The following is a 267,651-nucleotide window of genomic DNA, read 5'->3' as shown; positions in this document are numbered from 1 at the left end:
CCCCTCCCCAACCACCATCACCCATCTTCTCTCTCCCGCCGCCCCTGGTCATTTATTCCTTCACCAGCTACTCAACAAGAAATAGAATCCACAACCTTCCCCTCTGTACATCCCACTCACTCTGCCGGCTGGACTGCCACCTCTCCAACAAGTGGCTGCAAACAATGAGAAACCATGGGGCCAGAGCCACCCATGGCGTGCAATGGGCTGTGATCCCGCAATTTCTCATGGCTTACAGCCACCAAGTTGGAGAGTCAACAGCCCGAGTGAGCAGGCAAAGGAACAGGTGGGATGCGTGGAGGAGAAGGGAGTCCTTTCTTGTTGCCTGTGCAGACTTAAGAAGATAGCTAGCCATCAGGAGAACAAGTGGCTACGGACAGGAGAAGATAGTGGTTGGGGCTACAGAGGCTTACTACTACTACTACTTATCATTTCTAAAGCGCTAATAGATGTACGCAGCGCTGTACACTTGAACATGAAGAGACAGTCCCTGCTCGACAGAGCTTACAATCTAATTAGGCCAGACAAACAAGAGATAAGGGAATATTAAAGTGAGGATGATAAAATAAGGGTTCTGAACAAGTGAATAAGGGTTAGGAGTTAAAAGCAGCCTCCAAAAGGTGGGCTTTTAGCCTAGATTTGAAGACTGCCAGAGATGGAGCTTGACCTACCGGCTCAGGAAGTCTATTCCAGGCATATGGTGCAGCAAGATCAAAGGAACGGAGTCTGGAGTTAGCAGTGGAGGAGAAGGGTGCAGATAAGAGAGATTTATCCAGTGAACGGAGTTCCCGGGGAGGAATGTAGGGAGAGATGAGAGTGGAGAGGTACTGTGGAGCTGCAGAGTGAATGCACTTATAGGTCAATAAGAGGAGTTTGAACTGTATGCAGAAACGGATAGGAAGCCAGCCTCTCTGAGCCTGTTAGACAGGGCACCTATGGGTCTGGGCTGATGGAGAAGCTCCATAGACAGAAATGCATGGTTAGCAAGAGATCTGCACACACAGTACCAGCTGCATGATGAAGGAAGAGGTTCAATGCAAAGGTAACACAGCTGGTAGACATCAGGAAGAGTATATTAAAATGAAGGGCTATTACCTATTCAACCCGGATACAGGGAAGTTCACAGAAGATTTTAGAACAAGCACAATGCGAGAAATTTACCACCAGGTCCGAGAAGATGTAAAAGGTTTAGCCTGCCCTTTTGCATGGGGCAGAAATGCTAATATCCCCCCCCCCCTCCAAGATGACCCCCTGAGCCACTGATTTCCTTGGAGTCTAATGGCACCCCAAAACCCTCTGAACCACCCAACACTTTTGATCCCCCACCCTGTAATCCTCCTTGACACCCCTAAAATATAGGGTGTGAGGATGTTATAATGCCGTTGTGTCGCTCCATGGTGCGACCGCACCTTGAGTATTGTGTTCAATTCTGGTCGCCGCATCTCAAGAAAGATATAGTAGAATTGGAAAAGGTTCAGCGAAGGGCGACTAAAATGATAGCGGGGATGAGACGACTTCCCTATGAAGAAAGACTAAGGAGGCTAGGGCTATACAGCTTGGAGAAGAGACGGCTGAGGGGAGACATGATAGAGGTATATAAAATAATGAGTGGAGTGGAACAGGTGGATGTGAAGCGTCTGTTCACGCTTTCCAAAAATACTAGGACTAGGGGGCATGCGATGAAACTACAGTGTAGTAAATTTAAAACAAATTGTAGAAAACGTTTCTTCACCCAACGCGTATTTAAACTCTGCAATTCGTTGCCAGAGAGCTTGGTGAAGGCAGTTAGCTTGACAGAGTTTTAAAAGGGGTTAGACTGTTTCCTAAAGGACAAGTCCATAAATCCACAATTCCAGGAATAACATGTATAGAATGTTTGTACGTTTGGGAAGCTTGCCAGGTGCCCTTGGCCTGGATTGGGCGCTGTCGTGGACAGGATGCTGGGCTCGATGGACCCTTGGTCTTTTCCCAGTGTGGCATTACTTATGTACTTGGCTCACTTTTATTACATAGAGCAGTGATTTAACTTATTGTGATGTCATAGTGGCTCATTCCACCAATAAAAGCCAACCTCATTAGTGATGTCACAATGGCTTGATTGTATAGAATGTTTGTACGTTTGGGAAGCTTGCCAGGTGCCCTTGGCCTGGATTGGCCGCTGCCGTGGACAGGATGCTGGGCTCGATGGACCCTTGGTCTTTTCCCAGTGTGGCATTACTTATGTACTTATGTCCTCTACTTGGCTCACTTTTATTACATAGAGCAGTGATTTAACCTATTGTGATGTCATAGTGGCTCATTCCACCAATAAGAGCCAACCTCATTAGTGATGTCACAATGGCTTGATTGTATAGAATGTTTGTACGTTTGGGAAGCTTGCCAGGTGCCCTTGGCCTGGATTGGCCGCTGTCGTGGACAGGATGCTGGGCTTGATGGACCCTTGGTCTTTTCCCAGTATGGCATTACTTATGTACTTATAGCCCTATCTACCACATTCCTGGGTCCCCAGATCCTCCATCAGCATACGTTTAAGAGGTAGATGTAGCAATGGCCACTTGCTCCCGCCTCTGCCCCTCATCTTCAAAAAGGGCAGTGCTTGGCCCTGTGCAATAGGTCCTGGGACACATCATGTGGGATCGGAAGGGAATTCTTCTCTTATTTGGGAGCCTGGATAGGGTCAGGTATTGCCATTTTCAAAGATGGCAGTATGGAGTGAGTGGGCATCAATCCTTCCTCTTCTTAAAAGTACATGGAGGAGGGGGGCTTTGTTTGTGGGAGCAGAAGCGGGGGGGGAGGTCAGGGGAGCCACAAACAACCAGGGCTACTTGTTTTTTTTTTATTTGTGGGGGGGGGGGGCAGAGGGAGGTCACAGGAGATTGGATGATCAGGAATGCTTCACTTAAGAATTCGGGAGGGGGGGGGGTGCGGAGATAATATTTCATGTGGCAACAGTTTTTTTTTTTTCAAAATGTCCACTTCAGGTGCGTAGCCAGACAGCAGATTTTGGGTGGGCCTAGACAAGAAGTGGGTGGGCATGTGTTCTCCCCCCTCCCCCACCAACTTAAAAAAAAATATCTCAGCTGCCAGGAAAACGCTGCTCTCTACCTTGGCAGCCTGCAGCAGGCATGCGCTGAAAACTGAGCATGCGCAGGTGCCGGGATCGGCAGCTTAGGAAGCTCAGACTTCTGAAGTGGAGAGCAATGTTTTCAGCACCATCAGGAGGATGTCTTCAGCAGTGGTGTTCCTAGCCTCAATGACACCCGGGGCGGATCGCCGATGCGCCCCCCCCGGTGAAATGACCCCCCCCCCCAGCGAAATGACACCCCCTGGGTGCATGCTGCGTGCCTGTCGGCTGCAAGTTCGAATCACTACGTTAAATTCTCTCGTTCGCTGCAGCTCCCTCCCTCTGCCCCGGAACAGGAACAGGCAGAGGGAGGGAGCTGCAGTGAACGAGAGAATTTAGCGTAGCGATTCGAACTCGCAGCGGACAGGCGCGCGCTGCAGCACCCCCCAGTGGCGTGCACCTGGGGCGCACCGCCCCCTTGGAACACCACTGGTCTTCCGTTGGCGGAGCTTGGGACCCCCACCAGCTACCACTAAATGTGTGCTGCTGTTGGGTGGGCCCCGGCCCACCTGTGGCTACGCCACTGGTCTGCTTCCTGAGTGCATGAGCTAGTCATAGCAGAGCTGTAATGAGGGGAGCTGACACCCGGGGTGGGTCTCCGCTGCACCCCCCCCCCGGGTGCAGCACGGCGCACCCTCCTCCCGCTGGAGCGCACCCCCCCCCCCCGGAGCGCATACCTGCGGCGAGGGATGGGCGGGAGGGCCGATCCGCCCCAACTGCACGTTGCTGGGGTGTGTCAGCTCCGCGCTGGTTCACTGCTCTCTCTGTCCCGGAACAGGAAGTAACCTGTTCCGGGGCAGAGAGGGCAGTGCACCAGCGTGGAGCCGACACCCCCCAGCGGCGTGCACCCGGGGCGCACCACCCCCCTTGGAACGCCACTGGTCTTCGGTTGGTGGAGCTTGGGATCCCCACCAGCTACCACTAAATGTGTGCTGCTGTTGGGTGGGCCCCGGCCCACCTGTGGCTACACCACTGGTCCACTTCCTGAGTGCATGAGCTAGTCACAGATCAGGCACAGACAGGAAAGGGGTCATTTTGGAAACTGTTTTTTACAGCAATGCAACAGTAACTTGCATGTTCATTGAATTTCTTTTTTTGATCGCATTTGATATAACTGCTCGAGCCTACACGTAAGGCACAGAGTGGTTCACACACAAACCGGTACTTTCTGTCCCAAATGGGCTGACAATCATAGGAGCTGACTCTGTGGGTGCTTGAGCACCCCCAATATTGAGGACATTTCTTGTATGTGGCCAAGGAAGTGTTATTTCCACTGGGCTTAGCACCCCCAATAATTTTCAAAAGTTGGCTCCTAAGCTGACAATCTAAGTATTATTTGTACCTGGGCAAAGGGAGGGTTAAGTGATTTGCCCAGGGTCACAAGGAGCTGCAGTGGGAAATGAACCTGGTTCCCCAGGATCTGAACCCACTGCACCCAACCACTAGGGCCAGTTCCTGCACTTCTACCATGGCAATATTGCATTGCCAGGGTAGAAACTGTACCCGCCGCCCTTGGGGCACAGCCGTAGGGCAGGGCTTTCCGCATCGACCCATCCTCCTGTTAGAAGCAGTTCCTTTAAAAGCAGCGCAGTGCTTTGAGAGAGAATTAATGACGTGGACTCTGTTAAAAGCCATGCAGTAAACCACCAGGTCATTTGCTAAATTCCTGTGTGTGCTACACCCTCACTGAAGAGAAAAAAAAACCCACCACAGAACAGGATGAGGAAAGAAATCATGCTCAGGAGAAAATGAAAGCTAAGAGAGGGAGCGTGCTAGGAAACCCCCCACCAAATTCAAGCAGTTGGGGGGGGGGGAGGGTAATTCCAGAAGGAGCTGCGTAGATTTAGGAAGCAGGTATGTGAGTAAAATGACAATGTGGCTGTGTGCTATACTGTAAATCAGGGCCAGTCTAAAGGTCACAGACCCCCTAAACAAACCTTCAACCGTGCACCACCACGACGACCACCAAGGGCACCTTCCCCCTCCCCCCCATCGTAGTTTAGCATCTCCCCTTCCCCTCTCTACCCCCCCCCCCCCAGGTTGCCAGCATCTCCCCTTCTGTTCTCCAACCCCTCCGCTCTCCCCCACCTCCTGGGCTGCTGCCAACTCCCTCCATCCTTTGCTGTTCACCCTGAACTTAAAAAACAAGACTGCTCCCATGGATGTGGGCTTGAGAATTATTGATTTCTTTTCCCTCTGCTATGATTTTCCTTCTTAAGTATTATGTTTGATTTCATTGTTCCTTATATACACTGTCATCTACCAACACTTGCTTATTTCCGATCTGAGGAAGAAGGGCAACCTTCGAAAGCTAATCAAGAAATGTATTAAGTTATGTCCAATAAAAAAGGTATCATCTTATTTCTTTTCCATGTTTTATTTTGTTTGATTTCTATAGATTCTACATGGAATGTTGCTATTCCACTAGCAACATTCCATGTAGAAGTCGGCCCTTGCGGATCACCAATGTGGCCGCGCAGGCTTCTGCTTCTGTGAGTCTGACGTCCTGCACGTATGTGCAGGACGTCAGACTCACAGAAACAGAAGCCTGCGCAGCCTTCTACATGGAATGTTGCTAGTGGAATAGCAACATTCCATGTAGAATGTCCAATAGTAGCAACATTCCATGTAGAATCTCCAATGGTATCTATTTTACTGTCATAGTAATGCTTGAATGTTATCACTTATATACACTGTCAGCTAGCACATTTGCTTATTTCCGATCTGACGAAGAAGGGCAACCTTCGAAAGCTAATCAAGAAATGTATTAAGTTATGTCCAATAAAAAAGGTATCATCTTATTTTCTTTTCCATGTTTTATTTTGTTTGATTTCTATAGATTCTACATGGAATGTTGCTATTCCACTAGCAACATTCCACGTAGAATTCAGCCCTTGCAGATCACCAATGTGGCCGCGCAGGCTTCTGCTTCTGTGAGTCTGACGTCCTGCACGTACGTGCAGGACGTCAGACTCACAGAAACAGAAGCCTGCGCAGCCTTCTACATGGAATGTTGCTAGTGGAATAGCAACATTCCATGTAGAATCTCCAATAGTAGCAACATTCCATGTAGAATCTCCAATGGTATCTATTTTACTGTCATAGTAATGCTTGAATGTTATCACTTATATACACTGTCAGCTAGCACATTTGCTTATTTCCGATCTGAGGAAGAAGGGCAACCTTCGAAAGCTAATCAAGAAATGTATTAAGTTATGTCCAATAAAAAAGGTATCATCTTATTTTCTTTTCCATGTTTTATTTTGTTTGATTTCTATAGATTCTACATGGAATGTTGCTATTCCACTAGCAACATTCCACGTAGAAGTTGGCCCTTGCGGATCACCAATGTGGCCGCGCAGGCTTCTGCTTCTGTGAGTCTGACGTCCTGCACGTACGTGCAGGACGTCAGACTCACAGAAACAGAAGCCTGCGCAGCCTTCTACATGGAATGTTGCTAGTGGAATAGCAACATTCCATGTAGAATCTCCAATAGCAGCAACATTCCATGTAGAATCTCCAGTAGTAGCAACATTCCATGTAGAATCTCAAATAGTATCTATTTTACTGTCATAGTAATGCTTGAATGTTTTCACTTATATACACTGTCAGCCAGCACATTTGCTTATTTCCGATCTGAGGAAGAAGGGCAACCTTCGAAAGCTAATCAAGAAATGTATTAAGTTATGTCCAATAAAAAAGGTTTCATCTTATTTTCTTTTCCATGTTTTATTTTGTTTGATTTCTATAGATTCTACATGGAATGTTGCTATTCCACTAGCAACATTCCATGTAGAAGTCGGCCCTTGCGGATCACCAATGTGGCCGCGCAGGCTTCTGCTTCTGTGAGTCTGACGTCCTGCACGTACGTGCAGGACGTCAGACTCACAGAAACAGAAGCCTGCGCAGCCTTCTACATGGAATGTTGCTAGTGGAATAGCAACATTCCATGTAGAATCTCCAGTAGTAGCAACATTCCATGTAGAATCTCCAATGGTATCTATTTTACTGTCATAGTAATGCTTGAATGTTATCACTTATATACACTGTCAGGTAGCACATTTGCTTATTTCCGATCTGAGGAAGAAGGGCGACCTTCGAAAGCTAATCAAGAAATGTATTAAGTTATGTCCAATAAAAAAGGTATCATCTTATTTTCTTTTCATGTTTTATTTTATTTCTATTGATTACTTTTAAAAGTGGACTGACACGACTACCACACCTCTCTACTCATTGTTCCTTATGAAACTAATCAAGAAAGAATTTTAAAAAATAAAATAAAGAGTGAACACTATAAGTCCCTCCAGGTACAAGCCCACACTGAACTGCTGTTGTGTCTTATTTATTAATTACATTTGTACCCCGCTCTTTCCCACATACAGCAGGTCCAGTGCAGCTTACATAGTAAAAGAAAGCATCTAACATGGTAAAGAATGCAGTAAAAACAAGGAAAAGTAGGAACAGTATTATAAATTGTGATGATCATAACTACTTACATTATGAAAGGCATTACAAAGGACGTAATGAACTAGAATAGGGAAGGTAGACAAGGATATGATAGGTGAAAGGGAAGGAGAATGGGAGGGAAATGGTAAAGGATGGAGGGAAGAAGATGAGGGATTGAGTATAACATTCTACATGGAATGTTGCTACTCTTTGAGATTCTGCATGGAATCTTGTCACTCTTTAGGATTCCAGAATCTTGCTATTCTTTGGGGTTTATTTTATTTATTACATTTGTACCCCGCTCTTTCCCACATACAGCAGGTCCAGTGCGGCTTACATAGTAAAAGAAAGCATCTTACATGGTAAAGAATACAGTAAAAACAAGGAAATGTAGGAACAGTATTATAAATTGTGATGATCATAACTACTTACATTATGAAAGGCATTACAAAGGACGTAATGAACTAGAATAGGGAAGGTAGACAAGGATATGATAGGTGAAAGGGAAGGAGAATGGGAGGGAAATGGTAAAGGATGGAGGGAAGAAGATGAGGGATTGAGTATAACATTCTACATGGAATGTTGCTACTGTTTGAGATTTTGCATGGAATCTTGTCACTCTTTAGGATTCCGGAATCTTGTCACTCTTTAGGATTCCAGAATCTTGCTATTCTTTGGGGTTTATTTTATTTATTACATTTGTACCCCGCTCTTTCCCACATACAGCAGGTCCAGTGCGGCTTACATAGTAAAAGAAAGCATCTTACATGGTAAAGAATACAGTAAAAACAAGGAAATGTAGGAACAGTATTATAAATTGTGATGATCAGAACTACTTACTTTATGAAAGGCATACCTGCCCCCCCCCCCCCCCTGCAATAGCGGAGTCTGCCTCAGAGGTGGTGGGAGAAAGCAGTGCTTCACTGTAGGCCTGTACTGGGTTGGGGGATGGCACAGCAGGAGGTAAGGAGTTGGCAACAGCAAAACCTGGAGAGGGAAAAGCTGTCACACACTGGAGCTGTGCCAACTGCCCCCAAATTCTGCTGCCCTAGGTAGGTACCAAAACCCGCTTAGTGGCAGGGCTGTCCCTGCTGTCTGCACGTGGTGCTCTCAGTGGGCATTCACAGCGGCGGGGGGGGGGGGGGGCTCACTCTTATGCACTTCGAGAACACTATGACTAACGTGTGTTATCTGCCCCAGTCCAGGTGTGACATTTACACTGCTGGCTCTATGGCTGGCGTGCGCCTGCGCTAAGACATATGGGCATAGACAGCCAGTTAGGTCCTTTTCAGAACAGTCCACATAAATCCTTCCGCAGGCAACAGTCAGCACGTAAACAGCTGCTGCTATGAAATGCACTTTTCCTCTCACCATTAATGGGTTGTGAAAAGCAGGGCCTTGGTTGTGGAAGTGTCACCATTTAGATAATGGGGGTATGTCTTCTATTGCCCCTCTCCTGGCAGACAAGCGGCTTTTCTGGTGGAGAGCACTTCCCCTTCCTTTCAGCGTTGGAGGGCTGGTGGGGGGGGGGGGGGGGAGGAGGATTTTGCATCTGTCCCATGTCCTGACCGATGAAGACACTCTTAACCCTTTGGGGGAATTGCAAGCTTTTTACCATTGTGTAACTCCTAAGGATATATTTGCCAATGTCCAATTACAACATTATGTTTCTTCTTTGGCAACATTAGCATGGGATCATTTTCACGTGATTCTTGGCTTAGACACTCAAGTACTGCCATGGCCATTTGAGAGAGAAATTGCCAGAACATGATTATGACACACTTCCTAGAAAAGGGGCCCGAACTTTCAGGGTTGCCAGTTTAATTCTGTCTTCTAAATATGTACAAAACCACAGAGCACGCTGCATCATCAAGCTTATTATGCGAGTGTATGTATCTCCTGATAGAGCCTTCTGTTCGAGATTGCGTCCTCCTGATATATAGTAGATGACGGCAGAAAAAGACCTGCACGGTCCATCCAGTCTGCCCAAGAAGATAAATTCATATGTGCTACTTTTTTATTTGTACTGTCCTCTTCAGTGCACAGACCGTATAAGTCTGGCCAGCCCTATCCCCGCCTCCCAACCACCAGCTCTGGCACAGACCGTATAAGTCTGCCCAGCACTATCCCCGCCGCCCAACCACCAGCCCCGGCACAGACCGTATAAGTCTGCCCAGCACTAGTCCCGCCTCCCAACCACCAGCCCCAGCACAGACCGTATAAGTCTGCCCACACTAGCCCCGCCTCCCAACCACCAGCTCTGCCACCCATTCTAGGCTAAGCTCCTGAGGATCCCTTTCTTCTGCACAGGATTCCTTTATGTTTATCTCACGCATGTTTGAATTCCGTTACCGTTTTCATCTCCACCACCTGTCCTAAGTGTTCCCGGGCTGAAGCGCACCTGGGCCACATGTTTTTGGGCTTACCCTATCATCTTGCGTTTTTGGACTCAGCTATGTGCCCATGTCTCCCAGTTTTGGCATGTACTCTGGAAACCGATTCCTCAGCCAGGGCCAGACTTAACAACTGTGGGGCCCTGTACAGACCAGTTCGGTGGGGCCCTCTGCCCCCCACCTAGCCCTGCCCCCTGTTGACAAGATGCATTTTAAACATTTTTATTTCAAATAAAGACAAATCAAGCAAAACGTGTACAAAAAAAAACTCATTCAAATATGCACAATGCTATCATAGGAAACCTTTGGGTTTAAAAAGCAAAACCATGTGCATGTAAGGACTGGATAAACTAATTAAAACAAATGATCCACTGTCCGTATGACCAGCTTTGCAATTGCAAAATCCTGGTCCAGGTGTACCGAGGAAGCATTATTTAGGGCCCTGTTTACGCGCTAGGCAACGCTAACATTTTAGCGCACGCTCCCCCCTCTTGGCGCCCCTGCCTCAAAGCTTCACTAAGGGGCCCTTGGCAATCTGGAGCTACCGCCGGCCCAATGCAGATGCCGGCAGACGTTCCACCCCCAGCATGCCGCATTTCCTGCGCTAGCAAGATATTTCTACAGGTGTTACCCGGCGGTAATCGGACAGCGCTGCACGCTACCCGCTCGGATAGTGCAGGAGCCCTTACCGTCACCTCAATGGGTGGCAGAGAGACCCCCCCCCCCCTCCACATGGCCATGTCTTTTTTTGTAAACAATAGTATGGACTCCAAGGTATAAGGTCACCAAACATATAAAGAGGAATCCAATAAAACTTATATGGAAATATGATGTTTGATTTTAACAAAATATTTCTAAAAAGCAAGGAAAAGACCTCAAAACGCCCGACTGCTTACTTTCAGTTTTCGGCGGCTTTAACTTGGGGGCGTGGTGTTCATCACTGGTCATAAAAACCTTGCTTGGAATATCAATGCTAACTTCAAAATGTATTTAGTTCATAAAAACCTTCACTGATTCTCATGAAGTGCTATAAAGCAGCTTTACAAAGATAAAGGAAAGTCGAGCACTTGGGCAACAGATAAGTGCTCGACTTTACTTTATCTTGAAGTTAGCATTGATATTGTCAACGTATTTAAAAAAAAAAAAACATTTTTGTAAAAAAGAGCAAAATTGCTAAAATCTTTTTGGAAATAAATTAAAAGTTAAAATAATTGTCCCAAGTAAGGTTTTTATGACCAGTGATGAACACCACACGCCCCCAGTTAAAGCCACCGGAAACTGAAAGTAAGCGGTCGGGCGTTTTGAAGTCTTTTCCTTGCTTTTTAGAAATATTTTGTTAAAATCAAACATATTTCCATATAATTTTGATTGGATTCCTCTTTATATGTTTCATGTCTTTTTTTGGCCTACTGCGGTAAAAGGGGCCTCAACGCACGGCAAAAACAGCCAGCGCAGCTTCATTCAGTTTAATCCCAGTTCAGTCTTTTGCTTCCTCTCTCCATCTGGTTTCGTACTTTCCTCCTTTTCTTTTCTGTTCCAAATTACCTACATTTTTTATTTCAATTATGTGTCATAAGCGATAAACTGTACCATATTAGAATAAAACTTGTGTTTCTGCTGTATTTATACGTCATTATTACAAAAAAAAAATCCCATAAATTAATCCAAACTTATACTCAAAGTGCTTCTATTTCTAGTAATATTTATCTATTTGTTTGTTGCATTTGTATCCCACATTTTCCCACCTATTCGCAGGCTCAATGTGGCTTACATAATGCCGTAACAGTCGTCACTTCCGGATCTGAGAAATACAGATTGGTATAGCATGTACATTACAAACTGAAATTGCCTGAACGTTCATAGATGAAAGAGTGATTACATTACACTGTGATGGTGGTCACCATTTCCGAATCAAGAATTACAAGGTGGTATTGCATTAAAGTTCATAAATGATAGAGTAAAGGGTAGTTAGACAGTCAACAATAGAAAGTTCGTTTGCAGTATGGACGACAGGTGGTGGTGCATAGTACGTTCCACGTGTCCGAATAAGTGGGGTAGCCCAGTATAGGGAGTTAGGTTTTGTTTAGTTTTGTTGATATTTCGTTGTCTGGTATTTAGGGTGATGTGCGCATACGTTTTAGGACTGTCACAGACATAGCCGCCTTCTGGACATTTTTAGACCCAACACCAATGTGGTATTTTCATCCTATCGGCATTCAGCAGCATTAATTGAAATCAGACCCAAATTGTACCACCGAAGGGGCGAGTTATACGATTAAACGCCCTGGTCAAAAATTGTACATAGGCCAAAGTGTGTGTGTGCAATAAAACTTTGTAGAATTGAACACCGCAGTGGAATTCAGACAGGAAGGTCACAACCTCCTTTGGTTCAACACTGGAGCACATTTAGTCATGATGTGAATGATTTGAGACTTGTAGTACTTGAAACACTGGACAGTGGGAGGAGGGGTAGAAATTATGTTAAGCAACTTTGGAGACAAGGACAATATTGAATCTATCGTTGAAATACAGTAGAACCCGAGGGTCTCAACAGGGAACGGGAATGGTGGGCTTATTTATAATAAGTTATTACTTATGATAAGCTATTTATTAAGGGGCGCTTTTACAAAGGTGCTGGAGGGCTAACGCATGCGTCCAATCATAGTAACATAGTAGGTGACGGCAGAGAAAAACCTGCACGGTTCATCCAGTCTGCCCACAAGATAAACTCATATGCGCTACTTTATGTGTAGACCTGCCATTTTCAGGGCACAGACCGTGTAAGTCTTGCCCAGCATTTTTGAATTCCGTTACCGTTTTCCTCTCCACCACCTCCCGTGGGAGGGCATTCCAAGCATCCACCACTCTCTCCGTGAAAAAATACTTCCTGACATTTTTCTTGAGTCAGACCCCCCCCCCCCCTTCAACCTCATTTCATGTCCTCTAGGTCTACCTCCATTCGTCACTACTGCCAGGTAGACAATAATTTCCTATTTTCTATTACAGGGGGTGTTCCCAGCAGCACGCTGGTGTTGGCGTGTGCTGCATGATTAGCAGGTGGGTAATGCGTGACCCCTTACTGCTAGGTCAATGGGTGGCGAGACAAGGGCTCAGGCCACAAATAGGCACATGCTACTTTGAATATTAGCGCAGGCCCTTTAAAAATTGCCTTTTTCCCCGCCGTGGTAATAAAGGGCCTAGCGTGCGTGCCTAAAAGACGCGCTCATACTACCGCAGGCCACTTTTTACTGTGGCTTTGTAAAAGGACCCCTTATGTGCTGCTAATAAGTTATCATTACTATCTCTTTAATTATATTCCTGGTTCAGTGGCGCGCTCCCTTATGTTTAAAAGAGGTTGCCACGCAGGCGCATACCGAGGGCGGTGGGGGTGGTCCGCTCCGGGTGCACGCTGCTGGAGAGGTGCAGAAAGCAGCCATGCGGCTGTCGGCTCCGCTGGTTCCCTGCACCCTCTGCCCCGGAACAGGTTACTTCCTGTGCCGGGGCAGAGGGCGCAGGGAACCTATGGAACCGAATGTACCGGGGGGGGGGGGGGGGGGTGCGCAGCAGCTTTCCGCCCCGGGTGGCAGCCGACCAAGGATCGCCACTGTTGCCACGCCGTTTTTTGCCAGTTGAAAAAAATTTTGGAAATAAGAGAGAGTTTCCTCCTTTACTAGCCAGAATGGATTAATGCAGTAGGTTTAAGAAAGATGTCTTCACTTTGATTTCTCATTTATTTTCAGGGACCTCTACCGCCGATATGAAGAAACTGAACTGGTTCCTTGAAACAGCAGTGTTGCGAAACACAGTCTGTTTTGGGACCCAATAATTTTGGCAGAGAAAGTTCAGTTAAGTTGAAGTTTTACTTATTTGCCCGTTAAGGCACAAAAATCTTTTAAAATGTGCAACGATTAGTTGCCTTGTGGACATTTTTAGACCTATCAGTTTGACGGTCCTCTCAAATATTTATGAGCACATTAAATATTATTAGAAATAGAAGCATTTTGAGTGTGTGTGTGTATTTATGGGATTTTTTTGCCTTTCCCATATATGATAATACAGTGGTTTTATGCCCATTGTTGTGTGATGGTACTTATACATCACATATGATTCTGCTGATGAACAGCTCAGCAGCACCTCAACTGTTCTACCTTACAATGACAGCAAGAGCCCAACGGGAGGAACCTTTAAACTGCAGCGATAGATAATTTTGCTCTCTTGTTTGCTGCTGGAATGACAGCGATATTACAGCTATTCATGACAAGAGAAAGAAGCTTCTCATACAGGTATTTTATTATTTAAAAGATGGATGCACAGGTTTATAATCCAATCCTTCCTGGAATCTTTATGAACTGCACTTAGATACCTGAATTTTACACAGGAGCCAACATCAGGGAAATATGAGCCCCATGGAGCTCATTTGTTTGTGCAGTAAGAAATTTTGGAAGGCGATTTAGTCAGACAATATGGCACCTGAAAACATAGTAACATAGTAGATGACGGCAGAAAATGACCTGTACGGTCCATCCAGTCTGCCCAACAAGATAAACTCATATGTGCTACTTTATGTGTATATCTGACCTTGATTTGTTTCTGCCATTTTCAGGGCACAGACCGTAGAAGTCTGCCCAGCACTAGCCCCGCCTCCCCCTACTGGCTCTGCCACCTAATCTCGGCTAAGCTTAGGTGGCAGAGCTGGTGGGGGGAGGCGGGGCTGGTGGTTGGGAGGTGGGCCTTGTTCTGGGCAGACTTCTACGGTTTGTGGGGTTTCATAATGCAATGACTTCCAGCCACAGTAGGAGGTGGCAATCCTAGGAGAATTTTGGGGAGGGTCATGTAAATTGTATTTTCAAATCTACACCCATTATTTTTATGCTGAAGTCCGCAGTTCCTCTGTATATGCGGCTGTTTTAACATGGAAAGCACACACTCTTTGCCATGGGTGTAGTTTTGGGGGGGGCCGTGCCCCCACAAACGAGCTGCTACCCCATCCTCTAATCCCCTGAGCCCCTGGCAGCCTCTGTGATAAAGCAGCACGCATGCTAATTTAGACCTGCCCTTGGAAGCCTCTCTTTCTCCTTCAACTTCCTGTTCCTGCGTAGGCAGGAAGCTGTAGGAGAGAGAAACGCCTCCGGGGCAGCATGCTGTTTTCTCCCAGGCTGCTGGCAGCTCGGGGGATTGGAAGACCGGGGAAGGGGGGACGATACCGGGTGCCACTGGAAGACACCAGTGCTGTGGTGGCAGCGGAGGTAGGGTTACCATACGTCCGGATTTCCCCAGACATGTCCTCTTTTTGAGGGCATGTCCGGGGCGTCCGGTGGATTTTGCCCGCGCCGTTTGTCCGGATTTCTGGACAAACGTGGGCGCGGGTGCGGGCAGGCGCATGCGTGCGGTGGGCGTGTGGGCGGGCGATCGGCGCCGTGGGTCTGGTCTCCCGTCCCCTCCCCTTCCTTACCATGTTCCCTGGTGGTCTAGTGACGTCTTCGGGGCAGGAAAGAGCCCCCTCTTTCCTGCCCGGAGCGCTGCCTCCCTTGTCTATCATCCTTCTCGGTCTGGCTGGGGATTCAAAATGGCCGCCGAGAGTTGAACTCTCGCGAGGCCGCTTCAACTGTCGGTGGCCATTTTGAATCCCCAGCCAGACCGAGGAGGATGCAGCAGGCAAGGGCAGGCAGCGCTCCGGGCAGGAAAGAGGGGGCTCTTTCCTACCCCGAAGAGAAGACGCTACTAGACCACCAGGGCTAGATAGTGAGGGGGGGTATGTGATGGGGGGGGGGGGAGGGGACTATGTGACGGGGGGGCGGGGAATAGGAGCGGAATGAGGACCTGAAGGGGGCGGGGCATGAGGCGTGGCGGGGTAGGGGGGCGTGACATGTGTCCTCTTTTTCAGAGGACACAAAATGGTAACCCTAAGCGGAGGGGGGGGGGGAGGCTCGAAGGAGATCGAGAGAGACACGCCCAACCCTTTGCCCCCCCCCCCAAATAAAATTGTCAAACTACGCCCATGCCCTTTGCACCTGGAGAAAAGTACCCAACGTCCATAAGAGATTTGATATATCACCTTTCCATGGTACAAGCAAAGCGGTTTACATATTATATACAGGTTCTTTCTCTGTCCCTAGTGGGCTAAGAAACATTTTCGGCCTAAATCACTTTAGTTATTTGCAAATATTTTAAGTCCTTTTCAAAAAAATTTAAATGTTTACCTTCAAAAGTGCTCAACACACAGAACCCTCTCCCTCACCTCAGTGGCGTACCAAGAGGGGAGCGGTGGGGGCGGTCCGCCCCGGGTGGACGCCACTGGGGGGGTGCCGCGTGCCGGTTCATTTCCATGCTCCCTCTGTCGCGGAACAGGAAGTAACCTGTTCCGGGGCAGAGGGAGCATGGAAACGAACGGCGCTGACCAGCGCGCGGCACCCCCCAGCGGCGTGCACCCGGGGGGGGTTCTTTAGTCGGGGTGGAGGAGGTGTCCCTTCGCCGGGGGGGGTCGCGCTGCACGGGGGGGGGGGGGGTGCTGCACCCGGGGGGGGGGGGGGCCCCAGGTGTCAGCGCCCCTCAGAACGCCACTGCCTCACCTTCATATTTCTCCCCCTCCGGCTGGCTGACTGGATTGAACGTTACATCCTGGATCCTGTCAGCCACCCAAATTCTCTTGTATCAAAGTGAAAGACGTGCCGGGGAATGGCTCGGCCTTTAATTATCCTCCGTGAATCTCTTTCCTCTGCTTATCCAGGGGATTTTTTTTTTACCCAAGCCTCCTGTTCTTCTGAACGTGCTTTGGTTAAGAGTACTGCTTGGTCCTCGTTACATCTCAGACGCCTAGTGTAGGTGTTACTCCACTCAGCCTGTCAGAACAGAATTGAAACGCTTAGTTGGTCTGCGCGTGGAAGAAAAAGTCGCTTAACGTGAAGTGCTTTTCCTGGCTTCCATCAGCCGCCCCCACACTCGGGCAACTCAGCATTTTGCCCCTTGTTATGAAAAAGTTATTTTGCTTTGTGATTCAGGGTTGCCGCATGCTACAAGTTTTTATTATTAATATACTGCTTAGAAGTCTTCCATCCACGGCAGCTTAGAGCTCTTGTGGGGCTCTATCAAGGATCGGGGGGGGGGGGGGGGGGGGTTCAGATGCCCTCCTGTAACTGCTTTCTGATAAGGACTTTATAGTGGTTACTGGGCAGAAAACTGGAAGCAACCCCTTCCTTAAAAAACAAAAAAAGCCCCTTCCAAAATCACAAAGAAAATAACTTCAGGCCATTTTAAATGGGAAATTGCCCATGGAGATTCCCACTGAAAAATTCTGGGCTGGAGGGAACCAGGGGTACAAAATACACATGAACGTTACAGTTTCTTTATAGCAGGTGGAAAATGTGCACAGGGAGTTCAGAACTAACCCACCACCCCTCCCCTCCCCCCAACAGCTCCTGCCCCCTTCTCCCTATGGTGAAAAGATAGCTCAGGGAGGGGGGAATTCACCAGAGTTAACGGAGGAAATTCCTTTAGAAACTATTCTCCTGAATTATCTTCTCACACACACGTAAAATAATTATCTATCTACCAGACTACCTGCCAGTCTCCCTGCAAACCTCTGGGGAAGCTGTGGAGTCCAATGTGGTTCTCTCTCACCTCTGTATAATGCTGTTATTGTGCTGAAGATCATGGGCCACTGCCTTTATTTCGCCCAGGAGATGCTGCAACCTGAGAGAGAGAGAGAGAGAGAGCGCGCTGAGCTTAAAACTCACCCTGCAAAGCATCTGCTGGGTGACATCTCCTAGGGGAGTCTACAGAGAATCCTATTTGGAGAATTCCTTCCTCTAACACTTAAAATTCAGGGGAAATGAAACTAACAATGTTTCTACATTGTTCTTTCATTGTGTCTTTAAAATCTGGAGTGGGGATGTCTTAACCTCTGCTACTTTCAAAAATCACTTGCAATAATACCGCCTCCTACTTTTTGCTCTTGCCCCCTTATAATCTTCTGAATTGTTTACAACAAGCAGACACATGGGAACTGAAAAGGGACTCAAAGAGCAGGGAGTGATGGGTGATGTAACGTACAGGGCTGCTCTGGGCAGATGGCACCCTCTTACCCACAGATGGAGGGGGGGGGAGTGGGGGATGAATTGTGTCAGCAGGAGACCACACGGTGTTCCTGGTTTGTGCCTCCTCGGGATGGGTGGGATCAGCGAGGGGCCTGTGCGGTGCTCCTGGTTCACACACATTCGGGACTCCTGGTGGTACCCGAGTTCACCACCCTACTTACCCTCCTCTAAAGATAACCCTGCTACTGCCACCTCATCAGTGGCATTACTGACAGATAATATGGCTGCCTCCACATTAACTGGATCTTCTGCTAAAGTATAAAAACAGGATGAATGGAAAGAAACCAGTTCTTTTGGGCTGGTAATGCTACAACCTTGTGGCAGTGGCGTACCAAGGGGGGGCGGTGGGGGCGGTCCACCCCGGGTGCACGCCGGTCAGCGTCGTTGGTTTCCATGCTCCCTCTGCCCCGGAACAGGTAACCTGTTCCGGGGCAGAGGGAGCATGGAAACCAACGACGCTGACCGGCGCGCGGCACCCCCCCAGCGGCGTGCACCCGGGGGGTTCCTTCACTGGGGTGGGGGCCCTGCACCCGGGGGGGGCGGGGCGCATCGGCGATCCGCCCCGGGTGTCAGCGCCCCTCGGAACGCCACTGCCTTGTGGGAAGAAATAGCAGTATGCATGGTTTAAATTCTCCTTCCAAGTGCACTGAAATGCACTTACCCCACCACCACGTCCGGAGGCTGGCCGATGCCTGCTGGGGGAGACGCTGGAGCCTGCGGCAAATGGACCTGCTGCATTCTCTGAGGGATTTGGTCCAGGACCTGCAAAGTTAAATTGTAGCGGTCTTTGCAGGAGTTGCACAGCAGAGAAAACATGTACCGATGATTTCTCGACATCTAGCCAAATTACCACTCATTTACCTCCTACAGACATCCTTCCTTTCATCACTGTGCTTCCAATTACTAACTAATTAATTGGTTTACATGACCTCCTTTATCAGAAGACATGCAAATAGAGATGCTTCGTAATTAATCTGGATCCCATCAGAAGCCATACAAAAAAAAAAAAATTATCCTACAAGGATCATGAAAGCCTAATATGATCCCCGAGTTCAATCCATGCTTATGATTCAGTGCTCCGAGTTCACTTTCTCCTATACCAAGAGCAAGATGGTCCCCATAGGCAGGAAGACCCTTCCTCCCCCCCCCTCCCAAAGTGTAAGATGGGGTGAAGAAGTCTGATGGGTAAAACCTCCCAGCTCCGACACAATCTCCATGTGACTGGGTTCTAACCCCAGTCCTACCACCAATCTTCTCTGCAAGCAGATTTGCATCTCCGCAATCCAAAAATAACGTCAAGGCCTTCAATCCAGTGGCGTAGCCACAGGTGGGCCTGGGTGGGCCAGGGCCCACCCACTTAGGGCTCAGGCCCACCCAACAGTAGCACATGTTTAGCGGTAGCTGGTGGAGATCCCAAGCTCTGCCAGCTGAAGACTTTCCCCTGATAGTAACAAAATTCTACTCTCCACAATACTGGCACCTGCGCATGCTCAGTTTTCAGCGCATACCTGCTGCAGACTGCCAAGGTGGAAAGAAGCATTTTCCTGCCAGCTGAGATATTTTTTTGGTGGTGGGGGTGGGGGGGGGGGAGAACATTTGGTGCCCACCCACTTCTTATCTAGGCCCACCCAAAATCTGTTGTCTGGCTACGCCCCTGCTTCAATCGAACTATACATTTGCTGGCAGGCGGAGAACATAAATCGTGTCCGATGGATTTTCAGCCCTCTATTATCTGTATAAACAACCCCCAATACTACGGATGGAGGGAAGGCAGAACCACAGAATTATCCGGACAGCAGCAACATTCAACACCAATTTATACATTAAGTCCAGACCGGCAGAACAGCGGCAGCGACAGTCACCACCTTCCATGTGTTTTCACCACCACCGTTTGAATATGGGGCTCATTTTCAAAAGAGAAAAGGGTGGGCATTTGCCTGACAAAAACGTCTAAACTGGTATTTTCAAAAATCAATTTTTAGACGTTTTTCTATGAAGTCCATCAGAAGTGTGTTCAAATCATAAGGGGGGCGAGTTAAGGGCGGGATCTGGGTGTTCCTAACACTCGGACGTTTTTCTGCCATAAAGGAACAAAACAAAAAATCCAGTGCTAAAAGTCGGACACTTTGGTCTAGACCTGTTTTATTAATGAACTAGTAAAAAAGGCCCGTTTCGGAGACCAATGAAACGGGCGCTAGCATGGTTTTCATCGTAGTGTGTATGTTTGAGAGAGTGTTTGTGTGAGAGAGACAGAGTGAATGTGCGAGTGTGTGTGTGTGACAGAGTGAGGCTGTCTGTGTGAGAGTATGTGTGTGAGAATGAGTGTGTGTGTGTGAGAAAGAATGTCAGTGTGCGGCACGGGCCCCCCCCCCCCCTCCGTCTCTCGCCCTCCTTCCCCCTCCCCCTTGCCTTCCCACCCACCCTCCCACTACCACGTTCAGAAAGGCTGGCTGGTTGGCTGTCTGGCTCCGACGCTCAGGCTGCCTGCCTCCCTCCCTTTCTGCCTCCCTCCCTCCGATAGATCGTTGGAGGATCTAGGACGCAGAGCTCCGGTCAGCTGAATCCAGAATTTGTCTGATAAATGTATCTGATTAAAGTCTGATTGGTAAGAATAAAAAGACTATTTCTTTAACTACACTGTTTCTGTCCTTGCTTCAATTTATTCTCTATCTTCTATCTGTTTTGCAAACTAACACACACACACACACAAGTAAGATTTCTCACTGAACATAAATAGCCAAAGATTCATTTAGATCCAAAGAGACAGAAAGCTGTGGTCATGGGAATAAGATCTGAACTGAGCCTTCTGATGCCTCCCCAACAGCGATACCCATGGGCAGGAGTATCGCTGCAATTCAGGGAGGCGGTCCACAAGATCATAGAAGAACAGACCCTCTGTACACCTCCGTGTGGAAGGATCCCACGGGGGTCTATAGAGGGGTAATTAAACACTTCCTTCCGTTTAGGCTGGCTCGTTCGCTACCTCGCTCCCACATTCAGGCTGCTTTTCTCCCTCACTTCGTCCGGAGTCTCAGGGCTCCGCCCTCGACGTCATCGCGTTGTGAAGCGAGGGCGGGGCGTTCGTGATTCGATTGACGTCACGTTTGTAGCTTAGGAACGGGTTGTGTAGATCGGTCCCTTAATTTTCATTTGCTGGTAGCGATGCGATTCGTCAGCGCTCCGCCCTCGACGTCATCATGTTTGACGCGAGGGCGGGGCAAACCCTCATGGGCACATTTCGATCTACAACACCATGGATTTAGAACGTTGGGAGTTGTGGAGGCTTCATTAGAATGTTGGAGGTGCGTTTTATATAGAGAGATAAGCCACAAAAAGTGCCCTAAATGACCAGATGACCACTGGAGGGAATCGGGGATGACCTCCCCTTACTCCCCCAGTGGTCACTAACCCCCTCCCACCCGCCAAAAACATTACTTAACAGTCTCTATGCCAGCCTCAGATATTATACTCAGGTCTATTAGGGCAGCATGGAGGTCCCTGGAATAGTCTAGTGGTGGGTGCAGTGCACTGCAGACAGGTGGACCCAGGCCCATACCTCCCCCTACCTGTGGCAGAATCTGTGAGCCCTCCACAACTCACCAGAAACCCACTGTTCCCACCCATAAGGGCTATTGTAGTGGCATACAGTTGGGGGTAGTGGGTTCTAGGTGGGCTTTGGGGGAGCTCAGCAGACAAGATAAGGGAACAATGGAGAGATGCATACCTGGGAACATTTTTTTGAAGTCCACTGCAGTGCCCCCTAGGGTGCCCCATTGCTCTCCTGGGATGTCTGTGGCTCCTCCTACATCTCAATGGCTTGATTTTGTGCATTTTTCACTTGGACTTTTTTTTTTTTTTTACAGACCAAAAAAGATAAATGCACAGAGTACAAATCTAGCAAATAGCCATTTTCGAAAGAAAAAAAAGACGTTTTTCTGTTTTGAAAATGGCTATATTCCCCACTTGAATTTTAGACATTTTTTAGCAAAACATCCAAAGTTGGAGTTAGACGTCAAATCAAAAATGTCCCTTCACATGTTTTAAATGCTGCCACTGTTCATATCTATACTTTGAAAATGTGAACAAGAGAGACAACAAACTCTTTACATTTTCAAGACAGTCTCGGCATTCCTCCAGATCCACATGACAGGCGGAGATGGAACTGCTCATCCACTTCAGATGTTTACCGATCTCTGATATCATCCTGCGATAAAGGAGATAAAAACAAATTTATTACAATGCATAAAAATAAATAGTTTTTAAACGATGGATGAAAGGGAGACCAGGAAAGCCCTGGACAGCTCAGGTGAAGGAGGCATAAGTACATAAGTGTTGCCATACTGGGACAGACCAAAGGTCCATCAAGCCCAACATCCTGTTTCCAACAGTGGCCAATCCAGGTCACAAATACCTGGCAAGATCCCCAAAAAAGTACAAAACATTTTATGCTGCTTGTCCCAGAAATATTTTCCCCAAGTCCAATTTAATAATGGTCTATGGACTTTTCCTTTAGGAAGCCGGCCAAACCTTTTTTAAACTCTGCTAAGCTAACCACCTTTACCACATTTTCTGGCAAAGAATTTCAGAGTTTAATTACACGTTGAGTGAAGAAATATTTTCTCTGATTTGTTTTAAAGTTACTACATTGTAGTTTCATCGCATGCCCCCTAGTCCTAGTATTTTTGGAAAGCGTAAACAGACGCTTCACATCTACCCATTCCACTACACTCATTATTTTATAGATCTCTATCGTATCTCCTCTCAGCCGCCTTTTCTCCAAGCTGAAGAGCCCTAGCCGCTTTAGCCTTTCCTCATAGGGAAGTTGTCCCATCCCCTTTATCATTTTCGTCGCCCTTCTCTGCAAGGTTAATGGCAATGAATGCAGCACATTTCTAGAAACAATGCTCAGAATAGAGAAGTCAGCTTAAAAAACGTTGACCTTATTATTATTTTTTAAAATTTTACTAAGCACTTGCTGTGCCTGTTTTCTGAGAAGTGTGTATGGCTTCTTTAGAGATCAAGGAAGTCAACTGGCCGAGCTGAGCGGTCCCTCTCGGGCATGTTCTGAGCACAACCCAAATACAGGACCACATGAAAAAAATGGGAATTAGGAATGGGGGGGGGGGGGGGGGAGCTTAGCCGAGATTGGGTGGCAGAGCTGGTGGTGGGAGGCGGGGATAGTGCTGGGCAGACTTATACGGTCTGTGCCAGAGCCGGTGGTGGGAGGCAGGACTGGTGGTTGGGAGGCGGGGATAGTGCTGGGCAGACTTATACGGTCTGTGCCAGAGCCGGTAGTGGGAGGTGGGGCTGGTGGTTAGGAGGCGGGGATAGTGCTGGGCAGACTTAAACGGTCTGTGCCCTGAAGAGGACAGGTACAAATCAAGGTAAGGTATACACAAAAAGTAGCACATATCTTGTTGGACAGAATGGATGGACTGTGCAGGTCTTTTTCTGCCGTCATCTACTATGTTACTATATTACAAAGACCTCAACAAATAATTTGGAATCTCTTGAAATTAGTTCCCTGGGTCTTATTACAGAGTGATTAAGATTTTCCATCCAGTAACAACAGAAGAACAGGTTTAGCTACCACTTCTGGTTTTATTTCCACGAATTTGTGGAATTTCTGTTTCCCAGTTCTCTAAGAAAAACAGCCTCTAGGGTAAAACCAGGACGTGGAGCCGAGCTGGAACCCCTACAGAGGGCGAAGTCCCATCTTTACCTCATCCTGATGCCATGTGTCGCTAGCGCTGCATGAAACTTCTGCACACATTCCTCCTGGAACACCGACAAAACCTTGTGGGCCAGAGTTCCCAAATTTACCCTGGAATGAGAACAAAAAAAGAACCAAACAAGTGATTAATGAGAAGCAAATGGAAATTTAGGGAAAGAAGCGCCAGTTCTGTGGTTCACTTCAAGAGACAAGACTGCTCACATTTCTGAATGCGCTGAAGGATTCCCCAGGATTGGAAAACCAGAAAACCCACTTCCTGTTCAACTTTTCCAATTGTTAATGGCTAATGGTTAGAGCTGTGGGCTGAGAACCAGGGAAGCCTGGTTCAGATTCCCACTGCAGCTCTCAGGTACAACAGCATCAAACATATAAACGGCGAGTGACCGACTCACTCGCAAATGCGCAGTAGAGACTTCCCTCTCTGTCCCGCCCCCGCGTCAATACGTGATGACGAGAGCGGGACAGAGCAGGAAACTGCGCCGCCGAGGTTGATACTGCTCCCCCCCCCCACCCGCCCACCCGAGGTCGCCGCTACCGTTACCCCCCCCCCCCCCCCACACACACACACACCCAGCCTGGGCCCTCTCTCCGCTACTAAACTTACACATCCATTCGCCGGAACGCAGCACGCACATCAGCTGAGCTGCCGTTTGCCTGCCTGCCCTGCCTGTGTCCCGCCCTCGCTGACGTTACGTCACAGGAGGGCGGGACACAGGCAGAGAAGGAAGGGCCGACGGCAGCTCAGCTGATGTGCGTGCTGCGTTCCGGTGAATGGATGTGTAAGTTTAGTAGCGGAGAGAGAGAGGGCCCGGGCCGGGTGGAGGGATGGCGGCGACTCCGGGGGGGGGGGGGGGGGGGGGGGAACGGTATTGGTGGCGACCTCGTGGGGAGGGAGGGAGGGAGGAAAACCCCAATACCAGCCCGTTTTTACGGGCTCAACGGCTAGTTAAACTATAAGCCCCCTGGGGACAGAAAATACCTACCGTACCTGAATGTAACTCACCTTGACCTGCTACTGAAAAGCTGCGAGCTAAATCGAAAATCTCTTCCCTTCTTATTTTTTAATTTATCAAAAATTAAATCCACTATGGACCGATAACAAGATGTGCTTATACCAGCGAGGTCACAGTCAGCCTCTGGCAGCTGAGAGCAAGGTCCTGGGCACCGACACAGTCCATTCAACTTTCAAAGTGATTTAACTGGGCAAAAGAACCTCCTGCCTAGTTAAAATCGCTGGTTCCTGGCTATTCACTGATATTCAGCATTAGTTAACCAGACACTGCCCTTGAATATCACCACTAACCACCCCTACACTGTCTGGTTAGTAGCAGGGCAGTTCATGGGCGGAACCGATACTTAACCAGTTAATGGTGATATTCAGAGAGCTAACTGGTTAAGTGGGCAAAATTAGGCCAGCAAAAATGCTGTCTTTAATTTTCACCATCAAGCTTACTGGGAACAGATCTGGATACTGGCCAGTGCCTGGTTAACTTCCCAGTAGTGGCACTGGAGTTTCAGATGCCTCCCTTTCACCCTCCCCCTTCCACCAAAGACAATCAGAGCCCTGGCCCGAGCTCCCCTCCATTCCCCCTTCAGTCATCCCTGGTGGTCTAGGGTTCCTACGGGCAGCAGCGACGCCCAATCACTCCTGCCTGTTTTGGCTCTGGCCTCAAAATGGCTGTCGTGCCCCTTGCAAGTACTGTAAGACTGCTACTAGGGGTCACGCGGCCACTTTCTACTACTACTACTACTATAAATCACTTCTATAGCGCTACCAGTCGTACGCAGCACTTTGCAATTGAACATGAAGAAGAAAGACAGTCCCTGCTCAAAAGAGCTTACAATCTAAATCAGGACAAACAGACAGGACCAAAAGGGATAAGGGAAGGACAGACAGAAGGACGCATAAGGATAAGATAAAAGTTACAAGTCAGGAGTCGAAAGCAGCATCAAACAGGTAGGCCTTTAGCCCGGATTTGAAGGCTGCGAGGGATGGAGCTAGACGTAATGGCTCAGGAAGCCTATTCCAGGCATAAGGTGCGGCGAGATAGAAGGAGCGGAGTCTGGAGTTAGCGATGGAGGAGAAGGGTGCAATTAGGAGAGATTTGCCTAGTGAACGGAGTTCACTTTGAGGCCAAAGCCGCAAGACTAAGTGGGCTGTGTCCCGTAGGACCTCTAGGCTATCAGGGATGACCGAGGTAGGCCTGGTGGGGTATCAAAGGGCCTCAGAGAAACTTCTACTTATGTTGATCCCAGATGAATATCAGCCAAGACCCACAGAAACTCCGAAGCAAACACAGGCAGAATTAGGCCTGGATGTTTACTACAGATGCCTGGTCTGCCGCGGACTGAATATTGACCTGGAGGATTTATATCTACTCATAGTTCCTGAGGAGATGTTACAGCAGTTTGAGGTTTTTGAAAAAAACTCTCCGTATTTAATGCCTCACACCCTAATGAATTAGAGCAAGTATCGGGCTGCCGCTGTGCTGTTATAAGTACATAAGAATTGCCACACTGGGACAGACCAAAGGTCCATGAAGCCCAGCATCCTGTTTCCAAAAGTGGCCAATCCAGGTCACAAATTCCTGGCAAGATCCTAAAGAGTAGCAACATTCCATGTAGAACTGCAAACAACAGCAAGATTCTAGAATCCTAAAGAGGAACAAGATTCCATGTAGAACCCCAAAGAGTAGTAACATTCCATTCAGAATCCCAAGTACATTAAGTATTGTCATACTGGGACAGACCAAAGGTCCATCAAGCCCAGCATCCTGTTTCCAACAGTGGCCAATCCAGGTCACAAATACCCGGCAAGATCCCAAAAAGTACAAAACATTTGATACTGCTTATCCCAGAAATAGTGGATTTTCCCCAAGTCCATTTAATAGTGGTCTACGGACTTTTCCTTTAGGAAGCCGTCCAGAACCCTAAGCAACTACCACTCTGATACACCTGAAGCCTCAATACAGCACAAATAGCTGAACAGCACATCCTCATCAGATGTCATATTGAAAGCATGAATACAGCACACACAGTGGAGATTTCTAAATATCAGGACACTAATCAAATGTATGCGATTTTTATTCCAGGAAGATTACGTAAATAAAAAGTAAAAAGGAACCTAAGAGAGGCCGATTCTCGGGATCACTGGCTCCCTCAAGTGACCATTTGGAACCGGGGCTGTGCTGAATAGTCATATTCGATTCAATTCGGCCCTGAATAGTGTCCTGAATGCATTATTCACATTCTGCCCAATAGAGATTTAAATTCCAATACGAATAATCCAGGGCTCTACTGTGCTAAATCTTACTGAAATATATACTAGATCTGATTTCACGTTGCTTCTTTCATTATTTGTTATGTTAAAAATAAAATAAATAATTGAGTTTGTTACATTTGTACCCTGCGCTTTCCCACTCATGGCAGGCTCAATGCGGCGGGCAACGGAGGGTTAAGTGACTTGCCCAGAGTCACAAGGAGCTGCCTGTGCCTGAAGTGGGAATCTCAAACTCAGTTCCCCAGGACCAAAGTCCACCACCCTAACCACTAGGCCACTCCTCCACTGTTGCTACTATTTGAGATTCTACATGGAATGTCGCTATTCCACTAGCAACATTCCATGTAGAAGTTGGCCCTTGCAGATCACCAATGTGGCCGCGCAGGCTTCTGCGAGTCTGACGTTCTGCACGTACGTGCAGGACGTCAGACTCACAGAAACAGAGGCCTGCGCAGCCTTCTACATGGAATGTTGCTAGTGGAATAGCAACATTCCATGTAGAATCTCCAATAGTAGCAACATTCCATGTAGAATCTCCAATAGTATCTATTTTATTTTTGTTACATTTGTACCCCGCGCTTTCCCACTCATGGCAGACTCAATGTGGCTTACATGGGGCAATGGAGGGTTAAGTGACTTGCCCAGAGTCACAAGGAGCTGCCTGTGCCTGAAGAGGGAATTGAACTCAGTTCCTCAGTTCCCAGGACCAAAGTCCACCACCCTAACCACTAGGCCACTCCTCCACTGTTGCTACTATTTGAGATTCTACATGGAATGTTGCTATTCCACTAGCAACATTCCATGTAGAAGTCGGCCCTTGCAGATCACCAATGTGGCCGCGCAGGCTTCTGTGAGTCTAACGTCCTGCATGTATGTGCAGGACGTCAGACTCACAGAAACAGAAGCCTGCGCAGCCTTCTACATGGAATGTTGTTAGTGGAATAGCAACATTCCATGTAGAATCTCCAATAGTAGCAACAGAATCTCCAATAGTAGCAACATTCCATGTAGAATCTCCAATAGTATCTATTTTATTTTTGTTGCATTTGTACCCTGCGCTTTCCCACTCATGGCAGACTCAATGTGGCTTACATGGGGCAATGGAGGGTTAAATGACTTGCCCAGAGTCACAAGGAGCTGCCTGTGCCTGAAGTGGGAATCGAGCTCAGTTCCTCAGTTCCCCAAGACCAAAGTCCACCACCCTAACCACTCGGCCACTCCTCCACTCTACAATTATTTGTATTCGGCTGAATAATATTTTTCATTCTTCCTATTTGGTGAATAGTAAAATATGCTACTCAGTACAGTTCTTTTTGGAGCTAAACTGTGAAGAAATGCAATAGGGAAAATCTTTACTGTCTCCTGCTGTGCGATATACTTACTTGTCCAGTTTATGAATCTGCTCATCATTGTACGGTAACCCTACCAGAAATAGAGAGACTCGTTAGAGCAGGTCTCAGTTCCCTGCGAAGCCCCGGCTACAGCCTTGATTAACTGTCCCTCTGAGCCACTGACCCCCCTCCCCTTAACCAGCATTGTGGCCAGAGAAAAGGGACACAGGTGCCCACCCTAAAACACACGCCCGACACACGCGTGTGGTATAGATGAGAACCAAGAGCAGATCCTGGAGTCCAGACCAGAGAGGCCTGGACGCAGGAAGAGATATGGGGGCAGCCGGCTACCTGCCCATATACCAAGTGCTGAGCAGCTATTTTAAGAAAGGTGTGTGGCCAGTAGGGGGCGCAGAGTGTGTGTGTGTGGTGGGGGGGGGGGGGGCAATGGCACTTAAGAATGAGTGAATCACAAATTATTTATAGGCATCAAAGCAACAATTCCATCAGTTAAATGAGCAACCATCTCCCCTCCCCCCCCCCACCCCCCCGTCTACAGTCTGAAATCTGCAAGTTTTTAGAGGTAGTTTTGGGGAACATTGCGAGATGAGCCAGATGACTCCATGTCATCAGAAGGCTGTGCCAGTTCTGGTCTTACTGCCCGTATCTCATTCCTACATGCGCTGGAGCAAAATTAGGACTGGCTGAACCTGACACGGAACCACCTGTAACCCCTGTCTGGTCAGTGCCTCCGATCAAGTACTCACTGGGCTGCAGCCGGCTCTTCCTGAACCGCTTGTAGATAAGCTGCATCTTCTCCAGACAGTACTCGATCCGCTGGATGCTATCAGACAGAAAGAGGGACACACCGTTTTTACACTCAGACTGGCCAGAGGTTAATTAAAGCTGTAGCAGGACACTTTTCTCCGCCTGAGTCTAAGTCCACCTATTCCCCTTCTCCCCACCCCCATTTCACACTTCCTGACTGCCTGAGTAAATGCACAGGGAGTCCTGTCACCTTCGGCCCTTCAAAAGGTTATTCCATTTACCTGAATAATGACCATCCCTCAGCTATGGGTCTTATTTTTTTTTTTTTTTTTAACAGGAGGTTTCATCCTTCTAGTCAAACTCCTAATGATTGTGTTGCGGTGGGGGGGGGGGGGGGGGGGGGGGGAGGGGCTTTGCAGGTGGCAGGGCATTACCCACCTCCATCATTACACAGATTCTCAATCTTAGCCAAAAGGCCCAGCAGGGGATCAGTCGTAGCTCAGGGCTCAGACCCTGTGCTTGCATCTTTAGCAAAAGGCACGTGGTCGGGTGCTATTCTGCGGAAGAGAGATTAAGTTAACTAACCTTCTGTCCTTGTGCACCTGCTCCCAGTGCTGGAGCCAGTCAGCTCGGAGGCTGCTCAACTCATCCTGCCTCTCCTCGGCACTCTGGGAACAGTTGGACAGCACCCCACTGATCTAGAGCCAAAGGAGACAGACTGGCGTTAAGCACAGCTCAGGAAGCAGGAAAGAAGTCTATACGGTGCAGCCAGGAGGGGGAAGGTTCCCCAACACCCCCCCAAAGTCCCTGTGGATATTGACGTGCAAACAAGCATGGCAAGGGCTTCCCAAGGCGCAAAGCCAGATATGCCATGTGCTCTTCTGTACACTACCAACTACCAGAAACGCTGTCTGGTTCATGACATCAATTATTCCCACCCACAGATACCATCACAAAGGTTATCAATAGAAATAAAACATGGAAAAGAAAATAAGATGATACCTTTTTTATTGGACATAACTTAATACATTTCTTGATTAGCTTTCGAAGGTTGCCTTTTTTCATCAGATCGGAAATAAGCAAATGTTGGTAGATGACAGTATATATAAGTGAAAAATCAAAGCATTTCAGTGACAGTCTAACAGGATGGGGGTGGATAGGTGAGAGACGGAGATATGCATGCAGACAGGAGGGTGACAAAGCAGTACAATTTTATGGTTTATAATGGGCTAGAAAACCCAGATCTTTGTTAAGTTCTGTCTGGTGGGTGTCAAAATATTTAATCATTCTGACTTCAAAGGTCTTACGTTCCTGTATTGTTTTAAAGTTACCTTTAGGGATTCTTACCATGAAATCACTGGTACAGTGTTCTGGTTTTTTAAAGTGCTGCCCCACAGGTATGACATCTTTATTGGTACTGGCATTTTTCATGTCATGTCTATGTAAATTAAATCTTGTTTTTAGCATCTGGCTTGTTTCTCCAATATAGCATCCTTTGTCACATTTTTTACACTGAATGATGTATACCACATTGGAAGATGAGCATGTGAAGGATTCCTTTATGTTGAATGTTTTTCCTTTGTGAATGACTGTGGGGTCCTGTGAAATGTTTTGGCATAGTTTGCAGCTGGATATATTGCAAAGATGTGTGCCTTTCTCTTCTTTTTGAGTCTGTGTTGGGAGTTTACTTCTGATTAGCTTGTGTTTTAAGTTGGGTGGCTGTCGGAAGGCCAGTACTGGTGGGGCTGGGAATATCTCTTTCAGTAATTCATTCTCCTGGAGGAGTAGAGGCTGAAGATCTTTTATGATTTTTCTTAATTTTTCCAGCTCTGGGTTGTATGTCACTATAAAGGGGATTCTGTCTGTGGCTTTTTTTTCTTTGTACTGTAGCAGATTTTCCCTGGGTGTTTTGAGGGAGTTTTGCTTATTTCCGATCTGACAAAGAAGGGCAACCTTCGAAAGCTAATCAAGAAATGTATTAAGTTATGTCCAATAAAAAAAGTGATCATCTTATTTTCTTTTCCATGTTTTATTCTGTTTTACTTCTATTGATTACCTTTAAAAGTGGACTAACACGGCTACCACACCTCTCTATCACAAAGGTTGAAACCAATCTATTTGGTACATAGGGCAGAACACGCATGAAAAGCTATTCTAAAGTTAGACATGGAGCTAAGATCAAATCTGGGGCACAGGGAATATTCTGTCTATGTTGTTAAGACCTGTATGTAAGAAGGGTGTCAGCAAGACAAAACTACTATATCTAAATGTGGAAGTTTGAAACATTAATCTCCTAACTTTACCAAAAGAGATATTTTGGAAGTTAATGTCCTGCATCTCTCTTCTTCAGGAAGGTAAACATTTCTGGTTCTGTGCCTGCAGTATATAAGTACTTTTTTAAAAATACATAAAATATTAATTAAAAAAATTCTCCCTGTAAGCTCAGAGCACCTGAACCCTTTGCATGGATTCCAGAGGGTGCAGGAGATGAAGCCTTAGAGTCAAGACAGGAAAATCAGCCCCTGACTTGTGGGTGGCCACTCACCGTCTGCAGTTTCCTTTTCAAGTCCGAATTATCTGTCAGTTCTGGAATCACACTCTTTCCGTCACAAATGGCACGATACCTGCACACACACAGAAGCCAAGTCACTGGAGTTCTGGTTACTAGTGATTGAACCCAACCAGATTTCAATTCTATGGGCTCCCACAGGCTCTACCTACTCAAACTTATACAGCTAGTGTGAAGAGACAGTTTTGGTCCATTCACCCCCCTCCTCATCCCAAGCAGAAGTTAAAGGCTGGACCTGTGATCCCAGAGCCAAAGGAATGTCTGACTTACTCAGTGCACAAACTCACGTTGTCATTCAGTTCCCAGCACTGTCCCTATATGAAGAGCTCAATCCCGCACAGCACCAAAAGCAGGTGATCGTGAGGTCATCTCTCTGGCTGAGGCCTACATAGTTGGTGCTTAAGCCACACGGGGCTGGCCACTATCTGGCAGCACACGTGGCCACGGATTACCATGGGAGTTCAAATTTCCTCTGGGCCCCTGGTGTTGCTGATAGGGGTCCCCAACCTCTGCCGGCTGAAGCCTTGTCCAGTGCCGGTCTGCAGCACCACCGAGTTGCCTGCCCTGCTCTCTCTTCCCCCTCACATCCTGCACGCTCCTTTTAGTGAAGCTGAGCTCAGTTTCACTAAAAGGAGCGTGCAGGACGTGAGTGGGAAGAGAGAGCAGGGCAGGCAACGCTGCAGCGCTGGAGAAGGCTTCAGCTGGTGGGGGTTGGGGACCCCCCCCGCCATTCAAGGTATTTACTGTAGCTTGCAGTTAGCAATTAGGGGAGCGACAGGGCGGCAAGGAGGGGTGGCAGACCAAAATGTGCCCCCACCCACCGCCTCTGGCCCCCTACCACCACGAGGTCTGGCTGCGCCCCTGGTTCAAGCGATAGTCAGTTCTACCTGGGATCTAACTATAGGGTTGGTTCTAGATACACGACACAGGGTCAGAAACCCCACTGAAAAAGATCCTTAACGTGAAACCTCAGGTCCTGCTATTCATGTCACCGTCATGTGAGATTTTGTTCCAGTTCTGGCTTGTATTTGCTATCTCAGCATGTTCTGGGGGTTTTTTTTACGTGGAAAAGTGGGACCACAACAACCACAGAGTACTGAGGTTAGAGTAATGAAGCCAGAACAGGAGCAGAACCTCAAGGGACAGAATTCACTGGACAATCCCTGTAGAAGGAACTGGAAGGGCCGCCAGTGTGACAAAATCACCAAGACACCACTCACAACACTACGGTGACACTTACAGTGCAAGAACCTTCACCTCGGTCTTCTGCACGTTGGCCAGAGTCAGACAGGCCTCCCGCCTTCTGTCCAAGACTTTCTCACAATCAGCCTTCAAGAATTCACTGAAGACAGGGAAAATAAGTGGATGAATTTACAAGTGTCTCATTAAAGCTCAGCCCAAGGGTAGAATTCTAAAAAAACAAACTGGGAAAATCCAGCCACTGCTTTCCAGTGGCGTAGCCACAGGTGGGCCAGGGCCCACCCACTTTGGACTCAGGCCCACCCAAAATTGTGACACTCTTCCTGTGGCTGGTGGGGATCCCCAAACCTTGCCAGCTGAAGATTTTCTCTCTTTGGGCAGCCGGCAACACTTGCCATGAGCCGACGCTGAGACCGGCCCTTCTGCACATGCTCAGTTTTCACACACGCATAAGCACTGAGCATTCACGGCCTGTTGACAGCAGCATCAGTTTGAGGCAAGTGCTGCCTGCTGCCGTTTGGAAGAGTGTTGGCTGCTCGAGGAAGAGGAGGAAATCTTCAGCTAGTAGGGTTTGAGGATTCCAGCCAGCTCAAGTATTTAATGTTTGAGGTTTGTAGGCAGGGAGGGGTGGAGAGAGGAGCAAACCAGAGGGGGGCCAGGGGGGGCAAATTCTATGCCCACCAACCTTGGGCTCAGGCCCACCCAAAATTAGCCATCTGGCTACGCCCCTGCAGCTTTCTGCCCTGGTGCCACTTCACATCCTGTTTGCAGAAGGTGAACTGGGGATAGGAGGAAGCTTCATTTGCTGCGGTTACTTAGAATCTAGGTGTGAACCTTGTTTTCTTTTGCTGACTTCCCGCTTTGCGCACACATTCTGACATGGGATATTTCAGTCTCTAATTGTATCTTCCTCGTGTACACGTCCCTTGCATAAGAAAACGTACAGATGGCTAGCCCTCTCGTGGGTAAATGCACACTCATGCACGGAGGTACTGGCAAGGTCTCTTAAGTGTTATTCCATAAGGGAGCACATAAAACAAGGGGGTACACGTGGCAAACATAAGAAGACCGTGGACGTGGTTCCCAGTTACGTGTCCCTGCTGCATTTACATGTTCGTAGTGACCGCAAGGCTAAGGCTGGTGCAGCTGCCAGTCATGTAAAGGTAAGAAGCGCCAACACCAGGTTATACTAGTAATTCTAGAACAGAATTTGACGCCCAGATGACATAAAATAAGTTCTCACTGCACGGCATTGGCCACTGAAATGTAGCATCTAGTTATAGAAAAGCCCCGCCCTGGAAGGCCATGCGGTGGACCCACGTTTCATATGGTTACTTCCAATGCAAGTTAAGAAGTCCCTCTGGGTAGCCAATGTAGGGGACCCACCACTGTCCGTTTCAGCCCGCTGATCTGGGCTGCCTTCTGCACACACCACACAAACAGCAGCATCAGACAACGAGCAAGAAGCAGGGCAAAGCCATCCATGCTGAAATGGAGAACAGAATGAGAGGAAGAAGACGGCGCGAGGAATCCTCAGGAGCAGATGGATAAGGTGGAGAACCCTGAACGAGCCCGGAGAAAAGGATGACATTTAATAAAGGGCAGGACAGACCTGTGAGGGGGGGTAGGGGGAGGAGGTCAGCAGAGGCAACGATGATCCCATATCAGACTGATCCTGGGGAGGCAGGACAGAAAGATGGTTTTCGTTGGTCCCTTTCTGCAGCACACAGGGAAAGATTTTACTGCAGAACGGGAGACGGTAGTGGCAGAATCCGGCAGCAGAGGTGGAGAGTCAGAAATTAAAGAGAAGTGGAGAGAATGAGAGCAGGACCTGTGAGGACACAGGGTCCCAAGTGCAGAGGGAATAAAAGGTGCGGGGGGGGTGGGGGGTGGGGACGGGATTAAGGATTTTGGGGCTCAGAGTCTCATATAAAGTGTGTGTGTGTATATATACCGTGTTTCCCCAAAAATAAGACACTGTCTTATATTAATTTTTGCCCCCCAAAATGCGCTAGGTCTTATTTTCAGGGGCTGTTTATTTTTCGGGGAAACATCGGGGTTGGCCCGCTCGCCCTCCGTCGCTTCCGGAACTAACCTTAAACGCCTCCTTTCACCTTCGCAGCAAGCAGCAGCAGGACAGGCCACTCCTTTGTTCCGTGTCCCACCCTTGCCTGACGTAACGTCCGCGAGGGCGGGGCACGGAAGGAAGGAGAGGTCTGCTCTGCTGCTGCTTGCTGCGAAGGTGAAAGGAGGTGTTTAAGGTTAGTTCGGGAGTGCCGGAGGGTGGGTGGAGGGAGGGCCCGGCGACCTCGGGTGGGGGGGGGGCGGCGGCCCGGGGGCGGCCTTGTCCGGCTCTCGGCGGCCCTGCTTTCAAACAAAAATTTGCTAGGTCTTACTTTCGGGGGAGGCCTTACTTTCGGGGAAACAGGGTATATATATATATATATATTCAGAGCATGAGAAAACAGGCTGTCTTGGCGCAAGCATTTTCCATGTGTAGCCCTGGATGAAAATTGCTCAGAAAAAAGGAAGGCGCAAGGGTTTGAGCCCTGCGTACTTACACCTGCCAGTAGATGCCTTTCAGGAGCAGCTCTTGACATTGTAGGAACGACTGTGTTATCCGTAAGGTCTGATACACGGCACTGAGAACATTCTAGAAGAGACAAGCAAATCAGGAGTGACCATGCTTACGTTTGTTATAAAAATGTAATATACTGCCTGGCTTAAACAGATCACAGCGGTTAACAAAACAATTACAAATTTAAAAGAAAAGAACGTCATTGTTATTGACAGGAAAGACATAACGTGCTCTCAAGACAGACACACAACCAGAATATTCACATAGGAGTATTGCTTTCATATTAAAAGAGACCTAATAAATCCTAAGTTCCCCTTGCTCAAATAAAAGCAAAGTCCTGCTTAAAGTAAAATGTTTTGAGCAGGGTTTTAAACTTCCTAGAGTTTAACTGTACACATATCCTTTTGGAATACTGCTCCATCAATGAGGTGCTAAACAGAAGAAAGCTCTTTCCCTTCCCTTATTCTAGTTCTTGAAGGATCAGCCATCCTGAAATCCTGCATCAATCTAAGGACCTTTCCTGGAATATATATTTTTTTATTTTTCTTACATTTGTACCCCGCACTTTCCCACTCATAGCAGGTTCAATGCGGCTTACATGGAATAGATAAGGTCAGTGGCGTTCCTAGCCTTGATGACACCTGGGGCGGATCGCCGATGCACCCCCCCCCCCCGCAAAATGACCCCCCCCCCCGGGTGCATGCCGCTGGGGGTGGGGGGATGTGCCGCGGCGCGCACCTGTGGGCTCTGAGTTCGCTACGCTAACTTCGCTGGTTCACTGCAGCTCCCTCTGCCCCGGGACAGGAAGTAACCACTTCCGGGGCAGAGGGAGGGAGCTGCAGCGAACCAGCGAAGTTAGCGTAGCGAACTCAGAGCCCACAGGCGTGCGCCGCAGCACCCCCCAGCGGCGTGCACCCGGGGCGGACCGCCCCCCCTTGGTACGCCACTGGATAAGGTATTTAAATAAGATGATTTTAACTCATCCAAACCCAAATCCCAGTATGGGACCTCAGAAACAGCTGTGCTTTTGCCTACATGGTCGCACACGCACACATATTAATTAGACGTATGCACCAGAGATTACATAGTAACACAGTAAATGACGGCAGAGAAAGAGCTGCACGGCCCATCCAGTCTGCCCAACAGTCACGTTCATTATCAAATCGTTACTGAACCAACAATCCAATAATATTATTACAACATCTTACTTGCTAAGTTCCACTTTAAGATGCCTTCCTCTCCCCCACTGAGATATACAGGATCCGCACTCATAGCGTATGATATGAATGTGGCATAAAATACGCATAATTGATCTTGATCTGTCCTTGCCATTTTCAGGGCTCGGACTGTAATGTCTGCCCTGCACTGGCCTTACTTCCTAACTACTGGAACTGCCTTAGATTGTGAAACCCACTCTAGTCCATCCTGATCTGTCTTGCCATATAGACTGTCAAAGTCTGTCCGGCAATTGGCTTCACTTCCCCACGTCCAAGCACCAGTCTTGCCATCATATTGTCACAACACAGAGCAGGTGGCAATCGAGTTTCAGGCCGACAAATGGAGCCAGGCTGCTCCTCAGGGGCCATTACATAGACTAGTACACACTTAAAACACCCACTCTGGCTCCCTCCTCATTCTCCTGACTGTGGGGACCAGGCCAGGCAGGATTAGCCTTTTGGTAGGCCCTAGGCAACAAGTACGTTAGACCTCCTCCCCCACTGTAATACAAACACATTTTAAAACTCCCGCAAATGGGGCCCTGCACGGTTCAGAGCGAAGAGGAGGGAGAGTGCAGGGAAGAAGCGCTGCTCACTGGCTCCTCCTGTAGGCTGGAGGACAGCGCACAGGGGACGACAAGAACAAACAGACCTCCAAGAGCAGGGATGCTTTTGCTTACCCCTTTCCGCCCTCCCCGCCCCCCCCCCCCCCCCCCACCACTATACACACTCTTCCTTCTGCCAGCAGCTGCAGAAGTTGACCTTGAGAGTCACTGAATTAGTACCTTAGGAGGTCTTCTCCCAAACATTTGGGCCCTAGGCATATGCCTATTCTGCCTATGCCTTGATCCTGCTCTAGGAACAGGCAGGTCCCACAAAGGCTCTGATGCTGCATCTCCAGGCCACACAAAACTCTTGCAGTTCACTGCCTAACCTTTCACCCAGCAGGATTATCCCATTTTCAATTATTTTCAGGAATGTGTGAAAATGCACCAATCAGGGACAAAAACAAAAAAGACAAAAATGCAGCTCTTTTCTCAGGGAAAAGGGATGACAGAGGGAAGAATTGGGGAACCCAGGCTCCGGGGAGCTTCTCCTCTCGAGTTCCAAACCCCACCTCTGCCCTGAACTCCTAGCATTCCCCCAGCTAGATAATAATCAGCACCCTGCACACAGGATCCCTGAACTTGTGCTGTAAAATTTATTTATTTCTGACTTTTATACCCCGCTCGATAGCAGGTTCAGTGCGGCTTACAATGTATGGGTACAATATGTCACAGAGATAACACTATGTTTGTGTACAAAGTATCTCATAGATTTATTTTTTTTTTTGTTACATTTGTACCCTGCGCTTTCCCACTCATGGCAGGCTCAATGCAGCAGGCAATGGAGGGTTAAGTGACTTGCCCAGAGTCACAAGGAGCTGCCTGTGCCTGAAGTGGGAATCAAACTCAGTTCCCCAGGACCAAAGTCCACCACCCTAACCACTAGGCCACTCCTCCACTGTTGCTACTATTTAAGATTCTACATGGAATGTTGCTATTCCACTAGCAACATTCCATGTAGAAGTCGGCCCTTGCAGATCACCAATGTGGCCGCGCAGGCTTCTGCTTCTGTGAGTCTGACGTCCTGCACGTATGTGCAGGACGTCAGACTCACAGAAACAGAAGCCTGCGCAGCCTTCTACATGGAATGTTGCTAGTGGAATAGCAACATTCCATGTAGAATCTCAAATAGTAGCAACATTCCATGTAGAATCTCCAATAGTATCTATTTTATTTTTGTTACATTTGTACCCTGCGCTTTCCCACTCATGGCAGGCTCAATGCGGCTTACATGGGGCAATGGAGGGTTAAGTGACTTGCCCAGAGTCACAAGGAGCTGCCTGTGCCTGAAGTGGGAATCCAACTCAGGTCCTCAGGACCAAAGTCCACCACCCTAACCACTAGGCCACTCCTCCACTGTTGCTACTATTTGAGATTCTACATAGAATGTTGCTATTCCACTAGCAACATTCCATGTAGAAGTCGGCCCTTGCAGATCACCAACGTGGCCGCGCAGGCTTCTGCTTCTGTGAGTCTGACGTCCTGCAGGACGTCAGACTCACAGAAACAGAAGCCCGGAATGTTGCTAGTGGAATAGCAACATTCCATGTAGAATCTCCAATAGTAGCAACATTCCATGTAGAATCTCCAATAGTATCTATTTTATTTTTGTTACATTTGTACCCTGCGCTTTCCCACTCATGGCAGGCTCAATGCGGCTTACATGGGGCAATGGAGGGTTAAGTGACTTGCCCAGAGTCACAAGGAGCTGCCTGTGCTGGGACTCGAACTCAATTGGATAGAGGAGGAAGAGATGTGGGGGAGGAATGGGTTACGGTTAATGTAGGTGATGTGGATTAGGTTCGCGAGTTAAGTTGGGTGGTTTGGGTAGGCTCTGCCAGTAGAAATGATTGAGTTTCTCACCTTTGCAGTGTTACAGTCAGCCACAACGTCAATGTTCGGGATGAACCTTGGGAAGTCCAGGGCAGCTGCAGGCAAAGAGAGCGAGAATTAACCCGGGCAGCGAGATGCCAGCTCAGTCAATGTGCCACATTGAACAGATCTGTTCAAGAAGTCATACCACAAACATCCATCTTAAATACTAAATCATAAGACTATATACGACCTAGACACAACCAAAATCTTATCACTTGACTGATTAACCTCTTTGCTATTAGTGAACAAGCACTATCACTCCTATCCTTACGTCGAACATGGTCTCTCCATAGTCGATGACACACTGTATGTTATAATCCAATCATCACTCAGAAACCTTCGTGCAATTCTATAGTGTATTCTTCTCTACCATGTATGTAGGCACATGGTATCTACTATAATAAAACTCGCCCTGAACGTTCTGAGGACACTGACGTCAGTGAAGCCAAGCCCTGACTTCCTTCAAAAAGGTTCGAAGGTTCGTGGTGGTGAAGCCACCAAAACCACTCCGGGCCCCGCCCTCGAGGGCGGAGCAATGGCAGAACAACGAAGGGGTTGGCAGGGAGGGAGGCAGGGAGGCGGGGGGGGGGGGGGAAATCGCTCCGGGCCCCGCCCTCGCGTCAAACGTCATGACGTTGGGGGCGGAGCAATGGCAGAACAATGAAGGGGTTGGCCAGGGAGGGATGGAGGGAGGGAGGGAGGGGGTGTTGGCGACGAAAACCTTGCTAGCGCCCGTTTCATTTGCTCTGAAATGGGCCTCTTTTACTAGTATCAAACATATAAACGGCGAGTGACAGACTCACTCGCAAATGCGCAGTAGAGACTTCCCTCTCTGTCCCGCCCCCGCATCAATACGTGATGACGAGGGCGGGACAGAGAGGGAAACTGCGTCGCCGAGGTTGATACCGCTCCCCCCCCACCCGCCCACCCAAGGTCGCCACTACCGTTACCCCCCCCCCCCCCCCCCACACACACACACACCCCCGGCCCGGGCCCTCTCTCTGCTACTAAACTTACACATCCATTCGCCGGAACGCAGCACGCACATCAGCTGAGCTGCCGTCGGCCTCCCTTCCCTGCCTGTGTCCCGCCCTCGCTGACGTTACGTCACAGGAGGGCAGGACACAGGCAGAGAAGGAAGGGCCGACGGCAGCTCAGCTGATGTGCGTGCTGCGTTCCGGCGAATGGATGTGTAAGTTTAGTAGTGGAGAGAGAGAGGGCCCGGGCTGGGTGGAGGGATGGCGGCGGCGGCGGCGACTCCGGGGGGGCGGGGAACGGTAGCGGTGGCGACCTCACGGGGGGGGGAGGGGGAAGGAAGGAAGGAAGGAAGGAAGGAACTGTGGATGTGAAGCGTCTGTTCACGCTTTCCAAAAATACTAGGACTAGGGGGCATGCGATGAAACTACAGTGTAGTAAATTTAAAACAAATCGTAGAAATTTTTCTTCACCCAACGTGTAATTAAACTCTGGAATTCGTTGCCGGAGAAAGTGGTGAAGGCGGTTAGCTTAGCAGAGTTTAAAAAGGGGTTGGACGGTTTCCTAAAGGACAAGTCCATAAACCGCTACTAAACGGACTTGGAAAAATCCACAATTCCAGGAATAACATGTATAGAATGTTTGGACATTTGGGAAGCTCGCCAGGTGCCCTTGGCCTGGATTGGCCGCTGTCGTGGTCAGGATGCTGGGCTCGATGGACCCTTGGTCTTTTCCCAGTGTGGCATTACTTATGTACTTATGTCCTCTACTTGGCTCACCTTTATTACATAGAGCAGTGATTTAACCTATTGTGATGTCATAGTGGCTCATTCCACCAATAAGAGCCAACCTCATTAGTGATGTCACAATGGTTTGATTGTATAGAATGTTTGCACGTTTGGGAAGCTCGCCAGGTGCCCTTTGCCTGGATTGGCCGCTGTCGTGGACAGGATGCTGGGCTCGATGGACCCTTGGTCTTTTCCCAGTATGGCATTACTTATGTACTTATGTTCCATGTATGTTATTGTTCCATCTATGTTACCATGTATGTACGCACCTTAACGCAACACCATTTGTAATTCTGTTACCCGGAAATGGCAACCGTCATTACGGCAAATGTAAGCCACATTGAGCCTGCAAATTGGTGGGAAAATGTGGGATACAAATGCTTCCAGATTACCTGTTTAGGATGCTGCTAAATAGCTGGGGAGAGGTACTGCATGCCTCAAATCAGTGGGTAACCAGGAATCTCAGGGACATATTTATTTTTATTTATCTGCCTAGGACCTAACATGAGCTGAGCATCACCAACTTCCTGTTTCTGGTGTGGCTGCAGAGGGAAGGTCTCAGAGCTGACTGCAGGCACTGCCGGCGCCCTCCAGGAGTCCGAAGGTAGATTGAACAGGAGAGGAGGGATGCTGGACTGCGGGCAGGGAAGGGAGAGGAAGAGATGCTGGACTGCCGCAGGGGGGCCAGTGATGTTGGTGATCTTTATCGCTGGCACTCTGAGCCACCGCCTCACTGGGTTCACAGGTTGAGCAGGCCCTGGCCTCAGCTTCCCAGGAGGGTGGAGTACAAAGGAAAAGAGGACAAAACCTGTCCTGATTAAGGAGTGGCCACACTCTGTGACCAGCAGCTCAGACAGACCATTGCTAGTGTGCTCAGTATGGACCAAATGGGTGAAATGTTTTTTTCTGCGGTCATCTGCTGTGTTCCTGGGTGTGACACCTGCTCAGGAATATTTCACAGCTTAGCAGATAAAATCCTTGGGGGGGGGGGGGGGGGGGGCAGGGGAATTAAAACAGAAAACAACCCAGGAACATTTAACTCTTTGGTATGTGGATTTGCAGACTCTTGCAGGGCCAGGGCTGCCGAGAAACTGAACTGGGCCTGAAGCAGAGCCGCCGCTGCTGCCCCATCCCTCCTGCCCGAAGTACCTTGGCTGACCCTGCCAGCTGCAGGCAGTGCAGCTCCTTCCTGTGCCCAGCATTGCCTGCCCCTGCGGCTGCTTTCCTCAGGTCACACATACCCAGTCTCAAAACTGAACACGTGCGGCCTGAGGGCCCAGCAGCTGCTAGGCAGGTAATGCAAGGAGGCCTGTGCCAGAGTTCTCTCTCCTGGTCCTGTCAGGATGCAATCACTCTGGTCCCGTCAGGAGCAGAAGAGAGACAGAGAGAGACCCTGCACCGGGCCCGCCCCCCCTCTCGGTGGCTATGTACAGTCATTAGAGTTCAGAGCAGGAACCGATGACCCCTGCAACTCCTAGGAGTCAGGGGTTCCCGGCTCCCAGACCCCTGCCTCACTGCAAGAGAATGAACACAGAAGTACTTACGGTCCCTGTAGAGTACCCCAATAGCGGGTTCCATCTCTGTGCTCACCAGGACGAGGGGACTGTTCTCCGAGGTACAGCAGAACTGCTGGGCCGGAAGGTTCTGCTTCAGCATACAGAGGTGACCGTCGAAGAAGTACAGCTGACGTTCAGGGCTATTTTTGTCTGTTTAAATACTGCATCCAAAAATATGGCAGTACTGAAAGAAAAGATGAGGATAAATGAGTCACGGACAAGATTCCTGAACCCAAAGACAAACATGAAGCCACTTAGCATCTTTCACATGGAGGCGAGACTGGCAGCAAAGTGAAACCAGTGTTAAAGTAAAAGCTGGAGAATTTTTTTAGAAAAACAAGCAAAACATGCTGGCCACAACTAGCAAAATTTGCATGGGGGGGGATCCTGTCCATCCTGCTACCAGCACATCTTCTAAGATGTTCTATTGCAGGAGGGACTGTGGAAGGCAGGAGAGCTAGACTGAATCCTGAGATTGTTAATGACTTCTTATTCATCCACAGATTAAAAAATCATGTGCTTCATACGGCATATTTCTCCCCTCTGGGGCATACAGAACGGGTTGTATTTTGTACCCCTGGACATTTTAACAGGGTGGATCAGGATCCCTTGGGATAGTAGAAATCAGCTGTTGTTGGGGTTGGAAGGGTAGAGGGTGGTGGTGGTGGTGGGGTGTTATTATAGTTACGTCTTGATTTTATTGTTTTTTATTTTTTTATTTTTGTTACATTTGTACCCTGCGCTTTCCCACTCATGGCAGGCTCAATGCGGCTTACATGGGGCAATGGAGGGTTAAGTGACTTGCCCAGGGTCACAAGGAGCTGCCTGTGCCTGAAGTGGGAATCAAACTCAGTTCCTCAGGACCAAGGTCCACCACCCTAACCACTAGGCCACTCCTCCACTGTTGCTACTATTTGAGATCACCAATGTGGCCGCGCAGGCTTCTGCTTCTGTGAGTCTGATGTCAGACTCACAGAAACAGAAGCCTGCGCAGCCTTCTACATGGAATGTTGCTAGTGGAATAGCAACATTCCATGTAGAATCTCCAATAGTAGCAACATTCCAAGTAGAATCTCCAATAGTAGCAACATTCCATGTAGAATCTCCAATAGTATCTATTTTCTTTTTGTTACATTTGTATCCTGCGCTTTCCCACTCATGGCAGGCTCAATGCGGCTTACATGGGGCAATGGAGGGTTAAGTGACTTGCCCACTTATAAACAGTTGCACAGCATATTGTTTTTTTTTATACTTTTTTTTTTTTTTTTTTTTTTTTTTTTCCATTTAAATAAATTTTATTGATAACTCAAAGTAAGCATACACAATAATGCCAATTTACAAACAATAAAATACTATTCATGAACTATACAGCTTATAAACTACCCATACCCCCCCATTTCTCCCCTCCCCTTCCCATCCCCTCCATCCCACCCCTGTACCACTCAAATTCCAAAAACTTCGTATAAATTCAAGGAAGTACAACAGTACCAATAATCCAGAACTGTTTAGCAGATAACAGATTATGTATTGAACTTTATACTCTCTGTTACAAAACAAAGAGAATCAATATGCATTAATAAGTAAACTCCGCCCCCTGGGACTTAGAATCTGAATATAAGGCATCCATATCTGAAGAAATTGTTTTCTACATTTAGGTGACAACTTGGAATCTCTAGCCTCCCAAGATGCTAAAAGGTGCACCTGATTACGCCAATGCCAATAGGCGGGCGTTTCCGAGGAGGTCCAATATTGCAATATACACTTACGAGCTACCAAACTCAGCTTTCTGCATAGCAGAGTTGCAGGAGTACTCAAAGAGGCAAAAGCCCGTGGGTGGTCTAGCAAAAACTGTCTCTCCGTGCCCTCAATTTTATTCCCAAGTTTAATCAAAAACCCCCGAACTCGCTGCCAAAATGCTCGCACCCCTGGACACTGCCATAACGCGTGGTAAAAGGAGCTACGACCCCCCCCACACTTAGAACAAGCAGCATCAACCGTATCTGACACATGAGCCAATTGCGCTTTAGACATATAACCCCGAAGAACTATTCTATACCCACATTCTCTCAACCGTTCATCCGATACTAATAAGCGAATACTCTTTAAAGTAGCCTCCACATTCCATGAAGTCAATGAGGACCCCAGATCCTGTTCCCACTTATACTTAAGACCCTCAAATGTTCTCCGAGGCTTACACTTAACCAATGCTCCAAACAAATCAGAGACCGAATGTCTAGCAGTTTTCGTCCCTTCAAAAAATTCTCGAACCCGGTCCCCCAATCGACATCTCAAAGAAGCCTGATGCAAAGACTTCATATAATGCGTGACCTGCGCATAAGCAAACCTATTACCCCAGGCTACTCCCACCTTGTCTTGAATAGCCTCAAATGGCAACAACTCCCCATTATTCTGCAACAAATGTTCTAAACGCACAACTCCCTGCCGTCCCCAGGCCCCAAAATTCGGATTGTCTATCCCTGCCTGAAACGCTATATTTCCTACTATCGGCAATAAGTCAGTGATATATGGATGTCCTCCCAGTCGTCGCACCCACCACTGCCATACCTCACGAAGCGGCTGTAGCAAGATGCTGTTTTTAAATCTAGGGGGTACCCTGCTCCTAGGCAGATGAAGAAGCGCCATTACATCATATGGAACAAAAAAGGCCTTTTCTAAATTTATGGGTGTGTAAAAATGAGTCGATTCAAACCAATCCCCCAGATGACGCAATAAACACGCCTGATTATATAAGAATAAATCTGGTAATCCTATGCCACCTTGTTTCCAACTCCCAACTAACAATTCCTGACTGAATTTTGGCTTTTTCCCCGCCCAACAAAAACGACTAAAAAGACACATTATCCGTTTCAGATCTTTCTGCAACAAACGAACTGGCAAAGTTTGCAGAACATACAACCACCGGGGAAACAACGTCATCTTTATTAAATTTATACGCCCCATTAATGACAAAGGAAGATGCATCCAAGCATCCAACTTAACCTTAGTGTCATCAATTAGAACCTTCAAATTTATTTGATAGAGTACAGAGGTATCCATGGCAAGCCGAACCCCCAAATATTTGAAAGATTCATCAGCCCACCGCAATGGAAACTCAGGTCCCCAATCCCGCTGGTTCACTTCTGGGGAGGCTAAGACTTCAGACTTATCCAAATTTAATCTAAAGCCAGCATAATCCCCATATTCTCGAAACGTCTCCAACAATGCCTCCAACGATTCTCTTGGGTTCGTGATATGTACCAAAAGATCATCTGCAAAAGCAGCAACCTTGAACATTTGAGGCCCCACATGTACACCCTTAACCAAGGGATTCTCCATAATATCTCTTATAAGGGGATCCAATGTCAAAACAAAAAGAAGCGGTGATAATGGGCACCCCTGCCTAGTGCCCCGCCGGATGGGAAAATTTTCTGATTCAAGCCCATTCACCAATAATGTTGCACTAGGATTAGCATAAAGTACACGGACCGCATCAACAAACCACCCAGAGAAACCATAACATTCTAAAGTATCAAAAAGGAACTCCCAGTGAACCTTATCAAAAGCTTTCTCCGCGTCAAAACTAATCAGCAATGACGCCAAGTGTCCCTGCGAGCTATATTCTAAAGAGGCCAAGATCGCTCGTAAATTTTTGCTCACAGCTCTTCCTCTTACAAACCCCACCTGACTATCATGTAACAGTCGAGGCAGCAAGCAACCCAATCTATTTGCTAAAATTTTCGCCAATAACTTTGTATCATAATTCAGTAAAGAGATAGGGCGATACGACATCGGTTCTAAAGGGTCTCTCCCAGGCTTAAGCAACAATATGATCTGTGCGTTGTTCAAATATGAAGGCATCTCCTGATTCCCTATTATATGATTCAAAAACCTAGTCAAGGCAGGCACAATTCCTTCCCCCAACAATTTGTAGAATTCTGCACGAAGTCCATCGGGACCCGGTGCCTTCAACAACGGGCTGCGAGATATGACCAAGCTAACCTCATCTTCAGTAATTAACCGATTAAGGCTACCCAACTCTTCTTTTGTAAGTTTCGGCAGCTTAAGATTGTCTAAGTATAACTGATTGGGCAGTCCCTCATCATTCGGAGAGGCATACAAAGTCTTGTAAAAAGCTCGGAAGGAATCACAAATAGCCTTATCAGATGTATGGAGACCTCCCCCCTCCCTCCTAAGGGCCAGAATAGTTCTATTCCCTCCCCGTGGCTTAATTAAACGCGCCATCAACTTACCCATCTTATTCCCATACTTATAAAGCGAATAATGATAATAAACCTGAGATTTATGTGCCCTCCTCTGCAATAGCTCATTTAGCGCTGATTGGAGCTCTAACACACGCTGTTTATGGCTCTCCACGTGAGTCTCCCCAAACCGTTTGCGCGCTTGACAAAGTAACTTACTCAATCTTAATATCTCTCTATCTCGCGCCAACCGTACAAAATGCGCATGGCTGATAATTTCACCTCTAAGCACCGCTTTCGCCGCCTCCCAAAACAAAACCGGATCATCACGATGCTCCTGATTACATTCAGTATATGCTTTCCAACTACCTTGTAGACGTCCCTGTAATATTGGATCATGACTGAACTGTAAAGGAAATTGCCATTTAGATCTTTGTTGAACCACGCCCCCCAGAACCCACTCCACCTCGACCCACGCATGATCCGACACTGCATACGGTCCAATGGTTGCCCCCCTCACCCCACCAAAGAGTTGACGAGACACCAAAACGTAATCTATACGCGATTGGGTTGAGTGGGCACGCGAAAGGTGAGTATAATCTCTCTCTCCCGGGTGTAAAACCCGCCAAACATCGATGAGATCCATCAGCTGGCACAGCTGCAAAAGTCCCCTGTTATTATAATAGGGGGACGAAGCCCCTGCAGCTGACCGATCCAAGGAGGGATCACAAACCGCATTAAAATCACCCCCCACCACTATGGCAGTGTGCGGCTGCTTCAGCAGAAAAGTTATCAGGGTATGAAAAAACCCTCGATCGTATTTGTTAGGGGCATACACATTACAGATTAACAGCTTTTGCCTCCCAACCAACGCCTCCAAAATGACATAACGCCCTGCGGCATCAACCAAGAGCGGGGTAATTGATGATGCTATACCTTTTCTGAACAGTACCGCCACGCCACCCTTTTTCCCCTGTGCATGTGCCGCTACGCAATTCTCAACCCACCAAGTACCAAGTACCCACCAAATATAAAATCATAAGTGTCCGAGCCTTCTGCAAATGAGGACAGAACCCACAGGGACGGGGACAAACGTCCCAATGTCATTCTGTAGACAAAGCCTCTAGGATGGCAGAATAAGATGAGGGGGACAGAGAGCTATGAGACCTAACGATCCAGGGGCCAATCCTATCATCCTCATTTACTGTGCGGCCTCGAGAAAGCCCCTTAAAACTGTTGGATTATTTGTAGTAAATAATTAGCAGATTTTAGTACACACAGCTTCAGCTTTAGAAATGTTAATTTCTTTCTTCATCTCTCTCTCATTCACCCCTGAATAATTCACTGCTGAGTCACTTTAAAGTTGAAGTAACAAAACATCTGTTTACTCACAGTTTGTAGTTAGATTATAATCAGACAGGCTTATATTTACATATTACTATACATTTGTATTATCAGCTCCTTCCATGTGCTTAGATGGTAATGGATGCTCACACCACCATAGATCCTCTCAGGTTAGGAGAGATCATGAGCTCCATGTGCTCCATGTGCTGCATCTGCAGTGTCTATCCCCCACAGGAAGTTGCATAGCTATGTGACCTCTCTAAGTAATTCACATCAGAGGTCACAGAGTAATCACAGAGAAATAATAGGTGACAGGCAATGCATGTAAAATACAATTACATTCCAACAAACCCCTTCTCATGCATAACTGTCATGCAATTATTTATTCATACAAAGTCCAAGCTTTATACGCAGATTCACAAAATGTTCTCTGGGTAACGGTTTGGTCATGATGTCAGCTGTCATCTCACTGGTGTGACAATAGTGTAGACTGATGACCCCTTCTTTCGCCAACTCTCGCACGTTGTGGTATTTCGTTGCGATGTGCTTGGTGCGTGACTGAACCTTGTCATTCTGTGACAGTCGGATGCAGCTCTGATTATCTTCCATTATCTGGATTGGTCTCTTTTCAGCTATTCCGAAATCCAGCAAAAGTTTTTTAATCCACATCAGTTCTCTGCACGCTTCCGATACAGCCACATATTCAGCTTCTGTAGAAGACAGACTCACAATACTTTGTTTATGACTGGCCCATGAAATTTGTACATTTCCATACATAAACACATATCCACTTGTGGATTTATAATCAGAATGATCCCCTGCCCAATCTGAATCACAGTAACATATTAGTTTTGGATTACTATTGGCTGAAATCTTTAATTTACAATCAATGGTACCCTTTAAATACCTTACCATCCTTTTAACTGCAGTCCAATCTGATTTGGTAGGTGAGCTGACCCTTCTGCTCAAAATTCCTACTGCATTTGCTATATCAGCCCTGTATGTGGTAGTTAGATATAAAAGCTTACCTATGGCTGATCTATATTGGATGTTATCTGGTAAAGGTTCTCTTACTGTTTCATCCTTCAGAAAATCAGTGATCATGGGAGTGCTTACAACTTGGGCATCTTGCATACCTAAACTTTCAATAAGCTCATTTATTTTCTGCTTCTGGCTTAGAAGATAAGAACCATCATTTTGTTTCTCAATTTCTATACCAAGATAGTATGACACATTACCAAGTTCTTTTATCTCAACATTCTGATGTAAACACTTTACAATGTCCTTGTACTCTTGCTCACTTTTGCTTGCAATGAGCAGATCATCAACAAAAGCTAAAATGTATGCATATTGTCCATTTCTGCACCTAGTGTACAAGCATTTATCTGCTTCACCTTGCTTAAATCCTAAATTTGTCAATATTTCATGCAATTTATCATTCCAACATTCTGCACTTTGCTTTAATCCACAAAGACCTTTGTTTAATTTACACACTAGCTGTCTTTGTTTTGTATTTATGAAACCTGTTGGCTGTTCCATGTACAAGTCTTCAGTTATATCTCCGTGAAGAAACGCTGTTTTCACATCAATGTGGTTGACTTGCATGCCTTTTGAGACTGCAATGCTCAGAAGTGTTCTGATTGTCGTGTGTTTCACTACAGGTGCAAACACTTCATCAAAATCTTCTCCATATTTTTGAAGATATCCCTTTGCCACTAATCTGGCTTTATACCTTTCCACTTTTCCTTGTGCATTCCTTTTTAACTTGAATACCCATTTGCATCCTATAGCTTTCTTGCCAGGAGGTAATTTTGTAAGAATCCAAGTATTATTTTTATCCAATGCATCAATTTCTTCTTGTGCAGCTTTACGCCATTCAGCAGCTTCTTCTGCTGGCATTTTCTCAATCTCATCCCATGTTAAGGGCTCTTGAGCTTCTGCTGACTTTGTTAGGTAAGACAGTCTTGGGGGTGGAACACCTTTGTTTTCCCTGGATGAGCGTCTGACAACAGGTTGGTCTGACCTTTCCGCATCCTCTAAATCTGAGAGTCCTTCTCCAATTGATTCCCCTTCTCCAACTGTACTGTCTTCTTCAATGATCCTTTCTGTGTCTGCTTCCTCTGCCTGTTCCTCGTTAGATACAGATGAGTTGCTTTCAGACATCTGCCTTGGTATGGCATTTATATACACTGGCATGTCTATTATGGTTCTAGTTTCATATTCTGGATGATAAGGCTCATCTGGGATAATCCAGCCTTTATCAACCCTTTTGTTTTCATCAAAATATGTAACATGTCTTATGCCAACAATGCCAGTTTTCAGATTCAAAATTCTATATCCTTTGTGTCCTGGAGCATAGCCAACTAAAATGCCCCTTTCTGTTGTGGAATCCAGCTTATGCCTTCTTTGCTTTGGTACATGAGCATATGCTGTACTTCCAAATGTTCTTATGTGTGACAGGTTTGGCTTCCTACCATGCCATGTCTCATGTGGTGTGCGCTCAGCGCCTTTAGTTGGCATTCTGTTTTGTAGGTACACTGCTGTGAGAATGGCTTCCCCCCATAGTCTTTTAGGGAGATTGCTATCTGACAGCATACATCTGGTCATTTCCACAATTGACCTAAATTTTCTCTCTGCAACAGAATTTTGCTCTGGTGTATAAGCTACTGTTGTGATATGTTGAATGCCTTCTTGTTCTAGAAATGTGCGCATGCTTTGTGAAGTGAACTCACCACCATTGTCGGTCTGAAGAACCTTTGGTTTTCTTTCAAATTTATTGCTCACCATGGCTACGTATTTCTTCAGCATGTCTGTGACTTGACTTTTTTCTTTCAGCAAATAGGCCACACAATATCTAGAGAAATCATCCAAGAATATTAGCACAAATCTGTTATTTCCCAATGATGGGATATTAAACGGTCCACATAAGTCACTGTGTATTAAGTCCAGCACTTTATTACTCCTATTTCCTGTGTATGCAGGAAATGAGGGTCTCACACCTTTTTGAGTAACACAGTCTATGCATTTCTCCATTTTACCAGCATCTGCACTTATCTGAATGCCGGTGGCCAGTTGCTTACTGTAAAGATCCTGGATCACCTTAGAATCACGATGTCCCAGGCGGCGGTGCCAGATTTCCAGACTACATTTTCCATCATTCTTCCTTACTTGCGCCATATGTGAGGCTTCACCTGAAATGTTCAGCTTATAAACATCATTATGCATAAAAGCTTCAGCATACACTTCATCATTTTTAGAGATTGTGCACTTACTGTTTTCAAAATGAATCACAAATCCCTTCTTATCTAATGTAGATACACTAAGCATATTGCAAACTGCTTGGGGAATATACAAGACATCACTTACAGGAATTTCTTTAACTTCATTAGACACTTTGCATTTTAAGAATCCAATACCTTTTGCTTGGATCTTAGCAGTCCCTGCGTTTGCAGTTTTAAGAATACCTTCCTCTGGACACATTTCCTGAAAGAAATCCTTACAATTGGTTAAATGGCATGTGCTCCCCGAATCCAAAATCCAAGTACTTTCATTTGAATTATTATTTACCATAGTCAAAGATTTTTCTGCCATTAGAAAGCCCTTGTGTTTATCTTTGTCCTTCATACATTTCCTGGTTTGAAAATTCTTTAGTTCCATTGGCTTAGGTGAGCTAGAGGGAGTGTTTTGTGTTTCCTTACACCATTTAGATACATGTCCCTCCTTTCCACATGAGTAGCAAATCAGCTTGCCCTTGGGTGGAGTTTTCCCATAGCTCCGCCTTCCTCTGTTCTTTGCCAAGAAATTTGTTTCATTTCTCTCTGACTGACTTTGAGAACACATCTCCTCAGAATCATTTATTATGCATTCCTGCCTTAGTTTTGATGTTGTCTGTTCAAAAGATTGCCCTTCAATGGCCTCATTTACAGACCTAAAAACATCAAACTTCTTTGATAGTGAGGTAAAAAGAAATGCTCTTTTCAATGCATCACACATGGGAATTCCTGAAAGTTCTAGCTTTTGAAATGAAGACATAAGATGCATAATGTGATCATTACATTTACTTTTATCCCTTAATTTGGTTTCATTCAACTCTGCCAACCAAATTGGTTGCTGCTTTGCATATGTAGTTGCATACATAGTTCTCAGTTTATATAAAATGTCCTTTGGTGTATCTTTTCCCTCTACTAATATGGCTTGTTTCTCTGAGAGAGCTTCCAAAAGCATGCACTTCACATAATAGTTTGCATTGTCCCATTCAGCCATATTTTCAGCTGTTCTGTCTTGGTCTAAGCATATATTTAATCTTTTTGCTCGAAGGAGACATATGAATCTTAGTTCCCACTTCTGATAATTAAACTCAGTTAATTTAGGCACCTTGAGAGAATAGAACAATGGTGAATTTCTTCCCTCAGCCATTTTCTTAGCCTTCTGTCTGCTGTGTGGGGGGAGAGAGAGACAGACTGAATCTTTCCTTTAAAACTTAAGAGAAAAATGTGGCCTTTTTTTCTGCCTGGTAATATTTCTCTTCTTTTTCAATTCCTGAGCCCTGGGCCCATAACCCTTTTGTTGGATTATTTGTAGTAAATAATTAGCAGATTTTAGTACACACAGCTTCAGCTTTAGAAATGTTAATTTCTTTCTTCATCTCTCTCTCATTCACCCCTGAATAATTCACTGCTGAGTCACTTTAAAGTTGAAGTAACAAAACATCTGTTTACTCACAGTTTGTAGTTAGATTATAATCAGACAGGCTTATATTTACATATTACTATACATTTGTATTATCAGCTCCTTCCATGTGCTTAGATGGTAATGGATGCTCACACCACCATAGATCCTCTCAGGTTAGGAGAGATCATGAGCTCCATGTGCTCCATGTGCTGCATCTGCAGTGTCTATCCCCCACAGGAAGTTGCATAGCTATGTGACCTCTCTAAGTAATTCACATCAGAGGTCACAGAGTAATCACAGAGAAATAATAGGTGACAGGCAATGCATGTAAAATACAATTACATTCCAACAAAAACTGCTCGTGTTCAAACACACGTGCTCTATATTTACACCTTGCCCAAGGGTTGTACGTAGTGAACATTGCTTTTAACTCGTAACCACTCGCCTCCACCTACCCACCTCTCCTCCTTCCTGTACACGTTAATTGATTTGCTTACTTTATTTTTTGTCTATTAGATTGTAAGCTCTTTGAGCAGGGACTGTCTTTCTTCTATGTTTGTGCAGCGCTGCGTAAGCCTTGTAGCGCTATAGAAATGCTAAATAGTAGTAGTAGTAGTAGTAGAGAGTGCCGGGGGTTAGTTTACGTGTTATAGGAGTGAATGTAGATTTTGAGCATGCTGGCTTGCTGCAAGGAAAAGACGTGAAGCACAATTCTATGAAGGATGTCAGTGGTCTCGGCGAAGAACTGGTCGAATCCCCAGCATTTCTCCTGATCTGCCTCCAGGATATTGGACAGGACGGCAACCAGCGGACCCTTCAGCCCTCTGAAAAAAAAGACATACAGGAGGAGACTGGTTCAGGCTGAGCTTTTAGACTGGGAAGTGGGCCAGAGATTTCTTCACATACTCCTGCCTGTTTTCAACCAATCCGTGGCAAACATACAGACCCCACAGACAAGTAACTCAAGTTTGTAAAGCTGATAAACTCCCGTCTCGTACGGCACTTTTCCCTCTGTGGCTTCCCTAAATGAATCAAACCAGATGCTCCTCCACCTTTCCCTTCAATCATCTAAAGAAAATCACAATTAGTCCAAATTTTCCTCCCTTCCCGCCTAAGAACTGTCTAGGCTCCCTCCTCTCCCCCTTACGTTCACAGGTGGCAGCTGTGCTTGATTTGTGAAGCCCTCTTACTTCAAGCAGAGGGTCTCACTTACAAACCAGCTGTACCTCATGGACTGGTGAAAAACAAATCATTTGCATTTACCACATCCAAGACTGAAAAGTGCAGCATGAACGAGAAGTGGTCGGGATTCAAGTCCTTACCATCGATTGACACCGGCTTCAGAGTTAGAACTAACCACCAATGTACTGGCTCAGGGCAGAGAGAGAGAGAGAAGACCCCAGAGCTCATTAGTAGGCTGGGTTCTCCTCAGTTTCGGAGCCTGGAATAACTTACCCTAGGTATCATGTTTAATGACCCGAGACCCTGGCATCCTGGGAAATCACTCAGTTCAGCTAACTACAGCTTCCTGTGTTTTGCAATCAGCTAATTACAGTCCTGAGCAATTAATGCAAACTGCACACTCACGCTGAAAGCCTGCATGTGATTGGCAGGTCGTACATCCACTCGATGGCACCGTTTTCCTTCCTCTGAACTCCAGCTATGGCTCCATGTGGCTTCTCGGTTGTAATTTTATGCCTGAAGAGAGGCAGAGATTTTGTAATTATGTCTGGAGAGAACTGACACACCTGAGGGTCTCAGTCCTGGAAACAGCAGGGGTGCTGCAAGGCAGGACTGAGGTGAACGGGGGCAGGGCTCTGTGCAGAAATAGCTGGGGTAAATCCTCTCCGTGTTCTAATTAATTGCAATCACATCTCACTTTCATAGAGGTGGAGCTTCAACCTAAATCCCACAAAGGCTGACAAAGGGAACAGGAGAAAAGCGCTAGAACTGGGATGACATTACATCACTTCCTTGTTCCTGCGGGGTCCTCCGAAGGGGACGAAGGGGAGACTGCCGGTGGCCGCATGGTAGAACGTCACCCCAATACTCCAAAGATCCACGGTCACTCCGTAAGCCTTCTGCTGCGGTTTCTTCAGTACTGCACGCTCATACATATCTGGGTGCTAAAATCAGAAAGAAAAGAAAAAAAAAGAATCCGAGGGTCAGGCCAGGTTTTCCGCCTTTCCCACTGCTATGTACTACACTTCCCAGAATCCTCAGTTTAGTTTGCAGCCAGGGTCAACTGAAGGATTCCCTGATGGAACAGAGCTTGCTGGTGGGTCAGAGTGCAAAGATGAAGCATTTGTCCCAAACCTGGTCCTGGAGGCACCTCAGCCAGTCAGGTTTCCAGGATAGCCACAATGAATATTTATGAGTGAGATTTACATGCACTGAATATTCATTGTGGATATCCTGAAAACCTGACTGGCTGAGGTGCCTCCAGGACCAGGTTTGGGAACCACTGCTACAGGAGATAGATGGATATGTAATTTAGGGACCAGAAATATAAAAATCACACCCACTGTTTTTCTATCATAGTAACGTAGTAGATGACGGCAGAAAAAGACCTGCACGGTCCATCCAGTCTGCCCAACAAGATAAACTCATATGTGCTACTTTTTGTGTATACCTTACCTTGATTTGTATCTGTCATTTTCAGGGCACAGATCATAGAAGTCTGCCCAGCACACTGTTGCCAAGGTTGTGGTTTTCCCGCCCAATTGGGCGGCTTTACGCGACCCGCTGCGGGAAATGTTTGGCCATTGCGGGTTGCGGTGGGCGTGGTTAGTGATGTTGTGGGCGTGGTTAGTGATGTTGGGGGTGGAGCTGATGACGGCAGGGGCAGGGTGATGACGACGGGGGCGGGGTGATGATGGCGGGGGCGGGGTTTTGTGTGGGAAATTTTTTTCAATTTGGCAAGCCTGAAAAGGATGGAATAATTCATAGTATCACAAACACTGAAAGCAGGCCGTTTATTTTCCAAATCAAGGACACATGGGCTAGAGAGGGGAAGTTTTTGGTGATGGGGAAGCAAAGGGTAAAGCTCAGGATGGATACAGGAATCCTCAGCAGGGAGGAATGAGGTGTAAAAGATTGAGACAGGCACATGGGATCACTGTAAGGGAGGCCTAAGGATTAAACCCTGGATGGATGTGGTGGATTCTCAGCAACGTTGAGAGCGAGGTTGAGAGAAGGCAGATACTACAATAGGGAGAGAGAATGGGCTTGTGATCTGTCTCACTTCTGTACAAGGTTTAGCAAACCTGCAAGAGATTTACCAGACTGGCTTTTCTGTCAAGTTACAAACCTAGGATTAGACCCCTTACAAAATGCATCAATCAGGGAAAAAAAGCCTAACCTCTGAACATTCAGTCACACAGGGACCCTAACTCCAGTACCAAGGCAATATTATCCACTTTACTCACCAGATACTCCTCCGTCCCATAGATGGACACAAATTTCTCATCATCATCCAATTCCCGGGCTGCTCCAAAATCTGTCAGCTTGTAAATGCTCTGTCCGTTTTCCCCTATCTGACGCATTATGTTCCCAGGCTTAATATCTCGGTGGAGAACACCGTTCTCCCGAAGGTGATTCATGCCAGCCACTGGAGAAGAGTGAGAAAGAGATGTCAGATCAGAGGCCAACTGAATTTGGTTACTCCCTTTTCTGCCTGGTTTCAGTTTTAGCCAAAAGGCTAATACTATGGCTTCTGTTTCGGCTGAAACTGACCACGTGTTTTCGGTGGAAGCTTTGCCCCATTTTGTCTCCTTCGTTCACTCCCTCTGCCCTCCAAACAGGAGTGGCTTTTTCTCCCCTGTAGGTGACCTTCGGCCTATCTTACAATCCCTAGTGGACTAGGGGTGTAGTCAGGGCAGGCCTGATTCCCAGTCGCTCCTGCCAGTGCTGGCTATGCTCTCAAAATGGCTGCCCTGACCTCTTGTGGTAGTCTCGCGAGATTGCCACTAGAGTCATGGCAGACATTTTGAATCTCACGAGACTTCCATCAAGAGGTCAGGACAGCCATTTTGAGAGTAGAGCCGATATGGACAACAGCGACTGGAGATCACTCCTGCCCTGACTACACCACTCATGGGCGTAGCCAGGTGGGGCCACGGGAGCATGGGCCCCCTTTACATTTGACCTCCCCCCCAGCCACCGACCCTCCCCACTGCCACCGACCCTGCGTGCACGTCCTTTATGTAGCCCCATGCAGGACGTAAAGAGTCAGAAAGAGATCATCAGTGAAGGCGCCGGAGGAGCGCAGCGACGTGAGAGGCGAGAGGAGGAGCGGCTGCAGAGCCAACAGCCAATGCCTGATGGCTGTCTGCAGTGCAGTTCTTGATGTTTAAAAACATTTATTGCTTTTTTTCTTTTTGTAGCCGACGCTGCTGCTCAACAGGAGAAGCAGCAGCGGCCGCATAGCGTTACCAGTGGTAGCTGCGGGTGGCGAGGGGGTTTGATGCGCCGGGGGGAGGGAAGGGTCACTGGACATGGATGGCTGGAGGGGGGGCCCTGCGAGGGGGGGCACACACTCACTCACTGTCTCTCACATACACTCTCTCTGACACACTCTCTCTCACACACACACACAGTCACTCTGTCTCTCACACACACTCTCTCTGACACACTCTCTCTCACACACACACACAGTCACTCTGTCTCTCACACACTCTCTCTCACACAAACACACACACACACACTGTCTCACACAAACACACACAAACACACACACACACACAAACACACACACAAACACACACACACACACACTGTTTCTGTCTCTCTCTCATTCTCTCACTGACACACACACTCCGAGGAAAACCTTGCTAGCGCCCGTTTCATTTCTGTCAGAAACGGGCCTTTTTTACTAGTACATAATAAAACCAAAACTAAAACAGAAACCACAATCAATGAATCCAATCAAAATGAATTGTAACTAAGTGTCAGTCAAGGTCAACAAGGTTTTGGTATGAAGGGACCATCGGCATCTGCCAGGTGATAAGTGATACTCAGATAAAGAGGCAGATGCACTAAAGCTTAATGAGCCTTTAATGACCCTCCAACGGAGGAAAATTTGATCCGTTGCATGCATCAAAGGGCTTTTACCGAGGAAGCTAGCAGCTAACGAAAACGGAATGGAGATGAGCAATTAGTGTGAAAACCCCATTGAAACGAGATGCACTAACCTTTTCCGATTGCCTTTACGCAGGAAAAAGGCAGGAAATCTAACGAGAGGTCTGGACCTCTCGTTAGGACAGCTCTGTGCCAGGAAAAATTGTAAAGTGAAAAAACAAACAAACTGTGAGCCAATCCCAGCGCATTAGCAGAGCTAATAGCACTGTGATTGGTCAAAAGGAAACTGAAAGGCACAATCCATAAACAGAAGCCTCTACAAGCCCCAAGGAGTTCAAAAATATTTTTTTTCTAGGCATGCATCCCCGTCCTCAGACTGCAAACAAAACACAAGCACATGGCTCCCAAATAAAAACAAAAATAAAAAAAAAGGTCGGGAGGGGGCAAAGGTGCTCGTCAGGAGCGTCCTGTATGGCCGTCCTTGCCCCCCCCCCACCCATGGTCGCCGTTCCCCCCTGCCCCACTTCCCCCTGCATTCTAAATTAAAAAGCAAGAAGAAAAGCAAACGTACCTTTAGCAGCCCCGGCCCCCCCTCCCTTCCTCACTACTCTGTCTCCCCTCAGCTCCGCCTCCCGACATCCTCCGCCCTGTGCCCCGCCCCCTCTTGGGGTCGTCGCCGCCATTCCCCTCCTCCATCGGGCCCCCCTCCCTCTTACCGGGCCCGTGCAGTGCCTCTCTCCTCTGTCCAAAGGCGCTGCACGGGCAAGAAGAAAGCTGATGCCTGCCTTCGCACAGCTTCGGTCGCGCGTCTCTCTCCTCCTACGTAGGTTACTGACGTCAGACAGGGGCGGGCGCAGGAGGAGAGAGACGCGTGACCGAAGCTGGGTGAAGGCAGGCATCAGCTTTCTTCTTGCCCGTGCAGCGCCTTTGGACAGAGGAGAGAGGCACTGCACGGGCCCGGTAAGAGGGAGGGGGGCCCGATGGAGGAGGGGAATGGTGGCGATGACCCCAAGAGGGAGGGGGGGGGGCCGGGGCTGCTAAAGGTATGTTTGCTTTTTAATTTAGAATGCAGGGGGAAGTGGGGGAGGGAGGAACGGCGACCTCGGGCGGGGAGGGGCAAGGACGGCCATACAGGACGCTCCTGACAAGCGCCTTTGCCCCCTCCCGACCCTTTTTTTATTTTGTTTTGATTTGGGAGCCATGTGCTTGTGTTTTGACTGTTTGTGGCATGCGCAGAGCAGCTAACATAACGCTTGGCTGCTCTGCGCATGGTTTGGGGGCCGATTACCGATGTGTATTGTGATTCTTTGATACATTGTACGTTTCAATACCGATCTCAGCATGTGTGACTTTTTTTTTTGGTGCATTCTTCGTTTTTTTAAAATCGTTAGGGACTTTTAACGATTTAGATTTTTTTACGTTTGGTTGCTGCATCTGCCTCAAAGTTAGAACAGCCTGGAGAGTTACTAAACACTGGTAGCTTAACCGGGTAACTCCGAGTTCTGCCCTTGCACCATCCAGACAGTGGTCCATGGTAATTTTTAACAGCACTATCTGGATAAGTACAGACAGATATTGACCCCATCTAGGCATGCAGACCTGGGGAAGGGCATTTCCAGGTGTTAGAGAGGGAAGGGGGAGGGGAATGCATGTGATTCAACTTTTTACAAGCAATGGATTCACCTCAATCCCTCCCCATACCCTAAAGGGCATCCATGTCCCCTTCCCTCCAGTACCAGAAGGGGAATCCACTCACCCACACCCTGCAGCACAATGAGAAATTCAGACTCGGACAATCCAAAAGCATTTTCCGGTTCCTCTAAGATCGTCAGCAGGCTGCCGCTGGAACAGTACTCCATCACCAGGACCTTCTGCTTGGTGCTTCCCTGAGGGCAGGAGACACCTTGTTACCGTGATCTTCAGCATCAAGGACACATTGAAGGTCACTAACTGACTCGTACACAACAGTATCACTCCCGTCAAAGAATTCGAACACCCCGGCATCCTCCACAAAGCAGCTTTCTCCGATACCCCACAAAGTGAAACAAAATGATCTAAGCGGGTTACAAATGGGTCAGGACCAAATCAATGACAGAGGAACAGGACAAGAGGTAGAAGTTACAACATCTCTAAAGACGACCTAAATGTCAAAGTTTGGGCATCTCTGACCGTATTATTGAAACGAAAGATGGATATCCATCTTGTTTCGATAATATGCGTTTCCCCGCTCCTCCATCGGGATGTTTTGCAAGGACGTCCTCAGCAAAATTTGGGCGTCCCTTTCGATTATGCCCTTCCACGTCAGATAGTCTGGGCACACAGATAAAAAATGTATAAATTTGGTTTATATATTTTTAGTCTTTCTGTTAATCGTTTTATGGAATATTATGTGTGTTTGTTAAGCTCCAAGAGTGGTAGATTGAGTGGGCTATAGGATGGGCTGGAGTCTAAATTTTAAGGGGCTTCGACGTTAGCTTCAGAACTTAGTACAAGAAGAGTGCTGGGCAGACTTCTATGGTGTGTGCCCTGAGAATAGCGTGGACAAATCAAACTCGGGTATAAAGTATCACATACCATGTAAATTGAGTTTATCTTATTTGGTAGACTGCATGGACCGTACAGGTCTTTATCTGCCGCCATTTACTATGCTACTATATGTTACTATGTTACTCTTTGGGGTTCTACATGGAATGTTGCTACTAATTGGGATTCCGGAATCTTGTAACTCTTTAGGATTCCAGAATCTTCAGAACTTTTAGTACAAGAACAGTGCTGGGCAGACTTCTACGGTCTACGCCCTGATCGTGACTGAATAGCTATGGATGGGCTGGAGTGAAAATTTTAAGGGGTTTCGACTTTAGCTTCAGAACTTAGTACAAGAAGAGTGCTGGGCAGACTTCTACGGTCTGTGCCCCGAGAATGGCAAGGACAAATCAAACTCGGGTATAAAGTATCACATACCATGTAAAATGAGTTTATCTTGTTGGGCAGACTGGATGGACCGTAAGGTCTTTATTTGCCGTCATTTACTATGTTACTCTTTGGGGTTCTACATGGAATGTTGCTACTAATTGGGATTCCGGAATCTTGTAACTCTTTAGGATTCCAGAATCTTCAGAACTTTTAGTACAAGAACAGTGCTGGCCAGACTTCTACGGTCTGTGCCCTGAGAAAGGCAAGGACAAATCAAACTCGGGTATAAAGTATCACATACCATGTAAAATGAGTTTATCCTGTTGGGCGGACTGGATGGACCGTACAGGTCTTTATCTGCCGTCATTTACTATGTTACTATGTTGCAACATCTCAATATGGTGTATAAGCGGAGTCATATACATAGTAACATAGTAGATGACAGCAGATGAAGATCTGAACGGTCCAGTCAGTCTGCCCAAGTCACACTCATTATCAATTCATCATTAAACCAACAATGAGTGTGGTACAATAAAGAAGAAAAGGGGGGGTGGGGGGAATATAAGAAAAAGCAGTGCAAAAGCATAAGGACAGGAGCTCAGGTTGTTACCCACAGAAAGGAACCGTGGGGTAGGATTCACCAAGGAAGGGAGTCACCAAGTTACTCAACAGGGAATGCTCGAGTGTAGTGGTAAGTTTAAAAGGCATTTAAATGTACCATAAGAAGTCTCAGAATGAATATTTATTTATTTGTTGCATTTGTATCCCACTTTTTCCCACCTATTTGCAGGCTCAATGTGGCTTACATTGTTTCTTAATGGCGATCGCCATTTCCGGAATGAGAAATACAGAGTTATACTGCATTGAGGTTCGTAGGTGACAGAGAGGGGGATAATGGAACGGGGGCAGCCATCTCCAAGGACTCTAAGGAATATGTAGTGTGGATTATTTATTTGTTGCATTCTTCTACTAAGCTATAAATGTACTCACTCTGCTGCTCCCCAGTATCTCTCCACACTCGTCCTTCCCTACACCCCTTCCCGTGCACTCCGCTCCATGGATAAATCCTTCTTATCTGTTCCCTTCTCCACTACTGCCAACTCCAGACTTCGCGCCTTCTGTCTCGCTGCACCCTACGCCTGGAATAAACTTCCTGAGCCCCTACGTCTTGCCCCATCCTTGGCCACCTTTAAATCTAGACTGAAAGCCCACCTCTTTAACATTGCTTTTGACTCGTAACCACTCGCCTCCACCTACCCTCCTCTCTTCCTTCCCGTTCACATTAATTGATTTGATTTGCTTACTTTATTTATTTTTTGTCTATTAGATTGTAAGCTCTTTGAGCAGGGACTGTCTTTCTTCTATGTTTGTGCAGCGCTGCGTACGCCTTGTAGCGCTACAGAAATGCTAAATAGTAGTAGTAGTAGGATTATAATATAGCATACTAACATAGTAAATGACGGCAAATAAAGACTGGAACGGTCCATCCAGTCTGCCCAACAGTCACACTCATTATCAGTTCATGATTAAACCAACAATGAACGTGATATCATTTACGAACTTTAATGCAATACCACTTTTTATTTCTCAGTTCCGGAAATGGTGATCGCCATTACGGCATAATGTAAGCCACATTGAGCCTGCAAATAGGTGGGAAAATGTGGGATACAAATGCAATAAATAAATAAATAAATATAAAATACATGGTCATGGTCTTTCTTTGCCATTTCTGGGACACAGACAGTAGAAGTCTGCCCAGCACTGTCCTTTCGTTCCAACTACTGTGCCATGTCCAGGTGCGAAGAAATGCAAAGTGATGCACTTAGGGAGTAGAAATCCAAGGGAGACGTATGTGTTAGGCGGGGAGAGTCTGATAGGTACAGACGGGGAGAGGGATCTTGGGGTGATAGTATCTGAGGAGCTGAAGGCGACGAAACAGTGCGACAAGGCAGTGGCAGTAGCTAGAAGATTGCTAGGCTGTATAGAGAGAGGTGTGACCAGCAGAAGAAGGGAGGTTTTAATGCCCTGTATAAGACTTTGGTGAGGCCCCACCTGGAGTATTGTGTTCAGTTTTGGAGGCCGTACCTTGAGAAGGATGTCAAAAAAATGGAAGCGGTGCAAAGAAAAGCTACAAGGATGGTATGGGATTTACGTTCCAAAACGTATGAAGAGAGACTTGCTGACCTGAACATATATACCCTGGAGGAAAGGAGGAACAGGGGCGATATGATACAGACGTTCAAATATTTGAAAGGTATTAATCCGCAAACAAATCTTTTCCGGAGATGGGAAGGCGGTAGAACGAGAGGACATGAAATGAGATTGAAGGGGGGCAGACTCAGAAAAGATGTCAGGAAGTATTTTTTCACGGAGAGGGTGGTGGATGCTTGGAATGCCCTCCCGCGGGAGGTGGTGGCGATGAAAACAGTAACCGAATTCAAACATGCATGGGATGTGCATAAAGGAATCCTGTGCAGAAGGAATGGATCCTCAGAAGCTTAGCTACAATTGGGTGGCAGAGCAGGTGGGGGGAAGAGGGGGTGGTGGTTGGGAGGCGAGGATAGGGGAGGGCAGACTTTTTTATACGGTCTGTGCCAGAGCCGGTGATGGAAGACAGGACAGGTGGTTGGGAGGCGGGAAAAACTGCTGGGCGGACTTATACGGTCTGTGCCCTGGGAAAGACAGGTACAGATCAAGGTAAGGTATACACATGAGTTTATCTTGGGCAGACTGGATGGACCGTGCAGGTCTTTTTCTGCCGTCATCTACTATGTTACTATGTTACTATGTATCTTCACGAGAGTTGGTACAACCAAAAGATGTTGCTGGGAAGACAAAAAATTTTGATGGTAGATAAGGAATTAGAAGAATTCCTGGTAGATATAAATGGGAAGAGGCCAGTACAGAAAGCTCCCTAAAGGTCACCGGCAACCAATACCCTTTTGCTAGCAGTGGTGTACGTAGGGCGGGGCGGTTGCGTGTTGTCAGCTCTGCCACTCCCCTGTCCCGGAACTTGATGTCTGAGGAGGCACGGGACCAGCGGAGCCAGCAGCATGCACCTGATCCGTGCACCCCCTTGCTTGGAAGAGAGGGGGGGGGTGCTCTGCCCCGGATGCCACTGGCATCATCCTAATCATATTTCTTTTTGCCAAAAAGCAATTTAATTGAAGCATCAAACATATAAATGGCGAGTGACCGTACTCACTCGCAAATGCGCAGTAGAGACTTCCCTCTCTGTCCCGCCCCCGCGTCAATACGTGATGACGGGAACGGGACAGAGAGGGAAACTGCGCGAAGCCACCGGCGTCGCTACCGCTTCCCCCCCTGAGGTCGCCGCCGCCGCCGCCGCCCTCCACCCGGCCCGGGCCTCTCTTCGGTATTGAACTTACATCGGCAAAACGCAGCACGCAGAACAGCTGAGCTCCCGTCGCCCTTTCTTCCCTGCCTGTGTCCCGCCCTTGCCGACGTTATGTCACACGAGGGCGGGACGCAGGCAGAGAAGGAAGGCTGACGGGAGCTCAGCTGATCTGCGTGCTGCCTGCGTTTCGCCGATGTAAGTTCAATACCGAAGAGAGGGCCCGGGCCGGGTGCAGGGGTGGTGGCGGCAACTCCGGGGGACCGGTAGCGGCGAGGGGAGGGGGCCTTGCCAAAACCCCATACTAGCCCGTTTTAAATAATCTGTGAAGTTGTGTCTGGGTGGAAAAGGGAATGACAGTAATTAACTCTTACAGATCATGGAGAGGGTTCATGTTTCCTAATCTCACCACCCCAAGTCAACCTGGCAGGTCTCTGAAGTGCTGACTCCCATGATAAGGGTTTCAAGTGTGTGTGCTGTGTTGGGGGGGGGGGGGGGGGGGGGGGGGGGGGAAGAGGAGAGACATTTGACTGTGCCAGCACAGATCTGTAACATTGCTCTCCTAATGCCCCCTTCAACATGGATATTCGAACATTGGGAGAAGGTGATACGTACGCATTCTTCCACCGCAAACAGCCGGACGATGTTCTTATGGTTCAGTTTCCGCAGCATCTCAAACTCCCGCATCTGGACCTCATAGGGCCGCAGATAGCTAACATTGTTGAACACCTTGACGGCAACCAGCTCGCCCGTCTTCTGTAAGAACACACCGGGAGAATTAAGTTACAGCATTGTGTAGAATTGCGAGTCATTTAACAGCTACTCAAATAAAGGTTGTAGTTACTTTTAGACATAAGCACACCAGAGCCATCACATTCAGAGATTTCCACAGCGCAGTCCCTCCCCTCGTAATCACTGCCCGGTTACCACCTCCCCCTCGAAATGGTCATTCTATGCAAATATATTCAACATGGGAATCCTGAAAACCTGGCTGGAGGGTTGTGTCCCGAGGATTACTACTACTACCTATCATTTCTATAGCGCTACTAGACGTATGCAGCACTGTACACATTATATGCAGTTACTTTCTCTGTCCTTACAGGGCTCACAATCTAAGTTTTTGTACCTGGGGCAATGGAGGGTTAAGTGACTTGCCCAAGGTCACAACCAGCTGCAGTAGGAATTGAACGCAGGTTGCCAGGATCAAAGTCCACTGCACTAACCATTAGGGAAAGGAAGGGAAATGGGACTTGATATAACACCTTTCTGTGGTATTTTGCAACTACATTCAAAGCGGTTTACATATATTCAGGTACTTATTTTTGTACCAGGGGCAATGGAGGGTTAAGTGACTTGCCCAGAGTCACAAGGAGCTGTAGTGGGAATCGAACCCAGTTCCCCAGGATCAGAATCCGCTGCACTAACCACTAGGCTACTCCTCCACTAGCAACATTCCATGTATAATCTCAAATAGGGAAAGGGAACTGGGAACTGGGACTTGGTATACCGTTTTTCTTTTTTTACATTTGTACCCCGCGCTTTCCCACTCATGGCAGGCTCAATGCGGCTTACATGGGGCAATGGAGGGTTAAGTGACTTGCCCAGAGTCACAAGGAGCTGCCTGTGCCTGAAGTGGGAATTGAACTCAGTTCCTCAGTTCCCCAGGACCAAAGTCCACCACCCTGAGGTTTTTGCAACTACATTTAAAGCGGTTTACATTTATTCAGGTACTTATTTTGTACCTGGGGCAATGGAGGGTTAAGTGACTTGCCCAGAGTCACAAGGAGCTGCAGTGGGAATCGAACCCTGTTCCCCAGGATCAAAGTCTGCTGCACTAACCACTAGGCTACTCCTCCACTCCTTACTCTTTGGGGTTCCGGAATCTTGTTATTCTTTGGGGTTCTACATGGAATGTTGCTACTCTTTGACATTATGCATGGAATCTTGTTAATGGGACTTGATATACTGCCTTTCTGAGGTTTTTGCAACTACCTTCAAAGCGGTTGACATATATTCAGGTACTTATTTTGTACCAGGGGCAATGGAGGATTAAGTGACTTGCCCAGAGTCACAAGGAGCTGCAGTGGGAATCGAACCCAGTTCCCCAGGATCGTTAGGCCACTTCAGGCTGAGAACCCCTGCTCTAAGACACGCGAGAGTCTGCCACCACCCATTTAACTACTGGGCATACTCTAGCAGTCTTGTGGAATGAACCTCAACAGGGCCCAGCGCAGTTCAACCTGCGAGACAGCGAACGCACACCCAGCAGTTAGGTTGCGAAAGGCACTGTCACCACCTACTAGGAAAGAATGCAGATGCTGGTAATGCCAGAGAACATAAGGGTCAGGAGGGGGGTCAGCCAATGTTTCCTCAAGGCAGTGGCTCCCAAACCTGATCCTGGAGGCACCCCAACCAGTCAGGGTTTTGGGATAGCCACAATTGATATTCTTGCATGCAGTAGAGGCAGTGCATGCAAATATCTCTCATGAATATTCATTGCAGATATCCTGGAAGTCTGACCGGCTGGGGTGCCAGGTTTGGGATCCACTGCTCTAAGGAGTGGCCTGGTGTGTGCAAGTAACAAGTTTTAAAAAGCAACAATTTTGCCCGCCAGTATTAGCAATGCATTTCTGTATATAGAAAACACACACACAAAAAAGCTTTTGTGAGCGCCATTCCCAAAATGTATGAGCAATCGCTCATGCGCTCCGCTTAGAGGGAATAGCGGTGTCGGCCCTGTTTCTCCCAGTGCCCTACCTTGTTGCGAGCTTTATACACGTTGGCTGTTGCGCCCTGGCCCAAGACATCCTCCAGCTGCCAAAGGTAGTTTGGGGTACTCTGCATGTCCAATTTCAAGCAGCCCTTTTCATCCCGAACTTTCCTGCAGGAAGAGAGAGAGCGGGTCACCTCTGAGCATTCACTTTCTGCTCTACCGAGAAGTCCTGCAGACTAGAGGCCGGTTGCAAGAAACAGGGAAAGAAAGGGACACCCCGATATCCTGTGGACCAAAAAGAAACTCTACCTTTTTAATGTATTTATAAATGACCTAGAGATGGGAATAACTAGTGAGGTAATTAAATTCGCCGATGACACAAAATTATTCAGGGTCGTCAAGTCGCAGGAGGAATGTGAACGATTACAGGAGGACCTTGCGAGACTGGGAGAATGGGCGTGCAAGTGGCAGATGAAGTTCAATGTTGACAAGTGCAAAGTGATGCATGTGGGTAAGAGGAACCCGAATTATAGCTACGTCTTGCAAGGTTCCGCGTTAGGAGTTACGGATCAAGAAAGGGATCTGGGTGTCGTCGTCGATGATACGCTGAAACCTTCTGCTCAGTGTGCTGCTGCGGCTAGGAAAGCGAATAGAATGTTGGGTGTTATTAGGAAGGGTATGGAGTCCAGGTGTGCGGATGTTATAATGCCGTTGTATCGCTCCATGGTGCGACCGCACCTGGAGTATTGTGTTCAGTACTGGTCTCCGTATCTCAAAAAAGATATAGTAGAATTGGAAAAGGTACAGCGAAGGGCGACGAAAATGATAGTGGGGATGGGACGACTTTCCTATGAAGAGAGGCTGAGAAGGCTAGGGCTTTTCAGCTTGGAGAAGAGACGGCTGAGGGGAGATATGATAGAAGTGTATAAAATAATGAGTGGAATGGATCGGGTGGATGTGAAGCGACTGTTCACGCTATCCAAAAATACTAGGACTAGAGGGCATGAGTTGAAGCTACAGTGTGGTAAATTTAAAACGAATCGGAGAAAATTTTTCTTCACCCAACGTGTAATTAGACTCTGGAATTCGTTGCCGGAGAACGTGGTACGGGCGGTTAGCTTGACGGAGTTTAAAAAGGGGTTAGATAGATTCCTAAAGGACAAGTCCATAGACCGCTATTAAATGGACTTGGAAAAATTCCGCATTTTTTGGTATAACTTGTCTGGAATGTTTTTACGTTTGGGGAGCGTGCCAGGTGCCCTTGACCTGGATTGGCCACTGTCGGTGACAGGATGCTGGGCTAGATGGACCTTTGGTCTTTCCCAGTATGGCACTACTTATGTACTTATGTATGTACTAACCCTGTGGAGATTCAGCCCAGGAACAGAGAAGAGGAAAGGGCTGGAGGACAGGAGAGACGGGAACCAGCAGAGAGCAGCAGTGAGCAGTTTCAAATCAGTTCTCTTTTCAGCAGCTTAGTGTAAATTAGTTTCAAAGCAAAAAGAAAAAGTCACCTTGCCACAGTGTTTTGCAAAAAGCAACTACCCTGGCCTGTGCTTTCAAGGCAGCTGCAGAGTGAAGTTCAGAGGGGACATGTGCGGATTCGTGGTGTTATTTGAATAAACGCAGCTCTAACTGGAATTTTTGTTACCCAACTGCAGCAGGAAGTAAAGCGTTTCCTCTCTGACCTGCTACTGGTTCTTTCTTACAACATCTGTTTTACAATAATACAGATGTTTATTCTTGCAGATGAGAGCTGTGTCTACACTGCCGGATCTACTCCTTCATTCAGTCAAAGGAAGATGTTAAAAAAAAACAAATTCATTTACCACATTTTCCTTAGCTAATAAAGATAAAAGACTGGCTGGCTCTTTCCTGTTAGGCTATATCTGGACTCAGCTCGTGTGAAGGAAAAAAAATGTTTTTACGTTTTGTGCCAACTGATTCAAGAAATGATATTATTTTATTTTGCAATAGGCTCAGTACAGAAAAACCGATCTGAATCCAATTACATTCAGAGACCCCTACAGGTATACAATTTACAATAAAGCATTGATACAGCACAGACAGCTGAAGACCAGATCCAGATCAGCATCCCATGCAGACCTCACAGCGATACACCTAAAGCATGAATACAGCACAGACAGCTGCAGATAAGATGCTGAGCGGTGTCAGTTGTAGAGCTCACGCTGGTACACCATAAGCATGAATACAGCACAGACAGCTGAACAGCAAACCCCGTTGGATCTGTGTTTTACGCGGACCCACCTCAAGCTACTGCACATAAAGTAGGAAAACAGCACAGACAAAGATTTAAATAGCCCTAGCGGTGGCCATATTAACGACTCACTTCCTCCCTGGCTTGCCCTCTGTACAAAACGGAAGAAAGTAAAGGACGGATCGCCCGAATTCTCACGGACCCTTTTCTGAAACCCTTCAAATCCACTTTGCTGTACCTAAAACACGCTATAAACGCACAAACTACAGAAAAGAGAGCAGAGCAGGGATGCCAGGGGGGCAGTGGGCGGGGCGCGATCTCTGGGAGGGGGAGGGCCTCACCTGGGAGTGACGGGGGGGTGGCAGTGCCCGACACAGACTGGCAGCCCCTCCACCTCCTTGCTCCAGCACCAGCTGACACTCTCCACTTTCTTTTTCAGCTCCCACTTCCTCCTCTTCCTAGTTCGGCCCCGCCTTTTAAAGGGACACTAACACCTTTTTTTCCAGGGACGGTAGACTTTTCGTGGGCTGCGCAGGGCTGCCAAGTTGCTGCTCAGTTTAACTGGAGGGGAACCTTTTGCCCATAGTATGGGATTTGTGATGGGGGAGTTGTTTGCAATCCAGGACTGGACTAATAGCTCCCTCCAGGAAATGGGTAACTCGACAGCCTACGGTGCCATGTGAGATTTTAGTCTGTCCAATACTGTCAGAAATGCACGTTAAATCCTTGAAGCTGCTTTTAATAATGAACAATAATTTTTCAGCCACTATATCTTTAAAAGTCTAAGCAGGGAACAAATCACATACAAAATATATTTTAAAAAGCAATAAAAATCATTTCTTTACACAACAAACTATACAAAAAAACTCTACAATTCAAACAAGTCTCACTACTACTACTACTTAACATTTCTAAAGCGCTACTAGGGTTACGCAGCGCTGTACAGTTTAACACAGAAGGACAGTCCCTGCTCAAGGAGCTTACAATCTAAAGGACAAGTGTACAGTCAGTCAAATTGGGGCAGTCTAGATTACCTGAATAGGTATAAAGGTTAGGTGCCGAAAGCAACATTGAAGAGGTGGGCTTTAACCCCTTATTCACTTGTTCGGTTAGTTGTTTAATCATTCATTCCTACAATAAATGCAACTCTCCATCTCGATTTGTTCTGTTTTGTCTTGAATAGACTATAAGCTCTATCTATACCATGTAGAGCTATAGAAATATTTAATAGTAGATCTCTGACTCAAGTTTGTTATCCAGAGATGTCTCCTGGGGGAGACAGGTCAGAGACTGAACTTGTCAAGCTTCAGCCTTGTTCCCAACAGTATGACAAATTTTGGCATTGATAAAGACGGAACAGAGACTCACACAAGGGCAAGGTTGAAAGAGGTTCTGATTCCCGAGGAAGCTCATGGTGAAACGGAGGATCTCTGGCTCCCTATCCGCTTCCGCATACGGTTCAAACTTCTGCTTTTGACCTACAAGTGCATCCACTCCGCAGCTCCTCAGTACCTTTCCGCTCTTATCTCTCCCTACACTCCTCCCCGTGAACTCCATTCGGTGGGTAAATGTCTCCTGTCATCCCCCTTCTCCCCCACTGCTAACTCCCGGCTCCGTTCCTTCTATCTCGCTGCTCCCTATGCCTGGAATAGACTCCCTGAGCCAGTACATCAGGCTCAGTCTCTGGCTGTTTTCAAGTCTAGGCTTAAAGCCCACCTCTTTGCTACTGCTTTTGACTCCTAACCATGACTCTCTTACTCAACACCCTCACTTATCACCCCTACCACGGCAATTTCCCCACCCCTAGCTGTCTGTTCGTCTGTCCAATATAGATTGTAAGCTCTGTTGAGCAGGGACTGTCTTTTCATGTTCATTTGTACAGCGCTGCGTAAGTCTAGCGCTATAGAAATGTTTAACAGTAGTAGTAATAGCAAACCAATCACACTACATTGAATGAAGGTAAGTGTCCTTGAATAGTTATGTTCTGGATAGTTGATAAAAGTTGCACCTGATATAGTGCTATAGATTTTGATATACTAAAAAAGAAGATCAAAAATTAACAAGATAATACAGAACATGTCAAATTTAACCATCGGAGGCATTTTAGACTGATAAGGAAGCTCGCCTGGCGTCTATATTGGCAATTCTTCCATTATGAGCAGAGCATCTGAAGTCGTTTCCTAAGTTATATATCTATAAGCAGGGGTGCACAAACTCGCCCCCTCCTAACAGAGACAGATGGAACACTTTTAACCTAATGACAGAGGAGAACCTTGACAAAATCCTAAGAGACCTTCGACCAACTACCTGCTCCTTCGATCCCTGCCCATCAAAGATAGTGCAGCAGACAAGTATGGGCCTTATAGAAGGCGCCACAAAAACTGTGAGCACCTCTCTTTCTAATGGGCAAACTACCAAACAGCATTAAAAAGGGCAGTGGTTCGCCCTCTGCTGAAGAAAAACAACCGTGACCAGGACAAACTTGAAAGTTACAGGCCAGTATCCAACATCCTTCTTCTAGGGAAACTCATAGAACAAACAGTCTGTGTTCAACTTAATGAATTGCTAGAAAAGAGTAACTGGCTAGATCCATGTCAATCTGGATTCGGACCCGGTTATGGAACAGAAATGGTCCTCAAATCCCTGCTAGATGATCTTCACAGAAACCGAGACAAGGGATTTGCCTCGATGTTAGTACTGCTAGATTTCTCAGCAGCTTTTGACACTGTGCATCAGAAAACAGGTATCAATGGTACAGTACTTGCCTGGTTCACATCCTATCTGACAGGCAACAATCCATAATGTTTGGAAGCAACTCATCACCACCATGGACACTGACCTGCGGGCAGTGGCGTAGGAAGGGGGGGCGGGAGGGGCGGTCCGCCCCGGGTGCACGCACTCGGGGGGGTGCCGGCCCCGCTGGTTCCCTGCTCTCTCTGCCCCGGAACAGGTTACTTCCTGTTCCGGGGCAGAGAGAGCAGGGAACCAGCGGGGCCAACACAGCTCCGAGTGACGTGTATTCGGGGAGGATCGGCCCTCCCGCAGGTAAGAATGCGGTCCGGGGAGGTTGCGCGCTGTGCTGCACCCGGGAGGGGTGCGCAGCGGCGACCCGCCCTGGGTGCCATTAGCCCTCGCTACGGCACTGCCTGCGGGGTACCACAAGGATCAATACTGTCACTTATTCTGTTCAATATCTACCTCAAGCCACTAGCGGGAGCTGATTCGGTCAATGGACACTCAGTTCTACATCTATGCGGATGATGTGCAGCTACTCATACCCACTGAACCTGACTTACCTACAGCCTTGAATAAACTGATTACTTGTCTAACATCAATTCAAGAATGGGCTAAACAGAACAAACGTTGCCTGAACCCAAGTAAAACCGATCTTCTCTGGGTCCCTAACACAAGTGGATACATACCTGATATCAAAATCCCTTTTGGAAAGTATGAACTCCCCCTCAAATCACAAGTCAGGAACCTTGGAATACAGTTAGATTCAACACTTACTCTGATTCTCCAAATCCAAGCAACCTTCAAGACCTGCTTCTACTATTTACGACAGCTACGCTGCCTCTCTCCTTACATTGAGAAGGTAAATATTACCCCAGTTGTGCATGTCATGATAACATCAAGACTGGATTACTGCAACACACTATACAATGGTCTGACTACAAAAGGTCTGCACCAGCTCCAGTTGACTCAGAATGCAACAGCAAGACTCATGGAAGGTTGCAAGCGACGTGACCACATCACACCATTTTTGCAAAAACTTCATTGGCTACCAGTACAATACAGGGCTAAATTTAAAACTCTATGTCTGATCTTCAAGGCCCTGAAAGGAAATGGCCCCGAGTATCTGAAGAATAGGATGATCCTCCACACACCGTCAAGGACACTAAGGTTCTCCCAAGGACTTTCACTAACCACACCCTCTCCTAAAGACATTACACAATGTGATACCCGCAAGCGAGCCTTCTCCGGAGTAGACCCCACACTCTGGAATGCATTGCCTGAAAGGCTCCGCTTAACACAAGACTATCTGTACTTCAGGAAGCAGGTGAAAGCTTGGCTCTTCAACCAAGCCTTTAATGGAAGAAGTAACTAACTTGTTAGTCTTACTCACACACACAAGGATTGACTCGGGCTGCACATACTGCAGCGGGATATGTTTATCCACTCCTAGCCTAGCTGAGTGTCACGGTTGTGCCCATGTTTCGTGCTCTCCTTCTCGCCACCTGGTGGCCAGACCTGGTGGCTGCAATGGACTGTCTGGTTATTGTCCCCCGTTCCAGATTTCAGCCCAGTCCGGTCCGGATCTTCCGGGCTGCCAGACTTGCTTGCTTTGGTTGAACCTACACAGCACCCGTAGTTGCCCGGTGATTGCTGCAGCTGAGCCTCAGCTGCTGCTGGGCTTATTAGCCATTTTGAAACCTTTCTGCTTTGCCTTTGCATCGCCTAAGGCCCCGAGGTTTGTTGGGGTGCTGTTTGCACTTCTGCTCAGTCTGGTTCCTTGCCTTGATTCTTGTCTGTTTTAGTTAGTCAGTGGGTAGTTAGATTAGGTTGTTGTTTGTTTGCTAGTCCTGTCTCTGGGTTATAGTTTTGTGTTTAGTCTTTGTCTGTTTGTATCTTTGTGGCTGCTCTGTTCTGTGTCTTGTTATTCAGTGTTTTGTTTCCTGTTTTAGTGGCTGCTTGCAGCTTCCTGTCCTGTCCTTTAGCTTATCCTTTCCCTGCCTTGCTGTCCCTGTATATTCCTTTCCCCTCTGACCCTCAGTCCCTGTGCTGTGCTGCCTTGTGGGGATCCTGTTCCTGCCCTATAAGTCCTGCAGGCCGCCTGCAGCCAGGGGCTCAACTCCTGGTGAACAGTGGCCATGTGCAGGTGAAGCCTAACTGTTTATCAGAGTTCTGCCTTGCCTCCAGTGTGGGGTGGTTTTGCCAAGGGCTCACAAGGGCTCCAAGGGCTCACAAACCTAGTTCCAGCTTGTAAAACGTGACACAGAGATAATATTTAACCATCTCTCTGACCTCACGTGCAACTTTCTTCAAATCAGTCACCTTACTTTCTAATTCTTCCTACTTTCTTACTCATCTATATGTTACAACTTTGCCTTACCCTGCAGAGACGACAGCCAAACACAATCCAAAGGGTTGTGTGGAATGAATGTAAAGAAATGAGGAAAGTGGGAAATACCCTCAGAAACCAAGGCTTTTGCCAAGGTCTGATCAACAAGACACTATTATCTATAAAAGACTTTGTGCCCGTGATCAAGTTTCTTTCATGGGGTAAATATTCCCTACTCCACTCATTCAAAAATGCCCATATTTATTGCATTAGTATCCCACATTTTCTCACCTCTTTGCAGGCTCAATGTGGCTTACAATAAGTCATGGATAGTGGAAATGAGAGGAGAGTAGACATTTGGTGTTACAAAAGGAATTGGGTTGCATGGTGATGTAATACATAGTAGTAGGAAAAAGAAAAAACAAAAGGTAGTATATTACGTTCAGGGTATATGTGAGAAAATTCAGATGTCTTGGTCTTTGTGATAGGTCTTGTCGAAGAGATGGGTCTTTAGCAGTTTCCAGAAATTGGTCAGTTCGTAAACCGCTTTCAGATTGCGTGGCAGTTCGTTCCAGAGTTGTGCACTCATATAAGAAAAGGTTGATGCGTGCATTAGTTTGTACTTTAGCCCTTTACAACTGGGGAAATGGAGATTGAGGAATGTGCGAGAGGATCTTTTAGCATTCCTGGATGGTAGGTCTATCAGGTCTGACATATAGGCTGGAGCATCGCCATGGATGATCTTATGTACTAGGGTGCATACTTTGAACGTGATGCGTTCTTTGATTGGGAGCCAGTGTAGCTTCTCTCGTAGGGGTTTTGCACTCTCGTATTTTGGTTTTCCAAATATGAGTCTGGCTGCCATGTTTTGGGCTGTTTGGAGTTTTTTGAGTATTTGCTCTTTGCAGCCAGCGTAAAGCGAGTTGCAGTAATCTAGCTGGCTGAGTACTAATGATTGTACCAGATTGCGGAAGACTGTCCTTGGGAAGAATGGTCGTACTCTTTTCAATTTCCACATTGACTGGAACATCTTTTTGGTTGTGTTTTTCGCGTGGTTCTCAAGCGTTAGGTGTCGGTCAATGGTAACTCCGAGAATTTTCAAGGTTTCCGAGATGGGTAGGTTTAATTTTGGTGTGTTGATAGGAGCATCATGCAAATTGCCCATAATAGAGCAGAAATATTAAAGATAACTGAGTAAACAATTGTTCAAGCTACGGCATGGCATCAACTTAGCTTAATAAATGCTGGCTTGACAGGTGGTCAGAGGTGAAATTTCAGCACACAAGTTTATAGAATTAAAGGGAAGCCATATAGAGGGGCATAACCGAACGGGGCCGGCCATCTATAAGGGCGGCTATCTCTACTGACAGCCCCGTAAAGCGGCGTACCCGACCGTATTATCGAAACAAGATGGCCGGCAGTGGACTTCACAAATTGATCCCAGGTGCAGAGCTCCCTTATCTTGGGTGCTGAGCCCCCCAAAACCCACTACCCACAACTGTACAACACCATAGCCCTTAAAGGGTAATGGGGGGGGCACCTACATGTGGGTACAGTGGGTTTCGGGTGGGTTTTGGAGGGCTCACATTTACCACCACAAGTGTAACAGGTAGGGGGGGGGTGGGCCTGGGTCCGCCTGCCTGAAGTGCACTGCAGTACCCACTAAAAACTGCTCCAGGGACCTGCATAGTGCTGTGATGAAGCTGGTATGACATTTGAGGCTGGCATAGAGGCTGGCAAAAAAATGTTTTTTATTTTTTTTTGGGTGGGAGGGGGTTGGTGACCACTGGAGAGTAAGGGGAGTGATCCCCGATTCCCTCCGGTGGTCATCTGGTCAGTTTGGGCACCTTTTTGAGGCTTGGTCGTGAACAAAAAGGGACCAAGTAAAGCCGGCCAAAATGCTCGTCAGGGCCGGCCTTCTTTTTTCCATTATCGTCCGAGGCCGGCCATCTCTATCCACGCCCCAGTCCCGCCTTCGGTACACTGCCGACACGCCCCCTTGAACTTTGGCCGGCCCTGCGATGGAAAGCAGTTGAAGCCGGCCAAAATCGGCTTTCGATTATACCGATTTGGCCGGCTTTAGGAGAAGGCCGGCCATCTCCCGATTTGTGTCGGAAGATGGCTGCCCTTCTCCTTCGAAAATAAGCAGGATAGTAACATGACAGTAGATAAAATCCTACTGTCATGTTACTATGTTATCCCCTTAATTCTATAAACTTGTGTGCTGAAATTTCCAAGGCACATGCAAATTTGCACATGCACGTGACAGAATAAGGTGACCACACTCGTAACTTAATTCACTTACTGGCGATAATTGTCACCAGTTCTGCATGTAACTGCCTTCGTTCAGTATTTTATCAGTTGCATGCTCAAATTCCAGAATGCGCAACTTCAAAGGGGGGGGGGGGAGCATGGAGCTGGGAGGGGCATGGGTGAACTGGGGGCGTGTCGGGTTATAACTGCGTAAGATGGCACATTTACACCAGTCATGGAACTGGCTTAAATGCTTGGCATAAAGTCAAGCGCATAAACGCAGACATGCTAATTTTCTACTGGCATTATAGAATTCAGGCTTAGCACACCCATCCCAGTGCCTACATTTCGGCAACCTTTTTGAGAACATCTGCCTTTGCATGCAACTGAGAGTCCCACCCAGACTCTGACCATGCGTGCACTCACGGCAATGCGCACTATGTATGAAATGTCCATACTTACAAAATAGCAGGGTAACACGGATTTCAGAATTTATGCACGCATCTGCTGCTGTTCTAATTACGTGTGTGTCTGGCGTGTAAATGTTTGTGCCTTTAAAAGAATTACTCGCTATCTGCCGGATTCTATATAGTGTGCCTAGAGATCCACGGCGAAATCCAGGCGTATTTCATAACAACGCACCTAACTTAATTGGCTTAACAGCCGATCAGCGTTTTAACAGCTCTTACAAGCAGTAATTGGAAATAAATAGAATTTACGTGCACAACTCGCTAAGCGTATTGTGATAAGGCAGGTAAAACGGGGATATAGCAAAAGGCCGTGGGCCCCAGAACTACAAGGTCCAGAATTCCATGGGGGTACTTGGAGAAAGGAAGGGTGCAAAAACCAGGGAGGGATTCTCAGAAAAAGTGGGAGGGAAGATAGCCCAGGGTATAGAGAGCCATCTCCCCAGTACCAGCAGGGGGAGAAACAGCCACGAGGAGGCCCAGTTCCCATGGCTGCGGGAATCATATCGGATTCCTCCCAGCTATGAAGGAGGGAGGAGAGATTTTCTGAAGGTTCTGAAGCTGGAGGAGAGGGAGGAGGAGGCAGAGTTACCTGAGGAAATGGATTACAAAGAGGCAGAGCTGGACATGCTGTGGGATTGCCAGTTCCAGGAGAGACAGCAGCATGGACTGGGGAGAGTACCCAAGGTTAATCCCTCCAGCAACAAGAGCACGTGGGGATGCCACAGGTGTTTGAAGAGGAGGTGTGTTTACCAGCCCTGCGAGTGACAGAGCTGGTGGAAGTGCTGCAGTAGGAATGTAGGACGTTCCCAGTTCATATTATTTATTTATTGCAATTTGTATCCCACATTTTCCCACCTATTTGCAGGCTCAATGTGGCTTACAGAGTCTTGTAATGGCATTGTCATTCCAGGATATCAGATACAGTTAGTGATGTAACAAGATAAGTAGGGAAAAAAGAAAAGAGGTGGGTGAGTATAGAAGGTAGACATCTTAACTGGGTTTGGGTTGGCGAAGTTGGTTTATTGAGGCTATGGGTTTTCTTTGTAGCCTTGTTGAAGAGATAAGTCTTCAGAGATTTGCGAAAATTGGTTATTTCGTCGATTGTTTTCAAATCATTAGATAGTGCGTTCCACAGTTGCGTACTCATGTAGGACAAGGTAGTGGCATGTAGCAGCTTGTATTTGAGTCCTTTACAGCTGGGGAAGTGCAGATTGAGGAATTTGCAGGCTGATCTTTTGGCATTTCTGGGAGGCAGGTCCACGAGGTTTAGCATGTAAGTTGGGGCGTCTGCGTGGATGATTTTGTGTACAATTGTGCATATCTTGAACGCGATGCGTTCCTTGAGTGGGAGCCAGTGAAGTTTCTCTCTTAGGGCTTTTGCACTTTCATATTTAGTTTTTCCAAATATGAGTCTGGCGGCCGTATTCTGGGCAGTCTGGAGTTTTTTAATAGTCTGTTCTTTGCAGCCAGCGTATAGTGCGTTGCAGTAGTCCAAGTGACTTATTACCATTGACTGTACCAGGGTGCGGAAGATGTATCTCGGGAAGAAAGGTTTTACTCTTTTGAGTTTCCACATGGAAAAGAACATCTTTTTCGTCGTATTCTTCACGTGAGTATCGAGTGTGAGGTTTCGATCGATGGTAACTCCAAGAATTTCAAGTTTTGTGAGACGGGAAGAGACAATATGGTGTGGTTATGGTGGTGAAGTTGTTTGTGTAATGTTGTGAAGTGAGTACAAGACATTGTGTTTTTTCTGCGTTAAGTTTTAGCTGGAATGCATCCCGCCCAGGAGTGCATGATTTGGAGACTCTGGTTGATCTCGTTGGTGATTTCATTCAGGTCCATGTTTAAACGGGATATAGATCGTGACATCGTCTGCATATATGTAGGGGTTGAGGTTATGATTGGCTAATAGTTTAGCTAAAGGTATCATCATTAGGTTAAAGAGGGTTGGTGAGAGGGGGGGGGGGGGATCCTTGGGGAACTCCGCATTCAGGTATCCATGGGGCTGATCTGTCCGTGTTTGTTGTTACTTGGTATGATCTTGTGGTCAGGAATCCTCTGAACCATTTGAGAACTGTACCTCCTATTCCAAAGTATTCTAGTATGTTTAATAGTATTCCATGGTTTACCATGTCGAAGGCACTGGACATGTCGAATTGTAAGAGGAGTATGTTGTTGCCAGTTGCAATTCCTTGATTGAATGAGTTCATTGCAGACACTAGAACAGTTTCAGTGAGGTGATCCGTCCAAAATCCTGATTGAGACTCATGTAGAATTGAGTGTTTATTTAGGTATTCAGTGAGTTGTTTCGTCACTATGCCCTCCATGAGTTTGGTTATGAGCAGAATAGATCCTACTGGGCGATAATTGGTTAGGTCCATTGTACTTTTCTTAGTGTCTTTAGGCAAAGGGGTAAGTAGGATGTTTCCTTTATCCGTGGGGAAGAGACCATTTTGAAGCCTGGGGTTTATGTGGTTCTTGAGGTCTGTTCTGAATTGTTTAGGGGCAGATCTTATTAGGCTAGTAGGGCAGATGTCTAATTTACATTGCGACTTGGCGTATCTTCTGAGCCTTTGTGTGATTTCATCTGACGAGAGCGTGTCAAAGTTGGTCCATGATCGATTTGCTGGGTGTTCCCCGGGTGTTGGGTCTAAACATTCCAGGATGTTTGTGTAGTCAGTTGTGTTGGTACATGAGTCGGAGTTTTATGACTTTTTCGTTGAAGTAGTTCGCAAGATGGGTTGCAGATGGGTGTCTGTATTATTAGAGGTCACCGGTGTAGTATTTAGTAGTTTGTTTACGAGTAAGAAGAGTTTGTTTGTGTCCTTGTAGTTTGGTCCTATTTTGGTTTTATAATAAGTTCTTTTAGTTTGTCTGATTGTGTATTTGTATTTTCTTTGCAGTTGTTTCCAGGCTTTGAGTGAGTGATCGTCTTTTTTCTTGTTCCATGCTCTTTCCAGTGGCATAGGAAGGGGGGGGGCAGGAGGGGCGGTCCGCCTCGGGTGCACGCACTGGGGGGGTGTCGGCCCCGCTGGTTCCCTGCTCCCTCTGCCCCGGAACAGGTTACTTCCTGTTCCGGGGCAGAGAGAGCAGGGAACCAGCGGAGCCGACGCAGCTCCAAGCGACGTGCACTCAGGGCGGATCGGCCCTCCCGCCCGTCCCCCGCAAGTAAGAATGCGCTCCGGGGGGGGGGGGGGGGTTTGCTCTGGAGGGGGGGGGGGGGGGGGGTGCACAGCGGCGACTCGCTACGGCACTGGCTCTTTCTAATCTTCTGACCTGTGCTTTTAGTTCTGTCAGATCTTCATTAAACCATGGTATTGAGTTTTTTCTGTGAGGTTCTGGTTTGAAGTGGTGCTATATTGTCTAGTACTGTTCTGCATCTGTATAATTTCTTCCTCTTCCTTTGGAGAAATTTTGCTCATTCTCTGGAACTGAATTTTGCTAAAGACTGAACTGCATTTAACTGAATGCTGAACTGAACTTTGCTACAAGGCTGGGTGAAAAAAACCGGTTTGAAAACGGAACTAAACTTTGTGGAGTGCTGAGTGGAACTGGGCTAAAGTTAAACCTGAAGAAATAAGGGAAACCAGAACTTTGCTACCAAAAGAATGGGCAGTGAGGGTAATTGGAACCGTTCCCCAAAATTGAGAGGATTTTAGTTTATTTTGTTTGCGAGTGAAGTTGTAAGACACACACAAAAAAAGACGGCTCAACTCGTTTGGCTTTTGGGCTCCTATCAGGAGCCGCCTGCAAGTGCCTCACTAGTTACTGGGCAGACTTTCCCCAAACACTCAGCTCTCCTGGCTAGGATTATTATACAAGTAGTTGCCGGTGGGGGAGGGGCGCGAGCAGGAAGTGGGAAGTGTGGGCACTGGCAGTGTGGTGTGGTGAACTGAGAGCTGGTACTCAGTTGTTGAGTGAGAAACCCCTGCGCCCTTGAGTTCCGGTTTCAGAGACGGGTCGTCGTGTTGTCTCTCTTTAAAAATCTTTTTTTGGACAGGCTGAAACATGGGGGGAAGGAGTCTTCATCTGTGGAGTCCATCTGGCCTGCTGCTGACACTTCTTCTACTTTTCCATCAGCACCAGCAGGTATATGCACAGCATGGAATCTTACATGTGTTTGGAGGTGGATCAGTTCATTCAAGCCTTGACTACTGTATGCTGTACAATCCATCATGGATGTCTCTACCAAGTACTCTTGAGAACGCTACTTCGTACAAGATGGAAAACTTGACCACAAGGCAACTGTGCACTGCTTCTCACGTCCCTCCCAGAGGTATAAAGGATAAAGCAGTTGTGGTGGTCCTGGGGAATTGCAGTTTTCTAGAAAGTGCCAGGATTGCTCAGAACAATCGTGCCAGAGTTCTACTGATTGCAAGCAAAACCGGACTTATCACACCGACAGGCGACAGATCCACTTTTAAAGATGTGACCATTCCTATTGCTAATGTCAAATATAGAGATATAATGGAAATGCAGCAGATTCTTGGAAACAAAATCAGTGCAACTCTTTATTCACCCACATTGCCAATGTTTGATTATAGTATGCTGGTCATCTTTCTTATTGCTGTATTCACTGTGGCATTGGGAGGCTATTGGAGCGGAGTATCAGAAATCAAAGACCCGAGATCCGCAATGAGCAGCGGTAACAGAGGCTCAAGAAAAAAGGAGCAAAATGCAAGTCTGTCTCCCCTTTCAGTTGTCGTTTTGGTGGTCATCTCTTGTGTTATGTTGCTGTTGCTTTACTTCTTCTACAGATGGCTAGTGTATGTTACAATAGCAGTTTTCTGTGTAGCATCGGCAGTGAGCTTGTTCAACTGCCTTGCTGCACTAATCAGAAAAATATCATTTGGCCAATGCAGGATTTCCTGTTGCAACAGAATTCTCGAAGTGAGACTTATATTTCTGGCTGCATTCTGTATGTCCATGTCTGTTGTATGGGTAGTGTTTCGAAACGAAGATAGATGGATTTGGATTTTACAAGATCTCTTGGGAATTGCTTTCTGCCTCAACTTAATTAAAACTTTGAGAATGACGAGCTTCAAGTCATGTGTTCTACTCTTAGTCCTTTTCCTGTTGTATGATGTATTTTTTGTCTTCATAACACCATTGATCACAAAGAATGGAGAGAGCATTATGATTGAGGTTGCAGCTGGCCCCTTGGAAAGTGGTGAGCAGAGAGATGAAAACTTGGTGGAGGTGCCTGCTGAACCCTCTGCACCCCATGAGAAATTACCAGTGGTCATGAGGGTGCCTAGACTGGATTTCTCTACACTTACATTATGTGGAATGCCTTTTTCATTTCTGGGCTTTGGAGACATCATTCTTCCGGGCCTTGTAGTTGCCTATTGTCACAGGTTTGCTGTTTGGACAAGTTCTTCATACATTTATTACGCTGCCTGTACAGTAGCCTACGCTGTTGGCATGGGGGTAACGTTCATCGCTCTGGCACTGATGAAGACGGGACAGCCAGCTCTTCTGTACTTGGTTCCTTGTACACTTATTACCAGTTCAGTAGTTGCCTGGAGTCGCAAGGAAATAAAGAAGTTTTGGCATGGTGGCAATTATGGTCCGATCACTATAAAGCAAACATCTCCCTCCAATGGAGAAAAAAAGACTCACCGAACAAACAAGAATGTAAAACCTACACCACAAGAGTAAAAATAGATCCGGTAATATTCTGGCAACAGATCTACTATAACGGATGGACAATAAAGGCAGATACAAACCAATTCCTCCTAGAATGGGACGAAACACTTGAATTACGTTACAAAATGGACTCTTCCCGAAGGAGAAAGGAAACATTCTACTCACCCCCATACCCAAAGACGCAACGAAAAATGTCAGTGAACTAAGCAACTACAGGCCAGTAGCATCCATTCCCCTAATAATCAAACTAACGGAAGGGATGGTGACCAAACAACTTACAGACTATCTAAACAAATTTTCAATACTCCACGACTCCCAGTCAGGATTTCGGTCTAACCACAGTACCGAAACAGTATTAGTTACACTCATGACTAAATTTAAACAAATGATTGCAACTGGAAAGAGCATACTACTTTTACAATTGACATGTCAAGCGCTTTCGACATGGTTGATCATGGAATACTACTACATATCCTTGAGTACTTCGGAATTGGAGGTAACGTTCTCAACTGGTTCAAAGGATTCCTAACCACACAATCATACCAAGTGACATCAAACTCGACTAATTCAGACACATGGATACCTGAATGCGGAGTTCCACAGGAATTCCCCCTCTCGCCGACTCTATTCAACTTAATGATGATACCCTTGGCTAAACTATTATCAACCCAAAACCTCAACCCATACATATATGCAGACGATGTAACGATCTACATCCCATTTAAACAAGATCTAAAGGAAATCTCCAATGAAATCAACCAAAGTGTCCATATCATGCACTCATGGGTGGATGCATTTCAGCTGAAACTTAATGCAGAAAAAACCCAATGCCTAATACTCACCTCACAACATAACACGAACAAATTTACCACCATCAACACACCAAATCTGAACCTTCCTATTTCAGAAACCCTAAAGATTCTTGGAGTCACCATTGATCGACACCTAACACTAGAGAACCACGCGAAAAACACAACCAAGAAGATGTTCCACTCAATGTGGAAATTAAAAAGTGTAAGACCTTTCTTCCCAAGGACCGTTTTCCGTAACCTAGTACAATCAATGGTGCTCAGTCATCTAGACTACTGCAACGCACTCTACGCCGGCTGTAAAGAGCAAATAATCAAGAAACTTCAGACAGCCCAGAACACTGCAGCCAGACTCATATTCGGTAAAACAAAATATGAAAGTGCTAAACCCGCTACGAGAAAAGCTACACTGGCTCCCACTCAAAGAGTGCATCACGTTCAAAATATGCTCCCTAGTTCACAAAATCATTCACGGAGATGCACCAGCCTACATGTCAGACCTGATAGACTTACCACCCAGGAATGCTAAAAGATCATCCCGCACATTCCTTAACCTGCACTTCCCCAACTGCAAAGGTCTAAAATACAAACTAATGCATGCGTCAAACTTTACCTACTTGAGTGCACAGTTACGGAACGCATTGCCGCGCAACTTAAAAACGATCTACGAACTAACTAACTTCCGCAAACTACTGAAGACCCATCTCTTTAATAAGGTATACCACAAAGATTAACAAATATGGACTCCACAATTCTTCCACATACATTCAGAACTGTCTTACAATACCTGCTTGTTATATTACTAACATGTTTTTTTCATTATCATGTTACCTAAGATCCTTCTGTTACACTAAATGTATATTTTCTAATTATATTTCCACCATTCATGATATATTGTAAGCCACATTGAGCCTGCAAAGAGGTGGGAAAATGTGGGATACAAATGCAACAAATAAAAATAATAATAAAATAATAATGGAAAAAAATCAGAATCACAAACTCATTGCTGAAATGTGGTCATTTAAAAACATTGGACCTTATTCTATAAAGATTATGCTCCTAAAATTTACACTCTTAAATTTATGTGCTTAAATTTAGGAGCATAAATTACCGTGTTTCCCCGAAAATAAGGCAGTGTCTTATATTAATTTTTGCTCCCAAAGATGCACTAGGTCTTATTTTCAGGGGATGTCTTATTTTCGGCAAAACACGGTACAAGCCATACCCAAATGCACCACACTAGAGAACTAAACGATTACACATACAAAAAAAAAATCCCAACGATGGCCCCTGATAGAGAAAGAACTAGGAAAAGAATGCGTTGCTTTGTGTTATAGACGTCCGGCTCTCACAAGGACACAAAAAAACAACCTCCCCTAATAAACCACAACACAGTACCATATCGCCATCACTACCTCTACACTAATGGGAACTGGGCTGGGTGGCTAGTTGCCAAATAGTGAGCTTCTGGTGGGAGAGAGTGGGCACCCATCGGGGCCAAACAAAAACTTTGCTAGGTCTTACTTTCGGGGGAGGCCTTATATTTAGCAATTCAGCAAAACCTCTACTAGGTCTTATTTTCAGGGGATGTCTTATTTTCGGGGAAACAGGGTATGTAGGGACATAGATTATGCTTGTAATTTAGGAACATGAATTTATTAGTGTAAATTTTGGGAGTGTAAATTTAGGAGCGTAGCCTTTATAGAATAAGACCCATTATGACTGAGCAAGTCAAAGTTACCAAGGCATCTGAAGCGAAATTGAGTCTCTAAACTCTTAATTTACTGAAGCAAGATCTTGTTTAGACTTGCTGGAACTGCAGTCCCACACTTATGCTGATAAAGTCACATCATGTAATTCACCACCATGTAACACAAAACCCTCTGTAAACCTAATGTATATTCACTTCTATTTCCAGTACCCATGATGTATTGTAAGCCACATTGAGCCTGCAAAAAGGTGGGATAATGTGGGATACAAATGCAACAAATAAATAAAAAAATAAATAAAATAAAATAACCTCTGGATAATGGAGTAAATGTAGACAATGCTGTGATGGCCCATGAACCCTCGGGAGTGCAATAACCTTACAGAAGTTGGCAGACAATAGTGGTGTTTAGGGTTTTTTTCTTCCTGATTTTTAAACATAATGTCAGAATTGAAATAGATTTGGTACTGGAATTAGGGAATTCCATATTTAATTTTTTCATGCTGCATATATATTTGTACTAGTAAAAAAGCCCCGTTTCTGATGCAAATGAAACGGGGGCTAGCAATGTTTTCTTCTGTGTGCATGTGGGAGCGTGTGTGTCCCCGCCCTCTGGCCTCTCTCCCCTCCCCCCTCTTTCACTGTTACAGAGGCAGCGATTTGATTTCGTGCTCTGCTGTTTTCCTTCACTGACTGTTACAGAGAGGGCGGGGCAGACACTCATAGGGAAACTGGATATCTCGCCCCCTTCACACTTCCGTCTGGAGGCTTTATAGAACGTTGGTGTTGCCTTTTATATAGAGAGATAATACGGAACTGTTAAATATGTTAAAATTATTAAAGTATATTGAGGTTTCTTGCAGAGCCACAATATGTATTGAGGGAAATGTGCCTTTAAAATAACAATATCTGATCTATGCAATTTGTAGAAGATGTATCTAGAAAATATCTACCAATACATGCATAAAGAATTATATATAGGTAGATATTTATTTGGTTCATTTTGTTCTTATCCAAAACAAGGGATGTAGTACAACATGACAAACGTACTCTGTATTGTCTCGCTGCAGTTATGTACAACAATTGTTTTACATTGAATTCCTCCAATTTATTGTTGATAAAAAGCAATAACCTCCACCAGCGAAAGATGGAATATTTGGAGAACCAGATTAGGAGAAACAATTTACGTTTTCTTAATTTTCCCAAATCTCCCTTGATTCCAGCACTGGAAATGTTAAAAAAATACCTTAAGGAAATATTGGGTGTCCCTTCCGAGGGTTTTCCACCCATTACTAAAATGCAATATATTTCTGGTGCTGGAACAGGAACTTTACCTAATGCTCCTCAATCTGGCCTAAATTTAACAGATTTTCTGGAGAGTTCAATGGAGGTTATAATCGAAAGAACCACGCTGCTGGTTACTTTTGCTCTGGAATTAGATCGCAACAATATATTCAAGCTTTACTTTCGCCACATGAACTCAACTTTCCTCGGATCAAAAGTTCAGATTTTTCCTGACTTTGCAAAGAAGAAGAAAAGAATTTCTGTTGTTGAAGGAGAGAGTTCTCCGAATTGGAGGGACTTTCCTGCTTAGGTTTCCTTGCAAATGTTGTGTTTCTTTAAATTCCACCAATTATATGTTTTTTGATCCAGGGAAATTATTAGAATTTATTTCTTCTAAAGAATAATTTTGTAGTAGTTCTTGATTGTTAGCGCTTTAAACCCGGCTGCGACATTTAGGCTTTCTCAGCTTTAATTATTAATTATTTGGGTTAATTCATTTGAATTTATAATTTCCTAGACCTTGGATCCTTTTATTGAGGACTAAATATATTGAGATAATATGCCTATTTCTCTTTGATGTATGTTTGTTTTTCAATATACGAATTTATGAGTAATTTCATAAATGTAATTATCAAATTTATAAATAAAAAAAAAACAACCCAATTGTTTTACATTCTGGGTTAAAGTCTGTAATTTAATACTTTGTCATGAGGCAGATTCAGCTAACAATCCATTGACCCCTAAAGGGTTAAATGCTGTGACATAGTAACATAGTAGATGACGGCAGAAAAAGACCTGCACTGTCCATCCAGTCTGCCCAACAAGATAATTTCATGTGTGCTATTTTTTGTGTATACCTTACCTTGATTTGTATCTGAAAATTCTCAGGGCACAGACAGTACAAGTCTGCCCAGCACTATCCCCGCCTCCCACCCACCAGCCCCGCCTCCCATCACAAGTCTGCTCAGCACTATCCCCGCCTCCCAACCACCAACCCTGCCTCCCCTCACCAGTTCTGGCACAGACCATATAAGTCTGCCCAGCACTATCCCCGCCTCCCACCCACCAGCCCCGCCTCCCATCACAAGTCTGCTCAGCACTATCCCCGCCTCCCAACCACCAACCCTGCCTCCCCTCACCAGTTCTGGCACAGACCATATAAGTCTGCCCAGCACTATCCCCGCCTCCCACCCACCAGCCCCGCCTCCCATCACAAGTCTGCTCAGCACTATCCCCGCCTCCCAACCACCAACCCTGCCTCCCACCACCGGCTCTGCAGGTGGAGCCTGTCAGACTGAGGTGATATATACTCAGACATCTGGATATAGATAAAGATCTGTATTACTAGGTGTTTTTAGTTTTCACCAGTGACTGAATAATTAGAACGGTGAAGCAGAAGTCAGATACCATGTAGCACTTAACTGTGGATTGAAAGAAGTTCCAAATACTTTGTTGAGGGTAATTCATTTAACATAATTGCTTTCTAAGTTTCCTTTTGCTAAAATTGTTCCTTTAACTTGTCATAACGTTTCCCTGTATTTCCACAGACTGATTGCTAACATTTTGAAAACTTTGCTTTTATAAAATACTAGTAAAACAAGCCCGTTTCTTGCGGCAATGATATGGGCGCTAGCATGGTTTCCTTCCGGACCTCCCCCCCCCCCTCCATACTCACTCCGTCGGCGTTCGTCCGCCATTGTTGCTGACCTCGGCACGCCACCTTCAATCTGCTGTCATTGCTCCGCCCTCGACGTCATCACGTTTGACGCGAGGGCGGGGCCCCAACACAGTGTTTTCGGTGGCTTCACCACCACAAAGGCTTCGAACCGGAAGGAAGTGCCCAGAGGACCTGACAGTGACGTCAGTGTCCTCAGAACGTTGAGGGTGAGTTTTATTATATAGGATTTCTTGTATAGTTGCCAAATACTAATTGATTTCGGTGACTGTTATATATTTTCTAATCTGAGTTTCTGGTTGTGTGCACTAGCAGGGGCTTATGGACTTTTAGCACGTGGTTTATATGTGTAAATTACTGCAAGATGCTTCAGCATATATTTTCACAGAGGAGCATTTCCGTATTAATCAGCGGGTCTGCATTACTGTGTATGAGTTGATTAGCACATGAGCCCTTATTGCCTACAAAATAGGTGTCGTTAAGAGCTCACTTGCTAATTTTTGTTAATGGCAATATTAGCACATGGTCATTAATTCGGAAAATTGAACATCTTCCAGCTGCACTAGAAATGGCCAGGAAAGACCTGCATAAGAACATGCTAAGGCCACTTTTTTTTTTTAGCTCAGATTAGTAAAAGGAGGTCTAAGCGATAATTCACCCTTTTTGCTCTAGAAGCAGTGGTGTGCTGGAGCAGGCTCTCACAGGCTCGCAAGAGCCGGTTGTTAAGTTTTTAAGTATTTTGGGAGCCGGTTGTTAAAGTAGGGCCCTCCATGACTACTTTAACAACTGGCTCCCAAAATGTGGGCTTGGGACTCCTGCTGAATTATCTTTTACTTTGCTGGTGGGGATGCTGAGCTCTGCCAGCCAAGTAAATAGACTACTGCTGCTCCCCGCTCCTTGTTTCCAGCTCTGAGCAGCAGGCTGGGATTTCTCAAGCATGTGTGAGAAGTTCCAGCATGCTGCTCAGAGGAAGACTTGTGGTGACAGTCCATTTATTGGCTGCCAGCAAAGGTATGCCTAGTGTGCCCACATGAAGGGAGGGAGGAGAGAGAGAGGCAAGTGTTGCTCCCCCCCCCCCCCCCCGGCCACCCCTGGCCTTTCTAACTGCAGAGCTGGCTACGTCCGGAGAAAGAGCCTGTTGTTAAAAATTTACCAGCACACCCCTGTCTAGAAGTATACTTAAAACATTTTATTTCTATTTTCTTAAACACTACCAGTTTTGTTTGAAAGAATTCAGTGTTTTAAAATGATAGTGATCTATTGAAAAAGTAGTTTGAATTACAGTAAAAGACTTGTGGAAAATGCTTTTGCATGTTACTCGAAGGGAAAGTGGCTGTTTCTTGCAGTAATGTGATTTGCACCTTTCCATGAATGCTATGATTGGTAGGGCTCTAATTTTATGTAGCAATAATTTTTTTATACACTTTACTAATAATATTTTTATATTTGTAAAAATTCATTTTGGTGGTACAAGAGCTACCAGACTGAATGTCACGTTCTCAAAGCAGGAACTAGGTTTGTGAGCCCTTGGGCCACTGCTGAGGAGTGGCAGCGGCAGGCAAATCACCCAAGCAGAAAGCAGTGCTGAACACAACAGGCAGGAACCACAGAATATAACTAGAAGAGGCTTTAATAGTAGATAATAAACATTATCCAGTAGCACAGCAAGGTCAAAAGGGCAGGAGCAAACACGGGTAATCCATAAACTAACCAGAGTCTTATAGGCAGGCGGAAAGCAAAGTCAAAGTCCAGGTCCAGGCAAAGGGTCAAAGGCAGGCAGCAAGCAAAGTTCAGGTCCAGGAACAGGCAGGGTCAAACACACAGGAAACTTCCAGAGCAGGACCTCCAACCAGTGGCGTACCAGGGGGGGGGGGCAGTGGGGGCGGTCCGCCCCGGGTGCACGCCGCTGGGGGGTGCCACGGCGCGCGCCTGCTGCGAGAGTTTGCTAACTTCTCTCGTTTGCTGCAGCTCCCTCTGCCCCGGAACAGGTTACTTCCTGTTCTGGGGCAGAGGGAGCTGCAGCAAACGAGCAAAGTTAGTAAACTCGCAGCAGGCGCGCGCTGCGGCACCCCCCCTAGCGGCATGCACCCGGGGGGGGGGGGGGGTGCTGCACCCGGGGGCGGGGCACCGCCCCGGGTGTCCGCCCCCCTAGGAACGCCACTGCCTCCAACAAACCAACAGGAACTCATGGATGACCTTTGATACCAAGGCAAGGCAAGCAAGGCTCACAGAAGCTAATAAGCCCATCAGCAGCTGACCCTCAGCTGCAGTAATCACCAGCCAAGTAAGGTTGCTGTTCAAGGACAAACCAGCAGAGCAAGTCTGGCAACCCAGAAAATCCGGACCGGACTCACTGAAGTCTGGAACATGGAAGACAGCAGAAAACAGTCCATAGCAGCCACCAGTTCTGGCCACCAGAGGGCAAGGAGAGCACCCACATGGAAAGCAGTCACAAACGTGACACTGAAATACCTTAAAATTTACATGCTCCATGAAAGTGATTAAAAAGTACATTCCTTTCCCTCTTTCTAGCCCTTTCCATTTTTCTTCATCCCTTTTCCTTCTATTCTTCTTTTGAGATTTGTAACTCTCCCAATGTAATTTAGCCTATTCTGCACATTGTAAGCAGGGCCGTGCCAACACGGTAAGCGAGGTAAGCATGGCAGGGGGGCGCCGCCGCACCATGCTCACCTCGCTCGCCCTCCCCCCAACATCCCTTTTCTTTTTTTTTTCCTTTTTAAATGTACCTCCGTAGCGGTTCCAGCAGCGCAGTGCCAGTGAAGGAGGCGGCGCTCCCGACGTCGCTAGCCTTCCCTTCGCTGTGTTCCACCTTCTTCTGATGTCATTTAAAAAGAAAAAAAAAAGGGATGTTGGGGGGAGAGAAGAGGGCGGGCAGTTGAACAATGGGAGCGGGAGGGCAGGGGAGAGACGAGAGCATGGATGCAAGGGGGGGTCATGGAAGGGAGAGAGGGGAATTGCTGGAAAAGGATGAATGGAGGGGGCAGGGGACAGAGGAGCATGGATGGGCATGGATTGGGAGGGCAGGGCTCAGGGAGAGAGGGGAATTGCTGGACATAGAGGGGAGGGAAGAGAGATGAAGGAGATGAAATGAGGGAAAAGGAAGAGAGGAGAAAAACTGCACATGGATGAAGAAAATAGGCAGAAGCTGAGGACCAGCTGAGGACCAGAAATGAAGAAGAAAGGAGGAAAGGAAAGAAATAAATGGAAAGGAAGCCCTGGAAACGGAGTTAAGAGGACAGATAGCAACAGAATCAGATACTGGGCCAGCATGATCAGAAAAACAGTCACCAGACAACAAAGGTAGAAAAAAATCATTTTATTTTCATTTTAGTGTTTGGAATATGTCCACTTTGAGAATTTACATCTGCTATCTTATTTTGCAATGTATAGCAATTTGTTTCTAAGAATATTGCTGACAATTCCTGTCAGTGTGGCAAGTGGTGAGCGATTATATTCACGGGGGGGGGGGGGGGGGGGTGCCGCCAACTGATAGTCTGCAGGGGGGGGGGCGCCAACTAAGGCTTGCTTGTATGGTCTGAGTTTCGCATACGACAATCCGGTTTAAGATGGGCTGGAGAGAGCTTCGAAGGAAACTCCAATGGTTGGAATTGAGGACAGTGCCGGGCAGACTTTTACGGTCTTTGTCCCGCAAATGACAATCGATTTGTTCCAATCGATGTGGAAACTCAAAAGAATAAAACCTTTTTTCCCAAGAAACATCTTCCGCACCCTAGTAGTACAGTCACTAGTGATAAGCCACCTGGACTATTGTAACGCTCTGTACGCAGGCTGCAAAGAACAGACCATTAAAAAACTCCAAACAGCCCAGAACACCGCAGCCGGACTCATTTTTGGAAAAACTAAATATGAAAAGTGCGAAGCCCCTAAGAGAGCAACTACATTGGCTTCCGCTCAAGGAACGAATTGAGTTCAAGATCTGCACGACCATACACAAAATCATTCACGCAGATGCCCCACTCTATATGTTAAACCTAGTGGACTTACCGCCCAGAAACGCCAAAAGATCGGCCCGCAAATTCCTCAATCTGAACTTCCCCAGCTGTAAAGGAATGAAATACAAGCAGGCCTATGCTACTACCTTTGCGTACAAAAGCACACAGTTTTGGAACGCATTACCCATGGCCTTAAAAACCATGGACAATCTAACTAGCTTTCGCAAAGCTTTGAAGACACATCTTTTCAATAAAGCCTACAAGAAGCATCCTTAATGAAATAAACCATTCCTTAAACCACCCAAGTACATAAAAAAAAAACACCTCTCACACGACCTTACCTAACACCCGCCATCTAAACCCTCTTTACCTTCAGCTTACTACCGACTGTATTTCAAACCATGTAACGATTATATCATTACAACACTCTGTAAGCCACATTGAGCCTGCAAAAAGATGGGATAATGTGGGGTACAAATGCAATAAATAAATAAATAAAGATGGATTTGGATAGGCTGCAGTGGGCTTTGACAGCAACTCCGGCGGACTTCTATGGTCTATGTCCCAGAAACACCAAAGAAAGATCATGATCGAGTATATAATATCCTGCTCATTGTTGACTTAAGTCTTGAATTGATAATGAATGAGACTATTGGGCAGACTGGATGGACCATTCAGGTCTTTATCTGCCGTCACTTACTGTGTTACTGTGTAATCAGGTCTGCGACACTCAGCGTGATGGGAAATATTTGTGTATCTTTCTGCTGGGTTTTGGGGGTGCGGCAATATCCCCAAATGGGTGAGTGCGGTACATATGACAACAATGAACCTCCCTCCTACCTTGGGAACCCGGAGTCTCTTCAGAGACTTGTAGACATTCACCAGAAACATCACTAGGTGGCAACGAAGCTCCACACAAGAGAGATGAAATGTGTCCTGCTGAATTCCCAAACATTTGAAACAACCCTTAATTCCCTTCTGGCCCGGACACATGATTTTTGTCATATGTCTATCCTAGAGGTGGCTGCACAGCTTGTGTATTAATCAGCGTTAGGGGCTTCAGGATTTGAAAATTTTACTGCTTCCCTCAAAACTTCCCCTTACCAGTCACAATCCAGGGCCACAGCCACGTTCCCCAAAACACAATGAACAATTCTGATGAGTTCTTTGCTTTAAAATTTAATGTACCCTCTGCCTAGAGTTTTATCTGGTACTCATAAATCTGCTTTACTTGAAAGCAAAAACAGAACAGCACCTCCTGGTTTAGGACACTCCCTCAAATCTTGGACCAAAGCCAGGAGACGAACTCCAACAAAAAGAAGCTTTACGGCTGTTATGGATCACCAGCACCCTACAAGCACCAGCTTAGGAATAAGAGTGTCTCGTGTTGCCCAGTGTTCTGAGTATCATTCAGGGGGTTTAAGCAAAGGTATAAAGGCTGATGTGGCACTGTTCATGCACAGTCAACCTGCCCCAACCGAGCTCTAAGAACCATCTTTCAGAGTTGGCAGTGCACAGGTCCTAGGGCAGGGCTTCCCAAACCTGCCCTAAGAACCCCACAGCCAGACAGATCTTCAGGATATATACATGAATTCATGCATATTCATTGTAGATGTATCCTGAAAACTTGACCGGCTGGGTTTCCCCCATGGACAGTACTACTACTCATTTCTATAGTGCTACTAGATGTATGCAGGTACTTTCTCTGTCCCTGTAGGGCTCACAATTTAAGTTTTGTACCTGGGGCAATGGAGGTGACTTGCCAAGGTCACACGGAGCTGCAGTGGGAATCGAACCCAGTTCCCAAGGATCAAAGTCCTCTATACTAACCACTAGGCTGGGATTCCGGAATCTTTCTATTCTTTGGGGTTCTATATGGAATGTTGCTACTCTTTCAGATTGTGCATGGAATCTTGTTAATGGGACTTGATACACTGCCTAGTGAACTAATCATTTTTATAGTGCTACTAGATGTATGCAGTGCTGTACACATTACGTGCAGGCATAGGAGACAACTTTTCAAAATGATTGGGGTGCTGAAAATTTTTTTTTTACAGGTGTGCATTCCTCCTTCATCTTCCTGTTCTCCTCCCTGTCCTCCTCCATCCCCTCCCCTCCGAGTTCCAGTCCCTCCCTCCCTCTCTCCCTCCCAGTTCCAGGCCCCCCTGCTCCCTCCCAGGTCGTCCTTCCAAGTTCCAGGCCCCCCTCCCCTCCCTCCCTCCATCCAAGTTCCAGGCCCCCTTCCCACCCTCCCTCCCTGTTCCAGGCCTCCCTCCCTCCCCCCTCTCCCTCCCTGCGAGTTCCAGGCCCCCCCTCCCTCCCTCCCTCCATCCAAGTTCCAGGCCCCCCTCCCACCCTCCCTCCCTGTTCCAGGCCTCCCTCCCTCCCCCCTCTCCCTCCTTTTGAGTTCCAGGCCCCCCCTCCCTCCCTGCGAGTTCCAGGGCCCCCTCCAAGTTCCAGGGCCTCCCTGCGAGTTCCAGGCCCCCTCCCTCCGAATTTTAAAAGTCATCTTACTTCGTCTGGGTTATGGCGGCAGCAGCAGTGAAAAGCATGCAGGCTCGGCTCTTCAGCCTTCCCTTCTCTCAGCTCTGGTCCCGCCCTCATTTCCTGTTTCCGCAAGGGTATGGTACTTAGCTGAACATTTTCTGTCCTCCACATGCCGACCGTGACCTAAGCTCTGGTCTGTCTAGGACCCCTCATAGGATTTATCAAGTCCTGATGATAGGGCCACTCTTTTTATGTTTTCCTGGAAAAGTACTTTCCTTGATGAAGTGCAAGCTGAACTTGCACAAACCATGTCAGAATTTGTCAAGTTCATTGCATCTAAATTAATTGATAAAAATATACAATATAATTACATCTTAAAATAGAATGGATACGTAAGAATAGCACAACAGCAGGAAAAAAGTCAGCTTACACATACACAAATATACAGCACTGCAGAGAGACTTCACAACAGACAATACAGAATTATATTTTTCTCCAAAACAGAAGTGAGGGTCTCCTGGGGTTCAGGAGATCCGACTTAGGCTGCTCAAGCCTACGGTGTGAAAAGAACAGACGATGATCGGGGGTCACAGTTGCAAACTAGCAACCGATGCTCCAGAAGCCACCCCTCAGACCTGGAACAAGTGACGAACTGCAGGGCTGGGCCATTAGGCAAGACTAGGCAATAGCCTAGGGAAGCAAAGAGCGCCTGCAGTCAAAACAATAGATTCTGACAACCACAAAAAAACCATCAGCACATGCAAATATCCTATAGAAATGCAAGTTAAAGTATGATAAATATGATTGTTGAGTTTAACTATCGAGGGGAGGGGGGATGGGCAACCACTGTCTGAGGGCCACGACCCGGTCAGGTTTTCAAGATTTCCACAATGAATATGCATGCAATCGATTTGCATACAATGGAAGCAGGACGTGCAAATCAATCTGAAGCATATTCATTGTGGAAATCTCGGTTGTGGCCCTGAGATTGTGGATGTCCACCCTTGGGCTGGAAGATAAGGGTCTGAAAGTTAATTGAAGAGCTGATGCTTCTCCTAGGGCACCTGCCAATCTTGAACTGGTTCACGCCCAGCATCACCAAGGGAAAATAAGGTGGACAATAGAAGAACCGCAGAGAAAAGGGAAAAAGAGAGACAAAAACATATAGATATCATTCAAAATTATGCAGTGAAACACTGCACACATAACACTGTTTCTGGTGAACCAACAGAAGCACTGTTCTTTCCTCTGGCCACTAGATGTCAGCAGCGCTACTGGCAACATGCACAGGAAAAGAATCTAGGGCTGGCTGTCAAATGGCTGCTGCTTCCTCAGTGGAATTCCCTCCCACTGCAATGCCGATTGGCTCTTTCTTGCTAGAAGGAATGCATTTAACATAATAAGGCGTGTGGGGGAGGGGTATTAAAATGCACTACCATTAAAATTGGTTATTTTACCACAAGTTGTACTATTTTAGCTCAGCTTCCTATTTTATATGCAAGGAGACCTAGATACTAATAACTGCCTTACCAGTAGCCCGTGTTCATAACTCCCCCCCCCCCCCCCCCCACTTAATTAAAGAAAAAAGAAATGTCTCTAGAAATGGAAATCACTGCTATAGGTAATAAAAGTGAGCCAAATATAGGACAATCGAGCCATTGTGACATCACTGATGAAGTTGGCTCTTACTCCATCCTCATCCTCCTCGACCTATCCGCCGCTTTTGACACTGTCAATCACAATTTACTTCTTGACACACTGTCCTCATTTGGGTTCCAGGGCTCTGTCCTCTCCTGGTTCTCCTCTTATCTCTCCCACCGTACCTTCAGAGTACACTCTCATGGTTCTTCCTCCACCCCCATCCTGCTCTCTGTTGCAGTTCCTCAGGGATCTGTCCTTGGACCCCTTCTTTTTTCAATCTACACCTCTTCCCTGGGCTCCCTGATCTCATCTCATGGTTTCCACTATCAACTTTATGCTGACGACACCTAGCTTTATCTCTCCACACCTGGCATCACTGCGGAAACCCAGGCCAAAGTATTGGCCTGCTTATCCGATATTGCTGCCTGGATGTCCAACCGCCACCTGAAACTGAACATGGCCAAGACCGAACTTATTGTCTTCCCACCCAACCCCACTTCTCTCCCTTCACTCTCTATCTCAGTTGATAACACCCTCATCGTCCCCGTCTCATCTGCCCGCAACCTCGGTGTCATCTTCGACTCCTCCCTCTCCTTCTCTGCGCATATCCAGCAGATAGCCAAGACCTGTCGCTTCTTCCTCTATAACATTAGCAAAATTCGCCCTTTCCTCTCTGAACACACCACCCGAACTCTCATCCACTCTCTCATTACCTCTCGCCTTGACTACTGCAACCTACTCCTCACTGGCCTCCCACTTAGCCATCTATCCCCCCTTCAGTCCGTTCAGAACTCTGCTGCACATCTTATCTTCCGCCTGGACCGATATGATCATATCACCCCTCTCCTCAAGTCACTTCATTGGCTTCCGATCAGGTACTGCATACAGTTCAAGCTTCTCCTACTAACCTACAAATGCACTCGATCTGCAGCCCCTCCTTACCTCTCTACGTAACCTACCTGTAACCTCCGTTCTCAAGACAAATCCCTCCTTTCAGTACCCTTCTCCACCACCGCCAACTCCAGGCTCCGCTCTTTCTGCCTCGCCTTACCCCATGCTTGGAACAAACTCCCTGAGCCTATACGCCAGGCCCCCTCCCTGCCCATCTTCAAATCATTGCTCAAAGCCCACCTCTTCAATGTCGCCTTCGGCACCTAACCACTATACCTCTACTCAGGAAATCTAGACTGCCCCAACTTGACATTTCGTCCTTTAGATTGTAAGCTCCTTTCAGCAAGGACTGTCCTTCTTTGTTAATTTGTACAGCGCTCCATAACCCTAGTAGCGCTCTAGAAATGTTAAGTAGTAGTAGTAGTATTGGTGGACTGAGGCATTATGACATCACAATATCAACTCTGGTTACCAGAGACTGAAACTGTTCACATTAAGGGGGAACGTTATCATTGTGGAACAGTAGTGTTCCTTAGTCATAAGTACATAAGTACATAAGTAGTGCCATACTGGGAAAGACCAAAGGTCCATCTAGCCCAGCATCCTGTCACCGACAGTGGCCAATCCAGGTCAAGGGCACCTGGCACGCTCCCCAAACGTAAAAACATTCCAGACAAGTTATACCTAAAAATGCGGAATTTTTCCAAGTCCATTTAATAGCGGTCTATGGACTTGTCCTTTAGGAATCTATCTAACCCCTTTTTAAACTCCGTCAAGCTAACCGCCCGTACCACGTTCTCCGGCAACGAATTCCAGAGTCTAATTACACGTTGGGTGAAGAAAAATTTTCTCCGATTCGTTTTAAATTTACCACACTGTAGCTTCAACTCATGCCCTCTAGTCCTAGTATTTTTTGGATAGCGTGAACAGTCGCTTCACATCCACCCGATCCATTCCACTCATTATTTTATACACTTCTATCATATCTCCCCTCAGCCGTCTCTTCTCCAAGCTGAAAAGCCCTAGCCTTCTCAGCCTCTCTTCATAGGAAAGTCGTCCCATCCCCACTATCATTTTCGTCGCCCTTCGCTGTACCTTTTCCAATTCTACTATATCTTTTTTGAGATACGGAGACCAGTACTGAACACAATACTCCAGGTGCGGTCGCACCATGGAGCGATACAACGGCATTATAACATCCGCACACCTGGACTCCATACCCTTCCTAATAACACCCAACATTCTATTCGCTTTCCTAGCCGCAGCAGCACACTGAGCAGAAGGTTTCAGCGTATCATCGACGACGACACCCAGATCCCTTTCTTGATCCGTAACTCCTAACGCGGAACCTTGCAAGACGTAGCTATAATTCGGGTTCCTCTTACCCACATGCATCACTTTGCACTTGTCAACATTGAACTTCATCTGCCACTTGCACGCCCAATCTCCCAGTCTCGCAAGGTCCTCCTGTAATCGTTCACATTCCTCCTGCGACTTGACGACCCTGAATAATTTTGTGTCATCGGCGAATTTAATTACCTCACTAGTTATTCCCATCTCTAGGTCATTTATAAATACATTAAAAAGCAACGGACCCAGCACAGACCCCTGCGGGACCCCACTAACTACCCTCCTCCACTGAGAATACTGTCCACGCAATCCTACTCTCTGCTTCCTATCTTTCAACCAGTTCTTAATCCATAATAATACCCTACCTCCGATTCCAAGACTCTGCAATTTCTTCAGGAGTCTTTCGTGCGGCACTTTGTCAAACGCCTTCTGAAAATCCAGATATAGAATATCAACCGGCTCCCCATTGTCCACATGTTTGCTTACCCCCTCAAAAAAATGCATTAGATTGGTGAGATTAGTCGGCTGGCAGCCAGGACGGATCGCTTCTTCCCCCCCTCCCCCCCCCCCCCCCCCCCCAGGTGCATTGCCTTTTACATGCTGGGGTGCTGGGAGCAGGCACACAGCTGTCGACTTCACCAGTTCCCCGCTCTCTCTGCCCCAGAACAGAAAGTAGCTGGGAACCTGTGGAGCCGACAGCCACGCAGCTGCTCCCTGCACCCCGCTACAGCGTGCACCTGGGGTGGACCGCCCCCACCACCCCGTCCTCGGTACACTGCTGTTGTGGAGGGCTGTTAGGATGTGTTAGTTTACCACTAATTCCTCCTATTTTAGCACTGATCCTATTTTATTCAGTGTGACCTAGGTACTAATAACTGGGGTGAACAGTAAAATGACACATCTTAACGATAGCCCACATTGATAACTTCCCCCTTAAAGAAAAAAGAAATGTCTCTAGAAATTGAAATCACTGCTATATGTAATAATGATGAACCAAGTAGAGGACAATCAAGCCATGGAGGGGCATAATCAAATGAGGACGCCCCGGTGAAGGGGCAGGGAAACCCATATTATCGAAAAAAGATGGGCGGCCATCTTTCGTTTCGATAATATGGTCGGGGATGCCCAAATCTCCACATTTAGGTCGACCTTAGAGATGGTCGTCCCCGATTTTCAGCGATAATGGAAACAGAGGACGCCCATCTCAGAAACGACCAAATGCAAGCCCTTTGGTCATGGGAGGAGCCAGCATTCGTAGTGCACTGGTCCCCCTGACATGCCAGGACACCAACCGGGCACCCTAGGGGGCACTGCAATGGACTAAAACTGCTCCAGGGACCTGCATACTGCTGTCATAAAGCTGGGTATGATATTTGAGGCTGGCATAGAGGCTGGAAAAATATATATATATTTTTTTTTAGGGTGGGAGGGGGTTAGTGACTACTGGGGGAGTAGAGGGACATCACCCCGATTCCCTCCGGTGGTCATCTGGTCATTTAGAGCACATTTATTTGGCTTGGTCGTAAAAAAAAAAGGACCAAGTCGGTCAAGTGTTCGTCAGGGACGCCCTTTTTTTTCCATTATCGGCCGAGGACGCCCATGTGTTAAGCACGCCCCAGTCCCGCCTTTGCTACGCTTCCAACACCCCCCCGGGAACTTTGGTCGTCTCCGTGACGGAAAGCAGTTGAGGGCGCCCAAAATGGCTTTCGATTATGCCGATTTGGGCGACCCTGGGAGGACACCCATCTCCCGATTTGTGTCGAAAGATGGGCGCCCTTCTCTTTCGAAAATGAGCCCAATTGTGACATCACTGAGAGGTTGGCTCTTATTGGTGGAATGAGGCTTTATGACATCACAATCTCAGCTCTGGTTACCTGGAACTCTTCACACTTAGGGGGAACTTATCAATTTGGGCTACCATTAAGACGGGTTAGTTTAGCACAGACCCCATTCTATGTAATGAGACCTAGTTACTGTAACTGGAATTAACAGTAAAATAACATATTGTGACCATCACTGACATCGATAACTCTCCCACCCCCATTATAATAACTGGAGTTAGCAGTAAGATAGCATGCCATAACAGTAGCCCACTTTGATAACTTCCCCTTCAAATCATTTTGCAAAGTTGGCTCCAATGTATGTACTGAACTTTGCATAACAGTTTTACATATTTCTTTAATAAATGTAGAGCCAAAGTGAGCTCTGGAAGATGCTCTTGCTCCCACATTGCATGCTTTTCCATGGCCCTCTAGTAAGAAATCATTTTTACACAGCAAAAGGCATTTGTAGCATTTGAGGGGGCACCACCCCCACACCCCCTGCTCCGACACAGCTTCAATGTGTTTAAACACTGCCTGGCTAAACCACCTGTTAGACTTGCATAAGAGCAACTGTCTGTTTACATGACTAGAACTCAAAATGTTAAGACATCCACCCAGCTAAGTACATAAGAACATAAGTGTTGCCATACTGGGACAGACCGAAGGTCCATCAAGCCCAGCATCCTGTTTCCAACAGTGGCCAATCCAGGTCACAAGTACCTGGCAGAAACCCAAAGAGTAGCAACATTCCATGTAGAACCCCAGAGAGTAGCAAGATTCCATTCAGAATCCCAGAGAGTAGCAAGATTCTAGAATTCTATAGAACAAGATTCCATGCAGAATTTCAAAGTGTAGCAAGATTCCATTCAAAATTCCAAGTAGATAAGTACATAAGTATTGCCATACTGGGACAGACCAAAGGTCCATCACGCCCAGCATCCTGTTTCCAACAGTGGCCAATCCAGATCACAAATACCTGGCAAGATCCCCCCAAAAGTACAAAACATCTTATGCTGCTTATCCCAGAAATAAGCAGCGGGCTTTCCCCAAGTCCATTTTAATAATGGTCTATGGACTTTTCCTTTAGGAAGCCGTCCAAACCTTTTTTTAAACCCCATTAAGCTAACCGCCTTTTCCACATTTTCTGGTAACGAATTCCAGAGTTTAATTACTACTTTGTAGCTTCATTGAAGGCCCCCTAGTCGTAGTATTTTTGGAAAGAGTAAACAGATGCTTTATGTCTACCCTTTCCCCGCCACTCATTATCATCTCTTTGGTCTTTGCCATGAGTCCTGCTTCTAGCCTGTCTAGTTGTATGGTTAGGTTGGAGATGGAATACACCCCGTTGTAGCTATTCCACCTCGTGGGGCTTGTGTGTGTGTGGGGGATCCGTAGGGGTATTTTCCTACGTATCTCATCTTTGCTGCTCCGAGGCCTGGTTACTACTACTACTACTTAACATTTCTAGAGCGCTACTAGGGTTACGCAGCGCTGTACAAATTAATAACTAAGGATGGTCCCTGCTCAGAAGAGCTTACAATCTAAAGGATGAAATGTCAAGTTGGGGTAGTCTAGTTACATGACTGATCTTTTCTGCAAGCAAAACAACATGGACTCTGCATTTCTGTCCTGGCACATCTGTGCTAGCGACTTCATCCAAGGACAGGTTTACTCACTCTAGCTTTCCAGTTTATCTCCTGGGAAGTTGTGGAGGAGAGAGCTTCACAGAGACAGAGTCTCCAGTATCATCTGAACCATGGAGGAGAGTTTGGCACTGCAAGACAACTGATGATAAGTGTTCTTGTTGGAAGCCCAAAAAGCCCCTCTGTGATTATGTAACCTGCTGGACAGGGGTTTACAGTTCCTGATTGGTCTTAGTTTATCACCTGTGGACCCGGTGGGCAGGGCCAATGCTGGACTTAGGAGAGAGGACAGAAGAGCCGATGGTGTATACATTTCTCTCTCGTCGGAGGGCCTGATGTACCCAAACGTGTGTGAACCTAATTCTGTGTGCTCAAGGCCAAGTTCAGAAGTAGCTTGTTGGCTTCCATCGGACTTGGTATCTTAGCTGATTGCAGTGCCAGGACACACTGGACAATCCATCGGGAGAAGCTCACAGGAATTCTGCTAAGAGCCTTGAAGAGGACCCAATTCATCACCCCATCTGGACACTGAAGTTGAGGGAAAAGGATTATTCCTTTATGGTTCAGGTTTTAGCCAGTGTTGGTCTTCGCCTGTGAAGGACCAGGCATGTGGTTATTAGTCTACTGTAGCTGCTGAGTTGGTGATTTCTTCTCAGAATAATGGTGTATCACCTTATACATATCTATTCATATATCTATTGGTGTAATAATCAGTATTTTCTGCGTATATATATAATAAATAATATACATTTCCCCATTGGCATTAGTCATTCATTGTAGACAACATAGCCAGGACCCAAGGGCCATTTTTTAAAGTATTCTTGTGTCCATAGCAATTGCTATGAGTGATTACCTGTCTCTAATAGTACCTTCAGAACTACAAGACCCTACATGCAGTGGGGTAAACCAGGACTGGATGAACCCTCCTCTACAAATCTGGAACCAGTGGGTAGCCTCGTGCCCCTGATCTAAAACATAATGCCCTGGTGTCGAATGCCGATATGCACTGAATGGGGCCGGGTGCCACCATTTTTCAAGATGGCAGTGCTGGAGGCAGGAGCAAGGGGGCCGAGAGGAGGGGAGGGATGCAATAGACATATTAAAAATGCCCCTCCATTTTCCTTATTTTTATTAATGTTTATTCACACTTTCAAAAAGTATGTAGCACATTGGTGAGGCAAGATTTCCCTTGGCTGAATCCATGCTGACTCTTGTCCCCTTAAACCATGTTTGCTTAAATGCGTTCAGTAATTTGACTCTTTATAATATAGTTTTTACCATTTTTTCTGGCATTAACAACAATCTAGATTCCTGGCTCACCCCTGGACCCCTTTTAAAAAAAAATATCAGCATTACGGTGGCCACTTCCAATGTTCAGGTACCATAAACGATTCTAATGCAAGGTTACAGATTACTCACAGTTCAGTTCATGCTGTATCCATTTTGTACCTGTGCTGGATTTACTTAGAAACAGATTCCTTGGAGACAAATGGGAAAACGTGGCTTTAATGTGTACTTACACAGCTGGCTTATACTCCTGAAATACAACCCAGAAGGGCTTTATATCAACACAGAGAAACCTCAAAATCATTTTATTTTGCAAGCTTGATTTTTCCGTTTCAACATTTTGTCCAAGTTCAGGTCCAAAACGTTATTTCCAGACGTGTGTACACAGATTATTCCAGTTCAATACTTTTTGTTTCGAATATACCATTAAACTTTACACATACATTACACATTACAAACATCGTGAAGACTTGAAATTCCTACTTGCACTTCCCCTGGAAGATCCAACGGTTTTCTTAGGAATGACCAAAATACAGCATGAGAGATTCTGAGGAAAAGTTGTCCCGGATCCCTGGAAGTTGTTGTATTGCAAATCCTTGTGCTAAAGAACAGCAGGTGAACTTGGAGTTCAAGCAGGACCACCAGCCCATTTTATTTAACCTTCAAAAGCCCAAGCATTTGAGACTAAACAAGAGTAAAGCCTGGAGCAGGTGCAACTGCTGGGTGATGAGAATCTTAAGACGTTCCCTATGAAGTGCTTCGGCTTTCGTGAAGCTGGCCAAAACCTGCTCAGTTAAGTCTCAGGTTCACAGCAATGTCCTAGTGACATCCTGCTACTCCTGAAAGATCTGGTCGCAAATGTAAACATGTGCCCTTGGCATAGCCAGGCTGGACAGGTGGTCAGAGTGAGCAGCAGTACTGAACTGGCCACCTTGATATCCCCATTATCATACTGAGGCTGGACACTGCCAATCCTTTTACCATACAAACCAGAAAGCAGAGACCGCAGCGTCCAGCGTTTCAACGCTCTGCCCTGGAGGTGGTGGTTAAGAGTTATCATCAAACCTTAGCATTAATTTGGAAACTTGCAGTGTAGCACAAATCAGAGACTGGGCTAGTTCCATAAAGGGAGCAGAAAGGTACACACGGGGGGGCATAATCGAAAGGGGTGCCCAAGTTTTCCTGAGGACGTCCTCGCAGGATGTCCCGGCAAAGGGACGGGGAAACCCGTATTATCGAAACAAGATGGGCGGCCATCTTTCGTTTTGATAATACGATCGGGGACGCCCAAATCTTGACATTTAGGTCGTCCCTAGAGATGGTCGTCCTTAGACTTGGTCGTTTCTGATTTTCGGCGATAATGGAAACTAAGGACGCCCATCTCAGAAAAGACCAAATGCAAGCCCTTTGGTCGTGGGAGGAGCCAGCATTCGTAGTGCACTGGTCCCCCTGACATGCCAGGACACCAACAAGGCTCCCTTACCTTGTGTGCTGAGCCCCCCAAAACCCACAACTGTACACCACTACCATAGCCCTTACAGGTGAAGGGGGGTACCTAGATGTGGGTACAGTGGGTTTCTGGTGGGCTCACATTTACCACCACAAGTGTAACAGGTGGGAGGGGGATAGACCTGGGTCTGCCTGCCTGAAGTGCACTGCAGTACCCATTAAAACTGCTCCAGGGACCTGCATATTGCTGTCAGGGAGAGGGTATGACATTTGAGGCTGGCAAAAAATACTTTTAAAGTTTTTTTTGAGGGTGGGAGGGGGTTAGTGACCACTGGGGGAGTAAGGGGAGGTCATCCCCGATTCCCTCCAGTGGTCATCTGGTCAGTTCGGACACCTTTTCGTGGCTTGGTCGTAAGAAAAAAAGGACCAAGTAAAGTCGTCCAAGTGCTCATCAGGGACGCCCTTTTTTTTCCATTATGGATCGAGGACACCCATGTGTTGGGCACGCCCAAAACCCGCCTTTGCTACGCTTTCGCTACGCCCCCCCCCCCCCCCCCGGGAACTTTGGTCGTCCCCACGACGGAAAGCAGTTGGGGAACGGCCAAAATCGGCTTTCAATTATGCCGATTTGGGCGACCCTGGGAGAAGGACGCCCATCTCCCGATTTGTGTCGAAATATGAGCGTCCTTTTTGGAAAGTAAGCCTGATAATGTGCTTATTACAAAGGAAATATATGTATCCGGGTGCCGTTATAAAACAACTTCTCTCAAAGCGCCTACAGGACGTTACGCCTGCCGTGAGGCAATAAAACCTCCGTGTGTATCCATTGCAAGGAATCAGTATACATACATTTTTGTAATAAGATATATGCATGAGTTCCGCCTCCACTGCATCCACTCTGCCCGTGGGAACATCGATGCATATCACATACAAGCAGGGGCCAGGGTTTTTGCTGATTTTTTTAATATGCCATTATTCTCCCTCTCCAGCAATTTTATTACCGCAAAAAAACATCGTTCTCCATACTCAAGTCCTCTATATACACTGCGTCTGGAAACAAGTGAGCCCCCTAAATATTCTGCAACAGCAACCTCGAACCTGTAGCGCATTAATTACAATTTTATGCGCAAAGTGACATCTATTTGCGTCACCAACTCCAAATTACAATAGGAATCCCTTGTCCCGTTTTAAGAGATTTTTAAATTTTTACAAATTGCAGTCACAAATCGCAGTTTGCGACGTGACTTAATTACTTACTTACTGAAAACATCTGTGATGTCACTGCGCATTGATACAAACAAAACGTGGTCAAAAGAAGACCGAGTCTTAATTGAGTCCAGATCTCAATCCGTGGAGTACCAGATTTGGGGGATTTTGCAGGAGCCAGTCTACCGCTGCCAGATCCGTGACGTCGACCATCTGAAAGACGTATGGATTGAGGAGTGGCACCGCTTTGATCAGAGTATCATTGACAGAGCAGTGAACCAGTGGCGGGATCGACTACGCAAATGTATTCATGTGAAAGGGGGAACATCAGATTTAAACATTCAGACTGTTCAGATGGACATTAAAAACTCACTTTTGGGTACTGTTATTTAAAATTTGACATCTCAGTAACATTAAGGTGGATTTCTATGAAACCAAACACTGTTTAAAATAGATGTCACTTTCTGCATGTAAATTTTTAATTAATTTGGTGCAGGTTTTTGCCTACTGAAAATGTTTAGGGGGCTCACTTTTTTCCAGAGTGTAATTACCCCCATAGGGAGGCACTTATATGTGGACTATCGGAAAAGGTGACTATGTTGACCTATGATATAAAAGTCAAAAGCCAGCCCCTCAAAGTCAGACTGAGTTTGGATGCAATCAAAACGTTATATCACTGATTTATTCAGTTTTATTGATTTATCTTGGGCCTTTTTCAGTAGTAGCTCAGGTACTGGAGGTATTTCTCCGTCCCTAGTCTAAGGGGTCGTTTTTACTAAAGCTTAGAGCACGTGCTAACGAATTATGGTGTATTAAATGCTAGAAGTCCATTTTATACCTATGGGTTTCTTAGGATTTAGTGCTAATCAGCTTTGGTAAAAGACTCCCAAGTTTGTACCTGAGGCAGCAAAGGGTTAAATGATTTGCCCAGGGTCACAAACAGCTGCAGCAAGATTTGAGCCCAGCTTCCTTGGTTCAGGCTACTCCTCCACAAATATATAACCAATGAACAATGTTGATCAATCAAACATTCATAATCATTGGTCATTTGTTTTTCTTCAAAACTTTGCATTAAAAAAAAATCAAACAAGCCCAGAAATGCTTAGCTTATGGTGTTTTGTTGCAAACTATCATCAGGGATTAAATCTTCCCACTCTAAAAATAAGTTTCAAACTAACGTCCGATGTCCATTTCCTGAGGGCGTGTGATGCCATCTCTGAAGACAGCAATGCCAGAGCTGAATTGTGTTTCCTAACAGGAAGTGGACATTAGATGTTAGTTTGAAACTTATTTTTAGAGTGGGAACATTTCATCCCTGATGTTTTGCATCAAAACTTATGTCAGATATCTTAGAAGGTTGGCGATACTGAAAAGTGGTGAAATCACTATGCTTAAGCACTTCTGTTTTTTTTTTTTTTAAGTTTTAAAAGCAAAGTTTTGAAAAAAGTGATAAAAATTGATAACAATCAATGATTATAAATTTTGGTTGGTCAAAGCCTGCAACGTTGCCGAGACTTGACTGGTTATATGATGGTCCACTGTAGACTAAATTAATGATTAAATGAGTTTTGCATTGCGATATGGTGATATTATAAAAGGCACATCGGTACTTCTAAAACTCAGCAAACAAGAGCCAACAGTCCCCAAATCCCCTGCACAAACCCGTCACCTGTTCCAAAGATGCAACTGTACGCACGGAGCCCACGAGGGCAGTTCTAGAAAAGTGCGGTTAGAGGGGGCCTGGTAAGGAGCCTAATTTATTAAGAAAGAAGGTGCCACTTCCCTTTACAGCATAGTAGCATAACCGGGTATCTATGCCCGCGTGAGATTAGGCACAAACCCTTCCGTTAGCTGTAGAGCTGGTGAATAATGAAGACACGAACGCCAGAAATATGTACATAACTTACAGTATTCTATAAGTGTAACTTCGCAAGTAAAATGTCAATACTATTGGATTGTTGGTTTGATGATGAATATGACAGCTGGGCAGACTGGACGGACCTCACTAAGTTACGAGCGTGGTGACCTTATTCTGTCACGTGCCTGTGCAAATTTGCGTGTGCCTTGGAAATTTCAACAGAGAAGTTTATAGAATTAAGGGGAAAACATACAGTAACATGACAGCAGATAAAGACCTACCGTCATGTTACTGTATGTTTTCCCCTTAATTCTATAAACTTGTGTGCTGAAATTTCCAAGGCACACGCAAATTTGCACACGCATGTGACAGAATAAGGTGACCACGCTCGTAACTTAATTCACTTACTGGCGATAATTGTCAGCAGTTCTGCATGTAACTGCCTTCGTTCAGTATTTTATCAGTTGCATGCTCAAATTCCAGAACGCGCAACTTCAAAGGGGGGGGGGGGGGGGGGGAGCATGGAGATGGGAGGGGCATGGGTGAACTGGGGCGTGTCTGGGTTATAACTGCGTATGATGGCACATTTACACCAGTCATGGAACTGGCTTAAGTGTTGGCGTAAAGTCAAGCGCATAAACGCAGACTTACACTAATTTTCTACTACCGTTATAGAATTCAGGCTTAGCACACGCCATCCCAGCGCCTACATTTCGCCATCCTTTTGAGAACATCTGCCTTTGTGTGCAACTGAGAGTCCCACCCAGACTCTAGCCATGCATGCACTCACGTCAAATGCGCACTATGTATGATATGTCCATATTTACAAAATAGCAGGGTTCATGGATTTCAGAATTTACGCACGCACCCGCTGCTGTTCTAATTATGTATGTGCGTGTCTGGCGTGTAAAATGTTCATGCCTTTAAAGAATTACTCGCTATCCGCCAGATTCTATAGAGTGCGCCTAGAGATCCGCACTGAAATCCAAGCGTATTTCATAACAACGCACGTAACTTAATTGGCTTAACAAGCCGATCAGCGTTTTTAACAGCTCTTAAAAAGCACTAATTGGCAATAAATAGAATTTACGCGCACAACTCGCTAAGCGTATTCTGTAATAAACTGCGCCTAAATTCCAATGCATGCAGTTCAAAAGGGGCGTGGCTATGGGCATTCCCAAATTTCCATAAATCTACATGCAGGGATTTACGCCACATTTTCGTTGGTGTAAATGCAAGCGCGTAGTTTTAGGTGCTGGGACATCAACTAAGCGTATTCTATATACCGCACCTAAATCTAGGCGCTGCTTGAAGATTACACTTAAGTGGAAATCTTTACTGCGCAGATTTTTTAAAGCTCCTTATATAGAATCCGGCCCTATGTGGGTCCCGTGTCTTTTATAAGATATGCAAATACATTTTCATCCCACCCCCCCCCCCACCCCCACTCTGGCCAAACTGCCTCCCTGAGGTGCCTGCGCAGGAGCCATTTTCTGTGCGTAAACCCCTTAAATCTAAGCGCTATTGACACACTTCTCTGTATAGAATATGCACATGTGCGCACACGAATATACAATTTATGATTACAAGTGCTAACAGTTATTCTATAATTTATGCGCACAAAGCACTCACCAGTAAATTCTATATACAGTGCTAAAAACTGTGCACACAAATTTAATTGAATGAGCCAATTAGCGACAGTATTTAAGCGTTATCAATCGTTGGGGCTAATTGGCAAAAATGTGAAATTACGCACGCACAGTTCCAGTCAGCATTCTATAAAGATGCTTGTGTAAACTTTTACGCGCAGATATAAAAAGGGAGCATGGCCATGGGCGGGTCCGGAAATTTGCACGCGGTGTTACAGGATACGGCAGAGCCGCATCTCGGGAGGATTTAAACCAGGTTTCAGTCGGTGGGTGCAGATAAAGGTGCTACGTGTTCATTTTTTACTGAATTTTACCCTTAGTGCATAACGGCAAGGGGGTGTCCACAGGGGAGGGGGCTGAACGGGCCTAACATTTAGAATACTGTATGTTATGTGCATGACGTGGTTTAGGCGTGTCCACTTATACCAGTAACAGACGGCGTGAGTGGTTACAGCTCAATGTAGGGCCTGTTGATGCCGACTCTCGCAGAACAGGCTCATGGCCTGCGTAAAGTCAGGCCTAAGTAGTGGTATCCAGGTGTAGCATTACCTCCAAAATGTTTTACACACGGTACCAACTGCTCTAGAAAAACAGCTCAGGAGAGTCCAGAAAAGAAGAACTTAAGGGGTCGCAGTCCCAGTTCCAAGACTGTGGGCAGTTAGGGGGACTCTCAGAGAACAGATCTGCCCAAACACTGCCGGGGACGAAAGACTGAAGAAAAGGCAAAATGCAAAAACCGTAAACCTGAACAGAAGGGACCCTCAAAGGCCCGGCTTTTACAGTTCCAATAATGAACCGGTGAGCACCAAACCTGGTACCACCCGTCAGGATGAGGAATTTACTCAAATGAAGGCAGATAATTAACTGATCATTCTATAGCGCTTGAGAATAACTAACACACAGCCCTCCCCCCCACCCCCAAAAGGAACCTTCCAGCTCTTCCACTGCTCCAATGGGCAACTGCGTTCTTAACCCTTTTCTTAGCCTCAGCTTCCTCCCGACCCTGTCTCACATTGTGACCATCGACTGACCTCCCTCTAAAGTCTGCTAGTCATCTGCTCACTCGCATGATGAGACCTGGGCTCTGCTTGACCACTGAATTCCTGCCATTTCATCTCTAAGGCTTAGTGGTTGTGTGCTGTTGCAAACCTGGTAGCCCAAGGAAAGCTTTATGACCACCCAGCGGCCACACGATCACTGGTATCCCAGCCATCTGCTCTCCCTCAGCATCAAGAGAAATCAATCAGAGACTGCACGCATTCCCCCTCCCCCACCCCAACCCGAAGCCCCTTCCCTGAGCTCCTCCAACCCATACGAAACAGAAGTTTCTCCTTCCTTTGGGCCGAGGTCGCTTGCACCGGTTAGAAACAATTCAAAACAGAAAAGACAATTATATATCTGTACAGAGTCCAGAAGATGAAGTGTCCACAGTAAAATAAAATTAGTCTCCCCCCCACTCCAGACCAGCTTGTCTCGTCCTACAGGCTTGGCTTTCGCCAGGTGCTCAGTCTCCTCCTCAACATGAACAGTCTTAAGAAGTGGTCTGCGTTCCAGCAGCACATGTCTCTCTCTCTCTGCAGTTACCCCATATTAGCTGTCAAATTGGGATGTTTACAAGGCCAACTTTCAAGAACAAAATCCTACGGAAGGCATCGGATTGACAGCAGGGGGCCAGCGGTTCACAAAGCAGAGGCGGCATAGGTAGGGATATTACAAACATATCCCCTTCCTTCCCCCACGTACAGAATGACCAAGTCCTTCCATCCCTTCTTCAAGCTGCCCATGGCACACTCATTAAATAAGTATAATATTACACAGTTCTTTTTTAAAAAGGAAGATGCGTGGGGGCTTCTCCTGAGAACCAGTGGCAAAAGATTATTGGCAAAGTTCTTCTTGTCTCCCTTGTGGTTAAATAATGAGTTAAATCCTGAGAGTGGCTTCCAGTCACTCAGGATGAGGCATTTCTAACCCAAACGCTGCTGCAGGATCCCACGGCCTGTGTGTGATTTCCCCGACGCGTACGGCCGGACCCTGAGATTGCAGACAGTACAGGAGGGCAGAGCCTTGGCTCAGCCATACCGAATACCAAACTGTTCCATCCCACATTAAATAGCATCTTCCACGATATGAGACTGCCTTTGTAGCGCAGCCTCCTGCGTTGCCAGTGAGCACAGAATCCCGCTAACAGCCCTTCCCCTCAGACTGGGCAGGACTTGTCAGGTGCCGACTGAGGTGCTGGAGAGCTCACCCCAGAGCCGCCAGGGTTTGTCTTAGGGAAAACAGCTGGTTTCGGCTTTGTGGCAGGGGGACGGACCTGGGCGGCCATCTTGACAGTTTTGGACGGCCTGAAAGCACAGGGGAGGTCTCCGGCGGCGATGGCACTGCGCTGGAAAGCAGGGTCTGAGTCCCTCAGCACCTGGGAGTGTAGAGGACTGGAGGGGTCTGAGCCACAGACCAGAACTGGTGAGGTTTTCAAGGGCTCCAACGTGTCAAGGACCACATCAGGTGTGTGTTTAACATTGCTCTGCCTTTCCAGGTGTCGCAATTCGTTTAGTGTAGAATTAACAGCCACGTCCACATCCTGAAACACAGAGAAGATATGAGTCAGTGGGTTTCCACACACCCCTACATTTTGGCATTTTCCATGGGTGTCACCACACTGCCCCCCCCCCTCCCCACCCCCAGTGCATGCTCAATTTTCACATATGTGCCAGGGGCGTAGCCAGACTTCGGCGGGAGGGGGGTCCAGAGCCCGAGGTGAGGGGGCACATTTTAGCCCCCCCCCCCCCCCCCCGGCACCGCCAGCACCCCCACCAACAACTTTGACTCCCCCCCTCCCGCCACCAACATCTGCTACCTTTGCTGGTGGGGGACCCCAACCCCCGCCAGCCGAAGTCTTCTTCCTTTGTTTTGCTTCTGAGTCTGACATCCTGCACGACGTCAGACTCACAGAAACAGAACGAAGCCTTGCGATCTGTGAGTCTGACGTACTGCACGTCCCCTGTCAGCAAAGGTAGCAGATGGCGGGTTGACGGTGGGAGGGGGGGGTTGAGAGGGTCATCGGCAGGGGGTCCAGGGCCAAATCTATGGGGGCCCAGGCCCCCGTGGCCCCATAGTAGCTAGCCACTGATATGCGCAAAAACTGAGCATACATGGACAGGGACTGGAATGGTGGTGGCCCTTGAAAAGTGCCACCAAATATTTGGACACCAGAGGACCTCTTGAGCTGGCAGGGCTTGGATATGGCCCCCCCCCCCCCCACCTCAGCACAGATATTTACAATTTAAGTTGGGGGTGGGGGGGGGTGGACATAGAGAGCAGGGTGGGGGTGGGGTGCAGCAAAATTTTGTACCCACCCATTTTTGCCACTGGTGCAAAAGGAAAGAGCAGCTGCTCCAATACCTGTGTCGTGTCCTCCACCTCCATGGGCCGATGGTTATTGAAGCTCTTGGACCTCGCCGCTGCCATTGTTCTCCGGATCTGAGCATTCTCCACCCTGTTCTTCATCGACGAGTGTCTGGTGATGGCGTTGGGACTCCCATGGCCTCCCACCGAGCACCTGTCGGTCACATCCTTGGGCAGAGTGTGGCTAATGTTTGGTTGAGATGAAGGTCGTGAATTGGACTCTGCGCCAGGTGAGGCTGGGTCACCACAGGAGCCGGGCCCTCCATGTGCAACACACTGGCCGTCACTTTGCCGGAAGGTTCTTCTAATGCTGCCCGACTCTGGCTTTTTCCGCTGCCTTCAAAAGCACAAAATAAACCAAACCGTTACCAGATGACAATCTTCCAGCTATAGAGGGTGTCTGTAAAGAACTCCTGCTCACACCTTCCCAGAGTGCGACAACACAGCCAGGTCCTGGAAAGTGCCGGAGCAGACGGACACACACAGCGAGGCAGTGGCAGCACTGGAACCCTGCATCTTCAGGTCTCACCACTACGGGGTCGATATTCAAAGCAATTTAACCGGCTACAAACGGCTTCTGGTTGGTTAAATTGCTCACGTGGGGCTTAACCGGTTCGTGCCGCTAAATATCACTGACCGCTAAACTCAAAGCTGGCTATTGGGTGGACGGTCCAGGGGCGGAGCTGGCACTTAATGTGGTTAAACACCCAATATTCAGCACTTCACCGCCTAGGTTTAGCTGTTAAATCAGACCATATAAAAGTCAGACCTATCGTTATGTTATATGTTGTCACTTGGGCAATTAAGTGCTGAATATCGCACTTAAGCGCATAAGGGAAAGGGGAAATTGGACTTGACATGCCGCCTTTCTGAGGTTTTTGCAACTATATTCAGAGCGGTTTACATATATTCAGGTACTTATTTTGTACCAGGGGCAATGGAGGGTTAAGTGACTTGCCCACAGTCACAAGGAGCTGCAGTGGGAATTGAACCCAGTTCCCCAGGATCAAAGTCCACTGCAGTAACCACTAGGCTACTCCTCCACTCATTCCACCAATAAGAGCCAACCTCATCAGTGATGTCACAATGGCTTGATTGCCCAATACAGTTCCCCAGGATCAAAGTCTACTGCACTAACCACTAGGCTACTCCTCCACTCATTCCACCAATAAGAGCCAACCTCATCAGTGATGTCACAATGGCTTGATTGCCCGATACTTGGCTCACTTCTGATATTGTGATGTCATAAGGGAAAGGAGGGAAGGGAAATGGGACTTGATATACCGCCTTTCTGTGGTTTTTGCAACTACATTCAAAGCGGTTTACATATATTCAGGTACTTATTTTGTACCAGGGGCAATGGAGGGGGCAATGGAGGGTTAAGTGACTTGCCCAGAGTCACAAGGAGCTGCAGTGGGAATCGAACCCAGTTCCCCAGAAACAAAGTCCGCTGCACTAACCACTAGGCTACTCCTTCCATCTATAAGAGATAGACGGCCACATAAAACCGGATAGTCAATGCCCAGCACTGAATGCCTGGGAACTACACCACTGCCAGCGAAATATTGATCCCTCTGTCTTTAGCTCTGGATTCTCAGAGGAGTGACAGAAGCCAGATCAGAGGTCACACCGTCTAACACTGAGAGAACAGGAGATGACGGACTTAGGGACGATGGGGTCCTTTTACTAAGCTGTGGAGACTGTTTTCCCCACAGGCCAGGGCCCTTTTTACCGCAGCGGGTAAAAAAGCCTCTAGACAAACATGGCCTTGCGGTGGGGAGCCCTTACTATCACCCACTGAGGTGGTGACAAGGGCTCCCACGGTAATCCGGCAGTAACTGGGCAGCTCGTGGTAATGCCTGAATACCACCGGGTTACCGCCACGCAAACCATTTTCTGGGGTTTTCTTTTCCCCCCCAGAAATGGCGCATGCTTGGGGTGGGACTACCTGCCAGCAGCCATGTTGGGCCGGCGGTATTCCTGATTTAGCGCTCGGTAAGCCCACATAGTAAAAGACCCCCTATGAGGGATCTGAGGGTGCAGAGTAGTGTTTTCCAAAAATTTCAGAAACACAGCGCTCGCTCTTACATGATACGTGTGTTATTATTAAAATTACCTTTCACGACAAACTGAATTGTTGGTAAACACAGAGTTCTGACCAAGACGGAGGATGTCACTATATTAATTCCAAAGCAAACAGGAAAAGTTTTGAGAGGAAAACGCGCCTGCACTCCTGACGCCACAGCCTGACTCGGGGGTGGGGGGGGGGGGGGGGGGGTGGAGAGAGAACTGATATCATTACACGGAGATATCATTAACAGGGCCTGATTAAACCCAGCCGCCCAGCCATTCTTACTTGTTAATGTTGGCCAGGTAAATATCTGCCACGTGACCTCCACTCGGACAGACTGCGTTTGCTCTGCTGATCACTTTGGCTTCGGGCGGTGGCTCCAGAGGGATGTCGAGCTCAGACTTGGGGCTCGATCGCTCCAGGAAACTGTCCTCCCTGTAGGAGCCAGAGAAAAATGCAATTAGTTAATTCAGACACTGCAGTCAGAGCATCTCTTTGCAGAAAACACGTCCCCAATTCTTAAAGCAGGAAAAGCAGAATCCTTCAAATTATAGAAAATTTACTAACGTGAAAACCTCTCTCCCATTCTCCCAAGATTTGAGTTTTATTCTTTCAAGGCAATGAGGCCCCCTGGCACCAGTATGATGCCAGTCCTCACCAGGGGCGTAGCCAGACCTCGCAGTGGGAGGGGGCCAGAGCCCGAGGTGGGAGGGGGGGGGGCACATTTTAGTCTGCCGTCCTGCCGCACCCCACAGCAGTAAATACCTTGGCTGGCAGGGGTCCCCAACCCCCGCCAGCTGAAGTCTTCTCTAGCGCCGGTCTCCGGTGCCACCACGTTCCCTGCCCAGCTCTCTCTTCCGCCTCACATCCTTCACGCTCCTTTAAGTGAAACTGAACATTATCAGTTTCACTGAAAAGAGCACGGAGGACGTGAGGAGGAAGAGAGAGCTGAGCAGGGAACGTGGTGGCACCGGAGACCAGTGTGGACAAGGCATCAGCTGGTGGGGGTTGGGAAACCCTGCCAGCAAAACCAGGGGCCCAGATGAAATTGGGGGGGGGGGGGGCCAGGCCCCTGTGGCCCCACCTAGCTACACCACTGGTCCTCACAGAGCTGGCACAGGGTAGATTAGTATTTCATCACATAACCACCCTCCAACTTTAAAGCCTGGTGTATGAGTCAAGAATATAGAAATCAAAAGTTATGCCATAACCTAAAGAAAAAAAAAAAGGTCTTAAGAGCGATCACATGACTGTCCGCTCTCCCACAGCTAATTGCTGACCTGTGAATTGTCCACGGTGTCCTTCTGCTTCATTGGCTTTTGCTACTGCACCAGGCATTACGCTCAGAGATTTGTGTATAGTGACCCCTGAGGCAGGCGGCTGCGTCCGCCAAAACATGGCCCGTGTCGGGTCCTTTCATTTTGGCGCTCTAATAAAGCTGCTCTGAACTTGAGTTGGACTGTCATTGCGTCCTCCTCTACCCCTGCTTTGGTGTCTACTCTCCCACACCCACGCCAACCTGTGCACGGATCTGGTTACACTTGGAGGAGACTGTTTGACCACGCGCGGGTACTTGGCACTCTCAGGCTGCCAAGCGTTCCAAAACCCTCACTAGGCTGGCGCCACGGAGAAAAAGAACGTCTGACGCCTACTTCCACAGCCCATCTCAGCTGTGTCCCTACAGAAAGACCATCTCCTGGAGGCCTAGAGGGACCTACCCTGTGGGGAAAGTCTATAAATAGAAACGGTTAGGCGCTGAGCCCCTTTTTTACAGAGGGCGCCTGACCGTTATAGAATACCAGCACGGCGCGGTCGTGCCTAACCTTTTTTTTTCTTATATAAAAGTTAGTCTCGGCTCTCCATGATTACAAGGTCAAAACTCATTCACAGTATGAATCACTGACAAGCCGACGTACAGAAAAATCTCACACTCACCAGCATCGCTAATCAGTCCCATAAGTTGGGTAAATCTGACGCTTTTAAGTATTTTCCTACCCTAAGAGAACTGGGGAGCACCTTTCTTAACCCAGGTCCAGCAATGGAAAAGGTTCTGTACTTGCTAGTTATAAATAAACAGATGGACCTGCCACCCGACAGCGATCAGCAAAGTGCAGTGAACACGCTGGACGGAAGAGGCCCTCTCTCAAACCTACCTGTGTGTGTGTATAGGCTGGGGTTAACGGGCACCCCGACATAACAGCCCTGACAAAATAGCCCCCAAGAAAAAAATAACACATCACAAAAAAAAGATAACTACGGGTGAAATCTTCACTGATAAAGGCTCCTACCATTGTATAAAGCAGATATAAATAAACAAAATTCTATAGCTACCAACTGGTATTCATGATCTGTTCTGCTGTTTAAGGAAACTATTCTTCCATCAACGTGCTAATTAAAAAAACCAAGAAACAATATTGTCATTATTTTCATAGTCTTACCAACCTTATCCTGTTTGAAAGGTAAGATTATTAGGGGAAAAAATGCAGTGCCATATTCTGGGCAGCCTGATTGGGCCCATTTTTGTGTGTGTGTGTGTGGGGGGGGGGGGGGGGGGGGGGGGGGGGGGGGGGGGGGGGGAGCTAATTTGTCATGGGCTATATTGTGGGCAGGCCGTTTTGACAGTGGCTGTTATGTCAGGGGCTATTACGTCGGGAGCTTTTTTTGTCAGGGCTCTTTTGACCAGGTACCGGGGTAATGTTATAAGCACATACTTGAGTATGCACAAGGCCGTTCTACACCCTCAAGCTGTTCGTAAAATTACCCCGTTACGGTACAGTCCCCGCAGATGCCAACGTCAAGCTCCTGGGCTCCTCACGTTCAGTGCTCAACTTACACATCTTGGACGACGATATACTGATGTGGGATGAGCCCGTCCACGCCATTGTGTCGGCCTTCCCACCACTCATCTGAAGCCCTGTGACAGAGCAGGAGCGAGGCTCCCTTCTTGAAGGACAGTTCCCGGGCCGAGCGGCCAACGTAATCAAACCTGGCAATGGCTTCAATAGGGTCGCACTCTGTGAAGGAGAAAGAAGAAGCCTCAGCTTAGCTGTTCCACGTGAGATTTCCAAGGAAAAGGGAATTTGCAACCCTAAACAGCCATCCCAGCTAGAAAACTGGGGTTCCTACTGGCCCGAGCTGCTCAGATGGTACTTACCATCCTCGCTGGTATGAGGTTCTGCTGAAATATCCTGAGAGGAATCCTCCACCGATGGTAGCTCCCCATGAGCGCTGTCACTGCCCACAGAAATGAGAGAGGTAAGTGGTGGAGTGCCACAGCGGTCTGGTATCATTTAAGCTACTCACTAATAATCTTGGAAAGGCAGCGATGTGTAAACTGAGCAGATTTGCAACATGACAGAAAAATATTCAAAGTAGATGGAAGAGAATCAGACTGTGAGAAATTGCAGAAAACACTTAGCCAGAGCCAGTGGTGGGAGGCGGGGCTGGTGGTTGGGAGGTGGGGATAATGCTGGGCAGACTTATATGGTCTGAGCCAGAGCAGGTGGTGGGAGGCGGGGCTGGTGGTTGGGGGGGCGGGGATACTGCTGGGCAGACTTATACGGTCTGCCAGAGCCAGTGGTTGAGAGGCGGGGATAGTGCTGGGCAGACTTATACGGTCTGTGCCAGAGCCGGTGGTGGGAGGCGGGGCTGGTGGTTGGGAGGCGGGGATAGTGCTGGGCAGACTTATACGGTCTGTGCCCTGAAAAGGACAGGTACAAATCAAACTAGGAAGTAGCACATATGAGTTTATCTTGTTGGGCAGACTGGATGGACCGTGCAGGTCTTTTTCTGCCGTCATCTACTATGTTACTATGAAATAGCAAATGAAATGTAATATGCTTAAGTACAAAGCCATGCACGTAGGGAAAAGCATATCCTAACCATTCTTCTCATCAGGGGTGGACAACAGGTAAAAAAATCTTCAGTTCAGTGTCCAGTGCTGACGACAAAAGTGAACAGAATGTTACCGATTACACAGAATGAAATGGAGAATAAAATCTGGAGTATCATTATGCCTCTGTATCAACCCATGGTACGGCTGTGCCTAGAGCAGCGTTTTTCAATACGTGGCCCCCATCGTCATTCTGGGTTGTTTTGGGGCTTTTTTTGGCCTACTCTCAGCCTCTTTACTTAAGCCTGTGATAGAAAGAGGGAAACGGATGGGGAAAAGCCACATTTTTCAATAGAAGAAGAGAATGCATTTGGAAAGACCCCCAATGAAAAGGTTGAAGGGGGGTTGGAAGGTTTGGATGTCACCAACACATGTTGGTCAGCCCTCCTTCAGCTTGTTTAACTCTAAAATGGCCCTAAATTTTAAAAATGAGTGAAGACCACTGGCCTAGAGTATGGTTTATAGGCTTCAGGCACCTCCTTAAAAAATAAAAAAAAGCAGAACCCAAAAAGGTTCAGAGAAGGGCAATCAAAATGATGAAGGGGCTAGAATACTTCCCTTATAAAGAGAGGCTAACCAGGTTAGAGCTTTTCAGTTTGGAGAAAAGATGACAGAAGTCTGTAAGATCACGACTGGGGTGGAACAGGTCAACAGGAAATGGTTATTTAACCTTTCCATAGAGTCACTGCATCAGTCTAACAGGTAACACACTTAAAACAAACTGAAAATATTTTGTCACTCAACGTATGATCAAGCTTGAAATCTATCGCCAGAGGATCTCGTCAAGGCACCTAGTAGAGTTGGGTTTAAAGGGGTTTCGATAAGTTCCTGAAGTAAAAGCCTCCAATAATCCCAGAGCGGGATTTGTGAGCCACCCTTTGGAATCTGTTAGGGGCTTCCTAAACACCTAAGTGGGCCGCTGTCGGAGACTTGATGGACCCTGGTCTCACCCTACATGCACATTTTGTGTTTTTATTTTCTTATACAGATGTTACAAGTCAAGGAAGGCCATCAGCCTCCTCAGACAGTCACCACCACCTCACTAGAACTGGTGAAAAGGCCAGAAAAGAGTCCTTTGCTGGTGGTTCATACAGTGAACTGGACCCTTTTAAATCAAGGATCAGAAACCTGCTTTAAGGTATCCCTCAGGGGACAATGTCTCCAAATGACCCATGATGTCCAGCAGATAAAACCAGCTGGGAAGGCAGGGACCCTCTGGCCTGGCTCTTGCTGAAAAAGCACCACAATGACTTGAACCCTTTGGGGTCAAACATATTAGAGTCAGTAGAACACTGGACGCCTCGGGTTACAAAGGGTTTTTGCCACCTCTGCTTTCCAGACTCTAAACACTTATGATATCACAGGGGCGTAGCCAGACCTCGGCGGGAGGGGGGCCAGAGGCCGAGGTGGGGGGGCACTGTTTAGCTGCCAATCCCTGCTGCCAACCCCCCCCCCCCCGCCACAACTGCTACTGCAAACCCAACCCCCCCCCCCCCTTGGACCACCGCCGCAACCGCAAACCCACCCACCCCCCCGGCACGCATCAGGTACCTTGTTTGCTGGCGGGGGTCCCCAATCCCTGCCAGCCGATGAGTCTTCTTCGGCGCCTTCGTTGTGGGATCATCTGTTTCTGATGCCTTATGTCCTGCACGGGGCTATATGGACGGTGCAGGACGTAAGGTGTCAGAAACAGATGATCCCACAACAAAGACGCCGGAGTCGACCGGCGCTGAAGAAAACTCTTCGGCTGGCGGGGTTTGGGGACCCCCACCAACAAACAAGGTACCTGATGCGGCAGCGGGGCAGGCGGTGGCGGGTCAAATGTAGAGGGGGCCAGGGCGTAATCTGTGGGAGCCCATGCCCCTGTGGCCCCACGTTGCTACGCCCCGTGACATCATAATAGCACATCAGATCCTCTTACTGAAATAAAAGACTCACAGGTAAGGTAGAGGGATTGGCTAATGCCCATTTGGGCCCATCTCTTTTACACCGTACTGACAGCAGCGCTGGGGAAGGATCACATCTATTTTTCCTACCACAGGGTGTCTTCCTTCCATAGGGAGGAGAGATTAAGCTGTGACCCCACTTAGGGGTGATGAACAGGAGGACTTGTAACCGCAGGGATTGCTTCTTGGCCCGGTTCTTTTTAACGGTTTTGTAAGCGATATTGTGCAAGGCCTGTCGGGTAAGGCTTATCTCCTGCGGATGATACCAAAATCTACAATGGCGTAGACACCTCAGACGGTGTGGATAATATCAGGAGGGATACAGTAACACTCGCAGAATGATCTAGAACTTGACAGGTAAGACTTAATGCTAAAAAATGCAGGGTCATGCTTTTGGGCTGCAAACGACCAAGGGAGAGCAGTGGTTCCCAAACCTGATCCTGGAGGCACCCCAGCCAGTCAGGTTTTCAGGATATCCACAATGAATATTCATGAGAGGGATTTGCATGCAATGGAGATAAGTGTATGCAAATTTCTCTCATGAATATTCTTTGTGGATATCCTGAAAACCTGACATGGCTGAGGTGCCTCCAGGATCAGGGTGGGAAACCGCTAGTACTTTTGTGCAAGAACGAGGAGAAGGACTTGGGTGTGATCGTATCTGATGATCTTAAGGTGGCCAAACAGGTAGAAAAGGTGAATGGCCAGCGGGAAAAAGGAGGTGATGATGCCCCTGTATAAGACTACTGAGACCCCATTTAGAATATTGTGTTCAGTTCTGGCGACCAAATCTTCAAAAAGATATAAAGAAGACGGAGTCGGTCCAGGGGGCGGCTACAAAAAGGGTCAGTGGTCTTCGTCATAAAGACTCATCGATCTCAATATGTCTACTTTGGAAGAAAGGTGGGAGAGGGGAGATATGATAGAGATGTTTACAAATTAACAGGAAGTGAGTCTCTTTCAACTGAAAGGAAGCTCTGGAACGAAGGGGCACAGGATGAAGGTGAAAAGGGACAGACTCAGAAGCAGGGGCGTAGCCAGACTTCGGCAGGAGGGGGGGGAGGTCCAGAGCCTGAGGTGAGGGGGTATATTTTAGCTCCCCCCCGGTGCCGCCGCCCCCCGCCATTGCCACCCCCCCCCCCCACCACCACCACCACCTTTGACCCCCCCTCCCGTCGCCAACCCTCCCCCGCCGTCGCCAACCTTTGCTGGTGGGGGACCCCAACCCCTGCCAGCCGAGGTCCTCGTCTTCCTTCGTTCTGTTTCTGAGTCTGACGTCCTGCAGCAAAGGTAGGCGACGGCGGGTTGGCGGCGGGTCAAAAGGGTCGTCGGCAGGGGGTCCAGGGCCAAATCTACGGGGGCCAAGGCCCCCGTGGCCCCACGTAGCTACGCCCCTGCTCAGAAGTAACCCGAGAAAATACTTCCTTATGGAAAAGGTGGTGAATGCGTGGAACGGCCTCCCGGTATCTGAATTAAAGAGAGCTTGGGACAAGTACAGAGGAAGGTATTGTAGTACTCAGTAGTTGCTATGGATGGACAGACCGCCATATGGTCTTCTGCCGTCATTTTCTATAGGGTAGATATTCAGTCCACAGTAGCCAGTAGTTTTTAAGCCCAGGCTCTGCCCCCCAGACCACCCTGGCACTAACCGGACAGTACTTGGGCAGTCACAGGCAATAGTCAGTGGCATTAACCACTTAAGAGCTGCTAAACATGACCAGATGGCCAGCTCAGTGGAGTTTAACCAGACAGGAATCACAATCTTTCCAGCCACGTTCTCCTCTGATTATCAGCTGGTTCCTGGCTACCTTCCGGGTCCCATTCAGTGCCAGGAGTCGTACGTGTCGCGGCACTGAATATCAGGGTTAGTTCAGCCCGCAACTGGAAGCGGCTACACCCCCCCCCCCCCCGCGGACTGAATATCGACCCTTTAGCACGCGAGACGTTGGAGAACAAGGACATACCTAGTGCACCTGAAAGGAACTCACCTTGTGAACAAAGTCCCAATCTGACCCTTTGTGATACTCACCAGTAATCCTCTGTGCTCCCGCTCCTGCTGTAGACTGGCCCCGCCAGCTCCTTGGCACCTGGGAAGACGTTCTCATGCTGAATAATGATGGTCTTAACAAGTTCATTCACGTGCGCCTGGCAGGAAACCTGGTCGTGGCCCTCGGGAACCGCCATCAGGGTGGGACCAAAGCAGATGGCCAGGTTGTAGGGATCCATCTTGTTCTCCTCACTGAACTGAGACAGACTGTGGAAAACGAGATTGAACCACAGGTTTTAGAAAAAGAAAACGATTGAGGGATGGAAAGGCTAAAGAGGTTGGGTCTTTTCAACTTGGAGATCAGACGACTGAGGGGAGATATGGTAGAGGTCTAATAAAATACTGAGTGGAGTGGAACAGGTTTCCAAACGTACAAAGACCACTTAGTTACTCACCACCACCCCATGATCTGTATCGGAGACGCATTCCTAGAACTCACTTAATTTTTCTCAGAAGAGATTTGCACCCCCCCCCCCCCCCCGGGGTAAGATACAGGGCTCCATACTGTACAGGCCTAGCGTAAGAGTCATGGACTGAAGGTTTGAAGGTCACACCTAGAGCTCTTCTCCAGATGTGCTCTGTGACTTACAGAGCTCATGGACCTCATTTTCTGTGCAGTCTCAGAACCAGCAACAAATCCAGATCTTTCCTGAGTAATCTGGTTCCCAGAACCTCCCTGCTAAGGAAACATCCTGAGCTTCAGATCTTAGTTGAACTCTACAGTGGCGAGAAATCACAACCCACAAAGAAGATCTGATCAGACATCCCCAGGACAGGAAGCACTGGAAACCCCCTGCACCCCTCCCTGAGAGAAGAGCACATTACCCCCTATTCATCTTATCTATCTGCTTTCTACCAGGACTGCACTTCCGCTGTCCCGTGTGTGAGTGGGTGGCTGAAAGATACCTCTGTCTTTTTACTAGATCATCAGCGCCTGGCAAAGACAGCAGGAGGTAATGAGAAACCTCCTAGTCTCTCTCTCTTCCTCAGAGGCTTTGCAGGAGTAAATATGACTCATGTATTCTGTCTAGCTTTTGTCTCGGCAGTTCACTTTCAGACTCTGAATGTCACATTTGCATTTTAGTCTGCTGAACCCGACCAAAGAAAAAAAAAACATGCAGACAAACCCCAGATTTGCTCCTGCCAAAGACTCACCTGTATCCAGGGCTGCAAACTGACTGGGTCGGGTATCCACCATGACATTCGAATTAGTAGCAAATGTGTCTAATAAATATTTAGCCCCAAATTCTACATAGGGTGCTAATGGTTTATACCATTGGTTGCCAGTTCGATTTCGTGTTTCTTTTGGTAAAGTGATGTGGTAGCCGGGTTAGTCTACTTTTAAAGGTAATAAACAGAAATAAAACAAAACATAGAAAAGAAAATAAGATGACACCTTTTTGATTCGACTAACTTTATTGATTAGCTTTCGAAGGTAAACTTTCTTTGGCACATAAATCCTATTTATGAACGTTTTCCATCTTAATTGTGCGGATCTGCCATTCCATATACTCCAGCAGGGATATTAAGATCTTTGCAGGATTATAGGATGTGATACCACATGCCTATTCGTTCAAACGCTTTCTTTTGGTTTGCTCCTGTGTTCTGGAATAAGTACATAAGTATTGCCATACAGGGAAAGACCACAGGTCCATCAAGCCCAGCATCCTGTTTCCAACAGTGGCCAATCCAGGTCACAAATACCTGGCAAGATCCCCAAAAAGTACAAAACATTTTATACTGCTTATCCCAGAAATAGTGGATTTTCCCCAAGTCCATTTAATAACGGTCTATGGACTTTTCAGTTAGGAAGCCGGCCAAACCTTTTTTAAACTCCGCTAAGCTAACCGCCTTTACCACATTCTCTGGCAACAAATTCCAGAGTTTAATTACACGTTGAGTGAAGAAAAATTTTCTCCGATTCGTTTTAATAATCTTCCTAAATTGATTGGTCAAGAAATTAATTTTAAGAAATTCAAGATTTTATTGAAAACTCATTTTTTTTTATATTAGCGTTTGATATTCCTGCTATGGAGGAGAAAAAAATATACTAAATGGGTCTGTAGGACATAATGGGGTAAATTCTACATTTGGTGCCAAAACCCCCCACTATTTTATAAACTGCATTTAAATTAAGGCGTGGTGTATAGAACAGCGCGTAAACCTGCGAATCGCACCTAACTTTAGGCGCAACTATTTGCACAAAATGAAATGTGATGCAAGCGTACGCACATATTCCCCTTATTCTATAATTACGCATGTAATCTTTAAGAACGCCCCTGTTCTACCCATGACCCTCCCATTTCTGCGCCTCACACCTAAATTTACATGCGCATATTTCAATTAAATCTAATTAGTGCCAATAATTGCTTAACAAGTCAATTTTCAGTGCTAATTAGCTCGTTATTCAATTGTGTGCGCAAATTTTAGCGACTGTTACAGAATTTGGGGGAATTTGAAGGGTCATGGATTTGATATACCGTCTTTCTGTGGTACAACGAAATCGGTTTATATATTCTATGCAGGTACTTTCTCCGTCTCTACAGGGCTCACATCTAAGTTTTTCTTTGTTCCTGGAGCAATTCAAGGTTTTGGGGTCCTTTTAAAAGTGGCCTACGGTAGGGTGGGAACGTGCTTTTGGTGCACGTTGGGCCAATTTTTACCACGTCTGGGAAAAAGGGCTTTTTTTCAATGGACCGGGAAAAGGGCCTGCTGTAAAACTGAAACCAGTGCACGTCTATTTACGGCCTTATCCCTTAATGGCATCCGTTGATCTAGCAGCAAGGGCTCACGCGCTACACACGTGCCAACTGCCAATTAACGCCGGAAACGCCACGCGCGGTAGGAAATAAAAAAAATTTGTCCCAGGTGCATGCCAAATCCGAAATTACCGCCGTGGGGGGGGGGGGGGGGGGGGACGCTAGCCTGGCGGTAGTCTCGTTTTGGCTCACGCTGAATGCACATACAGCCTACTGTGCCTTTGTAAAAGGGTCCCTAAGTGACTTGCCTGGGGTCACAAGGAGCTGCAGTGGGAGTCAAACCCACTGAATTAATCATTAGGCTAATTCTCTCCACAAAACGGCAGAACAAAAAAAGTCACATACAATCAACGAACTACACAAAACAAAATAAAAACAATTAGAATAAAGACCTAAAACCTTCATATATAATTACAAAAACTCAAAACAATGACAAAAAATAGCCAGCATTCCACTACTGCAGCAAAATCAAACATCAGAGTCATTGAAAGATCCTCCAAATAACTGTGCCCTTTGCCTCAATACAAGTGCTGACCCTAACGCCAATCCACAGATACCCCATATGCCAGCCTAAACAAATGGCTTTTTAGCATTTTCTTGAAAGGGGAGGTGCCAACCTGTGTCCTAACCTCTAGGCTAGATGGTTCCATTCTCTTGCCCCTTCTTTGGAAAACACCCTTCTCACAATGTCGGCAAGATGAATTTGCCTCGATGAAGGGACAGTAAGGAAACATTCTCCATTTGACTGCAAAGATCCAACTCGTACACAAATCTGCAGCACATTCATCAGATAATGTACTGAAGGGTGATGTAAAGCGTAATGGATCAACAATATTATAAGTAATGTAGTATTCTGTTGGGTTTTTTAATTTTTTTAAGCGAACTAGCGAAAATATTTCTTCACTCAATGTGTAATTAAACTCTGGAATTTGTTGCCAGAGAATGTGGTAAAAACAGTTAGCTTAGCAGGGTTTAAAAAAGGTTTGGATAATTTCCTAAAAGAAAAGCCCATAAGCCATTATTAAAATGGACTTGGGGAAAATCCCACTGTGTATTTCTAGGATAAGCAGCTTAAAATGTATTGTACTGTTTTGGGATCTTGCCGGGTACTTGTGACCTGGATTGGCCACTGCTGGAAACAGGATACTGGGCTTGATGGATCTTCCGTCTGTCCCAGTATGGCAATGCTTACGTTCTTATGTCCTGTTTGCATAAGTTAGGTCTTTTTCTTTACAAAATATGGAGTTGTTTTCTATTAATGCTTTATTTTGAACTTGTATTTTATTGTAAATCGCCATGATCCGTTAAGGTCGGGCTGTATGTCAAGTTTAATTAAACCATTCATAACTGACCTCACAGGGGTCATTTACATGCTCAACTAAATTAGCTAATTGGGACTAATTAGGCATTAGGTACTGATAACTGGCAATTGACTTACACACCTATTGTACAATCTTTGAGCCTAATTTCCATGTTGTGTAAATTAAAAGGGGGGAGGGGTAGTGTGGGAGGGACATGGGCAGGTCAGGGGCGTGATAAGCAATTAGGTAGTGAGTTACAGAATACTGCTAGTTAGATGAAAAACTGCCAGTATTTGGGTACAAACATGGCGTTAAGAGCTGGCGCCTCGAATTACGTGCCAAAATGCAAACTTACATTAGTATTCTATAATGATAACTATGTGCAATATTGCCGTTATGGAATTGGCCCAAATTTTTGAACCTAATTTTTAGTGCCCTTTACTGTATTGGTCCCCCCCCAGCACCTCCTCCCAGCGCCACTGAGCACTCACTGACTGAGGAAGGCGAAGAGGTATCGTGTCACCATCAGCGTGGCTTCTGGCAGATTCAGCAGCACCTTCCGGATGTGCAGAGCCCGCTCCAGCATGTTATCCGTGCCTAAAAGAAAAAAGGAGAAAGCACTGACTTTTCTCACAAACACCTCAGAAGCTCCAGCTCAGAGACGCCGCTGGTTCTGGCTCCTTACGTCCTGTATTTCTCTGGAATTGCCAGCATCCTTCAGTCCACGAGTACTGCTGGAGTACGCCTGCCTTGCTTAGACACCAGCAGAGAATGGGTAAAAGAGGTAAGGGTGCTACAGCACTGTTTGTCATCGCAAAGTTAATTTGCCCACCCGATATATGTTATGGTACAAGAACAGAAACAAGATCCTGGGGAAAGAGAGAGTTTTGAAACCAGAGAAATATAGAACACAAGGACCCTGAAGAGAAATCATTTGCCTAACTTCTTTTCTGGCATAATGTCAAAGACGAGAGGTTTTATCTAGCATTTTTGTTCATTTTACATTTCATTCCTGCTAGCTACTGCTTTGGTTCTACCATGTTCAAACTAAGAAAGCTATATACACACGAACACCCTCCAACCCCTTCTTTGAGTGAATATTTATAACAACAATATATATGGACTGGGCCACACTTCCTTGTATACGTTTGACTATTATAAACCACTTAATATATTCTGGTGTGTTTTATACCTTATCCTGATCCCTTTGCTGCATATATTTGATGGATATATACATAACACAATTGCTTTGTCTGAGCTCGTTTTATTACCGTGAACAAAATGAATACATGTATAATGACCTATATATATATATATATATATATATATATATATATATATATACACATATACACAATGGCCTATAGATCTTCGTTAGCAGTGTGTTTTGTCTAGCAAAAACGGTGCCGGTACTCGAATGTTAGGTCACCCTTCAGGGGTGGGGTGATCACTGTGGGACCCACCCCACAATAGCCAGGCCCCCTGCAACCAGTCACAGAATCTACGACAAGGCAGAATTGGTGTGTAGAGCCTGAGCTCTTTCGTTAAAATTTGGGGTCCCTGGGTCAATTTTAGCAGACAATGGAAACGGTGCCGGTACTCAGTACCCCCAAGTACCCCCTCAAAAAAAGCCCTGTTCGTATTATACCATGTATATACACCTGTTTTTTTTAATGTTTATGTAAATCTTATATACCATATGAGTTTGGCTGCAATCTTATCGTTCTAGGAAAACACACTGTTTTTACAGATTCCTAGGTACGTTGTTTCAATATGTGTGGTTTATTTTATTGTTTTATTGGTTTGTATTTATACCTAGTGATTGTTTATTGTGTCTATTATTATTTTCATTTTTATTTGTCATAGACCCCTGAGGCAGGCCGTTTGGGTCAAAGCACGACTCGTGTCGGGTCGCTTATTCTAGCCGTTGAGCCCGTAAAAACAGGCTAGTATAGGAAAGGGGGGGGGTGAAAACTCCTTCCCGTCGCCACTGCAAGGCCCCCCCGCCGCTGCCACCCCTCCATCCGGCCCGGGCCCTCGCTCCGCTATTGAAGCAGCGAGGGAACGCAGCACACAGCTCTGCTGAGCTGCCGTCGGCCTTCCTTCTTCTTCTCTGCCTGTGTCCCGCCCTCGTGATGTAACGTCCAAACCTTTTTAAAACCCCGCTAAGCTAACCGCCTTTACCACATTCTCTGGCAACAAATTCCAGAGTTTAATTACACGTCAAAGAACCCCAGGACGCTGGCTTTCCCTTTAAGTCTCGACAAACACTGAGTTTATCCCATTCTCAGGGATCTCTTGTACATAGGCTGGCTTTTCTATTGCAGTATCCTAGTCCTAAAGCTGTTATTTATAGATCTGTTTTTGATGGACTATTTTCAGTCTGCAAATTCTTTATCTTTGAGTATTAGAACTGCAGGCCAATCTAAACGGTTCAAGAAAGCTCTTAAAACTTCTCTCTCTCAATTGTTTAGTAACTAATGATATAGAAATTTATTACTGCAGCCCACAGGGAGGGAATGCCTTGCTTATGATTTATTGTAAATCGCAGCGAGCGCTTTTGGGATCTTGCGGGGTATAACTGCCTAATATAAATGTTAATGTATAACCAGCTAAGTCTGAAATCTCACCTTCAGGAACATCTTTGTCTGCCTTCATAAACAGGCTTGTAAAATGACCCTCAGTAGCACACAAATTCACCTGAATAAATTTTCACCCACTCCAAAGAAGGTGTGAATGTGTGCAGGAGTTGTCCCAAGCCAGAATTGCACCCTGAGTGACCCCCCCCCCCCCCCATGGCCACTGCAGGGGAGTCAATGGACCATGAATTATGTTTGTCCCTGATGGGCCGATGATCAGAAGCAGGCGCCATACTAGCACCTGCGTTTCCTACCGCCCCGTGATCAGAGCCCCTGAGCGCATGAAACAACGCGCCTGCAGGCTCTGAACACAACTAGCATGCAAAACAGGGTTCTTAGCGCAAGTAGCATGCAAATGCATGCTCAACCTATTCATCCCCAATGATCAGCGACCAGCGTGCCAAAGTTTGGCTTGCTGGCTGCGGCAAACCATACACCAGCTCGGAGCTGGCGTTAGGGTTTGCAGACCATTGGGGAGGAATGGTGAGCCCTGTCCAGCATGAATTTGCATGCTAGCAGGCCCCCATTCCCCCCAATGCAGCAGCCCCCTGCAGGAACCCCAACCTCCCCCCCCCCCCCCCCCAGCGACAGGGGGCTGGAAGTCCGGTGGACCTCTGGTCCCCTCCCGTTTTTTAAAATGACCCCCTTTCTACCTCAGTACACATACTCACTCGGCTGAGGGAGGATATGTGAGGCCTACAAAATCCTCAGTGGAGTAGAACGGGTAAAAGTGAATCAATATTTTACTCTTTTAAAAAGTACAAAGACCAGGGGACACTTGATGAAATTACATGGAAAAACGTTTAAAACAAATAGGAGGAAATATTTTTTCACTCAAAGAATAGTTACGCTCTTTGCTGGAGGATGTGGTAACAGCAGTTAGCGTGTCTGGGTTATTTAATATTGGTTGTACTGTCTCCATTCTGTTTATTTGGCTATTAATAAAGACCTCTTCTAAAATTTTAAAAAAAAAACAGGTTTGCACAAGTTTCTGGAGGAAAAGTCCATAGTCAATTACTGAGATGGACATGGTGGAAGCTACTGCTTGCCCTGGGATTGGTAGCATGGGATGTTGCTATTAATTGGGTTTCTGCCAGGTACGTGTGACCTGGATTGGCCACTGTTGGAAGCAGGATACTGGGCTGGACGGACTCACTGGTTTGACCCAGCATAGCATGTTCTTATGAAAAATGAGTTTGTTTTACCTGTCAAATGAGTTACCCAACTTTGCAGATGGGGTGGAAGAGGAGAGGCTTTGTTTTAGGTGGTGGGGAGGGGACAGAAGCAGCTACAACTCCTGTTTCTGCTCAGGATAACACCTGGGGGGGATTATGAGAGAGTTAATCGATCATCTACACGATGGACATGAGCCAGAGTCGGCCACTGTGGGTGGGGCACAGACAAGTCACAGGGGAAACTTTTCCCCTCCCACAGTTCAAAAGGAACTAACCAGTGGGGGACAGCATGCTACACTCACAAAGGACTTCATTCTTCAGCAATGCAGGAGATGGATATAATGATCCCCATTCAGCCCCGTGAAAGGAAGGCAGAAATCTGATCAAAGCCTGGGATAAATGCAAGGGGGCTGGCTCAGCACTGAGACAAGGGCAACACGTACTGCAAAAGCCCAGCCACCTCACCAGCAGAGGCAGAAACGCTGCCCCACAATGCAAAAGGAAAATATATACTCTGTGGTCTCCCCCTCCCTCCCTATCTCTCCAAGGTAAAGTTCTCTGGATCCACCAGAGCAATGAATTGATGGATTATACCCATTCCCACCACATCTCAAGTGTCAGCTGCAGCTGTACAGCAGAGGCAGGGCAGAAAAAAGCTGCTCTGGATTCCTGGGTAATTAGGTTGGGTCAGATATTCTTAACCTCATTCTGACAAGCTCCCTGACACTAATTAAGTGGATCAGAAGAGCCCAGTTACACAGCAAAGCTCTACACTCAGGCAGGAGAAATTAGTCTGGGCAAGTCTCTGGTTAACAGGTGCCTGTGAGCCTGTTTCTGGCTGTCGAGTGGAAACATTTGTGCTCTCTGGGGATCCTGTTCAGTTTAACACAGGGAGGGAATTTTAGGACACGGTGTTTAGGCAAATAGAATTTCATAAAAGACAACTTGTGTGTCTATATGTGCCTTTACAAACCTGCCTCCCTGAAAGCTGACACACAACGTTTACACCCCTTTCGAGGCCAGAATAATTCCCCGTCATTCGGCCCCTACACCCCATCCACACACTGGTCCCAGTCACTCTGCCTCTGCACCCACCCACTCACCCATACACACACTGGCCTGTCACTTGGCTCCTGCACCCCCCCCCCCCACTGACCCCAAACACTCAGCCCCTGCATCCACCCCCCTCCCCCACCACACACACATACTAGCCAGGGGCGTAGCCAGACTTCGGCGGGAGGGGGGGTTCAAAGCCCGAGGTGATAGGACACATTTTAGCCCCCTCCCGCCACTACGACCCCCCCCCCCCCACCGCCGACCCTCTGGACCCTCCTCCCGCCGCCAACCCTCCCCTGCCGTTGCCTACGTTTGCTGGCGGGGGACGTCAGACTCAGAAACAGAACAAAGGAAGAAGAGGACCTCGGCTGGCAGGGGTTGGGGTCCCTCGCCAGCAAAGGTAGGCAATGGCGGGTTGGCGGCGGGAGGGGGGGGTCGAGAGGTTCGTCGGCAGGGGGGTCCAGGGCCAAATCTACGGGGCCCAGGCCCCCATAGCTACGCCCGATACTAGCCCCAACCACTCAACTCATACACCTGAACACACACATACCCACACTCACACAGGCTCTAGTCACTTGACCCCTGCACCCCTCCTCCACCCACCCCCACACGATGGAGAAGGCCGAACAGCTCTCTAGCAACTGCATGAAACAGCTCCCCCTGCAGGTGCTTCCCATGTCAGCAGTGTTCACCACCTGATGGCTGCTGCTTCCTGCTTTGCTGAATTAAAGCAAGATAAACCACATTGCAAATGTTCAAGAAGCTGTGGGGTGACTTCCAAGCCCGTGAGCACATCAGATAATTACTTTAATAGATGTACATGTTTATATGCTTTTAATTATGATCATTTGATTACTATCTGAGAACACAAGAATTTCCACCTGCTAAAACGGGGTCATGTTGGGCAAAAAGTTTGGGAAGTGCTGGTATAACTTATGTGCACAGTGGCTGAATAATTCGCTATCTGGATATTTTTTTCGGCTGCTCTTACCCTGCCCCTAGTCCGGCCCCTTTTTATACAGAGAAGCCGATAATGTGTTTGCTTATGAATGTAGAACTGTTTTTGAATATCAGCTCGATAATAGGAAAAGAGTTCAGTGTGGTGCTTAACGTCATAACTGCTGCTCTGCTATGAGCAGGTTATATCCCCCCTACCTAGGGTTACCATAAGTCCCCTAAAAAGGAGGACACATGCCCCGCCCAACTACACACCCTGCCCCACCCCCTTTCACACCCCACCCCGCCCCCTTTCATGCCCTCGCTCCACCCCTGTCAACACCCCGTCACCCCCCCCCCTCCCCTTACTTACTACTGGCCTGGTGGTCTAGTGACCTCTTCCGCCTTCGGGGCAGGAAAGAGCCCCCTCTTTTCTGCCCGAAGCGCTGAACTGCATGCATCCTTCCATCCTGTTGCTGATCTTGGCGCCAATTCAAAATGGCCACCGAGAGTTAAAGTCTCGCAAGGTCACTTCAACTCTCGGTGGCCATTTTGAATCAGCGCCGAGATCAGCAACAGAAAGGATGCATGCAGGGCAGCGCTCCGGGCAGGAAAGAGGGGGCTCTTTCCTGCCCCGAAGGCGGAAGAGGTCACTAGACCACCAGGGCAGTAGTAAGTAAGGGGAGGGGAGGCTAGCAACCTGCCCGTTTGTCCGGATTTCTGGACAAACGGGCAGATGGCAAAACCCGCCCGGTTGCCCGGGTAAATCCGGACATATGGTAACCCTACCCCCACCTCTCCTCCCTAGGTAGAGGACTAACACCATAATAAGATCAGAAAGTGTCTGCTGCAGACCATGTGAATGGGAACCCCCACTGCCCCCCCCCCCCTCGTTCCTTCAGTCACTTACTGACACAGGCGGCCAGGTCCAGAAAGATTTCTTTGGGGAACAGGGGGGGCTCCAGGCCCCGGAAGTAAAGTTTCAGCACACCTGCTATGGAGTCCATATCATGATCGTTCTGGTCACCAGCCAGGGGATCCTCTCCTGCAGAAAGACCCCAGAAAGAGGTTTGAGATGGGATGAACAACAGGCCCTCTCTTAATAAGACTATTTCTATTTAATTATTTACACATTTTTATCCTACCTATTAACTAGGCGGGGTACAATGTACATACACATATAGGGTTACCATATATCAGGATTTACCCAGACAGGTCCTCTTTTTGAGGGCATGTCCGGGCAACCGGGAAGGTTTTGCCAATCTGCCCGTTTGTCCAGAAATCCGGACAAACGGGCAGATTGCTAGCCTCCCCTCCCCTTACTTACTACTGCCCTGGTGGTCTAGTGACCTCTTCCTCCTTCGGGGCAGGAAAGAGCCCCCCATTTCTTGCCTGGAGCACTGCCCTGCATGCATCCTTCCTGTTTCTGATCCTCGGTGCCGATTCAAAATGGCCGCTGAGAGTTGAAGTGACCTCGCGAGACTTCAACTCTCTGCGGCCATTTTGAATCGTCGCCGAGGATCAGAAACAGGAAGGATGCATGCAGGGCAGTGCTCTGGGCAGGAAAGAGGGGGCTCTTTCCTGCCCCGAAGAGGTCACTAGACCACCACGGCAGTAGTAAGGTAAGGGGAGGGGGGTGACGGGGTATGTGACAGGGGGGAGGGGAAAATGTGACAGGGGGTGGGGCGAGGGTGTGACAGGGGCGGGTGAGGGTGTGTAAGGGGTGGGGCGAGGGTGTGGAAGGGTGTGTGGTGGGGGCAGGGCATGTGTCCTCCTTTTTGGGGGACAAAATATGGTAACCGTATACATTTAAATTAAAACATCAAAACACACCCACAATCATACATGAAGATCGCATGTTGATAGACAAAGGCTTTGCCCTCGGTCTACACCAAAGTAGGCCTCTGCAAATAAATATGCTTTAAGTTGCTTCTTAAACACACTCGGCTCCTTCACTGCCCTCAACCGGGAAGTAATTTAATCCACGTCATTGGACCAATCACAGACAGAGCTGCCTCTGTAGTAATATTATCATTCAGATTCGTCAGCAAAGGGACTGTTAATCGCCGTGCGCGTTCCGATCTCCGAGAATGCTGAGCTACATAGAAATGCAAAGCGTGAACTTCTTATTTTTCCCCCTAAACCAACCTCTCCTCCTCCCCCAGTCTCTATTTCTGTGGATAACACTCTCATCCTTCCTGTCTCATCAGCTCATAACCTTGGGGTCATCTTCGACTCCTCCCTCTCCTTCTCTGCACATATTCAACAGACTGCTAAAACCTGTCGTTTCTTTCTCTGTAATATCACCAAAATTCGCCCTTTCCTTTCTGAGCACACTACCAGACCCTCATCCACGCTCTTATCACCTCTCGCTTAGACTATTGCAACTTGCTTCTCACAGGTCTCCCACTTAGCCATCTCTCTCCTCTTCAATCTGTTCAAAATTCTGCTGCACGACTAATATTCTGCCAGGGTCGTTATGCTCATATTAGCCCTCTCCTCAAGTCACTTCACTGGCTTTCTATCCGTTTCCGCATACAGTTCAAACTCCTCTTATTGACCTATAAGTGCATTCACTCTGCAGCTCCTCAGCACCTCTCCACTCTCATCTCTCCTTACATTCCTCCCCAGGAACTCCGTTCACTAGGTAAACCTCTCTTATCTGCTCCCTTCTCCTCCACCGCTAACTCCAGACTCCGTTCCTTTTATCTTGCTGCACCATATGCCTGGAACAGACTTCCTGAGCCAGTACGTCAAGCTCCATCTCTGGCAGTCTTCAAATCTAAGCTAAAAGCTCACCTTTTTGATGCTGCTTTTAACTCCTAACCCTTGTTCACTTGTTCAGAACCCTTATTTTATCATCCTCACTTTAATATTCCCTTATCTCTTGTTTGTCCTGTTTGTCTGTCCTAATTAGATTGTAAGCTCTGAGCAGGGACTGTCTCTTCATGTTCAAGTGTACAGCGCTGCGTACGTCTAGTAGCGTTATAGAAATGATAAGTAGTAGTAGTAGTCTTTGGGATTCTGGAATCTTGCTACTTTTTGGGATTCCGCACAGAATCTTGCTACTCTTTGTCCTTATCTCTTGTTTGTCCTGTTTGTCTGTCCTAATTAGATTGTAAGCTCTGTTGAGCAGGGACTGTCTCTTCATGTTCAAGTGTACAGCGCTGCGTACGTCTAGTAGCGTTATAGAAATAAGAAGTAGGAGTAGTAAAATAAACAGGTGCCACTCATTCACAGTCTTAAAAATAACAACCAGCAGTTTTTAAACAGAAAAAGAAAGAAGCAGAATGAAAAGATATAGGGTTCTGATTGCTCACCGCCGATGGGAGTTATTCCCGGATATTTAAATCCAGGACCTGTGCAGGTCTTGGCTTTGAAAAACTGGTTATTTTTAAGCCAGTTAAGACATAGCTGCTTAAATCAATATCCATTACTTAAGAGGCCATGGGTTACCGCATAAAAATATGACAGACTTTTACGGGGTCCCATTTATGTGGTAAAAACCTGGGGCTTAAGGACTGAATATCATCGCTTAAGCGGCCAATGGTTAACTCTGCCCCCAACGTAACCGGCTTTGAGTTCGGCGCTAACCATGATATTCAGCAGCACTTACTAAATTGCTTTTGAATATCGGGCCCATAACGTGAGATGGACTGACCTAAATCCCTCCATGAAATGCACAGATTCCACAGCAGCCAAAGAGAGCGAGTCTGAACAATGTCAGGAAATCCCTGCAGAGCATCGGGCTGCTACCAGCCGGGCTTGCCCTTCTGTGCCTGCTGCGCCTGTTTGTCCAGAAGCAGAAAATTCCCAAAGAGCCCTGGAATGGGAAGGAAAAGGAAGGAGCTGGATTGAGGCCCCCTTCCCTGGAGCTGCAAATACCGTCCCCTTTCCGCTGGATCGGGACACAAAAGAGAAACAGAACAGAAAAAGCAGCAGATCTTTAAAAAAGAGTGGCTCAATTCCTCACCTCTCTCAAAGGCATTCCGAATATCGTTCACCTCCACCTGGGATCCCGACACACGGAAAATCCCCTCATGTCGCAATCCTGGAAAGACAGACATCTCAGAGGGGAGCCAGCGTGACATTTCATTTTACAAAGCATAAGCATTTTTGTAATCTGAAAATGAAAACTTGTTGAGGAGTGGCCTAGTGGTTAGAGCGCCGGTCTTGACACCCAGAGGTGGCCGGTTCAAACCCCACTACTGCCCCTTGTGATCTTGGGCAAGTCACTTAACCCTCCAGTGCCTCAGGTATGAACTTAGATTGTGAGACCTCCAAGGACAGGGAAATACATTCACTGAATATAACTCACATTGAGCTACTACTGAAAAAGATGTGAGCAAAATCCAGATTAATAAATACAAGCAGAAAATGGACCAGGGGGTCCGTCAGCAAGATCTTGTTAGGTTATGATCTGACTTGTCCCTTTGTAGGGTTTATCAAACTTACTGTTCATAAGCACTGATATGGACTCGGGGAAACAGTCAAAGACTCCAGATTTGGAAAGGAAGATATCTTGAGTTTAGCTTCATGCCCTTCTCAGTTCAAGGTCAATTACACTGAGGTACGTCTTTGTTCCCATTGGACTCGCAACCTAGGTTTGTACCTGAGGCAGTAGAGAGTTAAGTGATTTGCCCAAAATCAGGTTTTTTTTTTTCTTTTCTCAGCCTGTTGCTCCAAGGACCAGCTCTTAAACATCTAGAAGTCTGTCTGAATTGTTCATACAGTTGCATCCACCATGTGACACACAGCCACACACTAACATCTTGGGAACACATGGAGATTGTGAGGGGTGGGCATCGCCAACAGGGGGGAAAACACAGTTCAAATAAACTCCATCTGGTAAATTAACAGAGGCACAATTTCTACTGGAACAGTTTATGAACTGGGCTCCTCCATACTAAACCAGGCCTTCGCCTGATGTGGAGCTCTCAAGAGACAGCTGCATGTGCATTTAAGCAAACAGAAGCAAAAACAGAGTCTCTCTGGTGTTATCACATCTGATTACAGAGCACTAACCCTCATCAGGCCCATCCTCCCTTTCACACTCCTCCCTGGCAATGTTCCTTCACCTCTCGGTTACTATACCTTGGAGCAGTGGTGTGCTGGTAAATTTTTAACAACAGGCTCTCTCCCCGGTCCACCTCTGCGCCCCCCCCCTCCCCCGTCCACCTCTGCGCCGCCCCAAAATTGCAGAGCTGGCTATAGCCGGGGGGGGGGGGGGGGGGGGGGCAGCAGTGCATTACTCTCTCCAGGAAAAAAAAAATTAAATGATCCCAGGTTCCAATCTAATTCATGTTTAATGTGGGATAAAATGCCATAAATAAGTAAATAAATATAAACTTTTAATGTTGAGCACCTGATTCTCAAAGTGGACATATTCCAAACACTATAATGAAAATAAAATGATCTTTTCTACCTTTGTTGTCTGGTGACTTTGTTTCTCTGATCATGCTGGCCCAGTATCTGATTCTGCTGCTCTCTATCTGTTCTCTTAACTCCGTTTCCAGGGCTTCCTTTCCATTTATTTCTTTCCTTTCTTCCTTTCTTCTTCATTTCTGGTCCTCAACTTCTGCCTATTTTCTTCATCCATATGCAGTTTTTCTCCTCTCTTCCTTTTCCCTCATCTCATCTCCTTCCTCACTCTTCCCTCCTGTCCATCCATGTCCAGCAACCCTCCTCTCCCCTCCATCCACCCATGTCCAGCAACCCTCCTCTCCCCTCCATCCACCCATGTCCGGTGACCCTCCTCTCCCCTGCCCTGCATGCACCTATATACCCAGCGACCCTTCTCTCCCGTGCCCTGCATGCACCCATACCCAGTGACCCTCCTTTCCCCTGCCCTCCATCCACCTAATCCAGCAGTGACCCTCCTCTCCCCTGCCCTCCATCCACCCATACCCAGCGACAACCCTTCTCTCCCCTCCATGATCCACCCATGCCCAGCGACGACCCTTCTCTCCCCTCCATGATCCACCCATGCCCAGCGACTCCCTAGTTCTCTCCCCTGCCACCCCCTCCCAAGTTGTTAATAGAATTCTCCTCCCTCCCTCCCGTCACCGATATGACGACTCCTTTAATTCTTCGGGGCAGGCAGTCTTGCCTGCCCGCTGCAAGTGCTGACTCTCCCCGGCTGGCACTGCCGGTTCGCGCTTCAAAATGGCCGCCGAGACTTACAAGGGCGAAGTCTCGCGAGGCCGCCTCTGGAAGTCTTGGCGGCCATTTTTAAAGCGCGAACCTGCAGCGCCAGCGGGGAAGAGTCAGCACTTGCAGCGGGCAGGCAAGACTGCCTGCCCCGAAGAATTCGTCAGGTCGGTGATGTGAAGGAAGAGGGAGGAAGGAGAGCCGGCTCGCAGGTTTCAACAACCGGCTCGCAAGAGCCGAGCAAAGTTAACAAGCGGCTCTTGCGAGCCGGTGCGAGCCGGCTCCAGCACACCACTGCCTTGGAGGCCATCTTTAACCTCTGTGACTAAGTGATAGCTTTATGCACAGCGGTCAGTACCAACAGGTAAGGCCACAATCAGCCTCCGAGATCCGGCAGCAGTGAATAAGAGCTTCCTGACTTACCATGTCTGCTGATAAACCGGATACAGCTCTCCACCACCAGAGGAAGCGGCTGGCTGGAATCCTGCGGAACAGAACAGCGCGAAAAGTGAGAGGGCCCCATCCCAGGAGGGAAGCCCAGCATTTGAGAAGACATCACAGTATTATGTGTGAGAGGCAGTGTGAGAGCACTAAGAATACGTGTCTGAAGATAGGCACATAGAGCAGTATACAGAGCATGTATGTGTAAGGTGACAGACGTGTGGCTGTTTGCAGGTGTTTCCTAGGCAAGCTTATTCCCAGTGCTCCCACACATCCTGTACAGCAGGGGCATATCTGAACTTCAGCGGTAGAGGGGTCCAGAGCCGAGGTGAGGGGGCACATTTTAGCCCCCCCCCCCCCCCCCCCCGCAGCACCACCTCCAACAATTTTGACCTCCCCCGATGACCCTCTCGACCCCCCCACCCGCCCGTCGCCTACCTTTGCTGGCGGGGGACCCCAATGCCCGCCAGCCGAAATCTTCTTTGTTTGGTTTTTGAAGGTCTGACGTCCTGCACGCACGTACAACATGCAGGACGTCAGACTCACAGAAACAGAACGAAGCCCTGCAGATCGCAAGGCTTCATTCCGTTTCTGTGAGTCTGACGTCCTGCACGTTGTACATGCGTGCAGCACGTCAGACCTTCAGAAACCAAACAAAGGAACACTTCGGCTGGCGGGGGTTGGGGTCCCCCGCCAGCAAAGGTAGGCGACGGCGGGTTGACGGCGGGAAGGGGGGTTGAGAGGATCGTCAGTAGGGGGGTCCAGTGCCAAATCTACGGGGGCCCAGGCCCCCGTGGCCCCATAGTAGCTACGCCCCTGCTGTACAGCATGTGAAGGGAGAGTACCGGGGACGGAGGTCAATGCAGGGGAGCACAGAAAGGCTATATTGCTTCCTCCAGTGCAGTAAAGCGACCTCAAGAAGGGATTTTATTTATTTTATTGCATTTGTATCCCACATTTTCCCACCTTTTTGCGGGCTCAGTGTGGCTTACAATATATTATGAATGATGGAAATACAATTTGTTGCAATTCGGTTATGGATCAAACCCAAAGCCATACTCAAGTTTGAAAATCCACCGGCCCCCACACAGGAAAAGGTCCACATGTACTATTATGCATGATCAGATACAAAACGGCCTCCTATCTGTATACTGTTGTCAAGGGCGGGGCTGGTTACAGTTCTTCAGAGAAGACCCTCTCTTTTAACGTTTGGTTTTGACTGAAGTTTAGGCCATTTTCTTTTGATATTGTTATCTTGAAAATATTTGTTTCTCTCTGAGCTGATTGCTGCGTATCGAACATAGAATCAAACCAGCATCTTACACTGCTTGGTGGTCTCGTCTTGCTGGGAACATTTTATTTTGAAATAAATGAACATAAAAACGTGTTCCCAAAGACGCAGGGGGTGTCCCTCATCACCTCGCTGCAGCCCTACCAGCTCCACAGCTCCGCTCTCACTAAAACTATCTAGATGCTATAAAGTAATGTTGTAATGCATTGGGGGAGGGGGGGTCTGTGTGACATCACATTACCTTCGGTTCACACATTTCTATTTTTCTTTGCACGTTATCACCGTGCAGCACGAAAGAGAAACAAAACGCAATTCTTACTTAGCCTCACTTCAGCCTTTAAGCGCAGGACGTGACCACGTGAGTCGCTTGCTGGGCTGAACCTGCATCAGTGGGAATTTTCTCCCCCCATTAGTGGCTCAAATCATTTTGAATGAAGTTTAAACGAGCACAAACGGCTGTCTCGGCCCTTCTGGAGGATAAACTTGTTTCTTGGTGAAATTATAGTGCAGGACACATGTGGTGTCGGCCAAATATGTGGCTGAGTTTTAGATATCGAGACACTGATAAGGCTTAAAATGCGTCTGGGGAAGGGAGATGGAACGCAACTGTTCAGGTCATCAGCGTAAACTCCTCAACAAGCCCCCCCCCCCCCCCCCCCCCCCCCCCCCGCAGTTCCTCCAAAATCCCTAGACTGGTACTTTATGCCACGAATGGGGTCCAGTGGACAGCTTTCCCCTCCTCCCCTCCCACCTTAAGTCACAGAAATTGAGAAGCCGGCTCCAAGCCTACTACTGACCGGCAGGCCTTCCCTCTTGCTGCCTGTTAAAACAGCATCTCATCTACCTCTCTGCCTTAAATCCCAGTGAAATGATGCAAACAGCGTACATTCTGGACCAGCACCTCCTTCCCCCCTCCCCCATTAAGTGGCAAGCATCTGGGACGAATTAGCCTGGTGGCGGAGTGTGCATACAGAATACAGTGTTTGCAGTAAGTGAACTGGACTGGGGCAGGAACATGGACTATTATTACCTGCTCCCCCCATCTCTCCCCTTCCTTTTCTAAGTCTGGAATAAAGTGCGCTGGCTGCCACGTTACTTCACGCTGATACGCAGACAGAAAAGCTAAACCAACACGTTGTGGATGACTGTTTTTTTACAGAAGCAATTTTAACATATTTCTCATGAGCTTTGGAGGTTTCTGGTCCCTTCATTTTAGAAAATAAATTCAGTCAGCCCAAAGGTTACCCGGACACCTGGGGGACAAAAACTTCCTTTGCTTATTTTGCACAGACCTAGTGAAGGAAACATCGCTCTCCAAGGCCAGCTGAAGTGCTAGCTCTACATTAAAGAGATCATTCACTAACATCCTTTTATGTCACACAGCTGCCTTCTGTCGTATTCTCTCTGGGCCCCAACGGATGGTTCAAACAGAAAAAAAGGGGACTCTGCTGATGCTGTTGTGACCGTAACAGGTGAGCTGCTATGGTCTCAACTGGAAAAAGCGGATTATGCGCAGACGGCAGTTAAGGACGCACTGCAGCTGGCCAGTCCGTCAGGACGTAAGGCCTCAGTGAAAGGAACAGAATAGCAATTTATTAAAGCATTAAATAAAGACCGAACATAAGGATTTAAGATTACAATTACCTGCTTTCTTACCGTGGAGCTCCGCCTACCATGCAAACGCATGTCGGGATATACCATGGGCACAGGAGAGAGAGAGACAGAGAAAACAGACAATTAGATGTTTAAACATGTGAAGGGCAACATTTTCCTAGCAAATATTCCTCCTCACAAGAGGGAAGGCTCTTTCGGACCTCATCGTGTCTGCTGTGGTCTCTCTCTGATTCTTTGGGGAAGGTCAGAGGATATGAACAAAGTGATGAGACAAGCAGGTGCTACAGAGGACTCCTCCACTCCCAGTGAGAAGGTAAAAAAAAAAAAAAATAGGCCTCTATTCGCAGCCCCTTGTGTGATCACAAAATGCCGAGGGCAAAGTGGCAGACATCGCAGCGTTATGGAAGTCGAGCACATTTCCTCCCACTTGTACGCTGGAATAAATGATTTGCATAAAGTAAAAGAAAGATGCGCACTTTATAAACGACATATGTCCTGTTCCGCCCACCCTCCACATGCCTACGGCTTGTGTATAAAACTAATCTACCCTCTCGTCATTGTGCACAACCTCTGCACTGATTTTTTAAGATCCCTTTTACACACATGCATGTAAGGGAGGGAGAAGCAGGCCAAGCAGCACGGCAGCGAATATCACCACAGGATTGGGGAACCCCACCAGCCAAACCAGCAGACTTTGGGGCCCAAACCCAAATTGGGGAGGGGGGGGGGGCCAAGGTCCCTCGAGGCTACGCTACTGACACACATAAAAAGACATTTAATATACTTCCTCCAGGGCAAACCTCATTTTATAACAGGCAGCTCCACCCTTGCATGAAAACTGGAGCATTCTGAGGGTGAACCTGCTTCTTGTGGGCAGTGTACAATTTCAACGCACACAAAACACATCATGAAGTTTCCTCCAGGAGCCTCTGACCCCAGCAGTGACTCCTTATAAAGGAGACAATCTTGGCAGACTGCGGAAGTCAGGATTCTGCAATGCACTAGAGAATGACACGGGGACCTGCAGTAACCGCGGGGATGGGGGCGGGGACAGAGCCCACAGGGACGGGGCGGGGACAGAGCCCCTGAGGACGGGGACAAACTTTGTCCCCATGTCACTTTCTACTTTGAAGCCTGTTAATCAACTGGACTGTTATTTATGTTTGATTGATGCAGAAGACAATATTTTTTCTATTTGTAATTTACAGTTACACATGGCTCCTTTTTATACTTTACTAGAAAGATTTAAATAAAAAATCATAAGTGTTCAAGGCTTCTGCAGATGAGAGCAGAGCCCATGGGGACGGGGATGGGGACAGAACCTGCAGGAACGGGGCAGGGACAGAGATGGGGCCTGTGGGGATAGAGATGGGGACAAATTTTATCCCCGTGTCATTCTCTACTCTGCACCTCCTTTCACTGTGACTCAGTGACCCCTGCTCTGTATGAGAGAATTAAGAGTGTCCAGTGAACCGAAAGATGTTTCCTATTATTACACCCACCTGGCAGGGGAACAGTCTGTCCGCTGACCTGTTAAAAGACATTAAAAATAAAAAGTTAAACAAAAGAATTTGCATTTGAAATAGCAACAGGAAACATTAAGGTTGTCAGAGTTAAGGGGAACTCACCTGAGAGGGAATGAAGAGGCTGAGGGTGGAAAGATTCTTAAACCCCATCTCCTCCAGTAACGGAGTCACTAAGCTGCCGAGAACCCCGGAAAGTGGCGACTGGTCCATACGGATGTTCTGCTTTCACACCATAAAACAGGCATGTGCAACCATGATCCTCAAGGGCCACAACCCAGTCGGGTTTTCAAGATTTCCACAATGAATATTGCACGAGATTGATTTGCATGGACTGCTTCCATACTGGGACAGACCAAAGGTCCATCAAGCCCAACATCCTGTTTCCAACAGTGGCCAATCCAGGTCACAAATACCCGGCAAGATCCTCAAAAAAGTACAAAACATTTTATGCTGCTTATTCCAGAAATAGTGGATTTTCCCCATGCATACTGGTTGTGGAAATCTTGAAAACTTGACTGGGTTGTGTTCCTCAAGGACAGTGATTGCCCATGCCTGCCCCCACCCCGCAGGCTCTTCCCCTAATCATTAACTCTCAGCCTGGCACAGGATGCGTTGGCAGCATGGACAAAAATCATTATACAATCTGCATATCACTGCTGCTGCAGGGGAGTTATAGAGAAAATAGATTGGAGATTGTTAGGATAACTAAACAGAGCCTGAATAAGACCCTTTAACATAATAGAACAAGGAGGGAGGGGGAAGAGAACTCAAGCAAAGGATTATGCCATAAAACCAAGCAGCAGCCGCAGCAGACTGTAATTATCCTAAAGAAGGCTGAATTTAGATTACTGTGTATTTATCCAGAGTCTGGGCATTGCTCATACACTTCGCCTGCAAGCCGCGACACTATAATTACTGCATTCCACAACCAAAATAGAGGCCGCTGCCTGTCCATCTCTTCTCCGAGGTGAAATATAAAAATTCAAATCCTTGAATGAACTTTGGGCCAGAAGTGAGGGGGAGGGGGTCAGGAGAGACAGCAGGAACCCACGTGCTCAAGGGATTGTGTCTCTTTCACATTTAAGGTGGCTCACGAAAAAAAAAAAAAAATCCCCCAAAAACCAAAACATTCCAACACTGGGAAAAGCAAAATCCAGAAAAAGTTATACAAAATTCTCTGTGTGCCAGGCTGAAACAGGGCAGGATTTGCCATCATGTAACCCTTCCATGCCCTCAAACGTTGTACCTACTACAGGTGCCGAGAGTGTCAAACAGGGTTGGGAGATTTTGGTCCGATCCCCCTCCCCCCTCCTCGACAGCTGTATATGTCGGCCTCCCAGAGATTCCCAGGACTTTCTGCTGCTATTTCATGGGCCGGTTCCCTTCCAGTTGCCAGAGATTGGAAAGGGGAGGGGGAACCACAAGGGCCTAAGATTTGCCAATCACTTCACATAAAGAGCTCCAAATCTACTCAGCCCCCCCACCCAGAAATAAAGTGGCAACTTATTTTCTAAAACCGGTTTCACATTTACTGAGAAATCTCAAAACTGATTCCAGCTATCCGTTCGCACTACAGCAGGATGTCCATGCACAGAAAGTGCACCTCATTCTCCCACATCCACCAGGCTAAACTATGCGAAAGGGAAATGGACTGGGACTTGATCTACTGCCTTTCTGTGGTTTTTGCAACTACATTCAAAGCAGTTTACATAGTATTTACAGGTACTTATTTGTACCTGGGGCAATGGAGGGTTAAGTGACTTGCCCAGAGTCACAAGGAGCAGCAGTGGGAACTGAACCCAGTTCCCCTGGATCAAAGTCCGCTGCACTAGACACCGAATGGACACCCCTCCTCCTCTCCTTATATTCCTGGGTACCTTCAGGGGCACCATCTTTGAGAGAGTCATCAGCCTTCTCTTTATTTAATCCACTCAACAGTCTGGATCGGATCTGAATCCTGATCACAAAGGTAGAATTACTGGGCCACAGTCCCCGTCCCCCCCCCCCCAATACGGTTCCACTTTGGTGCTCTTCCCAAGCCTAACTACAGATCTGGACAGTGGGGGTGGGGGGAAGATGGGGTGCACCCAAGACCAATAAAATGACAGAGGAGGCAGCTTGCTGGACCCCTGACTAGCCCTCACTATAGAAAACTGCCCCTGCTGGCATACAAGGTACACCCCCTCCAACCCGCCGGCATCCAACAAGCACAATTCCTAAATCTCTCCGAGTCCATGAGCGAATTGTGCTCTGTCAGAAGCCGTAAGATCCTCCCCCGCCTGGCACTCACCTTCTCCCAACATCTTCTGCAGAAGGTCTCGCTTGGCTTGGAGTTTGGTGATTAAGGTCCTGCCCTCCAGGTGCTCTTTCACTTTCTTTTGGGATGGGGGTGGGGGGAGGAGACATAAGCAGGTGGTCAGTCCTCAAACATTACAGCCTTCTCTCATGTTTTATCAAGCTAAATAACTATAATCAGTGCTAATGACACAGTGCAATGAGCTTCTTTGAGCTGTTAACCATCTGCTGATAGTTGGGGGGGGAGGGTTGGGGGGGCTTACATTAACTCTTATTAGACGGCTGTGTTGTGCTACTGAACCTCAAAGCTGTAATATTCTGAACAGCTGTAATGAGCATCCTATCTCTGACTCCATCACAGTAAGAGAAGCCAAGCCCACCCCTCAGTCCTGTCACAGTGCAAGAGAAAGAACGCTCATGGAACACACAGCATCTCCTCCGCAGCTGACATCCCCTGACCAAAGTTCACACAGCTGCTGTGGAAACACATCCTGAGATTTGTCTTCCAAGTTAACACAGCTAAAAACACACCCCGAGCTTCATTTTCCTCCCTGCAAAGTATCAGAAATGTCCTGGAAATAGCACTTTGGGTGAAGGTGTCTCAAAGTGGATGCGTCAGTGCTGTATTCATCTTCACGGCATCTCAGGGTGCTGCTGTCTCCCCCTTTCAGTCCATCCTGTGGACACCAAGTCGACACAGGCAGAGTTTTCTAATAACAGAAGGGCAACACCTTCATTTTTCTGCAATGGCTTGACTGATTATGTGGAAAGGGAATTCGGAATCTTTTCGTGTCGCTCTCTCGTGCTTTACTGTAAATCTTCCACAAACCACGAGGACTGCGGCAGCCTCGCGGTGCTTTTGTACTACCGCCAGAGGTCACGGCAGCCATTTTCCAGAGGCAGGAGCGAATGGAGTTCACTCCTGTCCCCACTGCCCCTACCGGACCACCAGTGACTTCAAATAGGCCCAGGAGAGTGTGGTTAGGAAGGTGGGGTCTTGCCTCATCAGGTAAGGTGGGGGGAGGGGGGGCTGGCAACGTATTTGGGCAGGACCTAGAATTTAACCAGATACCAGTCGATAAATTTATTTGTTGCATTTGTATCCCACATTTTCCCACCTATTTGCAGGCTCAATGTGGCTTACATTGTTCCGTCATGGCAATCGCCATTGCAGAGTGAGAGATGCAAGTGGTATTACATAGAGAACATGAATGACAAAATAAAATTAAGCAAACAGGCATAAAGAGATCATATTCGGAATAATAGATAAAGTGGTAATGCGTCAAAGTTCATATGAAGGATCGTTGCGGTGTGCCTTGTTGAAGAGGCAGGTTTTCAGTGATTTCCGAAAGTTGGTTAGGTCGCGCTGCTTTTTCACGTCAAGTGGTAATGCATTCCATAGCTGCGTGCCTATGTAGGAAAAGTTGGATGCATGTGTTCATTTGTATTTTAGTCCTTTGCAGCTGGAGAAATGGAGATTTAGGAATGTGCGTGCTGATCTTTTAGTATTCCTGGGTGGCAAGTCTATGAGGTCCGACACGTAAACCGGGGCATCACCGTAACTGATTTTATGAACCAAGGTGCAGACCTTGAACGTAATTCGTTCTCTGAGTGGAAGCCAATATATAGACAAGTGCTCGGTTAACTCCCCACATAAAGTATGGGCAGGCCTTTTTTCTGTCTTATGCAATTGCTAAAAAATTGGCTTCCACTCCACCCTAACTCCCCTCTGGACCACCCACAAAACTAGCCAGAAGTAAGAGAGCATATTCCGCACTGAACATACAATACAATCCAATAAGCTCTTGTATCCCGCACTAGCCCTTTGGGAGTTTTGCATAGTATATAGCTGTGAGAAGCCGGGTATTCCTAAGAATAATGCAAGCAATTAACATCCAACAATTCAGCTTTTAAATACGTTCATCGCATTAATCTTCTTGAAAAGATAAGTTTTCAATGACTTCCTGAACTTTTCATAACACGTCAGGGTCTTTAAAGTACACGGCATAGCAGTCCACCAATATCCCTGGACAGCTCTGTGATTTAAATAGTCAGGAACTTCTCCTGGCCATTTAAAACGTTTCGAAGATCTATCCCATAAAGGCAAAAACGTCTTAGCCGTTCTGGAAAGTGCGCCTGCCCCCAGATAGGTGTCTTACCGTGAAGTAGAACTGCTCGGTCTCCTGCTGGTTGGCTCGTCTCTTGGCAATGCTCGGTTTGCTCATGAAGGTCTCAGAGACGGTGGACTTGACGGACTCCATCGAGTTGCTATACTGGAAACAGTCGGATACGTCAAAATCCTCCACAGTGACCATGTCCTGGATGGTCTGAAGGGTGGCTTCCAAAGTTTTCTTCACCTGCAGCCGTGAAACATCGGGGGTTAATGAGGGCGGCAAGCCACTGCCCCAGGGGCTTTTACCTAGAGCCAACAGCACAGGGTGCAAATTCTACCACTGCCAAGATGGAGTCTGGGGCTCTCTGCCCAGTGCATCCATGTCCTCCTCATACCCTAGAAAGAAAGGTGTCAGAAAAGCAGGACTCTGCAACAGCCTCGTGGTGCGGGGTTAGCCCAGGGTGCAGAGAGAGTTCGGGATGTCTCTACACAGATCCTTGCATCTCACAGATTAATGAACACAGGTTCTGGTATCATCGGGAGCACTTAGAATTTTTGTCTCAAGTATTAATCAAGATCAGGAGGGTGGGGGAGAAACTCAATCATCACAAAACATGGCAGCAATGACAATCAAGGATCGTCTATTTTTATTTTTGTTACATTTGTACCCTGCGCTTTCCCACTCATGGCAGGCTCAATGCGGCTTACATGGGGCAATGGAGGGTTAAGTGACTTGCCCAGAGTCACAAGGAGCTGCCTGTGCCTGAAGTGGGAATCAAACTCAGTTCCTCAGTTCCCCAGGACCAAAGTCCACCACCCTAACCACTAGGCCACTCCTCCACTGTTGCTACTATTTGAGATTCTACATGGAATGTTGCTATTCCACTAGCAACATTCCATGTAGAAGTCGGCCCTTGCAGATCACCAATGTGGCCATGCAGGCTTCTGCTTCTGTGAGTCTGACGTCCTGCACGTAGGTGCAGGACGTCAGACTCACAGAAACAGAAGCCTGCGTAGCCTTCTACATGGAATGTTGCTAGTGGAATAGCAACATTCCCTGTAGAATGTCCAATAGTATCTATTTTATTTTGGTTACATTTGTACCCTACGCTTTCCCACTCATGGCAGGCTCAATGCGGCTTACGTGGGGCAATGGAGGGTTAAGTGACTTGCCCAGAGTCACAAGGAGCTGCCTGTGCCTGAAGTGGGAATCTAACTCAGTTCCTCAGGACCAAAGTCCACCAACCCTAACCACTAGGCCACTTATTGTGTAGATGGCCAGATATTTGGGGGTAAACTAGACAAATAAATTAGCCAGATACTGGACAACTGACCAACTCTACAAACCTAAAGTCCAATACGATTGCCAACTACAAAAAACATTATGTGTAAAGAAGGGACCCTCAGACAGTAAATTTACCCAGGACACTAACTTTATTTTTCTAAAAGATGGAACTTTAAAACCATGTGTGTTGAGTCACTATAGACCCTGAGCACTTGATATCGGGACGTTATTTTGGTGACAGCATTTTATGATGAAAGATAACAATATCAGACACCCTTGAAGCCCTTACGTATAAGCTTCGTGTGTTGGGTGAATTTATTGTCTGAAGGTTCCTTCTATACATATAATATTTTTTGAACTGGCAATCACATTGGACTTTACATGTGTACAGATATTTTGATGGACAGACAAATGGGGCCAGATATTCAAACGGGTTTAACCAGGCAAACGAGTTTCCTGCGTGGAGGATAAACCCCACTGAGCGAGTCACTACCCGATATTCAGCCATACTGAACTGGTTAGTGCCACAGAAGTATCTCTGTTAATTGGTCAACCCTTAACCAGCTAGGTTAGGGGCGGTCCAGGGGCGGACTTAAGGCCTAGTGGCGATTTTAAGTCCACTAACCAGCTAAGTAACTGCATAAAAGGTCAGCAAAACAGCAGACCTAAGTTGATGTGGTGAGTTCACCGGGCACTAGTCTGAATATCGGCTGTGCCTGGTTAAATTCTGGGTTGGCAGAAATTTAATTTCAGTATTTATATACCACTTAGACCTAAGCGGTTTACTGTTTTATTTTACATGTACTGGTTCTGTCCATACCTGGGCTCACAGCTAAGTAATACATTGTACTACTGCTGTACCGGGGGCAACAGAGGGTTAAGTGACTTGCCCAGGGTCACACGGAGCTGCAGAGGGAACTGAACCTGGTTCCCCGGGATCTTAACCCACTGCTGACCATCAGGCAGCAGCTGGAACCGAGCCTAGTTCCCCAGGTCCGCAACCCACTACACTAACCATTAGGCCACTCCTCCACACACACGTCCCTGCACTCAATATCCGGAGTTAATACTGGGCCCGTGCTGCTTAGTGATTTTATACATTAAGTTTGCAAGAAATCCAGAACAAAGCAGAGATCTCGTGACAACATGGACAGAACCTGGTACCATTGATTGAACAAAAAAGTTTTCCCCCACCTGCAAGCGCAGAATGGAAGAAACCTGACAGCTGCCTTTGACACAGCGAAAGGCTGGTTTCACAGGCCACAAGAAGGATCCCACTCTCGCTGGAAAAGTCCGCACTGTGCAGCTCGCAACTGTGGTGTCGCAATAGCAGGGCTACTACTACTACTACTACTATTTAACATTTCTAAAGCGCTACTAGGGTTACGCAGCGCTGTACAATTTAACATAAAAGGACAGGCCCTGCTCAAAGAGCTTACAATCTAAAGGGCTCCTCTGCCAGTGAGGGAAGGGAGGAGACAGGGATGCCACTTCGCTTTTCTGAACCAGGGCTGCTGCTGCTGTGTGGGACGTGGGAAGCGGCATCCATTTGGGATGGACAAAGATGTCACCATCCCCAATGATACCCAGGGCCTATGGACTTCCTGCAAAGGCTGGCGCCAGCGAGTCCAGGAATTCAGGAAGCAAAGTCTTGTGGGCAGAGGAAAACTGGGCACATTCACATCAATGCTTCTTCCATTCTTCCCTGCATAACCCGGCTCAGAGCTATGGGGTCAGATCTGTTCTGTTTTCTACATTGCTTGGGACAGGTTTAGGAAAATACCTGAGCCTCTGTACAGGCAAACATGTTGCACCTTATCCCTGTGCCATTCTGCTGTCCTTACCTCCTCATTTTCTATGTGGAGCGTGGAGAGCCGGGAATGCAGCTGCTGACACCTCTGCATTAACTCGGCCTGGACAGGCGGCTGGACACAAAGCTGCGATACCTACAGGAGACAGGAAGAGAGTTAAAACAGTGCTCCAAGACCATCTGGAAGAGCTTGAACTGAGCTGACGGAGTCTCTTGATGCCAGGCCCTTTGCCATTTATCTGAGTAATGCAGCCGGACATCTGCCTAATTTTCCATGTGTGCTGGATGCACGTAGGTGGGGAGGTGGGCACAGTGGCAGTGCTGTAACTTTCAGGTGCTTTAAAGGTGGTCAGCACAGTGCTTCTGATGTTACCTGTGTCATTCTCAGTAAATAAAGACCACATGACCTACGTGGTCTGCCCATCCACACCCTTATATGGTACTGAAGCCCCACCCAGTGCATCTCAGGATGGAACCAGGCAGGGCAGGGTGCCGCCATTTTGAAGACGGTGCTACCCCCTCCTCCTTCTTCACAAAGCTACAAGGGGGGCTTGGGGTGGAGACACTAGGCCACCAGAGTGGCTGGGGATGGTGCCAACTGGGCCACTAGGGAAATTGTTTAACGTTGGGAGGGGGGGGTGAGGGTGAAGATCCAATGTGTACAGGGGTGGAGGTGGGGGGTCTGGAGGTCCACTGGACCTCCATCCCCTTGTATTACTCTGTTTGACAGGTCCAGGCTCTCTTTTCTTGACAGCCCGGATCTGTCAAACAGCTTCTGCAGGAGGGACTGTGCCTTGGGCGTATGCCCAGACACAATCCTCCCGCAGAAATACCCCAATGATCAGAGCTAATAGTGGGCCTAAATTTGCATGCTATTAGCTCTGATCATCGAGGCTTTATTTCCTTGCACTGTTCCGGTCTTAATTTTACAGCACTGTTTAGAACAGCGCAGGGTTTTTGATTATCTGCCCCGGAAGGAGGGACTGTGTCAGAGGTTTACAGGCAGCTGCTACAGGCCACATGAATGGATCAAAACCGAGAACCTGTTTCAAGGTCACTCAATCTGTAGCAGAGTCAGGCTCAGAACTCATGGATAAAGTGACCCATTTCCACCAGTCCTAGTGCCCTGCTGACGCCCCCCTGCCCAATGACTGCGCCAGGCAGAGAATCCTACATAGGGATGTGCAGAGCACTGCATAAATGCGACACACGGAGTATCTCCTCTGGACAGCAGTTGTCTCGGCAAAGAACAAGATGTGGGAAAGGGGACAAAGTAAGTGCACTCAGCAGAGATGGCACTCAGGATACACTCGCGGAGTGCCAGTGCACAAGCATGGCCAGCAAACAGCGTGCCAACGGCATCTCCGTGCAAGGACGGTACCCGGGATACACACACAGTGCTCCAACAGCATCGCCATACAAGCATGCCCAGCAGAGATGGCACCCTGAGTGTACACACTGTGCACTACTGGTATCCCTGCACAGGGGCGCCGAGAGACTGGGCTGGGCCCGGGGCAAGGCCGCCCCCAGGGCCCCGCACCCCTGAGGTCATCGTCGTCGCCCCCCTCCGTCCACCACCGGGCCTGGACCCCCTGAATTCAAATCATAGCGCCTCACCTCGACTTCGCTGTGTGTGAAAGAAGCGCAGCAGCGGCAGTCTGTAGATCGCCTGCCTTCAGGCCTTCCCTCCCTGTGTCCGCGAGGGCGGGACACAGGGAGGGAAGGCCCGAAGGGAGGCGATCTACAGACTTTCACAAGGAGCAAGGTCGAGGTGAGGTGCAGTGCGGCGCTGGGCCCGGGGAATTTTGTCCTCCCTGCCCCCCCCCCCCCTCTCGGCAGCCGTCCCTGCACAAACACACTTAAACCAGAGATAAAAACACAAAACAGACGGAGCTAACGTACCAGAAAGAAAGATCACAAGACAGACATTAATAGATGCAGGCAGACAGATGAGTGGAGGAGTGGCCTAGTGGTTAGGGTTGTGGACTTTGGTCCTGAGGAACTGAGTTCGATTCCCACTTCAGGCACAGGCAGCTCCTTGTGACTCTGGGCAAGTCACTTAACCCTCCATTGCCCCATGTAAGCCGCATTGAGCCTGCCATGAGTGGGAAAAATGTAACAAAAATAAAATAGATACTATTGGAGATTCTACATGGAATGTTGCTATTCCACTAGCAACATTCCATGTAGAAGGCTGCGCAGGCTTCTGTTTCTGTGAGTCTGACGTCCTGCACGTCAGACTCACAGAAGCAGAAGCCTGCGCGGCCACATTGGTGATCTGCAAGGGCCGACTTCTACATGGAATGTTGCTAGTGGAATAGCAACATTCCATGTAGAATCTCAAATAGTAGCAACAGTGGAGGAGTGGCCTAGTGGTTAGGGGAGTGGCCTAGTGGTTAGGGTGGTGGACTCTGGTCCTGGGGAACTGAGAAACTGAGTTCGATTCCCACTTCAGGCACAGGCAGCTCCTTGTGACTCTGGGCAAGTCACTTAACCCTCCATTGCCCCATGTAAGCCGCATTGAGCCTGCCATGAGTGGGAAAGCGCGGGGTAAAAATAAAAAAAAAATGAAAAAATGAAGATAGAGGGAGAAGGACTGACCGTATCTCCCATGTGTGGCTGGAACTCAAACTTCATAGGGGGACAAAAAACAGTGTTGTACATCTCCATCAGGCGCTGTTTATCGCTGCTGGCATCCAGATTCTCCACAGCGCTCTCGATGGTCTCCAGGCCCTCATGCCGGGACTGCTGAAGGTTAAACTCTGCAGATAAGAAGGTGCGGAGCGCCCGGTTCAGACTGGCGTGGTAGCCCAGGTCACAGCACTGCAAAAGATAAGCAGATAGCCAACGTAAGTTAACTGGGTGTATGTTCCTCTGGTGGGGGAGGGGGGGGGGGTTGTGTGTCTCCAATTTCATACTGTAATCACGGTTGTCCCTCCCCCCAACCCCAATCCAAAAACAGTCTCAAATCTAGCTTCCTGCTTGCCAAGATAGGAACTTTCCAGAAATCCTCCACTCTGCCCCACCCACCCCTACAACCGCAACAATGCTTAGTAAGTGAACACGTTTGAATAAATAATTAGCCTCCAAAGTCAGATACCATCTGTTGGACTCCGATTTCAATTCTGTGAGCAGACGTCACTCTCAGGAGAGGAGACTGCAGCATCCTGAGACACCCAAAGTATGAACACAGCACGAACAGCTGCAAGACAGCTCTGTGGAAGGGCTGGTGGCACCCTGAGAAGCTCAAACTAGATGGCTAAGATACTAATACAGAAAACAATTCGGCAGGAAACCAAGAGGAGGCAGCAGGGAACATCTGGGAGAACTGCAACTGTGGAATGCAAAATGGAAATAAAGTGACCTGCTGTGTTCCCAAGAAACTAATTTGGGCTTTACACCACACCTTTCGGTCAAACAGGGTTTCAGACCACTGTGTGTCTATTTTTTTTTTCACTTTTGTTTCATAAGTGTTTTTTTTTTTTTTTAATTCATGACACGCAAACTTCGCTCTCAGAGGATCTTACCATATAAATTTAGCAAAGCACTTACACAACTGTTAAAAATTATCAAAGGAAAAAGAATGCAAGGGCTGAAACCACTGCTAGGAATCCATTTATAAAACGAACAGTATGGAGACATTTTTCAAATGACGTTTCTTACTCCGCTGGGAAATCCAAGCACTTGGGAGGGGGAAGTTCTTGCACTTTTCCCCCAACACGGGGCACACGCCCGCTGTCACGCACATTAATATTTTATATCATTGTCAGGACACCGTATTTAATGAAAAAGGTGACAGTCTGGCCCAGACTGGAAGGTTATATAAATGTTTGATAGGAAGAACCTTCAGGGAAATCAATATGATTTTAACGATCGCTGTGAATCAGACTGCAAATTAACCCCTCAGCAGCCAACACCACTTGCAGCGGCTGGAGTCATAGGTCGGGCTGCCAGGTTCAAACACAGTACACTCTACAGGGGCCTCACAGCACCAGTTTCTCTGCATTGAAACAATGCTTACGGCATCCCTCCTGTACCTTCCCATTGCTTTAAAAAAAAAAAAAAAAAGGTGGTGGGGGGGGACATTTTCTGGTGAATCCACCGTGAGAAAATACTAGAGATGTCACGGAACAGGGTTTGAGCCCACAGGAACTTCTCTCCTAAATAAGGAAATGCTACAGGCTGGCATCATGGTTAAAAATACAGAACCGTGACTCTGACAATCTGAGATCAATTCTATAACGCCACACCTGGGTGGGACAGTGCATAACTGCACGGGAGGCATATACTGATACCTATGGGTGTGTCTCCAACTTACGCATCTAACTTACAGAATACTGTGGGACGTAGTTACTAACATGAGCTACCCTTAAATGGACTATTGTACTGTCAACTGCAGTTATTAGTACCTAGGTCTCACTGAATAACATGGGACCTGTGCTAAAATAGCAGGAGTTAGTGGTAAAATAACTGTAAATTAACAGTAGCCCATGTCGATAACTTCCCCCTTAGTGTGAAGAGTTTCAGTCTCTGGTAACCAGAGCTGAGATTGTGATGTCATAATACCTCATTCCACCAATGCCTAAGAGCCAACCTCATCAGTGATGTCACAATGGCTCGACTGTCCTATACTTGGCCCACTTCCCCCCTTAGTGTGAAGAGTTTGTCTTTGGTATCCAGAGCTGAGATTGGGATGTCATAATGCCTCATTCCACCAATGCCTAAGAGCCAACCTCATCAGTGATGCCACAATGGCTCGACTGTCCTATACTTGGCCCACTTCCCCCCCTTAGTGTGAAGAGTTTCAGTCTCTGGTAACCAGAGCTGAGATTGTGATGTCATAATACCTCATTCCACCAATGCCTAAGAGCCAACCTCATCAGTGATGTCACAATGGCTCGGCTGTCCTATACTTGGCCCACTTCCCCCCTTAGTGTGAAGAGTTTCAGTCTCTGGTAACCAGAGCTGAGATTGTGATGTCATAATACCTCATTCCACCAATGCCTAAGAGCCAACCTCATCAGTGATGTCACAATGGCTCGACTGTCCTATACTTGGCCCACTTCCCCCCTTAGTGTGAAGAGTTTGTCTTTGGTATCCAGAGCTGAGATTGGGATGTCATAATGCCTCATTCCACCAATGCCTAAGAGCCAACCTCATCAGTGATGTCACAATGGCTCGACTGTCCTATACTTGGCCCACTTCCCCCCCTTAGTGTGAAGAGTTTCAGTCTCTGGTAACCAGAGCTGAGATTGTGATGTCATAATACCTCATTCCACCAATGCCTAAGAGCCAACCTCATCAGTGATGTCACAATGGCTCGACTGTCCTATATTTGGCCCTCTTCCCCCCCTTAGTGTGAAGAGTTTCAGTCTCTGGTAACCAGAGCTGAGATTGTGATGTCATAATACCTCATTCCACCAATGCCTAAGAGCCAACCTCATCAGTGATGTCACAATGGCTCGACTGTCCTATACTTGGCCCACTTCCCCCCTTAGTGTGAAGAGTTTGTCTTTGGTATCCAGAGCTGAGATTGGGATGTCATAATGCCTCATTCCACCAATGCCTAAGAGCCAACCTCATCAGTGATGTCACAATGGCTCGACTGTCCTATACTTGGCCCACTTCCCCCCCTTAGTGTGAAGAGTTTCAGTCTCTGGTAACCAGAGCTGAGATTGTGATGTCATAATACCTCATTCCACCAATGCCTAAGAGCCAACCTCATCAGTGATGTCACAATGGCTCGACTGTCCTATACTTGGCCCACTTCCCCCCTTAGTGTGAAGAGTTTGTCTTTGGTATCCAGAGCTGAGATTGTGATGTCATAATACCTCATTCCACCAATACCTAAGAGCCAACCTCATCCTCACCAGTGATGTCACACATTATAGCAGTGATTTAACCAGAGGTGAGATTGTGATGTCATAAAGCCTCATTCCACCAATAAGAAACAACCTCATCAGTGATGTCACAATGGCTTGATTGTCCTATACTTGGCTCACATTATAGCACATGGGCTATTGTTAACTCGTTATTAGTAATTACATCTCACTGCATAAAATGGGACCTGAGCTAAAACAGCACAAGTTAGCAGTAAAATAATCCATCTTAATGGTGGCCCATGTTGGTAACTACACTTCTACAAGTTACACACTTCGACTGGCCGCCTGCCACAGAGCTGGTGGAAACGGCTGCCCCTAATTTAGGTTTACAGTAGTAATTCTGTAACAGCATCTTGGTTCACAGATACCAGGATACCATGTGGTATCTGGTCTTGCAATCCAGAGGTGGCCGGTTCAAATCCCACTGCGGCTCCTTGTGATCTTGGGCAAGTCACTTAACCCTCCATTGCCTCAGGTACAAACTTAGATTGTGAGCCCTCCTGGGACACAGAAATATCCAGAGTACCTGAATGTGACTCACCTTGAGCTACTACTGAAAAAGGTGTTAGCAAAATCTAAATAAATAAATATTTGGAATGTTGCTACTATTGAAGATTCTACGTGGAATGTTGCCACGTTTTGAGATTCTGGAATGTTGCTAGTGGAGGAGTGGCCTAGTGGTTACTGATCTAGCAATCCAGAGGTGGCCGGTTCAAATCCCACTTCTACTCCTTGTGATCTTGGGCAAGTCACTTAACCCTCCATTGCCTCAGGTACAAACTTAGATTGTGAGCCCTTTTGGGACAGAGAAATATCCAGAGTACCTGAATGTAACTCACCTTGAGCTACTACTGAAAAATGTATGAGCAAAATCCAAAATGAGATTCTGTTGCTACTATCTGAGATTTTACATGGACTGTTGCTATTATTTGAGATTCTACATGGAATGTTGAAGTGGAGGAGGGGCCTAGTGGTTAGAACACTGATCTAGCAATCCAGAGGTGGCCGGTTCAAATCCCACTGCTGCTCCTTGTGATCTTGGGCAAGTCACTTAACCCTCCATTGCCTCAGGTACAAACTTAGATTGTGAGACAGAGAAATATCCAGAGTACCTGAATGTAACTCACCTTGAGCTACTACTGAAAAAGGTGTGAGCAAAATCCAAATAAATAAAGATTCTAGAATTCTAAAGAATAACAAGATTCCATGCAGAATTTCAAAGTGTAGCAACATTCCATATAGAACCCCAAAGAGTAACAAGATTCTTCAGGATGGAGGAGTGGCCTAGTGGTTAGAGCACCAGTCTTGCAATCCAGAGGTGGCCAGTTCAAATCCCACTGCTGCTCCTTGTGATCTTGGGCAAGTCACTTAACCCTCCATTGCCTCAGGTACAAACTTAGATTGTGAGCCCTCCTGGGACAAAGAAATATCCAGAGTACCTGAACATAACTCACCTTGAGCTACTACTGAAAAAGGTGTGAGCAAAATCTAAATAAATAAATGTGTGTGGCATTGGCCCTCCTCAGTCAAGGCGCCAGGTTACAGAATAACCCCCTTAACCTCCCTGTACACTATTAAGCTTTTAGAGGCACAGACAGCGAATGTACAATCTCATCCATTGCAGAACACTTATACAGAGTAACAATTCATATAATTAGTGTCTCTGGAGCCATTTCTCCCCCAGACACATTGATAACATGGAGAAACTTCCAGACAGATGTGACACTGAGAGGTCTCCTTAAAATGAGTCTCGGCTATGTTTACACAGCTTCCCCATTAGACACACTGATGATAAAAGAAGCAGTTTCCACCTGCACACCCAGGTCAAACGTCTCTCCCTCCCCCAGGTTACTCACATCAATCAGATCCGCCAGGTCATGGATGTAATATTTAAAGACGCAGGCGTTTGTTGCCTCCAGGGCTAGCACATACTCGTTTCTAGCCTTAATGGCTTTTAACTTGTTCTCTGTGTATTTTGCTTGCCGCTGAAAAGAAAAAGAAAAAAACAACATTTTTTTCATTTAAAACTCACGTTGGGATACGACATGTCCTTGCCCATCTCAGAACATGTCCTTTTATGATTACAATTAAGGATTTCCTAGTCCCGCTTTTACCCCATGCTAGAGTAGTAAATTAATCCAAGCATCAAACATTTGCAGTAAACTACAGATCACTGGGGAGGAAGGGAAAGACACTACGCCAAGATGGAATTCTCACAGTGAAAACTTAGCACTTCTATAATTCATTTATTTGTTACATTTGTATCCCACATTTTCCCACCTATTTGCAGGCTCAATGTGGCTTACATTATACCGTAGAGGCGTTTGCCATTTCCGGTACAGAAACAAATACAGAGATTGTTGTGGTCGAATAAGGTTCAAGTGTTACAGACATGTTATATAAAAAAGAAAGCACGGGGGGTCATAATTCATTTTGAAAGCACAGGTGGCAACCAGGCAAGTGCTGTCTGCATCAGTTCAGAACACTAGTCTTCGGACCAGTTGCCAGGATTGGTTTTAACCAGGGGTTCTCAACCCAGAGCTCGAGACACACCCTTGTCCATCAGGATTTTCAGGATACCCACAATGAATATGCATGAGAGGTACTGCATGCAAATTTCTCTCATGCATATTCATTGTGGAAATCCTGAGGATAGGTTGAAAAACAGAACAGAACCCAGAGCCTGTAGAGGACAGTTTGTTGGCAGAGTCTGGAAGCAAGACGCCTTTCGCCCAAGAATTTAAAATGTCCTGCAGTTTCAGGAGTGGAAAATGAAAGGCCCAAAACCCAATTGCAACAGGACAGGTGAATGCCCCTTTTCAAAAGCAGCGACTCCCAGTCGGACACACACACACACCTTCTCCTTCACCTTTTCAATCTTTTTAACGGAACTGCGTCGGACGTGCTTCTCTTCGAACCTGGCGCTGGCGGTGGCATCTGGCGAACGTGGCATCTGGCGCTCCTCCTGCTTCACCGACCGGCCGATCTGTTTCTCCTCCTGTTTTTCTGCCTCCTTCAGCTTGCTCTGTGCGCTGATGCTCTCTGTATTGTATATGTGATACGTTTTCATCACCTGTGGGGCAGCAAAGGTTAACACTTCCATTTCCAGCCAAGCCACAAACAGAAGAGCCTGGAAAGACCCCCCCCCCACCCCCCCGACTCCCTGGCTGCAGTAAGCAGAGGGACCACCATGCCCAGGCACCTCTTCCCTACCTGCCCCCTCCCCTCATTAATAATAGCTGTGATTTATGATAGCGGGAAAACGGGCAAAATAATATACATGCAGTGAGGCCCTTCCTGGGATAGAGCTGCGGCTGATATAAATTCACTTGATAGGATTCATCACTTTTTATCACTTGGAGGAAAGAAGTGAAGGGGGGGGAGGGCGGAATACGACAGAAAGTGTCAAAGATATAACATTCATGAATTCAGCAAGATGGCATTCTGTACATAAATTGAGCTAAGAGTTTCCAACTGACATGGAAGGGTGGAAGGCAAACAGAAACATAATGAAGGCAGATAAAGACCAAATGTCCTACCCAGTCTGCCCATCCATGCCATCTGTTCTCCCGATCACTCCCTTACAGATCTTATGTACTTGTCCCAAGCTCTGCTGAATTCAGATACTGTTTTCATCTCCACCATTTCCACCGGGAGGCTGTTCCATGCAGTGGCGTACCAAGGGGGGGGGGGGGGGGGGGGGGGTCCGCCCCGGGTGCACGCCGCTGGGGGGGTGCCACAGCGCGCACCTGTCAGCTGACTTCGCTGACTTCGCTAACTTCGCTGCAGCTCCTTCTGCCCCGGAAGAGGTTACTTCCTGTTCCGGCCGGGGCATAGGGAGCTGCAGCGAAGTTAGCGAAGTCAGCTGACAGGCGCGCGCCGCAGCACCCCCCTCCCAGCAGCGTGCACCCGGGGGGGGGGGGGTCATTTTGCCGGGGGGGGGGGGGGGGGGGCATCGGCGCTCCGTCCCGGGTGTCATGCCCGCTAGGTTCGCTACTGGTTCCATGAATTCACCACCCTTTCCATGAAGAAGTATTTCCTCGGGTTACTTCTGAGTTTTTCCCCCCTTTCACATCTTCATCCTTTGCCCCCTCCTTCCAGAGCTTCCTTTCCGTTGAAAGAGACTCTCCTCCTGTGCATTTATGCCGCAGAGGTATTTAAATGTCTCTATTATATCTCCCCTCTCCCACCTTTCTTCCAAAAAATACATATTGAGATCTTTAAGTCTGTCCCCATATGCTTTATGATGAAAACCACTGATCATTTTGGTAGCTGCCCTCTGGACCGACTCCATCCTGTTTATATCTTTTTGAAGGTTTGATCTCCACAATTGTGCACAATATTCTAAAATCAGGTCTCACCAGAGTCTCATATAGAGGTATCATCACCCCCCTTTTTCCTACTGACCATTCCTTTCCCTATGCACCCAAGTGTCCTTCCAACTTTCGCCGTCGCCTTTGCTACCTGTTTGGCAACTTTAAGATCAGATACGATGATCTCTCCCCCCCCCCCCCCCCCGAAGTACTGCTTTACTTTCACGCATAGAACTACTTCACCCCTAAACCAGTGGTTCCCAAACCTGGTCCTGGAGGCACCCCGGCCGGTTAGGTCTTCAGGATATCCACAATTAATATTCAGGAGAGAGATTTGCATTCAGTGGAGGCAGTGCTAGAGAATGACATGGGGCCGGGGAACTGCAGTAACCGCAGGGATGGGGCCAGGGCGGGGACAAACTTTGTCCCCGTGTCATTGTCTAGGCAGTGCATGCAACTCTCTCATATGAATATTCATTGTGGATATCCTGAAAACCTGACTGGCTGGGGTGCCTACAGGACCAGGTTTGGGAACCACTGCCCTAAACTGTACAGCCCCCTTCAGGTTTTCACAGCACAAATGCAAGAGTCTGCATTTTTCAGCATTAAAGTGTGTGTTTGCGGGGGGAAGGGAGGGGGCTGACGCTCCGAACTAGCAGTAACAATAACAGAAGTAAGGCACGTTTGGGATGCACTTTGGGATCAGAGCAGAGGTTGGGGAGAAGGGTAAAGGAATGGTGGTGAGGACAGAAAGAGAGGTCGGCCTGGGCATTTTAAGAACTCTTAGACATACCTGGGGAAGGGACTGCTCAACTAGGATGGATGTAAGGGGTAAGGAGGAATTCTCGCAGGGGGTCAAGCTTTTCTGGTGGACAGCTGGGAGATACCCTTAACTAAACACCGAGCAGAAAGGGGCAGTGGGATGACAAATTATCCTTGCCTGCCAACATCTATGACCTTACTAGCTTGAACTGCTCATCCGTAACAAGACATTTTATGATTTTTCATTGGAAGTTATGATGAAAGATGTCGGATCAGTAGCACCATGGATTCCTGCTACCCCCTGGTGGTTCTAGTGGAACTTCCCTCCCTGAACCCTCAGGACCTTCCTCTAACCTTGGCAAACAAAAGTGAGGCCCCACCTGATCCTGCGGTTGGCGCTGCCATCTTCCGAAATGGAGACACCAGGCAGGAATGAGTGGGCATCGCTCCTGCCCTTCCAACGTTCAGAGATGGTAGGGGGAGTCCAGAGAGAGGTGAGTAGGGGGTGTTCCACTAGAACCACAAAGGGATTATTTGGGGGGGAGGGGAGGGGGGAAATCGGGGATCTAGGGGTCCATTTGGGATCTTGTATCACAATGTCACACTTCATCTCTGATGACCTTTTCCTGCCAAGCCGCATCTTTCTGCTTCTCCTTCAACAGAAGACTTCCTGAGTTGGGGGGGGGGGGAGGTCAGCAGTGCTCAAGCATGGGCATGTGGTTAAAGTTCCCTCCAAATGCTGCCATCCTAGGTAGTGGGAGGCGGGGATACTGCTGGGCAGACATACGGTCTGTGCCAGAGCTGGTGGTGGGAGGCGGGGATAGTGCTGGGCAGACATATGGTCTGTGCCAGAGCTGGTGGTGGGAGGCGGGCCTGGTGGTTGGGAGGCGGGGATAGTGCTGGGCAGACTTATACGGTCTGTGCCAGAGCCGGTGGTGGGAGGCAGGGATAGTGCTGGACAGACTTATACGGTCTGTGCCAGAGCCGGTGGTGGGAGGCAGGGATAGTGCTGGGCAGACTTATATGGTCTGTGCCAGAGCCGGTGGTGGGAGGCGGGGCTGGTGGATGGGGGGCAGGGATAGTGCTGGGCAGACTTATATGGTCTGTGCCAGAGCTGGTGGTGGGAGGCGGGCCTGGTGGTTGGGAGGCGGGGATAGTGCTGGGCAGACTTATACGGTCTGTGCCAGAGCCGGTGGTGGGAGGCAGGGATAGTGCTGGGCAGACTTCTACGGTCTGTGCCAGAGCCGGTGGTGGGAGGTGGGGCTGGTGGTTGGGGGGCGGGGATAGTGCTGGGCAGACTTATACGGTCTGTGCCCTGAAAAAGACAGGTACAAATCAAGGTAAGGTATACACAAAAAGTGGCACATATGAGTTTATCTTGTTGGGCAGACTGGATGGACCGTGCAGGTCTTTTTCTGTCGTCATCTACTATGTTATGCTGTTCCTGAGCTACTGTAGAGATTCTGTGCGAGAAAAAGTGAAAAGCCAGGCTGGATTTCAACACAGTTCACCCATCGGGAGCAACTTACTCAGCGATTTACAGGTGTTTTGCATGGTTTTACTGTGATTTCCTGCACCAATATTTCTTACTGCATTAGGAGTAAGATTAGCGCAGAATGAACCTGCTGCGCTAAAGGGCAGTGTGGCTTAATGAAAAGACAGCAGCCCAGATGCGCTAACAGCTGGTGAAGTATTTAAGGCAGGGTCATCGGAATCCAGAAGCCCAACCTCAACCTCCAAACCACTGCACTCACTCCCCTACCCCTCCCCAACCTTCCTCTCTTCCGGCTGGACCACCAGTAGTCTGTCCTTGTACATTCCGACACTAAACCTAACTCTCTGGGGGGAGGGGGGCAGCCAACAACCCTCCCTCTTAAAATATTAGTGGCTGCCATTCTGACTCTGCCCACAGTGAAGGCACAAGCCCTCCCCCCCCCCCCCAAGCTTCAAAGGAATTCCTGACAAATCTCTTTGGGAAGGAGTCTGACACATACACACACACATCCTCCCCCTTCTCCTCTGAAAAACACAAGCCCATGGGGGGGGGGGGGAGGGGGAAGAGCAAACAGGGATCTAAGCAGAAGCCTGCAGTGTGTGTGGAGATGACTTATGAGAGGAAAAATAAAGGTTGAACAGAAACACCAAGAAATTCCCTGAACTGAAAGGCAAAGGGGCGAAGCTCCCCTCTCCTCCCCCTCACGGCAGTCAGCAACATGAGTCAGTACCAAAAAGTCCAGACTTGCATGTAACAAGTTGTGTCCTTCTTTGAAGAGCTACTTATGCAAAGCAATGCAGAAGCATCCACTTTGTGCCCCCCCCTCCCCATGCATCCTCCCCCCATGCCAGAGGCTTCTTTCACCAGCCTCAGGGCTGCGATGGAGCCACTTCTCTCCCAGCTCTTCTCCTACACGAACTCAAACCCACAACATTCCAGTGTGGCTTTGAAATTTGGGAAAACATGTTTTCTTCCCAGCTGTTCAACATTTTGTTCCTTCCTCCTAATAAGACACAGAGACCCTTCCCATTCCTCATAGCCTACCATCCAGTCACAAAGAGTTTCAGACCAGGCCTGCACCAGCATTCAGATCTTGATTCTCTCAGACAAAGACTGAGATTAGCTCCAGATGTGCAGGAAGGAACAGTAGCCAGAGGCTGCTCACTAGCAGCCGGGGTGGCCAGTTCACAGTGTTGGCACATGCCCACCTCCCGACAGGAGCAAGCAGCTGAAGCATGCTTTGTGCCCGACAAGCGCACACAGTCCAGAGAGCTGCTGCAGGCGAGGTACAGCGAGTGAACGTGCGTTCCGACGTAATGTGGTTCCACCGCTTGCAGCGTGGAAACCTGATTTCTTAGAAACATCCCTGAATCAGATGCTTGGAATCCACAGCAGCCAAAGACATCACCATACCCCTCCCTCTCCGCCTAATGCAAGCTCCCTCTTCCTTTTAAATGCCCTCCGAGTCCTTGCCCCCTTCTCCCCTGGCTTACCGAGTACAGCTCGTTCAGCACCTTCATCAGATCCTCCTGAAGCTGGACTCCCACTTCCTTACTCTGCAAAAAAAAAAGAGCCAAACTTGAGATAAACATAGTAACATAGTAAATGACGGCAGAAAAAGACCTGCATGGTCCATCCAGTCTGCCCAACAAGATAACTCATATGTGCTACTTTTTGTGTATACCCTACTTTGATTTGTACCTGTGCTCTTCAGGGCACAGACCGTATAAGTCTGCCCAGCACTATCCCCGCCTCCCAACCACTGGCTCTGGCACAGACCGTATAAGTCTGCCCAGCTCTATCCTCGCCTCCCAACCACCAGCCCCGCCTCCCAACCACCGGCTCTGGCACAGACCGTACAAGTCTGCCCAGCACTATCCCCGCCTCCCAACCACCAGTCCGGCTTCCCACCACCGGCTCTGGCACAGACCGTATAAGTCTTCCCAGCATTATCCCCGCCTGGTACTTCTGTCAGTTAATCCTGATACTGTGGACTGCAGGAGACAACTCGCACGTAAGGAACCTTTCCTCTTGACAAACCTGCTCTCGAAATTTGTCTTTGAGGTTGTCAGCAGCAGTAATTCATACAGCTTTGCCAACGAGTGGCCGCCGCCTCACCAGGGCTAACTTTCTCCGGCGGCGTGTCGGAACCGGAAGTTACGTAACCAGGACCAGCCCACCACGGGATGCAATATCCTCTCACACCAAGGAGCTTAAGCCCAGGAGGGAAGGGTTACAATGGCTGTTGTAGTTGGTGATTCGATTATTAGGCATGTAGATAGTTGGTGGCTGGTAGACGTGAGGATCGCCTGATCACTTGCCTGCCTGGTGCAAAGGTGGCAGATCTCACGCGTCACCTACATTGGATTATAGATAGTCTTGGCACGTGGGTACCAATGACATAGGAAAATGTGGGAGAGAGGTTCTGGAAGCCAAATTTAGGCTCTTAGGTAGAAAGCTCAAATCCAGAACCTCTACGGTAGCATTTTCAGAAGTGCTCGCCGTTCCAAGCGCAGGGCCCAAAAGAAAGGCAGAGCTCCAGAGTCTCAATGCGTGGATGAGGCAATGGTGCGTGGATGTTCAATTCTGGTCGCCGCATCTATTGTGTTCAATTCTGGTCGCCGCATCTCAAGAAAGATATAGTAGAATTTGAAAAGGTGCAGAGAAGGGCGACTAAAATGATAGCGGGGATGGGACGACTTCCCTATGAAGAAAGATTAAGGAGGCTAGGGCTATTCAGCTTGGAGAAGAGACGGCTGAGGGGAGACATGATAGAGGTATATAAAATAATGAGTGGAGTGGAACAGGTGGATGTGAAGCGTCTGTTCATGCTTTCCAAAAATACTAGGACTAGGGGGCATGCGATGAAACTACAGTGTAGTAAATTTAAAACAAATCGGAGAAAATTTTTCTTCACCCAACGTATAATTGAACTCTGGAATTCGTTGCCGGAGAAAGTGGTGAAGGTGGTTGGCTTGGCAGAGTTTGGGAAGGGGTTGGACGGTTTCCTAAAGGACAAATCCATGGACCGCTAATGGATGGACTTGGGAAAAATCCAAAATTCCAGGAATGGCATACATGGAGTGTTTGTACGTTTGGGAAGCTTGCCAGGTGCCCTTGGCCTGGATTGGCCGCTGTCGTGGACAGGATGCTGGGCTCGATGGACCCTTGGTCTTTTCTCAGTGTGGCATTACTTATGTACTTATGAGGAGGGTTTTAGATTTGAAAGGAACTGGGCAACATTCTGGGGAAGGGGAGCCTATTCCAGAATGATGGGCTCCACCTTAACCAGGGTGGGACCAGGCTGCTGGCGTCAGTGTTTAAAAAGGAGATAGAGCAGCTTTTAAACTAGAACTTGGGGAAAGGTCGACAATCGTTCAAGAGTGAATGGTTCAAAACAAGGTATCTTTCAAAGATACCACCAAAACAGGGAAGATAGGGTATCCCGATAGTGAGGTTGCAATAGAGACCATAGTAGACCAGGTGTCTTTAAATAAAAAGCAGACAAAAGATTGCAAATTAACACTGTCAACTGCTGAGCAAGATGTAAATAGGAACCACAAACTTAATTTGAAATATCTAAATGCGAATGCCAGAAGCCTAAGAGATAAGATGGGTTAGAATATATTGCACTAGATGAAAAGACAGATATAATAGGCATCTCTGAGACCTGGTGGAAGGAGGATAACCAGTGGGACACTGTCATACCGGGGTACAAATTATATTCTGGTGATAGAATTGTGGAGGAGTAGCATATGTTAAGGAGGGCCTTGGATCAAATAGATTGAAAATTCTGCAGGGAACAAAAAACACATCTTGGAATCCTTTTGGATTGAAATTCCATATGTAAAGGGGAAAAGGACGGTGATAGGAGTGTACTACCGACTGCCTGGCCAGGATGAACAGACAGGTGTAGAAATGTTATCAGAAATTAGGGAGGAAAACAAACTGGGCAACACAATAATAATGGACGATTTCAATTACCCCCATATTGACTGGGTAAATGTAACATCAGGGCACACTAGGGAGGTAAAATTCCTTGACGAAATCAAGGACTGCTTTATGGAGCAGTTGGTACAGGAGCCAACAAGAGGAGGAAAAATTCTAGACCTAGTCCTTAGTGGGGCGCATGATCTGGTGCAGGAGGTAATGGTGCTGGGGCCCCTTGATAACAGTGATCATAATATGATCGGATTTGATATAGGCTTTGGAGTTAAGTACACACAGGAAATCCAACACGTTAGCACTTAACTTTCAAATAAAGAGACTATGATAAAATGAGAACGGTGAAAAAAAAAACCTTAAAGGAGCAGCTGCGAAGGTCAAAAATTTACATCCGGCGTCGATGCTGTTCAAAAACACCATCCTGGGAGCCCAGGCCAAATATATTCCATGTATTAAAAAAGGAGGACGGAAGACCAAACGACAGCCGGCATGGTTAAAAAGTGAAGTGAAGGAAGCTATTAGAGCTAAACGAAAATCCTTCAGAAAATGGAAGAAGGACTCGACGGAGTGGCCTAGTGGTTAGGGTGGTGGACTTTGGTCCTGAGGAACTGAGTTCGATTCCCACTTCAGGCACAGGCAGCTCCTTGTGACTCTGGGCAAGTCACTTAACCCTCCATTGCCCCATGTAAGCCGCATTGAGCCTGCCATGAGTGGGAAAGCGCAGGGTACAAATGTAACAAAAATAAAATAGATACTATTGGAGATTCTACATGGAATGTTGCTACTACTGAGATTCTACATGGAATGTTGCTACTATTGGAGATTCTACATGGAATGTTGCTATTCCACTAGCAACATTCCATATAGAAGGCTGCGCAGGCTTCTGTTTCTGTGAGTCTGACGTCCTGCACGTACGTGCAGGACGTCAGACTCACAGAAGCAGAAGCCTGCGCGGCCACATTGGTGATCTGCAAGGGCCGACTTCTACATGGGACAGTGGAATAGCAACATTCCATGTAGAATCTCAAATAGTAGTAGCAACAGTGGAGGAGTGGCCTAGTGGTTAGGGTGGTGGACTTTGGTCCTGGGGAACTGAGGAACTGAGTTTGATTCCCACTTCAGGCACAGGCAGCTCCTTGTGACTCTGGGCAAGTCACTTAAACCCTCCATTGCCCCATGTAAGCCGCATTGAGCCTGCCATGAGTGGGAAAGCGCGGGTTACAAATGTAAGAAAAAAAAAAAATAAGAAGAAACAGCATAAGGAATGTCAAGTCAAATGCAAAGCGCTGATAAGGAAGGCAAAGAGGGACTTTGAAAAAAAGATTGCGTTGGAGGCAAAAACACATAGTTAAAATTTTTTTAGGTACAAAGAATCAGTTGGACTGCTAGATGATCAAGGCGCAAAAAGGGGTAACTCAGGGAAGACAAAGCCATAGGGGAGAGATTAAATGGATTCTTTGCTTCGGTCTTCACCGAGGAAGATTTGGGAGAGATACCGGAGCCAGAAATGGTATTCAAAGTTGACGAGTCAGAGCAACTGAATGAAATCTCTGTAAACTTGGAAGATGCAATGGCACAATTGGACAAATTGAAGAGGAGCAAATCGCCTGGACTGGACAGAATTCATCCCCGAGTACTGACAGAATTGAAAAATGAACTTGCAGAACTATTGTTAGTAATCTGTAATTTATCTTTAAAATCAAGCATGGTACCGGAAGACTGGAGAGTGGTCAATGCAACGCAAATTTTTAAAAAGGGTTCCAGAGGTGATCCGGGAAATTATAGATCGGAGAGCCTGACATCAGTGCCAGGCAAATTGGTAGAGACGAACAAAATTACTGAGCATATTCAAATGCATGGATTAATGAGACAAAGCCAACATGGATTTAGTGAAGGGAACTCTTGCCTCACCAATCTACTACATTTCTTTGAAGGGGTGAAGTAACATGTGGATAAAGGTGAGCCGGTTGATATTGTGTATTTGGATTTTCAGAAGGCATTTGACAAAGTACCTCATGAAAGACTCCAGAGGAAATTGGAGAGTCATGGGATAGGAGGTAGTGTTCTATTGTGGATTAAAAACTGGTTAAAAGATAGAAAACAGAGAGTAGGGTTAAACGGTCAGTATTCTCAATGGAGAAGGGTAGTTAGTGGGGTTCCCCAGGGGGTCTGTGCTGGGACCGCTGCTTTTTAACATATTTATAAATGATCTAGAGATGGGAGTAACTAGTGAGGTAATTAAATTTACTGATGACACAAAGTTAATCAAAGTTCTTAAATCACAAGAGGACTGTGAAAAATTACAAGAGGACCTTACGAGACTGGGAGACTGGGCATCCAAATGGCAGATGACGTTTAATGTGAGCAAGTGCAAAGTGATGCATGTGGGAAAGAAGAACCTGAATTATAGCTATGTCATACAAGGTTCTACGTTAGGAGTCACGGACCAAGAAAGGGATCTAGGTGTCGTCGTTGACGATACGTTGAAACCTTCTGCTCAGTGGGCTGCTGCGGCTAAGAAAGCAAATAGAATGTTAGGTATTATTAGGGAAGGAATGGAAAACAAAAATGAGGATGTTATAATGCCTTTGTATTGCTCCATGGTGCGACTGCACCTCGAATATTGTGTTCAATTCTGGTTGCCGCATCTAAAAAAAAAAAAAGATATAGTGGAATTAGAAAAGGTGCCGAGAAGGGCGACGAAAATGATAAAGGGGAAAGGACAACTTCCCTATGAGGAAAGGCTAAAGCGGCTAGGGCTCTTCAGCTTTGAGAAAAGGCGGCTGAGAGGAGATATGAAAGAGGTCTATAAAATAATGAGTGGAGTGGAATGGGTAGACGTGAATCGTTTGTTTACACTTTCCAAAAATACTAGGACTAGGGGGCATGCGATGAAGCTAGTACATTTTAAACAAATTGGAGAAATGTTTCTTCACTCAATGTGTAATTAAACTCTGGAATTTGTTGCCAGAGAATGTGGTAAAAGCAGTTAGCTTAGCAGGTTTAAAAAAGGTCTGGATAGCTTCCTAAAAGAAAAGTCCATAAGCCATTACTAAAATGGGGAAAATCCGCTGCTTATTTCTAGGATAAGCAGCACAAAACACATTGTACTGTTTGGGGATCTTGCCAGGTACTTGTGACCTGGATTGGCCACTGTTGGAAACAGGATGCTGGGCTTGATGGACCTTCGGTCTGTCCCAGTATGGCAACACTTGGGATTCTAAATGGAATGTTGCTACTCTTTGGGGTTCTACATGGAATCTTGTTACTCTCTAGGATTCCGGAATCTTGCTATTCTTTGGGGTTGTACATGGAATGTTGCTACTCTTTGGGTTTCTGCCAGGTACTTGTGACCTGGATTGGCCACTGTTGGAAACAGGATGCTGGGCTTGATGGACCTTCAGTCTGTCCAAGTATGGAAATACTTATGTACTTGGGATTCTGAATGGAATCTTGCTACTCTTTGAAATTCTGCATGGAATCTTGTTATTCTTTAGAATTCTAGAATCTTGCTACTCTTTGGGGTTCTACATGGAATGTTGCTACTCTTTGGGTTTCTGCCAGGTACTTGTGACCTGGATTGGCCACTGTTGGAAACAGGATGCTGGGCTTGATGGACCTTCAGTCTGTCCAAGTATGGAAATACTTATGTACTTGGGATTCTGAATGGAATCTTGCTACTCTTTGAATTCTGCATGGAATCTTGTTATTCTTTAGAATTCTAGAATCTTGCTACTCTTTGGGGTTCTACATGGAATGTTGCTACTCTTTGGGTTTCTGCCAGGTACTTGTGACCTGGATTGGCCACTGTTGGAAACAGGATGCTGGGCTTGATGGACCTTCAGTCTGTCCCAATATAGAAATACTTATGTTCTTATGGTAACAAATAAAGACTCTTCAACACTGGTGTCACATATTCAAATTTTGAAGCTCCCACGATTAATTACACAGCAGCATTTTGGATTCCCGGCAAAGCCCTACATCGTGTTTAAGCCAGCCCTTAATATAAGGAATTGCAGTAATCCAATTTTGACAACAAAATCAATGATTGAACAACCACCTGGAAATCATATGTACTCATCGGTTATGTTACTAACTGATCACTTAATGATCCATTTAATGCCTCCCCACGTCATAAGCAGCCTGTAGCAAATAAAAGTAGTTCACACTTGTAAAAACAAAATTACATGCACACATTTAACATATACACACAGAAAATTGCTTTCCTCCCGTGTTTTGTTTTTTTTCTTCTCCAGAGCATGGCAAATCAGCACACCAGACACACAGGCTCTGTTTGCCGGGCTCGGATACTGCAGAGTAAAGCTGGCTGAGGAAAACCAAGCTGCACTTTTTTTTGCCTCCATAAGTGAAATAAAAAACAAATGAGATTCTACTTCTGGAATTCTGACTGCTGCTGATTAACGAAAATGAGGAAAAAATTACAGATTGTTTTTTTTTTCCACTAGGTTGGATCTGCAATACCTCAGGCTCAGTCAGAGCACTTAAGGCTGTATGATAGAGACACAGTGATGATTGAGTCTCATGTTTGTACAGTGACTTGTTACAATGGCTGCATTCTTTAAGCTAGGTGCTCAGGATTTATTTCCTGGGGGGGGGGGGGGGAGAGTTAAATACCATAACATACACCCTTCTAACACTATGAAAAGGTTCATGACACCTTACCCAGCACAAAAGCCAACATTTTAAAATGACTGGGACACAATACAAGCTGCCCCTCCGTAGACACTATGAAGCAGTTTGTTTTATAATGGGGATGCTCAGCCCCCTCTGGTACCCACAGAGCCGGCTCCTATGTTACCCAGCACAAAACACAGACCAAACCATCAAAGCTTTTCCCACAGCACAGAAAACCCTAAACAGATCAGATCCTGTGAATTAAGGGCACCTTCACAGTAAGGACACAGCAGCACCAATGCATGCTAGCTTTTCTAAACAACTTTCAGCTGAAAGGGAGCCCCCCTCCCCCTGCACTGACAGACATTTCCAGTAAGGGACCCTAAAGCCACACCAGAGGCCCCCTGGAGCTGTAAGTGCTGCTCAGGTTGCAGGTGGAACAGTTGGATGCTATGCAAATATCCAGTCTTCACATACCATTCCCAGGACCTCACCCTCCTCCCACCTTTGTCTCAGGCAGTTCCTACAAGCATGCTCCACACACCTTTTCCTTTGAGACAGCACTACTGTTTGTGTGTGAACGAGTAGGTGTGCTACGTATCTGTGTGTTGGTGCGACATGGATGCTAGCTGAGCTACAGAGCACGACCCCATATATCCATTCCTGGTCCTGTCTGAGGTCTCCACGTTCCCTCCAGAACAGAACGCTGGCAGTTTGGTGTGAAGGGTCCATGCAAGTGACACCAATCCACAGCACCTGGGGCACAACAGTGATTCATTCTTTTCCCTCTGCAGTCACAAGGAATACATATCACAATCATAGTGAACGATCCACAGCACAACACCCTGCCCCCACCCCCCACCGAGAATGAATGCATGCTGTTTCACTTAACACAAGCGTTCTCCACAATCACGAGGAATGCATGTTACAATCACAGTGATGCTCCAAGGCACAACCTACTCCTCCTCCCCCCCCCCCCAACTTCCTTAATACAAGCACCTACCGCAGTCACAAGGAATGCATGTCAGAATCACAGCTGGCGCTTCAGCAAGGCCCAAACTCTCTGCTCCCTACCACTTAACACAGTGGAGGAGTGGCCTAGTGGTTAGGGTGGTGGATTTTGGTCCTGGGGAACTGAGTTCGATTCCCACTTCAGGCACAGGCAGCTCCTTGTGACTCTAGGCAAGTCACTTAACCCTCCATTGCCCCATGTAAGCCGCATTGAGCCTGCCATGAGTGGGAAAGCGCAGGGTACAAATGTAACAAAAATAAAATAGATACTATTGGAGATTCTACATGGAATGTTGCTACTATTGGAGATTCTACATGGAATCTACAAATGTAACAAAAATAAAATAGATACTATTGGAGATTCTACATGGAATGTTGCTACTATTGGAGATTCTACATGGAATCTACAAATGTAACAAAAATAAAATAGATACTATTGGAGATTCTACATGGAACGTTGCTATTCCACTAGCAACATTCCATGTAGAAGGCTGCGCAGGCTTCTGTTTCTGTGAGTCTGACGTCCTGCACGTATGTGCAGGACGTCAGACTCACAGAAGCAGAAGCAGAAGCCTACGCGGCCACATTGGTGGAATAGCAACATTCCATGTAGAATCTCAAATAGTAGCAACAGTGGAGGAGTGGCCTAGTGGCTAGGGTGGTGGACTTTGGTCCTGAGGAACTGAGTTTGATTCCCGGCACAGGCAGCTCCTTGTCACTCTGGGCAAGTCACTTAACCCTCCATTGCCCCATGTAAGCCGCATTGAGCCTACCATGAGTGGGAAAGTGCAGGGTACAAATGTAACAAAAATAAAATAGATACTATTGGAGATTCTACATGGAATGTTGCTATTCCACTAGCAACATTCCATGTAGAAGGCTGCGCAGGCTTCTGTTTCTGTGAGTCTGACGTCCTGCACGTATGTGCAGGACGTCAGACTCACAGAAGCAGAAGCCTGTGCGGCCACATTGGTGATCTGCAAGGGCCGACTTCTAGTGGAATAGCAACATTCCATGTAGAATCTCAAATAGTAGCAACAGTGGAGGAGTGGCCTAGTGGTTAGAGTGGTGGACTTTGGTCCTGGGGAACTGAGTTCGATTCCCACTTCAGGCACAGGCAGCTTCTTGTGACTGGTTAAGTCACTTAACCCTCCATTGCCCCAGGTACAAATAAGTACCTGTATACAATATGTATGCCGCATTGAGCCTGCCATGAGTGGGAAATCGTGGGGTACAAATGTATCAAAAATATATATTTAATAGTGCAACATGTCTGAGATAGGCAAAAGTGGAGAGAAGGCTCCTGAACAGAGCTGTGCTTCACTCTCACATGACCCTCCACCTTCTAATCCTCTGAGAAGGAATAAGAGAACTGAACAAGGGGCGGGGCTCCTCCCTGAGTCGCCCATTCAAAAGCCTAAATTTAGAAGCACAGATCACATGATGGGGAAATGGGTGAATAACACACATGGATCCGGTGTGTGTACGTTTACAGCACTGAGGGGCTGGAGGTTTGCTGCTTTCTCCACTTCTGCAGGAGCAGGTCCCATTTACAACTGGGGATAGAAAGGGAGAGAGCCCACAGCCCTTATCCAGTCACAATACAGACACGTGGGCATTCCAGCAGCACAGTGTAATCACAGGTCACACACACTGCTCATCAGTGAAATGGGCTGGAGAAATGCTCTAATTACTGCTAGGGTTCATGTTTAGGAACAGGCTGCCTGACTCATGTGGCAGGAAACACGTAAAAAATTACACCATTTTCCTAATTATCCCTAAGTACACACACACACAAGCACGTGTGCACACACAGTAATGAACACACTTCTGCCTGTACGTGCGTAGTCCAAACTCCATCCCAGGGACGTGTCTTGAACCTCATGTAGACATAAATTTATCCAGTCTTGGTGATGTGGAAATGTTTAAGAGCACACGCTTGGGCAATTTTTGAAAAGGCCACTCATGCACACAAAGGGGCAGATTCGAGAAAGTGCACCAAAAATTAGGCATGAAAAAACACTGGTGCTACGTGCCAATTTTATAACAGCAATTGCGCATGAAATTGATGCTATAGAATAAAGCGCAAATCAGCATGTGTTGCGCCTAACTTTAGACACGAGTACTAAGAGATCTTCACGGGAATAAGGTTTGCAGGAGTTCCCTACAGGATTCCCGCGGGGATGGAAGCAGTTCCTGCGGGGTTCCTGCAGGGATGGAAGCAGTTCCTGCGAGGGTCCCGTGGGGACGGAAGCAGTTCCTGCAGGGGTCCCGTGGGGACGGAAGCAGTTCCTGCAGGGTTCCCGTGGGGTCGGGAGCAGTTCCTGCACGGTTCCTGTGGGGACGGAAGCAGTTCCTGCACGGTTCCTGTGGGGACGGAAGCAGTTCCTGCAGGGTTCCCACGGAAGCAGTTCCTGCAGGGTTCCTGTGGGGACGGAAGCAGGTCCTGCAGGGTTCCTGTGGGGACGGAAGCAGGTCCTGCAGGGTTCTCGTGGGGTCGGGAGCAGTTCCTGCAGGGCTCCCATGGGGACGGAAGCAGTTCCTGCAGGGTTCCCGTGGGGTCGGGAGCAATTCCTGCATGGTTCCTGTGGGGATGGAAGCAGTTCCTGCAAGGTTCCTGTGGGGACGGAAGCAGTTCCTACAGGGTTCCCGTGGGGTCGGGAGCAGTTCCTGCAGGGTTCCTGTGGGGACGGAAGCAGTTCCTGCAGGGTTCCCACGGAAGCAGTTCCTGCGGGGTTCCCATGGGGACGGAAGCAGTTCCTGCGGGGTTCCTGCAGGGACGGAAGCAGTTCCTGCAGGGTTCCCGTGGGGACGGAAGCAGTTCCTGCAGGGTTCCCGTGGGGTCGGGAGCAGTTCCTGCATGGTTCCTGTGGGGACGGAAGCAGTTCCTGCAGGGTTCCCGTGGGGTCGGGAGCAGTTCCTGCAGGGTTCCTTTGGGGACGGAAGCAGTCCCTGCAGGGTTCCTTTGGGGACGGAAGCAGTTCCTGCAGGGTTCCTGCAGGGATGGAAGCAGTTCCTGCGAGGGTCCCGTGGGGACGGAAGCAGTTCCTGCAGGGGTCCCGTGGGGACGGAAGCAGTTCCTGCAGGGTTCCCGTGGGGTCGGGAGCAGTTCCTGCACGGTTCCTGTGGGGACGGAAGCAGTTCCTGCACGGTTCCTGTGGGGACGGAAGCAGTTCCTGCAGGGTTCCCACGGAAGCAGTTCCTGCAGGGTTCCTGTGGGGACGGAAGCAGGTCCTGCAGGGTTCCTGTGGGGACGGAAGCAGGTCCTGCAGGGTTCTCGTGGGGTCGGGAGCAGTTCCTGCAGGGCTCCCATGGGGACGGAAGCAGTTCCTGCAGGGTTCCCGTGGGGTCGGGAGCAATTCCTGCATGGTTCCTGTGGGGATGGAAGCAGTTCCTGCAAGGTTCCTGTGGGGACGGAAGCAGTTCCTACAGGGTTCCCGTGGGGTCGGGAGCAGTTCCTGCAGGGTTCCTGTGGGGACGGAAGCAGTTCCTGCAGGGTTCCCACGGAAGCAGTTCCTGCGGGGTTCCCATGGGGACGGAAGCAGTTCCTGCGGGGTTCCTGCAGGGACGGAAGCAGTTCCTGCAGGGTTCCCGTGGGGACGGAAGCAGTTCCTGCAGGGTTCCCGTGGGGTCGGGAGCAGTTCCTGCACGGTTCCTGTGGGGACGGAAGCAGTTCCTGCAGGGTTCCCGTGGGGTCGGGAGCAGTTCCTGCAGGGTTCCTTTGGGGACGGAAGCAGTCCCTGCAGGGTTCCTTTGGGGACGGAAGCAGTTCCTGCAGGGTTCCCACGGAAGCAGTCCTTGCAGGGTTCCCATGGGGACGGAAGCAGTCCCTGCAGGGTTCCTGTGGGGACGGAAGCAGTTCCTGCAGGGTTCCTGTGGGGATGGAAGCAGTTCCTGCAGGGTTCCCACGGAAGCAGTCCCTGCAGGGTTCCCATGGGGACGGAAGCAGTTCCTGCTGGGTTCCCGTGGGGATCGAAGTAGCTTTTCAGTCCCAGCCTGGCGCTTTGAACACATGCTCAGCATATGACAACGAGTACAGCTAGTGCCCTGCGCATCTCCCCAGCACTGTATCCCCTTCCAAGCTGGTACCTGTGTCTTCTTTAAATTGTGTGGGGATACAGACAGCACACCTGTGTTAGGCTGAGGAGGATTTCACAGTGCCAAGATGGCTATTTCCCTCTCTGAATAGCCAAGTGGACCAGCTACTGCTCACCTTCCACCACTGTAAGTGTAGAAGCTTGACAGAGGTATTTACAAAGGGGCAGGTACTGGCTGAGGCAATGCCCTCTATGGGGTAATTCCATACAGGGCACCAAGATACAGCGCGTGGACCACAAATTCTAACACAGCATCTGGTCACTCAGATTCCGTTACAGAATGGTAGGATACAGGGGCAGCCTAAAACAATCTGCTGCCTGAAGCGAGGAATAAGTTGCCACCGCCGTCGCCACCATTGTCTGCCATTTCCCCTTTTCCACCAATTTACCTTTTTTTCCTCATCTTTCCAAACGTTGCGGCAGCGATTCCCAGAGAGGCTGCCCTTCCACCAGTCCTGGCCCCTTCTCTCTACTGCGGCTGCCTCTCTGATGTAACTTCCTGTTTCCTCAAAGGCAGGGTGGGCCGCAGTAGACAGAAGGGGCTGGGACCGCTGGCAGGGCAGGCCTCTGTGGGAATCACCGCCGCTGCATTTGGAAAGGGGTCGGAGAACTAAAGGCGAGAGGCGAAGCCGCTTCAGAAGAGTGACGCCTGAGGCCCCCACCACAGCTGGCCTAATGGTAGGAATGCCCTTGGAAGGATAAGTCGCCATTTATGTACCACTTAGACACACCCACTTATGCCATAAGTGCACGAGTCTTAATGCGGCGCATTACTGCGTAAACTTACAGTATTGTATAAATTAAGCGTGTAATCATCAGACACAGCCATGACCCTTCCCCTGCATTTATACATTAAGTGAGTTGTGCACTAGGACTTATAGAATACCACTAAGCGACCAACTAACACCTATGCACGCGACTCCCAACCACAGTCATACACACGAAGTGCTAGTGTATAACTTACTCATGCAAACTGGCGCTTAACTTACACGAGTGAGGACCACACGTGTATTCAATTTTATAATGACAAACGCAACCTTTGCTCCAACCCCGCCCCCAGGAATGCCTGCACGCAGATTGCATTAAAGCAGGACCACACTTTCTTTATACACTTACACAGCTGTGGTTGTGTAATTTTAAAAAGTATGTTTTAGGATGTGGAAATATATAATCTTTAGATACTGTCACAATACACTAATTTCCACTGAATGAAAGAATAAAAATATTCCACTATAGCACCATTCAATGTATACGAGGAACAAAGGCCTCACAGAGCTCCTAGACTATGAACATCTTGTACATAAGTACATAAGTAATGCCACACTGGGAAAAGACCAAGGGTCCATCGAGCCCAGCATCCTGACCACGACAGTGGCCAATCCAGGCCAAGGGCACCTGGCAAGCTTCCCAAACGTACAAACATTCTATACAATCAAGCCATTGTGACATCACTAATGAGGTTGGCTCTTATTGGTGGAATGAGCCACTATGACATCACAATAGCTTAAATCACTGCTCTATGTAATAAAAGTGAGCCAAGGACATAAGTACATAAGTAATGCCACACTGGGAAAAGACCAAGGGTCCATCGAGCCCAGCATCCTGTCCACGACAGCGGCCAATCCAGGCCAAGGGCACCTGGCTAGCTTCCCAAACGTACAAACATTCTATACATGTTATTCCTGGTATTTGGGATTTTTCCAAGTCCGTTTAGTAGCGGTTTATGGACTTGTCCTTTAGGAAACCGTCCAACCCCTTTTTAAACTCTGCTAACCGCCTTTACCACATTTTCCGGCAATGAATTCCAGAGTTTAATTACGTGTTGGGTGAAGAAATATTTTCTCCGATTTGTTTTAAATTTACTACACTGTAGTTTCATCGCATGCCCCCTAGTCCTAGTATTTTTGGAACGCGTAAACAGACGCTTCACATCCACCCGTTCCACTCCACTCATTATTTTATATACCTCTATCATGTCTCCCCTCAGCCGTCTCTTCTCCAAGCTGAATAGCCCTAGCCTCCTTAATCTTTCTTCATAGGGAAGTCGTCCCATCCCCGCTATCATTTTAGTCGCCCTTCGCTGCACCTATCGGAGCTTAAAGGGATCACTTTAGACCATCATTGGCCAAAAACCTCAAATAGTGAGTGATGTTTTCGAGTCCTTCACAACACTAGATACATATAAATTCTTATCTTGATTCTGTCTTGTTGTCTTGCTACACCGAGCTACTTAACAAGATGATATCATGAATATACAGTGAAACCTCGGTTTTCGTTGGCTTCGATTATCGTTGGTTTCGGTTTTTGTTGATTTTTTCAGTGAAAATTTTGTCTCGGATTTCGTTGGTTGCCTCGGTTTTCGCTGCTAATTTTGCAAAAACAAAGGGCGAACCACGCGTTCTCCTACTCATTGTGGCGTTGTTTCTCGTTGTGTGAGCATCACCCTGTGCGTCTAACGCAACACACGCAAGATAAAATCACATGTGCTCAAATCTCATTGTCCCTGTTAAGTGTTTCCCTTGCTAATAAGTTAACCCTTTTCCTTTAGCTCCATCATGGGACTATATTTATTCTCTATAAAATGTGCTTTTGGTATGTATTTTGGAGTGTCTAGAACAAATTAATTGGATTTACATTGATTCATATGGAAATAATTGCCTCGGTTTTCGTCTGTTTCGGTTTTCATTGTTTTCGGATGGATTATCAACGAAAACCAAGGTATCACTGTGTGTAGTTTGAAAGAACACTTATCTTTCAGACCGCTCACGCTAGAACATTCAAACACTTAACGTTTCCTTTCTCTATCCTCGCCCCAAGCCAACGGTGGTCAGCGTTTCATCTTGCTGCGTCAGGGCCTTGGTGGCGGAAACTGCTTTCGAATCGGGTTGCGTTAATCGTGCCTGTGCCAAGCTACATATATTCATTATATCATCTTGTTCAGTAGCTCGGTGTAGCAAGACAACAAGACAGAATCAAGATAAGAATTTATATGTATCCAGTGTTGTGAAGGACTCGAAAACATCACACACTATTTGAGGTTTTTGGCCAATGATGGTCTAAAGTGATCCCTTTAAGCTCCTATAGATGTTCATAGTCTAGGAGCTCTGTGAGGCCTTTTTTTCCTCGTATACATTGAATGGTGCTATAGTGGAATATTTTTATTCTTTCATTCAGTGGAAATTAGTGTATTGTGACAGTATCTAATAATTGCAGCGGTGCATGTGTTCTTGCACTGTGAGAGGAGATGTTCCCAGGGCCTGGCATAGCTTTAATCAGAAAATGCAGCTGCAAACAGCTGTGCAGACGTTTCCCTCCAGATAAACCACCATTATAATGAGCGACCTGCAAGAGACAGAAAGGCGTCTGTACGGAGGAGAAAAGCGAGCAGTTCCATTTCCACGTGAATCAAAATGATCAGCTGGGCCTTCCCTTCTCTGCATTTTCCCTACACTCCCCGTTTGTGCAGAGACACTGCCAAACCCCAGAGCATAGGATTAGGAAAACAAAGAAACTGAGACCTTATAACCCTATGTAAATCTCAATCAAGGCTAACTGAAGTAATGTAAGGGGAACACGAAAGGTCCCCCTCTCATTTAATATGCAAAGAATATGCCGTGTTCAGGGTCACCACGAGCAGACAGACTGGCAGACACACGCCACGACTTCACACAGCCTCGCAGGCACGCACAACAGGACAAGCACGCACACAGGCACAAATTCAAAAGCACAGGCATTATAACAATATAAGCATCGCTGACCGAGAGCTAGCACTGAGCTCATCTTCAGCAAGCAAATCCCCTGCGTCATCTGCAGATGGTCCGTATTTCTGTTTCTAAATGCATATGAAGCATATTTATCTATGTTCATACGTGCGAGTCGTTCGTAGCACTCACTTTTTTGAAGAGCCGGCCCGAGTCTTCGCTGACCTGGCCAAAGCGAGGGATGATGTTGTTCAGGTAGATATCACTCAGCGTGGCATGGTCCCGGCTCTCCCGTTTCACCTGGCTCAGGAGAAGGTTCCAGCAGTTAAGCGGAGAGAGGACATTCTGGTCTTTCCTGGAGATGGATAGAAGAACAGCAATGAGACCCCATGAGACCACTGTGCTGAGCTGATTACAAGGGCCATGCATGTGACTAAGGAGTTATCATTTGCCTTTGCAGTGGTGGACCTAGTGACTCAGTTTCCTGCCTCAGCCTCTGAGCAGCAGAGAACTCACGTTCCATCACTACTGCATGTCACGAGTGACTTCCAGTCTCTTCTGCTCAGAGCTCGACCTGCTCTTTTAATCAGGTTCTTTTGGGAACTCATGTCTAGCGTGTTACAGTGGAACTTGTGCTCTGCTGTGCTCACGCAAAATCTGTGCTTTGGGTTCAAATATTACATTTCCTTTCCATGCCCAAGTTCAGGGTGTGTTACATTCAGGTTCACTAACAGGCTTATTTTCGAAAGAGGGCACCCATCTTTCGACACAACTCGGGAGATGGGCGTCCTTCTCCCAGGGTCGCCCAAATCGGCATAATCGAAAGCCGATTTTGGGCGTCCTCAACTGCTTTCCGTCGCGGGGACGACCAAAGTTCACGGGGCGTGTCGGAAGCGTAGCGAAGGCGGGACTGGGGCGTGCTTAACACATGGGCATCCTCGGCCGATAATGGAAAAAAGAAGGGCATCCCTGATGAGCACTTGGGCGACTTTACTTGGTCCATTTTTTTTTTTTTTTTTTTTACAACCGAGCCACAAAAATGTGCCCTAAATGACCAGATGACCATCGGAGGGAATCGGGGATCACCTCCCCCTACTCCCCCAGTGGTCACTAACCTCCTCCCACCCTCAAAAAAAATGTTAAAATATTTTTTCCAGCCTCTATGCCAGCCTCAAATATCATATCCAGCTCCATCACAGCAGTATGCAGGTCCCTGGAGCAGTTTTAGTGGGTGCAGTGCACTTCAGGCAGGCGGACCCAGGCCAATCACCCCCCTACCTGTTAAACTTGTGGTGGTAAATGTGAGCCCTCCAAAACCCACCAGAAACCCACTGTACCCACATCTAGGTGCCCCCCGTCATCCCTAAGGGCCATGGTAGTGGTGTACAGCTGTGGGGAGTGGGTTTTGGGGAGGCTCGGCACACAAAGTAAGGGAGCTATGCACCTGGGAGCTTTTTCTGAACTCCACTGCAGTGCCCCCTAGGGTGCCTGGTAGGTGTCCTGGCATGTGAGGGGGACCAGTGCACTACGAATGCTGGCTCCTCCCACGACCAAATGGCTTGGATTTGGTCGTTTCTGAGATGGGCGTCCTCGGTTTCCATTATCGCCGTAAACCGGGGACGACCATCTCTAAGGACAACCTAAATGTTCAGATTTGGGCGTCCCCGACCGCATTATTGAAACGAAAGATGGCAGCCCATCTTGTTTCGATAATACGGGTTTCCCCGCCCCTTCGCGGAGACGTCCTGCGAGGAAGCCCTCAGGAAAACTTGGGCACCCCGTTCAATTATGCCCCTCCACGTATTTCCCTGTCCCCACAGAGCTCAGACTCTAAGTTTGTACCTGAGGCAATGGAGGGTTAAGTGACTTGCCCAAGATTAGAGAAATAGCCTAATGGTTAGAGCAGTGGCTTGAGAACCAGAGGATCCAGCTTCAAATCCCACATACCTCCCTAAAATTTCCTTTCTCCAACAATCCCCTCTGGATCACTAACACACCTCCTGTCTCTTTCACTTCTGCAATGCACAGTCTCAATCCAGCATGACTCTCCACCCTCATAGCCAAATCTTTCGCCTTAAGGTTTAGTGTTTGAAGGACACAGGACTATCAGGGTGACATTGAGTGCAGATGTATGAAGACTAAATAATGGGGTCTCGTCTCCAGAAAACCCTAATTTCTCCAGGATGAATCCAGCTGCCAGATGAGCCCAGAGCAGGAATGGGACATGAGCTCAGAGCAACCGATGCAAATACAGTCTGTTAAATCTCTCACTAAACCCATAGAAATCAAATAAAATAAAACATGGAAAAGAATATAAGATGATACCTTTTTTATTGGACATAACTTAATACATTTCTTGATTAGCTTTCGAAGGTTGCCCTTCTTCCTCAGATCGGAAATAAGCAAATGTGCTAGCTGACAGTGTATATAAGTGAAAACATTCAAGCATTACTATGACAGTAAAATAGATACTATTGGAGATTCTACATGGAATGTTGCTACTATTGGAGATTCTACTTGGAATGTTGCTATTCCACTAGCAACATTCCATGTAGAAGGCTGCGCAGGCTTCTGTTTCTGTGAGTCTGACGTCCTGCACGTACGTGCAGGACGTCAGACTCACAGAAGCAGAAGCCTGCGCGGCCACATTGGTGATCTGCAAGGGCTGACTTCTACGTGGAATGTTGCTAGTGGAATAGCAACATTCCATGTAGAATCTATAGAAATCAAACAAAATAAAACATGGAAAAGAAAATAAGATGATACCTTTTTTATTGGACATAACTTAATACATTTCTTGATTAGCTTTCGAAGGTTGCCCTTCTTCGTCAGATCGGAAATAAGCAAATGTGCTAGCTGACAGTGTATATAAGTGAAAACATTCAAGCATTACTATGACAGTAAAATAGATACCATTGGAGATTCTACATGGAATGTTGCTACTATTGGAGATTCTACATGGAATGTTGCTACTACTGGAGATTCTACATAGAATGTTGCTGCTATTGGAGATTCTACATGGAATGTTGCTATTCCACTAGCAACATTCCATGCAGAAGGCTGCGCAGGCTTCTGTTTCTGTGAGTCTGACGTCCTGCACATACGTGCAGGACGTCAGACTCACAGAAGCAGAAGCCTGCGCGGCCACATTGGTGATCTGCAAGGGCTGACTTCTACGTGGAATGTTGCTAGTGGAATAGCAACATTCCATGTAGAATCTATAGAAATCAAACAAAATAAAACATGGAAAAGAAATAAGATGATACCTTTTTTATTGGACATAACTTAATACATTTCTTGATTAGCTTTCGAAGGTTGCCCTTCTTCGTCAGATCGGAAATAAGCAAATGTGCTAGCTGACAGTGTATATAAGTGAAAACATTCAAGCATTACTATGACAGTAAAATAGATACCATTGGAGATTCTACATGGAATGTTGCTACTATTGGAGATTCTACATGGAATGTTGCTACTATTGGAGATTCTACATGGAATGTTGCTACTACTGGAGATTCTACATAGAATGTTGCTGCTATTGGAGATTCTACATGGAATGTTGCTATTCCACTAGCAACATTCCATGCAGAAGGCTGCGCAGGCTTCTGTTTCTGTGAGTCTGACGTCCTGCACATATGTGCAGGACGTCAGACTCACAGAAGCAGAAGCCTGCGCGGCCACATTGGTGATCTGCAAGGGCTGACTTCTACGTGGAATGTTGCTAGTGGAATAGCAACATTCCATGTAGAATCTATAGAAATCAAACAAAATAAAACATGGAAAAGAAAATAAGATGATACCTTTTTTATTGGACGTAACTTAATACATTTCTTGATTAGCTTTCGAAGGTTGCCCTTCTTCCTCAGATCGGAAATAAGCAAATGTGCTAGCTGACAGTGTATATAAGTGAAAACATTCAAGCATTACTATGACAGTCTGACAGGGTGGGAGGATGGGGGTGGGTCGGAGGTATGCATGGGGACATCAAAGCATATCATTGATATTCTAACAGGATGGGTGTGGATAGGTGAGGGGTGGGGTGATCAACAGAGAAATGCAGCTTTATGGTTTATAATGGGCTAGGAACCCCAGATCCTTGTTAAGTCCTTTCTGTTGGGTGTTAAAATATTCAATCATTCTGACTTCAAAGATCTTAAGTTCTTGTATGGTTTTAAAGTTACCTTTCAGGATTCTCACTGTGAAGTCACTGGTACAGTGTCCTGGTCCTGTAAAATGCTGACAAACCTTCGAAAGCTAATCAAGAAACGTATTAAGTTATGTCCAATAAAAAAGGTATCATCTTATTTTCTTTTCCATGTTTTATTTGATTTCTATTGATAACCTTAAGAGTGGACTAACACGGCTACCACCATCCTCCCACCCTGTCAGACTGTCATAGTAATGCTTGAATGTTTTCACTTATATACACTGTCAGCTAGCACATTTGCTTATTTCCGATCTGAGGAAGAAGGGCAACCTTGGAAAGCTAATCAAGAAATGTATTAAGTTATGTCCAATAAAAAAGGTATCATCTTATTTTCTTTTCCATGTTTTATTTTGTTTGATTTCTATAGATTCTACATGGAATGTTGCTATTCCACTAGCAACATTCCACGTAGAAGTCAGCCCTTGCAGATCACCAATGTGGCCGCGCAGGCTTCTGCTTCTGTGAGTCTGACGTCCTGCACGTACGTGCAGGACGTCAGACTCACAGAAACAGAAGCCTGCGCAGCCTTCTACATGGAATGTTGCTAGTGGAATAGCAACATTCCATGTAGAATCTCCAATGGTATCTATTTTACTGTCATAGTAATGCTTGAATGTTTTCACTTATATACACTGTCAGCTACCAACATTTGCTTATTTCCGATCTGAGGAAGAAGGGCAACCTTCGAAAGCTAATCAAGAAATGTATTAAGTTATGTCCAATAAAAAAGGTATCATCTTATTTTCTTTTCCATGTTTTATTTTGTTTGATTTCTATTGATAACCTTAAGAGTGGACTAACACGGCTACCACACTCCTCACTAAACCCAGAAATGAATCCATCTTGGTAGGAATTAAGGCATGGAACAGGCTGGCCTGGCACAGTCAAAAGAAGTGCCAACTCCTAAAGATATAAGCATGGTAAGTACCCAATAGGCGGGGGGGGGGGGGGGGGGGGGGGGGGGAACCCTGCAGTCACACAGCAGTCCTGAGGACCCAGGTTCTCCAAAGACTTCTGAAGAAAGTAACAGAATTACATTTCTTGTAACAGTTCCTTTTCTCTCATTTTCACCCATTTCCTTTTCTCTGGCATTTGCCAGTTTTCACATGTAAACCCTCCCCCCCCCCCCCCCCCCATCAGGACACTGGATATCATAACTGGGGTGTTGATTCTTAGGTGTTCATGAATTGTAAATTCAATGCTTATTTTCCAGCAAATTAGAAGTGCAAAAAAAAAATCTGTTATTGGAATGTTACACATAAGAACATAAGAGTAGTCATACCGGGTCAGACCAATGGTCCATCTAGCCCAGTATCCTGTTTTCCAAACAGTGGCCAAGCCAGGTCACAAGTACCTGGCAGAAACCCAAATTGTGGCAACACTCCAATCCCAGGGCGAGCAGTGGCTTCCCCTACTTCTGTCTCAATAGCAGACTACGGATTTTTCCTCCAGGAATTTGTCCAAACCGTTTTTTAAACCCAGATACGCTAACCCCTGTTACCACCTCCTCCAGAGCTTAACTATTCATTGAGTGAAAAAATATTTCCTCCTATTTGTTTTAAAAGTATTTCCATGCAACTTCCTCGAGTGTTTTATTGGTGTTTTCCAAGCTGAAACCTAAAATCAGAAGATTTATTTATAACCTACTTGAACTGCTGGTCTTTGGCACTGCGGGTCTTGGCCAGGAACCTCTCGGCCAGTTTTTCCAGGTTTCGCGAGTAATCCATCTCAACCTCTGCCTTCTTGCGAAAGAAGTCCTGCAGGTCCTGGAGGAGCTGAACCCGGAGCTCACACTGCTGGTCCAAGCACTTGAACTGCTCCGTCAGCTGGGCACGGATCTCTGGCAAGAGAAGTGAGAACGGTTAGCGTGGCCACGAATCCACCGGGGGCTTCAACAGGGTGAAGTGATTACACACACAAACAATCACAGCAAACGCACCCTAGTTTAAGAGCGAGTTGCAAATAAAGAAACCCTTTCACGACTATGCCACAGCAAGCCGATTACAGAATATAATGCCTACACTTAGCTAAACATTTTTGTCCTCCCATTCAGGGGCATAGCCAGACCTCACGGTGGGCAGAGCCCGAGGATGGGGGGGCACATTTTGGTCCCGCTGCCTTGCCGCCCTGCTGCTCCCCACCCACTGCTGCAGCAAATACCTTGACCGGCAGGGGTCCCCAGTTTCACTAAAAGGAGTTTGCAGGACGTGAGGGGAAGACAGAGAAGGGCAGGCAACGCAGAGGCACCGGAGAGCAGCGCTTCACAAGGCTTCAGCTGGCGGGGGCCCAGAGGAAAGGTTTTTTGGGGGGGCCAGGCCCCTGTGGCCCCATGTAGCTACGCCACTGCTCCCATTCGAAAAGAAAAGACTGCTACTGCCTAATTTTATTTAAAATACATCCTTATACCGCTTGTCAATGGGTATTGTTCGAGTAGTGTATGTGTTAAAGAGATATGAGAATGGGTCAAGAAAATGAAGATACCCACAAGTGGGCCTAGGTTACAAAATTCACACTTAAAACCCTATAAAGGACTTGAATCAATTCACAAAAGAAGGTATTTGAAAGCTAAATACTGTGGATCATAAGTAAGGGGAATAAAGGGAGGAGCCTGTGCAATCTGGGAGTAGACTTGACCGTGGGGAAAAAAGTCCTCGAGGCCCGTTTGAATTTTTCAAAGGAGGTCTCCATTGAACGTCAAGGAGAAATGATTCCATAGGGTAGGGCCACAACGTACGTTTGTGTTGTACAGGTAGGAGGGAACAGAAGGTCTTAAAAGGGACACGGTATGAGATGGGGAGCCAGGGCTCTTCCTGAAGCAGAGGGGGGTTACCCCATCGAATGTTTTCTTACCAGAGGGCAATTTCATAGTGGTATCTTTTATTAACTGTAGGCAACATGTATAGGAAAATTTCAATGTTACAACGGTCCAGTAGTCAGTCAAAAGGATTTCATTTCAAGCAGGGGGGGGGGGGGGGGGGAAACAGATCAAAGCTGTCAGAGAGTGGAGCATAATTTCCTAGCAAATCAAAAAGGTGAGAGATCAATCAATTATTACTAGGGCTGAACGTTAATCGCAATTAATGCCACGATCAAAACAGTAAATCATAGACTGCGATTAAAAATTTAATCGTGGCTAATGATTTCACTGCCCGTCTGCACACACACTTGGTCCGGCATCTCTCCCTCCCCTCCTGGACCGCCGGCGGCTCTCTCTCCCCTCCCCGTTTACCTTTCTCCCCTTGTCCTAAGAGGGTATTAAAACAGTGCCTTGGCCTGCACCAGGCCTTTCCCTCTAACGTGTTCCGTCCCCTTCTGAAAACAGGAAGCTGCATCAGAAAGGGGTGGAACGGATCAGAGGGAAAGGCCCGGTGCAGGCCAAGGCACTGTTTTAATACCCTCTTAGGGCAAGGGGAGTGGAGGGGAGGGAGAGATGCCGGACTGACTGTGTGGGCGGGCGGATAAGGGCATTGAGAGAGAACCCTGGGAGGGGAGGAGAGGTGAAGCATGGCACATTAGAGAGAGAGAATGGGTGAAGGCACAGCAGGGTTTTTTTACAGAATCACTCAGTGAATTGGGGGTTTCTATAGACGGTAGGTAAACAGGGTAAAGGGGTAGAATTATGATAACAACAAGCCCCACTGCAGAAAACAGTAATATATTACCACACAGTAACGCAGGCGAGTACATCTAACACTAAGTTTGTCCCCGAGGCAACCAAGGGTGAAGTGGGATTTGAACCCTGGCTTCCCTGGGTCTCAAACTGCTGCTCTAACCACCAGAGTGACTGCGGTCACTAAGGGAAGAACAGGAGTGATCCCCGGCTATCTCCTTCAGTTAACAACCGACAGCTAGAGTATGACTGCTAGGGGATAGTGGAAAGGTTCCTTTATTTGGAAGCCTGACTCTTAGTCACTGCAGTTTCAAGTCTGTTTCATATACCGTATATTAGAGAACTAGGTTATACAACCATACCAGTATCCCTGGCTAATCTTGAGGTAGGAGCCACACTCTCAGTCATCAGCTCTACAGCCTGGCTTTCTGCATCAGCCACTAAGAAATGCATTTTACCAGTTATCTAAGCTGGGGAGGAATCTACAGTCTCACATGCTCAGACACGGCCTCATGGAGAGATGAACCACGGGATTCAAGCCCTCTCCATCTGCTTAACTCCAAGCATAAGCAACTCAGATCACAGGAATCCCCTACAACTTGTGGGTCTCTTTCTGCTGAACAGCCACTGCCCGAAAAGCAGAGAAACACCGGTACACCTACCAGAACCGACTCCCCCTCCCTGACAGAACCACCTGAACCGCCGCCCCCTCCCTCACAGAACCACCTGAACCAAACCACCTTGCCTGCACCGACAGGACCACCTCTTCCTCTCTGCCCTCTTCCCACCTCCTAAAATAAAGGAAACATGGAAATATTCAGGCTGATTTTCCGAGCAAGCTCTGTGTTCACTGCAGGGGCGTAGCCAGACTTCGGCAGGAGGGGGAGTCCAGAGCCCGAGGCGAGGGGGGGGGGCACAGTTTAGGCCGCCTCCCTCAGCCACCGACACCCCCCCCCCCACCACTTTCGACCCCCTTCCCACCACTTTCGAACCCCCCTCCCGCTGCCGCCACCAACCCTCCCCCGCCGCCGCCAAAGTCTTCTTCAGCACCGGTCTCCGGCACAGTCACTGATCGGTTTCTGTGAGTCCTGACTCCTGACGTGCACGCAGGACGTCAGGAGTCGGGACTCACAGAAACAGCTCGGCGAAGGCGCCGGAGACTTTAGCTGGCTGGGGTTGGAGACCCCCGCCAGCAAAGGTGCCAGGCAGTGGCAGGGGAGGGTCAGTGGCGGGAGGGGGAGAATAAAAAGTGGTGGGGGAGAGTTGGCGGGGGGGGGGGGGGGGTCGAAAGTAGAGGGGCCAGGGTTAAATCTGTGGGGGCCCATGCCCCCACCTAGCTACACCCCTGGTTCACTGGTGAATGTTTAACTTACCTGAGTGGCAGGTTCTTTGATACAGTGGCCTAATACCATCCATACAGTAAGGAGTTAACGTTTGAGATAAGGGCAGGTTTCTAATTATCTTGACAGTGACGATTCCCAGCCTCTTTCCTTGTGTGCGTTACACAATTAATTTAGGCCCTGCTAAATTCCAGGTACAGTGTGACAGCACAGCAACCACCTTATACATTCTGTGCGCCTGATTCTGTATTAATTAAACAGTCACTGTCACAGCTGAACACTGGCCCCAAAGTGAACGTGCTAAACACCACGTGTGTGTGTTTTTCAGACAGCACCTGCCCTTGTGCACCGTGCTAAAATGCACATCGTAGGCGGTGGTTTGTACATAAGTACATAAGTATTGCCATACTGGGAAAGACCAAAGGTCCACCGAGCCCAGCATCCTGTTTCCAACAGTGGCCAATCCAGATCACAAATACCCGACAAGATCCCAAAAATCTACAAAACATTTTACACTGCTTATCCCAGAAATAGTGGATTTTCCCCAAGTCCATTTAATAATTGTCTATGGACTTTTCCTTTAGGAAGCTGTCCAAACCTTTTTTAAACTCCGCTAAGCTAACCGCCTTTACCACATTCTTTGGCAACGAATTCCAGAGTTTAATTACACGTTGAGTGAAGAAAACATTTCTCTGATTCGTTTTAAATTTGCTACATTGTAGCTTCATTGCATGCCCCCTAGTCCTAGTATTTTTGGAAAGCGTGAACAGACGCTTCACATCTACCCGTTCAACTCCACTCATTTGGTAACAAGGTGCCCATGTGGAAAGTCCAGGAAGACGACTATTTTAAATCTATTTTATAAACGCAACAAGATACTTCCACACCTTTATAAAACAGGCCAGCAGCGGTCCTACCATTAGGCAACTGAGGCAGGGGCCTCAGTGCTCCAGGAGCAGCGCTCTCCCCTCCCTCCTCAACCCTTTACCTTATTTACTTCTTTTCCAAAAGGCGGCAGGGGCAGCGATTCCCAGAGGCTGCCTTCCTCGTCTCACTGCGTCCCTCAGAGGCGGGACGCAGTAGCAAAGAGGCCTGGTGCCGACTGCTGGGCAGCCTATGGGAATCACTGCCACTGCCGCCTTTGGGGAAAAAAAGGGGGGAGATGCTAGACTGGACGCGGGAGCAGGCGGCAGACTGCTTTGGGCCACCCCTGAAACAGGCTCTCAGGACCAGCCCCAAAACCACACAACGTCCATATGGTCTGAAGATAGTGTAAATGTGTGTGTGTGGGCTTCAGATTTTCAGAAATGCAAACAAGCATCACAATTCTGTGTCCACCCAAACTGTGCTCCCAGGAATGCGCACGAACAGAGTGCGGACAGGCGGGCCCCGCTCTTTCGGTGCACCTACTTTGGAGTATACGGTTGCACAATTTATAAAAGCTCTTTTCTACATGTGAAGCACTTTACATGTGGAAAATGTGTCAATAACCAGTGGCGTAGCCACGGGGCAGCCTTGGGGGCCTGGGCCCCCCCCCCAAACACTTTAGGCTCAGGCCCCCTACAAACATGCAGCCGCTGTTGAATGGCTGGCGAGGATGCCAAAGCCCTGCCAGCCAAAGAAATTCATTGCCGAGCTGCTCCCCTCCTCCTCGTGCTGCTGCACTATAGAAGTTGGCAGCATGCCAGCAGCCCCCAGAACTCCTCGCGACTGCTCAGTGCACGCAAGAGCTCAGCACGCTTGGAGAGTCTGCAACAGCATGAGGACGCGGTCTGGCAGGCTGGAAGGGCTTTCAGAATCCTCACCAGGAAAGGTATTTTTGGCACACGGGGGCAGGGGGTGGGAAGGGAGGGAATGCGTTGCCCCTCCCCAAGTCCACCTCTGCCCCCCCCCCCTCCCGAACAGAAGGCTGGCTACACCCCTGGTTATAAAGCATTTACCTCCACGAGCTTTTTTCTTTTTCCCTATGGTCCCCGTGTCAGAAGCTGACATTTGTCTTGTTCCCTTCAGTGCCTCATTCCCACAGCAACTTATGCCACCCTTCATATCCAATAGCTGACCATACTTGAGAGAGGCCCGTCTTGAGGCAGCTTCCGCCACAGGGTCTTCCAGTCCATAATGCGAGGTCCCACTCTGCCCTGGGGGGTTTTCATCCATTGGTTTCCAGCCCTCTCTTTAGGTCTGTGTTCCATTGTCACTTCTCTCTCTCTGTCTCGCATCAAGTGTTTGACTGAACCAGGAGGCTTCACCTGCTTTTTCTCAGAGAGAAGCAGCCGCCCCAAAGGGCTGGAGACTGAAGGTGGCAGTGCCAGAGTTCCCAGACCCATCATTACAGGAGGGTGTGCCACTCATTCCATGAGAGCCTGGGTGGAGAAGGCAGGAGCGAAAGCCAGAGTGCTCCAAATAGCACAGAAACACTTTCCATCTCAGATCGATGTTTTCTGTGCTTTTAAGCAGCACTTACTCCCTGTTATAAAACTCAAGCACCCCATGTCCAGAGACCTCTAACACCCCGCCTCCCTTCTGAGTCCATGCCAGCTCTCTACGGTCCATAGGATGGGTTTCTGATGACAATCAGCACAGCAGCACCTCGGTAGACACATTTATAAGACTATGAGGGGCTGTCAAAAGTAATCCTTAGGATTTCAGTGCAAATAGAAGAAAGCCGAAACAATAAATAAATAAATTCAAATAGCCTACCCTTATTTTTTTTTTTTTAAGAGTTCTTGGCACGTTTAAGACTGGCAGGTCTAAATTCCTCTGTGAATCCAACCAACTGGAATAGGTCAGGGTGTGCCACACACAGGTATGGAGAACAGCCTACATCTTAAAGGTGGGTGGAGGGGTGCGGTGAAAGAGCAGAAATGTTCCCCGTTTCACATGCAGGAGAAAGGCAGAGCTCTGGCGTCTCAATTCATGGAGGAGATGATGCAGGGAGGAGGGTTTCGAGTTGTTAAAAACCCGGCACATTCTGGGGAAGGGGGGCGTCTATTCCAAAAAGATAGGCTTCACCTTAAGCAGGGTGGAACCAGGCTGCTGCCGGTGCTAATGTTTGAAAGCTGTTCTCTCTGAGAGAAAGCCGACTGTCGCTCGGGAGCATGTGGTTCTGAGTAAGGTATGTCTGAAAGGTACTATCAAAACAAGGAAGTTAGGGCATCCCGATAGAGAGGTTGCAACAAAGGCAAAAGTAGCCCAGACATTAAAGGCTGCAAATTATCCTTGTCAACTGCTAAGCAGATTGTGGATGCAAAAAACGAAACACAAATGGTAGAACCCTAAAAAGCAAGATGGAAGAAGAGGGGGTGACTCTAGAACCGGGCACCTCCATTAGGTGCCTCAACACCACAGGGTAAATGTCTATTCTTTAGTGGAACCCAGTGGCATAGCTACGTGGGGCTAGGGGGGGCCTGGGCCCCCCTCAAATTTCCTCTGGGCCCCTGGTTTTGCTGGCGGGGATCCCCAACCCCCACCAGCTGAAGCCTTGTCCAGCGCCGGTCTCCGGTGCCGCCACGTTGCCTGCCCTCTTTCTTCTCCCTCACGTCCTGCACACTCCTTTTAGTGAAATTGAGCATGCTCAGTTTCACTAAAAGGAGCTTACAGGACATGAGGGGGAAGAGACAGCAGGGCGGGCAATGTGGGGGCGCCAGAGACTGACGCTGGAGAAGGCTTCAGCTGGCAGGGGTTGGGGACCCCCCCCCCCCCCCAGCCAAGGTATTTGCTGCAGCAGTGGGTGGGGAGGGAGGCAGCAGACCAGAATTGCCCCCCACCACCACCACGAGGTCTGGCTACGTCCCTGCTAGAACACAAGGGTAATCTACTGTTGAGGCTAATATTCGCTGCCCTCACTTACATCACTCACAGGGCTGGCATCAATGTACATAAGTACATAAGTAATGCCACACTGGGAAAAGACCAAGGGTCCATCGAGCCCAGCATCCTGTCCACGACAGCGGCCAATCCAGGCCAAGGGCACCTGGCGAACTTCCCAAACGTACAAACATTCTATACATGTTATTCCTGGAATTGTGGATTTTTCCCAAGTCCATTTAGTAGCGGTTTATGGACTTGTCCTTTAGGAAACCGTCTAACCCTTTTTAAAACTCTGCCAAGCTAACCGCCTTCACCACGTTCTCCGGCAACGAATTCCAGAGTTTAATTACACGTTGGGTGAAGAAAGATTTTCTCCAATTTGTTTTTAATTTACTACACTGTAGTTCCATCGCATGCCTCCTAGTATTTTTGGAAAGCGTGGACAGGTATGCGCGACTTACGCTATTCTATAAGTTACGTGCATAAGAGGGAGCCCCGCCTAGGTCCCACCTATGCTCTGTCTCTGTGTGCATCCTCCTGTGCGAGTTAAGCAGAGATTCGCAGAATAGCACTTAGACTCTCTGATAGCATTTGCGTGGCTATTTGAGCAAGTACAGTACTAGCACTCTAACCTTTTACACGGTTAACATGTGCGTAAATGTGAGTGCTAATCTTAACAACTTGCCCTTTAAATGAAGAGGTAGAACTAACGGGCATTTCAGAGAGCGCATGGAAAGATGATAACCAATGAGACCCAATGATAGGATGGATCAAATTGCAGAAGGGGTGCTGCTATATGTTACAAAGAGCATGCAGTAAAATCAAACATATAAACGGCGAGTGACTGACTCACTCGCAAATGCGCAGTAGAGACTTCCCTCTCTGTCCCGCCCCCGCGTCAATACGTGATGACGAGGGCGGGACAGAGAGGAAAACTGCGCCGCCGAGGTTGATGCCGCTCCCCCCGCCCGCCTAAGATCGCCGCTACCGTTCCTCCCCCCACCCGGCCCGGGCCCTCTCTCCGCTACTAAACTTACACATCCATTCGCCGGAACGCAGCACGCACATCAGCTGAGCTGCCGTCGGCCTTCCTTCCCTGCCTGTGTCCCGCCCTCGCTGACGTTACGTCACAGGAGGGCGGGACACAGGCAGAGAAGGAAGGGCCAACGCCAGGGCAGCTCAGCTGATGTGCGTGCTGCGTTCCGGCGAATGGATGTGTAAGTTTAGTAGCGGAAAGAAGGCCCAGGCCAGGTGGAGGGATGGCGGCAACTCCGGGGGTGGGGGTGGGACGGTAGCGGTGGCGACCTCGCGGGGAGGGAGGGGGAAGGAAAACCCCAATACCAGCCCGTTTTTACGGGCTCAACAGCTAGAAAAAATAAATATTCTGCAGGAAACAGACTGCACCGTGGAATCTGTATGGATAGAAATTGCAAGGGTAAAAGGAAAGAGAATAGTGATGGGGGTATACTACCATCCACCCTTGCAGAATGAACAGACAGATGATGAAACTCTAGCAGAAATTAGGGAAGCTAACAAATATAGCACATTATAAATAATGGATGATTTCAATTACCCCAAAATATGCAATTCTCAGTGGTTCCTGCTGGCCCTACACAATAAAATGGAGAGAAAAAAAAAGCCCTTAGCACTCTTACACTACGGAAGTCTCAATCATTGGTCAAAACAACTCCAACTATCCAAAGAAACTTCAAAAAGCACTGAAATAACATGTAGCTTCCAAAAGGATATCCAAAATATGTAACAGAAATAACCACGGAGAATGGAAAGTCCCAGTCCCAGTAACAGTTCTGCTCAAATCCGCTCAACTTAAAGCGGAACAAAGTCTCAATCCCGTTGGCCAATGCTGTAAACTTCTCTACAGCTCAAAGTGCTTTCCACAAAACAAATCATTCTTTTAAACGGACTGTTGAATCCCGATCCTGACAAGAGACCCTGTTTCGTCTTCAGCTGCCTCAGACTTGAATTCTCACGTACACAACCGGGGCGTACAGAACGAGACTGCCAACAGTATGCAACAGGAACAGCTGCAAAGGTTAAGGCTTTAAATCGGGAAAGGAGATAACACTTCGTTTTTGGTAATCTAGCACAAAGCTCGGAAGGGGTAGATCTAGAACTCAACTCAGTCTCTACTTCAGATCTAGAACTCAACTCAGTCTCTACTTCTGATCTACATAAGTACATAAGTAATGCCACACTGGGAAAAGACCAAGGGTTCATCGAGCCCAGCATCCAGTCTCTACTTCAGATCTAGAACTCAACTCAGTCTCTTCTTCAGATCTAGAACTCAACTCAGTCTCTGAACAGCTGCAAAGGTTAAGGCTTTGAATCGGGAGAGGAGATACATCGTTTTTGGTAATCTAGCACAAAGCTCGGAAGGGGTAGATCTAGAACTCAACTCAATCTGTACTTCAGATCTAGAACTCAACTCAGACTCTACTTCAGATCTAGAACTCAACTCAGTCTCTACTTCACTGCAATCTATCACACTTCCTACCTTATTTTGCTACTTTTGTGACCTGGACTGGTCACTGTTGGAAACAGGTACTGGCCTTGATGGACCTTTGGTCTGACCCAGTATGGCAACACTTACGTTCTTAAACCTTCTTTCTTTGCTCAGACTGGATGCTCTCTGTGGCAAGGACCTAATGTATCTGCAGTCCTTGTACTGTTTATCTTTCCTCTCTTATGGATTTATTATGGATCCACGTCATTTTATTGGTGCTATTTTTATATTATACAGATTTTTTATGAGCCCTATCGCAACATTCTGCTAGTTAGATACAATTCTAGACCATCACTCAGCAAGTACCTTACCCTGGTTGACAGCTTATGCTTATATCTCTTATTTTTTTCATTATTAATTCCCAAATGGCTCCTCCCCTTTCTCCCCCACCCCCACCACACAGCTCCGAAAGGATGACATTACTCTGCATGAGGTCTTGGGGTGGGTGGCAGCATTGGATAAATAGATAGAATGTTATCTACTGATGGGACAGCAAAAGGCACAACCTCAACAGGTATTTAAATATTCATCACACCGTGTTCACCTGGGACACAAGAATGTGCCTTGGGGTTGTCAGAATGAATACCAAAGTGTTTAACATGAAACATTACAAGTCTTGACAGTAACACAGGCATCCACGTGGCTGGGCTGTCTCACGGGCTGTGATGGTAGCTGGGTCCGTCTGGCAGGCTGAAAGATTTGTAATCACCGAGTGCCAGATGCATCAACCAAATGTTAAAAAATAAGAAACGTAAAAGTGCTTAACAATTTTTTAAAAACGAGGAATGCACTACAAAAACACTCCAGAAATGTTCGGAGCGGTATTGCAAAGTAGGATGTAGTATCACAGCATCGTTAAACCCGTCGTTAATCAGCGCCTAAAGCATGCGCAGAGCAGCCAAGCGTTATGCTGGCTGCTCTGCGCATGCCACAAAGGCCCAGCTGTCAAAACAAAACAAAAAAAAAACAACCCCACAAACACGTGTGTTTCGGGAGGGGGCAAAGGCTCTCGTCATGAGCGTCCTGTATGGACGCCTTGCCCCCCCCCCCCAGCTGCTCCCAATTTTAGCAGCCCCAGCCCCGCCCTCCTCCCTTCCTGTGTATTCTCCCACACTAGCTCCGCCTCCTGCCATGCTCCGGTCCCGTGCCCCGCCGCCCCCCTCTTTGGTCGTGGCTGCCGCTCCCCCCCCCCTCCAACGACCCCCCCCCCCCCCCTTTGCCTTACCGGCCCATGCAGCGCCTGTCACCTCTGCTGCACAGGCAAGAACAGCTGATCGGCGATTCAGAAGGCCTCCTCAGACGTCCCTTCTTTCTTCCTGAGCCCGCCCTCCTCTGACGTAGCGGCGACCTGGGGCGTCAATAAAGGACGCCCCTGACATGTTTTCGCCCCCCTCCCAGTTATTTTTTTTATTGGATTTTGTTAACTTCTAGCAGACAGACAGCCCTAACGAGAGGTACAGACTCTCGTTAGATTTCACGGTGTTCTCCTGCGTTAAACGAATCGGAAAAGGTTAGTGCATGTCATTTCAATGGGATTTGTAGAAGAATTGCTCATCTGCATTCAGTTTTCGTTAGCTGCTACTGTCGTCGGAAAATAGGCTTTAGTGCATGGAAAGGATAGGAAATTCTTCCTTGAGGGCTCATTTAACGATGAAAAACGTTTAGTGCATCTGGGCCCGAGTCTTAATGGAAAATGCAGACACTCTTGTAGCTATGCAGGAGAATCCTGAGCTGGAATCACGCCCTGTGCAGCATGCAGTCTAGCGCTCCTGCCCCATCCACTGTGCTATGGATGGATGGAGAGTGATTTTTTTTTTGTTTTACAAGAAGAAATATAATGCATCCACATCTCCTTTGTACCCTACCTCAACATCAGTGGAGGAGTGGCCTAGTGGTTAGGGTGGTGGACTTGGGTCCTGGGGAACTGAGGAACTGAGCTTGATTCCCACTTCAGGCACAGGCAGCTCCTTGTGAGTCTGGCCAAGTCACTTAAGCCTCCATTGCCCCATGTAGCCGCATTGAGCCTGCCATGAGTGGGAAAGCGCAGGATACAAATGTAACAAAAATAAAATAGATACTATTGGAGATTCTACATGGAATGTTGCTACTATTGGAGATTCTACACGGAATGTTGCTACTATTGGAGATTCCACATGGAATGTTGCTATTCCACTAGCAACATTCCATGTAGAAGCCTGCGCGGCCTCATTGGTGATCTGCAAGGGCAACAGTAGCAACAGTGGAGGAGTGGCCTAGTGGTTAGGGTGCTGGACTTTGGTCTTTGGGAACTGAGTTCGATTCCCACTTCAGGCACAGGCAGCTCCTTGTGACTCTGGGCAAGTCACTTAACCCTCCATTGCCCCATGTAAGCCGCATTGAGCCTGCCATGAGTGGGAAAGCGCAGGGTACAAATGTAACAAAAATAAAATAGATACTATTGGAGATTCTACATGGAATGTTGCTACTATTGGAGATTCTACATGGAATATTGCTATTCCACTAGCAACATTCCATGTAGAAGGCTGCGCAGGCTCGTGCAGGACGTCAGACTCACAGAAGCAGAAGCCTGCGCGGCCACATTGGTGATCTGCAAGGGCCGACTTCTACATGGAATGTTGCTAGTGGAACAGCAACATTCCATGTAGAATCTCAAATAGTAGCAACAGTGGAGGAGTGGCCTAGTGGTTAGGGTGGTGGACTTTGGTCCTGGGGAACTGAGGAACTGAGTTGGATTCCCACTTCAGGCACAGGCAGCTCCTTGTGACTCTGGGCAAGTCACTTAACCCTCCATTGCCCCATGTAAGCCGCATTGAGCCTGCCATGAGTGGGAAAAGCGCGGGGCACAAATGTAACAAAAACAAAAATAAAAAATAAATGATGCACAGAGGACTCTGTGAAGCTGTATGAGTAAAGCAGCAAGAAGGCTGTTTCCACAAGACAAGTTAAAAAAAAAAGAGGGCCTTCTCAGGACTGACGGCTACCAATTTCCTAAAATTATACCACTGTCCAGTGCAGCACCCTCACTCCAGCTTCCCAGCAGCTCTCTCTCTCTCCCTGGGGTGGGCATCAGGGAACACCAAGGCACTGCTGGGTAACAAAGAAGTCTTCCAAATGAACCAGGCAGGAGAGGAGCCATCGATACACCCATGTGTGGTGGGCAGATAGCCTGCTACATTTCTATATTTTAAGTGGGTGCCAGGCTAGTTCACATTCTTTTCACATTTTTACAATTCCCAGCTTGCTTTCATCTTTTTGCTTTCCACAACAGCGCATTGCCACAGTCATTCCCCTCCTTTGCTCTCCAATTAAACAAGATTTCCATGAACCAGCTGTGATGAAAAACAAAGCTGACCTCATCTGAGTTAAACCTCCACAGTGGGATGGTCCTGAGAATGCATCATGCCAATATCCACCGACCACCTTAACTCACAGCTGAAAGTGGGAAAGTCCTCAACAAGAGATCAGTCACCCAAGAAAGAAACTATATTGCCCCCCCCCCCCTCCCAAACACACACGCTGAGGCTGGTCTCAGTCCTGGGAGAGACTCCCTGAGATACATGGGGGAGGGGGGGGAACGAACTCAAACTACACCTCAATGAGAGATATCTCACCATCTTCTAACTAGGAAGGAGACCCCAGGCCATCGCAGGGCTTTTTTTCAGGGGGTACTTGGGGGTACTGAGTACCGGCACCTTCCATTGTCTGCTAAAATTGACCCATGGTCCCCAAGTTTTAATGAAAGCGCTCAAGCTCTACACACCAATTCTACCTTGTCATACATTTTGTGACTGGTTGAAGGGAGCCTGGCTATTGTGGGGTGGGTTCCTCAGTGATCTCCCCACCCCTGAAGGGTGGCCAGGCATTTGAGTACCGGCACCTTTTTTGCTAGAAAAAATGCACTGCACGGACCCTAAAGCACTTTCAGGGGAGGAGGAGGGAGAGAGTAAGATAATATTAATGAAATCCCCAACACTCAACTGTAGTAGATTCAAAATTCATTGCCTTTTACTAAGACACGTTGAAATAAATAAATCCTCTCTCCGCACGGAAGAGGTCTTGCAGATGTTGCTGTAAGATTTACACCCCACCCCACCCCCCATTATCTTTTTAAATAGCCAATCCTGCTAGTCTAATTAGAATATCTGCTCATAAATCTAGTAGCTGGTATGACAAAAGGAAAGAAAGAAAAGAGCCTGTCACTTGTATTTTCATTGTAAGACAAATCCCACAGTGCCTGGAATCAGACTGAACAAGAATAAAATAAAGCCGCCGTGAAGACCCTCATCGATATACATCCCCGCCCCCCACCCTGACCATGCTGTGCACCGAAGTAGACTGGTTCCTTCATATCTCCAGGATACCTCTGCTCTCACCTTAGCCTCCTGTGATTATCCCACCTAAATCACCAGTGGTTAATTAGAAGGAATACCTTTTGTCAGTCTGTTATGGTGGAAAGCGAGGGCTACGCTTTTCCTCATGGCTTCAATCTTCTGCTCGCTCAATCCCTGAATCTCTAATTTAACTTAACTCAGACCAACTTCCTCTTTTCCTGGCTACTCAGCACAGACTTGAAGTCTCTTATACTTTAAGTTTCATTCTGACATCAGCTCTGAGGCTTCCTCAGTGTCTGCCGCAGAACGAACAGCTCCCCAAGCTTAGAAAAGCAAAAAAAAAAAAATCCCCATACACCGCCCAGGGAAAGTTCCAGAATTATTTCTATGATACTAAACTAACACCAGCTGATGAAAACTCTGCCAGTTTGAAGCCTCTCCAGGAAAGAGCTTTCTGTCCCCGGCTTGTCCCAGGAGAACTTCCCCAGGAAGGTGCAGGTGAACCTGGTGGGACCTCAAAGCGCGTCTCCTGCGCACCTAAATCTGCACCTTGGTCTGACGCTCAGACTTATTTTACAAGCCTGGTGCGCCTTCCACATTCACCTTCCCAAGGAACTCGGACTCAGCATCAGGTGCTGACTCATAACACTTTTTCTTGTTTCCTTCTGCTGATGGAGCTTTACAGAGGCCAGAAAAGCCCAGCACACAGGGTCTCCTACTTCTGCCACTTACTCACAGTATGATTTTTTTTTTTTTTTTTTTGTTACATTTGTACCCTGCGCTTTCCCACTCATGGCAGGCTCAATGCGGCTTACATGGGGCAATGGAGGGTTAAGTGACTTGCCCAGAGTCACAAGGAGCTGCCTGTGCCTGAAGTGGGAATCGAACTCAGTTCCCCAGGACCAAAGTCCACCACCCTAACCACTAGGCCACTCCTCCACTGTTGCTACTATTTGAGATTCTACATGGAATGTTGCTATTCCACTAGAAGTCGGCCCTTGCAGATCACCAATGTGGCCGCGCAGGCTTCTGCTTCTGTGAGTCTGACATCCTGCACGTACGTGCAGGACGTCAGACTCACAGAAGCAGAAGCCTGCGCGGCCTTCTACATGGAATGTTGCAACATTCCATGTAGAATCTCCAATAGTAGCAACATTCCACGTAGAATCTCCAATAGTAGCAACATTCCACGTAGAATCTCCAATAGTAGCAACATTCCACGTAGAATCTCCAATAGTAGCAACATTCCACGTAGAATCTCCAATAGTATCTATTTTATTTTTGTTACATTTGTAGATTCCATGTAGAATCTCCAATAGTAGCAACATTCCATGTAGAATCTCCAATAGTAGCAACATTCCATGTAGGATCTCCAATAGTATCTATTTTATTTTTGTTACATTTGTACCCTGCGCTTTCCCACTCATGGCAGGCTCAATGCGGCTTACATGGGGCAATGGAGGGTTAAGTGACTTGCCCAGAGTCACAAGGAGCTGCCTGTGCCTGAAGTGGGAATCGAACGCAGTTCCTCAGTTCCCCAGGACCAAAGTCCACCACCCTAACCACTAGGCCACTCCTCCACTCTGATCTTCACTTCCTTCTGCACATCTGCTACTTCCTGAATCTCTTTATAACTCACCCGGTTCATAGCTAATGCTGCCTCATTTATACCAGCAGTGATTAACTGAGGCACAGATTATAGCAGGTTACTTTTTGGAGGGTGCTGGAGGTTATTCTGGAAGACGATAGAATTACCAAGGGGGCCCCCTTTAACTAAGCTGCGTAAGCGTCTACGCGCACCCAACGCGCGCCAAAAATGGCGCGTGGCTCTTGCGGTAATTTCATTTTTGGCGCGCGTCCGATACGCACATCTGAAAAATATTTTTTTATTTTTGGGCGCGCGTAATGGACACGCGCCAAGTGGCATTTGGTGCACGTAGGTCATTACCGCCCGGTTGCTGTGCCAGTCTTTACCGCTAGGTTGGCGGAAAGGTCTCAGACCCCAAATGGACGCACGGCAATTTTCAATTTGCAGCACGTCCATTTTTGGCAAAAATTTTAAAAGGCCTTTTTTTGTTTTACAGGCGTACTAAAAAATGGATCGGCGCACACCCAAAACTACTACTACTACTACTTAACATTTCTAAAGTGCTACTAGGGTTACGCAGCGCTGTACAATTTAACATAGGACAGTCCCTGCTCAAAGAGCTTACAAGCTAAAGGGACACGTGAACAGTAAGTCTGATAGGGGCGGTCAAATTGGGGCAGTCTGGATTTCCTGAAAGAGTTAGGTGCCGAACGCAGCATTGAAGAGGTGGGCTTTAAGCAAAGACTTGAAGATGGGCAGGGAGGGGGCTTGGCGTAGGGGCTCGGGAAGGTTGTTCCAAGCACAGGGTGAGGCAGAATGAGCGGAGCCTGGAGTTGGCGGTGGTGGAGAAGGGTAATGAGAGGAGGGATTTTTCCTGTGAACGGAGGTTTTGGGCGGGAACGTAAGGGGAGATGAGGGTAGAGAGGTAGTGAGGGGCAGCAGACTGAGTGCATTTGTAGGTAAGAAGGAGAAGCTTGAATTGAATGCGGTATCTGATCGGAAGCCAGTGAAGTGACCTGAGGAGAGGGGTGATATGAGTATATCGGTTCTGGCGGAATATAAGACGTGCGGCAGAGTTCTGAACAGATTGAAGGGGGGATAGGTGACTAAGTGGGAGGCCGGTGAGGAGTAAGTTGCAGTAGTCAAGGCGAGAGGTAATGAGAGCATGGACGAGAGTTCGGGTGGTGTGTTCAGAGAGGAAAGGGCGAATTTTGCTGATGTTAAAGAGGAAGAACCGTAAGCCATTTTTCATCGCGCCTAAGACAAGTTTATGGGAAATTACAACTTATTCAAACATAAAGACCATTTTTTAAGGGACAGTGGTACAAGCAGTTCCCATCTGTTCTTTTAGCTATTATTTTTTTATTTCTTTATGGCATTTGTACCCTGCATTATCCCAAATAAATTTGGCTTCAATGTGGCTTACATCAAACTTTTAAAGCAAATTACAATACGAGAACTAGAACAAAAATACAAAAACCTTAACCCTCCATTGCCCCAGGTACAAATAAGTACCTGTATACAATATGTAAGCCGCATTGAGCCTGCCATGAGTGGGAAAGCGCAGGGTACAAATGTAACAAAACTAAAATAGATACTCTTGGAGATTCTACATGGAATGTTGCTACTATTGGAGATTCTACATGGAATGTTGCTATTCCACTAGCAACATTCCATGTAGAAGGCTGCGCAGGCTTCTGTTTCTGTGAGTCTGACGTCCTGCAGTCAGACTCACAGAAGCAGAAGCCTGCGCGGCCACATTGGTGATCTGCAAGGGCCGACTTCTACATGGAATGTTGCTAGTGGAATAGCAACATTCCATGTAGAATCTCCAATAGTAGCAACATTCCATGTAGAATCTCAAATAGTAGCAACAGTGGAGGAGTGGCCTAGTGGTTAGGGTGGTGGACTTTTGTCCTGGGGAACTGAGGAACTGAGTTGGATTCCCACTTCAGGCACAGGCAGCTCCTTGTGCCTCTGGGCAAGTCACTTAACCCTCCATTGCCCCATGTAAGCCGCATTGAGCCTGCCATGAGTGGGAAAGCGCAGGGTACAAATGTAACAAAACTAAAATAGATACTCTTGGAGATTCTACATGGAATGTTGCTACTATTGGAGATTCTACATGGAATGTTGCTATTCCACTAGCAACATTCCATGTAGAAGGCTGCGCAGGCTTCTGTTTCTGTGAGTCTGACGTCCTGCAGTCAGACTCACAGAAGCAGAAGCCTGCGCGGCCACATTGGTGATCTGCAAGGGCCGACTTCTACATGGAATGTTGCTAGTGGAATAGCAACATTCCATGTAGAATCTCCAATAGTAGCAACATTCCATGTAGAATCTCAAATAGTAGCAACAGTGGAGGAGTGGCCTAGTGGTTAGGGTGGTGGACTTTTGTCCTGGGGAACTGAGGAACTGAGTTGGATTCCCACTTCAGGCACAGGCAGCTCCTTGTGCCTCTGGGCAAGTCACTTAACCCTCCATTGCCCCATGTAAGCCGCATTGAGCCTGCCATGAGTGGGAAAGCGCAGGGTACAAATGTAACAAAAATAAAATAGATACTCTTGGAGATTCTACATGGAATGTTGCTACTATTGGAGATTCTACATGGAATGTTGCTATTCCACTAGCAACATTCCATGTAGAAGGCTGTGCAGGAAGGAATGGTTCCGTGGAATCTTAGCGGAGATTGGGTGGCAACACCAGTAATTGGAAACAAAACGGGAGCTGGGCAGACTTCTACGGTCTACGCCCTGATCGTGACAGAATAGATAGGGATGGGCTGGAGTGTAAATTTTAAGGGGCTTTGACGTCAGAACTTAGTACAAGAACAGTACTGGGCAAACTTCTACAGTCTGTGCCCTGAGAATGACAAGGACAAATCAAACTCGGGTCTACATATAAAGTATCACATACCATGTAAAATGAGTTTATCTTGTTGGGCAGACTGGGTGGACCGTTCAGGTCTTTATCTGCAGTCGTTTACTATGTTACTATATGTACGCAGATTTCACTGCATAAAATGGGACCTGTTGTTAATGCACTTTTTAATTAATCTACCCCCCCCCCCCCCAGTCTTTCCATTTTCAGGGATCTGTAACACATCAACAGCAAAGTATGGGCAGCATCAACTCACCCAATAACAATCAGCAGTCAACGTCAACAGCACTCGGAACCATTATCAGCCCCTCAACAGCTGCAAAAACAGCACCATCAATCCCTTCCCCCCCCCTCCCCCCCTTATCAACTCCTCAACAGTGGCTGAAAAACAGCACAGTCAAGCCCCCCAAAAACATGACACCCTAACATTATCAACAGCAGCTGCAAAACAGCTAACATTAGCATCATCAATCAACAGTTAACAACCTGAACAGCATCCAGCAACTTCCATCAAAGAGCAGACAAAGGACAGGAACAGCACCCAAACAATTACAGCACATTATCAAAAGCAAGGAGCGAGAAAATGCTAGAAAGCTGTGAAAAGGCAGGGCGAGTTATAGCAACAGAAAAATGAATGAAAGGCCAGGGGGAGGGGAGAGCAATATAAAAAAAATATTTATTAGAGCAATAAATTTCTCGCAATACTTGCAGAGATTTCATGACACGCGGAGGAAGACCTAGCAAATCCTGACTTTCTCACATCACATACTTATCTTGAGGATTTTTCTCTCATTTAAAACAAAGCCTGCCAGAATCCTGTGAGAAAGGACACTGGAAGGATGGCAGCATCCCATAAGCTAATGGTCAAAGCCTGCACCCTGTCAATAGCTCAGCCTGGGCAGGCAGAAGTCTCCTCTGAGGATTATGCTGCAGCCTCGACCCGCCCCAGAATAATCTCTGAGGCCCTGATGCTCAAAGCTCCGGCGCTGTACACAACAGCGCTGGAGTTTACTCTGGAACAGCACCCAAAATGACCGCTATTAGCTTTGAGCATGAGGAAGTAAAGAGGGAGGACTGTGCCTGGGAACAATGCTTCCGCAGAAGAGGTTTGACAGGTCCGGGCGTTTCTCCTGGAGGACCTCCAGAACCCTAAATACATAATACCCTGGTGGTCCAGTGGGACCCTTGCCAGGCACCCACCTAACACCCCCCCCCTCCCCAAAGGGGAACCCTGGTGGTCTAGCATAGCCCACCCCCCTCGTACCTTAGAAGGAGGGACTAGCACTCCCTCCCTCCTCCTGCAGGCGCTGTCTCAAAATGGCAGTGCCCTGCTGATCTTGGGATGCACTGGGCGGGGCTTAACTTCCATATAAGGGAGAAACTCCCTTTATGTGGAGGGTCAGGTTGGCGCAGTTGGTGCCTGGCAAGGGCCCCACTGTCCCCATCAGGGTACTATGCATTTGCATGGGGCAGGGGGTTATGTGTAAGGGTGTTACTTCCGCGGCAAACCCTAATGCCGGTTCCGAGTTGGCGTAGGGTCTCCCGCAGAAGTAACACCCTTATGTGGTGCTCTGCCTGCTGAGCACTGAAGAGGAATAGTGACCCTGTTTAGCATGCATTTGCATAGCAATCAGTGTTCAGAGCCGGAAAGCTCGTAGTTTCACGCGCTCGCCGGCTCTGAACATCCTGCGGGAGCAAATGCGGGAGCTAATGCAGCGCTAATGGCCTCTAGCACCCGCATTTGCTTCTGAGTATCAGTATTTAGGGAGTATCATTTGCTGTTCTAACTGGTCCTTCTGCAGAGATAAGGGGGCATGCGATGAAGCTAGAGTGCAGTAAGTTTAAAACAAATAAGAAAAAAACCTTTCTTTACTCAGCGCGTAATTCGACTCTGGAATTCGCTGCTGGAGAGTGTGGTTAAGGCAGTTAGCTTAGCAGAGTTTAAGAAAGGTTTGGACGGCTTCCTGAAGGAAAAAGCCATAGAATGTTATTAAAGGAACGTAGGGAAAAATCCACTATTCCTGGGACAAGCAGTACCAAAATGCTTTGCTCCGTGGATCTTGTCGGGTGATTGTGATATGGATTGGCCACTGTCGGAGACAGGGTGCTGGGCTAGATGGACCTTTGGTCTGTCCCAGTGCTGTGGCGATGCTTATCTTCTCTCTATATAAAAAGCAACACCAACGTTCTATGAAGCCTCCAGCCGGAAGTGTGAAGGGGGCGAGATATCCGGTTTCCCTATGAGTGTCTGCCCCGCCCTCTCTGTAACACAGTCAGTGAAGGAAAACAGCAGAGCCCGAAATCAAATCGCTGGCTCTGTAACAGTGAAGGACTCAGAGGGGGGAGGGGAGAGAGGCCAGAGGGCACGGACACACACACTGCCACATGCACACAGAAGAAAACATTGCTAGCCCCCGTTTCATTTGCTTCAGAAACGGGGCTTTTTTACTAGTGTCTTATAAAGCAGGAATCGCTATAGAAACACCAGGGCTTCCTTTGACAGAACAGTTCTGACTGCATTTGTTATCTGCTGGATGATAGCGGTGTGTGTAGGATGGGTATTTCCTGTGTTTGAATCGTCACATGGGTTAACCTCTGCTTTTCTAAATGCTCCTTGACTGCCTGGGGATGCCACCACAGTGCCTCTCTTGATTGCCAGCTAAAACCACCATCAGTACTCAATGCGAGAGTCAAGATCATTGCCACACAAAGTGTATGTTGTTTGTATATTTTATTGGATACTAGGAAAAAATGCCCGTTTCTGAGCGGAATGAAACGGGCGCTAGCAAGGGGCCCTCTCCCTCCGTCCCTCGAAGCTACTTGCCTTGTTCGCTGTGGGCCGTTTCGGCCCTCGAGTGTCAATAGCTCCGCCCTCGACGTCATGACGTTTTGACGCGAGGGCAGTGCAGACACTCCAGGGCACACCGGATATCTCGGGCGCCTCAACTTCCGTGGAGGCTTCAGAACGTTGGGGTTGCCTTTTATATATATAGATGTATTTTCTACCTCGCCTTAGATAAGGGTGGATTATAAATCTAATCTATACCCCCCCCCCTCCCACACACAAGCAACGGGCAGAACCTCTGAAACACACATACAATTGAGGGTGCAATCTGCCACTTCCAGACCTCTGCGAACCTCCACACAAGTCGCAAGCGCCATGGAGAGCACAACACTCTTGAGACGCACCAGGAAACAGGAGCAAAGGTCAAAGATCAAGCATGAAAGGTCGCCCTCTAGAACCCAACTGGCCCCTCTGCAGGGCACTAAAGGAACTAGCTTGGTTTGTCAGTCCCGTCCCCCCTACAGACACATGGTCACAAGGCTTAATAAATTCTATACTTAGCCTTCCTCTTTCTGGCATTTCCTGCTGTTACACCACACTTGGTTAAGCCCTGGCACTGCTGGCACCAGTAACGTGACTGTTGGACAGGGACGCCAGACAAGGGAGAGGGAGCCAGGGGCCAGGCTACAGCAGCAGAATTGTATTAACCTAAGCTGTTTTACTTAAAAAAAAAAAAAAAACCCATATAGCATATGTCCTCAAATCCAGTCCTTGAGGTCCACAAAACCCAGCCTGGTTTTCAGGATTTCCACAATTAATATGTATGAGATCTGTTTGCATTCATTGCTTGCACTGTTGTGGAAATCCTGAAAACCAGGTTGGGCTGTGGACCTTGAGGACTGGAGTTGAGGACCTCGGCCTATAAGTAGGTTGGTACGCTTCCAGGCGAATCTCGAGAACTCAGCAACTTACCACCTAGCGCTTTCAACTTTTATTCGAAATTCTTTATGTACTGCCAAAACTGGCCTATATGTACAATTCAAAACAAAGAAAAATGAAAAGAACTCCATTTGCATAGGAAAGACAGTCCAAACATACTTAAAATCTAAAAGAGGAAACGGGGGGGGGGGGGGGGGGGGGGGAGGGGGGGGGGAAGAGAAAGGAGAGGTAATATGACGATCTCCATTATTCTCAAGCAGTATAGAAGGCCTTCGAAAAAAAGATGGGTTTCCAAGCAGATTTTAAAATTCCTGGTACCCGATCAAAACAGCCCCGACAAAAAAGCTCCCGAGGTAATAGCCCCTGACATAACAGCCACTGTCAAAACGGCCTGCCCACAATAAAGCCCCTGACAAATTAGCCCCCCCGACAAATGGGCCCAATCAGGCTGCCCAGAATATGGCACTGCATTTTTTCCTAATAATCTTACCTTTCAAACAGGATAAGGTTGGTAAGACTATGAAAATGATGACAATATTGTGTTTTTTTTTTTTAATTACCAGATTGATGGAAGAATAGTTTCCTTAAACAGCAGAACAGATTATGAATACCAGTTGGTAGCTATAGGATTTTGTTTATTTATTATCTGCGTTATACAATGCAATGCTGATAGGAGCCTTTATTATTTTTGTTACATTTGTACCCCGCGTTTTTCCCACTCATGGCAGGCTCAATGCGGCTTACATGGGGCAATGGAGGGTTAAGTGACTTGCCCAGAGTCACAAGGAGCTGCCTGTGCCTGAAGTGGGAATCGAACTCAGTTCCTCAGTTCCCCAGGACCAAAGTCCACCACCCTAACCACTAGGCCACTACTCCACTGTTGCTACTATTTGAGATTCTACATGGAATGTTGCTATTCCACTAGCAACATTCCATGTAGAAGTTGGCCCTTGCAGATCACCAATGTGGCCGCGCAGGCTTCTGCTTCTGTGAGTCTGGTCAGACTCACAGAAACAGAAGCCTGCGCAGCCTTCTACATTGAATGTTGCTAGTGTAATAGCAACATTCCATGTAGAATCCCCAATAGTAGCAACATTCCATGTAGAATCTCCAATAGTATCTATTTTATTTTTGTTACATTTGTACCCCGCGTTTTTCCCACTCATGGCAGGCTCAATGCGGCTTACATGGGGCAATGGAGGGTTAAGTGACTTGCCCAGAGTCACAAGGAGCTGCCTGTGCCTGAAGTGGGAATCGAACTCAGTTCCTCAGTTCCCCAGGACCAAAGTCCACCACCCTAACCACTAGGCCACTACTCCACTGTTGCTACTATTTGAGATTCTACATGGAATGTTGCTATTCCACTAGCAACATTCCATGTAGAAGTTGGCCCTTGCAGATCACCAATGTGGCCGCGCAGGCTTCTGCTTCTGTGAGTCTGGTCAGACTCACAGAAACAGAAGCCTGCGCAGCCTTCTACATGGAATGTTGCTAGTGTAATAGCAACATTCCATGTAGAATCCCCAATAGTAGCAACATTCCATGTAGAATCTCCAATAGTATCTATTTTATTTTTGTTACATTTGTACCCCGCGCTTTCCCACTCATGGCAGGCTCAATGCGGCTTACATGGGGCAATGGAGGGTTGAGTGACTTGCCCAGAGTCACAAGGAGCTGCCTGTGCCTGAAGTGGGAATCCAACTCAGTTCCTCAGGACCAAAGTCCACCACCCTAACCACTAGGCCACTCCTCCACTGTTGCTACTAGGCAATTAAGAGCCCAAACGACATGTGTGAAATCCTGGACCGGCTCAGCTCCCTCCAGATGACCTGGAATCGTCTACTTTCACTTCTGTTCTACCCGGCATTATCTGTCTTCACTCGCATCAAATTAGGACCGGACAGACTTGCCCATATAGAAACCATAAGATCCTCTCCATCCCTTAAAATGCAGCTCACCCCGTGGATGAAAGAAAAACACTGCAAAGCCAGATTCCTTAAAAACAAACACTTCCTGCCAAGAATACAACTCAAAACACACAGCAAAGAATTCCATTGCTCTTCCAAAAGCTCACGCTAACTCAGAAAGCGGATTCTTGATCAGCCTTTGCCCTGCGGTACAGCTGTGGATCCTTGAAGGCCCCACATCCAGGCTACAGCAGTTCCTTATCTCACAGGGAGAGGACAGTGGAAAGAGAGAAAAGGCAGCGCTCTGCATCACTATGGCAACCGCATCACCCTCCTCAGTACCGACGGGCAGTGCACTCTCATCTCCTCCCCCTCACCCATATTATCCAGGCACCCTACAAGAAGCTCCCTTCCTTTCTAGAAGCTTCCTCGGCAGGGAAAGTGCGAGGCAGGTTCCCCTCATACGCAGGTGTCTGCAGGAGGGATCATATCAGCCCATCGTAAGGGCAGTTTCTAGGAACACATAACGAGATCTTAATGACCTCCATTTTTCTAAGCAATGTACAGAACAGGGACTTCCCAAAAGGACCGACAAACAAACCTTGTTTTTTTTAATAGATAAAAATCCTTTAGTGAGTTCGGCCCCTTTGACAGCATCGATGTGTGTTAAGGACTGAACTACACAGGTAGAATGGCTGAATCCATATAACTGGATTTTTAATCCTATAAGAACACACAAATGCCTACAGATTGCCAGTATTTTTCGGAGCTGTTAAAAGAGGTATCTCTCCTAGGGCAAGGGCAGAAAATCACAAGGGTACATTAACACTTCAGAAACCTCCACAGGAGGACATGTTGCCTACTTTACATGTTCACTAGAGATTCCATAAGGTATGAGAACACGTTTAATCTGCACGATCATCAACTCGTCAAAACCAAGCTGTGCTGCTCCTTGTATCTTAAGTAAAGGTTGGTCTGTGAGGACTGGACAGCAGGCACCTTACCGAAAATGGACCCTACCGCACACTATCACTGAATTCAAGTGTTAATTTCAGTCGCTGGATGCAACAGCTTAATCTGTGACGTGCAGCAGGTAAATTCTAATCGGTGTCAGACCTCATCACTCTTGGAGCAGGTGCTAGACAAACGCTGCATCCATACAGGGGTCACTGGTTACCCCATCAGTGAGGCTACATCCCTCTCTGGTGCTCAGAAAACACAGGCCAAGATTTACGTTCATACCTAGGATATCACCTGAGCAGTCAGTCCATCTGCTTCATTTTCCACCAGCCCCAGAAGTGAATATCCCCAGACACCGAAGGCAAAGTTTCCAGCATAGCAACTATCAAGCAGTGGAAAAAGTGTCTCGAAGGTCTCTCGACTTCAAGCAGAACTCTCTCTACAAACACTGCTGTTCGGCGCTGCTTACCTAGGCTGGGTTAGGCTAGAATAACCCACGCTTAAATTTTAGCCAGGAGCTCAGGGCAATGTGCAGATTACAGAAATCAAACAATGCAGATCCCTCCTGTGATGTCACAATCCAGCTTCTGTGACATCACAGCCCTTCTCTGTTGCTACTGAACGTAATACCGTAGGAGAAAGTACGACGTTAACCTGGGGCAGGGAGAAGGGGCACCACAACTTCAGGTGTTAAGAGGCAGTTAATAGACAGACCCTAATCTGTAGGGGAATAGTAAAGAATCTTACAAGATAACAAGTACTACTACTACTACTTATTTCTATAGCGCTACTAGACGTACACAGCGCTGTACACTTGAACATGAAGAGACAGTCCCTGCTCGACAGAGCTTACAATCTAATTAGGACAGACAAGAGATAAGGGAATATTAAAGTGAGGATGATAAAATAAGGGTTCTGAACAAGTGAATAAGGGTTAGGAGTTAAAAGCAGCATCAAAAAGGTGGGCTTTTAGCTTAGATTTGAAGACGGCCAGAGATGGAGCTTGATGTACCGGCTCAGGAAGTCTATTCCAGGCATATGGTGCAGCAAGATAAAAGGAACGGAGTCTGGAGTTAGCGGCCGGGGAGAAATGTAGGGAGAGGAGAGTGGAGAGGTACTGAGGAGCTGCAGAGTGAATGCACTTATAGGTCAATAAGAGGAGTTTGAACTGTATGCGGAAACAGATAGGGAGCCAGTGAAGAGACTTGATGAGAGGGCTATACCATATACCATATGCAAAACAGAGCTTATCTGAAATAAACAATGGTATATGTAATATGAAATAGGAATGCAGGAACCAAATGCGATTTTTCAAGAAGAGGGAGGAAAAAACCTCATAAAGACCAAAATCAACAATTTTAACTATCTTGGAATGCAGTCATCATTAATGCGACTGGTCCATCAATAATTAGGGGTCAGAAAAACCTCCCAAAATAATTTAGTGTTTAGTAGATTCAAAGATGCATTTAAACTTTATTGTAACAAATAATACCTACCAAACAATCAATTGGATATAAAATACTTAACACAGCTAATTATATCGCTGTTTCATCAACTGGTCAATTAGGCTGAGTCCTGTTACACACAAACCTTCCAGCAGTTGGGAGCTGAAGAAGGAAGGTGCCCTGGCAGTGGCTGTTCGAATTGACTTCCCTATATATCTGCCTGAAAACGTGGCACGGGCCCTTTAAATGTTACCAGGTGATCTGCCTGCACTTGGTTCACTTCCGAAACACTTGGGGCTGCTCTCAGCCTTTTAAGCACAGAAAACAGCAGGCCTTAGCTGTTCAGCTGAGGATCCAGGCAGACAAGGAAGGGATTATTCCTGGTTACAAAAACATATCAATTCTTCCTCAAGCAAACAAGGAATTAATTGCTCTGAGTTTTGTTTGCCTTTTTTACTAGCAACTGAAATGCTTCAGGGGCGTAGCCAGACCTCGGCGGGAGGGAGGTCCAGAGCCCAAGGTGGGGGGGGGGGCACAGTTTAGCCTGCCACCTACCCCCCTCCCCCCGCTGCCAACCCTCCCCCGCCACTCTTGACCCCTCTCCCACCGCCGACCCTCCCTGTCACAGCCATCGCCGTCAGGTACCTTTGCTGGTGGGGGTCCCCAACCCCAGCCAGCCGAAGTGTTCTTCAGAGCCAGTCTCCAGTGCGTTTGCTGATCTGTTTCTGAGTCCTGACTCCTGACGTCCCAGAAACAGATCAGCGAATGCGCCAGAGACCGGCTGGGGGTTCTGGGGTTCGGCTGGTGGGCGTTGGGGATCCCCGCCAGCAAAGGTACCTGACGGCGATGGCTGTGACGAGGGAGGGGGAGGTCGAAAGTGGCGGAGGCGGGTCAAAAGTAGAGGGAGCCAGGGCTAAATCTGTGGGGGGCACATGCCCCCATGGCCCCACCTGGCTACGCCCCTGCTTCGTATGTCTGCTTCTTTTATACAACCTGAGCCTCCATTACTCATCTTATTCCCAGGTCTCCTTCCCTGTTCTCAAAATATTTCCTAGAGTTCTACCGTTTTTTTCCTCAGTCATACTTCCCAAGTCCGCTCTTCAGCTGCTCGTCAGTGTCCGTTCAGGCCTCACGGAGCGAGCCTTCAACGTTTAGCTCACACCTTTTCAGCAGCGGTTCAAAGCGAGTTACACTCGGGTTCAGAACAGCACCTCTCCTCTCTAGGGGTGTATCTGGAGTCCAGCGGTAGGGGGGGCCAGAGCCAGAGGGAGGGAGCACATTTTAGCCCCCCCCCCCCCCGCTGCCGCCACCAACACTCTCCACCCCCCCTCCTGCCGTCAACCCTCCCCCGCTGCTTACCTTTGCTGACGGGGGGGGCCCCAACCCCCGCCAGCCTAGGTCCGCTTCCTCCTGCCTTTAAAAATACTTCTTCCGCTGGCGGGGGACCCCAAACCCCGCCAGCCGACCCGAAGTCTTCATTTTTCTTCTTCGTCCGACTCCTCCGTGGCCTTGCTGTAAGTAACGCTGTTGATTGAATCCAGTTCGGAGTCTGACGTCGCAGCACGCCAGCAAAGGTAAGCAGCGGGGGACAGTTGATGACGGGAGGGGGGCCAGGGCAAAATCTGTGGGGGCCCAGGCCCCTGTGGCCCCATGCAGATACGCCCCTGCTCCGCTCACTTTCATTTTTCTGTATCAACACTGGGTCTTGTTAAGTAGGAAATCAATTTTTTTTAATGAAATTAAAAAACTCAGGAATGAAATAGAGAAACATAGGGGTTAGACGGTTTCCTAAAGGACAAGTCCATAAACCGCTACTAAATGGACTTGGGAAAAATCCACAATTCCGGGAATAACATGTATAGAATGTTTGTACGTTTGGGAAGCTTGCCAGGTGCCCTTGGCCTGGATTGGCCGCTGTCGTGGACAGGATGCTGGGCTCGATGGACCCTTGGTCTTTCCCAGTGTGGCATTACTTATGTATTTAACAGCCTCTTTAACTAAGCTGCGTTAGGTGTTTAACACAGGGTTTTACACCCAACACCAACACAGTGATATCAGTGTGTGCAGTATTAAAACCCAAGGAGGAACGGGCGGAGACTGAAACTTGCGCTTAGGAGCTCTTTCACTAGATGCCACAGGGCCCGGTTTATTCCTATGGGCCCAGGGCCGTGCCAAGGGTCTCTGGCGCCCTCCTGCAGACTACCAGTTGGCGCCGCCCCCCCCCCCCGCGCCTGCCTGGCTCCAAGGCAGCAATTCCCCTCTCTCCCTGAGCCCTACCCTTCCACCCATCCATGCCCATCTGTCCCCTGCCCCCGCCATTCATCCCGATCAAGCAATTCCCCTCTCTCCCTTTCATGAACCCTGCCCTCCCATCTATGCTCCTCTCTCCCCTGCCCTCCCGCTCCCATGTAGGAACTGCCCGCCCTCTTCTCCCCCCCCCCCCCCCCCAAGATCCCTTTCCTTTTTTTTTCTTTTAAATTTACCTTCCTCCAGCAGTGCAGCGTCAGTGAAGGAGGCGGCGCTCCCAGTCCCGACGTCTCTAGCCTTCCATTGGTTCGCTCAGTGTCCCGCCTTCTTCTGACGTTGCCTCCTTCACTGACGCTGCGCTGCCGGAGGAAGGTAAATTTAAAAGAAAAAAAAAAGGAAAGGGATCTTGGGGGGAGAAGAGGGCGGGCAGTTCCTACATGGGAGCGGGAGGGGCAAGGTAAGCACGCAGCGGCGGCGCCCCCCAGAAGATGGCGCCCCCCCTGCGGCGCTTACCCCGCTTACCGCATCGGCACGGCCCTGTATGGGCCTGCTGCAGAAAACAAGTGCTAATGTCTTAGATTCCCTTAATGCACAGATGCCTCCTGCATTACTACACAGTAGCAGCTGTTTCTCTATGTTAACTGCATAGCTGTTACCTGATGTTAGGGCCCACCTTGGGGGTCAGCGGTCAAGAAAAAGATTTGGGTGTCGTCGTAGATAATACGCTGAAATCTTCTGCTCAGTGTGCAGTGGCGGCCAAAAAAAACCAAACAGAATGTTAGGAATTATTAGGAAAGAGATGGTAATGCCTTTGTATCGCTCCATGGTGCGTCCGCACCTTGAGTACTGCATTCAGTTCTGGTCGCCATATCACAAAAAAAAAAAAGATATAGCAGAATTAGAAAAGGTTCAAAGAAGAGCAACTAAAATGATAAAGGGGATGGAACTCCTCTCGTATGAGGAAAGGCTAAAGAGGTCAGGGCTCTTCAGCTTGGAAAAGAGACGGCTGAGGGGAGATAATGACTGAGGTCTACAAAAGCCTGAGTGGAGTAGAATGGGTAAAAGTGAATCGATTTTTTACTCATTCCAAAAGTACAAAGACTAGGGGACACTCGAGGAAGTTACACATAGAAATACTTTCAAAACAAATAGGAGGAAATATTTTTTCACTCAACGAATAGTTAAGGTCTGGAACTCTGCTGGAGAATGTAGCAACATCAGTTAGCATAGCTGGATTAAAAAAAAAGGTTTGGACAAGTTCCTGGAGGAAAAGTTCATAGTCTGCTATGCAGACAGACATGGGGAAGCCACTGCTTGGCATGGGATTGGTAGCATGGAATGTTGCTACTCCTTAGGGTTCCAGAATCTTGCTACTCTTTGAGAATCTTCATGGAATCTTGCTAATCGTTATGATTCCGGAATCTTGTTACTCTTGGGGTTCTGGAATGTTGCTACTAATTGGGTTTCTGCCAGGTACTTGTGACCTGGCTTGGACACTGTTGAAAACAGGACACTGGGCTAGATGGACCATTGGTCTGACCCAGTATGGCTACTCTTATGTTATGTTAAGCTGCCTTCCCGAATGCCAATGCAGAGGTTTTGCACCTAAGACGCTTGATTTTGGCTCTCAACGTGCATTAGATGAATAACTTTAGGAAAGAATGGTGAAGTTGCTCATTGCGACCGAAGCCCCTCTCCCCCATCCGATACAAGATCTCTGGAAGAGGAGGCCAGACTAGAATCTGATTCCTCAAGTACTGCCGCACCCGTGACACTCATTTTCCCCCCGAGAACGATCACAGAAGTTCTACGGTCTATGTTCCGGAAACGGCAAAGGAAGACCAGGATCAAGTATTTTACACCACATTCATTAGTGGTTTAATCATCAATTGATAATGAGTGCGACTGCTGAGCTGACTGAATGGACCGTTCAGGTTGCTATCTACCGTCATCTATTACACTACTATGTAACAGACAAATTGAGGCTCCCTCATCACACAATTCACACCCAAAAACTTAAAACTCCCTGTGAATTCACAACAAGGCCTGTACCACAGAAAACTGAGGTTTATTTTATTTAGTAAAATGTGGGATAAGCATAAAGGAATCCTGTGCAGAAGGAATGGATCCTCAGGAGCTTAGTCAAGATCGGGAGGCGGGGCTGGTAGTTGGGAGGCAGGGATAGTGCTGGGCAGACTTATACGGTCTGTGCCAGAGCCAGTGGTTGGGAGGCGGGGCTGGAGGTTGGGAGGCAGGGATAGTGCTGGCAGACTTATACGGTCTGTGCCAGAGCCGGTGGTTGGGAGGTGGGGCTGGTGGTTAGGAGGCGGGGATAGTGCTGGGAAGACTTATACTGTCTGTGCCAGAGCCGGTGGTGGGAGGCGGAAATAGTGCTGGGCAGACTTATACGGTCTGTGCTAGAGCCGGTGGTGGGAGGCAGGGATAGTGCTGGGCAGACTTATACGGTCTGTGCCCTGAAGAGCACAGGTACAAATCAAGGTAGGGTATACACAAAAAGTAGCACATATGAGTTATCTTGTTGGGCAGACTGGATGGACTGTGCAGGTCTTTTTCTGCCGTCATCTACTATGTTACTATAATCCATTAATCCGTTACATCCAGTCATCAGCAAACTACAACTAGAACAAGAACAAACCATATAAATGAAAAAAAGCATTAAGCATGTAAACAATAACGTTAAGTCAATCGTAGTAACAATCCAAATCGCTGGATTTTTACTCAGCATAACTAAGAAAACACCTGTATGTACAAGCTTTTTAAGGAACAGCTCTGGCGGCAAACAGAGCTGAACAGCAGGAGACGGAGAGAAAAGGCTGGACGGAGCTGAGCTGCGTCACCATGGCAGAGGTTCATCTTCAGAGCAGTGGCCGCACTCCATTTTTACCCTGAAAAGTCACGGCGGAGACCGCGCTTTTTCAAAAGGCTGAAGAGGGAGTTTGCTGTCGAGCAATTTGCGGGCATGAACCTCCTCAAATGCAGCTTAGAGGCTTAGCCTGAGCTTTTGTTTAGACACTGTGCTGTGTCTCCACGTAATAAAACCAGAATCAGCAAAACCAATGTTTATTGATTTTTACTTACAAGCTCCCAGGATAATTGTTTGTTTATTTAAATTAAAAGGGAGAAAAGCCATTTCTCGTTCAGTGTGCCACAGCTGCTAAAAGAAAGCAAAGTTTGAAGAGCAAACAGCGATCAAAACTGGAAATATCCCAAAACGGAGGATATCGTTATACTTTTGTAGAGGTCCCTGGTGCGTCCGTACCTAGAGTATTATAAGCCCCATCTCAGGAAGGATAGAGAAAGGGAACTGAACAATCACTCATGAAGAAATCTCAGCCTGGACAAGACCACTGAAGGGATACGATAGACGTTTATAACATCATGAGTTGGGTGCAACAGTAATCTGTCCAGTACAAAACCTCCATGAAAATAACGATCAGCAGATTGAAAACAAATCAGAGAAAGTTTTTCTTTTGCACACAGTTACGTGATTTAAGCTGTGGAACCTGGTGCTGAAGGAAGCGGCCAAAAGTTCAAGGAGGAAAAGTCTAGAAAATTTAGCCAGGCAGCCATGGGAGAGCTCGTCCCTGGAAATGAGCTATGAGAAAACAGGATCTACTTTTTGGGATGGGTCAGGAACGTGTGACCCAGACTGGCCAGTGACAGATGGACAGGGCCACCGAGAGACTGAGCCGGGCCCAGGGCAGGGCAGGGCTGCCACCCCCCCCCCCCCCCCCCCAGGACTGTCACCGCTGCCACCCTCCCCCCCAGGATCACTGCCGCCCCCTGCTCACTGCAACTGTAAATACCTTGGCTGGTGGGGATCTCAAGGTCCCCCGCCAGCAGAAGAGACCTTCCTCCAACGCCGTTCTTCACTCTGCCCCACGGCCTGCCCCTGCGGCTGCTTTTTCTCTCACGTCGCGCATGCTCGGTTTCAAAACTGACCATGCGCGGCCTGAGGGGAAAAGCAGCCCAGACAATGCAGCAGAGTGAAGAACAGCAGCGCTGGAGGAAGGTCTCTCCTGCTGGCGGGGCCTGGGGGGGACCCCTGCCAGCCTGCTGTATCTGCTCCTCCGGGTCCCTCAGCCTCCAAGGGGGGCCCGACGCTGGAGTTTTCTCTCTCCTGCTCCTGTTGGGACGTGATCACCAGGTCCCGTCAGGAGCAGGAGAGAGAGAGACCCCAGTGCCGGGGAATTTTGCCCCCTCACCTCCCCCCTCTCAGCGGCCCTGTAGATGGACTGCCGAACTCAACAGCCATCAGTCTGACTCAACATGGCTTTCTTATGTCATTACCTGTATTTCATCCCACAGAGATAAGGGCTTCGGAGTATTACTTATGTATGAATCACCTTTAGAAAGAGATTTAACTGAGGTGGAGAACAATAGGTGTAGCTGTGGACTGAACAGTGTTAGAACAAGGTAAGCTCCCTAATTATAATAAATGTATGCAAATGTCAGAGTGATACACAATTAGAACAGTGAGGTAACATGGAACAGGCAAATTAAATTAATGAGCTAATCCACGTTAATGCAGAAATAGATAGGTGCTTATTTTAGAAGGCTCTATTTTTATTCTGGATGTCTGCAAACCGGCATTTAGACATCCGTCTTGCGTAAGCCTCCAAAGCCCGATTTTATAAAGCCAGGATACGGATCTCTAAGGTACGGTGAGGGGGTGGTCAGGGAGTGTTTTGGGCGGGACTAGAGAGGGTTCGATATACAGGCATCCAATTCTGATTTCAGAAGGGAAAGGGATGAAAGAACGTCTATGTCCAAGATGGACGTCCTTATTTAGAGCTGGTACTTGGCACGTCCAGGTTACAGAAAGGTGCCCTGATTGAGCAACTGTCAGCTGGAGGGAATAAGGCACATCACCTCCTTAATCCCTCAGCGGATTCCGTCCCGGTCCCTCCCCCGAAGGTGAAACTGGCAAGGGATATCAGGCTTTATGGCAGCGTCAGGTACTATGTACATTCTTAATGGCCTTCCATGGAAATCTGAGCAGTAACTCGACGGTTAGTGCAGTAGACTGAGAACCAAGGGACCCAAGTTCAAATCCCACTTCAGATCTTTTTCTTTTCAATTGTGAGCCCTCCATGGACGGAAAAATACCTGTTGTACCTGAATGTATAAGAAACCTGCAGGCCTGAAGGCTATTGAAGTGGTGGACATTCAGTTACAGTAGGTATTTTTCTGTCTCTGGAGGGCTCAGAATTTATGAACAGCTGTAGAGGGATTTGAACCCAGGTCCCCTGGTTCTCAGGCTACTGCTCTGCAAGGGCATCTTTGTGGCCATAAGAACATGGACATTCCTTGTTTTTCCCATTCATAATTTGGACGTTTTAGTTTGTAAAACGGATTTTCATACTGGATGTCTCCAGCACATAGACATCTGTTTTCCAGATTATACGTTGGCAGATCCTGTTCTAAAATACATGTGAAATGGACGTCCATATGTGACATACTGATTTGCATATCCTTTCTAAAAAGCTGCTCTCGATGTCCTGATGTTAGAAAAAACGCCATGAAGCATCTTCACCGCTGCAGCAGGAGGAATGTGGAGTTGAGACGTATACACAGACTAAGACATTAGGATACATAACATTTCTTCATCTAGACCTGAATGTTATTTAGGTATCACAAGAAGGAAAAGCCCCCGTTCTCATACTTAATCCATTTAAAAGGTGAGTTGGTCATTAGCTGAGCCTGGATTCATTCCGCTTTGACTACAAGGCTTTAAAAGGGAAACATGACAGATATAAGCTGGTCAGACCAACAATCCATTCAGACCAGCACCGTGACACTGGTCCAGAGATATGAAGTGGCTTTACGCTAGTAATAAAATGGAAGAAAATCTCTTGTCCCAAACCAAGCAACACAGAGATTCTGTGGGTTTCCTAACACGAGTGGACAAGTATCTGACTTCAAAATACCTTCTGGTAAGTACGAACTCCCCCCTAAAATCAGGAATCTTGGGATTCTGCTAAACTCATCAGTTTGATCCCGCAAAATTCAAGCAACCTTTAAAATATGTTTCTATCACCTGCGGCATCTCTCTGTATATATTGAAAAGACGAGTCTGACCGTAGTGGTCTATGTTATGATAACATCACAACTGGATTACTGTACACTGGTCAAAAAAAAAAAAAAAAAGTGTTTGCACCAGCTCAAACTCATTCAGAATACTGCAGCACGACTGATAGGAGGCTACAAGCGGCAAAACCACATCACACCCTTCCTGCAAAAGCTACACTGGCCTTACAGGGTAAAATTTTGTTTTACCAGACATAATGAATAAGTTAGCCCTCTACATACCTCTGAGACCTCTAAGATCCTCTCCAGCATGATGTGATACCTGCCTGCGAGCCTTCTTGGGAGTAGCCCCCCCCTACCTCAAGTCTACCTCCCTTCGGAAAGCGGATGAAAGCCTGGATCTTCTCCCAAGGCTTTAATACAAGTGGTGACCGACCATACGCTCATTCTGCACCTGGACTAGCTGGCTGCACACCCTGTAACTTAGACCAGTTCCTGATGTCTTGTTTAACTGTGCACAGATCTTGCCTCGAGTTCATCCCAACAGTGGCGATCCTAGGTCGACTGCCACCCGGGGCGGATGGCCGCTGCGCACCCCCCCCCCCCCCCCGGGTGCATTCTTGGCTGCTGGAGGGTGCAGAGAGCAGCTGCACGCCTGTCGGCTCCACTGGCTCCCTGCTCCCTCTGCCCCGGAACAGGAAGCAACCTGTTCCGGGGCGGAGGGAGCAGGGAACTAGTGGAGCAGACAGGCGCGCGGCTGCTGTTTGCACCCTCCAGCAGCGTGCACCTGGGGCGGACAGCCCCCACCGCCCCGCCCTTCCTATGCCACTGCATCCCAACTGACTTTGTACCAGCCTTCTTGTCCCCATCTATATATCTCGACTGCACTTGGCCCCTCGGCTACATCATAGATCTTTCACTGTGTTGTAAGAAAAGCATTAGCATCATATCTGTAGTATTTGAATGTTTTTCCATGCTGCCTATTATGGTATGTGATTACATTTATATTTGTTACATGATTGTTCTAGTGTACAGTGCTGTAAAATGTGCTCATTTCTGATACTATAATAAAATCACTTATTAAAAATATTTATAAACTGCACTCTTACAATTCTAGGCAGTGTACAATGTAAAACATAAGAATTTAAACAAACACAAACAACAAAAAATACATATCGAGTCTACTATATTACTTGCTGAGGTAATCAACCAGCAAAACAATAAAGTACCATGTCAGTCTTTTTTTTTTGTATATTTACTGAAATATTTCGAAATAATACAAACCGAGAATTCTCTTGTACAAAAAAAAATAAGGAAAAACAGCTTGTTCAAAATAAACACAGGTTAAACAATAACCCATGCATACCCCCACCCTCCCACTCTGTCAGACTGTCAAAGTAATGCTTTGATGTTTCTCATATATATACTATCTGCTACCACATTTGCTTATTTCCGATCTGACGAAGAAGGGCAACCTTCTACTACTACTACTACTACTATTTAGCATTTCTATAGCGCTACAAGGCATACGCAGCGCTGTACAAACATAGAAGAAATACAGTCCCTGCTCAAAGAGCTATGTAATAAAAGTGAGCCAAGTATAGGACAATCAAGCCATTGTGACATCACTGATGAGGTTGGCTCTTATTGGTGGCCTGAGGCATTATGACATCACAATATCACCTCTGATTACAAGAGAGAACTACTACTACTACTATTTAGCATTTCTATAGCGCTACAAGGCATACGCAGCGCTGTACAAACATAGAAGAAAGACAGTCCCTGCTCAAAGAGCTTACAATCTAATAGACAAAAAATAAATAAAGTAAGCAAATCAAATCAATTAATGTGAACGGGAAGGAAGAGAGGAGGGTAGGTGGAGGCGAGTGGTTACAAGTGGTTACGAGTCAAAAGCAATGTTAAAGAGGTGGGTTTTCAGTCTAGATTTAAAGGTGGCCAAGCTAATCAAGAAATGTATTAAGTTATGTCCAATAAAAAAAGGTATCATCTTATTTTCTTTTCCATGCTTTATTTTGTTTGATTTCTATTGATAAACAATAACCCAGAAATCATTAACCCTATCCTAGTCCACGACACCGTAGGGACGAGACCGAGCAGAAAAACAAAGGAAATAAAAACATTCCACATGCAACACAATGAAGGAAAAAAACCACCTTGTAACACATAACCCAGTGCTCTCCAATTACAACTTACTGTACAGACTTCAAGCTGCCTCTCTCACCAGCGAGCTAGAGATAACCAACCCTTGTGCTGTGAGGGTTCTGTAATTAAGAATTCGGTCTTTTTACCACCATCCCAATAATCATACATATCCCGGTAAAAGACTGGAATGATAAAAGACCAGGCCACGTAACGTATGAGAAAAGTAATTCATTAACTTACCAATAGAGTATACAGAATCAAAATAAACTCTCTCATAGGAGTACAGTTCTGCTTATTGGCTGAGACTGTCTCCAACATTCACTAATCAAGCTGCTGCTTATATTCTGTTTCTACACAAAAGCCTTTTCATAAAAACATTAGTTCATTCTTTTCACTTATCAACTTTTTCTCTTATGTCGTTCAGCCAAAAACTCCCTGCTACTTTACCTATTGCCTCATGTTCTGTTTCCTGGACTCCTGTGCACAAACTATTCTAGCTAAAATCTTTGTCCGCTAGTTTGGTCGGCCTTCACCTTTAACAACATCCCTTGATCCATAACCGTGCTGCTATCTCTTCAGTTCAAAAACCACATACGTCACCGACGGCAACTTTACTATACATTTACAAGGATACTTCAGGAAAAACAGTCCTTCTAACTGTAGGACACCTGGCTTTTAAAAAAACTTTTTAAAGGCTTTATTGGTGATAATACTTTCGATTACAAGTAGCTGAAATAGCCACCGCATTCAAATACAAAGCTTTTACATTATAGACACTGCGTTATTCCCCTCCCTCCGGAATCAAGGTGGTGCTGGTGTTTGGGATTTCCACTGTTCATATTTTTGTCATGGCTTATTAAATGACTTCAAACGACTGTGTCTCATGGCTGCAAGTTTAGTTATTTGGAACAAAAAGTCCACTTTGTGAAGAGTAAATCGCACAGAAGGTAACAGGCCACCTGGCTTAAAACCCTGACCCGGGACCCCAGAAACAAGACACCCCTCTTTTTAAAGTGAAGGCGAAGAAGCCAATCACGGCCAACCGGGAAAGCAAGAGTAACTCTCAAAGTTGCAAAAGTCACCAAGTCACAGTCAGACATCTCCAAAATCTCCGAGACATTTAAAACGTCCATTTCTGGGTCACGATTTGCTTGTGCCTAAAGAGGTTCTTTCTTTCCAGATGGCAGGTAATACACTTGAGTTAACGGAGGAATAGACTCCCCTGGAACCAACAAAATCTCCTTAAGACAACATTTAAACATAGTAACATAGTAAATGATGGCAGAAAAAGACCTGCACGGTCCATCCAGTCTGCCCAACAAGATAAACTAATATGTGCTACTTTTTGTGTATACCTTACCTTGATTTGTACCTGTCCTTTTCAGAGCACAGACCGTGTAAGTCTGCCCAGCACTATCCCTGCCTCCCACCACCGGCTCTAGCACAGACCGTGTAAGTCTGCCCAGCACTATCCCCACCTCCCAACTACCAGCCCCTCCTCCCACCACCGGCTCTGGCACAGACCGTATAAGTCTGCCCAGCACTATCCCCACCTCCCAACCACCAGCCCTGCCTCCCACCACCGGCTCTGGCACAGACCGTAGAAGTCTGCCCAGCACTATCCCCGCCTCCCGCCACCGGCTCTAGCACAGACCGTAGAAGTCTGCCCAGCACTATCCCCACCTCCCAACCACCAGCCCTGCCTCCCACCACCGGCTCTGGCACAGACCGTAGAAGGCTGCCCAGCACTATCCCCGCCTCCCGCCACCAGCTCTGCCACCCAATCTCGGCTAAGCTCCTTAGGATCCATTCCTTCTGAGCAGAATTCCTTTATGTTTATCCCACGCATGTTTGAATTCCGTTACCGTTTTCGTTTCCACCACCTCCCACGGGAGGGCATTCCAAGCACCCACTACTCTCTCCGTGAAAAAATACTTCCTGACATTTTTCTTGAGTCTGCCCACCTTCAATCTCATTTCATGTCCTCTCGTTCTACCGCCTTCGCACCTCTGGATAAGGTTCGTAAACAAATCCTTTGATGTAACAAAAGGACGTCTAGGAAAATTAATAATCTGAAGGTTAGAGAATCTTGCACTGTTCTCCAAACTTTCAATCCTTCTTTTCATTAAAGAATTTTCCTTAATCAAAGATGAATTCTCCTCTTGTATAGATTTTAATTGTACCTTAAGTTCTGCTAAGCACTAAAGAGTATTTAAAATGGGGGCATGGACACTCCAAGTTTCAGAACTGTAACTCCTCCCCCCCCCCCCCCCCCCAAGAATTGCATTGAAAGGAAGAGACTTTTTTTGTTATTTGGGAGAGTGAAGTGGCACTCTTTCTGGATGGGTTGGGGTGTCCTGTTCAGAGTGGAGGTTCTAATAATACTCAGTTCTTGTGCTCTGTCATTCCAGAGTTTGGGAATGCTCATCCCTCGGTGATGCTTGGGAGGTGGTCCTGATGCCTGGTTAGTGGAGAGTCCTTAGGTTTCTCTAGGAGTTTGTAACTAGAATTCCAGGCTTCACAGCATCGCCTTTAGTAGCCCAACTTCACTCCTGTCGTGGTGCGATTCAAGTCCAGTTCTGGATTTTAGTTTCTGCAAACCCAGGGACCATCGTCCGTTAGGATAGGACTTAGAAAACAAGGCTGGAATGAGGTACTCCGTGGTAAGCATTGTTAAGCTCTGGAACTCGTTGCTGGAGGATGTGGTAACAGTGGTGAGCATATCGGGGTTTATAACAGGTTTGGACACGTTCCTGGAGGAAAAGTCCGTAGTCTGCTATTGAAATAGACTTGGGGAAGCCACTTCTTGCCCTGGGATTGGTAGCATGGAATGTTGCTACTATTTGGGTTTCTGCCAGGTACTTGTGACCTGGATTGGCCACTGTTGGAAACGGGATACTGGGCTAGATGGACCATTGGTCTGACCTGGTATGGCTTTTCTTATGTTCTTACTAGAAAAAAAAAGGCCCGTTTCTGGAGCTAATGAAACGGGCGCTAGCAAGGCTTTCCTGTGGCCCCCCCCCCCCCCCGCTCCCCCCACCCGGCGTCGATGTTGGTGAATTGCTCCGCCTCCGCCCTCAACGTCATAACATTTGACGCAAGGGCGGCGAATTGCTCCGGCTCCACCCTCAACGTCATAACGTTTGACGCGAGGGCGGGGCCCAGAGACTGTGTTTTTCGACCCGTTGTCGATGTTGGTGAATTGGTCCGCCTCCGCCCTCAACGTCATAACCTTTGACGCGAGGGCGGTGAATTGCTCCGGCTCCGTCCTCAACGTCATAACGTTTGACGCGAGGGCGGGGCCCAGAGACTGTGTTTTTCGACCCGTCGTCGATGTTGGTGAATTGGTCCGCCTCCGCCCTCAACGTCATAACGTTTGACGCAAGGGCGGCGAATTGCTCCGGCTCCGCCCTCAACGTCATAACGTTTGACGCGAGGGCGGGGCCCAGAGACTGTGTTTTTCGAGGCTTCAGAGCTTCGAACATACGAACCTTGGCTTCAGTGACGTCAGAAGCCAATAGAACGTTGAGGGTGAGTTTTATAGGGAGCAGATGGGCGTGGCTGAGTACTGAGGGTGAGTAGTGCCAATAGTAGCCTAGTCTACCAGGAGGACAGGAGTTCAGGGCTTCACTGCCACAGATGGAGTGAGCTTCAGAACTCTGAGGGGGGATTTTATTTATATAGATGTTGCAGTGTAACTGTGCTAACCGATTAGCGCAGAACAGACCTATTCTCCACCCCCTGCACTAAAGAATAAAGTGTATTCTTTTGAGTGTGCGAAGCACGGGCAGAGTGCAAAATTACTGCAGCTTAGTAAAATGGCCCCTTGTAGACTCTGATTTAAAAAAATAAATAAATTATTCCCCTAGTATCAAGTTTGATACTCGTAAGCTTAGAGAAGATGGAACTGTGAGGCAGCTGACAGCCGACTCCTTAAAACAGGATTCAACAACAGAGCTGGCGTAACATGGTAAGCAGAGTATGCACAGCAGTGAGGGCGCCAGGAACGGCGTGTGCTGGACCGGCATATCTTCCCCTTCTCTCTACCCCTGTCCGGCGTCTCCTCCATCTTCCCGGTCTAACATAAAAATGTTTTGTTTTCTCAACAGAGGGTTTCCGGCACGGGAGAGATTCAATCATGCTGCCTTTGGCCTCCTCGGCCCGCTCCCTCTGCTGCCACGGTCCACCCTGGTGGAAACAGAAAGTTGCGTCAGAGGTGCGGCAGAGGGAGAGTGCCGAGGAGGCTGAAGGCAGCATGTTTGAATCGCTCCCGTAACGGAAACCCTCTGCTTAGAAAAAAACATTTTTAAAGTTAGACTGAACAGGTAAGGGAGACGCTGGACGGGGGAAAGGGTTCAAAGAAAGGAGATGCTGGAGTGAGGGGGGGGGAGGAGGTGATGTGGAAGAAATAATCAACTTGAAAAAATGGGGCGGTGGTAGAAGAGAGAAAGGAGATACTGGAACGGGGGGGGGGGGGGGGGGGGGGGGAGGTGCCGAGGGCACCAGAGTCCCTTGCACCAGCCCTGTTCAACAATTAATCAACACATCTTTGTGCCGTGGAATGAAATGAACACCCCGAATATAACAGCAGTTCGCACCCCCACAAGCAACTCAGGGAAGGTGCAGGAACAAGACCTGCTGAAAATGGTTTTTAAAAACCCCAAATTAAACTAAATATCTCTGAGGCATATTGTTTGTAAAGGGGTGAGAAAAGCAAAATTCAATCAGTTAGAACAAAGACAACAGAAGATCCAAACCAGAAGGCAAAAGCGGGAAAAGCAAGGAGCAGATCCTGCGAGGAGTGCAGCCTCCCATCCCCCCCCCCCTCTTTCCTGCGTTCATAAGTCTGTTCTAATCATGTGCAATGAAAAACTCCGTTGTCTTGGCATGGGCTTCCCTTGCCCTGTGCCCCTGACTCTTGAATTTAGTCCCTGGCAGCAAAGGATGGAATCTGCTGGGATGAACAGCATTAGAAGCCAACAGAAGAAAAGCATCTTACTGCAGAGCGTGCGACAACCCCCCCCCCCCCCCCTCCCCATCCCCTCCACTTCACAGCTTGCCAAGCCATACACGAGCCAGAAAGCATTAGAAATATTTCCCGGAGGAGAAAGACAAAGAGGGAACCTCATCCAGCGCACTAGGTCCCTCCGTTCTGTTTACATTCCCATCAAAGTACATCTTGTTCACTCAAATTCTGACAAGTGCTCTGCAAACAACAAGGCCACTCTTCCCCTACTTGGAAGTCACTGCTACGTCCCAACCTTTGGTAGAGAGCCGAGAATCCCCTCCAGAAGCAGGACACAGGCTGGCTGTCCATCTACCCGCACATCCCGGAGCAAATGGCCAGCTGCCACATTCCAGACAGAGAGAGAGAAAATACTTAGCTGCTGCTAATTTCATAGGATCAAGGACAAGAAGGGGATTCCCATGTCTGTCCCAAGTACAGGGCTAATGTGTGTGTAGCCACAACAGCAAAGAGAAAGGAGACCCTGCCAGCCCAAAGATGCCGAGCACAGAATCGATCCTGAAGGTTCAACCCTGACATGCAGAGGTTGTGGAGGAGTGGCCTAGTGGTTAGGGTGGTGGACTTTGGTCCTGGGGAACTGAGGAACTAAGTTCGATTCCCGGCACAGACAGCTCCTTGTGACTCTGGGCAAGTCACTTAACCCTCCATTGCCCGCCGCATTGAGCCTGCCATGAGTGGGAAAGCGCGGGGTACAAATGTAACAAAAAAAAAACAAAAAAAATTTTAAAGGGTGACTAAAATTCGCAGGCTGACAGCGCAGAAATTGCTCCAAACAGAATGAACTGCTATTGTTACCTCCAAGCACCAGGAGATCATTTCAACAGGACTACAATGCCCCTGTATACCTGGCAAAGGGGGTATGTGGAGGGGGGGGGGAGATCCCAGGATGCTGCTAAAGGTTACATTTCCACGGGCATTAATGGGGTTTTAAAAAAAAAAACCACACACACAGGAAAAGCAGAAGCCAAGGAGACACGATGGAAAACTCTGCAATGCAAATGATCACTTGCTTCATTTCTCTGTCATTTGCTGACTTTATTCTACCCTTTCTACATGTTAACATGATTATTACTCTACAGCTGATACAGAAACATCTTTGCAGGACGGGAGGGTGCAGGGGTTGCAAATTTCCAGCACAACTCAGACCCTTCAGCATCAGGCCTGGTTTTGCCATCAAGTTAAATGAGAAACAGCAGGTCGCCAGTTCCCCGAAGGAATCCTTCATTCCCACAAAAAAAAAACCCTGGCATGTTCCCCTCACTAAGCCCCACCCTATGATTTTTAAAACAGCCCTGAAATGTGGAAGAATGAGCTGGATCCTTTCCACTAGCTGCTGGCTTCCTGCCCTTTCGTGTTATCCCCGAGTGACTTAATCCAGTTCTCGCTGATGTCCAGGCACAGTTTCCTGCTAGGGATCGAGTGGAACTAAAATCTAAGCAAATCCTGCTGAATCTAGCATCGCACAGGAATCGTTCCACCTATATGGCCAGGAGAAAAACTTGGAAGGCAGCAGATTGGTAACTGGGCTCAGCACCTTCGAAAGCATTCAGCCTCTGCACTGCACAGAAGAGATGGAAATAATTAATCCAGGTCTCCTCTGCACACAGTGGGATCACACCCCCTACTCAGTCACTGGTCAGCTTCCTCTTTTGCCCTTATCACTGCTTTCTGTATCTCCCACCCTGTTTGGGGTCCTGCCACCCCTTTGGGTAAGAGACTATGGAAAAATGCCTTTATATAGCCTGAAGTCCAGCGGTCACCCAGCCAATCTGAACAATTCTGCCTCCTTGCTCTTGTACTGAAGCCAGCATCTCTCCGATTGCTTCCATCCTATCCGCCTTCCCCTCCCCCATTTCCTTACGTTCTTCTGTACAGTTCCTTTATCCTCTCAGCTGCTTCCACGGTGCAGGGCCGGGGCGCAAGGTCAGAGCCAGACGAGTAGCAGCAATGCCAGCAGTGAAGCCAAGCCGCCAGTACAGAGTTCCAAACATGTAATGTACTCAAAAGGAAGCCAAGAGCCTTTGGCCCAGACCTGATGCTCACTGCAAAAATGCTCAAGACAGAGGACATAATGGTTTATTTTATTTACCTTCTAAAAAAAAAAAAAAAAAAAAAAATCACCTAAGCGGTTTACATGAATTCTGTAGGGATCTAGTAACTAAGTGTGTGTGTTATTGTATGGGGAGGGAGGGGGTTCGCACATCCCCACCCCCCCCCCCCAAAAAAAAAATAATAATCAAGGGCTATGAGAATCTGGATTGCTTGACCTCAACTGCAAGGATAAACCAAGTGGCATTTAGGGGTCCTGCACTTCCAGCCAGGTTATGGCCATTATTAAACAAACTGGATTTCTACAAAGGGAAAAATAAGCCATTAAACCATTGCAATCACTCAGAACTATGGGTTTATTTTATTTGGATTTAGCTCAGGCCTTTTCATTTCTAGGGAAAGGGAAATCGGACTCGATATATCGCAACTACATTCAAAGCGGTTTACATATATTCAGGTACTTATTTTGTACCAGGGGCAACGGAGGGTTAAGTGACTTGCCCTGAGTCACAAGGAGCTGCAGTGGGAATTGAACCCAGTTCCCCAGAATCAAAGTCCTCTGCACTAACCACTAGGCTACTCCTCCACTCATTCCACCAATAAGAGCCAACCTCATCAGTGATGTCACAATGGCTTGATTGCCCGATACTTGACTCACTTCTGATATTGTGATGTCATAAGGGAAAGGGGGAAAGGGAAATGGGACTTGATATACTGCCTTTCTGAGGTTTTTGCAACTACATTCAAAGCGGTTTACATATATACAGGAACTTATTTTGTACCAGGGGCAATGGAGGGTTAAGTGACTTGCCCAGAGTCACAAGGAGCTGCAGTGGGAATTGAACCCAGTTCCCCAGAATCAAAGTACTCTGCACTAACCACTAGGCTACTCCTCCACTCATTCCACCAATAAGAGCCAACCTCATCAGTGATGTCACAATGGCTTGATTGCCCGATACTTGACTCACTTCTGATATTGTGATGTCATAAGGGAAAGGGGGAAAGGGAACTGGGACTTGATATACCGCCTTTCTGAGGTTTTTGCAACTACATTCAAAGCGGTTTACATATATACAGGTGCTTATTTTGTACCAGGGGCAATGGAGGGTTAAGTGACTTGCCCAGAGTCACAAGGAGCTGCAGTGGGAATCGAACTCAGTTCCCCAGGATCAAAGTCCGCTGCACTGACCACTAGGCTACTCCTCCACTAGCAACATTCCATGTAGAAGCCTGCCCTTGCAGATCAGCAACGCGGCCGTGCAGGCTTCTGTTTCTGTGAGTCTGCATTAACCACTAGGTTACTCCTCAGCAAGTTACATTCAGGTGCACTAGGTCTTCCTCCATCCCTGGGGGGCTTGTACCTGGGGTAACGGAGGGTAAGTGACTTATCCAAGGTCACAAGGAGATGGGATTTGAATCCTGGCTTCCCCGATTATTAGCCTGCTGCTCTAACGACGAGGCTCCTGCTCCCAAATGCTCTTTACATTTTATAACCATATAACTTATCAGAAACAAAGAGATCGAGAACAGCTCCTGAATAGAACAAAAACTCCCATTCACGGCAGAATGAGAGGGAGTGCAGACTTCCAGGTGCGAGACCAGCGCTTCAGATTTTTGAAATGACATTGAAACCTTCTCCTCTTTTCCCGATTTCCTGGCGGAATTTAGCTTTGTTCCCTCTTCTCCCGTTTTAAATGCGGTAGTGAAGGGAGAGGTGTCCTCCCGTTAGGACTCTGTGTTTCTGGGTTGAATCGTGCCACAGTTTGGGTCACTGTTCCCTCTAAGCTGAATGCGAATCTTCCACCTACAATCCCGCCAGTGGGTGGCGCTGTTTTGCTATCACATTTTCAATAGTGAGGGAGAAGCATGAAGTGCTGGAGTCCAGGGAACCTGCCTGTCCCTAGCGACTGAAAACACAATATTAAAACAGCGCTCCCGACTGGCAGCAATCCACTTGGAGGACTCTTGCTCGGCTTAAGAGGGAACAGTGGTTTGGGTCCCAACCCCAGCTGCTGTGCTGCCAGTACTCAACTTGCAAATCAGACTTTATGACACTCCACCCCCACGAATGCTGGTGAGTGTATTAAGCACATTTTAACAGGTCTATCATGACTTCTACATACATGTTACATATTCCGTTATCTAGCACCGTACCCTTGTTTAAGAAAAAAAAAACTATGTCCCTTTTCTCGAATAGTCCCTAAACAACCAGGACAGGAGGAAATGCTGCCTCCACGTGTGTCGCCTTCCTGTGACCAGACACGCCCGGTACTGCAATGCTGGAATGTTATCCTGAGCACACGCTGCAGTTATGTAAACAGCTGTTCAAGCCTCGGAAAATATTACAGTGGCCAAAAGCCTTTCCTAACACAGAACCCAAGTCTCGTCTTCCCTGATAACATTCCTATAAAGCGAGAAGGCAGAGACACATCTCATAAGTACATAAGTAATGCCACACTGGGAAAAGACCAAGGGTCCATCAAGCCCAGCATCCTGTCCACGACAGCGGCCAATCCAGGCCAAGGGCACCTGGCGAGCTTCCCAAACGTACAAACATTCTATACATGTTATTCCTGGAATTGTGGATTTTTCCCAAGTCCATTTAGTAGCGGTTTATGGACTTGTCCTTTAGGAAACCGTCCAACCCCTTTTTAAACTCTGCTAAGCTAACCGCCTTCACCACGTTCTCCGGCAACGAATTCCAGAGTTTAATTACACGTTGGGTGAAGAAACCTTTTCTCCGATTTGTTTTAAATTTACTACACTGTAGTTTCATCGCATGCCCCTTAGTCCTGAAGCCTTTGCAAAATGTCTGGCCCAATCCCTCTAGGAGGACTTCTGCACCGAAAACCAGTCATTCGTTATGTATCAGCCCAGCCAGACCCCCCCCCCCCCCCCCCCCCCCCCGATCATCATCAGCTCCTGTTCTCTTTGCTGTAGATGTGCTTCAGTCCTGTTTTGTTCATGTGATGGTTTTGGTCAGCGGCGAGGCTTTTAATTTTGAAGTGTAATTAAGTGATAATTAATGTTTTCAATTGTTCAGCTTCCATCAGTCTTTCCTTAGGCTGGTTTTGTTATATTTGACTCATCTCTAAATTGTTTTACCTAATGGTTTTAAAAACTATAAACGTCTGACCTGATGAGGATCTAATAGAGGGGAGATTTAATTTAATAGCTCAATCGTCATTTGTTGTTTCTTTGAAATGTTAATGTTGACATATATCTAAGTTATAAAACCAATAAAATATATATTAAAAAAAAAAAAAGAAATTTACAAGTTCAGTGTCAGGCTAAGCTGGGTACAGACAAAGCAGCTCTGATGGGAAAACTAAAGGGTGCAGAACAGGCCAGAATAAGGCTGACTCTTCATAAATCCCAATACATAAGGGAGGTGGGCATTAAAAGATGAGGGGGAGGGTGAAGCGGGCACGGAACAGGCTAGAATATGGGTAGTGGGCATTGAGAGATGTGGGTGCAGCCAGACGATTTAACGTTTGCAGAAGCGATCTGCAAGCTGTGGAGGAGTGGCCTAATGGTTAGGGTGGTGGACTTTGGTCCTGGGGAACTGAGTTGGATTCCCACTTCAGGCACAGGCAGCTCCTTGTGACTCTGGGCAAGTCACTTAACCCTCCATTGCCCCATGTAAGCCGCATTGAGCCTGCCATGAGTGGGAAAACGCGGGGTACAAATGTAACAAAAATAAAATAGATACTATTGGAGATTCTACATGGAATGTTGCTACTATTGGAGATTCTACATGGAATGTTGCTATTCCACTAGCAACATTCCATGTAGAAGCCTGTGCGGCCACATTGCAGATCTGCAAGGGCCGACTTCTACATGGAATGTTGCCACTATTGGAGATTCTACATGAAATGTTGCTACTATTGGAGGTTCTACATGGAATGTTGCTATTCCACTAGCAACATTCCATGTAGAAGGCTGCGCAGGCTTCTGTTTCTGTGAGTCTGACGTCCTGCACGTACGTGCAGGACGTCAGACTCACAGAAGCAGAAGCCTGCGCGGCCACATTGGTGATCTGCAAGGGCCGACTTCTACATGGAATGTGGAATAGCAACATTCCATGTAGAATCTCAAATAGTAGCAATAGTGGAGGAGTGGCCTAGTGGTTAGGGTGGTGGACTTTGGTCCTGAGGAACTGAGTTTGATTCCCACTTCAGGCACAGGCAGCTCCTTGTGACTCTGGGCAAGTCACTTAACCCTCCATTGCCCCATGTAAGCCGCATTGAGCCTGCCATGAGTGGGAAAGCGCAGGGTACAAATGTAACAAAAATAAAATAGATACTATTGGAGATTCTACATGGAATGTTGCTACTATTGGAGATTCTACATGGAATGTTGCTATTCCACTAGCAACATTCCATGTAGAAGCCTGTGCGGCCACATTGCAGATCTGCAAGGGCCGACTTCTATATGGAATGTTGCCACTATTGGAGATTCTACATGAAATGTTGCTACTATTGGAGGTTCTACATGGAATGTTGCTATTCCACTAGCAACATTCCATGTAGAAGGCTGCGCAGGCTTCTGTTTCTGTGAGTCTGACGTCCTGCACGTACGTGCAGGACGTCAGACTCACAGAAGCAGAAGCCTGCGCGGCCACATTGGTGATCTGCAAGGGCCGACTTCTACATGGAATGTGGAATAGCAACATTCCATGTAGAATCTCAAATAGTAGCAATAGTGGAGGAGTGGCCTAGTGGTTAGGGTGGTGGACTTTGGTCCTGAGGAACTGAGTTTGATTCCCACTTCAGGCACAGGCAGCTCCTTGTGACTCTGGGCAAGTCACTTAACCCTCCACTGCCCCATGTAAGCCGCACTGAGCCTGCCAGGAGTGGGAAAGCGCGGGGTACAAATGTAACAAAAATAAATACCTTTGCAACAAGAAGCAGAGCTCAGACACTTCGGCCGTTAACACAACAAAACATACGTGTGCGAAGGCAGCAGCAATGTGCTTATTATAAGCCATCTACAGTAAGAGTTTCTGAGGAAAGCCATGAGGAGATAAGGCAGAAGACTGTATCCGAGCCAATTAAAGGGAGAAGCAGTTTCCATCAAAAATATGTAGAGAGCAAATGCAGCAAGGAGTGGGGCCTGGCCATACAGCCCAGGCAGTGCAACTCAGGCCAGCTTTGGTAGATGCCTCTCTGAAAGCCCCCTGGAGGCCTGAAGCTTTTTATCTGATAGTAGGTGTAAACGCTCCAGGGATTGGGCCGTTCCTCAATAACGGAAACAAGTTGCTCCAGAAGTCCATCCTGAATCAAGTGCTTTTTTTATCCAGGCACTTTGGCAGTGTCCTTTCTGTTTCTTCTCTCACCATTACCCCGTCCCTAAGCATTTAAAATCCATTATCCAAGGCTGGTCTTTCCGTACACTTTTGTAGAAGGACCTGGGTTCAATTTCCAGCTTAGTTCTTCTGAGGCCGGAGATGCTGTGGAGGAAGCAGGGTTACACTCGCAGCCTCCAGGAGCCAGCAGGGGCGTAACCAGACCTCACGGTGAGAGGGGGCCAGAGCCCGAGGTTGAGGGCACATTTTGAGTGCCGCCCCCCTCCCCCACCTCCTCGCCACTTCCCTTCACTAACAAATACCTTTGCTGGCGGGGGGTCCCCAATCCCCCCCCAGATGAAGCCTTCTTCAGCGCTGGTCTCCGGCGCAGCCACGTTCACTGCCTGCCCCCTGCTCCTCCTGTGCACGATGACGCTGGGAGACAGAGTCCCAATTACTGTGCCAGAGCTACTGATGGCCAGATTTAGAACTGCAGGGTTTGGGAAGGAGTTCTAGCTACAGTGACTGGGCCACAGAAAGATGGGAGGGGGGGGGGGGGGGAACCCCACAGGAAGATGGGAGGGGGCGAACCGCAAGATATTGTAAATGCAGACTCAGAGCACCAGATTACAAACTAAGTTCTGATTCACTTGGAGTAGAGGAAAGTGCAGGGTCATAAAAGTTAACCACAAATACAGTGTGTGTCTTCCATTAACTTTCACATCACTGCGTATCCTGCACACCCTGACATGATGGTGTGGAATCAAATGGCAACATAAGAACATAAGAAAAGCCATACAAGATCAGACCAATGGTCCATCTAGCCCAGTATCCTGTTTCCAACAGTGGCCAATCCAAGTCACAAGTACCTGGCAGAAACCCAAATAGTAGCAACATTCCATGCTATCAATCCCAGGGCAAGAAGTGGCTTCCCCAGGTCTATTTCAATAGCAGACTATGGACTTTTCCTCCAGGAACGTGTCCAAACCTGTTATAAACCCCGATATGCTAACCACTGTTACCACATCCTCCAGCAACGAGTTCCAGAGCTTAACAATGCTTACCACGGAGTACCTCATTCCAGCCTTGTTTTCTAAGTCCTATCCTAATGGACGATGATCCCTGGGTTTGCAGAAACTAAAATCCAGAACTGGACTTGAATCGCACCACGACAGGAGTGAAGTTGGGCTACTAAAGAAGGCGATGCTGTGAAGTCTGCAATTGTAGTTACAAACTCCTAGAAAAACCTAAGGACTCTCCACTAACCAGGCATCAGGACCACCTCCCAAGCATCACCGAGGGATGAGCATTCCCAAACTCTGGAATGACAGAGCACAAGAACTGAGTATTATTAGAACCTCCACTCTGAACAGGACACCCCCACCCATCCCTCTCCCAAACAACAACAAAAATCTCTTCCTTTCAATGCAATTCTTGTGTGAGGGAGGGGGAGGGGTTACAATTCTGAAACTTGGAGTGTGTGTTGGGAAGGGGAGGGTTAAACTCCTCTTTTACAGCTTCCGATCTTGCTCTGCCCCACTTTCCACAAACAAGTTCTCCTTTGATGGACTTTGTAGTGTCCCTGTAGAGTGCTGGAATCTGTCCTGAACCAGAGCCAGCCAGGGTGGATCCTTGCACACATAGAGGAATCAGGTCACATCTGGATGCACCACTGAAGGGGTGGAGCTCCTTTTGTCAACAACTGAGGTGGGTGGATACAGAGCAGGAAGGACATCTGGTCAGGGGTGAACATTTTTACACATCAAAGAAACTAACAAGACCAGGCTGGGTTCTATTCCTGGCCCTGACTCCTTGGTTTGACAGAAGCAGATCTCGCTCCTCCTGGAGGACAGAAACCCAGAAGGTGGTCAAACAGCAGCACTGAAGTCTCTGCAGAGCAAATGGCATTCTGTTGTCTCAGCCACAAGAGGGTGCTATGATGTTGTATCTGGAAATGGGAAAGACTCAGGACAGTAACTCCCTGGTGAGTAAAAAGCACAGAATTCCCTCCTGAAGAGCAGACAGGAAGTAAACAGGTCACGCAAGTGGTATTCCTGAACTGTGACAGCCCCCCTCCCACCTCATCATGGCAGCTTCCCCCCCCCCTCCACCAGTGTGGCTCCTGTTTGTAAAGGATCAACTGGGGGGGGGGGGGGGGGGGGGACTAAAAACATAGTAGATGACGGCAGAAAAAGACCTGCATGGTCCATCCAGTCTGCCCAACAAGATAAACTGTGCTACTTTTTGTGTATACCTTACCTTGATTTGTATCTGTCAGTTTCAGGGCACAGACTGTATAAGTCTGCCCAGCACTATCCCCCGCCTCCCACCACCAGCTAGAAAGCTGGGGTAAATGAGCTCAGTTTTCTTGTAACTTAATGGCTGCTATGAGAACTGATGAGAAGCAGATGTGAAGGCAGTATGGAGAAAAGCCAAGTAAGAAGTCCAAACATAACATCCCCCTCCCCCACCAGAATAAAAGCAGTAATATCTACATACCTGAGCCTACCCACCAGCAATCATATCGGCAGCAACTGAACTCCCCCCCCCCCCCCCAAACTCTCAAATAAAAGGGATGCACTGGACAGAGAAGAAAGGTCATGAGATCTAGGCAGAAGCCTCCAGAACTGAAGTCCAGAATAACAGCACCGCCAGGAAATATCACAGCCCCAGGTATTACTGACAGCCAGCGACTGCCGAGACAGCTAACGTGTTTGATGGAGATCAAAGGTGCCAAAAGACACTTAAAAATCCACATTTCACCTGCCTTTCTTTTGGAAAACAGTACTATATACAGAGTTCACCTCATGGTCCTCGATCCCTCCCCGAGCGAACCACCACCCCTGTGACCCACAATACTACAGCAAATGAAAGACAGACATAGCTGTAACTTTGTGTGTGTCTCTCTGTGCGTGTGTGTGTGGGGGGGGGGGGGGGGGGCAAGCGCCACTGCCCCAGCGCTCCAGTCAATGTCTGGCCGTCCACAATTAAAAACAGTAAAACAATAAACAGACGGCAGTCGCTCAGCTGATCCCACTGTTTCCAGGGAGGTTCAAAAGCCAAAGGCAGGTCCAGTCTTGTAAGAGAATCCCAGAACTTTACGATCTCAAACTTCCTAACTACACCTTAAAATGTCTCTGTGCCTCAAAACCACCAAACAGACTCTCCAGGTGGCCTGAATTATCAGTACTGGTCCTAAAAGATCACTGGACGAATGCAGATAGCCATTAATTCAGGATCCCATGGCATATTTTGAAAAAAATAAGGGACTTTTACTGCAGTTCTCTAGAGAGTTGGATACAGGAATCTCCAGAGAACTCCAGATAGACTCCAATACAAATATTCGATTTCCATGGTACATAGAGAGAGCAGAACAACCAGGAAACGGAAATGAAAATTCCTCCCCTTCTCTTATTTATTTAGTAGCCGTTGAGCCCGTTAAAATGGGCTAGTATGGGGTTTTGGCGAGGCCCCCTCCCCCCCCCCGAAGTCAACGCTACCGGTCCCCCCCCCTTGAGTCACCGCCACCACCCCTGCACCCGGCCTGGGCCCTCTCTTCGGTATTGAACTTACATCAGCGAAACGCAGGCAGCACGCAGATCAGCTGAGCTCCCGTCGGCCTTCCTTCTCCGCCTGTGTCCCGCCCTCGTGTGACGTAACGTCAGCGAGGGCGGGACACAGGCAGGGAAGAAAGGGCGACGGGAGCTCAGCTGTTCTGCTTGCTGGGTTTCGCCGATGTACGTTCAATACCGAAGACAGTGCTCGGGCCGGGGGGGGGGGGGGGGAAGCGGTAGTGACGTCGGCGGCTTTGCGCAGTTTCCCTCTCTGTCCCGCCCCCATCATCATTAAATATGACCAAAACCGAGCTTCTCATTTTCCCCCCCAAACCCACCTCCCCGCTCCCCCCGTTTTCTATTTCTGTTGATGGCTCTCTCATTCTCCCTGTCTCCTCAGCTCGAAACCTTGGGGTCATCTTTGACTCTTCTCTCTCCTTCTCTGCTCATATCCAGCAGACCGCCAAGACCTGTCGTTTCTTTCTTTACAACATCCGTAAAATCCGCCCCTTTCTTTCCGAGCACTCTACCAAAACCCTCATCCACACCCTTGTCACCTCTCGTTTAGACTACTGCAATCTGCTTCTTGCTGGCCTCCCACTTAGTCACCTCTCCCCTCTCCAGTCAGTTCAAAACTCTGCTGCCCGTCTCATCTTCCGCCAGGGTCGCTTTACTCATACTACCCCTCTCCTCAAGACCCTTCACTGGCTCCCTATCCGTTTTCGCATCCTGTTCAAACTTCTTCTACTAACCTATAAATGTATTCACTCTGCTGCTCCCCAGTATCTCTCCACACTCGTCCTTCCCTACACCCCTTCCCGTGCACTCCGCTCCATGGATAAATCCTTCTTATCTGTTCCCTTCTCCACTACTGCCAACTCCAGACTTCGCGCCTTCTATCTCGCTGCACCCTACGCCTGGAATAAACTTCCTGAGCCCCTACGTCTTGCCCCATCCTTGGCCACCTTTAAATCTAGACTGAAAGCCCACCTCTTTAACATTGCTTTTGACTCGTAACCACTCGCCTCCACCTACCCTCCTCTCCTCCTTCCTGTACACATTAATTGATTTGATTTGCTTACTTTATTTATTTTTTGTCTATTAGATTGTAAGCTCTTTGAGCAGGGACTGTCTTTCTTCTATGTTTGTGCAGCGCTGCGTATACCTTGTAGCGCTATAGAAATGCTAAATAGTAGTAGTAGTAATCACGTATTGACGCGGGGGCGGGACAGAGAGGGAAGTCTCTACTGCGCATTTGCGAGTGAGTACGGTCACTCGCCATTTATATGTTTGATTGGGATTTATTAACCGCCTTTATGAAGAGATTCACTTACAATTTTGTTAACAGCATAACAATAGTAGAATAACCAAGAATAAACATAAATACAATAAATGAAGTAAACAGGAAAACAGTAAATTGAAACCTAATAATAGAACTACCGCAAAACAGTATCAAAAATATACACATTTCACAGCAATGGAATTCAAATGCCAGAGATATAATACAATGTTAAACCTAATAACCATTAGAGCATTCAACTAACACAGATATGATGCTAAAGATTTTCTATAATACATCTTGGACCAAGAGAAGATATGTTGATGGGAACAAGATGCCTGGTACAGTCAGCTGGGATAATTTGATGGTTAACTAAACGCAAGGCAAGTTTTTTTTTTGTACAGTTGAGCAAGAGATAAGGAACTGATCTAAGTTATAGTGTGCGTAGAAAGCTAGCCCAGGTACAGAATGGGTGTATAGACTTTTCTATGTTAATAATCTATGCTTCATTGGACAGAGACATGCACGCCATTCACCATAAATTCTACAAAATATTAAGATATATATATGTACACACAGAGACAGGAGTAAGTGTCTTTGTCCTACGAGGCATAGATTATTAACATAGACTTATATTAGGGAAAAACAAGATTCGAAAGCGCCAAACCCCTACGAGAAAAACTGCACTGGCTCCCAATTAAAGAATGTATTGCTTTCAAAATCTGCACCCTGGTTCATAAAATTATCTACGGCGAAGCCCCGGGATACATGAGGGACCTCATAGACCTACCAACCAGAAACACAACAGGATCAACACGAACATACCTAAATCTCCACCACCCAAGCTGCAAAGGACTCAAATACAAATCAACCTATGCATCCAGCTTCTCCTACATAAGCGCACAACTATGGAACGCACTACCAAACGTCACAAAAAGAATGCACGACCCATCAAACTTCCAGAAATCATTAAAAACCAAGGTGTATCCTAATGATCCAACTTAAACGCCTGAACCCTGCAACACAATGAAATTAATACTCAAACTGGTCATAACTTAACTCTTCCTCCTTAATGTGGTTGTCACTTATGAACTTTTACCGTAATACTACTCTGTATTTGTTATACGGGAATTGACGATCACCATCACGGTACTATGTAAGCCACATTGAGCCTGCAAATAGGTGGGAAAATGTGGGATACAAATGTAACAAATAAAATAAAATACACCCCTGGACACCCTTGTAGGTAAAAACAATGATTAATCACGGTCATACCCACATCTTCTAATGCTGAAGAAATGTATAGAGAGCTGCATGACAGCAAGAGCCATACTCCGGATACTGATCTAAGAAGGGGAGTGTTACCCTCAACAGTTTAACTCGGGGGTCCTTTTAATAAACCGCATAAGTGTCTACGCGTGCCCAACGCGTGCCAAAATGGAGTTACCAACCAACTACTGTGTGGCTCTTGCGGTAATTTCATTTTTTGGCGCGTATCCGATACACACGTCTGAAAAATATTTTTTTAATGTTCTGACGCACGTAGCGGACGCGTGCAGGTCATTACCGGCCAAATTCTTTACCGCTAGGTCTGTGGCTAAGGTCTCAGACCCAAAATGGACGCACAGCAATTTTGATTTTGCTGCACGCCCATTTTCAGCAGAGAAAGAAAAGGGGGCCTTTTTTACAGGTGTGCTGAAAAATGATTCTGAGCGCCCAAAACCCGCGCCTACTCTACCGCAGTCCATTTTTCAGTGCGCCTTTTTGTAAAAGGGCCCCTCAGTCTGTAAAACTCGTCTGCCCTCCTTTACTTCCAAGCTCATACAATGGCCGCTTGTTCTTCAATTTCAGGTCACTGTAAACACATTTTGTCAGCTCTTTATCGGGGGGGGGGGGGGGGGGGGGGGGGGGGGGGTTACAATAACCCAAGAGACTGTCCAGACCTGTCAGCCTAGATTCAACCACCTGTGAGAAATACCAGGGCAGTAAGCAACCACCACGACCCCCCCCCCCCCCCCCAGACACTTGTCTTCGAAGATCCCTCTATTAATGAGCCAATCGATCGCTAGGATTAAAGTGACAAGGGAAATGCAGGCATTTTCATTTCCATTACATGCAGCGTCAATGCTGCAGAAATATCTTGATGGATGGGATGTGAAGTACTCATCGGGGAAAAATAAAAGTCCAAAGATCAATTTACAGGCGGGGGGGGGGGGGGGGGGGGGGGTCCAGGGAGTCAGGTTGAAGCATCTGCCATTTCCAGAGGCAAAGTGAGGTGGGAGAAAGGGGGAAAAGAGCAGGAGGAAAGCCAAACTGATCACTTGTAAGGCAGGAGGCCTGGAAGAGGCTTTTATTCCACCCCCCCCCCCCCCATCCCTTTCCTGCTGCTTGTCAGTGTGAAATCTTTCTCCTTCCTAATTCCTGAGCTCTCTTAGAAAGCCAGAGTGGTGCCCTCTGGCCCTGGGAGACTTCAGTCTGTGTTCTTTAAAATATATTTTATTAATTAAGTCCTAAAAAAGGTTCTGATATGGGGTTGGGGGGGGGGGCTCACCCACATTTTTGTTTAACCACAGTACCCCCTCCCCATTTAAGAAACAGACCAATCTCTGGTCTTTAAGAAGAACCATGTGAGGGTAACTCGGACTCACTCATTCTCATTATAAAATTTAGGCCCATTTCCAGGCAGTCCCCTTTCCCCACCCTGTATCTTTGACTCTCCCAGCTACAAGATTTACACATATGAGAAAGTTCACCCCCAACCATCCTGAGAAACCTCCAGTCAGTGGTTATCAAGATATCCACACCAAATATGCAAGAGAAATGTATATTCAATCAATGCATGCACATCTCTCTCATTAATATTCACCGTGGATGTCCTGAAAACCCGACTGGCTGGGGTGCCTCCAGGACCAAGCTTGGGCACCCCGGGTTAAACAGATCAGAGATTCCCAAACCTGGTCCTGGAGGCACCCCAGTCAGTTAGGTTTTCAGGATATCCACAATGAATATTCATGAAAGAGTTTTGCATGCACAATGTGGATATCCTGAAAATCTGACTGGCTGCGGGTTCCTCCAGGAGAGATTTGGGAACTACTGAACACTTCTGGCAGGCAAGGGATTCTTAAAAGCTCAGGTGTGATTTATTCAATTCATAACAGCCTGAATATAGCAGGAGTCAGAAATATTCTGTGTAACTGAAACAGAAATTTGCTCCCTCCACAACAGAGGAGACCTGGGAATTCAGAGTTGTCTAGTTACCCAATTCCAGGAGGGAGACTTTCTGAACTTACATCCGAGATTCTGCTCATTGAAATCAGTGCTACAGGCCCATAATGCGTCAGGAAAGGGATGTTAGAAATCCTGAAGTGGAGGAGTAGCCTAGTGGTTAGTGCAGTGGACTTTGATCCTGGGGAACTGGGTTCAATTCCCGCTGCAGCTCCTTGTGACTCTGGGCAAGTCACTTAACCCTCCATTGCCCCTGGTACAAAATAAGTACCTGAATAGATGTAAACCGCTTTGAATGTAGTTGCAAAAAACCTCAGACAGGCAGTATATCAAGTCCCATTTCCCTGAACTGGCCTCAAAACTTAGCCATTCTGGGGAATTACACTAATCAATCTAAAATAAAGTGCAACAGAACATAATCTGAAAGATTTAGGATGCAGACTTGATGGTTTTGTTGCATGGCACCAAACTTCCACATGCCAGGCCCAATAATTAAAAAACAGAGAGGGCAAACAGGTGGTGTAAGGCATGCAGCTCCGATGGAGCGGAGAGCTGGCACACGAGCAGAACACTCTTCACACTTATTAAAACCAAAGACTACTTCAATAAAAATGTTGAAATATAAAACCAAAGACTACCATAAGTGGGCCCGACCTGAGCCTCCAGGGGTCACTGGGTGCAGCAGCATATATGCAAGCCATGTAATGTACAGCCAACTCTGCCCAAAACCCATTTCCCGATCCTGGGAAAGAGATAGGAAGTTCACCGCCGAGCCGCACAGGGGACACCAGCTGACCTTACCACTACCAAGTCCTTTAAACTGACAGCTCCCAGCGTTACCTTGAGATGAAACAAGTTCCAAAATAAAATGACGGGTACCCCTCTTGAGGCTGAAGGGTTTTAGCCCATGGTCAGACCAGATGTAGGTGAGATGTTTTCACTCAGCCACTTACTCCAAGAAGGTCTCACCCAGAAATAGTTCATGACCCTCTATTTCTCCCTTACCGAGTGGCTCTTTAATTATTTTCCTGGTTCATTTTCTAATCTTTCTACAATGATAAGAGGAACAGAGTAAAGGAGGGACCTTCCACTGCTCTGCAGGGGTCACAGAGGAGGGCAAAATCCAGCTCCTCTGTGAGAATTCTCTAGCTATTACAAGAATGGAGAGCTTTTGAATTTTATTACCTGCCAATAGCCTAACAATGACAGCTGTTTCTGCTCCTTTGCGGGCCTAACTCTCCTAATGGGAAAGGGAAGGGAAAATAGGACTTGATATACTGCCTTTCTGTGGTTTTTGCAACTACATTCAAAGTGATTTACATAGTATATACAGGTACTTATTTGCCCAGAGTCAGAAGCAGCTGCAGTGGGAATCAAACCCTGTCCCCCAGGATCAAAGTCTGCTGCATTAACCACTAGGCTACTCCTCCACTCCTTACTCTTTGGGGGTTCCGGAATCTTGCTATTCTTTCCGGTTCTACATGGAATGTTGCTACTCTTTGAGATTCTGCCTGGAATCTTGTAAATGGGACTTGATCTACTGCCTTTCTGTGATTTTTGCAACTACATTCAAAGCAATTTGTACCTGGGACAATGGAGGGTTAAGTGACTTCCCAAAGAGTCACAAGGAGCCGCAGTGGGAATTGAACCCAGTTCCTCAGGATCAAAGTCCTCTGCACTCCTTACTCTTTGGGATTCTGGAATCTTGCTATTCTTTGGGGGTCTACATGGAATGTTCCTACTCTGAGATTGTGCCTGGAATCTTGTTAATGGGACTTGATATACCACCTTTCTGTGGTTTTTACATAGTATGCATAGTATATACAGGTACTTATTTGTACCTGGGGCAATGGAGGGTTAAATGACTTGCCCACAGTCCCAAGGAGGTGTAGTGGGAATCAAACCCCAGTTCCCCAGGGTCAAAGTCTGCTGCACTAACCACTAGGCTACTCCTCCACTCTCCTAATGGGTCTCAGGAGATGGTCTGGTGTAAGGCATAGCACTGCCATGAACAGTGGATCTACCCTGACAGCATAACTCTCATATGTGCACTGCCTGGAGCCTGAGCAGAGAATCCACGATTTATTCACCGAGGTCCCCAGCCAACATCCCTTAGAGAGTCCACAATTCATTGACTGGGGTCTCCAGCACAAGGAAAGCTTCCCAGGAGCTGAAGTCAGGAAGACGGCTGCATTCCCATAGGGATAGGGAGGATAAAGGAGGCTGCATTTCAGCATAGCCAGTCTCAACACTTGGTTATGGTGAAATGCTCAACGGTGAGATTTACACAGTAATACACCCCACCTAGACCTAAAGGGCTTTTAATACATTCAGGCCTGGTGCGTTCCAAAAGCTGTGAAAGGTTTCCTCTGCCTCCAGTGCTCTCTGATTAGAGCAGGTCTGGAGACTCAGCAGGTTGAGGGGGGGGGGGGGGGGTCTAGGAGACAGCCAGGGTTGGGGGCACCACTCAGAGGAAAGCAACCTGTTTCTGTTACAGAAATGGCACTTGGAGGAGTTGGCTTTTGTTACTTCAACATAAGAGGGGCAAAGTACTACTACTACTATTTAGCATTTCTATAGCGCTACAAGGCATACGCAGCGCTGCACAAACATAGAAGAAAGACAGTCCCTGCTCAAAGAGCTTACAATCTAATAGACAAAAAATAAATAAAGTAAGCAAATCAAATCAATTAATGTGGACGGGAAGGAAGAGAGGAGGGTAGGTGGAGGCGAGTGGTTACAAGTGGTTACGAGTCAAAAGCAATGTTAAAGAGGTGGGCTTTCAGTCTAGATTTAAAGGTGGCCAAGGATGGGGCAAGACGTAGGGGCTCAGGAAGTTTATTCCAGGCGTAGGGTGCAGCGAGACAGAAGGTGCGAAGTCTGGAGTTGGCAGTAGCGGAGAAGGGAACAGATAAGAAGGATTTATCCATGGAGCGGTGCACGGGAAGGGGTGTAGGGAAGGACGAGTGTGGAGAGAGACTGGGGAGCAGCAGAGTGAGTACATTTATAGGTTAGTAGAAGAAGTTTGAACAGGATGCGAAAACGGATAGGGAGCCAGTGAAGGGTCTTGAGGAGAGGGGTAGTATGAGTAAAGCAACCCTGACGGAAGACAAGACGGGCAGCAGAGTTTTGAACCGATTGGAGATGGGAGAGATGACTAAGTGGGAGGCCTGCAAGAAGCAGATTGCAGTAGTCTAAACGAGAGGTGACAAGGGTGTGGATGAGGGTTTTGGTAGAGTGCTCGGAAAGAAAGGGGCGGATTTTACGGATGTTGTAAAGAAAGAAACGACAGGTCTTGGCAATCTGCTGGATATGAGCAGAGAAGGAGAGAGAAGAGTCAAAGATGACCCCAAGGTTTCGAGCTGAGACAGGGAGAATGAGAGAGCCATCAACAGAAATAGAAAACGGGGGGAGCGGGGAGGTGGGTTTGAGGGGGAAAATGAGAAGCTCGCGTTTGGTCATATTTAATTTCAGTCAAGTGTAGCAAACAGGTCTGGATTTTAGGATCAAGAAAAAGATTTAGGTGTCACTGTAGATAATACGCTGAAATCTTCTGATCAGTGTGTGGCGGTGGCCAAAAAAGCAAACTGGATGCTATGAATTATCAGGAAAGGGATGGATGGTGAAGAAGGCCTTTGTATCAATCCATGGTGCGTCCGCACCTTGAGTATTGCGTTCAGTTCTGGTCGCCTATCTCAAAAAAGATATAGCGGAATTAGAAAAGGTTCAAAGAAGAGCGACCAAATTGATAAAGGGGATGGAACTCCTCTCATATGAGGAAAGGCTAAAGAGGTTAGGGCTCTTCGGCTTGGAAGAGATGGAAGAGGGGAGATATGATTGAGGTCTACAAATTCCTGAGTGGTGTAGAACGAGTAGAAGTAAATCGATTTTTCACTTGTTCCAAAAGTACAAAGACTAGGGGACCCTTGAGGAAGTTACATGGAAATTCTTTTAAAACAAATAGGAGGAAATATTTTTTCACTCAACGAATAGTTCATCTCTGGAACTCTTTGCAGGAGGATGTAGTAACAGCACTTGGCGTATCTGGATTTAAAAAAGGTTTGGATACGTTCCTAGAGCAAAAGGCCATGACATAGGGAAGCAACTGCTTAGCCCAGGATTGGTAGAATGGAATGTTGCTACTAATAGGGTTTCTGCCAGGTACTTGTGACCTGGCTTGGCCACTGTTTGGAAAACAGGATACTGGGCTAGATGGACCATTGGTCTGACCCAGTATGGCCACTCTTATGTTCTTATGAATATACAACAGATGGGAAGCAGGTTAATGAGTCTCACCTGTGTCATTAAACAAAGAAAAGAAAAAGCAGTGACGGCCAAGAGGGAAGAACACAGCAAAGGAGTCCAAATGTGTGTAATCCAGGGATTATTGGCAAAAAATCAAGCATTCTGGCGTGCAAATGACCCGACACAGCCATGTTTCAGCATGTGTCACCAGCCAGCTCTATCCAAAAATGGTAAATATGTGCGAAAAGGATGTCATTGTTTTAGCGACAGTGGTAATATTTTTCAACAAGATCAAAGAAGCTTACTACTACTTAACATTTCTAGAGCGCTACTAGGGTTACACAGCGCTGTACAATTTAACAAAGAGAGACAGTCCCTGCTCATAAAGCTTACAATCTAATAGACAAGTGAATGGTCGGTCCGATAGGGGCAGTCAAATTGGGGCAATCTGGATTCACTGAACGGTAAGGGTTAGGTGCCGAACGCAGCATTGAAGAGGTGGGCTTTAAGCAAAGACTTGAAGACGGGCAGGGAGGGGGCTTAGAAGTGTTTTGGATAGGACAGACCCGTGATGCAGGCGATCATCCTGGATTCCTTGGCTGTGTTTTTCCCCTCCTCTTGATCATCACTACTTTTATTTCCTTTATTGGATTCAACACGGTGGAGACCTTCCTCCCACATCTTTTCATGCAGCGTGACCTCCCTAGACCCTAGGACTAAAACTGCCCATCCCGGCATACAGCATTAAACGCTGGAAAAGACGCCAACAGTCCTATAAAAGGAGGTGCCCACGTTTGGACATTTCTGCAAAGGGCAGTTAAGGACGGCCAAAATTAGACGTTTCTATGAGAAAGAGGTCTTGAATTTTGGACGCCCTTAACTGCCCCCTTGAGAAACGTCCAAAAGTTGGACATCCTCAACTGCCCCGTCACAGGGTTGCTTTGGGGGGAATGGGGGGGGGGGGCCTGCTTGCGCTAAGAACCCTCGAGTGCGTTGTTTCACGCACTCGAGGGCTCTGATCATGGGGCGGTTGCAAACACTGGCGCTAGTATGGCGCTAACAGCCTCAAGTGCCAGCGTTTGATCACCTGCCTGTAGAACAGCTGAAGCGAACAATGACCCGCCCAAGCCCCTCCCACTTGAACTCCCCTGAGCGTTACACACACACTTTCTAGAGTAGGATCATAACCACCGCAGATTAGAGCTAGTTAAGGTCAATTATTGATAGTTATCACTAATCAAGTAATTAATTTATGTGCACAAGTGGTATTATTCCGTGACTATGCACGCCGTTTCTAGAATTAGAGGGAAACTGCTCTGGGTCACACAGTGAATGGTGGTGGAGAGACTGGAATCCAGTTAACATCTCTGTGGTCTCACTGTTAGATATGTGACATTAGTGAGTCTTTAAAACGGGGAAAGTCATTTTATCGCTAAAGTCCCAGGAATGCTAGTTTTTAATTCTTACACTACAGACTTCTCGGCTAGATAAAGTGTACTTAGAGCAGGGGTTCCCAAACTTGTCCTGTCAGGTTTTCAGGCTATCCACAATGTATATTCGAGACAGATTCGACTGCATCCCCTCCACTGACCGGCTGGTGATTCTAGCAAAGTCTTTTGACACAGTTCTGAACAGGTGACTTACAAATAAACTCCGTGCCCTCGGAACGGGCCCTGAAGTGACTGTATGGACTGGAAACTGAGTGGGAGGTGCCAAGGGGTAGTAATAAACGCACCACACTCTTGAGGAAAGGGACCTTACCACACGGACCGGTGCTTTTTAAATGTTTTTGTAAGCGATATTGCTGAAGGCTGTCTGGTAAGGTTTACCTCTGTGGAGGATATCGAAATCTGTAACAGGGTACACATATCGCCATTTCGGCATAATGTAAGCCACATTGAGCCTGCAAAGAGGTGGGAAAATGTGGGATACAAATGCAGCAAATAAATGTGAATACCAGGAGGAGGGATCTAGTAAAGCTTGAAGAATGGTTCAAAATTCAGCAGCTAAGATTTAATGCTAAAAAATGCAAAGTCATGAATTTGGGCTGCAAAAACCTAAGGGAGCAGTATAGTTTAGGGGATGAAGTACTTTTGTGCGTGAAAGAGGCATGGGACTTGGGTGTGATCACATTCGATGATCGTAAGGTGGCCAAACAGGTAGAAAAGGCGACAGTGAGAGCCAAAAGGACGCCTGGGTTCATAGGGAGAGGAATGGCCAATAGGAAAGAGGTGATGATGCCCCTGTAAAAGACTCTGACGAGACCTCATTTACAACACTGCGTACAATTCTGGAGACCAAACCTTCAAAGAGATATTAAACAGGATGGAGTCGGTCCAGAGGACAGCTAATAAAACGATCAGGCAGTTCTGAATAGGTCTCCGCAATTTAGGAACTAGGATGCTGGTAAGGGCAAAAATGTTCATACAATGGGGGAACACTCAAAGCAGAAGGCGGAGATATGATAGAGACATCTAAATACCTCCATGACATGAATGCACAGGAGGTGGGTCTCTTTCAACTGAAAGCAGAAAGCTGGAATGAGGGGCATAAGATGAAGGCGAAAGGGGACAGACTTCTTTATAGAAAAGGGTGGTGAATGCATGGAACAGCCCACTGGAGGGGGTAGAGATGAAGAAAGCTTGGGACCAGCACGTAGATTGTCTAAGGGAGAAGGAGGGTCTGTAGAGCTTAGTAATTGGATGGATGAACAGACTGGGTAGGCCGTATGGTCTTCATTTGCTGTCAGTTGCTACGTTTCTAAGCACAGGGGGGATCTCTAAGGGAGAGGAAAGCGCTGTAGTCTAGTAATCCGTATGGACGGACCATATGGTCTTTATCTGCTGTCATTCTCTCTGTTTCTATGACTATCACCTTCTGTATTCCCGAGGAATGGATGTGGGGTGCACAAGCATTTGTGTAATGGGTGGTGTAAAGAAACCATACCAAAAAAAAAAAAAAACCCCAACCCATCAGCATAAGCACAAAGTCAAATGTATTGCTCTAGACTGTTCTATGAAATACTTTCTCCAAGATACTCAGGAACTTGAGACCGTCCCCTCCCTCACAACAGAAATGACCTACTCGGGGCAGGGGTTAATACCAAGAAGAATCCATCCAGCCCTACCCCTCTGACAATTCACTGGTGCCCGCCTTTCTCAGGAAGGAAGAAAAGCCAGGGAAAGCCTTTGATGTCAGAAATCCCAGAGGCATGTTAAGCTTAAGTAAAAGGCTCCAGGTCATCCACAGCTAAGTCAGTCAGATCTTGTTCCTTTTCCTTGAAAAAAAGGGGGGGGGGGAGAAGGAGTGATCATCAGATGGGAATACATCTGCTGTTCAGAAAGAACACTGGTTCTGTGTCACTGGGGGGGTCTCTTAAGGGCCAAAGCAGTTTCACCCAGTGCCACCATGAAAGAATAAAGGAGAAAACAGTTCAGGGTGGGTATTAGGTTATTATTTTTAAAAACGCTTATTGGTGAAATGACTCACAGGCTGACAAAAAGGGCAGCTTAAACCCTGCTGGGAGAGCAGGAAGGTTTACAGCAGGGGAGGAGAGGGCGGTCATGTGCACAGTTCTGTTTGTTCATGGTTTGCAACAGATTTGGGAGCAGGCAGCCAGGAAGGATGTAGGTCAGAGGGCCACAGCATTGTAGGGAAGCTTTAGACAAGTCAACAACTCTGGCAAAATAAAAGCGCTATTGTGCCATTCCCAACCAGGGAGGTACCCCAGTCCTCAAATACCCTATTCTTTAAGCAGGGTTGAGGGCATGCAGATAAAAAGCACTGCAGAGCCCCTTCCATCCCAAGCAAAGCAGCCTCCCTTCCCCCACCCCTACATATGAGAATCCAGCCTTTATCAATACAATCGGGCCAAACACACAGCAAGGAAAAGCCAATTCCGCCTACCTTTCACTTGAGTATCATATTCACCTATGATTTCCTTATCCTTCTTGAATTTTGCAGGCGACGTCATGTTTTCTTGTGGATAAGGCAGACAATCGCTTGGATTAGATCCTCACCCCCCAAATAATAATCATCCAAATAAGGCAACGAAAACAAAAAAATATATATATTATTTTTTTATATTGCAATCCGCACTCTCTCCGTGTTTGCTCGTTGCAACGTGGCCCCGGGAGGAATCGGTCAATCCATAGGGAGGGGAAAGACCTGCAGCCCCCAGAGGCTCCTCAGCTCACTGACATGAAGAGAGCAACTCCTTCCGCATCTGACAACGGCGAAGCTCAGCTCTTGTGCTTCCAAGCTCAGGCCAAATCCTGCAGCAACTCCCCCTCAAAAGATTGCAAGGACTGCTCAGCTTTTCTTGTCTTGCCTTCCCTGCAAAGAAAGCAAAAAGGAGGTGAAGATGTCACCCGGGGAGGAGGAGAGAAATGCATGCATGCAAGCAAGCCACAGGCGTTTGCAAAAACGTCCAAATCCCACAGCCACCCGGGTCACGTCCCGGTGCCCTCTCGGCACACCCGGGTCACCGCCCAGTGCCCTCTCTGCAGGGGGGGGGGGGGGGGGGGGAGAACAAACGCAAACCAGGTGGTGGCAAAACGGGAAAGGATAAGACGCGCAGCCACCTGTTAACGAAACGACAGTCGTTGCATTGGGAGATTACGAAAATCACAGCATTTGCAAGAAAACCACCTTCCAATAATAACGCTATTAATCTCTACCAACAACGAGCTCTATTAATATCATTTTAGGAAGGGAAGCACTCGTTTCCTCTAATTGTTTTCAATTTGATCTGCTGAGGAATCTTCTCTGCATCAGAAGATCTGAAGCAGAGGCGCTGCCAGCGAAAAGGGGCAGGGGGGGGGGAAGGGACCACCGGGCCCCTCCATAAAGCCGATCGCCATCAAAGGAAACATGTGGCCAGAGGCTCAGGCTGCGGCAGGAAATGTCTCTTTTTGGTGAACAAAAGTCCAGGCTGCTTTATGCAACAAAAGATTTCGAAAATCGTACAACTCAAAATCTGAACCTTAACGCGCACATTTATGCGCGGTGCATTTATCCACTAAAATTCGAGCAAACGGCTGATAACATTTGTTGAACAATACACAGCGAGCTACAATTACGCAGCAGCACAAGATAGCCGAGAACATTTGATGATGTGGGATTGGAACACAGATCTCGGAGTTTCACAGCCCAGCTGTTATCTGCCCCCCCCCCCCCCCAAAACGAATCATAGCATTAAAATTAAAAGTTTATTAAGAGACCCCGAAACTCCTTACAACTTAATCAAGTACTTTACACGTACACACATAAGAGCTGCGGTGCAAACAATACACAGGCGCCTTGAATCAGGCATTTAAAGGTCAGCAAACCAGTTCCAGATAACTTTTTGTTTTTTTCAGCAGCCACCGGTTTGCGGATCTTTAACTCTACCAGCCCTCAGCCAACTTCCAGGGCGATCACCATACTTCATTCACGTTTTAAACGATCCTTTTCAAGGGTAGGAAAAAGGTGGCCAGTAAATCACGTCCATCTAAAAAAAAAAAAAAAAAAAAATCCGGGCAGATGCAGCAAAAGCACCCGATGCAGGACATGCACGGGTGCTGCAATGCATGATGCACGTGGGGCTGCAGGTCCTGCACCGCCCTGCAGCCACTTCACTAGCCCTAGTTCTTACCGTGCTCCTCCGCAACCCCTTCTTCACTCTCCCGGACGCTTCATCATTCCTTCACCTTTTCTCTTGCTAAAAAGGCCAAAGGCAGAACTTTCCTTTTTTTCCCCCAGAAACTCCAAAACCAAGGGGTGCAGCTAACCCCGCCCCCTGAGCCTCTTAGACCAATAGCAGCTTCCACAGGGGCTGAGCGACAAACCATAGAACCAAGAGAAAAGAGGACTTCTTCCGAGGGGGCGTTTTCTCCTGGGCTGCGCCTCTACGGGTGATTGATGGGCCGTTCGTCCAATCGAACATCGGGAAAGAGCGGGACCAAGGCAAGTGGGGCGCGCCTTCATCTTACTCGACCAATCGGAAGCCTTGCGCGGAACGTGCCGCGCGGCTCCGGGAACGCGATTTGCCAGATGGTCCCCGCTATTGATGTGTAGGTTGAGGTGCAGGCAGAACCAATCAGAAGGCGAGGCGGGGCTCTGCTCGGCCAATGGGATTCCGGGCGTTGACAATTCAAATAGTGTTGTGTTGCTGCTGCACAGTGAGAGCGCCGGTGCGATCAGATGTTGTTTTGGTGTCCGATAACAACGCTCTGGAGTGGTCGAGTGTGTGTGTGTTTAAGGCTCGCGCAGCCGGTGACGCGTTGTGAAGCTGCTCCAGGGTTTCCACGGTCGCCTGTTGCGGATTCCTCCCCCCTGAGTCGCGCACAGGTCGCGATATCGAGTGTTGCGATTGAAGAGTTTAGCCTGCGATATAAGAAAATTGTTGTATCATTATGTCGTGATATATCATGACACATAGACAGAGTTGTTGCAACTGACTTGCTTGAGCTGTCACGACTGACACGAAGGATGTGTCGTGCTTAGCACGCTTAAGCTGTGGTCTAAACGAAGAGTGTGGTGGCTCACTCACTTGGCCCTAGATATAAGGAGAATATCGTGACTGGTGTACTTAAGGCATGATATAAGGGAAGCTTCACAGTTTGAGGTGCATGGACTGCAATAGAAGGTTATTGTGAGTGTGGTGTAAGGAGTGATTGGTGCACTTAAAGCTGTGATAGATTGATATGATTTAAAACATTTCTAGCCTGGTTACAATAAAACAAACAAAAACAGACCACAAAACAAAACTCAGATAGTCCCTAAGGAGAGTGTCTGGACTGACATAGACCTACCATCTAAAAAGGCTGCTCCTTATTGAAGGCGGTGATGTTATCTAGTGTCTAACCGACCTGCCATATACTGCAGACCATTTGCAGCCACACAGGGATTGACTTTGTTTTCTTTTTAAGTGCCAGAGCTGGAGTCATGTCTACCAGTACTTATAATTTTAAGAATAGATGCGTTTCAGTCTTATGCTGCACCTTTTGCCAGCATGTTCTCAGCTCTAGGGGTATGAAGGCCGTGCTGCTGGCTGACAGTGTGACGGAATTCTATTCCACTGATATTCCCCCTTCCGAGTAAGTAACCTGCACACATGGCCGGAGTTGAAATGAATGTGGGGAGATGAATAATTTGGTACCTTGTGTAGTATTGGCTGTGGGTGGAGGAGGTCCAGCCCATGTTTTCTCCCAAAATAAAACATACAAATTGTGAGAAAAATCTTCAGAGAAGAATTCAAATATGATCTTAAAATCAACTTTGACAAATCAGGGCCTGCGGAGATCAAAAAATGGGCTGTTCAGGTACTTAGGTACCTGTACTAGGTGTTCATCTTTCTGTTTCTGAATGAATATTCTCGTTTTCACTCTTTTCCTTTCTTGCTGTGCGTGAAAGGAGAGTGGTATCCTTTAGCTTGTTTCCAAGCTGTAAGCACTCACATCTTTATACACTGGCTTACTATCACACTTACTAGTACTTTTGGGTATGAGCGTGCTCCATTGCCTCACGCAAAAGATTCCTTGCAAAGTCCGGCCTACCATTAGGTGTCCTGTTTCTGCATTACCTGAGTCCTCAGGTTGATAAAGTCAACAAGTGTTATTCTTGCACTGTTCCTGCCCCCAGTACTACTGGGCACCCTTGGCGAACCTTCAACCTTACACCCCCCTCAATTTTCAGGGCCTTAGATCATGTCATAATTGTAGAATTTATGATCATCCTACAATAACTGTATAAAAAAACCAGGCATCATACTTAATATTAAACTTTGATTTACAGATAAAAGTATGCGCTCGTAGTTCTTTGAGTCTGTGTGGTTGTGAGAAATCTATTGTGTTTTACTTCTGCCCTAGGCTATCGCCTAGTCATGGCTAATGGGCTGGCTGGCTCTACTTGGGAGAATTCTGCCCAGGCACTGGCAGCTCTTCTCCATTTCTCTTCTTCCTCCCTGCCCCCCATCATTTAGCAGTGTACATCAAGCCATATTATCATTTTCTACTGCCCAACGCCCAATTGGTTATTTGAAACGCACAGGCCTCAGTACAGTCTGGTGGTTCAAATGAGCAGTCAGGCCTAGAATAGCAGAAGAGGAAGACATGGCCTGATGTGTAGCCATTTACCTCCTCCTCTTGCTGCACAATTGGGGTAGGGAGGGAAGATAGACCAGACTGGGGGAAGGAGGTGGTTCTTGAGTAGGTTGCATAGAAGAGCATTCTTGGAGATGTACTATGGGTATGTGCGGAGCCAGTCTGAGGGTGTGCCTTGAGAGGGAGGGGGACAGAAGGAGGGTGAGGTGGGGTATGTCCTTGTGAAAGAAGAAGGGGGGGTCATGTATGTGGGACAGGGAGAAAAAAGGCAGAGTGGGAGTAGGTGTGTGGGAGAGGGTCAGGGGAGACCTTGGGAACAGAGAATTAAGGGTCTTGCTGGGAGTTCGAGGGCTAGAGAAGAGGGGTGAAAGGGAGGGGCGGGTGAGAATTACAGATAGAGCAAGGGAGATGGGAAAGGTCAAGCTTGACAGGAAAAAGGGGGGGGGGATTGGGGGAGGAGTCAGGCCTTACGATGGGGGAATTCTGCAACGTTGATTTGTAACTTTTGTCCAGAATTCCCCCAGGAGTATGAAGTGGGAGAGGAGGGCAGGGAATTAGGATGAAGGTGTCCAACTTCTGCTATTCTTAGACATAGAAGCTTTCAGCAGGAATTGAAGGGTACATCCTACTGATTAACATAATAGCTGAAAAACAGGGATTTTTTCCTGGAATGCTCCTGTTTTGAGTATGCTGGGATCCATCTTTTGCTGGGCTGTACTAAGTGGTGTATTACATTTTGCTTTCAGTGCTGTGGACTTTGTTGGGAGCTGTTATTTCACAGACACTTGCCGGTGCAAACTGAAGGATGTAGCGTGTTTGAAGTGGTAAGTCAAGGATCTTCTCTTGTTTTTATGGCCATAGAGTAGTGTAGAGCTCGTACACTGAAACATAATCCCTCTAGTCAGTTTTTCAACAAATTCACATCTGATTGTTGCTTGGTAGATGTATTTCTTGTACTAAAAAAAAAAAGTGATTTTGTACACTGAAAGGGAGCTACTGCTTCCAACATCAAGATGACGGTGTCAAGCGGAAGTCCTACAACTTATAGTCTAAAGGGTGTAGTTATCAATGTGAAAAATGGAAAGCACTGCTATATCTAATAAAAGTGAGCCAAGTATAGGACAGTCAAGCCATTGTGACATCACTGGTGCAGTTACCAGAGACTGAAACTTTTCACATTAAGGGGAGGAGGGTGGTAGCCATGTTAGTCCACTCTTAAGGTTACCAATAGAAATCAAACAAAATAAAACATGGAAAAGAAAATAAGATGATACCTTTTTTATTGGACAAAACTTAATACATTTCTTGATTAGCTTTCGAAGGTTGCCCTTCTTCCTCAGATCGGAAATAAGCAAATGTGCTAGCTGACAGTGTATATAAGTGAAAACCTTCAAGCATTACTATGACAGTCTGACAGGGTGGGAGGATGGGGGTGGGTCGGAGGTATGCATGCGGACATCGAAGCATATCTTTGATATTCTAACAGGATGGATGTGGATAGGTGAGGGGTGGAGAGAAATACAGCTTTATGGTTTATAATGGGAAAGTTATGAAGAGGGCTGTTAGGATGTGTTCGTTTACCATTAACTCCTTCTATAGCACAGGTCCTATTTTATTAAATATGACATAACTGGTGTGAACAGTAAAACAACACATTTTAATAGTAGCCCACACTGCTAACTTCCCCCCTTAATTAAAGAAAAAGAAATGTCTCTAGCAGTGGAAATCACTGTTACATGTAATAACCAAGTACATGACAATCAAACCATTGACAGCATTGGTGAATGAGGCATTATGACATCACAATATCTGCTCCGGTTAAATCACTGCTTTGAGTCCTTTACAGCTAGGGTTAAACCTTACCAGACAGCCCATCAGCAATATCACTTACAAAAATGTTAAAAAGAAACAACCAAACCTTGTGGGACACTACTGGTTACATCCTTTTCCTCAAAATGAGCTCTATTTACCACTACCCTCTGTCAACCTTCCATTCAACCGGTTCCTAACCAGTCAGTCACTTTAGGGCTCATACTGAGAGCACTCGGTTTATTTGTCGTCTATGCGGAGCCATGTCAAAGGTTTGCTAAACTCTAAATACACCACATCTAGTGCTCTCCCTCGATCCACCTCTCCGATCACCCAGTTAAAAGAAATTAATCAGGTTGTCTGACAAGATCGGCCTCTAGTGAAACCATGTTGCTTCGGGTCCTGTAATCCATTGGATTCCAAAAACGTTTTTAATTTACTTACCACAGAAGTCGCTTACCACCCTGTAGTTCCCAACCTCTTCCTTATTTCCGCTTTTGTGGAGAGGGACCACTTCTGCACTTCTTCAGTCCTCTGGGACCACTTCAGATTCTAGAGAAGCATTGACAAAGGTCAGCCAGCCAGTGGCGTTCCTAGAGGGGCTGACACCCGGGGCGGATCGCCAATGCGCCCCACCCTCCCGGGTGCAGCGCCCCCCCCCTGGTGAAAGGACAGCCCCCCACCCCAGTGAAAGAACCCCCCCAGGTGCACGCCGGTGGGGGGGGGGGTGCCGTGCGCCGGTCAGCGTCGTTAGTTTCCTTGCTCTCTCTGCCCCGCAACAGGTTACTTCCTGTTCCGGGGCAGAGGGAGCATGGAAACGAACGACACTGACCGGTGCGCCAGCACCCCCCCCCCAGCGGCATGCACCCGGGGAGGACTGCCCCCCCCCCCCTTGGTACGTCACTGCAGTCAGCAGAGCTGCTAGAACTTCCCTAAGTTCCTTCAGTACCCTCGGATGTAGCGATCCAGCCCCATCGCTTTGTCCACCTTTCGTTTAGCCAGCTCCTCACAAACAGTCCTCTGTAAATCATTCATGGACCACATTGCCACTCATATTTCTGTTTGTCTTCTGTGGTCCTGCAGCTGTGAACACAGAACAGAAATATTTGTTAAGCAATTCCGCCTTAATTTTATCAGCTTCTGTGTTATTTGGGCTTCTATCCCGCTACCTTTTCAGTTCTTAGTGATTTACACACATCTTAAAGGGATATGGAGATCAGAACATTCCTCTGAGAATTACAATAGTTGTTTTGGAAACGAGCAGAAATCTAAATATAGTACGTATTTCTTGAATAAGCAAGTTTTTATCTTCTTTCGGAACATGAGATGATTGTAAAGGCGAAAACTTACCGTCAATGTCTTTCTGAAGTCTGGCCACTTGAACGGCAAGAGATTTGTCAAAGAACGCTAGTCTCTTCTTATTCTTAGGTGAGGGGAACGTGAAAAAAATGAGCAGCTTCCCGTCTCCTTGTTCTGGTGGAGGTTGCGAAACAGAAATGAGCAAGCAAGGAGCTAGGCTTCAGTCTTTGTAGTGTTTTAAAGAGGAAGCACACCAGATTGAAAGATACTTCTCGCCTCAATGGGGAGCCAGTGTAGTTTGATATAAAAAGGAGAGACAGTGTCAAATTTTGATAACCCGAAGATTAGTCCGATTGCCGTAATTTGAATGGCTTCAAGTCTCTTGAGTAAGGTCTTTCAGCAGCCCAAGTATTTGAAATTGCAGTAATCAAGATACGATAGAACCAGCACATCACCAATCATTCATATTGACTGATTTCAAAGTACTTTCGAATGGTATAGTGCTTTCTCATTACAAAGAAACATTTTTTGGCTAAGGCATTAATTTGTGCCTTCAGGGAAAGAGCAGTCGATTTGAACGCCTAGGAGTTTAATGGTCGGAGAAAGAGTATAGTCCACTTGATTGATGGTAATCAACTTAAGTGTTTGTTTTTCCCCTTCACCGTTGAGTTTCACACTGCTACTTTTGCACTTTCTCCTATCATTAACATATCTGAAAAAAAAAAAGTCTTGTTCCCCATTCTACTGTATTGGCCATTTTTTTCCCTTCTATTTGCATCTTTGCTTTCCTGACTACTCTCCTAGCTTCTCTTTGATTTTCCAGATATTGTCGCCTGTCTTCCTCTTTCAGTAATCTCTTGTAGTTTATCGGGTGCTTCGTTGAAACAGCCATGGTCAATTGTGTCTCAGGGTAGCAGGGGATGTGTGAGTGGGTGACTGAGTGAGTGGGCGGGCATAGGATGTGTAGTGACTGATGGTGTGTGTGTGTGTGAGGTGCAAGCCAGCTTCCATGGGAGAGTTTTCCTGTTTATCTATAGAGATACAAGAGTAGGATGTCACAGGGTTGGTACTAGCATCTATCTGTGTCGGTGGCTGTGGGCATGTACGCGTCTCTTTCCCTCGTGCTCTCGCGTCCTCTCTCTCACACTCTCCCTCCTTCCTTTCCACCCACCTGCGCAATCTCCTTCCCCTGCTATCCATTTTTGCACTGTCTTACCTGCCACTTGCCTTCCTCTCTAATCCTGCTCTTTCTCTGTCACGGCCCCTCTCGCCTTAGCTGCAGGACCCAGGGACTCCTAGTTCTTCAGGCTGCTGTGTTGCCCTGCTCTTCAAGGTGGAGTAAATAGACAGATGTATGGCCCCCTCCTCAAAAGATGCTGTTACTAAAAATTAGAGGGCTTCATTGTACAAGGGAGAAAGGTCTCTTTCAACTGAAAGGAAGTTCTGGAACGAGAGGGCATAAGATGAAGTTGAAGGAAGATAGACTCAAAAGTAAGGTGGTGGAGGTGAGGACTGTCTGAATTCAAGAAACCATGGGCCAGGCCTGTGGGATTGGGGAGGAAGAGAAAGCTGGTGATAAGGATGGGCAGGCTGGATAGTCTTTTCCCATCATTTTCATGTGATTTGTGCATGTTCTCATCTTGTGTTCTAGTGGCAACATTGTGGGCTACCACGTCATAGTCCCCTGCAAGTCCTGCCTCCTCTCCTGTAACAATGGCCATTTTTGGATGTTTCACGGCAAGGCTGTTTTTGGTGTCAACAGATTGGATCCATCTGGTAAGAAAAGCTTTCTTTAATAGGCATCTTGAGATAAGACCAGAACACACTGCATGATTGGCCTGTGTAGCTGGGCCTTGCTCAAAACCCAGCTTGGCTCTGGAATTTTCTTTAAGGATATCCAGTACCCAAAGCAGAACAGAATATTTTGCGTTGTGCTGCTCATTTAGGTCATTATATCATCTGTGTCCTCTGCCTGAGATTGGTGAGATGTCGACTTCAGAATTGGGCTTGGATTGGATTTATTAACTTGATATACTGTTTAATACCAAAGTTTTTTTAAAGCAGTTTACAAAAAATAATATGCTAAAACAGTAAAACTACTGGAATGGAGGAGTGGCCTAGTGGTTAGAGCACCGGTCTTGCAATCCAGAGGTGGCCGGTTCAAATCCCACTGCTGCTCCTTGTGATCTTAACCCTCCCAGGCACAAACTTAGATTGTGAGTCCTCCTGGGACAGAGAAATATCCAGAGTACCTGAATGTAACTCACCTTGAGCTACTACTGAAAAAGGTGTCAGCAAAATCCAAATAAATAAATAAAATCAGAAAACTAAGTAAAATTAGTTTCAAAAAGCCGGGCTTTCAATACTGTATGGAACCCTAGGTAATGCCATACTTCTATAACAAGGCTCTCTTTCTAGTAGAAGTCAGTTTGATCACTTGATGTGAAGGGAGTTGCAGTAAACTTCGCTGTAAGGAGCGAAGGAAAAACCGCTGGGGATCTGGTTGAACCAAAGTTTCTTAAAGATATTCTGGAGAGTGCAAAAAGACAGCCTTGTAAACCAGACACAAAAATCTTAAAAAACAATTCTGACAGCCAATGCGGTTCCTTCAAATTGGTGTTATGTGATCACTTCTCTTCCCCCTGACTACTAAACGTGCAGGCAGTGTTTTGTTCAAGCTGAAGCCTCTTCTGGCTGGTTAAGGTCGATCCCCGATACAAGGAATTAGAATAGAACTGATGCAAAGCACAACTTATGGGGTTTAACTGAAAGTCAGCCCAGGGAAACAGCTGGTGGATGTTTTCTTTCATTCTTATATTGAAAGATACATGTACTGCGCCCTAGTAAGTCCTAACAAATGAAATCAAGCACTTTAGTGATAGTTAACTAATATACAGACAGGCCTTCTGTTTAAAATAAAAACAAGCAGTCTAGAAACTTAGAGGGTAGCAACCAAACTGAAAAGCTGGTTTCAAAGTATACTTAGTTTAGTTATGTAGAAACTTTGCTTGGCCACCTTTCACTGGATTCAACAGAACGGATTAAAGCCTACAGATAACATGTCCAGAGTAAAAAAGGGAAATGCAACTACATTCAAAGCGGTTTACATAGTATTTACAGGTACTTATTTGTACCAGGGGCAATGGAGGGTTAAGTCACTTGCTTGGAGTCACAGGGAGCTGCAGTGGGAATTGAACCTAGTTCCCCCAGGATCCAAGTCTGCTGCACTAACCACTAGGCTACTCCTGCACTAGCAACATTCCATCTATAATCTGAAATAGTGGAATAGCAACATTAAATGTAGAATCTCAAATAGCAACAGAATCTCAATAGTAGCAACATTCCATGTAGAATCTCAAATAGGGAAAGGGAAATGGGACTTGATTTACCGCCTTTCTGAGGTTTTTGCAACTACATTCAAAGCGGTTTACGGATATTCAGGTACTTATTTTGTACCAGGGGCAATGGAGGGTTAAGTGACTTGCCCAGAGTCACAAGGAGCTGCAGTGGGAATTGAACCCAGTTCCCCAGGATCAAAGTCCACTGCACTAACCACTAGGCTACTCCACAATACATTATCGGTTAGAGACAAATAAACAGAGGAAATGTGGACATTCGGGAGCTCATTTTCAAAGCACTTACATACATAAGTACCATAGGTTACATAGATGCTTTGAAAATTAGCCTCTATATACCATTGACAACACGAAGGTGGGCAAATCCTGACGTAACACTTTATCTGTCTCATTAGTTAAAAATGTCGTGCGATCTTTCACAGTCTGAAAAGATCCTCATTAAGACATAGCCGTGCCAAGCGCTAGTAATAAATCTACGTAGACGATTGTCAGGATTCCAGGTTATGTCTGCAACTTGTGGTATCATATCAGAACGTTAAGTATGAGTTTCTTCATTCCCTTCACTGGGCTCTAAAATTGGGGAGGGACCCCTTTAAGAGCCAGTTTTCAGTAAGTCTAGAACAATCGTCACATACTCCCAGTATAGCTCCCCAACAGATTTACTGGTGGCAGTGCAAAGTACTAGATATGGTTGAGGTTCACAGAGAGACATCTGTATCCATCCCCAGAACAGAGGTGCTAAGACGTTTTCCAGACGAAGCCAGTCCATCCCTTTCTAGGGATGCGAAACCCTCTTGAGCCAGCTGGACTTCACTATGGGAGTTTGAGACTGTTTACTTTTCATTTCAGGTATGAACTTGCTTCTGTGGGGAAACCTACCCGACACTGAAGAAAAGGAATCGGAGCAATCATTCAGCCTCTCCGAGGAAGAGTGCATCAGATAAAAATATCCACACTTCTGGTGCCTTGTTCTCATCTCTGTGGTTGTCAGAACTATGAACTGTACCTGTGAAATGCAAGCGTTTCCCGACTGCCTGCCAATCCTGAGTGAGGTTGGTTGAGGGATCTCCGTAGCCACAGGTACCGCCTCCTCCCGGGGTCCATGAACCTGTCCTCAAAGTGAGCTGTGCTCCAAAGAGGAGAACGAGGAGGGAGGACAGAAGGAAAGAGCTTTTTGTTAGCAGATTGCTCCGTGGTCATCTGCACACCTGGATCATCTTTCCTGGTGTCTGGTTTATGACATCCCGATTTCCCCCTGCTGCTTTTTGGCTGTTTTGGATATGGTTTGCTGTGCATATCTTTCTGTAATTCGGAGGAGCAGTTAGGATATCGGCACTTCGTGATCGAAGCAGATGCCTCGCTCTTGAAACAGACTAACAGCCGCAGTGCTTCCTCTGTGGACATTTCTCTGTTAGGACAGTGCATGTTTGTTCCTAAGACAGTATTATCATGGGTTTTGTGTCTACAGTACAGCTCCAAAAGCCTCCTTTGTGTTAATAGGCCTGGAGTGGAGGAGTAGCCTAGTGGTTAGTGCAGCGGACTCTGATTCTGAGGAACTGGGTTCGATTTTTTTTTTTGTTACATTTGTTCCCCGCGCTTTCCCACTCATGGCAGGCTCAATGCGGCAATGGAGGGTTAAGTGACTTGCCCAGAGTCACAAGGAGCTGCCTGTGCCTGAAGTGGGAATCAAACTCAGTTCCCCAGGACCAGAGTCCACCACCCTAACAACTAGGCCACTCCTCCACCACTGCAGCTCCTTGTGACTGTGGGCAAGTCACTTAACCCTCCAATGCCCCAGGTACAAAATAAGTACCTGAATATATGTAAACCGCTTTGAATGTAGATGCAAAGAAAGGCAGTATATCAAGTCCCCTTTCCCTTTATATACCTCTGTTAGACGTCCCATTACGAGGGGGCCTGGGAATGTGAGCACCAGTCTGCTCTGATGTGGTTTAGAAAAGGGGACCCTTAACCCCTCCCCCCTTACTTCCTAAACTCCTAGTCCCTGCAGTAAATCAGATTGCAGAGTCTCTTTTTGGCTTGATAGACTTTATCTGGGTGAACAGATCCTCGGCTGAGCTAAGAAGCTTTACAGTAATGGTAGAACATTTATTCCTGCTGCCTTTTAGCGATCAAACTGAGCACTGGCCTGGTGGGTCAAACAGCAGGCCAAGAAGCAGAGAAGCCAGGATCCAAATCAGTAGAAGGTCACTTTGCCCACCATTGTTCCAGGTGCCAGCGTAGATTTAAGCCCTCTCTGGGGCAGGGGTCTACCTTCTGAACATAAAATTTAACTTGCCTTGGGCATAGGATTTGGAAAAGCAAAGAACTGAATCCCAACTAACCCATGTGTTGGGGTATGCAGATAGTAATCATGCTGATGACCCTGGTTAAAAGAAGCCAAATGCACTGTGCAATTTTTAAGACCTGGGGTGAGCCTTCTCCGGTGGTTGCTCCTTAAGGAAGCAGGAGAAGCTTGTGGCTTTGATTTCCTGTGTGTCCTTCGGGTATAATGAGTGAAAATGCAGGATATTGGGGGTGTAGTGCCTGTCTTTGGTGGGGAAAATGTTTTAGCAAGACTGTTTTCAATGATGTAGTTTAGTTGACCTGCTTATGTTTCAGAGGTGTTACTGTGACGTTGCAGTTCTGCACTCGATATGGGCTTCGTCATCCCGGAACAGGGCTTATTAAAGGGCCAGCTGTCAGCTTGTAGAAAATGGATCCTGTTCAGAACTGCAGCAGTGGCCTTCAGCATATGCCTGGTCTTTTCCTGGGTGCTTGTATTGGGCCTGCCTGGTATGCTGAAGGTGTGATTGCTGGATGCCACAGGCCCTGGGACACTCAAACCTTCAAAAGTTAGCCAGTAGTGAAAGGAATGGGGTGAACCAGGTTTGCAGCTGTTTTCTCCCCTGCTTGGATTGAAACTGGATGTATAGTAAAGAAAAATACAAAACAAAAATTTGGTGCTTTGCTTCTAATCAAACTATTGCCTAGATTATGTTCAAAGAGTTTTACCATGACTGTTGGAATACTGTGATGTTCATTCTCATGTTTGTATTCAGAAGCATAAACGTATATATTTGTTTACATTATCTGGTTTCTCAATAATAATAACAGTAGCTGACGGCAGTAAAAGCCCAGCCTGTCCATGCTGCTGGGGCCCTATCCCAGGATATTGGGTCTTTTCCAAAATGTTTCTTGTCATCTTTCCCCATTGTACTCCAGCCTTCTGGGTAACTGAGCATACAAGGTCCCCTGTCCTTTCATCGACCAGATCACTTTGATGGGACATGTGATCTGCCAGACAGATCCAGCTGTCTGAACATCTGCATTTCTGCTAGGACAGACCCAGCTGCTAATTAACTTCTGTTTTCTTTTTAACCAGATTTAGGAAAGTTCATGAAATAAAGTGCATGAACCACAGAGTGGAATGAGATGAGCCACAGTTGCCCAAAACCACAAACAAGTGGAGAGCATGGGCACGACTCTAGAGATTGGTTTGAGTGGCTCCTCCAGCCAAAAAGATGTTCCGCTGCCCCTCCATAAGCCATTAGTAGCCATTTAGAATTAGGAGAGCCAGAGCTTATATTTCGGTGTCGTTAACAAGGTCTGAATTTTTGGGGTCTGTCTGAGCACCTGTGACTGGCCGCTGTTGAAAGTGGGATGCTGGGGCCTTTGGAGTCTTGATCAGACCAAGTGTGTGTCACATCCTGTATTTTTTTTTTTTTGTTACATTTGTACCCCGCGCTTTCCCACTCATGACAGGCTTAATGCGGCTTACATGGGGCAATGGAGGGTTAAGTGACTTGCCCAGAGTCACAAGGAGCTGCCTGTGCCTGAAGTGGGAATCAAACTCAGTTCCCCAGGACCAAAGTCCACCACCCTAACCACTAGGCCACTCCTCCACTGTTGCTACTATTTGAGATTCTACATGGAATGTTGCTATTCCACTAGCAACATTCCATGTAGAAGTCGGCCCTTGCAGATCACCAATGTGGCCGCGCAGGCTTCTGCTTCTGTGACGTACGTGCAGGACGTCAGACTCACAGAAACAGAAGCCTGCGCAGCCTTCTACATGGAACGTTGCTAGTGGATAGCAACATTCCATGTAGAATCTCCAATAGTATCTATTTTATTTTTGTTACATTTGTAGATTCCATATAGAATCTCCAATAGTATCTATTTTATTTTTGTTACATTTGTACCCTGCGCTTTCCCACTCATGGCAGGCTCAATGCGGCTTACATGGGGCGATGGAGGGTTAAGTGACTTGCCCAGAGTCACAAGGAGCTGCCTGTGCCTGAAGTGGGAATCAAACTCAGTTCCCCAGGACCAAAGTCCACCACCCTAACCACTAGGCCACTCCTCCACTGTTGCTACTATTTGAGATTCTACATGGAATGTTGCTATTCCACTAGAAGTCGGCCCTTGCAGATCACCAATGTGGCCGCGCAGGCTTCTGCTTCTGTGACGTACGTGCAGGACGTCAGACTCACAGAAACAGAAGCCTGCGCAGCCTTCTACATGGAATGTTGCAACATTCCATGTAGAATCTCCAATAGTAGCAACATTCCGTGTAGAATCTCCAATAGTAGCAACATTCCATGTAGAATCTCCAATAGTATCTATTTTATTTTTGTTACATTTGTACCCCGCACTTCCCCACTCATGGCAGGCTCAATGCGGCTTACATGGGGCAATGGAGGGTTAAGTGACTTGCCCAGAGTCACAAGGAGCTGCCTGTGCCTGAAGTGGGAATCGAACTCAGTTCCTCAGTTCCCCAGGACCAAAGTCCACCACCCTAACCACTAGGCCACTCCTCCACTCATATTGCTCCACATTTTTTTTTGCAACTAAGGAGCTCTG

The 267,651-nt window shown here is 47.2% G+C and overlaps 3 protein-coding genes and 1 pseudogene across 10 annotated transcripts; 2 read left to right on the top strand and 2 right to left on the bottom strand.

Moving 5' to 3' along the window:
• Positions 1 to 16,511: 16,511 nt before the first annotated feature.
• On the bottom strand, positions 16,512 to 69,445 carry IKBKE (inhibitor of nuclear factor kappa B kinase subunit epsilon). Its single transcript, XM_030221847.1, is given in 22 exon segments — positions 16,512 to 16,802; positions 17,581 to 17,652; positions 18,718 to 18,818; positions 22,164 to 22,260; positions 23,779 to 23,880; positions 28,453 to 28,492; positions 29,169 to 29,245; positions 29,755 to 29,867; positions 31,715 to 31,793; positions 32,979 to 33,080; positions 35,500 to 35,591; positions 39,202 to 39,266; positions 42,521 to 42,673; positions 42,676 to 42,716; positions 53,391 to 53,570; positions 54,334 to 54,444; positions 54,712 to 54,872; positions 56,175 to 56,356; positions 59,582 to 59,711; positions 64,709 to 64,849; positions 66,851 to 66,974; positions 69,366 to 69,445. Coding segments are annotated over 21 exon segments (2,160 nt in total). The 5' UTR covers positions 66,938 to 66,974; positions 69,366 to 69,445; the 3' UTR covers positions 16,512 to 16,768.
• Positions 69,446 to 80,699: 11,254 nt separating this feature from the next.
• Positions 80,700 to 82,503, top strand: LOC115481692 (annotated as a pseudogene).
• Positions 82,504 to 108,983: 26,480 nt separating this feature from the next.
• Positions 108,984 to 253,951, bottom strand: SRGAP2 (SLIT-ROBO Rho GTPase activating protein 2). 8 transcript variants are annotated; one of them, XM_030220876.1, is made up of 24 exons: positions 253,873 to 253,951; positions 253,629 to 253,728; positions 252,144 to 252,572; positions 186,640 to 186,832; positions 180,981 to 181,143; positions 164,893 to 164,955; positions 159,687 to 159,902; positions 158,686 to 158,814; positions 153,549 to 153,770; positions 150,982 to 151,083; positions 147,899 to 148,096; positions 145,735 to 145,819; positions 143,421 to 143,448; positions 141,949 to 141,973; positions 138,996 to 139,056; positions 136,396 to 136,473; positions 133,333 to 133,467; positions 127,108 to 127,213; positions 122,539 to 122,763; positions 117,826 to 117,905; positions 117,505 to 117,685; positions 114,957 to 115,106; positions 112,598 to 112,937; positions 108,984 to 111,776 (listed from the first exon to the last, which is right to left on the bottom strand). In XM_030220876.1, the coding sequence occupies exons 3-24, from the start codon at positions 252,208 to 252,210 to the stop codon at positions 111,393 to 111,395; spliced, it is 3,231 nt and encodes a 1,076-aa protein (XP_030076736.1). In that variant the 5' UTR covers positions 252,211 to 252,572; positions 253,629 to 253,728; positions 253,873 to 253,951; the 3' UTR covers positions 108,984 to 111,392. The 8 variants fall into 8 exon arrangements, with proteins under 8 accessions (XP_030076736.1, XP_030076734.1, XP_030076737.1 ...); XM_030220874.1 differs by having other exon boundaries at positions 253,664 to 253,728; XM_030220877.1 differs by having other exon boundaries at positions 159,699 to 159,902; positions 253,664 to 253,728.
• Positions 253,952 to 254,666: 715 nt separating this feature from the next.
• FAM72A (family with sequence similarity 72 member A) lies at positions 254,667 to 264,302 on the top strand. The gene is made up of 4 exons (XM_030220883.1): positions 254,667 to 255,316; positions 257,068 to 257,145; positions 261,081 to 261,205; positions 263,635 to 264,302. The coding sequence occupies exons 1-4, from the start codon at positions 255,165 to 255,167 to the stop codon at positions 263,727 to 263,729; spliced, it is 450 nt and encodes a 149-aa protein (XP_030076743.1). The 5' UTR covers positions 254,667 to 255,164; the 3' UTR covers positions 263,730 to 264,302.
• The last annotated feature ends 3,349 nt before the right edge of the window (positions 264,303 to 267,651 follow it).

Source organism: Microcaecilia unicolor, chromosome 12 (genome assembly GCF_901765095.1).
Source record: "Microcaecilia unicolor chromosome 12, aMicUni1.1, whole genome shotgun sequence".
Taxonomy (NCBI): Eukaryota; Metazoa; Chordata; class Amphibia; order Gymnophiona; family Siphonopidae; genus Microcaecilia; species Microcaecilia unicolor.
The sequence above is the reverse complement of the archived record's forward strand: the minus strand, read 5'-3'. Positions and strand labels throughout refer to the sequence as shown.

Coding starts and splice junctions, on each gene's coding strand:
- SRGAP2 (XM_030220876.1), bottom strand. CDS start 252,210: ATGACGTCGCCTGCAAAATTCAAGAAGGATAAGGAAATCATAGGTGAA. Junction 151,084..153,548: donor AGCCACACATGGGAGATACG/GTCAGTCCTTCT, acceptor TGTCTCCTGTAG/GTATCGCAGCTTTGTGTCCA. Junction 148,097..150,981: donor TCCACATAGAAAATGAGGAG/GTAAGGACAGCA, acceptor TCACGGCTGCAG/GTGAAGAAAACTTTGGAAGC.
- FAM72A (XM_030220883.1), top strand. CDS start 255,165: ATGTCTACCAGTACTTATAATTTTAAGAATAGATGCGTTTCAGTCTTA. Junction 257,146..261,080: donor GATGTAGCGTGTTTGAAGTG/GTAAGTCAAGGA, acceptor CTTGTGTTCTAG/TGGCAACATTGTGGGCTACC. Junction 261,206..263,634: donor CAACAGATTGGATCCATCTG/GTAAGAAAAGCT, acceptor TTTTCATTTCAG/GTATGAACTTGCTTCTGTGG.